The following is a 269,256-nucleotide window of genomic DNA, read 5'->3' as shown; positions in this document are numbered from 1 at the left end:
GTGAACAATTTTTTATGTTGTGTTGAGATGTGGAGACCATGCTTGTAGATACAGTTGACTCAAACACACATACACACACACTCACGCACAGGCAGAGTGAGAGAGAGAGAGAGAGGAAGTGAATTTATGTATGGATAGGCAAAGCTACTTTCGGTTTTTGTTTTCTATACTTTGTTTGACAACATGTGTTCTTATTTTATGGTCGAATGGCAACCTTAAGTATAAAATGTCTACCAACATGACATTTTACGAGAAGTTTATTTTACATATGAGAATACTATATTTAGTACAATAGAATTTGGATATGTGAAGTGTCACACAAACCAATGAAATAAATACTGTAGACTAATCACACTGCATTTTATCTTTGAGAAGAGTCGTGACTACCTTCAGAAAGACAATAGGAAAGTGGGATATAATAATTTGTTTTAGAAGAAAAATATTGGTGCTCACTTGAATTTCTTGGAGTTAGACTCACAGAAGTCCTATCTAAAGTCATTTGTTCCTGGCTCCGCTTTTTTGTTTCAAGTAAGTCACCACACTGTCATTAAAAAATACTTTTGCCTCGCTCTTGAGCATAGAACACAAACAGAAAACGAATTAGAGTAGTTTTATGCTCTGCGGGAAAAAAGACGAAAAGCAAGAAAAACACAGAAAAGCGCTAAACAATGCAAATACACATTGTCTTTCTTTTCTTTTCTTTTTATTTTTCTTTCTTTCTTTTCTTTTTATTTTTCTTTCTTTCTTTTATTTTCTTTTCTTTTCTTTCTTTCTTTCTTTTTTGTCTGTTTGTTGAACATTGTATAACAGTAAACGACTTAATTAGGAGCTTTTTTGTCCAACCTTTCATGCTCATTTGTTAAAAATTTCAGTCCAATTTCGATCATTTTGTACGAATATATTTCAATTGTAATTTGGATTACTTACAAGACGAGTTGCAAGTAGAACTTCTTCGTGACCATACGGTTAGCGTACGCGTCTTCGACGCTCAAAGGCCAGGGTTCGATTCTCGGTGGGAGTTCATGTGTTTCGGATTTGACTTTAAGCTTTAAATCAAAGCTTTCATGTAGCCTCGTGATACTGAACAAGAAGCTAAACTTTAAATCAACCAACGGGACATACAAGTAGATCAATGTACTACTGTATTGTTATATCCTTAGTTTAATATCTAACTTTATTCTGGTAAAAAAAAATCATCAACATCACAACTATTTTGTCATTTCTCTCAGCTCATTTGACTCGAAATATGAGAAATTTGCATGAAGCACAGCTCCCTTTGACGTAATTCAAGAGGTGGCCCATACCAATGATGCACTATTACAACCACTTGGTCACTATTTTTTGCAATGTAGTTTTTGTGGCATAAGTCAACACGTATTTTTACTCACTTCGGATAAGCCTTCCTAAAGTGAATCTGGACCAAGATGCATCTCCTCCCTTAAGATTCATTTTCCAAGGTAATAAGAGTAAATCCTCGATTAAAGAAATGAATATGGCTTTGAGTGTAAGCATGTATACCTAAACTGGAACTGCACTATGTATATTCATGATTAATTGTGATATACGTATAATTTGATAATTATTTTAAACCTGTTAATGTTCCAGATATCATATGTAGTTATGTATTACGTGTCTGGTGTAGTACTTCCCGAGTAGATAGAAGTGCAATTTCTGCTTTACTTTTACGTAAATAAGTTGTCGATTTAATATCATTGGAACGAAGATTGCAAATTATCTATAAGTAACTTTAAATTAAATTTAAAATTTAGAATAGATCTTACGTAATAAAGTTTGAGGGATGGAGGCCATGTTGACTGCTTACATTGTAGTGGGTATGTGCACGCGCATGTTGCGGAAGTATTTCTTGAGTGTGGCGGAACACTTAAAGTGGTAAGTAGTTCATCGCTTCATACAGAAAATTATAAAGCATTCATTACTTTTCACTGATTTTTTAAATATTAAATGGTAGTACGTGTTGTGAAGTGTGAGGTCCTTATTTCATTAAAATGACTTTTAAATGAAGTGCAATTGCATTCAGTAATTGGAGTAGCCTTGTCGTATATATCTATATCTATATCTATCTATCAATCTATCTATATCTATCTATCTATATATATATATATATATATATATATATATATATATATATATATGGACACTGATCGAGCTTATCAGTGTACTAATCCGAAAGTGTGTTAAGTAGGAAAGAAAATTCTAGAACTATTTAGTGCGACGAGTAGGCGTAGTAAATTAAGATCGAAAATGGCAGTTAGAATTCTTATGCGTATTGCAGTTAGTGACGGGTGCGAAATTTGTGAGTATAGGCTTGTGAAATAACATCAGAGAGAGAAGGAAATGGTACTTTGACATTACTACAAAATCAAGGAGTGCTTTCACTAGGGAAATTGTGAAAATCTTGTGGTAAGGAAAAATAAAGGAATGGGTTTCGTTGCCAGGCTAAGGTTGTTTAAGGGTATGATAAAGTAGAGTATGGATATATTTTAGTTTCTCTCCCAATCTTAGTAGTAGTAGTAGGAGGAGAAGGAGGAGCAAAAACGGGTTAGAAGCCCCACGGGGGTTGGTTGGTTCTGTTCTCGACATAAGTATACATAATAGTAGTACCGTAATAGTAGGAACGGGTTAGAAGCCCCACAGGGATTGGTTGGGTTTTGTTCTCGACATAAATATTAGTAGTAGAAGTAGTAGTAGTAGGAACGGGTTAGAAGCCCCGCAGGGGTTGGTTGGGTTCTATTCTAGATATAAATAGTAGTAGCAGAAGTAGTAGTAGTAGGAACGGGTTAGAAGCCCCACAGAGGTTGGTTGGGTTCTGTTCTCGACATAAATATTAATAGCAGAAGTAGTAGTAGTGGGAACGGGTTAGAATCCCCGCGGGGGTTGGTAGGGTTCTGTTCTCGACATAAGTATACGTAGTAGTAGTACCGTAGTAGTAGGAACGGGTTAGAAGCCCCACAAGGGTTGGTTGGGTTCTGATCTCGACATAAGGATACGTAGTAGTAGTAGGAACGGGTTAGAAGCCCCACAGAGGTTGGTTGGGTTCTGCTCTTGACATAAGTATAAGTACGACTACTACTACTACTTCTACTACTACTACTACTACTACTACTACTAGTAGTAGTAGTAGTAGTAGTAGTAGTGTGATGTATGCATGGAGATTCCATATCGTTGTGCTATTTGTATTCTTGGTTCTTTATTTTGTGGGAGAGGGTAACTTGGTACATTGTTGATTGCAAACATGTCATGTTACCACTTTTTCATAATAAGGTACCGATAATACATATACCCACAACGATATGGAGTCTCCACTTATGCTACAATAGCCACACCAGCGTTGTAAAGTATTACCTTCTATGCCATTATTTTATATTTAAAAGAAGAAATAGAGATAATAGTTACTGTTAAAAAGATGGATTTGTTATACTGTGTTAGAATGGATATATGAAATAATGTTATGACAAAATTCATTAGATATAAACAGGAAATAGCTTCGTATTGAACAAGGCACAAAACATGTGAATCATTTAACTGATAGTTTAATTAGCTAAACTCTTACGGCAATAAATAAACTTCAGTAAAGTATAAATCCTGTTATTAGTATAGTCTTTTAATATGTACTGTTTTAAGATTACGATATCTGAGTAAATTCTTTAAGATCCCCAGCTGGTATTTATTCACCTGAATATGTCCTTGACCCTTTAAACCCGTAAATAGTTATTGCTATAGCGTATAGAGTGTGGGATATTCAATTAGTTACAGATATTGATACTTGCTCCAATGAGAAATTGTGGGCATAAACGCAGGAAAGCATCGTAGCGTTTGTTCAGGCTGAGGTGGTTATTGTCAAGGTGATTCTGATTCGGAAGATCATCCTACTTATTTGTGATGTCAAGCGTGTCGTCGACTTTTGTATATAGTAAATTGTAGAACAGTACTTCTTCCGCTGTTCACGTGTATGAATCAAGATACGTATAAATACTCGACGTAGACAATATTGGAAGGTGTTGACGTCTACTTTCTTTATTCTGAATTAAACGTGTATCACATCACCTACATTCAAGAGTTAGAGTCATATCATTTTCTACAATTAATTCCATAGTTTTATAGTGTCTGCAGTAACAACGAAGTATACAGTTAGTCACACAATTTGGGGAGACCTCTACCAGATGATCTAGAGAATTTTGATAGCGATATCCTGGAAAATCTTGTATCAGTTAAGTCTACTGGTTATCTCACCTTCTGTCTGGCCGACACCTACGTTCTGCTTGACTGTATCAAGAGACATGGCGCACAGTGGTCAGAAACTGGGAAAAAGCGGTCAAAAATCGATTTTGTCAACTTCACCGCCTGTGAAATCGGTATTGACATTTGATTATTAGTATCTCTCCTGCTTCCAAACCCGGAGCTTCAAGGCATAGGAATATTTTCGCTGCGCATAAAACGCAAGTAAACATGAACAAACAAAAATCCCGAAAAATCAGTTAAAAATGAACCAAACAATATTATGTATTTTAACTATTTATATCGTTTCTGAGGTCGATGAAAGCTGTTGAATAGTACATTGGACTCAAATACTGAGTTCAGTGATGAATTTTATTTCTTATCCATTCTCATATCATTTATATGATAGCTTTGTTACTGTTGTCGAAACGTTACATATATACTGATGTTAGAAGCTCTGCAGTTTAAGCTTATCGTTGCTTATCTGCAAAATAGGGTTTATTGTGTTGACCATGAGTAGTACAAAGGTTGAGCATTAGAAGTAGCTGCACCCAAGTGAATTACTCAGCCCATTCTAACTGGAAATGCGTGATGAGTAATGTTGTTGTGGTCGCAATCGAGATCCGCTATCTGAGCCTTACAAAAGGGAAAAGGCATATTGTTTTGTACGTAATTTGGATTGCTATTCGTCCCTGAATCAAAATTGTAGTGAAAGTCTCACACTTATTGCAATGGTAAACTATCAGTCATGTGGAGCTGCTGTATATTACACGTCAGTGCAGTAGTATATAAGAACATTCTATACTGAATCTTTTAATCTTGCCCAAACAACGTAATCCTGAACTAAATTACATTCCAGTAAGTATTAGTATTTCTTTGAAGGTGGTGCAAGTGCAAAACCGCGAACTTTGATTTTGTATCCCAAGGCCAAACGCACATTTGTTTTACAAGGTCTTTTTATTAGCTGCATATACAATAAGAGGGAGAGCACATTGAACCTGTAACCGATTCTTGGATGCATATTAACACCTGTCATAGCTTCGTGCTGGGTAGCGATGTCCAATTTACATGAGACTTCAACATGTTTTGTTTTCAATTTATAATATATGTATGATTCACGGCGGTGGAATTCAAGATGGCGTTTCACTGTTCTGTCTCTTCACCAATTTCTCCTCACCTTTATTACTCCCCTACGGGTTCTTTTGGTTATATGTTGCAGTATTTGACATTTATGCAAGGGGTTTCGACACTTTTGGACCACCCTGTATATATAACCACATATTGCAGCAGGGGCTCTTCGAATTACTTTCGCAGTAGTTGTAATCGATTTAGAAAGGACAATTACGTATAGAATGATACAGAGACGTCCGTCAACTTCCATTGTTTTGGAATAAACTATTTTCGTCTGCTTTTTTCTTTTTCCGGTCAGATTTCTTCTCTTAGAGTGAACCAGTAAAATTTAAACTTTAAAGGATTTTCATTTACCAAAAAGCTCCTTTATATGTTTATTTAGTTCATGTGTCTGTTTACCAGGAAAACAACATAATCTTTTGAAAAAATGATGGATACGACGAAACTTGGACAGAATGTAGAGAATCAGAAGTTAAAATCGAGTTCGTTTCTGGAAATGATATTCATACCAGAAGTGGTATATAGAACTGGTAGGATCTTAAAAACCTTAGTGGGTGGTAATCGGAACTGTCCGAACAATCATATCCTCTTACTAGTGACATTGTAACTTAACTTATGTTCAACGACGTTGCCATAGCTTTGGTCCCCATTACACTGTGATTAATGGCTTACACATGTGGGTTCTTTCTTTCTATATAGAGAAGGGGGAAATAAACAAACACTGACCAATTTGCCTGCATATATAGATCATTCCTTCTCAATGGAAAAAGAAATATTCTGTTGAAAGCAGGTTGAAAGTGTCAAATAACAAAGCAACATCAAGCACTCGGAGTTTCCAGACTACTTTTTTTCTTCGCCAAAACATTTGAGACATTCCATTCCATATTCATATGACGGAGAAGATCAGCTTTTGCTCACCCCCTATTTTCGCCGAGAGCTGCCGTCCAGTTCGAATTTTGTTCCTCTCCAAAGGAAGGAGGAAGATTCTTTCACTCAAAGTGTCAAATAACAAAACAACACAAACCATTCGGAGTTTCTACGCTACTTTTTTTTTTCTTTTTCGCCAAAACCTTTCTCAAGTGACGGAGAAGAATACTCACCCCTCTGGTCGAAAATTGTCAGCTAGCTTGAATTTCTTGGCAACATCGGATTTCGGAGAAAATATCGGTTTCAGTCCATGTAGTAGGAGGAGAAGGTTAATAGGTCAATTTTCTATACCTCCCCCCAAGGTTTTTAAGAAGTTTCTAAAAGTTTAAATCAACCCTTTCCGGTTTTAACATTGATCACTACAAAAATAAAAGTAGTAGTAGATAACAAGAAGCTGTTTCCTCTATTAATTAACACTACAAGCACTGACCGAGTCTGCCTACCTTTAAGAACTGATGGGTCATTTTGACCCATGCGGGATTTTAATCTGCTAAATAACTGTGATTCATGCATTGGACCATATTACAAAACAAAAATATGTTTTATTAATGTGTGGGAATATTATTGTGGTTATCTGCCTCTACCGATAGTGTCCTGCTGTAAACCATCGTCTCGGGTTCGATTCTTCCTGGGTATTCGAGAAAATATGATAGTTACTTAAACTGTAAGCTCCGAAGGGGATTCAGCCTTGGGAAATTAATTTCATTGGCACCCTAAATAATAATAATAATAATAATAATAATAATAATAATAATAATAATAATTATTATTATTATTATTATTATTATTATTATTATTATTATTATTATTATTATTATTATTATTATTATTATTATTATTATAATTATAATAATTTAACAATATTTACATAATCATATCATAACAGAGCAAGGTGTGGTTAACAGTAACTAAAACATTTACATTTTTGTCACTTGTATTGAAAGAAAAATCAAAATACACAATCAACAGTTCTAATATGTATATACAAATAGTAGTATGGTTTTATCTCTCACTTATTTCTGCAGTCAACGAAAAGCATATCCTGACCTATCCTTATAAACGTATCGTTGATTCGCATACAGTTACTTGGATTGGACATCAACACATTTTGAACATCACAGCTTCGTCACCGTTGTGCACTTTCCACATTACAGGCTTCTGGCATCCCATGCACACATCACGAGTTTAGTTCCCGGTACAATTACCAACTCTGCACCGCATTCGCTTCTCCATTACTCTTGGGTCCTTATCCTCGTTTACCATAAATGCTTGTTGTGCTATTTATAGTAGTAGATTTCTGATATCCATGTATGGAGCTCGAAGTTCCATGGCTAGCCCGAGGATGAAATCTCTTCTACTAATATGCCTACTTGTTGTCAATTAATGTAGGATCCGTGCATTTATGGCTGCCAAATGAAGAATGTTATACCATACATGACAGGCCATTTTCGAGCACCGGATTTCACAGTGAAGAGTCTAGCCATTTGATCAACAATATCCACCCCAAACTTAGTGGAATTGTAAACCTTACTGTCTCTGGAACTTTCTTTTCATTGTTAGCAACATCAACAGAAGAATATATCGTACTGAGAATTAGAATATTCTTTCTGGGTTTGCACTGGTAGACAGTCAGTGTTGCATCAGAAACTGTTTCCTGGAATATTGTTGTACTTAGGTAAGATTTTAGTCCTTCTTTTACTGATGGAGGTACATCTCGCATTGCCCGATTCACAGTTCCAACCAAACCAATTGATTTACTTTTTAGCTTGTCTGTGAGCTTAGATGTGGTGAAGAAATTGTCAGTCGTAACATTTAGACCTTGCCCTTTGAATGGATCCAACAAACGTAAAACTACATCGTCACCAACTGATTCATCAGCTGGTCTTGTTTCTTTGCCTGTGTATGGAAAACCATTGAATATGTACTTAGTATCTATATCAACTGCAACCCAAAACTTGATTTCAAATTCATCTGGCTTACTGGCAATATATTGCAAAAATGGACATTTCGTTTTGGATGGAAACAGATGCTCGTCGATGCTAATATTTGGACCTTTCCATCTTTTACATTAACTTGTCGATGACCAAACCCCATGTCAAACAGTAACTTCATTCACTTATTGTGCGTCCAGGTAAATGGCAGCGTTGCATTTTCACTTAACATTGGGCACACAAAGAGTGTACAACCCAAACGCCTCGTCCGATAAAAAAAAAAAAAAAAAAAACTTTAGATTGAAGACGGTTTCTTCTCTTACGTTTTGTTGCAACTCTGATAATAACAGAGTTAACCTATGTCAGGGGACTTTTGAGACACCCTATATATATATATCACATCCTAAAATGCAGATAAGGCTACAGGTAGATATTTCATTGTTGGTTTAGGAAGAAAAAGATAAAAGTCAAACAAATACATACAAATAAGAAGATAGGTCTAAAAGACCCAGCCGTGCTTAAAGGTATAAGACTAAAATTCTCGAAACTTATCTACAGTCCATTGTTGAAATTTTCTATATAGTATTTACATCTCAAACAATGATGAAAAGTCGTATTTTATTTTTTAAAAAAAGATTCAATTCATTAATAACACCGAAAGAAAAAAAGAAAAAAAAATTGGGTCAAATTGACCCTTCCGTGCAAGGGCACCCATATTGTGGTTTCCAAGGGGGGGCAAGTTGAAATTTTGCTGTAACTAATGTAAAAATTCTATTGGATTTTCGATATTCTGAAGTACAATTTCCTCTAGGGGGAACAAGCGCCCCACCTTGCCCGTCCTGATGAACACCCTTGTCTCCGTGCTTTTAAGCGTCCCAAGGATACATTTTGAACACATCCTCAACGCTCTACTGCAGCGTTCCCCAACCTTTTTCAACTTGCGGCACACTGCGGGTGTTACTTGGGTTCTCGCGGCACACTTATAGATATTATTATTTGTAAATATAAAACACAGTGGTATTTTTTCTGTGGTTATTGATCTTCTCACAGAGAAGAAAGCTCGATCACTGGTTTTTACCCGTAGTAAATCATTATGCTTATTTTTCATTCTAATTTAAAAATAGAAAACAATTGGAATGAAATATTGGACTCAAGTTTTTAAAAATACGCTTTCTTTTTAAAAACTATATCCAACCTTTTACTAAGAAGAAAGATCACTAAATAACGAACGAACAAACAAATCTCTTTTACATTTTAAAACACAAATGTAGGTAATTTGTCAAAAGGAAATTTTCAAGTTACGAAATAATCTGCAACAATAAAGAAGCAATAATGGTCATAACAATGATAACAAATACTTTTTTCAATATTAGAAATGTACAGAACAGTAACACGGTATGAAACTCAAAATTGTAGATTCATAGTAGAGGTTCATAGTAATGTGAAATACAAATATACATTTTTCCCTACGTTTTGCAATTTGATTGTTATAAAGTAATTTTGTTTCGATTCCTGGCGGTACACCAGCGGCCCATTCACGGCACACCAGTGTGCCGCGGCACACCGGTTGGGAAACGCTGCTCTAGTGAAACTCAAAATGGTAAAAATCCACTACAACCTTCTGTTGAAATTATCTATATAGAACAAAAACAATAAGATATAACAAGAAGCGGTTTATTAGAATCAACTTAACACTATAAGAATAAATACAATCATCTCTCTTAACCCTATTTTCAAAGCGGAAGCGAAAGAAATCAACTACTTCCGTTTTAACGTTGAATGCAATAGAAAATAATTGTAATAGCGAAATGTGGTTTTCTGTAATCATTTAAGCGTCCCAAGAATATATTCCATTTTTCACTATAAATATCTCTACTAAACCTAAAAGTAGCAAGTATCAACTAACTCCGAATTTAACATCGAGCGCCATAGAATACAAATCGTAATACGTAGCAATAAGCAGTTTTCTGAAGTCACTTATGCGTTTGAAGAATATACTCTATCTCCACTCCAATCTCTCTACTTAAACCGGAAGTAGTAGAAATCTATTACCACTTCCGGTTTCAATAATAATTGAGTAAACATTATGCCATACAAAGCAAACTCCTTCAAGTGTTGTACACGTAACACTGATATTTGTTATCACTGTAAGTCCTCAATTGAAGTATATCATAGTCTCAGTATTGATATTTGGTTCCGTTAGTAAAAGGTTGATCTTTTATGTAACTTACAATCAATAAACTACCAATTTTTTTAAATACATATATTGACAATATAAAACATAAAGCAATGAAAGAAAATTATGGAAAATACCTAAGGGAAAGAATGTTTTCTATTAATTATATTTCACAACTATCGATATCATCCAAGAAGACTAAAACAAAAGTTGTAGTGTCTTTTAAAAGTCATACTCGACAATAGTTAAACGAGGTTAGCAGCAAAACAAGAATAGGAATAAATGATAGAGATTCTCACAAAAGTAGAGTTTTGACAGTTTGTGTGAAACCCAAATGATGCCTTGAGATTACACGCACGTAGATACAACAAAACAAGTAAATAAAACTAAACTTCGACAGTCATATTGAAGAAGATTATATATATATATATATATATATATATATATATATATATATATATATATATATATATATATATATATATGAAGAAGGAGAAAGGAACTTGTAGAGTATGAAAGTAAATAAAAGGTTATGTTGGAAAAGATCTTTTGTGTCTCTTTCGAAGAATGAGGAAAGAAAATTCAGAGTAGCTGAAGGCATTCTGCACAATGCCCTGGCCCCAACCCTTAACTTTCTAGTTTCTCCTCTTCCATCTTCTTTTGGAAGCTTCGAGAGCGGAGATGCTTGAGAATCGATCAGAAGCTTTCGCAGACCAGTCTTGGACGAAGTCCACTCCACCGTCTGTCTACTCACATCTTCCAAGAGAGGACATTACTTCTTAATGACACAGCTTTACAGTCAATATTTAATGCGTGATGACAATGTGTATGTCTCCGAAAGTATCCATTTCTTTCAGAAAATATTACGAAGTTTCAGGGGGAATTATATATATATATATATATATATATATATATATATATATATATATATATATATATATATATATATATATATATATATTCCATTCTTTTTGACGTAACTTGAAAACTTTGAGCATAATTAATGCATCTGTTTTATTGATGGTATGTCGCACCAGCGTATATCTAGTCTTGCATTTGACAGTACTACCTGCATCTTCTGCAGTGTTATTTGCTGAGATGCATAGCTCCTACTTTTTCAACAAGGCAAAATGGGATTCGGGATGGAAGCGACATATACAAATATATTTAAGTAGAGTTAACATTAATTAATAATGGGATATTCTGGTTCAGAAACATTGCAGTTTTTCACATACTGCACGAGTACTTTGATCTTTTTTTTTTCCCTTTTCTATTCGTTAAAATAAAAAAAGTGTAGCTTTCTATTCGCAACCTGACTAACATACTTGTAACATGGAAGATTTATACAGAGTGGCCCAAAAGTAGGTATACAGACCTGCATCGATCAAGTGTGACATTTTAATTTATTAAGGTAATGAATTTATTTGTTTGGTCTGTTCCGAGCTTAAGGCAGAAGTGAAAAGAAATTAAGAACGGACAATGAAGAAACTAAGTCAATACCTGTATAAATAACAATAAGTAAATAATATAAAATGTCATGAGCCGATGAGTACAGGACTGTATACCTAAATTTAGGTCGCCCTGTACATTTATATTGACAAGAGATATACGCATAGGCGTATATGGATACTTCATGATATGGATATCTAAGTGAACCACTAACACCCCCTTTTTCTTCTCATTTATGCTAATTATTAAAAACTGCTGAAATGTGTGTTTAATTATTTTCAATTTAAAGTACAAACACTAAGTTTCATGTCTCTAACTTAAAAGTGTCTGAAATATTGTAATTTTAACAACTGCATTGTTGTCTCTTCCAAGTCGCATTTCCAATCCTCAGATATCCATAGAACATACCCTATCTTGGAATCCCGTAAGTTTTCACACTTGAAATTTAGTATTTAGACTTATCGTTTAAAATAAATCAGTATACGTGTTAGCGTTTTGTATATTTAACGTAGATTAGTAAAACACGTATTACGTATGTAGTGAATTACGTAGCTTAAATCCTATCTCTTTTTCGTCCCCTCTAGGTCAAATGTTATTTTTTTTTTTTTAAAAAAAAAAGAAGCTTGAATCAGATGTTTAATTATTTTAAACGGAAAGTCTAAATAGGAAATTCCACGTCTCTAAACTTCAAGAATTTCGAGATGAGGACCTCTTTCTTATAATAATTTCAATTCGTCCCCACCCCTTTCCCCTGAATCAATGTCAAATTTCAAAGTGTTCTTCCTGAGTGGTACCTTACGTAACAAATTCTCTGTACTATCTGAAGTCCAAGTTACAAGCTGAAGCAGTTTTGTCTAGGCATTGTTCAACCGTCAGGACATTTTATAGATGAAAATTATTTTAAAAGTGGGAAATATAATACATACTCTTAAGAATTGCCCCTTTTTTTTTTTTTTTTTTTGAGAGAGAGAGAGAGAGAGAGAATCGGGGAGTTTTTAATCTTTAAGTAGGCACATCATATTTCGTAACGTAAGTAGGCGTGCGGGTATCAGATACTCCTATTAAGTATTTTGTATATTTTAATTACTAATGACTCTTTTTATAACATATTTTTCATTGATAGTCCTTAAAGCATTTCCTCTTGAATTAATGGTTAAAATCAGTTAACTTTAATTGGTTGTTAATGTTGGTAACATGACAATGATATACAAAAGTATTATTATATTGGGAATATAAAAATAAGGTAACTACGGCTATTTAATCTTTATGTTGGATATTTCAAAGTAGAAAAAATGGTAAAATTTTATACTTGAATATGTTTCTTTAAAGGTTAATTTTCCAAAAGTTTTTTAATCGCAATGCAAGAGTTTCTTTTTTCAGTTTTATAGTTAATTTTATACTATTTTTAAAGTAGAAACCTAAACTATTAGTTTTAGTACACATAATATCATTAATAGTAGTAGTTGTTGTTGTCATAGTAACAGTAGTAATAGCAGAAGTAATGATAATAATAATTGTAAGAAATCGAACTCATGTGTAATAGGGTATTTTTATTATACTTCTTACGAAACTACTTCAATAATCAAAACATAGAGTGTTATGGAAGTTATAGTAACAGAAGAAATACTACAAATAAAATAAACAATCAATACGTGTAGCTATATTTAAGTACTCTTTGAAACTGATGTATAAAAGCAGGAATTGTCATTTTCGCTTTTTCAGGAAAATATCACAAGTAGTTTCCATATGAGAGAACTTTTTTTTTTTTTTTTCGCATTTACTGTAACTTGTTTCCACTTTTGTCATGTGTTCACCGGATCTTTGTCTTGACCAGGCCAGGCCAAATTTATAATCCCCAAGCGCCCCGTTTCACCATATTCAGGTTCATTATGAAAAATAATTTGAATACGGACTTTTTTTTATATACGATATTCCTGTATAAAAACTCTGATACTAACGAAAAGCACATCCACAGTGCACAACTGATTAGACATCAAGCATTGAAGCTATTAAATCTTGTTTAGCCGCAGATAAAATTTTCAACTTCAAACTAAAAACAGAAGAAAAATGTGTTTTAAAAAACCCACATATAAGTTTGTGCGTGAAGGTATATTGTATTTCCCACTACTTTAGGATGATTGTATGTACAGTTTAACAGCTTCTAGAACAAAACGACATATTTTGACCTTATTAGAACATTTATTCTATTTTAGGAAGATACTGAATGCCGCAACTGCATAGTCAAGCACATATTGAAGAAAATCACTGCAATAAATAACTGGAGCATACCGTATCAATATGTGTCTACTTACGGGTTAAAATGTTTATTTTTAAACAAGCTTAAAAGCATTCTTTTCAGTCGATAGCAATAAAACAAAGAACATTTTCTCTAATGTTACAATAGAGACACAAAAATGCAACTTGTCTATCGTGTGATTCTTTTTTTTTTTTTTTTTTTTTTTAAATAAAATATTTAATTTAACGCTCCATGATTATACACTGAAGCTAAAAGAGACTGTGATGATAACGATGAATGAAATGATGGAATGAAAAAACTTTGTGAACCTGAGAAAATCCACTCACACGGTATTTGTCTACCACAAAATTAAGTTTAAATCGAACTGGGAATGTTCCAGGGAACCCACGCACTAGAATTGAGAGCTCTATCACTTAACCATTACGGTCTCGTCTATCGTGTGATAGTTGTTCTATAATCAAACTTCTTTAAGTTCAAATTTTGAATATCTTCTGATTTAATTATTACATGATCTTAATAAAATAAGTTCAAAATTTGAACGGAACAACGTAACATACAGGAATATCTCATTTTATTGTCTAATAGAGACGCTGAATGGTTTTGCTGTAAATATATTATTTTGTTATAGGGAGCAGCTTGACCCCTGGCATTCTCAAATATTGCAAGATTTTAAGATTTTCTTCTCCGATTTTATGGCGACCATGTTAAGTGTTCACTCGTAATGGTTCGCTCTTTTGGAACGACTTTCTTATACTCCAACATTTGTCTATATATTAGGTACTCCCCCTGTTGTGTACGAGCTGTCCACTGTAACAATATAATGAAGATATATGTTACAGCTGGATTCTAGTTGATGGCTTGGAGAAATACGGGAGAGAGGAAAATACCGAACGACTCTTTCGATTCAAACCCATCATCAAATTGATAAAGTGTATTGTATTTTGCTTTCTATCTTGAACGAAGAAATAAAACCGGTAATTGTTGCAGCTCAAAATATAACAAAGGCAGGTCCGACGTGCCGCACAAAAGACCATATACATTACACTAATTATATAGTTTATTTATGGACGGAAGCTTTGTCAATGAGTATCTCTATTTCAGTGTTGCCAATTTGGGGGAAAAGTCGCTAAATCTAGGGGATTCGCCATCCAGGATAGCGACAAAAATTAATTTTTCCGATTAGCGACTTTTTTGGTGATTTTGGAATGACGATTTGGCGACTTACTTACAAATCTAGCGACTTTTGTGCTGCAAGCTATTTGTCCTAAAATAAGTATTATTAGCTCGAATCAGTTCAGATATATATGTCTTTTTCCTTTTGCTTATTTGAATCAGAGCAGGTGTCGACGAGCTGGGAAAGTACACAACATTTATTTGGGAAAATACACAGCATTTATCTCTATATTCCCAATTTGATTGCTGTTATATCTTACCTTCTACCGGGGACCAACTCTAGCTTTTAATGACCTTTAGTTTAGAGAGCTTCCGTTTAGAGGCACAAATAATACATTACCGATAGGAAATTGATTATCTGTAGAAGCGTGAATAGAAGTGAAGTAAGATTTTTTCTAGACCTTTAATAATTTTTTTCGTTATTCTAAAGTCATTTTTGATCTCGTTGAAGCAAAATTGATCATAAAGTTAAAAATATTTAAAAGGGAAATTATTGTTAGTTATATATGAGTCTTTCATATACGTTCTTGCAGATAGTAGTATAGCTTGAATTGATCACCTATCTTTTATATATATATATATATATATATATATATATATATATATATATATATATATATGAAAGGCAAAATTCCACGAAAAATATTTTAGCGACTTTTCACTCAAAATTGGAGTCATTTTATCTCCTATTTAGCGACTTTTTGTAACAACTTGTTGGCAACACTGCTCTATTTCTTTTGTCTTGAGTGAAGGGTAGCAAAACGGAAAATATTTTTTATCTTCCATTCCTCCATTTATTTGTAAAGAACTGGATGCTTGGAGCCCTGTTGTTGGCTTCTAGTTGACCACACTAAATACCGGAAGTATAAATTAATATTTTATTAAATAAGCTTCGTAAAAAAGAAATATGGTCTTTTACAACCTCACGGCTCACGTAGAAAAGATTTTTGAATCCAGTGATGCGTTAATCTTCGAAAAAGCAAGAATTTGTACGCAAAATATGTTTCAGATGAACATAGTAAGGAATTAAAATGATACATTTTCAATATGTTTTTCCATATATGTATTAAATTCTCCTTTCAATTGTTTAATCAACTTATGCATGATGTTAATGAAAACTGTGTCTTAAATCTTGGAATTTAATTTTTAGATCATGTGAGAGAAAAAATCTTAATGGGATGGCAAAAGCCTGTTTTTAGAGTTATAAACCGCCGAAATGCGAAACATCACACTTTAAAACTCCCTGCTTGCAAGTTATGAGATACATCGCAAGTGGTTCAAAGAATTAGACAGAACCAATATGAGTTCAATCTAAACATATACCATTCTGTCTCAACTCTGGTTTCTCCCCTCGCATTTATCATTCTGTCCCAACTCTACCTTTTTTCCCTCACATTTACCATTCTGCCACAACTCTACCCTTTTTCCCCTCACATTTAAACATTTATGTCTTATAATCCACTGGTACCTACGCAACGAATACTCAATTAGGACTTAGAATGTATTCTAAAAACTCCAACATACTTTAAATCTTCTTCGTAGCTAAGTGGTTAACGTACGCACATTTCGCGTGGGAAACCCGGGTTTGATTCCCGGCTGGAGCTCATGTTGTTCGGATTCCAGGTTGATCAGAAGACACATGTCTCCTATAGCCTCGGTGCTGAAAGGGACGCTAAATACAAACTCAAACTCCCAATATACTTCATACATTTTTCGATCTTGCTTATTAGATTTTTTCATTTAATATAAGGAATCATTTTCTAAATTAATATACGGTATTCATTATCACGCTGTATTACCCTGTATTCACTTAAGAGTGTCATTTCCTAGATTTCTCCAAATCAGTCATATAATTCAAAGAGTGGGCGCAGGAAAACATTTTTTCATTACAGACACCAAAGATCCAAAGATACTCAGAAATGGACTTTAGAGCGCAAGTTAGTCCCTTGAGAATATTTTGGTAGATGTAGTATTTTAATGAAATTGTAATAATCAAACAGGAAATTCTGTTAATTTGGGGGAGAGAAGGGTATATTTGGGGTCAGAATGGGAAATGTGTGGTAGAAAAGGATAAAATTGGGAGCAGAATGCAAAATGTGAAGGAACAAAGGTAAAGTTGGGGTAGAATGGTAAATGTGAGGATACAAGGGTAAGGTTGGGGGTAGAATGGTAAATGTGAGGGGACAAAGGTAAAGCTGGGGATAAAGTGGTAAAAGTGAGGGGACAAAGCTAAAGTTGAGGACAGAATGGTAAATGTGTGGGGACAAGGGTAAAGTTGGGGGTAGAATGGTAAATGTGAGGGGACAAAGGTAAAGCTGGGGATAGAGTGGTAAATGTGAGGGGACAAAGCTAAAGTTGAGGACAGAATGGTAATTGTGAGGGGACAAAGGTAAAGTTGGGGCAGAATGGTAAATGTGAGGGGACAAAGGTAAAGTTGGGGCAGAATGGTAAATGTGAGGGGACAAAGGTAAAGTTGGGGGCAAAATGATAAATGTGAGGGGACAAAGGTAAAGTTGTGGGCAGAATGGTAAATGTGACGGGACAAAGGTAAAATTTGGGACAGAATGGTAAGTTAGGGAGGAAGAATGATAAATTTTGGAGGTTGCACTCAAGCCCTTGATACATGGTCATTCTGGCAAGGAGCTATAGACGATCAGACGGATATCTCTTTCGTGTGTGGCAACCTTCAAATTGAACAATGACATTTATTTCCGAAACGCTTGGCCGCAAAACTACATGAACGAGACTCCGAATCCAGTCGCCTCTGCTTATGAAATGAAATGAAATGAAATCTTTGAGTTTTACGTCCCACGGTTATGCCGGTTAGGCTAAAGGAGACGGTGATAATGAGAGATGAGTGAAATGGTGGAATGAAGAAAGTGGGAGAAAACGGGAGAACCCCGAGAAAACCCACGAGCACGGTGTTTGTCCACCACAAAGTTCACTTGGCGGGGCTGGGATCGAACCCGGGACCCCAAGCACCAGAGGTGAACGCTCTACCACTGAGCCACCGCGCCCCCGCCTCTGCTTATGCATTGTGGTAAACGGTGTTTGAATATCTCATCGCTAGCAGTTTTTTGAAAAAGAAAATCAACGAATTTTAATGGGGATTGTTGGAAAACAGTGGTCAAATTTCAGTGAATATTTCATGATTTTCGGCGATGAATGTAGCCAAGAATCAAACAATCGGCTAGCGACGATGTTCGCAACATCGGTTTTCTCCAGAATAAAATCCACCTTGTTCACAGCTTTGAAAGCAGGGGGGCAAGATGGAGCGCTTGCCCCCCTTTTAGAAGAAATTGTGCTTCGAAAGATAGAAAACCCAATAGGTTTTTAAGAATAGTTACAGTAAAATTTGAGACTACATTTGAAATGTCGCTTATACTTGCCCCCTCATGGAAACCACAACATGGGCGCCCTTGATTCCAGCTAATCATTTTTTCTAAATTTTTCGGCCTATATTGTCGCTGAATATCTTCAAATATTCCCTGGAATTTGACAAATATTTTTGCATAATCGGCTTTAAATTCCATTGACAAATTAAAAAAAAAAAGAAAAAGAAAACGTGCCAGGCGATGATGTATTGAAACACCGTCTTCCACAAGGGAATGCGGCGTAGGATCGACACTGCGTAGCATCGAAACTGCGTACGATCGAAAAATTCAGCTCAAAACCTGTTTCGATCCTACGCAGTTTCGATCGTACGCAGTTTCGATCCTACGCAGTTTCGACGCTACGCAGTTTCGACCGTACGCAGTTTCGATCCTACGCAGTTGCCCTGAAATAATTTAAGTTTTAATCATGCGCTCAAAAAATATATATTTTTTCTCTCTCTTTAATTTGTTTAACCTGTGCAGCTATAAATTAGGGTTATATTCATTGACTCCACACGACCTAAACTGCGTAGGATCGAAACTGCGTACGGTCGAAACTGCGTAGCGTCGAAACTGCGTAGGATCGAAACTGCGTAGCGTCGAAACTGCGTAGGATCGAAACTGCGTAGCGTCGAAACTGCGTACGATCGAAACTGCGTACGGTCGAAACTGCGTAGCGTCGAAACTGCGTAGGATCGAAACTGCGTAGGATCCACACTGCAGGTAGGATGGACAAGTTACAGGCGTATGGATTGAGAATCAATTATGATTTGTAATGATGACTATGTCAGAAGTGTAATACTAACTTCGAAACAGCTTCGACGGAATATAATGTAAAATAGTTATGTAATATGAAGAATTTAAAGTAATGAAGAATATGATGTATGATGAATATTGAAGGATAAGAATAATAATGTTTAACGAATATTTCGATTGTAAAGATATTATTTCTAAAGGCTGTCAGAAAGTTAGAGAAACAAAAGTCAGATAAAAATTCATATGCTCTTCTGTGTGCACTGTGTGCGTAATATGAATGAAAATTTATATGATTTTATGTACAGCTTAACGACCTAATCACCAGTTATTCATATGTATGTCAACAACTTTACAATATTGTACTTCGCTTTGGGAGTTTCTCATTTGTACACTGAACCTTTAAATCGATTTATAATTGGAACACGTACCCGTGGGAGTAGGAGCATTTCAATGTATTCCGTTACATTTCACAAAAATATTTTTAACCGTAAAAGATTCGAAATTAAACTACTATTCAAATAGAGAATAAAATTACGAAAGTTTACAATTATTACTGGAAATCAATGCTCTCATCCATTTTGAACATTTTAAAAGAACATAGTTTCTAATGTATTGAAATTTCATTTCTTATGAATAGTTTGAAACGTTGTAAATAGTTGTAAAGAACCTGCAGAAAATTCATCAAAATCCTCCTACAATGGGGAAGCCGTGTTAGACATGGAGTTAGTGGATGCAGATGGTGGCATTGGAAAAGTCCGGGTCTCCCGAGCACAGTGGTGATATCAGAAACCGGGCCCCAGCCATGAGGCTCCAGAAAAATGGGGTCCCGAAGTTTTGGGCGCGGGTTCTTTCTATACGCCTATTAAACATGGAATTGTATGTTTGTGGTGAAGTTGGAAATGTTCGGGTCGTCTGAGCACAGTGTTAACGTCAGAAATTGGGCCCTTGTCTCAAACGTCCAAAAATGGTGTCCTGAAATTTTGAGCTTGGCTTCATTCTATTTTTCTTTTAAGCATGGAGTTATTGGATATATATTGTGGTGTTGGAAAGCTGCGGGACCTGAGACTCCAGAAATGAGATCCCAAAAGTTTGGGTTGAGGTCTCTTTTATTTGCCTATTTAACATGGTGTTGTACCATAGTGTTAGCGTTTGAAAGGTCAGGGTCGATTAACGAAAGCGGTAATGTCAGAAATTGGGCCCTGGCCTCGAAGCTCCAGAAAATGTGGTTCCGAAATGTTGGGCTCGAGTCCACTCTATTTCTCGTTTAAGCACGGAGTTGTTGCATACAGATGGTGACGTTGGAAAGATCCGATTCCCCTCAGCACAGTGGTGGTCAGGAACCGGGTCCCCACCATGGGGTCCCAGAAATGGAGTCCCAATGTTTTGGGCATGAGCCCCTTCTATACGCCTATTCAGTGGTGTAGCCAGCAGGTTTGTGTAGGGGGGGCCGCCGTTTGTGAGGGGGGCCAGCTACAATGTACAAAGCCAAAAAAAAAAACTGTTGCTGTTAGTGTTTTTGAGGCCTGAAAGAAAGGAAAATTTTGGTTTGCTTTTGGAAGACTAAAAACACTATTTTAGCTTATTATTATTATTATTATTATTATTATTATTATTATTATTATTATTATTATTATTATTATTATTATTATTATTATTATTATTATTATTATTATTATTATCCATAAATTATATTCAAGATAGTTTTTATTATGCTTAATCAAGAACTACTGCCCGGGACCAAACGCTATACTTTTGTGCATAACTATAAAGGTAACCAAGAAAGTTCTGTCCCTTTTCGTGGAGGTCTGTGTTCAATTGGGCCTCACATTGTGAGTTGAATGCGAGTGGAGATAAGGCGAACGTCAGTGTGGGTGTATCCAACATACTACCTGGTTATGGCAATTCAGAAACACCGTGAACTTGCGTAAAGACAGAGGGAACATGGGACATCCACAGAGCGTCATAAGAGCATGTATGCTGAACGACTTCAAATGGAAGTCAAACGCCCCTGTAGCGGGACAGAAGATACGCCAGGTCTTTGGTGAGGGTGTCGTGACGACGCGGACATTGCAGGGATGGTTTAATAAGTTAAAGAACGATGACGAAACACCCGAAAACACCACGTGCCAGAAGACCAACACATGTACAAAGAGGAACTGGGACTACAATTCAGTATGTGGTGAAACTATTCGGCAGCACATCCATCAACTTGTAAAGCACTACAAGTTGGGTCGATGGGTCTCATATTTTGACTCCGGGCCAGAAGGCAACGCGGCAATCGCCTGTGTTTATTTACTGTTTCGGAGCCATTTCTGGGCAGTGTGTTGACATGTGATAAAAAGTGGGTCCTATACGAAGCTCCACGGCGCCGTCATCATTGGTTAGCATCCCATGAACCGATTTCAAAACAGCAGAAACCAGCACTGTACCAGGACAAGGTCCTTCTGTGTGTTTGGTGCATCATGCATCGGGAACTGCTACCAGCTGGTCAGTGTACCAATGCAACTGTGTACTGTCAGCAGTTGAGCTGTGATCAACAAAACTCAAAACTCTGAAGCCATCACTTCTGAATTGCAAATGGGTCCTCGTTTACGGGACAACGCTAAGTCCCACGTGGCTAGGATGACTCAGGTCACCATTTTCCGCCTTGGATGGGAAACAATATTGCAACCACTATATTCCCCTTGTATTGCACCGTCCGATTATCACCTGTTCCATTCTTTGGACAATCACCTTAGAGGACGCCAGTTCAAATCCCTAGTAAAAGTCCAAAATGCACTTGATACTTTCTTCGTTTCACGGCCCACCAAGTTCTACCGCGATGGATTGCATGGCCTTCCAGAACGTTTTCAGAAGGTCGTCGATGCTGATGGGGACTATTTTTGATCTTCCAGGTTAGGTGACATATCGATGTTCGAAGGTGGTGGGTGAAAAAGCAACAAAACTTTTCTTGGATACCTTTATATTTAAATTTAAGACCTTGTATACAGAACCTATCTACACAAGATTGATTTTCTTCGAAATTTCACTTAATTTCTTTATGGTTTCCTGACAAAAATATTTATTTATTATTCGTGACCTAAAAAAAACACATAATTATTTTATTACACTGAGTAGAAATAAAAGAGAGCGAATGAAATCCAAATTGAATAAAAGCATTGTTTCTCACCTAATTTTCCATCCTCTTTTTTTAAAAAAAAACACTCGTTAAGGCATATAAAAATATACTGTACTTACAAATCAGTTTAGTACCTTTGTTTTATGGCTGTATTTGTAGTACCTTGGTAAGACGTTTGTCTTCAAACTGTCAAATATAAATCGCAGTAAACTGTGTAATCAGGTGTCACAAAAAGTATCCTATTTTTCGATCGGTATAAGGAAGAGATACTATACTATTTTTCGATCGGTATGGAAAAACAATATTTCTCCATACTATTTTACCATAAATTATTAATTGTCAATAAACTTTGTTACTTTTAAATGAATGAAGCGAGATAATTTTACTATGATGTTTTAAAAGCTGGTCATTTGGGGGGGGCCAGGAAACCATTTGGGGGGCCTGGCCCCGATGGGCCCCCCTTTGGCTACACTCCTGCGCCTATTAAACATGAATTGTTGTACGAAGGTGAAAAACTTGTAACTTCCTAAGAAAAAAAAACTTGTATCTTCCTTATAATTATTAGATAATAATCTCACCTCCTAAACACGTATAAAATATACCGAAGTTATATTTCAGCAAAAAACAATTACCATAAAACATCTCTTTGCATGTGTAATGACTGAAATGTATTATACTTTGCTTCCCTCCGAAATAAATAAATAAATAAATAAACGATTACAGTCGATAAGCGTAAATCTGGCAGAACCTATTTTCCGAAATCTAAAACAAATCACGCAGATTGTTTATTGCTTGTTCGAGATTGTCCACATTACATTTTCGGTCGCGATTGTCCACATCACATTTTCGGTTTTTCATTGTATGTAATTAACTATACCATAACACAAATTCCCGCTACGAACAAATTACACGTTAGGTATACGCCTATGTGTCTCGTCTCGAGGACTTCTGGGCCGCAGTGGCTTAGTGGCAGAGGGTTCACACATGATGCGGGGCCCCATGGTTCTATACCAACTTGCGCAAAGTGGGGTTTGTGGTGAACAAACACCGTGTGTGAGGGTTTTCTCGGAGTTTCCCTTTCCCACAACTCTTTCATTTCACCATTCCACTTATTCTCATCATCTGCGTCTCCTTTAGTCTACCCAGGATGACAGACGGACATAAAACTTAAAGATTGCATTTTCATTTTCACATTTGGAGACCCTGTATCTGTGTTCCTTGAGTGCCCCAAATGCTAAATAATAATGGGTTGGAAGGCCCATGAAGTTTAGTACCTGGTACACCCATTATCTCAACTTGCCCAAAAAGTTAAGGGCTCACGTTAACGCCCCAAAACTTTGGTTTTCACACCTTATTAACTATATTGGCCCAAAAGATGAAATTTGTTAGCTCATCGATCTTTATCTCGACTAGCCCAGAAAGTTGGGAGGCTCTGGTGAAGTTAGCCCCCAAATTTTCGGCACCTATATCACATTAACTATGGGAGAACGAAAGCTGAAATTTGGTAGGCTATCCCTCCCGTAAACAGTACTATGTAGGCCATTCATTCTCTGGACCAGCCCAGAAACTTGGGGGGGGGGGGCTCACGTTAAATTTTGGCGGTGTACGTGACTCACTACTGGATTTACGGGCTACTGACTTCTGGTTCCTTCTCCTACGCTGTGCTCGTTATCAGCTCTGTAAACCATCTTGGATGAACTGACCTGTAGTATATAAAGGACTCAATGGGAGGGGTTACAAACCCCCCTCTTCGGTACGCCACTGCCTAGGTATATGACATATTTAAACGGGATGTGTTGAGTAATAGAAACGATCTTTTCGCAAACTCTCTCTAGTGCATTTTCTATTTACAAATTGTGGTTAGGTCATTATTAGGTAAGTAAATGTAGGCTCAGAAATATGTCTCCATCATGAGACATAACAAAATTGAACGGAACTTTATTCGGCAGGCCTGTACACGGCATTGAACCAGAAAACAGAAAGCCAGCACCAATATCGAATGGTAATATTTAAACTAAACACATGTGAGCATTGACATTCATTTATGAAATACTAGCTGAAATGCCCGGTGTGCACAAGGAAATATAGTTATAGGAAGGTCTCAAGGTATACTTGAACTTAATTTCTCCTTCCTGAAATATTTTATTTTTGACAAAGTTTAAACCACTCCCCATTGAACCCCGCCCTAGGATCCGCACCCAATAAAATTAAATATAGGCCTACTACAGTCTTTTCCAGACTATTATGTCCTTGATGAATTTACCTAGAAGGAACTCATACATTAAGTTTAATCTTCCTAACATAAGAGTCTCGACAGATATTCTCCCGAGTTCGATCTGCGGTGGGGTAGATCCACGTCTTACATAGAGTCGCTGCTGAAAGAGACAGTATTCTATACATCACCCCACCTCGTAAGATATAATTTTTCATTACTTCTTACCCCCTTTTCCGTTTTTAGCCTTTTCCTTCCCCTCTTTCTCCCCTCCCCGCAAGATGCGCACCAAAAATTCTATATAGTCTACGTTTTCTTCCAGACTACGATATCTTTAATAAAGTTAGTAGAAAGGAGCTTATATATCAAGTTTCATCAACGCCTTAACCTTTGACCTTGAATATCTCAAAATACCCCCTCTTCAATTTATTAAAAAAAAAATCATTTTTTAAGTCCAATATAGTAGCACCGACATGACAAATATAAAGATGGCACACCAGCGGCATCGTACAAAAAATATTTATCCACATCGCTGCATCACCGAAAATCACGAAAAAAGCACTTTAATGCATCTTAAGTACCATTTACTCTTATAAGCTTGAAAATCAATTTTACTAACAAGGGATGTATCTGGACTCGGACGGAAGAATCTAAATGAAACCATGTAGGTTATATAAATTATTGGACCCAAAAATCGTGGGGTCAGCCATTCCCATGTAAAAGTCTGTGTTTGTCGACAGGCGGCATCTTTGTGTTCGGATATGGGGTGAACTATTCATCTTGATACGCCTTTATAACTTTTATGCGAATAGATATATAACGCTGGGATTTTGCACATACAAATATCAGCAGGGTGACATTTTCTGGCATACTCTTCAATACCACCAAATTAACAGTGTTGCCAACCCATCACAAAGTTATTTTTTTAATGGCACTACGTCAGGTTATTATAAATTTCAAATCTACATTCAAAGCAAAAACAAACCAAACCAAACTTGTTGTTCATTATTGCAAACCGAGGACGCTACAGCATCACCAATATTCAGGAACGTGAAAATTTTGGAGGCCTCTACAATACTAATAACTGAAGTAAGACGGACAGAACAGTTGCAAGGAATTGAAAATTGCATTTCCAAAGACTATTTCGGAAAAAAATAGTGCTTAGATACGTACCATGTCTAATTACGTAGATTCTTTTTAAAGGTTGTGAGGATCATAATACTGTTTACAGCAATTTGATAATTCAAACCGTTCTGGACGTATAATAATTATTGTTAAAGTTACCAATATTTCCTAAAATAACGTAGTCCTAGTTGCGAGAAATTTTGAAAATGACATTTTTCTTCCCGATCAAAATGTAATGTTGAAAAGCCTGGCAATAATTTTCAAAATGTACAAAGTATTCCTCTCACACACAAATTCCACATAAAAGTTGTGCAATTCATATTTCCTTTTCTCATTTAAAAAAGCATTACATTCACCACATTAATAAAATATTGTTCACGAAACCAGTCAATTAAAAAAATAATAAAATTTACAATATAATTAACCATATTTGCAGTGTAAAAAAAACATATTTACAATATTTACCATAGCCAATTACATTCGGCATCATTGCTCATAATTAGGGATGCGCACGAGACGAGTCGAGACAGGATTTTCCTTACAATATTCGAGTCGAGACACGGTTCTTCTAATAGAGAAATATACATTTTTCGAGTCGAGACATCACTTTTACAGCACATTTTCGAGACGAGACAGCCGCAAATCTTGTCTCGTGCGCATCCCTACTCATAATTCAAATACGTATTAAAGTAAAATAAATTGAAATGTCCCTTAATTTTTTTAAAAATCCACATAAAATATACATTCACTAACATAATGAAAATGGCAATTTAACATTTCAATTGTTAGACTTCAAAGCAGCAAAAGCAATTTTCTTTTGGGTGAATTTAGGCACCCCAAGTTTTGTAAACACGTTTCTTGCAAACATGTGTTTTAGCTCCCCTGGATCCTATGACCAAGGGGAGAACCTCAAATCGCTTGTTATCATGGACCTAATGTTTAAGTCTTTCATACTTAGTTATTTTCTCTTCTTTTGCCCTTACATCCATGTCATTTCCTTCAAACGTAATGATAATGTCAATTACATACTAACACAGTTATTCTCAACAATTAGGTCTTGTTTCAATTGTACATTCTCAATATCAAACTCTAGCTCTTTACCCGTCTGATAGCCTCTTAACGCGCAATGTCTTTCAATAATTTGAACAATCTGGTTATGCCTGACTATACGTCTGTTGGCATGATAAGTGATTTGGAGATACGCTCAATTTTTTGAAATTCTTAGAACCCCACTTCCTCCCCCTCTTCCCCATCGAATTTCCAAAAACCCTTCACAGATGTTTCCAAAAAATGTATTGCGTTGTAAAGTTCTTTAAGTGGGGGAAGAGATCGAAGGTATTATCGTGGAAAAAAATATGGCAGGCTTTATATATTATATATATTATGAAGTAGTATATGAAGGAAATTGCGACGTATATTGTAATGTATGAATGAAAAAGGATATTAAAGTAATTTTTATATAGGGGAAAGTGGGGTAGAAATGGGTAACTAAGGTTTGATGTGTTGCCAAAGTCAAGATTGGCAACAAAATGTAATGATGATCAGAACAATTACTCTTGACTTATAATTCGTGAATACTACAAAAATGTGATAGGTTCTGTCTATTGTTTTGCATATATGTTTTTCACAAAAAAGCAAATCATCCGGAAGTAACCTAATGGTGGGGTAAGACCAGGTGTACATGCTAATCGGGTTTCACCCCACATGTATCGTGTATGAAAAACGTGGCATCGCTAAACTAATACAATTTTATAGTTTATTTTATGTATGTATTAGTATGTTCATTTGTGTTACGTAAGTCCTCATGAAATGTGCAACAAGGAGTAATAATTACCTATTCAGTCACTAACAATCATTGCAATCCCGTCGACCACTGAAAGAAAAACTACAGTAAACACGATACAAGACGCTGACGGTTGTAGCAGCGGGGCGAAATGGCCGTTCCTTCTTTACGTGTTAAAGGCTGCCAAAAACATGAAAAAATGAATTCTAAAGGTCCATAGCTCCAAAACTATGGGATCTACTGTTGTCGAGTCAAGACTTCACTAAGGAACTAGTATGTGCTCTATCGAAAAATACATGTTTTAGATTCCTAAGGTACTCACGCAACAATTTTTATGGAGGTAGTTGGAGAATACTTTATATCATAGGCCCGTAGTTAAACTCCCTCTATAAAAATTGTTGTGGAAGCACCTCAGGATTCTGACACACGCATTTTTGGATAGGGCACATACTAGTTCCTAAGTTAAGTCTTGACCCGACTGCGGTAGGTCCCATAGTTTTGGAGCTATGGACCTTTAAAATTCATTTTTTCATGTTTTTGGCAGCCTATAACACGTAAATGATGGGGTTTTCGCCCTATGTTTATTGGAACGTTTTTGTTTGTTTTACTCTCAGGAATAACTCCTCTGCTTTTGTACAATGAATGTAGTGCCATACTGTATATATTTTTCTATATATGGGTGCACCGAAAAAAATATTTTTTCTTTTAAACGGTACACTGCGGAAAACTTGCCTCTATGGTAGATAAATAAAATGCAAAAGAAATATATTTTCTTGTTTACGTATGACGGTACGCAACGACCCTAGACTTTGAAAAAAAATACGATTTTCATAACTTTTTGAATACATTGAGAAAATTCAAATAACTTCTATAACAAGTACCTATAGTAATATATCAATAGAGAAAATTATAGAAAAAATAAATAAATGGAAAAGGAATACATTTCACAATTTATTAGTAGCGTATTACACTTATAAAAATACTTTTTTATATACAAAAAAATGACATTTTGAAATATATGACTGATTGAAACCTACAAACTGTTTAGTGATTTCATTATATTAACCACTGTGGCGTGGCTGTTTACAAGAAAATTACTCGCAGCCAGTTTTACTGCCCGTTATTTGGCAACCCAAAAGAGTTATCATTGAATAAACTTCCAACTTATGAAGATCTTCTTAAGCGTTTTCTTTCATTAACATTACAACTTAGTAGTGAAAACAAACAGCAGGTCAGTTAGTTTTTCTTAAGTTTCGAATATTGTGGCAGACAAGTTGAATCTGTGTTTGATAAAGCTTCAATACCAACAGCAACGTCTTACAGAACTGTTCAGTTAATAAATGCATACCAGGTAAGTTATCATAATCTTATGAAGTAGTTTAAGCGGGATAAGGAAAGGTTCAAAAGGAGAGTTGAACATTTCAAAAGAAAATGTTTTTTACTGTTTGATGTCTTTGCATGTAAGTGCATAATAACATTTGACTGCAATAGCCAAAAGGTCACTAATACTGAGGTCTGTGAATTCCCTGTGTCCATTATCTATAACTGTGAAAAACTGAAAAAAAAATATCCATTATTGAATTAAATTCTTGTATACCCCGAAAGAAATATTGGCACAGGTAATATTGGAAGTGTAACGGTACAAAAGAGATTACCCAAAGACATGGAAGGAATTTGTTTGAACATAAAAGAACTCAGTTCAATGTTAATTTATTTTCACAGCCATCTTGTTCAAAATATACAAATGCAGAAACTCTCCTGTCAAAAGAGGTAGACAGTGATTTGCCTGAAGACAGTAAGTACGCCAGAAATGTTTACTTGGGGGGGAGGGGTTCAAAATAAAAGGGGGTGTGCTCTCAGAATAGTGATATAACTTTTAAACAAACTCAAACAAGAAAACAGTATATTTTGTTACGCAACTATTGCAATACTACTACTACTACTACTACTACTACTACTACTACTAATAATAATAATAATAATAATAATAATAATAATAATAATAATATCAGCTCTTCGCAGTGGTAGGTTCAATAAAGTAAGGTCACACATTTGAGCATTTATTCTTATTATTATTATTAAACTAAGTAATACAGTGAAACCTCTCAAAACGGACACCGATGGAACGGATTATTTGTCCGTAAATGAGAGGTGTCCCTAAAAGGAAGGGTTCTCTTTTTTTTATAACACACCACCACACATATTTATGGCATGGAAGAATAAGAAAGTTTGTCCTCTTACGAAGATGTCCACTATTGAGAGATGCTTGTTAAGAGAGGTTTCACTGTATTAGGAATTAACCTCCACTATTTTACCCAGTAGTTACATGTGAATTCATTACATACGAATTATTGTAGTCTAATTATTTTGCAAAATTCTGCTATTATTTCAATTTATTCACCCCAGCAAGTTTTAGTGGGTTATTTTTTTTAATATTAATTGGGAAAAAATTCCCTCGTCCCATGCTGAAATCACATTCGTTTAGTAATTAATACTGTACATAGTTCCAATTTTATTATTTTAATATTCTAACGCTGTTATTAACGTTAATTGTTGTAATATTATTTGATCTCTTAATCTCTGTTCCTGCCCCTTCCTAGCTACGTTATTGGCTCTGAATATCTTTCATAAGCAATTATTCATTGATTTAGTTATTTTCCAGAAATTCAGTTTTTCAATTTACAAATATGTTGTATCTGTCTGTTTTGTCTTCTTTAATATACCCTAATTTTAATAATCCCAGGGCTCATAGTGGTCTGATCTCTTGTAAATAGTTGAAAAGTGACCAAAAATGGCCAAAAGCACACGAAAAAGTGACTAAAATCTCATCATGCCTCTTTTTCCTTTGTCAATTTCTCCAACACCTCTCTCTTTGTTTGTTCTTTTGTTTCTTCTTTACTTCTTCTTTTTGAGCTTCCTCCTTTCTTAGGTTTTCAAAGTATGCTTTGTAGTTACGGTAAGCAGACTTAGCAGATGTAAAAAGCTTCTGAGTAAGTGAAACCAGTTCTGGCCTATTTCCGAATTCGTTCATCCCAGACATTACATTTAACTTCGCATTAAGAGTTCTCAAAAACGTGAAATATTCGAATTCATCACCTACTCTTAAGAAGAACATACAAGAAGCATAGCACAAGACGAACATGATGAACCACACAAACACACACGCACAACGTTGAATGGGGCATTAACTATTACGAGAGAAAACTAAAAGATTATTATGATAGAAGAAAGAATAGACACAGAAGAGCTCTCAACCTCACTTTGAGAGCTTAAGCATTCACCAACCGTCCACTGTGCTTTAGAAAGAATAGAAGCTGAAGTGAGAATAAAACTGACTATTTCACATGTGGCAGCAAGTACTGAAGCTTTCAGAAGAGTAATAAGTAACAAGTTTCTGCTTTTTTCCATTTGTTTTTATATTTTTTTTTCTTAGAAAACTGCCAATGCGAAACATAAATCACACGAAAAAGTCACTTTACCTCTCAAAAAAAAGTAACTTTTAGTGACAAATTTGAAAAAAAAAAGTAACTTTTAGTGAGGAACTTGAAAAAAGTAAATTTTAGTTTAACCCTTTCACTGTGGAAGGCGACGGAAAAAAAATTCCCTAACCTGCGAATGTCGATTATAGTCGACGTGTTAAAATTTGTCTGTATCTTGGGTTTGTCGATTGTAGTCGCCAAAGGTTTTCTGTGTGATTTCTATTGTTTATCGAAAACAATAGAACACAAACAAAAATGAACGGTACAACTTTGGCGACTACTCTTGACAAAGCCAAGATACGGACAAACAAATTTTAACACGTCGACTATAGTCGACATTCGCATGTTAAGGAAATTTGGTTCTGTCGACAAAAGTCGACTTCCTCTGTGAAAGGGTTAAAAAAGTGACTCGCTATGAGCCCTGTTCCGCTCAATGAATTTACGTAAATAAAAATATACTTTACAAAAATTAAGCTAGCGCCAAATGCGTTCCTGCATAACACTAGACTCAGTCTAAAAAATATATAATTCTTACTTCGATCGATCTCTTCATTTCTAAAAACGTTTTGACTACACCCTTCTAACGTCCGCCCGTTGATACACCACTTGCAGAGCAGGCTCGAGACCAGCCACAGAGCTTTGGGGTCCATGAATATGTTAGGAGGGGCTAAGTCATTAAAAATTCTCTTACAAATATCTAAATTGTGCATTTTGTATTGTGGTCTGGAGGGGACATGAAAAATTTAGGGGGGCCAGTCTCTCTTTACTCCCCTCTGTTTGCGAGCCTGTTGCAGAGTAGCACTTACCAACTGAATCTGGTATAGGCTTATTGTCACATTTTTTCTTATTGAGGAGGAGGTAGGTGAATGACCGCTCAAGACGTTGCCAATTTTTGTTTTGTTTTTCAAGTCCTGGGGCATTGTAGAAGACCTTACGTATGGTTTCACAACTTCCTGCGTCCAGACATAGGAGATGACGTCATAATTTTAAAATATATATTTTCTCTTATTAAGCCTATGTTCATTATTTTTTGGCGGGCTTATTTTTGCACGTAGAAGATTGAAATTTTGCACAAACATTCAGTCTACCGAGTAGTATTTACCAGATATTTTTTCAGATTTCTGCGTTAAAACAGGGGGGATCCAGAGGGGCAAAGAGTTTAAAAAAGGGATATTTTTACCAGAAAATCCCTTTCTTCGGGATTTTCCCGCCTTAGATACATGATGGAGACACGTGGCTCATACCGTCTGAAAGGCAGTTCTATTCTAAGAGAATGATGGGCGAAATATGTCTCTAGGGTAATTAGGGATGTCTCAGGGAATTTTTGTAAAAATATACTTCTGTATAAAGGAATATTGGACATTTTCGGTATTTTTTTTTTTTTTTTTTTGGCGTGGTTATTTTTGCACGTAGAAGATTGAAATTGTTCACAAACATTCAGCCCACCGAGTAGTATTTACGAGAGTTTTTCAGATTTCTGCGTTAAAACACGGGGGTTAAGAGGGGCTAAATGTTGAAAAAAGGGATAATTTGACCAAAAATCCCTTTCTTCGGGATTTTCCCGCCTTAGATACATGATGGGGACATGTGAGTCATACCGTCTGAAAGGCAGTTCTATTCTGAAGAGAATGATGGGCGAAACATGACCCTAGGGTAATTAGGGATGTCTCAGGAAATTTTTTACCAGGAGCGTCATTTCAGATTTTGCTTGGGGGGGAGCAAGACCCCTTGATATAAGTAAAATATCGCGTTTTCCATTGATTTACTACTATTCTATAGATAAAATCTATATACATCCCAAACTCAGGGGAGGGCAAATGCCCCTCCCTGCCCCCCCTAAATGACGCCTCTGTTTTTTACCTGAGATCATGGTCTTTTGCGGTAATTTGGGGCATTGTGGGGATTCTTGATAAAATTTCTCCCACCCTTAGTATTCAAGATAGAAACTTGAAATTTGGCACACACATTCAGTCTACCAAGTACTATTTATCAGATTTTTTTGAGATCTCTACGTTTACACAGGGCCGCTCGAGAGGGGCCCAAAGTGTTAAAAAAGTTCTTCCTCCGAAATTTTCCCTTTCGCATCAATTTTCCCTCTTCTGGTATATTATATGGGTATGCAAATGATACCATTTGAAAGCCAGCTTCATTCTGAAGAGAATTAGGTATGAGCCATGATCCTAGGATAAGTAGAGGCGATGCAGTAGCTGCTTGACTGAAAGTCTGAAAAATACCCCGAAAACCCCGGATCACGTAAGGGATAACAGACTTAGGGATCAGAAGAATTACAAAGGCTAGAAACTTAACTTCTAAGAGGAAGTCAATAAGAAGTTTCCAACTACCTAAGATCAATTTCCTAGCTAGAGACTACACCGAAATGATTCACTGGAACACTGTTACACTTTCACCTCAGCCTTTGCTGCGGAAATTTACCGATCACGAGATTTGGTCTAAGGTCCAATCAGGTGAAACAGAGGCTGAGTGGAACTTTGATAAATTCCCGTGTCACACCAAAGCATTAGAACGATGCGTGTAGCTGGTAACTGAGGCGTCACAAAAAGTTGTCGGTTTCAATTCCAGGGATGGTTTTATAAGATATTTAATGCCAAGTTTTCAAGCAAATCATTTTTCAAACTAACAAAAGAAACTAAAGACAAGTAAAAGACTGTATTTCATTACAAACTTAAGTTTTATACGATCAGGAAAAATGTTTATTTCAATGGAAATTTGTCTTTTTTAAGTGTTTTTATAAGTGTAATACGCTGCTAATAAATTGTAAAATGTATTCCTTATACATTTATTTATCTTTTCTATAATTTTCTCTATTGAAATATGACTATAGGAACTTGTTATAGAAGTTATCTGAATTTTCTCCATGTATTGGAAAAGTTACGAAAATCATATCTTTTTCAAGGTTTAGGGTCGTTACGCAACCGCCAGACGTAAAAAAAAAAAAAAAAAAAAAGACATATTTCTTTTGCATTTTATTTATCTACCATAGGGGCAAGTTTTCCGCAGTATAGCGTTTCAAACAAAGAAAAAAATATTTTTTCGGCCCACCCTAATATATGAGGGTCACTACGAAAGCTTTGAGATGTGAAATAACTTACATACTTAAAATCAATTTAACACTTACATTTTCTCAAAGTATTCACCATTACACTGTATACACTTTTGCATCCTTGAAAACCACTCTTGGAAGCACTGTTGACAGTATTTTTCTTCAAGTTTTGAAAGTTCATTCTCGTAAGCCACTACAGCTTCTTCAGGGCTGCAAAATCTCTTCCCACGCATGCGATCTTTGATCCTGGGGAACATAAAAAAATCACACGGGGCGAGGTCAAAGCTATACGGCGAATGAGTCATAAGTTTGACCTCCGTAGATTCTAAAAACTGAATTATGATGTTGGACGTGTGTGCGGACGCGTTGTCATGATGAAGCAGGATCCCACGCAATCCAGTTCTTGGACGCCGTTCCCGAAGCTTCTGGAAGTTTCTGGATGAAAGTTCTTAGACACTTTTGTTAGGCAAACAGTGGTGTGCCACTGAACAGTAACAGTCCTTTGTTCTTCAAGTGGAACAGTTGCAACATGGCCAGATTTGGAGAAGAAAGTTGCGACCATCTTCTTCCTCCACATCGCGGTCGCTTCACTTTCGTGGGTGGATTTTCGTCTGGAAATATCCAAACTGTAGACTGGCGTTTATTTTCAGGGTGAAATTGATAGATCCAAGTCTCATCACCAGTAACAATGTCAGAGACGTGTCGAGAATTGCCTCCATCAAATCTTGCAAGCATTTCTTCACACCATTCCACACGCATGCGTTTCTGCTGTTCAGTCAAAGTGTGAGGCACCCAACGAGATGAAACCTTCCTGAGCCGAAGATGATCATGAAGAATTTTTGTTCTGGCTGGCGATCCAACGTTCACTGTAGATTCAATATCCTTGAAAGTTGTTCGAGGATTTTCTCGAATCATTTGTTTCACATCGGCAATGTTTTCATCTGACACAGCTGTTGCCGGACGTCCAGCTCTCTCTTCATCTTTAAGCTATGTCCGGCCTCTTCTAAATTCATCAAGCCACCGAAAAATTGTAGAAGGGAGGGGCAGGAACCACCAACCTTTCAATTACTAGCCGCGTGCTCTTCCAACTTGGCCACGGATGCGATGAAGAAACCGTCGCTTGTAAAGGGATAAATTCTTAAGGTCTTTTGAATTTGGCTAATCAGAGTGCTCTTTTAACCCGCGTATATTCGACGATAACCGTTCGGGATAAAATCTGCTCGCCTTGTAGACCTAATTTTATAACAAAATGACGACTGTCTATTTACTTCATTTTATAGTTCTTCCATATTCACTTTCAAATGATCGGCGCCAGTTGCCATCTAATAAAGTTGATGCGTTTGTTGCTTCTAGTACACAACCGCTTTGAAAAAGAAGCAATAAATGCATCAAATGTGGGAGATGAATTTAGAACACCTAAATGGTACATGCCTAGCACATCTTGTGCTGTTATGGTTTCTTCAGAAACATTTTGTAAAACAATTGAAAACACATCGCGCGGTTTGTATTTTGAAATTTTGCGTATACTTGGATTTGTTTAAGTATTTCTTTCTACTGTGTTTGACTGTAGCTTCAGTTCATAAGCCTTTATAATTAGATACCCAACATATTTGGCAATCACGCAGAAAACAACACCGAAGATTCTACACTTGTGTTAATTTAACACACAGGCTGTGTGTCATTTCAACTAGCGGCATTTGACACACAACTCCAAACGGAGAGTGAGTTGTTCTAACCACTTGTTTGTGTTATATTTTAACACAATCGTGCTAACACATAGGCATGTCGTTGAAATAATACAACGATTTTTTACAGTATAGGCACTTCCAGTAGAACTACAACGATTAAATTTGGCAAAGTTTTTAGGCTCCTGGGACTATATAGAAAATTTCCAAAAGTGAATATTTTTCCATTTTTAGCAGCTTTAAAGAGACAAAAAACTGTGTAATTTAAATAGACTTTTTGGATGTACAAAATCTCATATTTTAGGTAGCGTAATTGAAATCGAAATAAAAACTAGGAATTTTGGTATGTTAGTAGGTTTATGAGGCGCGAGGCCGTAGGATGAGAAATTTTGTATCTGGCGACAAATTCCCACCTACTTAAAACTAAACTGATTATATAAACATTCAATTGTGCCAATTGTCAAGTTCATAAAGAAATTGAAAATCCAGCAACTGGGTAAGTAAGAAAATGCTAATCCAAATGTCAATTGAAAGAAACGGAAGTATTTTAAGTAAATATTGGCAACAACGCATTCTAATTTTCCAACTTGGTCAAAAGTTAGCAGGGTTGGAAAAAATACAGTTTAAAAAAAAAAAGAACAAAACGCGTGTTTAAAACATGAAAAAAGTGTTTAAAATGTTTTAAAGATGTTTTAAAACACACACGAAAAAGTACATGTTTTAAACATTTTGAACAGTTTAAAATATGATTTTAAACATATTTCAAAATCGTGTAATCACGTATTTATTAAGACTTTTTGCTCTTTCAACCGATCTTTTCATTTATTTTATTCTCTTTAAGACTACACAGTGTTGGGTACAGAACATTTCCGTATAGATTAGTAATTCTCAACTTATTTCATATAACGACCCCTTTTATTACACCCTCTTGCCAGTGACTCTCATACAGTAAGTATTTTCTTGGATATAGTAAGCTTTTAAGGTAGATTTTAAAATTTACCAACTATAGAGGTTTCACACAATCTATCAATATACATGGCAAAACAAAAGTCCTCACCATCCTTGTGCGTTGAGAACGGGTTGAGAGAGAATGATGAAACTTGGAAGTGGTCTGACACATCAGATGGTGCAAGCATCATGGCGAACATCTGTGCTTAGTATTCGAAATTTCAAATGCAAATGGTGTCATGTTACATGAGGGCTAGAATTTTACCAGAAATGCTGTTGTGCGGTTATTTTAACCATAAAGAAAATCATTTCGTGTTACCGCTTCTAAAAGTTTTGTAGTTATGCCTTTAGGGGCTAAGCTAGCGTTTCGTGGAGGCGGGTGAGATTTTTGTTGCAAAATTTGATTACTATTTCATAACACTGGTGCTAATAAAATTATTTTATAATAATAGGGCTACGTTTTCGAAAAGTAATGTTTGAAGCACACTTCATATTGTGCTAACTTTATATTTTCTGCAAGTCTATGTAATTGGTTGTTTTTTGAGTCAAAAATTTATTGACGAAAGGTAATATTTGGGGCGTTCAGAGCACAATAGATCCAAATCAATTTTCAATAAACTTCAGTTTTCCTCAGCAAATGAATTCTATTTCAAAAAATAATACTTCGCAGTCAAGAATCCAAAACAAATGTAACTAAAACCATGCGAAAAGGCGTGGGATAGTTTCATATGACAACCGCTAGTAGGAGCGTCAGTGGAACAGGAGGGCAACCACCCTCATCCGCACCCTGCATTTCAGATTTTGGGGACGGTAAGACAGTTTTAGAAATCTTTTGATAAGCAAAGTCCAACAGAATAAGCCTGAGGTAATTACACCGAATAAATACGAAGAACATACAGATGATTAAAACTGGGAAGTTGCTTAGGTCCAATTTCCTGAATTTTAAGCAGGCCCGAAACTCGAAAGTAGAGCCACCTTTGAAATCCTTGGGTAAAATAAATATACAAGAAAGCAATATAGGCCTATAGCTCCTTACGGCCAATGATCAAAATCCGTATTTATTCGGTGCAAGGACTTCAATTTTTAAATGTTGGACTTTGCTAAGCAAAATGTTTCTAAATCTGCATTACTGCCCCAAAAATCTGAAATTCAGGGTAGAAGACGGATGATTTCTAAACGAACGCCCCTATCTAGCGGCAATCATACAAAATTCTAGATTCCTTTTTTTCAGGTAGTTTTTCTTTCTTTCATCTCGGATTCGTGGTTGTGAAAATATGACATTTTACGTCGATGTATTCTTTTGGACACATTCTGCATTTATGTAACGTAATTATGCATCATTGACTATGACATTCGGAGCTTGACTTGTTAATCATTCCAACGCTGCAACATACACAATACAAGTATAATGTTAATATCTTAAATGTATGAGCAAGGAGGGGGAAGGGAAAATTAGCCCTCCTCCCCATTCCGTCAACGCCCTTGTCTAGCGGTTGTCCTATGAAACTCTGGTCCACACGCTTTCCCGTGGTTTTTGTTTCATTTATTTCATACCCTATGCTACGAAGATATTACGTTTGCTGAGCAAAAGTGAACCTTTCTGAAAATGAACTTGGATCCCTTGTGCTCTAAATGTTGAGTTGAAGCCAAATTTATCCTGCAACCCAAGTTTGTTCGAAACATATAAAATTAGTTTGTTTAGTTTGATTGATTACATCTTGCATCAGTAGCAAGGCTATATTAGACAGGGCTTTTTGTTTAAAGTGGGATCTGACCCACTAATTTTGAAATTTTACGTGGGATCGCAGTCAAAATCTATACAGCAAATTTCGACGCCTCGTGTCTCTATCCTCAAAAATTAATGTTAAAAGACTGAATATTGCACCCTGTAGCGTGGTACATACATACAAACAAACAAATTGAGATCAAATTGTCCCAGACCTTGACGTTCAGCACTAACGTTATAATAAGTATCACACTTGGTTAGTTACACGATCGACTGCCATACCTTGCGTTTCTCACCTGGTCTTTTCATACAAGCTATGCCAAGTTGTAAAGTTTCAAAGAAAATTTAGAACTGTGGTGGGGAAGAGGTACGAAATAAAATTTTCATAATATAATGAAAAAGATATTGTTGATACAAAATTAGTTGTCACCTGAAGTTTCCAGTTGCATCTCAGCCACACCACTGACGTTAGATTCATCAGAAGCAATTTTCATATCAACATTTTTACCATTTGTTTGGGTTTCCATTTTTACCAAGCATTGCATTTTTCATAATGATTTTCGTTCTTGGAACTAAACCACCAATTTCTTTCTTACACGTTTTGTGACAAACTCGTTTGATCGTTTACTTACCTGATTGAGTTTGAGTTACTCTAATAAATTTGTATCAAATCATGTCCTTCTTTTCTTCACGCATAATCCATGTTAAACGATTCCATGTTGTACGGAGACAGAACTAACATGTACTGTACAAACGAATGCTTGCGATATTTTAATTTCAGAACCTCAACGTCGCAATGAATACAACACAACAGTTTGTTTCCGTGATAATTATTTTATTTATTTTTTAATATCAGTTCTATAAGTAGTCCAACCTTCGACTACGACACTTTCTCGCAAGTTAACTGAGAAGCATTTAAACAATACAATATACGTTAAAAATAAGGGGGAAAAGAGACAAAATAAATTGTAGATCACCACATTGACCTGCTGTAGCCACGAGAAATCAAACCATTCACATGGGAAGAAAATAGTCTTCTGATTGGGGAGCACTTTTGGACAGTTCTCTTGCTCTGGAAGATTTCTTTTTTTTTACGAACATAAAATAAAATGCAAATAAACATATGTTTAAGACAAGTCTTCAAAATAAACGTGTTTAAAACAAAATGTTAAAAACACAAACAAAATTTGTTTTAAACAAAATCAATTGTTAAAAAAAAGTTTTAATCATTTGTTTTAAATATTTTGTTTTAAACAAAACAACCCTGGAAGTTAGTAAATTTGGGACGAAGCCCAAACTAGCAAAAACTTGAACTAATTACATGAACCTTCGATTGTGCCACCTGCAAAGTCTATAAAAGAAGTGACAATTCACAGCAACTAGGTAACTAAGAAAATGTTAAGCTAAGTCAATTGAACTTAACGGCAATCTTCTGAACAAGGAATTTGCCAACTTGGTCAGAAGTAGTGGCTTTTGGGGGGAGGATTCTCCTTTCTCCCTGCTGAGACAAGACTTAGCTTTTTTGGTCCTCCTGAATAAGTCATAGTCCCCCAAGAAAAACTTCCTGGGTACACCCCTGTATGATTATTTAATTATATTTGTCACTATTTTATTTCTCAGTTTCGTATCTATGCACTTTCGATCGTACGCAGTTTCGACCGTAAGCAGTTTCGATCGTACGCAGTTTCGATCCTACGCAGTTTCGACGCTACGCAGTTTCGATCGTACGCAGTTTCGACGCTACGCAGTTTCGATCCTACGCAGTTTCGACGCTACGCAGTTTCGGTCGTATACAGTTTTGATCCTACTCCGATTTTTCCCTATATAACTTCAAAAAAAATACTATTACTTAATATTCTGTGATTATAAAATAATTGTTTTTTTATTATTCGATCATAAGACCTTATCTGTTTTCGATCCTACGCCGGTTTTAGTTTCGATCGTACGCAGTTTCGGTCGTACGCAGTTTCGATCGTACGCAGTTTCGATCGTACGCAGTTTCGGTCCTACGCAGTTTCGATCGTACGCAGTTTCGATGCTACGCAGTTTCGATCCTACGCATGTAACCCCTTCCACAATGCATAAGCATTAGCCGACAGGGTTCGGAGTACCGCTCATGGTAGTTCCGCGGCCATCCGCTCTGGCGTTGCGCAATCTCTGTGTGGCGCCAATTCCGCGTGATTTCCGATGGTGTAAATTGATATTCGTATTTCACTATCAGTGCCACCCTGTGGTGAATAACTTAGCCTATTTACATTAACTTCATTTTAACAATAAACTGATTTTTGTTTTCCGCATTTGATACTGTGTTTTGTGCTCCAGTGAAAATTTTATGTTGAACAGGTGATCTGGGCAAAACAACACACTGGTGACAGAGTCTTTTAAAAAATATATTGTTCTTACTCCTACCTACAAATGAGAAGGAACATCACAATATAGATTATCACAAGATTAATTATGAATGCACGAGGTTCTTCATTGAATTCCGCACGCCTGGCAAAGCGTTTTGGAGACAAGTCATTGTTCAGTTTGAAGGTGGCCACACAAGGAAAGTGGTATTTGAATGACAATGCAGTCGAGTAAGGGTAACAAATACATTTTATTAGTTTACCGACCCTGTGTGCCAAACAGGAGGCAATTTACAAGTTGTAAGACGCCATTACAATTCCCCCTCCCCAATAAGTGCCCTTATCTTGCAAACTGTGTATGTTTTGACCTCATCACTGTATTGCGTAACCAAGGAAAACCTCCGATATCAAAACTGAGTCATCTATGTCAAAAAGTGACAACTTCAAACTTTTCGCTAAATCTGTTCAATTTTGAACTTTGAACACTCGCAATTCGAATACGCTACCGATCGAGGATTTCCCCACTCGGTTCTCCAAAACCGGTTTCGGTTTTCTTCAAAACCAGTTCCGGTTTTTTTTCCAAAATTTGCTCTATTTCTGATTGAATAGTGTTTCGTTGTTCTCCGGAAACCGATTCCGTTTCCACAGAAATAGTTTTATGTGTTTTTCAAAAGTTTTCACCGAAACCAGCTTCGGTGAAAACCGAACCGGTTTTTTGGAGAAAACCGAAATGTCGGTTTTTCTATAAACCGGTTTCCGGTCTTTATAAAGACCGATTTTGCCCATCCCTAGTTAAAACACTGAACTTCTCATGTATAGAGACCAAAAGTCTTCTCGTTCACTGCTTTGGCTTTGTCACGTGTCAGATACTGCGAAGGGATTAGTTCAAGTTTCAACAAATCTTCTATCTTGGCAATAACACGTTTTATGAAAACTCTAGTTTTTGCAAAGAGCGCACATTTCACTGTACATATCATTGTGTACTGATGCAACAGTGTAATTAAATATACGAATCAAATATTTACTTACAGAAAGTATTGCATATTGTCAGGATTAGTATTTTTATTAATTACGTAATTAATATAAACTCACGTGTCAGTACAATTCAGCCCAAAATTCAGTGAAATGGGTATCCCTAAATTTTACAAATAAGACACTTGCCTGAGCAGCAGCAGCCAGGGACCCTTAAATTTGCATCGTAAATGGCCTGTACTACGTATCAGTATGAACAACTTTTCTCACTTATGATAAGGAAAAAATTCCCAGGAAGACCCAAGTTAACAGACATTTATTTGACCCTTCTGAAAATTGCTATTGCGAGCACCTGGTCTCCAGATAACCTAAAACTGGTTGCGGTCAGTTGTCGAAGAAGAAGAATCAGTGGGTATCCATCTATTACACGAATTTCCTTGTTTGGTTCTTCTTGTTCTAAGATAGTGTAGTAATTTCTTTAACAATGAATGTGTCATGTAACAATAGGCCACCTGTGAGCTATGCTATGATAGTTCATGTATAAATTCATAAGTGTGCCCAAGTATAAAATAAATAGATTATAGTTCTTCTTCTTCTTCTTTTTTAAAGAACTATAGTATTAGGTAACATTTTGTGTATTTGTTTTTACTACATTATTAAGTATTTCTCTTGCAGTGCGCACTATTGTACACTATTCATACTGAAGTTGTGAGTTTGACTCACTTGAGATACTGTTAATTTTATGACAGACTTCTAAGCTAATACACATCTTTCTTGTTCAAATGTATTCAAATTTATGGTGCATTAAGAATAGATGACACATTAGAATCGAGTACAATTTGAATCAGTGTAATTCACCAATAACTTCATTCAAGTTTATCGTTTCTTGTTTCGCACGGCATTCTTGCAATTTTTGAATTCGTTTCATTTATTCTATTTTCCCGTCCCTTGCAGCATTGAGGCTATATAACACATGTACCTACAACTTAACATGGGATCCGAACCACGTGATATCCTGCCGGGAATCTAACCCAGGTTTCGCGCACCAAAGACGTTTCATTAATTGTTAGACTATTTGAGTAGACAGTTTGAATTAGGTACTCACAAAATGAAGAGCAAAAAATCTTATGTTGCTAATTTCAAGCGTAACTTAATATGTAACTGTTAATTTTTAATGTTCATTTTGTGTAGATAGTGTAGTAATTATTTTAACAATGAATGTGTCATGTAACAATAGGCCACCTGTGAGCTATGTTATGATAGTTTATGTATAAATTCATAATTGTGCCCAAGTATAAAATAAATAGATTAAAATAAATTTATTTGATATTGATGCGTATTATATTCGGTAATATATTTTTCTTATAATTCTGAGGTGCGCCTTACATTGGTGTAAATATGGTATTTATTCTCCTTTCAACTAACAGATAATGCCAGTTTCAGCAGGACATAATTGCAGAAACATGACGAAGGAGTAGAAAAGCTATACAAAACTTTATTTCCATAAAACCGAGCGATCTCATGTTCTTGCAGTAGGAACATGGATTTCCGGTCTTTGATGATAATTGCGAAAACGCGAGGCTCGTAAACTTTCCCGCAAAAAGCCCGGGCTAAAATCGAGGGCAGGCAGGAAAATATCTCTGTTTTTCCCTCTCTTTTTTTTCTTTCTTGCCTTTCCCAATGGTTCTGTCGCCTGGCGCTCGAGTCCAGACTCCGCGGGGTCACGTGGACACTATGTATGGACGTGACGTGGGATCGCTAGTCACAAATCACACTCTAATTTGGTTAGGTCGGTCGCCAAGCGGCGGGAAAAAGAGTACACACAAAATAAAATCAACCGCAACGTTGTATTCAGCTTGGGATTTTCCCCATGTTCTTTTGCCATTCACTGCTCAATTCTGTTAAATCCCCCTTTATATCAATGATAAGGAAAATGATGAGTAGACATCTTTCTTGCTCTTACGGGAGATGAATGGCTGGTGAATATTATTGTAATAATTTGAAAAATATAACTATAATTAAAAATGAAATGAAATATTTGAGTTTTACGTCCCACGGTTATGCCGGCTAGACTAATGGAGACGGTGATTATGAGAAATGAATGAAATGGTGGAATGAAGAAAGTGGGAGGAAACGGAAGAACCCCGAGGAAACCCACGCACACGTTGTTTGTCCACCACAAAGTTCAAAGAATGGATTATAATTAATTATGCATTAATACTTTTTTCTAAATAAAATATTAAATTGTTCAATGAGAAAGTGATCTCTGATAATAAATGAACAACAAAGAATTTTCACTGATCTAATTTCATAACAAACTACTAAATTAAGAATGTTAAAGAGAGAGAGAGAGAGAGAGAGAGAGAGAATACTGTGAATCGAAATCAGAAGCTCCCAGTGTGTAAAGCTATATAACATAGTCTTTGTTGCAATATACAGAGTGTTCCAAAACAACACCGACAACGTTTGGAAGGTGATTCCTGACACCAAGATAAGACAAAAAGTATAAACCAATCTGGGTGTACAAATTGTTTCTTTCGGAGTTATAGGCTGCCGAAAATATAAAAGAAATGAACTTTAAGGGTCCATAGCTTCAAAACTATGGAACCTACCGTAGTCGGGTCAAGATTTCACTTAGGAACTAGTATATGCCATATCCAAAAATACATATTTCAGAATCCTACGGTACTACCGCAACAATTTTTATAGAGGTAGTTGGTGAGTACTTCAAATTATATGCCTGTAGCCAAACTCCCTCTATAGAAATGGTTGCGTGAGTACCGCAGGATTCTGAAACATGTATTTTTGGATAGGGTACACACTAGTTCCTAAGTGAAGTCTTGACCCGCCTACGGCAGGTTCCATAGTATTGGAGCTACGGATCTTTAAAGTTTATTTTTTCAGGTTTTCGGCAGCATATAACTCCGAAATGACGGATTTCTGCACCCAGGTTGGTCTGTGCTTTTTGTTTTATCTTGATGTCAGGAATCACCTCCCTAATGTTGTCAGTGTCGTTTTGAAACACTATGTATACCGTTTAAACATTAATTCCCATGGTAAATGCAAACAAGGAACTACATTCCAGGCGCTCCAAGCTTGCCCATCAAATATAATGACCTTTATTCATAGAAAATATATCACCATTTGTCCATCCAATTTCATTCAGATCCAACTATTAGTTACAAAGAAACAAAGTACCACATACAAGCCGAGGCAAACCCAGCCGAGATTAGCCACAAAGTAAACTGATCTTTATTCCTTAGACTAGTGGTTTCCAACCTTGTTTACCTGGCGCCTAATCCTTTTTTTCGTTGGTTGCACGTAGCTTTTAGCTGATCCCTTCTGCGACTTCAGATAGTGCTTTGAATTTTCAAACCTTCAATACTACTACTACTACTACTACTACTACTACTACTACTACTACTACTACTACTACTACTAATAATAATAATAATAATAATAATAATAGTAATAATAATAATAATATCCTATTCACACGAGTTTCTTTGCAGCAAGTCTTGTTCATACCATTGCAATAATTATTATTATTATTATTATTATTATTATTATTATTATTATTATTATTATTATTATTATTATTATTATTATTATTATTATTATTATTATTATTATTATTATTACCAAATCAAAATTCTTACTCAATAGTTATTTTACGTCGATACAATATTTGATTTAATGCTTCCTTGTTACAATAGGCTATTTATAATATAATTTATAAGTTAAATAACTATAAGAAAAATCGAATTTAGTATACATTCTTTACTCTATATAAATCAGTTATGAATTATTTAAACGCTGCTTTTAACTTTTTTAAATACTTCCAAACACAGCGACAATTCTTTCCACAATTAAAAAAAAACTAATGTAATTTTTAACAAATAGCTTTAAAAAATGAGTTTCCTGTAATATCGAAAGAGAGCAGAGCAGTATCTAGTATTTAACGTGTTTTCGGCACTGTTGGAACACGAAAAACTTACATTACTTAGTTTGAAGCTGATTAGTGATCGCTTTAGTTATCAACAGACTTAATCTTTCTTGTTTCAACATGTTGCTATTGTGTTCTGAATAACATAACACAGACTGTGTACATCTGTAGTATTGGAACCATTCGTAATAAGCTATTGTTCGTTTTATTGATTCGTCAGGCCGGTATTCTGATCTGAAAAGTTTATTTTGTGGTGTTTTGAACGTTGTGTTGACTTCGTAATAGGCCTATCTTGTTTGTGGGAAGTAAAATGGCAGCTTCCAGTTCAAAGAAAACGTTGTATAGTGAAGATTACATCAGGCACAATTTTATGTTCATTGAAAAAAAAAAATGGTATTCAATTACCACAGTGTGTTAAGTGCCATGCAGTTCTTAGCAATGATGTTCTCCGCCCATTCCGATTAAAATGGCATTTATCAACAGTACATCAAGCCCTCAAAGACAAATGAAAAGATTTTATATTGTGGAAAGAAACTCGCGGAAACTATGAAATTGGATTCTTCTGGTACCTTTCACTAGCAAAATAAAATGGTGAAAGCATCATATGAACTCTCTCTTCTAATAGCCCAAAATAAAAGAACCTCATACTATTGATAGGACTCTTATCAAACCTTGCATACTTAAGGCAACCAAAATTATACTTACAGATAAAAGCCAGGAAAACAATTACAAAATATCGCTTTCATATAATATTGTGGAGCGTAGAATTAATGAAATGGCCTTGGATTTAAAAGATCAGGAGGTTGAAAAGATAAAAAAAAAAAAAAAAGAAAGTCTCCATGTTTTGCCCTGCAGTGTGATGACTTCACAGACATACCTCAGTGCTGTCAGCTTCAAGTGTATGAAAAGAGGTTATGGAAGAAAGAAATCTTGTTTTCAAAAACTTTGGAGACATTATCGAAAGGTTCTGATGTTTTTTTCTGAAATGACTTGTCTTGGGACAGAGTTGTAGGAACATATACTGATGGAGTTCTAGCAATGTTAAATTCGCTATCTGGATTTATAAAGCTGGCAAAGTACAAAAATCCTACAATTAATTGTTCGCACTGCTTAATTTTCAGCCAAGCTTTACCTGCAAAAATTTTTACCAGAGATCCTAAAGCAAGCATTGCAGTTGACTATTAAAGTTGTTAATTTTGTTAAGTGCTGTGAATACTCGTCTCTTTGAAGCTTTACGTGACGACCTCAGTGCTAAACATAAAACTTGACCTTTCCATACTAAAAATTCATTGGTTCTCAAAAGGTATGTTAAGTAAACTATACAAGCTTAAGTCAGATATGCAAGTATTTCTTCTAAGTGTATTAAAAGATAAAGTTTATGCTTCTTTTACTGATGGCATATTTATATTTTCTGTTTCATATCTTGCTCACTTTTTTCAAATGTTGAATAATCTCAATCCCAAATTCCATGATAGAAACTCGGAAGTACTTTGTCAAACTTAAAACTAAATATCAAGAAACTAGGGAAGCAAAATAAATGTCAACCACCACACTGAGTTTTTCCTCTTATACACTGATATAGCATTTTGTACTCATTTTTGATAATTTTGTAAAAAGAATTAATTTGTATAATTATTTAGTTTTTCTAATAACGTAGAAAATTTGAATAGAAATAGCAAAGACAAAATGTCAAAGATGTAGCATTTTGAAATTTGCTAAAGCTAAGGTCAAACTTGTAGCGTTTCGAAGTTTGCTAAAGCTAAGGTGTAAATGCTTATTACAATTTGCGCTTTATTCGTAATTTCGCATTAATTTTTTCTGCCATAGCTCGCGTTGCCTTACTCACTCTTCACGCCACCTAGGTTGGGAACACTGACTTAGACAATAAGCTTTTTACCAAATCTAGTTAGATCCAACCAGTAATTACCGAGAAACAAAATAATAGACACACATATGAGCTACAATATAAGAAGTATCAAGTCAGTCTTAGGAAAATATTGTGTGCAAAAATAAGACCACTTGCCTAAAGAATCGAAAATGTTATTCAAGGCGAAACATATATATAGAATTTATTAATTTATCTATCTATATTAATAAAACCAAGATGATAGATATTTAAAAGTAACTACATGCATGATAAGACTCTCTCTCCTAGTTTCAAAGAATGACCGCAGTCTAAAATTGACAAAATTTTACATTGAAATTTGTGAATCAGTGTCAAATTCAGCTCTATACTAGGGGCGAGGAACTTTAATTTATGAAGTTGTGCAGTAAGTCCCTTGAACAGTGACAGCATTTTATTAGCATTTTATAGATACAAGCTAAAGCAATTAGTACATATTTTATAGCTACAAGCTACATTTTATCGCTACAAGTTAAAGAACTTAACACAAATTTTAACGCTACAAGCTAAGGGAATTAATACCCATTTTATCGCTACAAGCTAAGGGAATTAGTACAAATTTTATCGTTATAAGCTAAGAGAATTAGTACACATTTTATCGCTACAAGCTACATACAAGAATTAGTACACATGTTATCTTTTCACTTTAGATTAGAGCGATAAAATGTTATTTTTAACTCATGTGACTTCCTTCAAAAATCTCCTATGTCCTTGAAAAAAAAATGCACAAAAGTTGTATCTCATGAATTTTGAAAAGCGGATTCTTAAAACTTGACCCTGAAGAAACAATTTGAATTTATCACTGAACTCGACTTCAAAATATGGAATGGATTCGCAAATCACGAAGAACAACATTTTTACATATACGGTTTCAAGAAAGAAGCATCGAGGAAGGCGTGGACAATGTGTGTATGCATGTCAAGTTAAAAGGGAGAGGGGAAGAAATGATATATCTGGAGGGTTCGTTTGGTATAGTAGGGATAGGGAATTATGACAGGAACAAGCTCTTCATCATATAGAAAGCTAGCCTAACCATCTGCTATTCTGACTGTTTTGCGGTCAATGAGCAGATGCATTGTCTGTCTCTCTCCCTTCAGCCATCAATCTATCCACACAGAAGCTTTTGGGGGCTGTAACAAACCCCCAAAATACGCGTGCAATAGCAGACGGACATCGGCTATATTAATTTTCAAAGAGGGTTTTAGTTAGCCCAGAACAGCACTGACTAACGCCAGTGACGTGGTCAGGTTTATTAGCTAGAACGAAAAAAAAAAAAAAAAAAGTAGGACTTAGGAGGCGGGGAAAAGTTCTTCGACAATCAACTTTTTAACAAAAGCACAACCTGACTATATAAGTGCATATATGATTCCGTATACCCTCACATGCAAGCCTTCTCTAAAGCACAAATAAGGTTATAATCAGGACTGGATCCCCGATGAAAGAAAAAGAGAAAGCTGTTATGAACTGGCATTGTTAATAATGAAGTATTAATTTCACCCCTTCATGTATATTTATAACATGTATTGTCTACTGCCTATATTCACCTACTGTTGTCCGTGCAATTGTGACTTTTGAAAAAAGGGGGAACATATAAGGGAGATACGGAGGATTTCAATTTTCCATATTCTCTTTTACTTTTATCAAAGGGTGAAGTTTGAGTCATTTTTATTCACAGTACCCGACGGCAAAATTAACATTTCATTAAAGGCTGACGTGATGTTAATTCGATATAGCTTGAGGTTTCTGCACAATTCAAAGTCAAAAAGCATCATTTGGTTAACTGGGGATACATTTACTCAAAACTAAAATCCATTGTTTTGATTTTTTTTATTATTATTATTATTTCTCCATCTCTGACGAATGGTTATTTATTAAACGAAAGAAAGGGAGACACGTGTACAATTCAAGTAAGTGCATTCATATTACTTTATGCATGAATTTCTGTACAATTACTTTTTTGTTATGTTTACAGAAAATTTTACTTTTGGATAACTCAAATACGTCATAATTACATCCTATTTAACTTCTGGCTAATCTTCTATGTTTGTTGGGCACGCTTTTTTCACGAAATAAATACAGATTCTTGGGTTACATTTGTTGAAGGATCATGGACGCTTAAACTTTTTTAATCTTTTCAAAATCACGATGTTTACTCAGCCCAACGACTCCTACTCACGTGGTAAATAAATTGTTATTGTATGCTCATTTTGAGCTATTGTCTTTAGCACCCTTTCGCAGAAAAGAAGTTGTGAGGTACGGAATCTGTTACTAACGTCGCTTCTAGACCTGCACTAGGTATTTAATTCGTTACAGTTTGAGGGTGCACAGACATCATGGAAAGTAAATCTTCAGAGTATAACTATTCACCACTACAATATCACGTCTTCAATCAAGTTTATAATACAGGAGTCGGTATGCTTCAGGGTTTCTCAACCTGGGGGCGCAAGGGGGTTTCATGGAGGTCTCGAAGATAAACTGATATAATTAGAATCTAATACTGGAAATATTTTTAAAAAAAAATATTTTGAATTTTGCTCTGATAGACATTTTTTAAAATTTTATACTTACTGTTAAGAGCAATAGAAAATAGGTCTATTAAATATTTTCAACAGATGAAGAGTTGTTTAAAAATCAATTTAAATGAAAGAGGTACGATATGAAACCAATGGGAACTGCATATTGAAATTCCAGAAAAATATAATGCAACAAAACCTGTATATTGAAATACAATTAAAATTGAAAGCTAATGAGATACCTGAGCATGGTGTTATTTCACTAGTGGATCAATCCTAATGAAATCGAACAATGATGGTTGCTGACGAAATTTAATTTTTTTAAATGAACTTTTTACCTAAGTTTGTACAATATTCTGGGAGTTGAAAACGGGTATTCATTTATTTTTTAGCCGCAGGAATTTTGTCGTAGCGGCCATTTTGTATAGGCGCCTGAGCGTATTTTGCACTTTTCAGAGGATTCCGTTAAACGCTGAAACTTTTTTAGGTTTTAAAGATAGTAAGTTCAAACCAAAACCATATGAAAGATAATGAAATGGACAACGTTCTGTGTTATATGGACATTGAGACGTATTTTAGAACGTCGCGGAAAAGTTCTGAACATTGATGTTGGAAAAACCTAAAAATATCCGTTTTGGAATGTACATACCTGGTATTGAAACGAAATAAATGAGACTTACCTTCAACTTTTTGTCTACGTAGAGACTAGAGAGAATGTCCCAAACAAGTTTCAGATCTGAGAACCATATATTTGATTTTTTGGAAATTTTTAAACATTGCGAATTTTTGAAAATTGTGCATTTTCACCATCAAATATCTCAGGAAGGACGCAATGAAAAATTTGAAATTTGCATAAAATAGGCTATAGTTTGGAGTAACACTTGGATAAAATTGCATCACTGAGACTTGAGTGGTTTCTGAATTAAAAGTTTTTTTCTTTACTGGGACTTAATATCATGAAGCGCCATGAGGAGTGTATATAAATTTTGTAGCAAAAGTCAAAATGACATGACACTAATGTTAAATTGGGAAAATGTGCACAATTTATTAATCATATCTTGTACAAAAGAAAACGAAATGCGTCTTTTATTCCTTTTCTGCCTATAGCGCTGCTGTTGAGACATCAGTGAGGCAAACAGTTGACTAATTTGTGTACAGGGTTTAGCACTGATATTGAAAGTACGACGTGTGAACTCTGTGGGTGTGAGTTTCCGGAGAACTTTAATGATTGGCACCCACACCTTGTCATTCGTAGGTAGTTTAAAACAGGTCCTTGGGCCATGGGAATGGAAAGTGAACAAGATCGTCCTGACTGATGTCTTCAATTCTCCTAATCCGCCATTTCTCGTCGTAAATTCAGACTATGGTATCATTAGGTGCAAATGACAACATGCTATATTCTGGAAGTACTGAAGTATTGCAATCAGTAAATTCATTTGGTTGTGACAATTCATAACATCTGATTTGTGTTTACATCAGGGATACAAATCTCTGATATGATCTGGTATTGATAATTCTTTTACAAGTAGCAAATCTCGAATTTCTTGCTGTTTGACTGCACTTCTTCTGATGAAAAATAGATAAATTGTATGCCTGAGACACTATCAACACAGAACCTGAATATCTGTTCAGCTACTAAAATTTCGAATTTCACATTCTTGTAATAACTTATAACTCAGAAACTACTCAAGTCTCAGTAATAAAATTTTACCCACGTGATACTGCAAACTATAATCTATTTTGTGCAAGTTTAGGATTTTTCACTTTCGTTCTTCCTGAGATATTTGATGGTGATAATACACGATTTTCGAAAATTTCCAATGTTTTAAAATTTCCAAAAAATCAAGTATATGGTTCTCAGATCTGAAACTTGTTTGGGACATTGTCTATTATCTAGTCTCTACGCAGACAAGAAAATGAAGGTAAGTCTCACTTATTTCTTTTCAATATGTACACTCATGTCCAAAATTATTGTCTCATGTCTATAAAAATGTTATTCTAGGAATATAATTTGATAACGAATTCGCCTGGTATTTCTTATAATGTTAGTATCTATTTAATTGGCAAAGACATGTATGTGGAAAATTTCATGTCAAAAGAGCAGTAAATAAGAACCATAAAACGAAAATAAAACTTCCTTGTCAATTTAGCAACGTTTTGTTTTACTCATTCTAATTTTTGTATTTACATTTTTTTCCTATGAAATTTACCACAAATATACATTTCCCGATTATACATATAGTATCAGTATTAAAAGTACCCTGCAAAATCATTATCAAATTATATTCTTACAAGAAGACAATTATAGATATGCGACAATAATTTTGGACATGAGTGTACATTCCAAAACGGTCATTTTTAGGTTTCCAACATCAATGTTCAGAGCTTTTCCCCCGACGTTTTAAAGTACGTCTCAATGTCCACAGAGCACAGAATGTTGTCCATTCCATTATCTTTTATATGGTTTAGGTTTGAACTCATTATCTTTAAAAACTAAATAGAGTCAGTGTTTAACGGAATTCTCGGAAAAGTGCAAAATATGCTCAGGCGCCTATACAAAATGGTCGCTATAAACAAACTTGCGCGGCCAAAAAATAAATGAATCCCCGTTTACAACTCCTTGAATGTGGTACAATCTTAGGTTAAAAAAATAAAAATAAATAAATAAATTTTGTTAGCTACCTTTTACCCGGAAATTGGTCGATTTCATTTGGATTGCCCCTAGTGCGACAATGTCCGGTTCAATCTTCGTGACGCAAATTATGAAGTCATTTAAAATACTCAATAACTTTTTTTTTAACAACCGTCCAAATTTTTTGACCCAAAATTAGAAATCACTTTATTTTTTAATCATATTACTTTGTTTCTATTTGGTCTAGGAATTAATTCGTGCGGGTGGACAAGAGATGGCGCAACGAACGGAGCGTCCCACAGTTCCGTGTATCCACACATGTGTTGCAAACCCCTGTCATCGCGTATCGTTCGTAGTATAGGGCAGTGGATTAAAGCGTCAACAACACCAGTTTGTAGTTAAGTGAACATGGCGCAATTTGTGCCTGATAAAGTGTTTTTGCGGGGTGTCCTGCTGCATTACTTTAACATGCAGAAAAGTGCGACTGAAAGTCATCGTATTTTGGTGGAAGTGTATGGTGACCATGCTCTAGCTGAGCGAACGTGTCAGAAGTGGTTTGCACGGTTTAGAAGTGGTGATTTCGGCTTGGCAGACCAAGAGCGAGCTGGACAGCCAAAAAAATTTCAAGACGAAGAATTGACAGCATTGCTCGAGCAGGATTCGTGTCAAACGCAGGAACAACTTGCAGCAACATTAGGCGTTGATCAAACAACAGTCTCCAAACGCTTGAAAGCCATGGGAATGATTCAAAAGATGTCACATTGGGTTCCACATGAATTGAAAGACAGAGACGTTGAAAGACGAAAAACCATTTGAGAATTGCTGCTTCAACGACAGAGCAGAAAGGGGTTTCTGCATCGAATTATTACGGGTGGTGAGAAGTGGATCCATTACGAGAACCCTAAACGAAAAAAGGCCTGGGTGAAGCCAGGTGAACCAGGTCCATCACAACCAAAACGAGATATTCACTGTGCAAAGGTTATGCTGTGCATATGGTGGGATATGAAAGGTGTGGTGTACTATGAGCTGCTGCAACCGGGTGAAACTATGAATGGAGAACGTTATCGACGACAATTAATACGTTTGAAGCAAGCTCTGGCCAGAACACGACCAGAATGGGAGAACAGATATGATAAACTTATTGTTCAACATGATAACGCTCGCCCACATGTCGCAAAACCGGTCAAAAACTATTTAGAAAATGTCGGATGGGAAGTTTTACCCCACCCGCCGTATTCACCAGACGTTGCTTCTTCGGACTACTACTTGTTCGATTGCATGAACAACGATTTGATTGGACAGCGGTTTACTTCTTCAGAAGATGTCGAAACATGGGTCTCTGACTGGATGCTTCCAAGGATGAGGACTTCTTTCGCCACGGAATCCGTACATTGCCTGACAGATGGGCAAAAGTGGTGGCTAGGGATGGACAATATTTTTCTTAAGGTATTTATGTATTTTGTGTTTGTACTACAGCTTCAATGTGTGCGTACCAACCGCACGAATTAATTCCTAGACCAAATACATATTATAAATTAAGGTACTTATGAAGTTTTAATATTTTCAAACGGCCTCCATTTTGAAACAGTATGACGCATCTGATTCGATTTTTGTAATATGAATGAGCTGACCAAATTTGGTTTTAATTCATTCTTTTTTAGGGATGTTACTGTATCCACTATATGCAATAAAAAGATTCTACTATTATAGAAATAGATGGATACCGTGAGATCTTTGCAATAGGTATATTAAAAATTCCACACAAGCTTATTACAAACTAGAAATTGTGAGGTAGTCGCTGGCAAGAGGATGTGGTAAAAAAAAAAAAGGCGGGGGGGAGGGGGGTCGTCATAGGAATTAGATTCAGAACCACTGGCGCAGACCATTGGCGTCATTTCGGCCTTCAGGGGGATGATTGCCTGCTGAATTTGAAATATATATACATTTCAATCAATAATATAAAAATATATTAACTATAAACGTGAAATTTATTTACATCGGAGGCTCTTGCTTTCTTCCTCCTGCACTCAAGCCAAACCCAAAATTACGCTAGTGGCATAGTCGATGAGAAATGGACATTTTCTTTCCGACCGAAAGTTTTAATTTACTGATCCAATCATGTAGAACTAGTTTCCAACATAGTGCATAAATCTTAAAAATAAAATAAAATAAAAAAAATCTCAGATACTGAGATACAAAGTTTTGGACAATACAAAAATTCCCTTCTTTCGTCACTGCAACAGAAACAGGCACAAATAAGTTAATGGATGTAGTGCTGAAATCCTGTTACACGTTTATTTAAACATGTCTATTAAAGCAAATTGTGAATGCTTATAATTCTTTTACAAGTGCCTAACAAATAGGAGTGCCCATTTTTCGTACGGGGAGAATAAGGTTTTAATAAATATAAAACGGAAAATTTAAATTTGTAAAAGTGGTATTTATTCTGAAGTTGGTTGTTGGTCTGGTTTTGGACAAAAAAGGTACAGTTACGAAAATTTTAAAAAATCATCAATTTTTGGGACCATTTTAACAGGATGTATAATAGACTGAAATAGTGTGACGTCACATCCTTCTCGTTACCATGGCAATCACCATTTTATTTTCTAAACAACAAGTAGCCTAAATACCTAAAGAACCTATATGCAAAACGAAAATAGTGATGAAATATTTTAAAAGATAGAAAAGGTAATTAGAAAAGAAATACAGTAGAGCGTCGATTATCCGAAGTAATTGGGGGACATGGGTGTTCGGAAAACTGGTTTGTTCGGATAATCGAACTGTACATGTTTATTTGACAAAAAGAAGTAGAAATACTGTACAGTAAATTTATTCATAAAAACAGGCATCTCTTTAAGTATTACACAGTAACGTACAAATGCAACTTTAGTAGGAATATATAGTATGTGGTACAGTTTATTAAACAAAAATATGTACATATTACATACGCATTTTGCTGGCGGCTTGGCCGGTCAGCAGCGCCTTATGAAGGCCCCATTAGAAGCAATGTTCCGCCAGCGGTGGCTCAGTGCGGCGACTACTGTGGGAAACTTGGTTTGGGAGTGAGGGGGATGATGGACGGTAGGGTGGGAGAGTAACAGGTGCGAGTGAGTACACAGTTCGGTTAAACGGTCGTTCGGTTGACCGACGTTCGGATAATCGACGCTCTACTGTGTGTTAAATACCGTTACGTGCATGACAAGCATTAAAACTGAAATAAGCGAGTTTACATATCTTGTGTGATTTTCCCTCTGATATCGTATATTTTGAGAATTTCTATATTTTCAAGTTAAATTAAACTTTAAAGTGAACTCAACGTGTTCATAATCAGATATTAGCTTTAAATAAATCCGAAAAATTTTGGTTCAATAATATGCGTATCATAGAGATATACTATTGCAAATTTGAACAGGATTATTGTTTAACAATTGTTTAAAATGTATAGTGAACCACTCATAATTGAATGTGTAATTATTGTAGCTTTCCTATTTTTTTTTTAAGCTGATAGAGAATATAAGAAAAAATGTTACCTCTATCCACTGATGGTCTGGACTGAATATTTCTAAAGACTAGCCTTTTATTTCTTTTGTAATGTAAACTACAAATTATTCTAAAAGACTTTTCCCTTTTTAAAAAATCATATATTTTTATAGCTTCTCTGTGTCGACAATTTGTTAACCTACACGTTAGGGAGTTTATATTGTGTGTAGATAATTGCTTCTTATGATGAATTATATGATAATTGTGCTTACATTAACTATTCAATTTCTACCTTGTTACTTAGGGATGTGGAGCTCTTAGAAATAAGCTCCTTAGCACCATTAGCTTCACGTGTTTGTATAGAAAAAAACATGGCGATCACCATGGTAACGGAAAGGAAATGACGACATCACTATTCCAATCTATTTAGCGCTTAGGGTGGAGTAGAGTAAGGTAGGGATAAGTAGGGTAGGGTAGGGTCGCGTTAGCTTAGGGTTAGGGAAGTTTTATTTAACCCATTAAAAAAAAACAGAGTGTAATTTCTCGTCTCTGTGTATGAATAAGTCTTACAAACGGAGCGTCTCTATACACCTTCAACCATGCTCAGAATACAAATGCTAGTTACTTTCCCATAATCCAACCATTCGGTAACCTTGTGCGAAGTAGTTTCTTGCATAATAGTTTCATGTTAATAATCACTTATCAAAAATAATAGACACAATTTAAGCTCTCTTTACATATATGAAGGATACAAACGAGAAAATTATCCATTTCTTTCCGGTAAATTTTCAAAATTTTGCTACAAACGGACGACCAACTTTTAAACTTAATAAGTAAAAATTATCCCTTTTCTCCATTTTAGAAGTGGATCGTCGAAAACGCTGCAAAAATTGTTTACTCAGTTTTGATTATTTGCTTATATATTGGATTTCACGCTATGAATTTAATCGAATAATCACACTAAGTATTTTCTGGATAAAGAATCGGAAATTTTAATAGTGGAAAAACTCTCTCTTTTAGGATCCATAATTTTGAAACTTCTGAAACACGTTTTCGATTAATTTCAATTAGAAGTTTATCTACAAGATTTCTTATCTCCAACTTAAACGAATGTTCATAAAGGTTTTCTGTATAAAGGATCGAAAATTTCAATATTATAGAAATTGTTCTCTTTTCCCATTAGAAGCAGGAGTGGCACAAAAGTAGGTATACAGTCTCGTACTGATCAGCTCATTGCATTTCTTATCATTTATTTTTGTTATCCATCAGGTAGACTTAGTTTCTTTATTATTTGTTCTTAATGTGTTTTTACTTACATCTTAAGCTCGGAAGAGCCAAAGGAAATACATCCATAAACTAGAATGTTATACTTGATCAATGCAGGGGTGTATGCCAATTTTTGGGCCACCCTGTATATTCTTTTATTTTTAGTTAAGAGTTCAAATATCATTACATTCTTCTAACTTGAGTGAACCCTCGCATTTGGCAATTTCACAATAAAGAGTCGAAATTTGAAAAACAGAAATTGCTTCTTTTTCGCTATTTAAGACGGAAATTTTAGAAAAACTCTCAAACACGAGTTCAGTTATGCCAAGTCTTATCCTCTTGATGAGAGATTCTTCATTCTTGAAAACAAAAAAATATTTGAACTCCCTTTAACTTTCATTAGGATACGTATTTTGTAGATGCTTTCGTATTACTTGTTTCCACGGCAAAGATGTTTAATGTCCTAGTTTTGTTTCTAGCTATAGTAGTAAGGACCATGGGCGCCTGCAGCGGAAAAAAAAGGACAATTGTTCCTCCCTGAATTTTCGAAAGATATTCAGTTCTTCGACATACATGTCATAACATATTAGATCTACTTATTCATCCACTAATATTTAGTATGGTTAGTAAAGTTATGCAATGTGCAATCAATAATAATTGTATCACATGAATAGGTATGCGCACGAGACGAGTCGAGACAGGATTTTCCTGACAAAATTCGAGTCGAGACACGGCTCTTCCAATAGAGAAATATACATTTTTAGAGTCGAGACATCACTTTTACAGCACATTTTCGAGACGAGACAGCCACAAATCTTGTCTGGTGCGCATCCCTACACATGAATTATTAGTGCATTAGTGTGTGGACTTCGCTTGTTGAGAAGAGGGATCTTTCGCCTCCTTGGAAAAAATCATGTGAGCTTTTCTGAATGGCCTTTATTATGTTGATGAATAAGTCACTTTTATATAATAGTATGGGAATAAAAGAAAAAATAAGCCACGTCAGTACATTATAATAATTACTAATTTCTCAAATGTAATAATTAGTGCAATATTGATACGTGGCATAGTCAGAAATATATATTGGAGAACACTAATAATTGCTAATGAAGAAATGCGGTTACATACACCATGCATACTGAGCATTATGTGGCATTACCGGCTGAAATTTGGACAGTATGATCGGCCAAAATGCTACATGTGTTTTTATGATACGAAGTTTAGCATTTTTTTTTTAGTACATAGAGGTGAGGCGAATTGTAGATGAAACAGATAAGAAAGAATTTACATTTTTTCAGTATTCTCCAGTTATACAGTATTGAAATACTTATGGAATTTCCTAAGAAGTAATAAATTAAACTTTCTGATGGCAGAGCCATGAAAGACTATGACCAGCCAAATGGCTCACATCCAATTGGGTGATTAATGGCCGGTACCTCGGTCCGCATTATTTCTGACTTTCTGGATCGGAATTCGCTACCTCTTAATTCAGGTAACTTTTCAATTGCCTCATAATGCTGGGACAATATCAGAATTTTTTGTGTTTCCAGCGAGAATAGAACCAGGGACTATGCACATCGAGGACGTGCACGCTAACAATGAGGCTAAACCAATGACAGATAATAATAAGATTTAACCATCCATTTTGTTTTTAATGTTCTGTATTCGAACCCACAGATTATGAATTTTGATGCCTATGGAGTTGAAAAAAGTTTAAAAATACAGTATATAACTAATCTGCTGAATTTTTGTGTAGGATTAATGACAGAGCTTATGAAAAATAAGTTTCTCTTTAAACATGTCCGTGTGAAGTTAATTTTTCATAACAAATAATCTATATAAAAGTTATGAAATTCATATAATAAAGAATCACAAATGGAACGTATTACATGAAAACTGAATTCATTTCGGTTTCTATGCACTAAAAGGCCATTGACACTGAATAATCAACTTTTTACTCTCGTTTACCTAACAGGATGCACACAGTTGTTATTTTATTAGCCCATTATACTATTGGTTAACTGTCTGAGAGTGATCTTATTTTCTCTTCAATTTTTCTCTATTTTTATCATTATTATTTTCGAGAGACGATAGAAAACAAGAAAGTATGGTGATCATGAATAAAATTGAATTCGATATTTCATCAGATTTGCACATTTCATGGCCTATATAGTATACTGAAAAACAAATTTTTGAGTATCTACCTGTGCATCCCGATGTAAAGATATTCATTCACCTTAGGGGTTCAACGTATCAAGACTAAATTTAAAACTTAAAAACTTTTTATTTATTTATTTTCTTTTACTAGGAACGTTTTTTGAATTCTTTTCCAACACCTTCCACTAAAAGAGACAGGTTTTCCACTATTAACATTTCCGATTCTTTATTCAGAAAATACTTAGTGTGATTATTCGATTAAGTTCTCAGCGTGAAATTCAATACGTAAACAAATAATCAAAAATGAGTAAACAATTGTTGAACCGTTTTCGACGATTCCACTTCTAAAATGGAGAAGAGGTATAATTTTTATGAATTCACTTCCAAAGTTGGTCGTCCGTTTGTAAGAAAATTTTGAAAATTTACCGGGAAGAAATGGATATTTTGCTCGTTTGTATCCCTGATATATGTAAAATGAACGGAAGTTGTGTTTATTATTTTTGATAAGCGCTTATAGACATGAAATTATTACCCAAGAAACTACTTCGCTCAAGGTAATCAAATGGTTGGATAATGGGAAAGTAACGAGTATTTGTATTCTGAACATGGTTGAAGGTGTATAGAGATGCTCCGTTTGTATCCTAACGCAGAGACGAAAACCTTAACTCTATTAATTTAAAAAAATGGGTTAAATAAAACTTCTCTAATCCTAAGCTAATGCGACCCTACCCTACCCTACTTATTCCTACCTTACTCTTCTCTACCCTACCCTACTCTATTATACCCTTGGGGCTACTGTGGTTCAGTGGTAGAGCGTTCACCTCTGGTGCATGGGGTCCCGGGTTAAGGCTCTGCTCCCGCTACGTGAACTTTGTGGTGGACAAACACCGTGTGCGTGGGTTTCCTCGGGGTTCTCTCGTTTCCCCGCACTTTCTTCATTCTACCATTTCATTCATTTCTCATCATCACCGTCTCCTTTAGCCTAACCGGAATAAACGTGGGACGTAAAACTCAAAAATCTCATTTTATTTTTTCTATTATACTCTTTTAAAGTGGTCCTAAAATTATGATTTTTAAATTTTCGTAGCTGTACGGGTTTTGTCGAAAACCAGGTGAACGACCAAATTCAGAATATTCTGAATGTCATTTTTAGAAATTTAAATTTTCTGTTTTCTATTTATTAAACTTTATTCTTCCCGTAAGAAGAATTGGAACTTCTATTTGTTGTATTATAAGCATTCATCATTTGGTTTAATAAACATGTTTAAATGAACACCTACAGCTGAATGAGCAGGATTTCAGCACCAAATCCATTGAAGATGTGATAACCCTTGTTTCCAAAATTACTTACATGAAAATATTTAAGTATATATATACAATGATTTTTTTTTTACAAACTTCGTCTGTTGTTGCAGAGCATGCTAGTGCTACGGACTAATAACGGAAATCGCTTTGGGATTGGGTTCAAACACAGCCCAAGCAGAATTTCTGTTTAAATTTTCATTTTACTTTTTTCATTTAAATAAAATTAAAATAATAATCAAAAAAGTGATTTACTTGGTTTTGTGCAGATAAATAGTAGTAGTAATAGTAGTAGTAGTACGAATGGGTTAGAAACCCCGCAGGGCTCGTTTTGTTTCACCTTGAACCCGATGATATAAATTTTGTGACCAACTTAAACAGCTGGCTAGGTGTAGCGCGTGAAAACACGTACTTTCGGGAGTATTGCTCTCCGGAATAGGTCGTTATTTATTTCGTTTTCCCATGATTTGAAAGTTGTAAAGCAAACACAAATTCTCTCTCTCTACATTCCAGTGGAAAGCAAGACAAGGTAATTAAGAATATTTTTGGGCCGATGCTCCGAAATAATTATATAGATGTATTACTCCTTCTCTTTTTTTTATCATAACATTTACAAAATTTAACCGGGATATTATACACTTGTAGTCTACAGCCTAGAATTGCTTTAAGTGAACTTTTATGTGTCACATCTAATCATGACGGTGTAAGTGAAATTAATGTTTTCCTGTCGTTAATTTCTTTTTTAGCTAAAGGAATTAATGTTCATCTTATATTTTTAATTATTAAACACAGTTCTTTGCACAGACCACAGCCGTTTACAATACATTGAACTAAATTGTTAGTTAAAATCTCAATAAATGTAGTTAATCATGGTGTTTTTTCTTTGTTATACGATAATTATTAAAGTTTGTTTGGCAGTTGCACAAAGCCATACTTGGTGAATTAGTATTTCCAATAAAATAATATTTGAAAATTATATTAATATCCAAGGATTGTATAAAATAGAGGATCTGCCTATATGTATCTTCTCCTATTAAATTTATGAAGCCAAGAAACAACCGAGCATTGGCAAGTTGATTGGCTACTCTCGCTTTCGCCATCGTCTGATTGATTATTTTCGTTTTCGCCATGATTGTTGGCTCAGAACATTGCGATTTTATTGGGTCGAATGGGCAGAGTAGGGGTGGCAAAACTATGACGTATGGCTTCAAGATTTTGTTGTAAGGGCAGATCTTCTATTTTATAAGATCTTTGTTAATATCTAAGTGAGTTCTATTAAGTTGATATTCACTTGTTTGTTGAAGTATAGATTACTTGTAATTAAAGCTAGTTTGAATCTGCCCCTATTTTAACTTCGCTAATTGTTCTTTCACTTTAAAGATGATTTAGTATTGTTAATAGTCAAGGTTAAATACATTTAAAAGTTCTATAAAACACTTGTAAATAAGATGTTTAAAAAACCTTTACAAACACCCCATTCCAAAACTCATGTACTGTGTATCATGTAATAATATAGTAAGATGTTTCATCTGCTCTTCCGGCTGAAGTTGTGGAGACTGTGGCGCCGCCGCTCAAAGATACGGCGTACGTACGTACTACTGAAAGCAAGAACGAATCAAATCACTCAGAGCGCGTGAGTCTGATAGAATTAGCCAATGATACACTTAACTACTGCAAGTAGCAGACGATGCAGTTAGTTACAACTCTAGCTGGTAGTGTCGCAGAATCACTTTTATTGCATTGTGGGAACGATTTGAATTTCCATTAGGAATATACAGACTGGTTCATTAGGGTAAACAGTGCCGTGTATTATTCATCAGCCTGTTACTGGCGCTTTAAACAAAAGAGATACTCCTAAACTCACATGTTTTGTCTATTCATTAATTTCCAAAAAAATAACCTGAATTCTTACATTTCAAAACCCCACCGATTGACTTTCTTTTCGTATTCTATACCACTGGTTTCCAATCTTCTTTTGATTGACGACACACTCTACTGAATGCCCATGTCGTCACGGAACACTTGTTTCATTACTTATTAATAATAATACAAATTACAATAATTTATAATTTTATTATTACAAATTAAAACAAAGTTTCCATGAAGAAGATGGGATACTGAGTACGAGGGGAGACCCAAAAGAAACCGGATTGAAAGAGCGCTGCCGTTCCTAGGCGTAGTAGAGAGTTCTCCTGCTAGGTGGGTCTAGTAGAGACCTTCCCAGATCAGTTGGCCAAGCGGCGTCTGCGTAGGAGGTTAACGTTTGATCGTATTATTGTTTTTCTCAACTTTCTCGTTTGCCGTCTGCGAAATCGTATGGCAGATTCAAAGGAACAAGGAGTGTGTTTGCTTCCTACTTGGAAAATCGGAAACGAAAACTTACCAAATGCTTTAACAGGCTTTCAAGAAGGATCCTATGAACCGCACACAATTTTTTGAGTGGTTTGGGCGCTTTAAGTGTGGTGAGATGAGTGTTGAAGAACGATGAGTGTTTATGAGTGTTGAAGAGCTCCTGTGGAGCTCGTGCCAGCGTGAGGTTTTGCAAATGAGACATGTTGCCGCTAAGTTTGTTTCTCGCCTGCTCACACAGGATCAAATCATTCGTCTGAATTTGAGCCAGGACTTGAAAAATCAGATTGAAAGTGATCCAAACTGTTTGACCAACATGATTACATTTTCCGAGAATTAAACAAAATCTAAAAGGAAAATGTTTTGATGGTGAAGAGGCTGTAAAAAGAACTTCGCAGAGCGCATTGGACGATATAAAAGTTCCAAAGTTCCATAGGTGCTTCAAACAGTGAGAAAGAAGATGGGAGAAATGAATCGCATTTAATGGAGACTACTTTGAAGGAGACTGAAAGAATTTTGTAAAGAAAATGTAATAAATATTTTTTTTAGAAGGAAAATCCGGTTTCTTTTCGCTCCTCCCTCGTATTGTTTATGCCGCAGAAAATGTTGACTGGTACACTCTGTCTCAAAATTGATTTTACGTAATTGTTATAATTTATTACTAAATGCTTCGATAATTTCAAATCCAAATATTTAGCAACACATCCCATGGAATTGAATTATACACTTATTGGTAACCACTGTCCTACATAATACTAAAGTCAATATGGGCTCTTTGTCGTCAATTGCACGGCGGTTCTCCAGAAATATGATATGTGGTCCATAGTGAGTTGATGTGTCCAATTGAGAGTCTAAGATGTACAATTTAATCGTGAAGAAAAGAAAATGATATGCTGTTCTTGTCGAAAAGAGTATCGGTAATAAATTATGATAACAGATGCATTGCATTTTGCGATCCAACCTTTAATTTGCATTGAATTTCTACTTTTTTTTTTTTTTTTTTTTTTTTTTTTGTATCCTATATGATAGGACTTATAAAGGTTTGCAAAATGCATTGCTTGAGGTAGTCAGGATTTATTGTATTAATAAATACATTCTTGATAAATATGTTATGATAATGAATACTCTTTCATCCTTTTCTGGTACTACGAAGTCACTGTGACTCCTAACCTCTTTAGGCTATGTTTTTTCTTAACTATGGCGATTAGTGATCTTTCAGGTATTTTTTCTTTATAAATCTTCCTAACAATTTGACTGGCGTTACCAAGGTTTTGCGACTTGCTGTTTATTTCCTTTGTTTGTCATTATTTCCATTGGGTCAAATAGACCCCATACTAACTTCCAAGCATTTCAAACAGTTTTCTGTGATTTTGAGAGTCTGTGAAGTGGTAGAGAAACCAAAATGTCTCATCGACGAAGGTTATCACTCGATAACGATATTCTGGTCATTTTCGATTGTCTAAGTAACGCTGAAGTGAACATGAGAAAGATAATTTGAGTTGAGATGAAAATGATTCGAATCGCAATGAAGTTTCTGATTCTCTTACTGAAACAAATAGAAATTGATCAAATTCGGATTGGAAGAGGAGAAAGATGGCGACAGTTGTAAAATTGTTGAAAAAGATGGATATGAGTGGTTACTGAAGCCAATAGCTGTCGAAAGAACACTGATACTAAATATTGTCTAAGATAAACCAGCGCTTATACGGTATGAATATCAAGTGAACACACTTTTGAATTTATTTATTTATTTATAAGAGCATTGTAACAGAAATTGAGACTATACTGATAGAGGATTGAAGACGTGAAAGCCAGTTATAAACGCAACCCTGAAATAGAGACGTGACCGAATTATATTGCTTTTACTTTAAATATGTAAATGTACCTATATTCAGATGACATCAGAATGAAAAATAACAAAAAGTTTGAAGAAACTTGATCTTAGTTTTAATCATTCCAGAAGCATTTCAGTGATTGGAGCTGAAGCAAGTACGTCAATATGTCATGAACGGCATTCGCAGTTGTAGACTTTTACAACAACACTTAACAGCTCCATAAACAATCAGCTTCCCAGGCATCCCAGTAGATCGAGAGTTATGACGTCATCAAAATGGCCGGCCGCGAAATTTTCAATAGCATTTTTAAACGCATACAGTTTCCCAAATAATACAGGTAAAAAAGTCACTTTTGTCCCAAACTAAATTAACTGCAAATTATACACAATTAGTTGCAATATCTGTATATGGTGTCATGTTTGAGATATATTGAAACAAACTTGAAAAAAGTATTTTTGGCACTCTTTTTTAAATTTCAAATCTGAATAACTCAGTAATTATCAAGAATTCTAAAACTTTTACAGTAACAAAAATGTAGATCTTATTATGATCTATAGAACGGTACAAATATATTTTCTATATTGTTTCACGTAAAGTAGTTATGTGATTTTATATGACATTGTATGGTGTTTTCGTAGCTGTAATTTATAGGTATGTTATACTTGTATCATTAAATAAGTGTTAAATATGCTCCACCATTACAGATTTAGTGTTTAGGGCACCTAGTGAAAGATTTAAGGATATAGGGTGGAAGAAGTGACATTCTAATAGACCAAAACTTATGAAGTCATCAATATGGCCGCCCGTAAATATTCTAGTAAAATATTTAAAACCGTATAACATCAAAAGAAAGAAGATAGAATCGTATTCTTTACATCAAACTAAAGCATGTTAATTGCAATTATAAAAAATAAGAATCTGTAATGTCCAGAATCCCGTTATTTACTGCTATCATGGGTACAATTTTCGGAGTTAAAAATTACTTAAGAAAAGCGAGTTTTAACAAAATTTACGGAATGAAGTTTCCATAATATTTCAGTTAGCAATACTAGTTTTTCGTTATAATCATTTGTATCAAAAATCTCTGACACACTAATTATTGAAACGTTATTTTTCATTTTGGGAGAAACTAAGTTATTTTTATTTTAACGTTACAATGTTAGGAAACTACTATAATAGTAATATAAATAACAATTGTTACTTTTTGTAAGATAAGGGAAATCATTTACGTTTACGTGAACACTTGCAAAGTGCAGTATAATTTAACAATCTCTTCATGCAGCTGCATGATTGTGAACACTTCTTCTTGCGTCCACACTTGACCGTCTTCTGACAGGTATTAGCAGCAATGAGAATGTTGATTTATATTGATAGGAGTCTATTTGCTTCTTTTTCCCACCCATATTTACAAGAACTAGAAGTGTAATTTCGGTCATGTTTGCAGAAGCCCAAATACTAGCTTGGTAAATAGAACGACTGCAATGATACAGAAAAGCAGGCAAATTTTCTGGATTTTGGGTTTTCTAGCAGAATATTTTTTCTTTAAACTGTTGATTGTGTCTTTTTCCTGATTTCCATATAGATTAATAATAATAATAAAAATCAATAGATTTGAATTTGGGTGCTTCAAAATCCGAGCGAATGAAAGGATTAGCCACCACGTTTACCAATGCTTCAGTTAGTGACTCAGGGCGCCTCTTCCATGCTTTAAATGCCATTCTCTTCTACTTTCCTCTTATTGAAGAAGTGGGGTCACATCCAGTCCAGAGAGAGCATACTATGGTGGCATAACACGACTTCTAAGTGGTTCGAGGGCTGCTCTGATCTTCTCTATGTCAATTATTCTTTACTTATTTCCTATTCCAAGAGTATCAACAGTTGACAGTCTTCTGCAGCTGTTAAAATAATGAACTAAAATGACAACAACATCGGAATCCATCGTTAGTAATAGTATTTTCCTTGCTTTTTCTCTCAATGAGTGCAGCACATGTAACACTATCCTCGTGTCAGCTTCTTCATGGTTACATCTTTCTGTCATGTTGTTTCTAGGCCCAACACGGCAAATGGTATCTTCTGCAGTTATGTAGAAATCAGTTTGTACATCTTCAAGATGTGAAACCGATTCGTCACTTAGATATTTAAATAATTCCTGTTTGTTTTGTCAGTGACGCAAAAACATTGACCAATTTTTCGGTATTCTCACATTTGGGCTTACCTTCTGTCTCAATCCATGACTTCGATCTTTATGTGTCTCGTTTTTTATGAAAGTTTCATCGTAAGTGTCCTAGACAACATGTAATGCCAATGTTATCCTCATTTCACTTTTAATTTGCCTCAAGAAACACATATAAAAATAGTCTTCAAATCTTATAGAATCAATCATAGATGTCAGAAAATGAATTAAGGCTCCACTGTCTCAAATTATAGCATGATAATTTAAAGGCTAGGATGAAATGACATCGGTTGCTTCATTTGTCAAAACCTCACTCTGGAGGCGCAGAAGAACGTCAAATCACTTGGAACGGTACCGTTATATATTGTCAACGTTACTTGCAATTGAAGGAGGGTATTCTTGAAATTCATGAACAAAAATTTCGTCAATATTACCTTTTCTTGATTGTATCGCTATGAACATTTGGATCAAAAGAGGAACATTTGCTCGTAATATTCTCACTTGCTTTTCTTGTACCTGCTTACGCATTTATTTCGAACAGCAAAAAATTATTTTTCTGTATTGGGGTGTCAAATGGTTTCATTCTAATGAAAGCTTCGTTCACGAAACTGTCACATTATTATTTACCTTTATCCAAAAGCATTGACACTGATTCTTTGTCTTCTCTAACGGCCTCCTTGAAGATTCAGCAGTTCATTACCGAACTCGAGAAATGGATTGCCATTCTTCCGAATCGCTTCAATGATGTTCTTCACATCACATAGAAAATCTTCTTGTCCTTTTGCCATTTCATTTTGATGAAAATAATCACACCCATTATATTCACAGTATTCGTGCCCAGAAGAAATTTTAAAAGTCCTCGAGTCTCTTATTTACTTCATGAACAAACGTAGTCCAGTTCAAAAGAGCAATTGGATATTGAGTTAAGCCAATTACTCCCCCTGTTCCCTTTAATATTTTGTTTAGCTGTTCACAACCTTGATCGATTGCAATGGAAATGTTTCTTAGATCTATTGACAGTGAAACTTCCAATTTTGAACGCATTAAGGACCTAATTTGGTACTTGTTTCATGTCATTAACATGGGTAGGAAACCAACTAGCATAGTGGTAGTCACATGCATAAAATACTTCCGAGATGTTGCAAGGCTGCAACATAATATTCAAAATTTTCCTCTGCATAAGAATATACATAGTTCAGCAACAGAGCCTCTAATTTCATAACAAGAATCCAATACACAAACGTAGGGTACATATTGTTGTTCTTAACTCAAATATTAAATTCAATTTCCGGTTATACTTCATCGTAAGCTTCATTCAGGAGGATAACTATATATGTTATCTGATTGGCAAGTCTAGCCTTTATGACATGTACGGATTTTAGATACCATCTACGATTCCTTGAGAGGCCAAACTAGCTCCCACAAGAGCATCAATTCATCCTGATCCCTGCAAGATATACCCAATTGCACTGTACTGGGGACCCTTGGCACTGTGTTTTTCTGTATGAAAGGCTACAAGCATGATCGATCACAATATCTTTCAGCGAATCGTAGCTCCACTTAACCCTCTTCATTCTACTATAAATTGGCTGATCCCCAGTTATTAGGGATACCTGGTCTGGATTTAAATGATATATAGTTTTAAGCAACTCCATTGCGTGAAGAATCATTCATGGATCACTAGACGATTCTTTGAATAAAAGTAACAGTCCACTAATGTTTGGCTGCACTTTCTTTACTAATATCTTATGATAGGCTGACCAAGTAACCCCAGCATTTAATTGTTCGGGAAAGTTGTAGTGGGAAAGCAAAACTAATTTTAGTTTCTCCCAAAACGAAAAATAATGTTTCCGTAATTAGTTTTGTCAGAGTTTTTTGGAACAAATGATTACAATGAAAAACAGTATTCCTAACTGAAATATTATGAACCGTCAGTCTGTAAAAGTAAAATTTTGTCAACACTTGCATTTCTTATATAATTTTTAACTCTGAAAATGGCATCCAAAATTTATAGTTAACAGTACATAACGGGGTTCTAGGCATTAAAAATTCATTTTGTTTAAATGCAATTAACTTGCTTTAGTTTGGTGTAAAGAATATGATTCTATCTTCTTTCTTTGGGAAGTTATTGGGTTTCAAATGTTTTACTAGAATATTCACGGGCGGCCATATTGATGACTTCATAATTTTGATCTATTAGAATGTCACTTCTTCCACCCTATATCCTTAAATCTTCCACTAGGTGTCCTGAACACTAAATCTGTAATGATGGAGCATCTTTAACTCTTATTTAATGATACAAGTATAACATACCTATAAATTACAGCTATGAAAACACCATACAATGTCATATAAAATCACATAACTACTTTACGTGAAACAATATAGAAAATATATTGGTACCGTTCTATAGATCATAATAAGATCTACAGTTTTTGTTACTACAAAAGTTTTAGAATTCTTGATAATTACTGAGTTATTCAGATTTGAAATTTAAAAAAGAGTGCCAAAAATACTTTTTTCAAGTTTGTTTCAATATATTTCAAACATGACACCATATACAGATACTGCAACTAATTGTGTATAATTTGCAGTTAATTTAGTTTGGGACAAAAACGACAGTTTTACCTCTATTCTGTGAGAAATTATAAAACTTCTATTGAAAATTTCACGGGGAGCCATGTTGATCACATCATAACTCTCGGGATGTCTGTCTGTTTCTGGGATGTCTGTTTCGCCCTTCTTCTATTGAGTTGATGATGATTTTGAGTTTAACGTCCCGTTCAGCAGCGAGGCTATATGAAGCGTGGACCTATTGATTAACGTGGAATCCGAACAACATGAGCTCCCGAGTCTCCCACACCAAAGGCGCTTTTGTTTCTGTATATGACCCAAAGAATGAATCTGTGGCGGTGGCCAAACTTTTACATTCACGGTAACTCCCAATTCAATTTAGTATAAGGTTTCATACCTTCATGTGTGAATTAATTTTGTGTGCAAAGAGCACAACAAATAACCTTGCAACTAATGACAATAGTAAAGTTGGATCTGCAATAATCAGAATGATCCACATAAAATATGCTCCAATATACTGTATAATTTTGAGATACATTTTTGTATTTATTTCTATATAAATATGTTGTTTGAAATTTGATCAGACAAGTACTACTCTATTTATCAAAATTTGGTTTCAAACGTTTGTTATGTAATATAATTTCGTTAATAATAAAATATCTTTACAAACACCATTTGTTTCTAACAATAAATAACTTTTTTTCGTCCTAAGCTATATTGACCCCATGTACTTTTAAAGTAACTTTTTTTTCATGGTACCAGTGTTGGGTGAAGTATGATTTTTACTTTCTATATAGTCTTTGTACTGATCTTGTAAAAGAAAGATTGGCAAATCCTACGTGCATCCCTACATTCGAAAGTACAACAGAGAATTTGTACAAATAATCGTGATAATAAAGATTTTCCGAAGGCATTCCAATAAATGGAATATGACTGTTGAGGTTACATTGCCTTTCTTTACATCAGAAATATTGAGCTGCAGAGAAATAGTTTCCATGTTCCTTTTCTTTTCTTCTTTTTTCACCGTTTTTTGACGTATTTTCTTTTCCGTTCTTCTCTGTTGAGAAGAATTTAGAAGGATCAGTTGAAAGCAAAACGACCACGGGCTACTAGAAGAAAAATCTTGTTATATCATTTGTTGGATCAATGATGTGATTTTACAACTTTGAGGTTGAAAGACTGCGGTGAATTTACTTTATTTCTCTCTCTCTCCCTTTTTTGTCTCTCTCTCACACACTTTCTCTCTATACTTCTCTCTCATTCTCTGTTTCTGTCCTTTTCCAAACTTTCTCGGTATATTTTCTCAACTCACAACAGAAATTTTGGGGAAAACGAGCGGTTTTTCTCCCAAAAGTTTAAACCACGACTCTGCCCCTATGTTACCCACATTATTCTCCTAGTGAAAAAAGAAAGAAAGAAAAACACAGAAAGGGAAAGAGGGAGAGAGAAATAAACAGAAGTTTTACGAAAGTTTTTGGAAACGTAGCTACCCAACTGGAAATAATTGTAGAGCAAAAATGTCTGACATGAGTACATAAACAGGTTTCAGATCAATACGTTTAGGAAATACACAGTATGCTTGTACATAACTAATATAAAGGCCTTCTCTTTTTTATCATTTTCTTCCTATTACTAGAGAACTCACAGGGGCAAGAAAATAACACTACGTAATATTTTTACTCCAGATAAAAAACTTTTCTTCTTTTCCAAAGTATAAAGAATATGAAAGAAATCAGCAATTGGAAAAGAAACATGGACACAACTAAAGTGATAAAGAAGACCATAGGGTCTCGAATTGTAGGTATGGAGAAGAATAGAGAGAATTAGCTGGATAGAACGGGAAACAAAACATGGTGCGTTCGAGATATAAATCGCATGGGAGAAAAGAATAATTTTAGATTTAACTGAAACGATTAAGACAAACTGATTGGGACATTATCTGAGAAGAATTGTACTTTGAGTAATGTCGAGAAAGTACAGTAGCAGAAGAAACAAGGAAAGGCAAAAGAGGCTAGAGTTGATGGTCGCTATTAAAAGAAAAATCCCCCATGAAGACGAAGAGCGTAACTAAAAGAATGCTGAATACTGTGATGTGTGAAAGCTTTTCGTTTTGTGGCAAGTGACCTGGCAGTAATGACATAAAATCTATGATGATATTTTTATTTATTACATTATATCATGTGATGTACTTGTAATGCAATGCAAACATTTAACACCAATAAGCTAGTTATGTCATTATCTGGAAATGAATTGGTTATGTGGTAAAGTATATGGTAGAAGATAAACCAAGGATTTGTAGGTTGTAATAGACGAGCAATAACTGAAGAGAGCCACTCATATTTCAAAATGAAGAGTCTAGTGTAGAGGTATTATGCATGAAGGCTTCTGGTGTCGTCCTGTTCTGCCTAGTTCCTGTTCTGCCTAATGACCCTTCAGCAATTTGTTATTATCACAAAGTACAGACCAATTTATTATCAACACAAGCGTCCTGTCATCCTTAAGAAGTTAGAAGCCTTGGTTCCTTTCTGTTCTGCCTAATCCCTGTTCAGCCTAGTAGCCCTCTAGCACTTTATAACACTTTTTTATCTAATATTATATTTAGGCAGAAAAGGAATTCCTGTTCTGCCTAATTCCCTTTCTGCCTCATCTTTCCACATATATGTATTCCCATTTCAGAGAATTTCATTTAAAGGGTTATGGAATGGTATTCGGAAGTCAAGGGGAAATAGGTACTAATAAAGTTCTCTAAAATGTAAATATCCCCTTTCAAGGATTAGCCAGAAAGGAATTCCTGTTCTGCCTAAAGATAAGATTAGATAAAATTGTATTACAAAATGCTAGAGGGCAATTGGGCAGAAAAGAAATTAGGCAGAACAGGAAGGAACCAAAGCTTCTAATTTCTTAAGTATGACAGGACGTTTGTATTGATAATAAATTGGTCTGTACTTTGTGATAATAACAAATTGTTCTGTTCCAATTTTTATCTTTTCATATAATATTTGCATATGTAAGTATTTAGTTGTATATCCGAATCTAAATTTACAAAGCTCTGGTAAAGACGGTAAAGAGAATCACACGAAATATTTCCGTTCATGAGATGGATAGCCATCCTTAACGTCACCGTTACCTGTGAAGATGCTAACGGATTGATTCTGTTAACGAACTCGGTCGAGATAATATCTCTAGTTGTCTATTGCAAAAAAGAAAAGAAAGATAAAAATAATTCAAAATTAGATTTTGTTCAAAAGTTAAAGCGTGGAGTAACGGACAGACGCCTATACTTACATACAATCTTATAAGATTCGGTAGCGTGATTCTAATGAACCAAATGGTAATACGTTAACGTTTTATCTCACTGACATGTCACATTTTCGTATGTTGAGATGTTGGAATAAATAAAAATATCGCATTAATATAGTCAGTTGTAAATGTGAGGAAATCTTTGGAGAAAAAACTTAAAGATACAGGTTATGCTGAAAATGGACTCCTTTCCCTCTAGGGACGCAATTTTGCTGTTGGGATTAGGAAATGAGATAACCTGTTTTCGTGTTGTGAGCAAAAAATGCTATAATTGTAGAAACGCAGTTGTAAGTTTGTATGCAAGTGGATGATACAAACATGCCGTTCACGACATTCCATTATTCTCACATTCCTGATGAACAATTACCATGGTGTCACTCTTTCCAGCTTTAAGTACGCGTGTAGTGACGTCATCAACATGGCAGCCACTTCAAACTAGTTAATACCTATTATCTTAAGAACCGCTCAACCGATTTTTGTTGTGTTCGCGTCAAATGAAAACTTTTACTTCAAATTAAAAAATATGTTCAGTAGCATTTTTCATATATATATATATATATATTGCAAAATACAAAGAAACTGTGGGGTTTACATAAACATATTAAAGAACCTGAATTTTAGTATAATTTAAGACCTTTAATTTGCTGTAATGAGAATCAAAATCTGCTTATTAGTTCTGGAGATACTGACATAAAAATAAGTCAATAACTCTATTTGTAAATGCGCGTCACTTCCCAGTTGTAGATATTACGAAGAGAGCTCCATGTTGAAGATGGTTATTGAAATCTTAAATTCACAACTCAATCCTTCTACGTATAGCTCTAACAAGGAGACTTACCGAAGTGTCACTCACCGATTTGAATGAAACTTTGGATATTTGTAGAACATCAAAAAATAATTGACACATTTTTTTTTATTTCGGCAATGGTGATGGTTTAAGGGTAGAAACCACCCATTGAATATTAGGGATGGTCTCCAAGAATAGGCAGAAAATAATCATTTAATATAGGAGAAAACATACTAGCATGAGGTTTTTATAGCAGCTGATTAATAATCTGAAGTCAAAATTACAAAATTCAAAAGAGAGGATCCAATATGGTAATTACAATTACAAAACATCTTCTGGTTTGAAATGCTCTGCTGTTAGCGAAAAACAATTATACTTGGCAGAAGTTATTGCAAGAAGGTTGCAGATCGACTTGGAACCCCTTTCTGTACTTCTATTAACGGGATGCTTGATTCAAGTTGTCTCTGCACCTCTCACTATTCGGAGTGCTTATTTGTGGTGAGTTCCCTCGCCTTTCACTACTCGAGTGCATATTTATAGTGAGTTCCATCTCCTCTCATTATGTCAGAATTTCATAGGGTATATATCCTCAATTGTTATAATTAGAGATGCAAAAAAGCCAGCTTTTTGAATCGATGTTTTTTTTTCACATAAAAAGCCGGCTTTTTTTTTTGAAAAAAAAACGAGAATTTTGGAAATTTTGGCTTTTTTCATTTTCATGATTTTTCTATTTAAATAGCTTTCTTATAGTATATTCTATAGTTAGATAAGAATTCCACGACCTAAATGCGATATTTCGCTCTGAAATTCACCATCATACGAATTAAAGCTAACATGAAGAATGTAGTGTTTGAGGGCAATTTTAGAGGCTATTTAACTTTATTTTAACTTTTGAGTTATCGACATATTTTTTCTTCTCTAGATCATTTTAGTTTGTCATCCGTGTTTCATTTCTAAGAGCTTAATACTCTAGCTTCTAGCGCAAAAGTTAAACTTGCCCGTTATTCTATATATCCGTCAAAGCGTACGTTTTTCAATATATCCGTCAAACCGTACTTCCACATTTCTGTTATACTGTTATACCAATTTATACAAATAATCAGTATCGGATTTAGAAAATTACTTTAAAAGGGTTTTTTTTTTTCTGATTGTTTTGTTTTCTAAAAAGCCCTAATTTTATTTGGGAGATGCTTGAAGTTTATGAGTACAGGCATAACTAATATTTCGTTTCGTTTATGTGTTTAGCAATAATCTTCCGGATACAACCTTGAAGATCATTTTATACTGAGAATCAGTGGCGGATTTAGAAAAGTATTTTGGGAAGGGTTTTTCTTACTAATGTTTAGTTTTTCTAAACATTCGTAATTTTTATTTGACGGGAGCTTAAAGTTTATGAGTAAAGGCATAACTAATAGATATTTCGTTTGTTGCAGACATTCCGTAACTTTGGGGAACAGGCTTCAGTCCGAAAGACCGCCCTCCTAACCTTCGCAAAACCGTCACTGCTGGTAATTAGTAATAATAACGATTTAAAAACAATAAGAAAGGAAGTCTGCCAACTCACAGTACACGCACTATTTCTACATTCACAGATGGAATGAAGAAAAGCTTTGTCAGAATGGTTGAATGCTGGGTTGAATCCCGGACTTCCCGATAGAAGCACTAAAGCTAATCACTCAGTCATGTTTGTTGTGCAGTTGTATTTAACTTAACTTAAATATATTCCGTAGTCCTTTTTTTTGGTGGTGGGGAGTTCCGTAATGATATGTTGAATACCTCTTGTTAAAAATTCAGAAAACTTGAGGATTGGGTAAACCGTGATGGTGGTTATATAAAACTTAACTGAATAATTTCAAGAATATACAGAACCAAAAGCTCTAGATGTGATGCCTGTAAGTGTATCATATAAATCTAAGCATTTCTCTTATGTTTTATTTCAATTTTATTTTGTTTCAAAAAGAGGGTATGGAATATTTTGAAGTAAAAATATTACATACAATTTTGCTAGTTATTTGTGTATTTTTTTAAAAGATGTGTTTACTTTTATTGTTGGCTGGTTTACACCAACTTTTTTTTAATAACTGGTTTAAACCAAAAAAAAATAATAATAATAAAATAAAATAAAATAAAAAGAACGAAAAATGCGAATCCTGTGAACTTCATGGTGACGTTTCCAGATATCAAACCACTTGCAATAGTTTTATTTCCATTTCACCTTTTAATCAAAGTGTCCCATGTTCAATTCTCGGTCGAACCCCAACCCTTCTTTCATGCGTAAACCAAGTAGCGGTTCGGATGTAAGTTTTTTTCTTCTTCTTCTTTCAAAGCCTTCTCCTTGATAACCTTGGTATCTCGTAAGGAAGTTAAGCCTAAATATATGAAAGGAAATCAAATTGTATATTTCTGCATGCTTAAATGCCTGTTGTTTTATAAAGAAGCCAAGATTGCTTAAATATATTTATAGAAATTGACAAAATTTATCGATTGCCTTCGTAGCTTCCAACATTAGCTTGGATTGAACTTTCAATGATATCTACGTACTAAATTTGTAATTTAATACCTCAGTTTTAGCGTACTGATTGTGATACGTTGACCTTTAAATTTTACATGCAAAGCAATAACAGGATTTTCCCGTTATTGTCTTACATTTCAAGTAATGACAGGATTTTCCCGATGGCTAGGGCGGGAGCTTCTCAATTTAAGAAATTTCCTGACCGGACTTCTTTATGCTTACGGGAGTTCTTCCAGCATAACCCCGCTGTTGCATAATGACACCAAGGCGGAACAAACTTATTTCTGTGAATATGTAATATAAATACATAAAGCAAAAAATCTAAATAAAAAAACCTGGTTTAAACCAAAAAGCCTGGTTTAAATATCCCCCAAAAACGGGTTTTTGGCATTTTCAAAAACAACCATGGTTCTTGCCAACTCTGCTTCCTTTTGTATATAGGAGGTTAAAAAATTCTTATTATATACATTGGTTAATCCTGTGGAATTCATAATGTAAATATGTTGAAGAAAAATTGTTTGAAATACCTTTTCGAATTGCATAGTTTATTTTCGAGGTTTTATATTATTTTCAGCATCAACAACTAATTAAATGACTTTTTATGTTATAGAGAAGCAAAACCAAGTCTGATTTATCAATTTAAAGCAGAATTTCGAAAAAAGCCCAAAATTTCCCAAGCAAAAAAGCCAAGCAGAAAAAACCGAGCTTTTTCCAAAAAAGCCGTTTTTTTCCCGAGCCCTTGCATCTCTAGTTATAATTATGAATTTATTGAGAAAACATTTTACTGTAATGATATTCCGTAAAAGAGTGTGTGATGAATAAACATTGTTCGTAGCACGCATATCTAATTACGGCAATAACTACGCACAAATCGCAAAATGCTGGACAGTCTTTGAAACAAAATGTTAAGGGATTTTCAAACGCAGGTGGTTTTTCTTCCAAATAACCTCTTTTGTAACACGCATACCTAATATGATTTGCAAATCTGGGAAATGGCGAAGACAACTGATTATGAATCAGTAATTGGATCTTAGTTATATTATTACGAAGATTTAAATTTATGTTATAGTTGTAGAAAAGGACAATGTAAGAAAAATGTCTCAGGAAGTTTTTCCACACATCAAGAGGGTGAGTGCTACGCCTATTGCGTTCTTCAAGGTTTAACATTGGACCCAAATATACCATAAATCACTGTAAATAAGTACTTTGATTAGTGAGAGGTGAAGAGACTAACTTTCAATAAGCATCCCGAATAATGAGAGGCAAGGGAACTCGCTTTCAATAAGTACAACAGATAATAAGAGGGGAGGGGACTCACTTTAAATATGCACTCGAATAGTGAGAGGTGAGGGAACTTTCTTTAATCAAGCATCCCGTTAAAATAAGCACAGAAAGGGGTTTCAAATCTATCTACAGCCTTCTTGCAATAACTTCTGCCAACTATAATTGTTTTTGGCTAACTGCAAAGCATTTCAAACCAGAAGATTTTTTGTAATTGTAATTACCATATTGGATTCTCCCTTTTGAATTTTGTAATTTTGACGTCAGATTATTAATCAGCTGTTATAAAAACCTCATGCTAGTATGTTTTCTCCTATATTAAATGATTATTTTCTGCCCATTCTTGGAGACCATCCCTCACATTCAAGGGGTGGTTTCTACCCTTAAACCCTCACCATTGCCGAAATGAAAAAATACGTTTCAATTATTTTTCGATGTTCTACAAATATCCAAATTTTCATTCAAATCGGTGAGGTGTCAGGATTTAGTAGAATTCACAAAATTAATTATTGAGAAAAAATATTGGGACTTCCACGAAATTCATCCGTTATTTGCTAGGTATGAACAGAAATCCATTAAGAGCCAAGTGAGACAGGTAGGACTTTAGGGGATCACTCGAGGATTGTAGACAGTATGGTGATAGCAAACATCCCCATGAAGAAACTTCTTTCGCACATAAACACTAAAGATGAGTTAGCAGTATATTTATCACAGAAAATAGTTTCATATGCATGTTCTCAGAAGACCCTTGTAGCTGTAGGGCGTATAAATGTAGTTGCAACTCACTGCAATTTGAAATACCTAAGTAGCACTCAGAAGGAAGCAGATAACAAGGTGCCTGCATTTCCAGCGTTACATGCCCTCTCTGGATGTGACAGTACTGGATATTTATTCGCCAAAGGAAAAACACATTATTGGAAGGCATTTGAAAACTCTAATGAAGAGACCCTCTTTGTATTGCAGAATCTCCGAATGTAAGAACATTCTGCTATGCATTCATCTGTCAAATTTATCAACCAAAAAAAAAAAAAAAAAAAAAAAATTCTTTTGCAGAACTTTGTTGGAAAATGTTCAGCAAAATGCAGCCAATTGGAAGAAACTACCTCCAACTCAAAACTCACTCATACCCGCTTTCCAGAGAGTAAATTACTAAAATTTAATCAAGATGATAAAGTTAAGCCTTGTATACCTTCAGCAGTTGGCCATCATTGAAGTGAAGAAAATGGATATATTCCGCCTGTGTACTGTGAATTACCTTGTGCATCAGATTCTATTTTAAAGTTAGTACGTTGCTCATGCACTAGAAATAAGTGCAATCTTCCTTGCAAATGTTCAGCAAATAGACTTCTCTATACTGAAATGTGTAACTACAGTGCAAATGAATTATTGTATTATAATAAATTTAAGAGTGAATCCTCATATCTAGATGACGATGTTAGTGGCGATGAGTTTGATTAATAAATGAAGAATTGTACCTTAGGATGGCCATATGCAATGTGTTTTGTGGTTTCACTTTTGAGCAGCGGCGAAAATCTGTCTTCAACACTGGGGCAGACAAGTAAAAACATTTCTTCTTTTTCTTCTTCTTCTTCTTTTACTTTTTTTGTTAAGCAATGCTTAAAATATTTGTGAAGTTGAAGAACAATTTTGTCGAGGATGAGGGAGCAGAGTTGTCTGCAACATTGGGAGGCGGGCAGATTTGAGGCTTATTCTGGGGGGGGAAGGGGGCATCAATTTCATCTCATTTTCCTTTGTGGCAATCAGACACAAATCATCACATTTTTTTACTCAAGAAACAAATTTCAAATTGGATTATTGGGGGGACAGTTCCTCCCCGTTCCAAGATTGGAGGGGACATGTCCCCCTCTCCCCCTGGGATTTTCACCAGTGCTTTTGAGGGTCGTATTTCTTCGAGTTGAGTTGAGTTGATTTTATTTTAGTTTAGCGTCTCTTGCAGCAGCGAGGCTATATGAGACGTGGACTTACTGATTAACGTGGAATCCGAACCACATGAGCTCCTGTCGGGTGTATTTCTTTCAAAATAGAAAGGTATCGCGCTAGCAGGAGTGAGAAAATAAAAAGTTATTTCTGTATTACATATTTTCTTTATGTGCAGGATATATGAAAAAAGTGTAACTGAGGGCGCCAGTAACTGCTCTTGTGATTCAATTGATATTTGTATGGAGAGTTGAAAGGAAAATAAGTCTATTTAGACCTACAGCTTATTTGTTAATGATTCATGTGCTATTATCCAATAGATATTTTAAGTAAATTTTATCAAAATTCAGCAATTATCTTTCACGATGTCTTGAATGGAAACAATACGTATATCACATTTAATGGTGTATTGAGAATGTTCGGCATTACAGCTGTCGGTTGTGTCATTTAAATTAGCTTTTCAATTTCACATTTCAGATACAGTCGGGTGATCAGTTTGAGATGGTCGGCCTTCGAGGGTCGGTTTATGAGATAGAATTGTCATGGGACAGTAGCTGGAACTTGGGATTTGGGTCGCATTGTGGAAGAGCGAAATGGTGCACGCGGGCGGCCTCATCCACGGCTTTATAAAAGCAGTACCTACTGCAGGTAACCAAACTAGTTGCAATGTTATGGTATCAACACCTACGTATAGTTTATTTTGGTTATCCTAATCATGTGACCATCTCCAACATGGAGTTTTCTTCGTGACATCTACAACTGGGAAGTGATAAGCATTTACAATGTATTTTAATGACATTCTTATGTCCATACCTTGAGAACTAATAGAACTTGTCGAATATTTTGATTTTCCTTACAGCATATCAAAGGCCTTACATTACACTAAAATTTATGTCCGCTAACATGTTTTTGCAAACCTGACAGTTTCTTTGTATTTTGGCAAAAAAAAAAAAAAAAAAAAAAAAAAACATTTTGGAAAATGTATAAAGTCCTTCGCACATTTTTAATTATCGCTTGCATGAATAAATGTTACTGAACATAATTTTTAGCTTTAAACTAAAACTTAAATTTGACGCAAACATAATAAATAAAATTGGTTAAGTGGTTCTCAAGATAATGCCTGTTAAATAGTTTGAAGTGGTGGCCATATTGATGACGTCATAAAACGAGTCCTAAGGGAAGAAAAAAAGTGACATTACGATAATTGTTCGTTAGGAACACGAAAATAATCTAATGTCACAAACGGCATGCTTTTATTATCACCTTGCATGCAAACTTACAAGTGCGCCCCTACTGATTGACTTACTCTTATGCCCATATCTCGAGAACAAATACGCCGATTTTGATTTTCTTTGCAGCAAAATAAAGATCTTAAATTACACTAAAATTTATGTCCTGTTAGATGTTTTAGTAAATCTGACAGTTTGCTTGTAATTTTCCAAAAATCTTGAATATTGATTTCGGAAAATATAAAGTCCCTGGTATATTTTTAATTATCGCTTATATGAAAAATGTTACTGAATATAATTTTTAGCTTCAAATTAAAGTTTGATTTGACGCAAAAAGAATAAAAATCGGTTTATCAGTTCTCAAGATAACACCTAATAAGTAGTTTAAATTGGCTGCCTTATTGATGACGTCACTGCACGCATCCTAAGGGCTGGAAAGAGTGACATCATGGTAATTATTCATCAAGAACGTGAGAATAACCGAATGTCGTAAATGGCATGTTTGTATCATCAAATTGCACACGAAAGCGATTTTTCTTACAACTGCGCCCTACTGTAATGAAAAACACTAGTTTTAGATATGTTTTACACTTTGTGTTTGTTTATATTGAGTTGTATTATATTTTATACCAAAGTTTGGACAGTGTAAAATACATTAACAATAAATTATAGAAGATGGTATAGTGCAGTGTCATGAAATGTGTTCATAAAAGTGGTAATTTCTCGGTTAAAATGAGTGATAGCATATAGGGGCCTATTAATTTCGACCGGTCATGTACTTTTGACAGTGGACGAAAGCTGTATTTCCTATTAGAAGATCAAGATTATATATATGGAACCATTACTGCATTATGTCTTGCAATATTTTGGTACACAGTATACCTGTATTTATCACAGTAAATTTAACCATGTTAATATTGAAGTGTATCCCCTTCTGTTGGACTATCTGCAGCCACTTTCTTGCCAGTTCCTCGGTACGAAGTCGATACTACGTCTTGTCTTTAAAGATAAAGAAGTCAGTCAGTGCTGTTTCCATCGTCTGCCAGTTCCAGTCTGCCAGTATCGTGAGCTCAGGAATGAACCATCTACCGGCACAGGGATTTAACTGAAGAGAGCAAGACCAAGTGTATAGGCCGGGTGTGACATCAGTTTGATGCCACCAAGTTCCTTGCGTTTTTTGTTGAGTGTTTTAGAGCTGAGTGTGTTTTGTCGTTATCTTCGTGTGCTTTTGGTTCATCAATGCAGGATATTTTTAGCGTGGTGCAGCATATATCCACACCAACTGTTCGAAATAAAGGTCAGTATTAAGGGTACGACCGTTAGGAATAAACTCGAAGCGAATTATTTCCTCATACACACAGTATGATTTATGCTCGAACATACAGCACCGTATTGGATTATATGTACTGGTAGGGAGGTTACTTCCAGCACTTCTTGTAATGTACACTCGTGTCCAAAATGATTGTCGCATATCTATAACTGTCTTCTTGTAAGAATATAATTTGATAATGCTGTTGCAGAGCACTTCTAATATTGATACTATGTGTATAATCGGAAAATGTATATTTGTGGTAAATTTCATAAGAAAAGAATTATAAATACGAAAATTGGAATGAGTAAAACAAAATGTTGCTAAATAGATAAGAAAATTTTATTTTCGTCTTATTCGGCGGGAGCTCATGTGGTTCGGATTCCATGTTAATCAGTAGGTCCACGTCTCATATAGCCTCGCTGCTGAAAGGGACGCTAAACTAAACTCAACTCAACTCAATTCTCGTCTTATTGTTCTTATTTACTGCTCTTTTGACATGAAATTTTCCATATGCATGTCTTTGCCGATTATACACATACTGACATTATAAGAAATACAGGGGGAATTCGTTATAAAGTTATATTTCTACAGCAACATATTTATGGACTTGCGACAATAATTTTGGGCATGAGTGTACCTTCATTTCTCAACCATAAAGTCATGTACACATTTGATTTCGTATCTTCCTTTATTAAGATTTTTTATAACACTTTCCCCGAGACTCCTTACGAGTGGGACAAGCTATATATTATTTTTAAATATTACTTTTGATTCACATAATTATAAATAATACCGTTATTGATTTTAAAATATGTTAAGTATCAGTCAGAACAAATTTAATATTTATCTCCTCTATCATTTTTAAACTATTAGCTTGTATGTGCATGGTGGTTGCTTTGATTCAAATGATGTGGATTAAATTCCCAAATGGAATCTATATTCTGCGCTAACATGCACTATCCTCTCTTCATGTAGGCTTGATGCAGTAATGTCTTGTTAAATTGATATTTTTCATTGTCCAAGCTTTGCTTTTTATAGACTCAAATTTGATTTAAACTATTCGCCGAGCAAAACAATACGTTTATCGTAAAAGTTATTAATGTGTAACAGTTCCAACAATTATCCACTTTGGTTTCATCAGATACTATACAATTCGTTTCACCGGTATCGGAGAATTGTAAAACAAGAATATTTATATATAGCGCATATTAGTTCTCCTGTAATTCCTTGCAATAGATTCCATAGCTTTCAAGCCAGAGGTGGGGGTTGTAATCGTAATCGTGATATTTGGAATTTTCGGCGGCTTATAACTCTGAAAAGAGGCGTTTCTCTTCCTATGTTTATTGGTACTTTTTCTTTCGTTTGCTGTATGAAATCACCTCATGGAGATTGGTCACTGAAATTCTAGTCATACTGTACAGGTCAAAATAACTGTATAGTAACCATAATGTATTTTTCAACTATTTCCCAGATGTATTTGCAAATTATGTCATAGCTTTGTTTTCAAAGAATTTGACTAGAAGTATTTTTTATCGTAATAAGTTCTACTGGAATTGTTTTGAGGATTAACACTTTCTGGACACGCGCAGAACGTTTTCTGAACACTGATAAACCCGTCTTCTCCAAAAAAATGTATTATAAAAGTGTTTAAACATTGTTTTATTATTATTATTATTATTATTATTATTATTATTATTATTATTATTATTATTATTATTATTATTATTATTATTATTATTATTATTATATCTTTAAATTTAGTATTACTCTGACTATATTTTTAAAAATGTGTATATTAAAGTTCCAACATATGGTTCAAGGATAAAATTTTTTATTGCAACCACATGATAGGAAGCATACTTTAATCTCAAGACGTTTTGTCAAACTATAATAGACACCTATCTTAAACTTATGACTTTATTTCATAATTTTTAATATAGATTAATAGTTTGTTTTATTTGTACTTTTAATTTTTGACGTATTAGTGTTTTAGGAATTGACATAAACTACACTGTCAGAGCTTATCTTATTATCAATTCATGTTAAAAAGTTAATCATTGTTTATCTCTTTTACTATATTATAGTGTTAAAATAATGTAGAATGTGACAAAGTGGTGTATTTTTGCTGCATTTCAGTTGTTCTTAGCAGGTAAAATAAAATTTATTATTATTATTATTATTATTATTATTATTATTATTATTACTTTCTAGCGTGTAGAGTTTTCTGAAAGGACTGTTGGGATGGTTAAGAATTTTGATATACTTTTCTTTTATACATAATCTAACTTCAAATCGAAACAAATATTGGAGTGTTAAAGAAAATTCTGCTATACTATAGTATGACTTTTTTCATTGTTACTTTTGATATACTTCCATACATGTACCGTGAACATACAGATGTAATAGTTCCTATACTTCGATAATATTTATTTTAAATTTGTTCAACAGTTGTTTTATGGGCCCTACAGCTCTACTTACTCGTCAAAATAGATTTTGAGTTTTTGTACAGAATATAAAATATAGAAGTTGCAAGAGAACATTTTTAGGAATTCATTTATATAGTTCAGGCTTTCACTTCTTTTTTTGGGAGTATGTAGGAATGTAAGAAACGGAAAAAGTAAAAGAAGAAAATAAATTTATGGTTGAAGCAAACTAGAGAAAATAGCAAAAGATCTAATAAAAACTGAACTGAATGACTATCTCACTCTAAGTGGATCCAATGTAGTGTATATGAATAGTGGGAACATATACCTTGCGAATCCACCCACAAAACGTTATACCTATCAAAGTGTTTGTGAGAGTGGAAAAGAAAGAGGGTGGAAAGAGATGTCCAGTTTGGAAGATCATTTCGCTTTAAGCTTTTGTCCCCTTCCTCATTTTCAACCCACCGGGGACTGCACTCTTTCTACAGTTTTATTTTTCTCACCCCACCATCAGTGTAAGCGACCGATCGCTTTCCAAATAGTAGCGTTTAATCGTCCGGAAAACGAACTCAAAAGTAAACTTCTGGTTTCAGTGGAAAAAAAAACGCAAAGGTTTCTTCTGTCAACAAAACCACAATCGGAGACGCTTTAGATTTTTGCGGGGAAGGTGTGAGAAGGGGAAAAGATGTGGGAGTGCTTCTGTAAATCGTTCCTGATCGGTATCACTTATACCACTTTGTAGTATATATATATAAACTTGCGTTCCCATCTGCATATCTAAGTTGTTTGATTCGAGTCGGTTTCTGGGGATGGGTAACCACCATATACATTAATCCGCTACTTTCTAACACGAACCGTTTCCTTTTAAGTTATCCAAACAAAGTTGGTTGGAATATTGAATTTATCCCTAATTCTTCACTATTGTCTTAAATACGTTAATGGATACTTATTTATTGACGACACACGCACGAAGAGATTTCGATTCACATAGTGTTTCAATTAGTTACTGTTTTCTTTGCCAACATACGAAAGACATATGCTTTATGCACAAGATAAATCTTGAATATCCCTCTAAATATTCTCAGGCAAAGATTGTACTGTACTTTTTATTGATTGATCACAAAAAACGAAACAAAGAAAATCAGAGTTAAGAATGTAAGATTTTTGTATCAAGCAGTAGTGAGTCATGGCTCGTAATAGGACAGGTTACATGAGAGACATGTGTGCATATGCTGAGAAACGTCCGCAGCTTTTTTCTTTTCTTTTTTTTTTTTTAACAACGGGTGTAAAAGACTGACATATAAGTGAAATCTCGAATATACACATCTTGATGCACACTACACTTAATGTAAAGCAATCATTATTTACACACACCGCAAACTTTATTAACTTCTGTAAATATATTCAATACTATAGTGAGTGAGGCAAGCAAACCTAATAGGTATTGACATTGTTTCGAAGAACCGAATCCCTTGCTCGAAAATTCAGAAAAAGGCAATTGTCCCCTGCTGCGATCGCTCATGCATACACTGGTTTGCCCCCTTCTCCGATGTGTTACTTCAATATTAACGTGTGCTATAAATTTCAGACTGAAATAATTTAATATCTTAGAAACTTTTATGCTTGAGAGCAGAACGTAGCTCATCAGAAATGTGTAATACCATCTATGAAGACAACTTAAGGATGTATTTAATGAATTTCTTACGATAAGAAATGAAATAATAGAAATTAATTTCTTTGGATATTTTTGATATCACACTACAAGCTATCAGGACTTGAAATGGTCTTTATTACAAAAATTCTACTAAATTGTAATGACATAGAAACTTAACCATTATGTTTATCCAACATCCTAAAAAGATGTGATACTTAACTGGTTAATTCAGCTTTGATTATCTCTTAACGTTAACTTCTCATTATCAGATCTTAATTTAAATTTCCCGAGTAACTCACCGTACTCAACCAACCCCATCCTCTTCCGGGATCTGGACGTTTCTCGGTTGTAGCAAAGAGTTTAGCTCAGGTCTTCTTATGAAATTCCTTATTCTATTATTTCCTTATATGAAAACTTTAAGTGATGTGATGCTTACGTTATCTGTTTTTATTTCCTTAAAGAAATAGCTTGATTGTCGCTTCCTATTTACAACAACCAAAATAAATTTTCAAATTATATGCTCGAATTTTGGATGCTTTACAATATTTAGAAAAGATGGACAGGAAAATACATATTTTTTCCTACTTTCATATTTTCTGATTTAAGTTTACCTTCACTAACTACTCAGTTATTTTTTTATTTGCAAACATAATAAATAACTACCACTCAACGTAAGTTTAGGAGTTACTTCCATACAAAACTTACTTTTCGGGCTTATTTTATACTAGTTTTTGAAATATACCATATATTTTAAGGGTTAAAGCACACTTTAATAATAACATGTCATTGATTCCACCTACGAACTTAAGAAAAGAAACGATCAACCATAGTTTCCGGGCAAAATTGTAATCCTGTAAACCAGGCTAAATGGTACAGATAACCTTTTTCGCTCTCATTACGTAAATTATGTAAATCAAGTCATGTAGCAGTTATTAGTGAAACATTTATTCCTGAAATATAAAAAATATATAGTAGGCATTTTCGAATAAAGTACGATGAAAACTCACTGCAAAAATAAACTACTACCTCTTGCAGACCTTTTCATGAGAAATAACTTAGACCATATTGTATCGTTAATAATCAAATATGTATTTGTGAAATATGAATAAAACCATCTGAGCCAGAAATAGACTCACCTTCCAAGAATAAGTTACTTGTTGGGATTTTTAAAAATGAGAAACCACTTTCGCCAGAGTGATGTTATTACTAAAATATGTTTGTGGAATATGAGCAAAATCAACAGTTTTTTTTTAAAATATTCCTGATAAACTCACCTCAAGAGTAAACAATCCTTCGTTGATCTTAAATTTGTTTACGTTTCTTAATGAAATGTTTACTTATGAAATATAAACAAAACCACCTGAAATGCTTTTGAAAAAATCCAAACCAGGAAATGAACTATCTCTTGTAAACTTTTCGGAAGTGACTTACTCTATGTCATAGGGATATTAATGAAATTATTAAGTATGAAATAGATAGAAATCGTCTAGATGTTTTCTTTGTTTTTTCTTTGTTTTTCTTTCTTTTTTATTTTATTATTATTATTATTATTATTATTATTATTATTATTATTATTATTATTATTATTATTATTATTATTATTATTATTTTTGGAGAAAGTCTAGTCCAAAGATCCATCTGCCAATCGTAGACTAAGTACTTCTGTATTATTGCTAAAAAAAATACCATATCATAGAGTTATTAATGGAATATTGATTTATAATATATGAACAAAATCGTTAGAATTGTTTTCTAGAATATTGCTAATCAGGGCCGTAACTTGTGGGGGCAGGGGGCACCTGCCTCCCACCAGGGAACCTCCCGCCGTTTGAGGGGGCCCACTTTAAGACAAAATTTCCTTACCCCGTATATGATACGAACATGAAATTATAAATGAAGCAACAAGCAGGTTCATTATATTACATAAACAAAACAGCATACAAAAGGTAAATAAAACAAAAAAGAGTCGTGGGTCAATTTCAGGAACAAAATGTCTAGGAGCCCTACGAATAATATTTATTCGTACGGCTTTGAGATTTTTCAATACTGTCCCTTAATTTATTTTTCATAATGGAACGGACCCAGGAGCGCGTGGGAGGATTCACAGCTTCCGGAGGGGGGGGGCACAAAGGGTGGAAAGAAGGAGCCTATTTTCGAATTTTGCGGGAGGGCCCAAAACAAACTCTTTTTAGGAGACCCAAATATTAATGTTTGCACCCCCCAGAAAATATCTAAGTTACGGCGCTCTTGCTATTCTTGACTTCCACCCTTCAGTAAACTACCCTTATTTTTGAGAGTAGGAAGAAAGTTCAAGATATCTTTCTTGAGGATCCTACAGAAACTTTAAATTTGATCACGATTTGTTGAACAAACTGGCCTCTAGGCGAGTAAACTGATGCCTAAAAATCCCTTTTTCGGCAATACGGGCCATGAAACACCCCCTCCATTGCACTGTACTTTCTTCTCTTTCATCACCACTTGAACTAACAAAAATATTAGTTTTGTTGTTGAGCAAAATTATGAAATGCTCCTGCTAAGACTAAAAACATTGAACACTCTTCTTAGATCAAAGATTTTTTTTTTTTTAAGGAAAGTTGTTCCTCGTAATTCATTATAATTACAGCAACCCACATTATGATTTATTTTTTGTTTAGTTATGCTTTATTTTTTCCAAATTATGCTTTATTATGCTTTATTGTTAATTTCAATTATTGTTTTACATCAATCGTGTATAATGTATAATATTTACTATACATCAAATAATCTAAATATCTTGATCTATTTATTAATATTTTATGAAGCAATTTATTTCATATTTAATGAACTTTCTACTTAATGAACTGTAAAGAGATATGCTTTACTCGAGTCAGTTTTTTCCATCACTTATGTGCGCCTTAGAGATGCATACATACAGAAAGGGAAAGTAAAAGATGTCACCAAAAAGTACAGAAAGTGCTCACAACCATAACCATGTTCAAGGTACCAACCATATGTCTAAATTGCTATTATGCTTTTTATGCTTTTGAGTTTCTCTAATTATAATCAATCGTCTTCACTATACTTTCAATCGGAGCAGCTCCACTTCTCTATTATGACCTATCAACCTTTTCTCCTTTTCCGTGTATTTTACAAATGCATTGTTTTCAAAAGTTTGTTAAGGTGTATTGTTTCTTAATTTTCTGCTATAAGAGACAGTTCTTGATTGAATCGTAAGAGGGGGGTGTTATAATACGTAACTTATTATGGAAGTCAATATTTCCTAACTTCTCCGTTAAGAAGCCACATACAATTCTCGGACCACCACTCGATCACTCCGACATCTATTAAAGTTTTATTTAATTATCTGACGCCTACACGTATATATAATCTAAGTACATTTACGGTAACTTATTTTGAAGTCAAATCATAAGCTGCAGCAAACATTATGGAAAATATATCGTAAAGTGGGCCCCAAATGGATTTTGATAACCAAAAACTTTGAATTCTTATATATATATATATATATATATATATATATATATATATATATATATATATATATATATATATATATATATATATATATATATATATATATATTAGAAAAACAGAATAAGACGAAGAAAGAAAAATAAATCGAAAGCCGAAACTATCCGTAATTTGGGTACGCGTTTTAGAATTAATTTTAAATCTTTAATTCTCTTCAACCGCTAATTGTTTTTCATTCCGCGTATTAATCGGGGAATAAAAATATTTTGATAAGTATTCTTTACCACGCTTTAAACTCTCCTTTTCGATATTGGAAACAAATGCATGACGAATAGAGATTAATAATAATGACAGGAATGCAATTGGTCGGCGATATTCTTCATATGAAACCAGGGGCGGATTCAGGATGGACTTCTTTGGGGAGCGGTGAGTTGTAATACTGCTACTTAGAACTACTTTTAAGAGCTCCAAACTCTGGAATGGGTTTTATTTATGTATAAAATAAGAGTTTCGTCTTTTCGGGGAAGGGGGGGGGAGATTGCCCCGATTGCCCCCTGGATCCGCCACTGTATGAAACGTTCAAGGTAAGCGTCCTAATGCCATTACTAGTTGTGGTCAACTGACTGATTGGCACGATAACGAGCCAGAACTGCTGCAGCCATATTACTATACATACAGCGTACTTCGCAGGTTCGACGATTAAGTTGACGGAATGATTTACATTTTGTTTTAATATACTCTTTCATTGGATACAAACTCTCTTATAATGAACTATGTATAAAACAAACCTATGGAATTTTATCATCCCTAAAATCAAAAGAAGTTAATTTTGGTACGAAAAGATATGGATTTGGCTCCAGTGAGAGAGGTAACTTCGATACGACACCTTCCTCATGTGTACCGCTTTCTTTTTCAGATTATGGAAATTCCGGATTATTTTCATCTTGCTAAGAAACAGTGGAATAATCATCGAAGCACTCTTCATACACTAGAGGATCGGAAACAATTTCCGAACAGAGAGAAATGAGCAAACTATTCTCCCCTTTGTATTCACCTTTGTATTTCATGTTTAACATTTGGAGGAACAAAACCACGAAAAAAAGTTAAATGCATGAACGTTCAGTGTGTTTAACGTGGGAGATAACAACATACTTTGTTTCATGGAACAACAACAGGTTCCCGTACCTATTCTATAAGCTATTACCTTAGCTCAGTTAAACACTTCAGGTCTTAATGTAAATCCACATTTTAAATTGAAACTAAACTCACTGTCGTTTCACACATTTTAGTTTTGAATAAGGATAGTTTGTTTTAGTTCTTTCAAATTATGTTTAATTCAGATATTAGTATCAATCCCTAATTATATCCTAATTCTTACAATCTAATCCTTCACTTTGGTTCCGACAAGCCGAAACAAGGATTCTTCGACTAACCCCTCACTGGCTGCGAAATGTAATGAGGCTACCCGAGTTCGTGTTGAACGAAGCCAGTCTCTCCAAGAATGAAATAGGTTATCGATATTATATTGCCGTCAGATTTATGTATATATACAAATTTTTAGAGCCTTAGTTAGTATCGAACTTGCAAATGTAATAAAAATACTGTAATAATTATATTAAAATATTATATTGTAATTGGGTTTATATGTTTGTACAAAATATCAGAGCTCAGGTACTCGAAGCAAAGTAATAAAGGAACTGCATAGGCTATAGAGGAAGACGTGTTAGCTTGTTTCTGTTGCTACTTCGTCAGCATTCTGATGAGTCTTCCGTTAAAGAGGGTAGTTATGGTGGACACCTCAGCGAAATACTCTAAATCTGACAACGGAATAACACGTCAGGGGTGTACCCATGGTAGTCACCGGGTCCGGGTGCCCCAAACTTATTAACTTAACAAACATTTGTAGACTTTGTCAGTAAAATTATACTTGTTTAATACACAAATAATTGATATAGCATGAAAATTTGATATTATACTTCATCTGTACTGTTTCTCTTTTTAAAAAAATAATCTATCATTCTTTTTTCTAAAAATATAGGTGAAAATATTATACAATTACTTGTTGTCTTTTCGGGTGCAGAATAATATTCGTTCAATACTACATAAAGGTGGTGTCTTGTAGTACGGTATCCCCTCTAGGTATGGTCAATTCCGGAATTCGGAAAGTAACATCGGATAAATTCCGGAATTCGAAAAAAATCCGGATTTCGGAAAACTCCGAAATTCGGAGAAATTTCGATTTCGGAAAAATTCCGGAAAGTGAAATTTCTAATTTTAGAAAATTTTAGCCATCCCTAATTCCCGCAAAGCTTGGGCCCCTCCGAACAAAAATTTCTGGGTGCTCGCCTGTAACACATCCTCCTCTAAATTCCAATTTGTTTCTTATTTTGCTCCGAGATTAATATGAAACTGTGTCAAATTTAATTGCGTGCTTTTATTCTAACAAACAAACAGAAAATAACTAACTTTATAAAAGCATTGGATAATAATAATAAGACGACAATGAGTAGTGCTTAACGTCACATACCAGAATTAAAACATACTAAATAACTAATTCTGTTGACTATGGAACCCTGAGGTTTAATTCCACCTTCAGAAAAGTTCTCCATTGACTTCTGTCCTTAGCCAAATGGATCGAGTAAACCATATGTATACTCAGCATTTTTACAGAATACTTCATCAACCCTAGTGAAAATAATTCTCATTCAGTTATATGCATTTTCGTTTCGTTTCCGTTTTTTTTTTTTTTTTTTGTCAAACTTTCGTTTTCATCTCAGTCTCTGTCAATTCCTGCGTTGATTTTTTTTTTTTTTTTTTTAAAGTCGAGCACTAGGTGAAGAAAACCTTAGCTATCACGAAAGTAGACTGACTGTTGGTAATTGTCAACTGACTGTAACTACTTTCGTCGACAATATAAAAAGATAAAAGCAATGAAGTTCTACGTTCACTGTCCCTATACACGATATGATGTCACTCTAGAGGTCTGCATGGGCTAGGGACGAACCCGCGGGCTTAAGCCCGACCCGGCCTGCGAGCCGGACTGGGGCTTACAAAGCATATATCACTTCGGGCCCGGACCGGGCTCGGGCCGTAAATGTTTAAATATACAACCATGTTTCTCGGGTCTTTTTGGGCCGAATTTTGTAAATATACTACACAACGATATTTATTGGGCCATTCTTTAAAACACAATTGCAAAATTAAACATCTTATTGCTGTAAATAAAAATACAATTTTACGTTAATTATTAAGTCCCTGTAATTTGGGCTTATTTCAGGCTCATTTGATTATCATACGAGATCGGGCCTAAATGCTAAAACATATTTCGAACTCGGGTCAGGCCTCACATTATAAACTCACGTTCCGGTCCAGGCCCGGGCAAGAAATTCCGGCCCGTGCAGACCTTTATATCACTCCGTTTCGTCGTTCTAAACTTAGAAGTTACCTATTTGCCTCATATTATATATTGTAAATGCATTGAAAATATTAGGGCATCTTTTGGTATTGTCTAATTGAGTTAATTTTCGAAGTGGATTATTTTGTCTGATATGGTATCATTTTAGAAAGTGAGACTAAAAGATCGTCGGAAGTAAAAAAAAATAAGGACTACCCTAATACAAATAATTTAATTTTGCCTTGCTTTTTAAAAATGAATAATATAAAAATTCATTTTTAAAAAGCAATGGACTTTCAAGGAAGAAATCAGTAAAATCAAAGCATTACGATTACAATTCATTTCCTAGAAAGCAGAAATATAATTTCCTTCTAAATCAACTATAAAAAAAGTAAAGTATAACCAAATATCCAATGCCGTTGAGTACAATCGTAGAAAAGCAACATCTCCTCTAGAACAGTGGTTCTCAACAGTGGCATAAGTAAAGGCTTGGGGCTCCTCCCGCAGACAGCGTGGAGTGGGGCCCCTTCTCTACGTCTCACTTCCCGATTTGGGGCCCCGTGATGGCTTGCCCCCCCGCAATGCGAGGTCTGCGGGGCCCTTATTTACGCCCCTGGTTCTCAACCGATGTATCGCGACACACTGGTATGTCAAGGAGTCTCCTAAGTATGTCGCAATGTGCCGGACGCTCAGTAAAGTATGTCGTCAGTTTGAAATGGTTGAGAACCCCTGGAGAGAATAAAAGAGTTACTAAAGTTTATCCAGTTTACTGCATTACAAACTAGTTGCTACGTGTATCACGAAACGCATTGTAGAAATAGATTTTTTTTTTATTTCGTTGAAAGATGCGAGTACTACCCTTTCTGATCAGTTGTCTCATCCCCTGCCGTGAAAGGTGAGAGGAAGCTTGTTTTTGCTGGTCACCGAATAAAAATATCTGTGCTTGTCATTGGAAGATCCAAACTCTGCTGCTTCCGTTCACATAAAATTAATTATAGTTATCTCATATTATTATAATAACCGCTTTGCTTTGTGGAACAGCTGTTTTCGAAGATAGATATAAGAAAAGCAAGAAAAGAAACGCTGAAACCGACAATTTACGTATTTTTCATTCGGTTTCAGTGTTACTTCGAATTCCTTCTTGAAGACAATGGTAAGTATATCATGAGATTACTATAAACTTCCAAAAATATATAAGTAATAGCTTAAATTATTTTTGTCACTAAAACTGGAGGAGGAACTGGGTCTCCCGGCTCCGGCCTAGATCTGTCACTGGTTTATATGGGAGGGAGAAGGAAGATGCGAAACGAACTAAACAAAACTAGAAAAAGAATGTGTGATTGCAAGCTTGTGTTGTTTACGCGTCATGGTAGTATAACGTCCCAGAGAAAATGGGCGCATGTTCAAAGCGCAAGCTGTCATTCAGCAAACAGTTTTATAATTTCCAAAGCTGTACCCGGGATTATTTTGCGGGGACGCCTGCAGGGAATATCTAAAATTATATTGGATAAAACGGTACTTTTAAGTCATTTTTCCATACATTTTGTATCGTAAACAACCCTCTCCAAAATATATTTCATATTATCGTCTTGACTGTGTCTGTCTTCAATCTCCAATAACTATGCCATTTTATCTCTTTGATATGCTATAAAGTTATAGTAAATTAGATATATAAATATTACAAAGGCATTAGTTATGTGCATAATACAGAATATTAAAATATCACTTGTGGTTATATACGTTGCTGTAAAACACACATATATAGATTTTCAAGAATACATTGCTGGAGAAGTGATGAACAAAAATTACTTCTATGTAGTTCCTACACATTATTCCAGGCACGCACCTGCAGCCAGCAAGTTTCTCCCCACGTAAGTGAATTCAATACTACAAGACACAAACGCTGTGTAGTATTGAATTGTTATTACTCTACACTCGAACAAAGGATAAATAATTTTTAACTACTGTAATTTATACTTTCAAGAAAAGAAAATGATAGAACGAAGTTACTTCTATGAGAAGAGAAAGAGTACAAATAAAATGTACGATGAAATGTTTAGGCTACTCAATCATTTCTCTATTAAAGCAATTATATTTTATTAAGAAAGTGAACAAACGTCTGTTAAGTTACGAAGTTTGGGATGGTCCGAACTAATGTGGACACCCCGCCTGTATGTGCACCTATACATGATTCACTATTCTCAACAAATTACTCTAATTTAATAAGAGGGCCCCAGTGGCTCAATGGTAGAATGTTCACCTCTGGTGCATGGGATCCTTGGTTTGATACCAGCTAACGCCAAATGGCCTTTGTGGTGGACAAACACCATGTGCGTGGGTTTTCTTGAAATTCTCCCGTTTCCTTCCACTTTCCTCAGTCAACCATTTCATCATCACCGTCTCCTTTAGCTAGTCGGCATAACCATGAGACATAAAACTTCAAGATTTCATTTCTTCTAACTTAATAGGCTTTTTTATTTGTTTATTTCAATGGTCAAACAGAAAATCCAGAGCAGGCATTGCAGTAATATTCCCTTGCAGTAAATTGTCCAGATTATATTAGTTTATTCCGCAGTAACTTGAAAGTAGTAGCACTACTGGAGAATAACAACTACTGCATTTTCAATTACAAGAGTACGGAAGAAAAACTGTCCCAGGATACGAAGTTAATAGTAATGAATAGAGAGCGGATTTTAAGGTGCAGCACCTTTTCTAGAAATGTGGTTGTTGTAACAACCAAAGTTTATAATATCTATATCTGGGCATAAAACGAACTGAAATGAACACACTTTCTTGCACCTTTTTAATGCATGTTGCACCTTTTTCCCTAAATTCATAAAATTTCCCTTTTTCTTACCTCTTTTAGCCTTCAGCACCTTTATTGTCCCTTTTCTCTCTCTTTTTTTTAAATTTTGACAGAAAAATATGTTTTATTTTCAGTCTAATTTACACATAACATTCCATAAATTTAGACGCAATTTTGACGGATTTGCTAGGGATAAATTTGAACTGAATTTGCAAAATAATCCGGACATAGAAACCTTTGCAACGTCAACTGAACTTCCTGTCCATGTACTTACAAGATGTGTACCACTGGTTTCCGTTGATGTCGAGCGAAGTTTCTCCACGTACAAGGATCTTTTGAGCTCCAAGCGACAGAAACTAACATTCGAAAACATAGAAATGGTTTCCATAATCAAGTATAACCAGATTTTGAAAACCCAGTAGTAAGTAACGATTTCTCAAGCCACAATATTGCTAAATTAATGTTTTCTTTTTTTAAATACCTACTTTGTTTTAACCACAATTTTATTACCAGAATGGCGAATGTTGTACAAGTTTGAGATTAAATAAAATAATTTTGCAATTTATGTCAAATGTTTAAAGCCAAGATTTTAACAATATTTGCTGTTGTAATGAATAAAGAATGTTCATGTAACTGTATACTATAGCACTTAATAAAGGTCCTATTAGCACCTTTTTTGCACTTTTTGAACGATTTTTCAGCCCCTTTTATTCCCTTTTTCCTGCCACATTTTTGCACCTTAAAATCCAGTCTTTAGTACTGAAGATTTGGATGATTTGAGATCTAGAGGTTTCAGTCTTCAAGTATTATATTCTACATTCTTTAAAAGTATGGGATGTTACATTTTGAAGTGAGAACTGTTATGATCAGTAGTGATTTTCGATTTTCCTCCTGGAAGGGGAGAGAGGAAGGGGAGAGATATCTTCAATGCACATCAGGTGAGGAGTAGTACTGCAAAAAATAAAACCAATTACATTGAACGCGATCAGACATTATTACTTCGAGGGAGTTTCGTAGGAAGATATTTCTTCCGGTTGCGATCTTTAACTTAACTTGAGTCTTGGAGACGCAATCAACAAAGAACGCAAAACCGACAAGCAAACGACAGTTAATTCGTGTTAACTATTATATCAAGAGTAAAAGTAAATCATACTTCTGTCTTTTCTATAAGCATTTGTCTTTCCTGAAAGAATGGAAAACTACTTGCATTCATTTTGAAATCAATACTACTAGGATTAAAATCTCTGGACAATAAAACGAAGCACATGCATTAATTATCTGATATAATGAAATCTTCTTGTATGAACATTAAATCTTTTTAGCAATATTTCTTTTTGTATATGTGAATATAATATGCAGTATATGATATTAGTGGTTTTTAAACATTGAAGTGAAACTCGTAACATTTAATACATGTTACATAAATCTTTCCGCAAATTTTAATAATGATTTTTCCTCTGCTTTTTAACCTCTGTGCATGCGAGAAAATATCAGAGGACAGCTATAAATTTAGGTTTCTAGTAAATAATTCATTTACCTTTATTGTTATTTTTCCGAATGTCAGTTAAATCTATTGCGTGTTTTAGAAAGAAACATTGCTTTTCCTAGAATTTATGCAACCGGAAAGGCACGTGTGTGTGTGTGTGTGCCAAGTATTCCCATATGTATGTTTAGGTGTGGGAGTGGAGAGAAATCGTGTGCTTGTATTGCGGCTTATGTAACGTTGCGTTTATCGTGATACATGGTAATTTTATGTTTTTTTTCTACTGTAACACATTGCTTGTTTGAAAAATATATTTACAAATGAGTATATGCGTGTAGAAGGTAATATATATAGGAAGGTGTGGGGGAAGAGTTAGGAGATCAAATCTGATAATTAAGCTGACTCCGAAATCTTTCCAATTTCCTGGTTTATATAAACTTACAATCCTCGCAACATTACATTTTCTCTAATGAGTTAAGCTGCTAAAACTTCTAATTTGTCTAATTTAATTCGGATTTATTTCGAGCAGATTTGCAATATTTCAAAGTGCAATTAACAGAATGAATATGATTTCATTGAAGAATTTGTGACACAAGCAAATTGTTCTTTTAGAAGCTTTCATTCACCCGCATGTTTTTAATAAAAGTTATTTCAGTATAAAAGAAATTGATATATTTTGTATAATCAAACAATTTGACATTGTAGTTTCAATTTATCAAACTTTACTTTGTTGTCGAAATTTCAGTGCATTATAAAGTCGACAACGGTTGTTATAGTGAAACTTAACACTAAAAGTACTCTGAACTTCGGATGTGTCTCTCATGCTTCCATTGTAACAGGAGAGTGTAAATGAGCTGTGCAGTGTTCAACTTACAAATTTGTGCTATTGCAAACCTTAACACACTATAGTAGTAATTACCAAGAGTACAAATTAACAGTGTATTCGTGGATTTTCTCAGAGTTCTCTCGTTTCCTTCCACTTTCCTCAATCCGCAATTTCATTTATTATTATTATCATCATCATCGTCTGTCTTGGCTTCAGTGTTGTAATGCGCCCCTATTCTCTATCTGTTCGGGATGCATTACATATTATGTATTTCTTATATTATTATTTATTTGTTCAATTTTATCTGTTTAATGTTTAATACTTTTAGTTTGAATTTAATGTAGGTAATAAGTCCGTTAATCTGTATCTGAAGATATTTTCAGTAAAAAGAAAAACGAAGAAGAAAAATTGAATTGATAGACATACTTCCATGATGTTTTTTTCAGGATTTAGCAAGCGAGTTTATGTGTGAGTTTTGAAATTTTTCGAGGGTAAGAGAAAAAGTTTGCAAAACAGAAGGAATTATTTTAGAAAAGAGGAATAAGTGATTTACCTTATACAATATTATAAATATAGTTTGTGGCGAAGAAGATAATTATAAAAATCATGCAGCGTTAAGAGATTTTAGGTTGGGAGATCTCTCTTTCTCTCTCTCTCTCCCATGTTCTTCTGCCACCAACATTATTAATCATGAATCAACCAAATTAACATTAAGTAACAAAATGTACTTCTTCTAAATTACAAGTGTCATTATGTGACAAATCCATCTAGATTACCGTTGTTTCCAAATTTAAATTTGATATGCATAGGTCAGGAAAAAGTAAACACAAAGGAGTAAGGGAGGTAATAGGGAAGTAAAATATATGTGTATATGTGTTTTACTACTATTATCTGCAAGTAAAAGAATGAGATATAGACGGTCGTCTTTGTCAGGATGAAACTTAGGATATAATGAAGTTTTCTCTGCCGTTGGTATTGCTGCTACGATCGAACCCTGAAAAAAAGAAAAAGAAAATACTTTATTAAATATAATCAAAGGATGTAAGAAGATAGAATAAACAAAATATTACTTCCTAAATAAAAGATGGATGTCAATATTACATAAAAAAGAAAGAGCAAACTAAAAGAAAATATAAATTATATAGAATAAAGGTTAATATAATTGATTAAGTTATGAAAATAAAAGATGAGCAGTAATACTTACCTGTGTAGGAATAACACCTCAGTTGCAGCGAAAAGTCCTGTAAAGAAAAGAATGTAAGTTAATCATAACTATAAAACACATATATTACATCGAGACTAAGTTAAAAAGCTAAACTACTCTATTACAATCTGAAAAACCTAATGTAAAATTTAAATAAGTGAACTATGTTTTATTGCTTATACTTGCTATTGTCTTTCGTATTTTATATATTTCCATTATCTCGTGGAAACAAGATTGTAACCATTAATGTTCTGGATTAGAATAGTTCAATATATTTCTTGACAACCATTTTATTTTAGGGTTATTTCAAGTATTGATTGATGTAAATTGATTTATGCTACGTGAGGTTTTAATGAATACTCACCTTGAGTTGTGATCCACTGTTCCTTTTACAACTCCCATCATTACCGCGAACCTAGAATTTTCCCCATTTTAGGAAATGGGGTGGCGTATCCACTGAGCCACAGATACACAGTTCTTCGTGGATGGACAACGAACCCAAAGAACTACAGTTTATCTTCAATCTAGATATCGTTGTGCAAACCCTGCAATATCGGAAGCTGAAGTTGTGTTAAGTTGTGAGTAGTCTACAAAGGTAATGGATCCAGAGAGAACGTACGGATTGACGCGCGTCTGCACCTCACAAGTAAAGACATCGGATGCTTGTCCGAGCAGGAGTGTTACAGTGTATAAGTGTGGGAAGTTAAACAAGAAACGCATTTTCATTGCATGCCAAGTCTTTCGAAACAACTCTCATGTTTCCCCTGTTTCCACTTCCAGAGAAGGAGAGAAATGTTAAAATTATATGCACCTCGTATTTTTTTCTTTACTGTGTGATTGTTAGTGTAGTTTACCTTGTGTAGCCAATTTGTTACGAAGGATGTCAGTGGAGCATAAAACTCAAAGAATCCCGACAGGAGCTCATGTGGTTCGGATTCCACGTTAATCAGTAAGTCCACATCTCACATAGCCTCTCTGCTGAATCAACTCAACTCAAAATAAAGAAGTAAATAATTGTGCCTGTTTCATGATCATAGCAAATCTCGTAGTTCCTAAGGAAAACCTTTCCCTAAGATACAGTACAACTGTCTGCACAACAGCCCTAAGATACTGTATCAAGATTTGAATTCTCTCAAAGAGTCTGTAACACAACGTATTAAAACGACTATTACTTAACAATATTTTGCTCGATTTAAATTTTAAGTAAATAGATAGTAAGTTATTATATTGCGACTTTAATTATTATTTTTATACAAAGTCTCGCTTCAGTATGTTATTAGCCAGAAAGGCAAACCAAGGTATTTGATATCTACTTCTACTAAAAATGTTCTGTTCAATATTATATTTATTATTTAACCTGAACGACTGAATAGATAATCAACTGAATAGAGAACCAATTGAGTGCTAAGTAGATTGTTGATAAAGTTAGGTTTCGTGATATGCGCAATTAGAGATATAGATAATACGTAGAAAGTATTGATTTTGATTCGGATTAAGTCACTTTGTCACACGCACTTTGTGACATGTCATGATTAAAGGTAATAAATATTAATAAACATTAATATTCTAAATATCTCTATTAAACGTATACAACATCACGAGCTTACCTTTAGCAGAAAAAAAAACGGAACAAAGTGTAACGAACTATTGAATATTATTGACTTTCTTGTATCGACAGTATTTCCAAATTCCATTATATTTTTAATTGATTAGATGAATATCGCAAGTATTACGTAATTTAACTAGAAGACCTATATTCTGTAGGTCAATAGTATCTGGGTGATAAGCCTAAAATGAGTTTTCCTAATATCGAGGCTTTGTTAAAATTAGTGTTTATCACGTGATACCACCAGATTCACAAAATCGTTGAATCTGTTTTCAAGATAAAAATTTAGAAACAAGTCCTTGTGTTACCCTTCTGAATAATAACAAACTGAAGGAAGATTTCAGCGAAACAGACGATCAATATTACAATATAAAGATAACAAATCGTACCAGATGCTTCTTTACTTAAAAGTTTAATCCAGCAAAACATTGCAAAACAATAGTAAAATCGGGTACTTTGCAAACATCAATAGATTTTCTGAGGACTTTCAAGTAAAAGGTACCACAGAAATGAGAATTTCAGTTTCAAATTACAAGCAGTATAATAGTGTCACTGTTAGGAGAAATACATTAAGAAATGGTACAGGTTGCTACTAAATGATTCAAATAATTTAACAAGAAAAAGTAACAGTGTCGCGTGTACACCACTCAAGGAGTTTCTTTTGCATAGTGTGTGATATTTTTCAATTAATATTGAAAAAAATGGTTACGTCCCACGATTATGGCTGAAGGAGGTAATGATGAGAAATTAAGGAAATTGTGGAATGTAGAAATTGGGAGGAAACGGGAGAATCCCGAGAAAACTCACTCACATTGTGTTTGTTCGAAACAAAGTCCACTTGGCGCGAGCTAAGATCAAAATAGGGACCACAAGAAAAAAGAGGTGCACACTCTACCACTGAGCCACTGCGTTCCCTCAATTAATATTGAAACCGGAAAATGTAGTAGATTTATACCACTTCCGGTTTCAGTAGAGATAATAGAGTGGAGATGGAACATATTCTTTGGACGGTGACCCGAATTGACTCACCCGACCCGATCCGAGTGACCCGACCCGTGATCCGATCCGATTGACCTGACCCGACAACCCGACCAGAGCTGACCCGATTGACCCGACCCGATAACCCGACCCGAATAACCCGACTCGACAACCCGATCCGAGCTGACCCGATTGACCCGACCCGAATAACCCGACCCGACAGCCCGACTGACCCGATCCGACAACCCGACCCGAGTTGACCCGACCCGACCCGTTTGAGAGCACTATGGTGAACACATTGGGTGAACGCCAAAATGCACTCCCATTGGAAATTAAACCCGGACCACGTGTACCGAAGTTTTACACGTTAACCACTAGCTAGATCAAGCGGGGGATTTGTATATGCATCTTAATGAATATTTGGCACTTTTGAGGTTTGGTTATTTCTTTTTATAACTGATACCAGTGTCCGACGTGGGAGAAATTTATTGCTTTCTTGCTTTAGTTCTATGTGACGAAATTTTTATTCAAGGTCAGTGTTCTCACCTGCTCGGACGGCAGGGGGCCTTCTCAGAAGGCAGTAGCAAGAGTCCCTTGACGAAGACAAAAGGAAATAGTTTAACTACAATGATAAGGGTTGAGGAAACGGGAGAACACCTGTGATTTTTTCCAACCATTCAACTTTCATTCCAAAATAAGTTCATATGATTCTGGGACCCGCGCCACTTTGATTTTTCTTTCTCGGTAATTAAAACGTATTTTACAGTATATATAGTTGCAAATAAGAAGACATATAATATGAATTTTGTAATTTAAAATTTAAAAATACAGTATGATAATTAATTATAAAGTACTAATTTTATTTCATCACTTTCAGCCCAACAAATGAAATTCAAACAATTCGCACCCTGGGTCTTGGACATCAATTCTGCGTCTTATTCTTAGTCTTGTACAGTCAAGTCTGCATGTTCTTACGGGTCCTGCATTTCGTAGTCTTGGTGGTCTTTCTTGCTATATAAGAGCCAACAATGCTCGCCTCATCGGTACAAATGAAGACCAAGTGTGATTTTGATTATAGTCTTTCATACTGTACGGAAAGCATGAAAATATGCTCATCGCTACTTCGTGATCACCAAAACAAGGCCAAGAGCAAGATTACTATGCACTTCGTCTTGCATATCCAATCTTTATCTTGTTCTTGTATCGATGTTCTTGTGCTTGGTGAAATAAAATTAAATATTCAGTTTAAGGTCCCTCGATTCTGCACCGAGGCTAAGGGATATGGTGACCATGAGAAATGAATAAAATGGTGGAATGAAGAAAGTGGGAGGGAACAGAACCTCGAGAAAACCCACTACACGGCGTTTCTCCACCACAAAACCCACTTAGCACAAGCTGGGATCGAACCATGGACACCATGCACCAGAGATGAATTCTCTACCACTGAGCTACCGCAGCCCTGCTTGGGCTTGGTGTCCCTATAAAATCTTCCTTTTGGCCTTGCTTAAACAACTTCTAGTTTTGTTCTAAATCCGGACTCCATATTGGCGTAGATATTAATATTACAGTCGATTGGTAAAATCAATCTTCCACATTTAAAAATTAAAAAATCTTTTGAGTTTTACGTCCCACGGTTATGCCGGTTAGACTAAAGGAGACGGTGATGATGAGTAATGAATGAAATGGTGGAATGAATAAAGTGGGAAGAAACGGGAAAACCCCGAGAAAACCCACGCACACGGTGTTTGTCCACCACAAAGTTCACTTGGCGGGGGCTGGGATCGAACCCGGGACCCAAGCACCAGAGGTGAACTTTAAAAATTAAAGTACACACAAGTACAAAAATAAGCATTTACCATAAAAACACTAGCTGCAAGTGTTCAAAATAGATTTATGGCTGGCTTCTATAAAATCAATTGAAAATAGTTATTTTTAATTAGGCAGCTAGTGAAAAACAGCAGCTTTCGACTCCAGCCGAGTTTAAGCTCAACCCGATCCGAGCTGACCCGATTGACCCGACCGACAACTCGACCCGAATAACCCGACCCGAGCTGACCCGACTGACCCGACTCGAGTTGACCCGACCCGACCCGACCCGACCCGACCCGATCCGATCCGTAACCCGACCTGTTTGAGAGCACTATTCACGTTTTATCATCGTAAATTGTCCATCATGTATAAAAGCTGACAGTAAAGATGCAGAATAGCACTTCAATATTCTCAGTACAAATAAGCAGAAGAAACCCAAAGATGAAACAATTGAGATTATCTTATCAAGCTGAACAAAATGATCTGGTTGATCCTTATGTATAGTACTCGAGAAACTGAATATAAAAAAAATGTTCTTGTAAACCTTAAAAAAATAATGGAGTGCAGGGTGGCCAGAAAGTTTTTTTTTATAGCCAAATTAAATGTGTGTAACAACGTAAGACGTTAAGATATTTAAGATTTCAACCTTCCACTTGATCATTGATATGGTTCCTCACGTAAATTGCTACGTTATTCCTGCGTAACTGCCACGCGACTACCACGCAACTGCCTGTGAATGGAGGGGAATAAAGTACGTGCGTTGACCAGTTTATTGTCTCGTCTTTCCATCTTTGATGAAAAACAATGGCAGATAGCAGTGACTTCACTTTGAAGGAATGCTTAGTGGAAAGTGTGTGTGTTCATGATCGGAAGCTCAACAATGAAAATATGCTACAGGTGATGGATAGGTTTAGGTATGTGGACAATGATGTTCTGCGGTCAAAATGTGCATGAAACTTTCCAGCTTGTGACACTACAGCTGCTAAAGCAGATCAATAGGAGTACATGGAGGCGTATCAAGCTGTGACGAATAATGTCGGTTCACATACGGACGTTTTGCAAACATAACAATAAATATTATCAAGTATTACTAATGTAGAAATGGAATAAGTGCAGATGTAAAGGGACTATCTGGTCACCCTGTACTGTTCGATTACCACGTCACCAATTAAGATTAGGAAGATTCCAAAGTATGCTGTCATCAAGCTTTCCATTGTGGCATTAGGAAGAAACACAACGCAGTACACAGAGTATGGTTAATGAGAAATAACTTAAAATTACATGATTGATTCATTAACGTATATTTACGTATAATATTTTCCAAATGTAAGGCATATCATCGCTACGCCTCGAAGAACCGCTATGTGACATTTTTGTCAAATGAAAAGATAATACATTGAAATAAAAAGTTTCAGGTTCTCATCACGTACGTATTGATTAATGTATACAAATGATCTATGTGCTTATAAAGGTGCAAAAGGTGCTACGTAAACACAAAAATAGTAATATAATATTGTTGAAGCAAGCTACAGCAATGTCCAGTACATAATATACGCAGAACCAATTTTATTATACTTTTCAATATCTCATCCAAAATAATATTGTCTAGGGTGCTCTTGTTCCACATTTCGATTATCTTTTATCTATTTGAAGATATTATATAATTTTTGTAAAATAACCAGTATTTTAATTTCACCATGATGAGGCCTCTTAAGCGAGATAAGGCAATGGAATAATCAAATGTTAGTTCTATACAAACTATCATGGATCCTCTAGTAGTGTTTCGGCGACACTACTGAACACGGCATCAATGGTGTTTTGGCTGCCATCACCATTTTTATCAACGAAAAGTTTCTGTCAGTTTTTTGAACTCTTTCTGTAATTCCAAATCATCCCATTGGAAACGACTGATCTAAATCATATCCAGGAGAGAGAATAATCACGGAATCGATAGTGTAGATCCTCACAATTTGTAGAAGTTTGTTTATAATGACTGTAGCAAAGATGGGCACCCTCATTGATTTTTTATCTCAAGTGAGTCGCGTTCACTCTCATTCACTCTAATTTTTGTAGAGTGTGAGGTTGAGTGTGAGTGAAGCTGAGGGCATTAACAATATTTGAGAGTGAGGTCGAGTGAGTGTGTGAGAAAGTTGATTCAGTGTGAGGGCGGCTGATTGTGAGTGTGAGGGAGTCGATTGAGAGTGAGTGTGAGTGAGGATTAGGAAAATTACCCATATCTGGGTTGCAGGCATGTTGATTTCTTTTTTTTTCCCACATTATGTTTATCTGCTTCTATATGTTACGCATATATAACTCCTCAACTTATTTCTCGAAAACACATATTTTTATCGTTGAAACAACCCAGACTTATTACGTCACTTACGCACAATACCTTAGGGAAAGAGAGAGAAAGAGAGAGAGAGAGAGAGAGAGATACTCTACGGGTTGCTGAATGACACATGCTGTCAGTGCCAAGTTCATTATGAATATAGTGTTAAGTTTCAATTTCACACAATATTAAATCTACTCTCCGGTTTGTTTCAATAACCCATATGGTAATTAATTTCCTGTAGCTAATTAATTGAAACATCATGCGTATAGGTAATATAGATTATACTTTGGTCCAGGTTTATCTACATTTGTGTGTGTGTGTGTTTTTTTTACTGAACAATTACAATTGAATATTCTATTTTCATATTATAAAATAAAGGTATACACTAATTATATTGCTTGGAAGATCAATATTTAATAATATGAATAACCACACAATAAGTGAAAAATAAAAATAAACTTTCAAACATTACAACCAATAAACAAATTGAGTATGAAAATAACACGTAGCAAAACCATATATTACACTGAGTGTTTTAATCATGTTTTAATGTAATGTAAAAGAAAAATTCAGAATAATGTGAAATGTAGCATAAAACTAGTACTACTAGCAGCTTTTATTACATATATTTTATTTATCATTTCTATGTGTAATCTGCAAATTCTTTCTGTTGAATTTTTATCGTAATTGTAGCGAACACGTTACAAGAAATAGAAAAGAATATCAAAATTAAATTTGTATATAACTAGAGAGTTGTAAATCAGGGGCATCATTTAGGGGGGGCAGGGAGGGGCATTTCCCCCCTGAGTTTGAGATGTATATAGATTTTATCAATAGAATAGTAGTAAATCAGTGAAAAACGCGAAATTTTACTTATACAAGGGGTCTTGCCCCACCCCCCCAAGCAAAATCTGAAATGACGCTCCTGTTGTAAATCATTCTGTATGTGCTTCAAGTAGTTTATACTAAATGACAATTTATTAGGATATGTATGAAAATATTAATATCAAAAATTAAATGAAATATTACGTCCCATGGTTATGGCGTGTAGGTTAAGGTAGACAGACCGTGATGATGAGAAAGAAATTAAATGGTGGAATGAAGAAAGTGGAAATACCATACCACGTGGCCCCAATATCAATATAACAAGGACAGTATATATATATATATATATATATATATATATATATATATATATATATATATATATATATATATATATATATATATATCGTCTGATGAACCCACTCGATCTTTATCAAAGTTAGCATTGTGATAAACTTTGACCTGTTGAGTACGCATGTGAAACATTTTTCTATGTAAACACTTGATTCCAGAATTACAGGCCATCAAAGTTGAAGTTTGAACTTAGCCATTTAGAGACAAACTTGTTAATCTTTAATTTGTGTCAGAAGAAAGTGAATATTGAGAAGGTTGATATAAATGCGTTGTGTACTTGGGTAATACATACAGTATGTGTTTATGCTTAAGGTTTATACTTGAAATCCTAATTGGGGTGTATTGCGAGAATTTCTTTTAGTGTTTTAAACATAACCAACTATTTTTATACTTTAGATAGAAGAGTTACATTATATTAATTAAACTTGGTAATTTTAGGTATGAATAAAAGATATAAGCTTCAAATGTTTGATTGATATTTAAACTTTTTGATTAGTTGTTATGTGGTGTTTGTGAATTGGTTTATGTGTTAAGACATTTTTGGCAGTTGATAGAGTTTTTAAACACATATTTGCGTTTCTTATTGGAGTTATTGTCTTACAACAGTTATTTGAGGTTTCGTTTTAGCACAGATATTCATATTATGGAGATTCAGAGAGAAGTTTGTTATTTGTTATTTGATGAATTTTTTTTCTTAACTTTAACTATGATGTTTGGAATTTGAAGATAAAAATGTGTTTCAATTTTTAAGTTACATTGAGACAGTCAACAATATAATATTTGGTAATACACCATACTATCTCAGAAGTATTGTGAGGTTTTATGCTATTACTTTTGCTGAGGTTGTTACCCAAAGTGCTTGTGTTTATGACGTAGAACCACGCCATTGAAAAAGTGACCTAGAAAAATTGGGTTCATATACAAGACGGAATTTGATTCAGACGAAGAAATCTGTCAATGCAAGATTTACATAATGAGGAAGTTCATTATGTAAGTCAAACTGTTTTTAGCACATAAAACGAATTCGCAGACAGAATTACATATTTTTACATTTTATAATAGATATTTTACCTAAAATTATATGAAGAAATTCTTTCCTTTTTTGTTTATGTTCTTTGACAATTAATGTTAAATTTGAAATCAAAGTACAACAGAAATAAAAAGTTTATAACTGGTCGGTTACACGTATTTGCTAAAATCAATAAAGGAAGATTATATCTAGTAATTCCTTAATAGGAGGACTATCTAAAATGTGTCCTAGAAAAAAATATAAAAACTTCTTCGGAAATTAATGGTGCGGAAAAAAAATAGAGGAATTTCATACTAGACTTGAAACATACAGTTATGAGTATCTAACAGACACTTGGTGCTGGCCAAGCAGTCGTTGGATATGGCATCAAAACAACTGCAGACACATAAACAAGTGATTCACAAATATGAAGAAAATCCTGAACGGCCATATGCAGCTTTAGAAATGATGAGACATTGAACAAAAATGCTTTAAGAGACATAATTGTGTGTTTCAAGAAACAAGTTGATATGTGGCAGGAAGCCTACGTATGTGCCAGTTGACAGTCAAAAACTACCAGGACCGTAATATTACATGGAAAGAATCGAATGGAGGTGTCGATAGAAGTGAGAACAAAACGCACTACACATGTTCCTATAAACGTTTTTGATACACCAGACAATTTGTTCCTATGGACGCAACAACGACAAGTTCATCACTTCATGTGCAATTGATCAAGAAATTAACGTTTTGGAGTATTTATAAAAACGGCTTCTGCCTTTCGTTAGAAAATATAATGTTAATACCGTTTTTTTGGTCCGAGCTGGCTACTCCACATTACAGTCGATGGCCTTTAACACGGTATGAATACAATTATGTGAACGTTGTCCCAAAATCTCACAATCAACTGAACTGTCACGAAGTTCGCCCTATTGAAAATATTGGGCAGCTATGAAAAGAAACTCGAAACAGGCGTAGGTAGGAAGAAACTTCATCCATCCAACAATTCAAACGGAAGTGGAAATATGCTAGCGCTAAGTTGAACAAACACATTGTAACTCGTCTTATGACAGGTATTAAGATAAAAGTCCTTTACTTTCTTTCTGGACGTGCTGGTTAATCTTTGAAACTTGTACTGAATATATATGCCGCAACATATATACAAAACTTATTAGTGGAAAAAGATTTTCTGTTCTACCCAATGCGTTTTCCATTTGCTACATTTTGTTTTGGGACACATTTTAGTTACATTTTCAGGTGTGCTTCCTTGAATTCTTTTCGGCTACAAAGTGAGACCACTTTTCAATCAAAGATGGTTCATTGAATTAGAATTTAACATAAATTTCAACACCGAGACTATTTGAGACATAGACCTACAGCTGAACGTGGAATCTAAAGAACATGAACTCCTAATGGGAATCTAAAGTGGGTCTCTCGCGCCGAAGGCATGCACGTTAATCATATATCCAAGAGGGAGCTCTAACGGTTTGATTTCGTTGTCATTGGTAGTTTATGTCATTAATTTATATTTGATTCTGAAGTTCAAAAACGCAAATACCAAAAAAAAAAAAAAAAAAGCTTCTCCCAAGTTCTTTCTTAATCTTTGTCCTTGTTGGCATAAGAGGAAAAAAAAAACTATTCTCTTGAAAATCATTTCTCGCCTTAACTTGAACTCATAGAAAATCGATTTTGTAAAACCATTATCGATGAAACAGCTGGAGGTCGACTTTGGCGGGTTTGTTTGTGATGTCGTTACGAGGTTGTCAGGGCCATTTCTCAATTTTCTTGTTTTTCTCTTTCATTTTCTTTTCCTTTCTCTTTGAAGCACACTTTCTTCTTCCACTCCAACGAACCTTTCACTTCTTTGTCCCATCCCAACCCACAATCTTCAAGTACCCGCAACACTCACCGAAAGCCACCTGATTGAGTCACAGCACAAATCCTAGAAAGAAAATGAAATAGGAAAAGTCGGCTACACAAATGTATTTCGATTTTAACATAACAAAGAATTGGTCTGAAGCTTCTATCTTTCATTTTTTTCTTCTCTCCGTTTGAATAGGCTGCGTGGAGTATGTGAGTCAGGAAATAAAAGAGACAAAGAGAAGATTAAAACATATTCTATTACGTACATGTTAGTCTGTATTAGGATACATTGGGTTCCAGCGGAGAAGAAAAAAAGCATCCTAAATGTTTCAATAATAAAATATAATGTTATCTATCAACCTTTGATAGTTGAATACTGGGAGGAATGCTTGATAAATTCGTGATTGACCTCGATCGCAGGCTTCATTTTATAGTTTAAGTTGACCATCTTCAATAAATAAAATCAGAAAATTTCGATTGCTTTTTGTTTCTTATACTCTTGTTGACAGTGCTCGAAACCGTGCGTGTTTAGAGCTTGGAAAAGGAAAAAAAAAGTTGACTTTGTGTTTTGATTAAGCACTACCTTTTGCGAAGGAAAGCAATTAAGGAAATCAGGGGGGAAAGCTTGAAAAGTATTAGGGAAAAACTGCTCCATCTCGTGGAATGGTGCAGTTGTGGTCGTACGAGTAGGAACTGTGTTCAGAGTTCGGGACGTTCAAGGGAAGGCACATATGTGAAAACATTCCGTACGCTAAGAAATTGATTTGAGTTGATTTTGAGTTTAACTTCCCTTACAGTAGCGAGGCTATATCAGATAGGACCTACTGATTAACGTGGAATCCGAACCACATGAGCTCCCGTCGGGAATCGAACCCGGGTCTCCTACGCCAAGGGCGAGTACGCTAACCGTTTAGTCACGAAGGAGCTCAGAAATTGTTAATAAAACTCATGATATTGCATTGAAAGATCGTCAATGGAAAGTACGCGATGTAACTAAGATTTTAACCCTCTCAGTCGGGAATGCTTTTAATATTCTTCATGAATATTGAGGTACCAGGAAGCTATCAGGAAGGTGAGTCCTCGATCGCTCATTATTGACCAAAACAAAATCGCATGAACATTTGAAGCACTGGCGGATCCACAGGGAGGGCGGAGGGGACGACTACCCCTTCCAAAGAGTTTTTTGAACTTCCAGCATTTATCATTGGGAAATACTAGTATGGTCTTTTCCCTACCGATCCAATCTGTGTGACAAGCATAGCAGAGTCTAATTAAAATGTGTGGTACTTAATAGTACTTAATACAGACATATTTAAAATGTGAATACTTCTCTCCCTAGTTCCTTGGGGCGGTCACCATAAGCCCCAAAGGAGCGAGAATATGATTCATTCGTTGGACGAACAGCTGTAGGAAGGAGGGTAAGACGGCTCACTCTTTCAACTAAAAATGTGTTATTGTGTCCTAGAAAAAGGACATGAAATGGAATTCGGAATTCCAGATCATAACCTCAATTACCTTTACCTGGAATAAAGGGAAATATAAAATATTCAGCGCTCCTTACTGAAAGGCTCTCTGAATCTGAGAGGAGACTTTTTGGTATGTTGATTAATTAACATGTATTTACGTTGTTTATCAAAAGCGATGCTTTACAAAACGAGAACTAGAGTTTAAAGTTAGATCTGAACCACTCTAGTGCGTTCAATGATCACTCACCGGAAATTAAACCACAGAACCTCATGCATCAAAGATACGTGCGCTAGCTACTAGATCAACAAAAAGATCCGTGACTTTTGGGGTACAACACGGAAATATTAGGAAGGGACCAGGGATTTATTGTGACTTCTAATGGCATTTCATCTTTTCTTGACAAATAACAAGCTGTTATTGTAATTCATGTATAAAAGACGAATTCCTGAGTGAGGAACTTCGCACAGGCCAAACTGCTTAAGGTAGAAACTTGAAATTAGGACAGTAGATAAGACTTGTTACGTAGGTTATCACTAAGGAAGTTTTTTTTTTGTTGAAGTTCGAAGAAAGGAAGGGAGAATGGGGTGGAAATTATTTTAATAAAATGGCCATCTCTTCGAATTCGTTAAGACTAGAGACTTGAAATTTGGCATTTGGATTTCTCATTTAAAATAATTTGAGACGCGTTTCAACGTTTTTTGATATTTTAGTAAAACGGAGAAAATAAGAGATGGAAAGAAAAATGTGACGTGATAATAAGATATCAATATCTAAGAATCTTTGAAGATTAGAAACATGAAATTTATTATATGGACTTTCCACTTAAAATAATTCAATACGTACTCCTGCGTTTTTTAAAAATTTTACCTAGAAGGGAAGAAAATACCTAGAAGGGTGGGATTCTTCTTCTTCTTCTTCTTCTTATTATTATTATTATTATTATTATTATTATTATTATTATTATTATTATTATTATTATTATTATTATTATTATTATTATTAGATGTCCATATCTCGGGATCCATTGCGGTTTGAAACATGAAAGTTGGTAATTTGATTTTTCATTTAAAATAATTCAACATATATTTGAGCTTTTTTCACGTAATGTAGAAGAGAAGGAAAACGAGGTAGGGGGTGGTTCATTAAAATGACTATGAGGTGTTTGAATTTCGTGACAGTTTTAGCTCACGTTGAAGCTAATGGTCTACTACTTCCATGCTTAATTGTATGGATGGAGGGCATGCTCGAGACCTTTCGGTCTCTTTAATGGACGGGTTCCACCAACTTAGACACCCCGCCCGTAGTTCCTCGATACTGGATTAGTATCTACGTGCACATGGTGCGCCGCCAGGATTTGTGCCCTAACCCTGACTCGCCGACGCGTTGTAATCTTCATTCATTGAAGGAGTGGGATGCGCGCACTACGCGACCAGATATAAGTCCTGAGTGCCTACCAGTTAACCTACTAGTGGAGGCAGACTGCTAGCGAGCCAGTCCTACCATGCTCTGCAGACATGGCGCCCGAGCGTTATACGGCAAGCTCACCTCCCGCCATATTCACCGTTACCCAGATTCCTGGGATTGGCTCCCATTAGCTACCGAATCCCACAGTATGACCACAGCCCGGCAGAGTCCAACCCAAACCCGGGGCCCCAGGCAATGCCCGAGAGAGCTTATTAAATCCCGACCCTGCAAACCTCTATCATTCAAATGGCAACCGCCTTGTCGTGTACAAGTACCACGCACACGTCGAGATACTTCCGCATCTCGTCCCAGATCCAATGGTACATGTTAAGTCACCATTTGATTTTGGTGCCGTCCCTTATCCTACAGAGCTTCCTCCCTTCCGCGGGATCAAAGCCGTTACCTAGATTCCTAGGATTTGCCCCTCCCTCACCTCCGTTCAGTCTCCCGACAGGCAGGAATTCAACACTCTCCTCCCGGTAGAGTCGTCCAAGCAATACGTAACTTCCTATAATTACGGTAGAGGTACACCGTACATTAACAGACCGAATGGCTGATGTAGAGTGTCTAACTTTAAAGACAACGGTCATTTGGGAGCTGCGGCTCCCCTTGTAGGATCGTAGCTCCTGCACCCAGTAGGGGTGCAAAACTGGAACGAAGGAACTTACTTCCTCAGCGCTCTTGAGGTACGGGTGTGCGTTAGGATACTAGGTATCCAATCCCGGACCCAATAGCACGCACTACAGGCTCTTTGAGGGCAGTACCTCCGTCATCCTCCCGGTAGGGCGCTGGACCCACCCACACTTTGGACACACCAGCTACCCATTCTTTCATATGTCTTGGGGTACGACGTAGCCTTATCTCCTGGACCCAAGGGCACCGCCTAGTTGCCCATTTTGGAGGATATCCGAGAGCTCACCTCGGTCGGTAGGGGCGGCAGCCAAAGATTACCAACGTCGCTGAGGACGTGACTAGATCGCACGTACTCTCCCAGATCCAATGGCACGAGTTAGTCGCCCATTTCGGAGGATACCCAAAGGCTTACCTCCGCCGGTAGGTTGTTGTTTCCCTGTCGTACGTGCCACTATGAGTAAGAGACACGTGGCATCAAGAGACGTCCCAATCTCCCCCTCATTAGGCGACCAGTCTACCACAGGCTTTGAACTGACCCAAATTGAGGGGGTCGAGTTTTGCTCAATCTAATTCTATGTGAAAGAAAGAGGGAGAACGTTAAATATTGTGCCACAGCAGCACGTAGGAGCATTTGCTATATTGTGCAAGGCCGTATGCCGAGCAGATTCGGGATCTGGGGACGAAGCCCCACATAGACGAAGGCTAGTATAATATAATTTTATTCTTGCTGTAAGCATACCTATAATTATACTATGTTTCGCGGACTCCACACAAATATAGATTAATTTTATATTACTTTCTATGTACATATACTCTTGTATCTATTTGGTCTAGGAATTAATTCGTGCGGGTGGACAAGAGATGGCGCAACGAACGGAGCGTCCCACAGTTCCGTGTATCCACACATGTGTTGCAAACCCCTGTCATCGCGTATCGTTCGTAGTATAGGGCAGTGGATTAAAGCGTCAACAACACCAGTTTGTAGTTAAGTGAACATGGCGCAATTTGTGCCTGATAAAGTGTTTTAGCGGGGTGTCCTGCTGCATTACTTTAACATGCAGAAAAGTGCGACTGAAAGTCATCGTATTATATTTTGTGCGTAGACCGAGCCTTTTTTCTAACTGTTGTCACGTAATTGTTATTCAAAATATAACTGATTAAAAAAAATGTACACTCTTTCGTTGAAATGAATGCCATCGTCAATACAGTATTTCCTTTTGTGTAAGTACTGTGCCAGACAGTGCATCTGATATGTTGCGATGACTGTGTGTGAAGTGAATCATGACACCGTTACGCCTCCGAAACGGAAGTACATATTTAATTTAAATCTACATAATAAATACTTCCATTACAAAAACACTCACAAGTTCGGGTCCCAAAGTGAAACCTGGGAATCTTGTTTACAACCGCCCCCTCCAGTCCCGGATTCATTTGAGTCCCATTGTTGCAAATTAAAATTGTGGTCACCTTGAAGCTACGCTCATCTTCGAGGAAGCGAACCGCCCCTACCAAACGATCCCTCTGGATCCGCTAGTGATTTGAAGACAGTGTTTGGAATGTGCACGAGCTACCCCTAAATGAGTTTCTGTGGCGTTATGTCATTGATGATGAAATTTACATACATTCTGTTACTAACTACAAAGCAAAGAACAATCGAAGCAGTGAATTTCATGAGGAATACGTTCTCCAAAACAACAATAATTGTCTTATCGATAGTCAAATTAATAGCAACGATTCATTTGGGTTTTCGTAGCATCGTTTTCACTAATTAACTGGAAAAGGCTAAAACTAGGTCACTTCTGTGCTTCCTTATTAGAGTGCCTTCACAAAGAACTGATAGAAATGACTCTGTTTGTTCACTAACACAATGCCAGAGTGCATATTTCTTCAATTGTTATAGCCGAAAATGTCGAATTGTGCTACAAACTACTAAATCATCAATCATACGAGTATTCTCCAGATTTTGCTTCGTCCAATCTTTTTCTTCTCAGAAGTCTGAAGACCTATCTCGGTGGAAGAAATTTGCATCTGTTGAAGAGATCGTGCTTCACACAAATGCCTATTTTGCAGCATTTGACAATTCTTGGGGCCGCTGTGACTCAGTAGTAGAGCGCTTACATCTGACACATGGGATCCCTGGTTCGATTCAAGCTCATGCCAAGTAAGCTTTTTTGGGTGGATAGACACCGCGTGCGTGAATTTTCTCGGGATTTTTACGATTCTTCACACTTTCTCCATCCCACCATTATCATCCATCTCATCATCACCGTTTCCTTTATCTTGATGCATAATCATTAGACTCGATTGATTGATTAATTGATTTTTAAGTTTTGCGTCCCGTTCAACAACGAGGCTATATGAGACATGGACCTACTGATTAACGTGGAATCCGAAACACACGAGCTCCCGCCGGGAATCGAACCCGGTTCTCCCGCGCCAAAGGCGCGCATGCTAACCGCTTAGCCACGAAAGAACTCACATAATCATTAGACGTTCAACTAAAAAAAAAAAAAAAAGACAAATCTTATTTTATAGAATTAAAAAAAATGCCGAAAAATGTATCAAGTTAAAAGAAGACTGTGGAAAAATAAATTGATTTTCACTGCATTTAAAGAAAAATCGAATGCATTTAGAAGATAAAGTTCAAAATTCTGGCTACAAGCGGATTTCCTGAAAAATGAAATGAAATCTTTAAGTTTTACGTCCCATCTTTATGCTGGTTAGGTTAAAGGACACGGTGATAATGAGAAATGAATGAAATGGTGGAATGATGAAAGTGGGAGGAAACGGGAGAACCCCGAGAAAACCCACGAGCGCGTTGTTAGCTGGGATCGAACCAGGGACCCCAAGCACCGGAGGTGAACACTCTACCATTGAACCACCGCGCCTCCAAGCGGATTTCCTGGTGCTGTTCCTGCCAGGGTAGGAGAACTGGTGGTGGTTGTGGTGAAGATTTTCTGTACTGCGTCAGAAAATAAAAATGAAGTGATACATTTTAGTTTAGCGTTCCACGGTTATGCCCTTTAGGCTAAAGGAGACAAAAGACTAATTAAAGATAATCAAATTATATTAATTTTTGTGCCGGAATTTTTCTTCTACCGGAAATCGAATAGAGACTACGAGCTTTAAGGTCACCCGATCTAGCCACTAGACCAGCGAGGATGTCGTACTGCATTGGAGCCAGGTGAACCTAAATATAGCATATGAACTCTTTGTAAGTGTGTTCCGGAACATTTTTTTAGTGCAGCTATGTACTCAATTATCTTTATCAATTGTTTGTACTCAATTATCAATTGTTTCCAACTTTAAAAGAAAATTTCAATCGTACATAAGAATAGGACTGTGTAATGTCCGTAAACAACTTGATAAATAATCTAAATAGTGCATAAGATGGGACTGTGTAGTGTCCGTAAGCAACTTGAAATATAATCTAAATCGTACATAAGAATAGGAATGTGTAATGTCTGTAAACAATTTGAGAGATAATCTAAATCGTACATAAGAATAGGACTGGATAATGTCCGTAAAACACTTATAATATATAATTTAAATCGTACATAAGCATAGGACTATGTAATGTCCGTAAACAACTTGAGAGATAATCTAGATCGTACATAACAGTGGGACTGTGTAATGTCCGTAAACAACTTGAAAAATAATCTAAATTGTACATAAAAATAGGACAACGTAATGTCCGTAGATAACTAGATAACGATTGTCAAAGTATATAACCATGATTGTTTGGGTGGGGTGCTGACTGCCACGGGTGCTGACTGCCACAGCCAATTATTGGTGCTGACTGCCACGACTGTCGCTGATTGCAAATATGAAGGTGCTGACTGCTACGATGGCGTGCTGACTGCCACGAGCCTGAGAGAAAGTTGCTAGACGTAACATTACCGGACGCCAAGAAGCACAAAAGAAACTAGATCCTTAGGATCGTGTTGTTCAGACCAACACCTAACAAAGGTGAACAGGTCTCTGTATGTACACTCATGTCCAAAATTATTGTCACATGATTATAAATATGTTGTTCTAGTAATATAATTTGATAACGAATTCGCCCGGTATTTCTTATAATATTAGTATGTTTATAATTGGCAAAGACAAGTATGTGGTAAATTTCATGTCAAAAGAGCAGTAAATAAGAACAATAAAACGAAAATAAAATTTTCTTATCCATTTGGTTACATTTTATTTTACTCATCATGATTTTCGTATTTATAATTCTTTTCCTAAGAAATTTATCACAAATATAAATTTCCTGATTATACACATAATATAAGTATTAAAAGTACTCTGCAAAATTATCAAATTATATTCTTACAAGAAGACAGTTATAGATATGCGACAATAATTTTGGACATGAGTGTACTTTCAGTTTTGTCAGAGAGCGGTGCGTACAAAATTGGTACGATTTATGTATTCTCACGTGAACTCCGTATGTCAGCATGAACTGTGTACAGCTGTGCAAATTGTTTCGAGCAGCTCTTGAAAGTTCCATCAAAAAAACACTGCTGGCTGCACCTCACAAGGGAAGTTCAGGAGAAAGCACTCGCCTGCAGAGAATCTAAGCATGCCATTTGAAGCCCCAATTCATGCTGATTATAACAAGCTAATAAAATTCCTGTACGGTTGAAAACGGTTCGAGATATTCAACTTGGAAGTTTATATGAGAAAATGAGGATATACGCATTTATACGTGTTAAGTACAACATAATTAGTAACGAATATTGACATACGAATTCAAAGCTATCGGAAGTAACAGAAAAAAGTGTTTCGCAATAACTAACGGGTTTGTTAGATACAAATAGTCATTACATTGTTCACAATAATCATAGGTTAGAGATGAAAATTGATCACTGTTGTTCTTTTGTTTTATGAAGAAATGACACAGGCAAAATACTCCCTTGCACCATGAACATTTTATATGTGCAATTGTGTTGCATCCGTCAAGAGAACAGTTCGCAGAACCAAAGCAAAAAGCAAATTCGACAAGTGATTCAAAAGTTATAGGCCTATAATTTGTTCGTATGCAGAACGCAAACAAACAATCCTATTTATCGCGGTGATCGGAAGTGATTCGTATGGACACGAACGTTATTTGATTGTTTCGTTGGTACAGTATAACGTCCAGATGAAGAAGATTCATACTATGTACAAACCTCCTGCCATAATCTTTGATTGATCGGAATCAAAACACATCAAATGGTTGCACAAATCGTGTGCAATTCTTTGGTATCTTCTCAACCATTAGGCCTTTGCCATCCGTCATGCAACTTGTAATGGACAATTTGTCTGCGAATGGACCCCAGTGATCAAGCAATAGCAAGTTCAAACCATCAGGCTTCGCCATGGATGAGAATACTTAACAGTCAAGGACTTTCACGAGTTTTATTTCTCCGTCCAGAGATGGAGTTAGAATCGCAGTCGGTCTTGCCCCCGCTCGCAAAAACGTGTGTGAAAATGTTTGTTGTTTAATTCGATGTTGCCATCTCAATAATGAAAAAGTGTTAAATACAGTCAAATCAGTTGACAAATAATGAACATAAAGAACATAATTGTTTTATATATACACAATTCTTTTGTATATTTATACGTGTATGTTTGTGTGTATTGGTAAAATAAGTCATAGTTTTCGTCTAATAATAAGAAAACAGACTATAACATGTCATGAAATCTCAAACACCTTCCAATCGCCCCTTTTTGTTCCAAGCCTCGTTTAGAAAGGAAAACGCCTGTGGGGGCGTTAAGCCATTGTTAAGAACCAGTGACCGAAATAATGAAAATATTTTCAAGATTCTCATCATTATTCGGACCCCCTTGAAGTCTCAGAAAAAGGGAAAAAAAGTATTGAAAGTTTGTGATAAATGGGAATTTCTTGTTTTATCTTCATTCTTGTACATTTTCAGAATACGAAATACCAGTAAATTAAATACATTTAATAAATACCTGCAGAGAAAAGGAGGAAATGAAATGATTACTTGTTCTGTATTGCTTGGTACATAATGTGTTTCTATGGAGTATCTGATACGTTTTATTATTATTATTATTATTATTATTATTATTATTATTATTATTATTATTATTATTATTATTATTATTATTATTATTATTTCTCTGTGCACGAAAACGCGTACTAATGAGCGCAATATCGCGCTAATACACTTGCGTTATTTTTATTTTTGTAACTAACCCTTTAACTTCTTCCTTTATATATTTTCAACCCATCAAGTCTTTTCTTCTGTTACGAAATAAAATACTAAAGTATTTAAAAACAGATTTTGTTCGATTTAGAGATGGAAATTGTACAGTAATTTGGCTGTCCGCAGATGTACATCCAAACCCGATTACCGTACGGAAAAGTGCGATAATTTTAAATCTTGAGCTCTTATTCCTCAATATAGTTTTAAAAACTATTACTGTTTGTAATAAAACAGTAATACTACTTTTTAAAGAAGGAAAATGTTCCGTTTAGCTGATTTTGAGAAGACAAGAAAACACTACTCAGCCGAGTAACGAAGTCTAAAATGTCGGGGGAAACCTATTTTATTACGCTTCCCTAACATATAGATAAAGGGAGTAAGGCATATGTTTACATATCCTGTGACTGCAATAGTACATAGCATTATTTATTCTTTTATTCATGTTTATTTATACTTTACTTATATTTATACACTGCGAAATAGGTGATAGTAGGACCTTGTAGTTGTAGAACATCCCGTCGAAAATGCGAGTGGCGCTAGCGTACAGATGTTCCTTTTAAAATGTTAACACTTTGCACATTTATTCTCGAAATACATAAAGTACGTTGGTAATACATGATGAAGTATAATATCGAGAGGAAGAAGACATTTCAGTGTTTAGAACGATATATAAATGTTGAAGATCGCTGGCCTCTTTCGACAAATATAAGTAATCAAAAAACAGATTTGCGCTGTGGTGTGCAGTTTAGTTGCATTTTTTCATTCCAATATCTAGTTCTTAAGATAATTAAAAACAAATCAAGCTTCAAGAAAAATTTAATACCATTTCATTCTAATCAATAATAATCAGGGAATAACATATTCAAGTTTCGGAACGAAATTTTTATTAATTCTTGCACTAAATTGGAACAAATTTTAATTAATTATTAATTAATTATATAAGCGCATATTGATTATATCAACATAAAATTAATCATTACTACTATTAAATATATTGCTATAATGTTATATACACAGATCATTTCGATAAATTGCGTTCTTTAGTAATTCTGAGTAGAGTGCCAACGCCCTTAACGCATTGAAACGTACATCCACTCATTTTCTCATATAAATTTCCAAGCTGAATATCTCTAACAGTTCTCAACGTACAGAAGTTTTATTACCTGTTGTAATCAGCATGAATTGGTCCTTCAAATGACATGCTTATTTCTCTGCAGGCGAGTGCTTCTCCCAAACTTCCCTTGTCAGCTGGCTTCAGACCATCATATCCATTAAATAATACAATAAAACAATTAATATAAACAATGAAATGTGCAAATTGTATATATAACAGAAAAGACAATCCCTTTATAAAATCCAAGTGTATGTCGTTCCACTTAGTGAGCAACTTTGTAACTTATAGGATGCCACATAGATTTGCTGTGATGATTACGAAATTAATTAATAATCATAAATTTAGTATGAGGGATTAATTCCTCTCTTTCCAAATACAGTTTCTCCCAGGTTCGTGGCAGTCAGCACGCCGTCGTGGCAGTCAGCACCTTCATATTTACAATCAGCGACAGTCGTGGCAGTCAGCACCAATAATTGGCTGTGGCAGTCAGCACCCGTGGCAATCAGCACCTATCCATTGTTTGTGTCCTCTACGCGCTGACGGAGGACACGTATGATTTCCGTATGTTTGCGGCTGTGCAGATTGCTAATGACGGCTAAGCAACAAACACGTACGTGGTCTTGTTCAAAAAATCTTGTGTATGATGCAGAATTCTGATATATTTCACACCCCGATTTTTTATACTAAAAGTCGTCTTGTTTCTCTCCCAGTATGCGAAAAAAGATCTTTTACTAGTATCAAAAACCTAGTATCAAAAGTCGTCAAATCCATTTTTTTTTTTTTTTTTACCGAAATTGAGTTACATATCGCTTGTTATATATTTGATCAAAAGGAATCCCATGGAAACAGAATTTTCTTTAAAAGCTTAATATTTCATACCAAAAAACTAGTTAAAATATGGGACTTTGTAGGTGTGGAGCTTCACTGCACGTTTTGCGAGATTACTCCAAACTAAGCGAAATGGATGTGGTGGATTTTGATACTAGGCGCTTAATTTCAAAGTCATGGACTTATTAAACACGTATGCAGCCATATTAATAGACTTGAGCACACATTCTATATTCTGAGAACAGTCTCAAATGTAGCAGAAGGTTTTATAAGCAAGTGTACTGTTTTCTTTAATACATTTGAGTATTTTATTGTTTGATTGTGCTCACTTGCAATAGAAGAATAAACCATCAATAGATTTAGGATCGTCTTTACGCATGAGATATGGCATACATAAATAACAATTTGGGTTGGATTGCTGCAAACGTCAACAAATTTGAAACTGTTGGGCTTTCTCTCGGAAGCCGTGGATATACATAATGTGAAGATGCACGAAAGAAACTGGCTGCTATCAGAAGATATGTGGGAGAGACAGTTCAAAGAAAATTTGACGCAATGACTGAAATTAACCCAGGTTACAACAGCTTGGTAACAGTGAGTTTCATTCTCAATGGTGAAACAGTTAACCCTCCTAATAATATTCCTCCCAACAAGATTCATTTTCTAATGATTCATTTCCCCTCCTAATGATTCATTTTCTGAAGTATGCTTCAGTTATTTCTTTCGCATTGCAGAGAAGTTTCTCTGCGTACGAGTACATATTGTCTGATCGAGGACAAATATTTATTCTGAACATTTGGAAATGTGCATAGTGACATATTGTACACTGAGAAAAAAATGTAGGTGGCGTACTTAAAAAGATTGGTTACATGCGTAATTCCTGTAGTTTTTGGACTTAACGTACAGCAGACGTATAACTGAAAACGCATGTTTTATAATACTTTCTGTATAAGTGTTCCATTTATACGTACTTTCCATATGAAACAACGTAGGCGGTCAGGACCTCACATACAAATGGACGTATACTTGGACTTTTTGCTATATCTTTATGGCAAACTCACGTATAGTCGAATAACTTGTAGTTTCTCTTCGAATTCCATCGAAACCGTAGATTTGTAGATTCTGACCCACTATTGTAGGACAATTGCAGAACTGCTTGAATTGAGAAATAGTGAACTGCTGTCCCTGTGATCCAGGCTAGTCTAAAATATGAGGGTACTAGAATTTTTTTTAATCCAGCAAATACGCATCAAACTTATCAAGATTTCTATTTGCATCATATATTTCTTTGATATACTAGAATAATCTCTCTAAAGCTGAAATTAGAACAGTATCTATCAGGTATTCTTTTACCAAATCAAATATAAAAGACCTGACGTATGCGCCAACGTTTTAGCTTTTTTCTTACTTGATGAACCTTTTCCTATAAAATAATCATTGAGAATGTTTTTGTTCATACATCGCTGATGTGAGTGAAATTTCAGTTCAATTACAAGCAGTACGGACCATTATATATTTCTCAAGTTTTCGTGTCCGAAACTAATAACTGCCTCATACGTCGTTTCTATTAGGAAGCGTAACTGATCCACCATCTCTCATCAGTACCGGTCATTTTCATCAATTTTTGCATTGAATCTACTATGGTACAAAATAATTATTATAATAATACTTCTTTAAATATCTTCTGTAGATCTCATATAAATGGCTAATCAACTTTTACATTAAATAAATTGAGTCAAATCATAACATAAAACCCGAAGCAAAATAATTGTTATTAGCTCTATGAAAGAACTAAAAAAAAAAAAAAAATCGTATAAGTAATGCCAGGTAGTGAATCTTTATTAACTTTTCAAAATCTTAACTTTTATCTAAAGAAGGGAAAGAAGTCAATCAAAAGACCAGAACTTGAAGTTCATGCAGCATCAGAAATTCCCAAACATGCATAATGCAAAAGATGTGCTTATTATAATTTTTCAATTTTCAAAGCCATTATATAACCAGAAAGGAGGTTCTTTAGTACACATATTCACAACGTTTTTACGAAGAAATTCTTTTAAGCCGAAATTTTCGACTCAAGCTCCAAGAGTTCCCAATACATTGTGTAGTAAGCCTTGAGGCATCCACCGGATTATAGCTTTTATACGTTCATCGCTTTTCGCCAACGAGTTTCTGTTGTTGTGAACGCAACCACCGAGCACCATCTTGGCAAATGCAATTTTTTTGGTTGGCTCTTGTTTTCGTACATTTTACCTCCAGGGAAACATAATCCGACTGTTATCTTAACGACTATGCCATGAAACCACCAGTTACTAATATCAACTCAAAATGTTATGATGAGATTTTTCTTTCTGCTCTTTTTTTATTCTCTGCTTCCGTAGCTTGCAGGTTGAAAGGACTTTGTTTTCTGCTCGTTTCATGGAGACAATGTCGAGAACACTTTCCAGGAGAAAACACACACAAAATACCAGGCAAGCTTTCTCCAAAAACACCTTCAAGTACAATAACACTACGTTTCGAGAGTGCTTAGAAGTAATGATACGTGTATGAGGGTTCATTAATGTACTAAAGAGATTTATTATACTATTTTAGGTTTTCTTAATAGTACCTTAGAACCGCGGAGCACTAATGCTCAGTTCTTCAGATTAAGAATCTTCAAGAGTTACATTTATGGAATTTCCTCTTAAAATCAAAAATAAAGTTTTAGAAATTTTAATTACTTAGACTTGGAAAATTCCTTGAAATATATTTGTATGTATTTGGACAAACGTATAGAGCTGATAAGGTTACCAGATTTCTTTTTTGGAGAAGAAACTAAGATTTTTTACGATTTTTAGGGAAAAAGAAAAAGGTGTGACATGTAAAATTTGCATATTACAAACATGTATAGTTTTACATACTATTATAGAACAATTATAATTGAAAACTCCATTAAAACACATTGAGGCACATAAAATACAAAAAGTATACTTTGATTCCCGGTGGAAAATAATGTGGTTCTTTTTCATGTTGATTTGTTAGCCTTCGTCTTCCACAGCCTCGGTGTTGAAATGGACACTAAACTCAAATCCAACTAACCAAGCTGATTACACAAATCTTTGTTTTGTTGTGTTTTAAGTGTACTTTAATCGAGATTTTTCTTATCTACTAACAGTTTAATATCTTTTTTTTATGCATTCGAAGTTGAAACATCCTTGCAGGGCATATTGAATTACACACAACCACTTAGAGTTCAACTTTTATTAATTCACAGTAGCTTCTGTTTCTAATATCAATATATCACGAGTGATCGAAAGTGCAATATGATCGAAACGATGTTAACAGACGAAGGCTAGGAATTCTAAACCAAATTATTCTAAAACATTAGATGAAAGTGCCGCTTATATAGGAGATAAAAATGCAATCTATTGCAAATTGTCAAGTTACATCCTTGTGATGCGTTGTTTACAGTATGGAAAACAATCAGCTCCTGTAAATACTTTTTCTCTCACTGTCTTATAAAAAGATTAAAAATATCCAGGGCTAAGATTTGATTTATTTATTTATAAAACGGGAGAAATCGTTTTATGAAAAAAACACGTAAAACATGTCAGAAAATCGTAAAATTTGAAAACACAAACCGCTGAGAATTACAACATGAAACATTATGATTGGTGTTTCTATTGTCAAATATTTTCTCACCTGTTCTGTATGAAAATTCTAACTTTCATATTTTGTGTATAAAAAAAGCACCAAGGTATAAAAAGTCAAATTTTTAATTGAAAAATGTAATAAGAAACACAAAATTGCTGTCACTTTTCTTCCTTTACCCATCTCTTTGAGTCTAGTTATGTCAGGTGTATTGCATACTTATAGAAACCTATTGCTTCTTATATGCTAATAAAATATCATAACTGAGATTTTTGATAAAAGAATTAATGTCTCGTTGGCTTGTAAAATGCGGACGTTCAGTGTCATTTCGTCAGAAGGTTCCATAATAAAATTGTATATTCTACTTGCGTACTTCACTTTTAGTGTCATACCATGCTGGTCTTACAGTATGTTCCATAATTTTTCAAATTAGAATGTGGATCACATTAATAAAAGAGAAGTTGTTGTATGTATGCTATTCAAAATACATTTCTTGTGCTTCAATACATTAAGTATGACGCTCATGCAACTTTCAATTTCGTCAACGAGAATAGCGATAAGATAAATACTCGGTCGAAAGTCTTTGGAGTTCTGCAATATCATGAGGTTAGGTCTCCTTCAGCTTCGATTGCAGTTTCGAGAAAAGAACGTAATCAGGAGAATAAGGGGAATGAGCAAACAAAATAGTCCCCTTGGAGGCCCAAAACTTGATGAACAAGCACAGTCTAGTAATTTGGTTCATTGCAAACCAAATGAAATCGTGTGTATTGTAAGAACGGTGTACTTGATGTAACCGTTGAATTTGTGCCAACAAACGCTTCAAAATCTGAAGGTAGAAGTTTCGTGTAAAGTTCTTTGGGAAAATTACTCTATCTATGACAGGTTATTGCGCGTTGTCTTGAACGTGGATACCTATTTAGGAAATAATAGAAGTTAACCATTTCTGGTTTTAACGTTGATCATAGTAGAGTAAAAGCGATAACAAGTAGAGATATGCTGTTTTTTGCAGTCTTCAGCAGCTCTCTATTAATGGTGAGTTAAGGATGGAGATATATTATAATATAATTTTAGAAACCGATTTTAGAAGATTGCAGAAAACGGCATCTCTCTACTTGTTATTGCATTTACTCTACTACGATTAATGTTAATACCGCAATTGGTTAATTTCTATCACGACCGGTTTGACTACCTAAAACGAACTCTTTTCCTCATTTTTAACCTAAGAAAAAAATACTCTTTTTTAAAAAATAATCAAAATCGTTGTATCTAAGTTCAAGTTATGTGAGATCATACGCAGAATTATCATATGAATACTGTCAGAAATTGAGAAGTTTCATGATCTACATCCGAAGACTATCACTAAATCCTTTTAAAGTTTACAAGGGGCTATGAGAAAAGAATACTCTTTCAAACAAACCAAAAAGGATGAAAATCGGTGCACCTACTTAGAAGTTATGCCTGAACATAGACACGATATATATATATATATATATATATATATATATATATATATATATATACATATATATATATATATATATATATATATATATATATATATATATATATATATATATATATATATATATATATATAATTAAAACCAACAATAATAAAGAAATAATTGTAAAAAGCTGCGACTGACAATATCAAAAATTACTTTTCGATTCTTTATTTCAAACTTCATAATAATATTAAATGAAAATATAAAATAACACTGAAAATATCGCCAGACTCTCATGGATGCAATATAGGATAAGTGAAGGTAACCTTCAATAGCCAAATCACAGTAGCTGAGCACCATCAGGTCTAGATCTCCAGCAGGCACCCAATGAAGAAGAAGTCGTGTCAACAATTTGACTATGATTCGCATTCATTGGCAATCGTACTGGCAAGAAAAGTTGTTCCTGCTCTTACACATTAGGATATAGTCAATGTGCTGAGGATACTGATCACTTTAACAGGATGTGGCACAGCCAGAGCTATTGCTGATATTCAGGATGGGTAAGCTGGTCCATCTACCGTTGCGTATACTGTTGGAATGGTTGTGCTATCTAATGTTATAAACTTTATGGAACTTCATGAACCAACAGATGACACAAGTGATTTTGGTGTTCCAGTTTCTGTAGAAATGTATATTGATCTGCAACCCTCAGATCAGCCTTACGTATATTGACCAATAATAATGAATGCAGTTAAACATGGGAGATTTGCACTGTATATCAGGTCTCTCATTCCCAAAAGCCTTCTTTTGAATATAATACTTACAGAAGACCGATACCACTGGACGTCTATAGCAAATGACATCAGTTTTCTCATGTCCTCAACTTTTGCCAGTGGACAAAGTGCTTGTCTTGGAGTATGCAGTCTCTTAATATCTTTCGTATACAGCTTATATTTCAGAGACATTTTTAAAGCTTTTAGAGGATTATTATATGACGCATTCTTCATTGGATAGAAAAATTAAAGTTGATGGCAAATTGTACTGTGATAGGAAGAACCATGGGAAAGATGATATGAATGGATATAGCAGTGAGTGCGGTGCTGTTGAGATCTCTCTACTTCATCAGGAGACGCTGGTAGTAATATTTCGTAGTTACGAAGGACTATTGATTATCTTGGAAACACTTCTTTATTGTGAACAATTTGATTGAAACAACTTGTTTTGTAAAGCCTTTCTCTTACGGAATCTTTCATTTTCAAACTTTCTTAGTTAATAGGAAGCTAGCTTTCATTTTGTATTGCAAAATATGCTGCGTAAACTTAATTATGGTTTCATTCATAAGCTTCTTTTGTATGATGCCTAGATACAGTAATACCAATTGTTATATTTCGTGTCAAAGTATAACTAAATTAATTGTTAAAAATATGTAAAGCATCTAAATATCAAATATACACAAGGACAACTTGGAAACATTATATTATTATTAAGCTACGCTATATTTACGTATTAACACACCAATAAACTAATGTTCACAACTTATTTAAACAAGTTGATCCACCTCAAGCCTTCGGCTCGTCTACAAATTGCCTGCAAATAGCGACATATCTTGGCACCTGATAAAATGCAGCACAACTAGCGTCAACCATTAATCTGACTGTGAAGTACTACGAATCAATATGATCAACAATGTGGTGTCTTCTGTTTATAATAATTTAAAATATTTAAGTATTTTATCTTAGATGTTTATTCAATCCTAAACCTTATATATTTTAAAGTTTACATATTAGACTTATATGTTTTTGTTTTATAATAAGGTTTCTACAGTATTATATATATATATATATATATATATATATATATATATATATATATATATATATATATATATATATATAGGCCCTATATAATGTCTATTATGCTTAACTTCGTGAAATCTACTACGGCAAAATTTAAAGGAGAATAAAAGCCATAAATATCAAAATTTTTGAAGGAAAAGTTTTATTCCTAAACAACAACATGTTAAATGCGTCATAACGCAAATATTACACGTAGCTTTTGCATACCGTTTGAATCTTAATGCAGTGTTCGTAGTTTAGAGGGAAATTTCCCTAATCTAGAGAAATTTCGTACTTTAATTAAACAAAAAGGGAAAAACGGATTTTTTTTTCGATAAAACGTGAAAATCCAAGGTAATGCTCGCCCTGACTGATTGACCAAGATAAATGCTTGAAATTTTCTCTGTTCTTCAAAAATATGCCAATACACTAGCAATAGTGTGTGCATGTGTGTGTTCAAAGTAGTACAATTTGTACCCATTGTTCGCTGGGTGTATTTTTTTTTTTTTTGAGTGAAGAAAAGTAAAAAATAAAAGTAAAAATCAAATAAACAAAACAAATGTGGTTGACACTTCCTTTAATGTTGCTAAATTAATCTTATCTCATTATTTCTGTCATAGGAATTACACACTCAATACACTATGGAAAATTTGATCAGAAAATGGAAACTTTTATGTCAATCGAGGGAAATTTTCTTAAGGAAACCTACGAACACTGCCTTCGTGGCCTGAGAAAACTAATATGTTGTGTTGGACTTACAGGATTTTAACATAAAAATATCATACAACGAGTTTAAACTTCCTTTAAAAAAAAAAAAACTCCCACGTTGTTTCCCTTGGGCACTTTTTTAAAGATCAAATAAATTGGGTTCATAAACGTACTTTCATTTTAAACAACATGAGTTTTATTAGCAAAACCACACAATGCATTCGAATCTACGCATTTTTTTCTCAGGGCACATGTTGTCAGAATGTTGATCTAAAGATGCACTCGGTCTAGAAGTAGCTTCGTTAAAAATAACTTACTGATAATGTTCCAATAACTGATCGGAGGCTCAGGTAGGTCCAAACTACTTGATGAAAATAGAATCAACTAAGGACTTACAGGAGTTTAACGTAACAGCACTGGCGCAAATTTCGGGGGGTGGGGGTGAGGGGGACATGTTCCCTCCAATCTTGTAACTGAGGGGACTGTCCTCCTCAATAATCTGATTTGAAATGTGTTTTTTGGTGGGAGAAATGTGATGATTTGTGCCCGATTGCCACAAAGGAAAATGAGATGAAATTGATGACCCCAGAATAAGCCTCAAATCTGCCCGCCTCCCAATGTTGAAGACAACTCTGCATCCCAGATCCTCCACAGCATTGTTTTTCAACTTCATAAATATTTTGAACATAGCTTAAAAAATATATGGGAACAGTCCTACTCGTCCTCGTCCTCCCATTGTTGAAGACAGATTTGCGAAGCTGCTAACTGTCCAACTTTGAAGCCTGGATCTGAGGAATTTACACTAAAGACGAATTTAATCATAGATAACATACACCACAAAGGTATTTAAAGAAAGATAAAAATATTTTCAGAGAAAAGTAGACTTAACGGGGTCTACATAAGACATTTGAAATAACTACAAAATTTATTTATAACTAAACTTACATTTCTGGAAAATTCTGGCAGCTAATAATTTTGTTGTCAAGCGAATATATACAGTGCTGTCCGATTCTTATAAATGTAATAGAAACATCCGGGAAAAAATGCAGTTTACTTCATTATAAGGCGTTGAACCAGAACTCTCAGAACTGCGCCGATGCAATGTGGAATGAAGTCACAGAGGTCGTGAAGGATAACAAGTTGAATATTGCACAGTTGTATGTGCAATATATCACTCAGCTCTGTGAGAGAGAATAAAGAAGAAAATCTGCATCGAACTTGTGTGTGGAAAAGACAACAAATGTTTAATTACGTTAAGATCCGGAGATGGGCGAGCAAAGGAAAATTTTCAACTTTATCCAATGTACTGTACGTACATGCACCTAAAAAACATTTATTTTAATTTAATTACGTATTGATGAAGTGTACTAAAAAGTAGACCTATATCTGTGCCCTTTTGAATTATTCTAGGGTACTTCTTACTATATTTTATTTTAATATCCAAGTAATACAATTTTAGAAACCAATAACAATAAGTCGAAAATTAATGCTGGCGCACTTGACATGTTGCATGTCTAATCTTAATTGTCTTTACATTCGAAAATACTTTTGTCTGATGTACTGAACTTTGATATTTGTTTAAGACGGAAATATTATTTAATACCGATTTACAATCGACGATTTACATATATAGGTCTAATAATTCAACGTGATCGAGACTTAGGATTACATTTAAGATATTTTCCTGTAATTTATTCTACTGATAAGTGCATTGGATATGGAAGTAGCAGAAAATGATCGAGTAAACTATTGTAATTCGATCCGTGCCCTGATATTTGATTGTCGTTCCCCGAATTCTGTAAACATCTAAATTGCCAAATGTATATTTTTGTACTCTACTAGTTATACTACGTATAAGGCACAAGCAGTTTAAATTGTACTTACGATAAACAGCTTCATAATTTTATTTACCAGTAATGCTATGGAAAAGACAATAGCTCTGATAAACTGCCCTGCTTATATCATTTCCTCTGAAAAAATATACGAGAAGTAGTTTGAGATGAGTTTTTCGGAATTATTTCTCAAAAACCTCATACGATTTTAACCATGAGCGTCATTTCAGATTTTGCTTGGGGGGGGGGGCAAGACCCCTTGATATTAGTGAATTTTCGCGTTTTTCACTGATTTACTACTATTCTATTGATAAAATCTATATACATCTCAAACTCAGGGGGGGGGGGGCAAATGCCACTCCCTGCCCCCCCTAAATGACGCCCCTGATTTTAACCTAACAATTTGGAATAACCCATTTGTCCTGAACAAATCTACAAGGGATAATTTATTCTTGGGGATGTGTCCCTTTCGGACTTTTTTTTTTTCGAAAACGACTAGCGATTTTGTTCATATTTCAGAATTAAATATTTCATTAATAACCTGACAATATGAGGTAATTCATTTGCTCTTAAAAACTACGAGGGGTAGTTTATTCTTGAGGATGTATTTTTCGGACGATTTTCTGAAAAACGAATCATGCCACTTTGTTCATATTTCACAAATAACTATTTCATTAGTCAGTCCGCGTAGCGTAGTCGTTAACGCTCTCGCCTTGGATGCGAGTGGTCCCGGGAGTGGTTCCGGTGAGAGCACTCGGTCGTAAAAGTGTAAAAACTCTTTTTCAGGTCAGCCACCCTGAATGAGGTTTTTCTGTTTTCCTCATTTACACCAGTCAAATGCGTGGGCTGTACCTAACTTACAGGTTCCAGGCCGCTTCCTTCCTTCCCCAATCCTTTCTTCCTTCTCTTTTTCCGGATAGTGTGCTCACCGACGGACGTCATTCCTCATGTACGTGACGGGCTAAATGGCCTTAGATGCCGATAGCACAGAAATCTAATCCTAAATCCCTAAATATTTCATTAATAACTCTATAATATTGTGTAAATTATTCTTACGAAGAAAGTCACAAAGGATATTACTTAGGGACGAGTCTCTTTTCAGATTATTTCAGACTGCTTTCTGAAAAGCGACTCAGTCGATTTTGGTCGATTTTATAAATAAATATTTCATTATTATTCTTATAATGTTGTATAAATCCATGAATATATTCACAAGCGGTAGTTTACTTTTAGGGTTAGTTTTTTTCTTTTTGGCAATTTTGTAAAGTTCCACTTATGTGAATTTGTTATTTTATAAACAAATATTCAATTAATAACACTAACATATGGCGTAAGTTATTTTTTTTTTTTTTAAATTTGCAAGTCAGCAAGGAGTCGTTTACTTTTGGGAATGAGTTTTCTTTTGATGAAGCTTTAGTAAAAATCCTAGAATTTTTTGTATTTCATAAAAAAAAGTTTCATTAATAACTACAGCACAACATGATTTATTTTAAGGAATTGGAACAAGAAAGCTTAGTGCAGTGGTTCGCGCCTTTATTAAAATATTTTATGAATTTACATTAGTTTCAGACATGGGCGGTCTTGGTGGCCCATGTACTACTCAAACTTGGATTGGTCCACTTACATACTCATTCGAAATTAGATTGGTCCATATACGCCCTTTGAAAATTAGATTGATCCAATCATCGCCCATTCAGAATTAGATAGGTCCACATTGTCATCCATTAAAAATGAGATGGATTCACATACCGGTATTCGCTCATTCAAAACTGGATTGGTCCGCATACTTGCCTGTTTAAAATTAGATTGGTCTATATGCTTACCTGTTCGAGATTAGATTGGTTCACATTCTCGCCCATTCAAAATGGATCTGTATACTCGCTTATTTAAAATTAAATTCGTTCATACTCGTCCATTCAAAGTTAGATGAGTCTATATACTAGCCCATTGAAGATTAGATTGATCATACATATATTCGCCCATTTAAAATTGAGATTAGGTTAGGGTTTAGATTTCGGGGCTTTCGGCATCTAAGGTCATCAGCCCTTCACGTTTTTGAGGCATGACGTCCCTCGGCGAGCACACAATCCGGGGAAACGAAAGGAAGAAAGAATGGGGGAAGGAAGGAAGCGGCCTGGGACCTATAAGTTAGGTACCACCCCGGCATTTGCCTGGTGTGAATGAGAAAAACTCAGTAAAACCTCACTCAGGGTGACTGGCCCGAAAAAGCGTTTTTTTACACATTTTCGACCGAGTGACCCCACCGGGAATCGAACCCGGGACCGCTCGCATCGAAGGGACTACGCTACACGGGGCCATTTACAATTGACTCCATATATTTGCTCATTTAAAGTTAGCTGGGTACACACACATTAACTTACTTAAAATTAGATTCATATAAAATTACAATCATGTGGTATAATTTAAGACTGTTTCAATAGACAGTAGCTGTAATAATATGACGATATAATTCTAATATTGTTTCCTGATATGACCTGGTAAACAATTTGCACGATGTACTACGAAGGGACTTAGGTTTTTGAGCTCCTTCATTTATGTTAAGAAGCATTCTTCTTTGCTCTTTAACCCGAGACAGTCCAAAGGGTGCCTCGGAGGAACCCTGGTCAACTTTTAATGCCATTATTCTTAATAGGTATTTCGTGCCCTGTCCTCCATTCTAGAATTCTCCTATCCGAAATACACCCTCTGAAGCTGTTTTTTTACTTTACCTCAGAAAAAATAGGGTTATTTTTTATACTGACGTAAAGGCCCAAGGGGTGCATCTGAGGCTCCTATTGAAGTATGTACTTTTCTAATTATTTGATACTGTTCATCTTGTATTACCATTGACAAATGATTTCATAGCAAAGTAGTGACTAGCCTTTCCTATTAATGACGGAAAATACAAATGATCGCGATGGGTTCAGGTAGCTTGTATATGCAGCAGGGAGTCTCAGAGGCACTCCTTGGACCTTTTAAGGGTAAACTTAGCATGGACTTTCTCGGGTTAAAATGAAATGATATGCTTATGACCTCGACTATACTGTTATATTTAAGTCTCGTACATTGAAAAAAGTTATATTTTGTAATATAGTATCATATTAATATTTATAAATCAAATTTAAGTAATATTATGTTCAAATATAAACTAATTTCGTTTCTGACAAAGCTGAGAACATTTACATTGAGAAAGCAGAAGTAAGCGAAATACCATTAAATATCCAATTTATTTCAAAGGAGAGAGAAAATTACTTCCTCATATGAATCAGTGGTTTAAGATAAACGGAAATAGCAGAGGCACTTAATGACATTAAGATCAATATTGCTTAGATCGTACAGTGTCTAATTGTAAGTTTTCGAAAATAGCTTTTGCCGATTTTCTCGAAAACTGCTCTTTAAGATTTTGCAGTCACCTATATCACTTTCTTCAGTTCAATAGCTATCGACTGGTATCATGAGCAAGAGAAGAAAATTTTGTAAGGGGGCATCTCCTTGGTTGCTATGTTGCATTTGAGAGTTTTTATTTGTATTAAGAAACTATTAAGAAATTTTAGTTGTTTTCGTTAGCAAGGACAGCCCAAACTCCCCACCCCTTCTTCGGGCTCCCATGACTGGGATGTGCTTTGTATTTAGACAATATTGTAAAATTTGTTATATACGACATATATTTCTTCAGCCTTCGTTAACCAGAAGAGAATCAAGTGAATTCCGAAACGGAAGTAAGACAAATTTATTGATTGGAAATCACCTCTCTCCACACGTTACGTTCAATCATTGTGGAATAGCCTGCTTGAGAATTTATGGAGTACAATCGAAGCGCCCGCCTAGTGTGAACTACATAATGTGATTTGATTACTCAGTGAGGAATAGCATAATACAGAAGCAATTTATTAATCATCGAATGACTAAGGTTTACGGCGGGAACTTGACTGTGTGCACAACTGCTGATAAGGACTTATCGTTGTACCTGACGAGGGCGGTCAAGTGTTGAAAATTACGGTGGTAGACGACTAACTCGCGCCAAGTGGGTTTTGTGAGGGACAAATACATGTTATTAGTTTTTCTCGGCGTTTTTCCGTTTCCGTCCGTTTTCTTCATCCCACTATTTAATTCACCCTTATCGTTTCATTTAGTCTATACGGTGTAACTGTGGGATGAAAAAAATGAGAGAAACATTTTAAGATCGCATTATAGGCGCCCGGGACAAGGGGGCAGTTGCCGCTCCCTGGAGTTTCGAAAGGTGATTAGTTCTTGTTCTTGGAAGTACATCTCAAGACATAAAACTGTACTTACTCACATAGAATAGTACCTAATATATTTATATTAAATAATACAGTATTGTAATTCATTTACTGTAATTAATAAGGGTGTGTGCGTAAATGACTTTTTTTCATATGTTACATTATGTGCACTCGTTCATCATCGTGTCTGTGTATTCGTACATGCTTTTGTGAGATGGTGACCCCGGGAATCTGCCTTTTGCCTTCTTCGTCGGAAGAAATTCTGCGGATTTGCTCAGTTTCACACAGATTTTCACGTTTGCTCGTTGTCCTAACTTGCTGTTCATGATGAAATCGCAGACGTTGTAACGCACATATTCAGAATAGTACCACCAGGCCCATATCCAGGGGGGTCTAGGGGGGGCCGCCCCCCTCTAAATTTTGGCTGGCTCCCTAAAAATTTTACAGTAGGCTTGCAAAAGAACTATAATATGGTGATGAACTATCATATGGTTGGATCGGGCCCCCCTAACTTCAGCCGTGCCCCCCCCCCTAAGTGTTTGGGCTGGCTACGGGCCTGAGTACCACCTGCACAGCTCCTGATGTACGTGTTGGAATATATTGCAGTAATAGGTGCCAGCTCATGACAGTATAAAATTTTATTACTAAAAGAAGACAAACAATTATATAGACTATTCTATATTATATTGTGTTTTTGATAGATTTTGCAGCATTATAATATGTATTGGTTCTTATATTTAAAATTTATATGCATTGTAATTTATCTCAGTTCATGTAGGAGGTATTAAAGCGCACTCTGGTATTTGTTAATTAGTGTTAAAATTATTTGGTACATATTATTTATATGGGATAAAGTTTAGGTGTTGTTAGGCCTAAAAAAATAAGCCTAACATTAAAAGTAGATAAAACTGCATAAATAACATTTAGGAGCAGTAATCCATGAAATTTTTGACATGTTAACATTGGCGCAGTCCTGCTTGAGACGGACCTATTTCATTCTTATAACTTTCGGGAATCGGCTCACGAGAATTGCTATAAAGTTTGATAAAGCAAATAAGTTTAACTGCAGAAGTAAAGTTCAGATCGACCAGATGCATAAGGAGAAAGATGATATCCGAAGCATGTGTAGATATCGAAGCTTTGTGCTTAGAAAAAATGAGAGCTAGGTGTTTAAAAAGAAGCTGTGTGTTCAGATGATTAAAAGAGCTGTGTGCTCAGACATTCAAAGGAAGCTTAGTGCTAAAAAAAAAAACGGAGCTTAGTGCTCAGTTGCTTTAAGGGAGCTTAGTGCTCAAAAGGAGCTGGATGCTCAGAAGATAGAGGAAGCTCAGTGCTTCAGAGGAGCTTAGTGCTCAGTTCTTTTAAGGGAGCTTAGTGCTCAAAAGGAGCTGGAAGCTCAGTGCTTCAAAGGAGCTTAGTGCTCAATTTTAAGGGAGCTTAGTGCTCACTTGTTTTAAGGGAGTTTAGTGCTCAATAGGAGTTAGATGCTCAGAAGTTTAGAAGGAACTTAGTGTTCAAGAGAAGCTGTGTGCACAGAAGTTAGAAGGAGCTTAGTACTCTGATAAGGCTTCGTACTCAGAATTATTAGCATGGTAAGGTGATTGCTAAATAAGAAGAGAAGTAGTGAAAAGGTTGACTTTCGATTTCGTCCAAGGAAGAATTAAATGGCTTATGTTATTTTGAGAAGACCGGGGGAAGATGTTGGAATATATTGCAGTAATAGGTGCCAGCTCATAACAATATAAAATTTTATTGTTAAAAGAAGAAAAACAATTATATAGACTATTCTATATTATATGGTGTTTTTGATAGATTTTGCAGCATTATAATATGTATTGGTTCTTATATTTAAAATTTATATATGCATTGTGATTTATATCAGTTCATGTAGGAGGTATTAAAGCGCACTCTAGTATTTGTTAATGGGTATTAAAATTATTTGGTACATATTATTTATATGGGATAAGGTTTAGGTGTTGTTAGGCCTAAAAAATAAGCCTAACATTAAAAGTAGATAAAACTGCATAAATAACATTTAGGAGCAGTAACCCATGAAACATTTAACAGTACGCAGGACGATATACCTTAGCACACTGACTTTTGGAGGTCGGTGCTCCCTGTATCTGTGCGTGTAGCCTTGTGCTGCCATCTGTTAGCTTGTTATAAAAGTAGTCTCGAAACTTTTTGATAGGACCTCGTGTATTACGATTTTTGAATTATCTGCTGAGTTCTGTGAAATTTAAATATCAGTGCTTGATGAAATTTAATTACGCTTCACGGGAGTTTCGTTTCCACTAAAACATATTTGAAAGCTTGCTACTTCACAACGAATAAATGACAGAGTCTGTCTATCGGCGTGGAGAATGAGCGACTTCCAATGAACAGTTTTATTTTCTACTCATTTTCTCATCTCATGTGGTTCTCTTGCTACAGTTTTGCGGAGGTTGAAGAAAATAACTATCTTATAATAAAATTAACGTTCAATATGTTTGTTTATTGGAAGCTCTTTCTCTTTAAATTGTAAATTATTTCATTTTAGTTAAATCATATGGGAAATTACTTCAACATACGTTTTGTTTTATTATTTGAATTTTGCACCAATACTTTATTTAAATTATCATATATACAAGCTTGTGGTAATATTTCACACCCGTCAGGGTAGATGGTTATGGTTATGGTTCTATAATTCAGATTTCTTGGAGGTGAGATATTGTGATGATGCACGGGATATATTGTGAGGGTTGATCCTGCATGATTCAAACCTCACGGAGTTCACTTTGATAGTGGATCCTCTCCTTAGTTACCTCCGTTTACATGAGGACAAAAACAGACAAAAATATTTCACATCTATATAAAACCCTTCCCTGTTGGTCTAGTGGTTCCACTAGGGTATAGTCGAGCGATTTGAACTGTTAGGGTGATGATAACGAGGACAAACCCATCGAAGGTTCTAGTCCTTTTTTAAAAAAAAAAAACATGGACGTTTGAACTGAGTTTTGAAATCACGTATTTACACATTTTGTTGTATTGCACCACTAGTTTCATTTAGGCCTATACAGGGTGGCCCAAAAGTAGGTATATAGTCCCGTACTGATCAGCTCATTGTGAATTAATTCATATCATTTCTTATTGCTATCAAACAGGTAGACCTACCTTCTTTATTATTTATTCTTAATGTCTTTTACTTATACTTTAAGCCCGGAACAGCCGAGGCAAATAAACCCATAAGCTAGAATGTTATACTTCATCAATTCAGGGGTAAATAACTACTTTTGGGCCACCCTGTAGTTTGAAAGTAATAGGTCGTGACATTTATAATGAGCTGTACAAATATTAAAAACAATCAGGCTTGCCAACTATACAATAATGTAGGCCTTAATAAAGTTGAGTTGAGTTGAGTTGAGTTTAACGTCCCTTTCAGCAGCGAGGCTATATGAGACGTGGACCTATTGATTAACGTGGAATCCGAACGGGTTACATGCGTAGGATCGACACTGAGTACGATCGAAACTGCGTACGATCGAAACTAAAACCGGCGTAGGATCGAAAACAGATAAGGTCATATGATAGAACAATAAAAAAACAATTATTTTATAATCACAGAATATTAAGTAATAGTATTTTTTTGAAGTTATATAGGGAAAAACCGGAGTAGGATCAAAACTGTATACGACCGAAACTGCGTAGCTTCGAAACTGCGTACGTTCGAAACTGCGTACGATCGAAACTGCGTACGATCGAAACTGCGTAGAATCAAAACTGCGTACAGTCGAAACTGCGTACGATTGAAACTGTGTACGATCCAAACTGCATAGAAACGAAACTGACAAATAAAATAGTGACAAATATAATTAAATAATCATACAGGGATGTACCCAGGAAGTTTTTCTTGGGGGACTATGACTTATTCAGGAGGGCCAAAAAACCTAAGTCTTGTCTCAGCAGGGAGAAAGGAGAAGCCTCCCCCAAAATCCACTACTTCTGATCAAGTTGGCAAATTCCTTGTTCAGAAGATTGCCGTTAAGTTCAATTGACTTAGCTTAACATTTTCTTAGTTACCTAGTTCCTGTGAATTGTCACTTCTTTTATAGACTTTGCAGGTGGCACAATCGAAGGTTCATGTAATTAGTTCAAGTTTTTGCTAGTTTGGGCTTCGTCTCAAATTTAATAACTTCCAGGATTGCTTTGTTTAAAACAAAATATTTAAAACAAATGATTAAAACTTTTTAAAATTGTAATTTAATGTTAATTGTAATTGTTTGTGAAAAATTTGGGAAATTTATCCTTTCCCCCTATTATTTCAGAGTCCTTGGCTATATTCAAACCAACGTACAACTGTCTGGAATCATTCTTGGCCTACAAAACGCACCATAGAGGAGCACGATTGGATAATTAGGGAAGCCGGTGAACCACCATGTATGCTGATTTTTGCTTCTGACGCGTAAGAAGTGCCAAAATTCCATGTGTATTATGAGAGAGTTTTTTTCTTTCTCTCTTTGTATGGCAGCTAGCGACTTCAGGTTTTTACTGTTCCTTGTCAACATACCAGAAAATTCTTTTTAGGTGACTTGAACCCATGTGACTTCGGTGTTGCCAGCTAGAAAAAATCATGAAATTCGGCTAGGGAATTTTTTTAAAAAGTTTCACTCCTACATTTTTTCAATAATCCCTCCCGTTAGCAACACTGCAATCTAACTTACACCAAAAAATAGCCATTTCCCTCTTCTAAAATACAAGATGTAAACGATATCAATCGGGCTAACAGTGTTTGGGCAATAAATCATTAACTGAAAGTCTACGAAAACCCCAAAATCGATTTTGTCCCAAAAGGGTTAATGAGATATGCGCGCCAAAGATTTCGGGCTCTAATTTAACGTGAGCCCCCCCCCAAGTTTCTGGGCTGGTCCAGAGAATGAATGGCCTACATAGTACTGTCTACGGGCTGGATGGGCTACCAAATTTCAGCTTTCGTTCTCCCATAGTTAATGTGATATAGGCGCCGAAAATTTGGGGGCTAACTTCACCAGAGCCCAGAGACTTTCTGGGCTAGTCGAGATAAAGATCGACGAGCTAAAAAATTTCATCTTTTGGGCCAATATAGTTAATAAGGTGTGAAAACCAAATTTTTGGGGCGTTAACTTAACGTGAGCCCTGAACTTTTTGGGCAAGTTGAGATAATGGGTGTACCAGGTACTAAACTTCATGGGCCTTCCAACCCATTGTTATTTAGCATTTGGGGCACTCAAGGAACACAGATACAGAGTCTCCAAATGTGAAAATGCAATCTTTAAGTTTTATGTCCGACTGTCATCCTGGGTAGACTAAAGGAGACGCAGATGATGAGAATAAATGGAGTGGTGAAATGAAAGAGTTGTGGGAAAGGGAAAATCCGAGAAAACCCTCACACACGGTGTTTGTTCACCACAAACCCCACTTTGAGCAAGTTGGTATAGAACCAGGGCCCCGCATCATGTGTGAACCCTCTGCCACTAAGCCACCGCGGCCCAGAAGTCCTCGAGACGAGACACATAGGCGTATACCTAACGTGTAATTTGTTCGTAGCGGGAATTTCTGTTATGGTATAGTTAATTACAAACAATAAAAAACCAAAAATGTGATGTGGACAATCGCGACCGAAAATGTAATGTGGACAATCTCGAACAAGCAATAAACAATCTGCGTGATTTGTTTTGGATTTCGGAAAATAGGTTCTGCCAGATTTACGCTTATCGACTGTAATCGTTTATTTATTTATTTATTTATTTGGGAGGGAAGCAAAGCATAATACATTTCAGTGATTATACATGCAAAAAGATGTTTTATGGTAATTGTTTTTTGCTGAAATATAACTTCGGTATCTTTTATACATGTTTAGGAGCTGAGATTATTATCTAATAATTATAAGGAAGATACAAGTTTTTTTTTTTTTTTTAAAAAGGAAGATACAAGTTTTTCACCGTACAACAATTCATGTTCAATAGGCGTATAGAAGGGGCTCATGCCCAAAACATTGGAACTCCATTTCTGGGACCCCATGGTGGGGGCCCGGTTCCTGACCACCACTGTACTGAGGGGAATCGGATCTTTCCAACGTCACCATCTGTATGCAACAACTCCACGCTTAAACGAGAAATAGAGACTCGAGCCCAACATTTCGGAACCACATTTTCTGGAGCTTCGAGGCCAGGGCCCAATTTCTGACATTACCGCTTTCGTTAATCAACCCCGACCTTTCAAACGCTAACACTATAGTACAACACCATGTTAAATAGGCAAATAAAAGAGACCTGAACCCAAACTTTTGGGATCTCATTTCTGGAGTCTCAGGTTCCGGAGCTTTCCAACACCACAATATGTATCCAATAACTCCATGCTTAAAAGAAAAATATAATGAAGCCAAGCTCAAAATTTCCGGACACCATTTTTGGACCTTTGAGACAAGGGCCCAATTTCTGACGTTAACACTGTGCTCAGACGACCCGAACATTTCCAACTTCACCACCCACATACAATTCCATGTTTAATAGGCGTATAGAAAGAACCCGCGCCCAAAACTTCGGGGCCCCATTTTTCTGGAGCCTCATGGCTGGGGCCCGGTTTCTGATATCACCACTGTGCTCGGGAGACCCGGACTTTTCCAATGCCACCATCTGCATCCACTGACTCCATGTCTAACACGGCTTCCCCATTGTAGGAGGATTTTGATGAATTTTCTCCAGGTTCTTTACAACTATTTACAACGTTTAAAACTATTCATAAGAAATGAAATTTCAATACACTAGCAGCGTTCACCCCGCTTCGCTGCGGTCACCCCGGAACGCAATAAACTTTGTTACTTAGATATTTTTTACTTTTTCGCTTTCAAGTGATATGATAAAAACCATAGAAGATTGCAGTAAATGTTAACATTATATCGCCTGTCATTTATGTTAACCCGCCCCGCTTCGCTGCGGTCACCCCGGAACGCAATAAACGTTGTTACTTAGATAATTTTTACTTTTTCGCTTTCAAGTGATATGATAAAAACCATAGTAGATTGCAGTAAATGTTAACATTATATCGCCTGTCATTTATGTTAACCCGCCGAGTGACACGGTCATGCGGGTTGCATATAAATACGTTTATTTTTACCTATGATGAACTAACAAAGGATTTGTACGTTATGGACACTTGAATGGTCAATTATCTCAAGACACTGGTAATTAAAAATTAAAGTGATATGATAAAAACCATCTAGGGTCCAAATCCTAATAACCCCCCAAAAATGAAAGAAATTGGTTCAGCCGTATTAGCGTGATGAGGGAACAAAGGATTTGTGCGTTCTCTTTTATATATAAGACTAGCAGCGTTCACCCCGCTTCGCTGCGGTCACCCCGGAACGCAATAAACTTTGTTACTTAGATAATTTTTACTTTTTCGCTTTCAAGTGATATGATAAAAACCATAGAAGATTGCAGTAAATGTCAACATTATATCGCCTGTCATTTATGTTAACCCGCCCCGCTTCGCTGCGGTCACCCCCGAACGCAATAAACTTTGTTACTTAGATAATTTTTACTTTTTCGCTTTCAAGTGATATGATAAAAACCATTATAACGCCTGTCATTTATGTTAACCCGCCGAGTGACACGGTCATGCGGGTTGCATATAAATACGTTTATTTTTATACCTATGATGAACTAACAAAGGATTTGTACGTAATGGACACCTGAATGGTCAATTATCTCAAGACACTGGTAATTGAAAATTAAAGTGATATGATAAAAACCATCTAGGGTCCAAATCCTAATAACCCCCCAAAAATAAAAGAAATTGGTTCAGCCGTATTAGCGTGATGAGCGGACAAAGGATTTGTACGTTCTCTTTTATATATATAGATTAGAAACTGTTCTTTTAAAATGTTCAAAATGGATGACAGCATTGATTTCCAGTAATAATTGTAAACTTTCGTAATTTTATTCTCTATTTGAATAGTAGTTTAATTTCGAATCTTTTACGGTTAAAAATATTTTTGTGAAATGTAACGGAATACATTGAAATGCTCCTACTCCCATGGGTACGTGTTCCAATTATAAATCGATTTGAGGTTCAGCGTACAAATGAGAAACTCCCAAAGCGAAGTACAATATTGTAACGTTGTTGGCATACATATGAATAACTGGTGATTAGGTCGTTAAGCTGTACATAAAATCATATAAATTTTCATTCATATTACGCAGACAAGTACACACAGAACAGCATATGAGTCTTTATCTGACTTTTATTTCTCTAACTTTCTGACAGCCTTTACGAAATAATATCTTTACAATCGAAATATTCGTTAAACATTATTATTATTCTTATCCTTCAATATTCATCATACATCATATTCTTCATTACTTTAAATTATTCATATTACATAACTATTTTACATTATATTCCGTCGAAGCTGTTTCAAAGTTAGTATTACACTTCTGACATAGTCATCATTACAAATCATAATTGAATCTCAATCCATACGCCTGTAACTTGTCCATCCTACCTGCAGTGTGGATTCTACGCAGTTTCGATTCTACGCAGTTTCGATCGTACGCAGTTTCGACCGTACGCAGTTTCGATTCTACGCAGTTTTGATCGTATGCAGTATGGATCCTACGCAGTTTCGACCTACGCAGTTTCGAACCTACGCAGTTTAGGTCGTGTGGAGTCCATGAATATAACCCTAATTTATAGCTGCACAGGTTAAACAAATTAAAGAGAGAGAAAAAAATATATTTTTTGAGCGCATGATTAAAACTTAAATTATTTCAGGACAGCTGCGTAGGACCAAAACTGCGTAGAATCGAAACTGCGTACGGTCGAAACTGTGTAGGATCGACACTGCATACGATCGACACTGCGTAGGATCGAAACAGGTTTTGAGCTGAATTTTTTGATCCTACGCAGTTTCGATCGTACGCAGTGTCGATCCTACTCCGCATTCCCATCCGAACCACATGAGCTCCCACCGGAAATCGAACCCGGGTCTCCCATGCCAAAGGCGCATACACTAACCGCTTAGCCACGGAGGAGCTCGGCCTTAATAAAGATAATGTCCTTGTATCCACATTTTTTTTGGCAGTTTTTGAATGTCCATATAAACTACAGATGTACATTAAATAATTATACTCACACTGAGGTTTTTAACAACTATTCCCGCAAAAATAAATCAATAAAGATTTGAGAATTGGCAAATAGCAACCCTACACTCATTCCTTAAATTCATTTACATTTGAGAAGGAGTGGAAATATTGTTGTTGTTCAGAGTAGTGTTAATAAGAATTTTTTTTTAAAATGGATGCCGAACTGGAGTTCGAAACTGAAGATTACTAGATAAGTTTATTACATATTATTATTATTATTGGTAGTATTATATTTGTTTCTACAACTATTAATGCATAATGAATATGCGATAATTTTTTGTAATATACTATTATTTTAAAGATGAAAATCGATAATTTTGTTTTCAGCGGTTGGCAACTCTGAGAGTAATTGTAGATTAAGGACAACTCATTGTTAGCTGTAAATTTAGTTTTGTTGATTGTGTTGATAAATTTTCAAAATCTTCGTTTTATTAATGTGGATTGGGTGCGTGAAGTCCCCCCCCCCCAACTACCTCTCGATGAAGGATTGCGAACTCTATCACGATTTAGTGCTTGATTTGTGCTAATTCCTGCCGCATAATTTAGAATTTGTGCTCCACTAACATAAAAGGAATTCAACAACAATGGTGGGGGCTAACTTTACACTCCCCCACATCATCGTTACTCATTTCCCCCGTTCTGGGTGTAGCACAAACAATAAAACATGTGCCAGAAATCAGGACAAATTAAGCACTAAATATTACAATAGGTTTGAATCGAATCCGACTTGGTGGGGGGTTAACTTTACACTCCCCCCAATTATCGTCACTCATTTTCTCCGTTCTGGATATAGCACAAACTCTAAAACATGCGCCACAAATCAACACAAATTGAGTACTAAATATTACAATACTTTTGAATCCAATTTGAGTTAGTGGGGAGCTAGAGTTAAGTTAGCCTCCACCATTTGTTGTTGAATTCCTTTGTTGTTAATGGAGCACACATTCTGAATTTTGCGGCACAAATTAAGCACTAATTCGTGATAGTGTTCGCAATCCTTTATCAAGAGGTGAGGGGGCCAACTTCACACACCCATGTGAATTTTGGGTATAGTGTATCAGAAAGTGAGAATACATCAGAAGTAATGAGAAAACGGATATTTTTGGCATTTTAAAATATCTTAAAGTATTGTAAATGAGATATGAAATGCGCATTTTCTTTGTTTGTACTTTTCTGAATGGTTTAAAAAGTTTCCCATCATAATTTACTGTGAAATCCTCACTTCAGGAATTCTTTTCCAATCTGTATATTCATATTTTGAGAAAATACTATATTTCTATATCTATCTATCTATTTATCTATCTATCTATCTATCTATCTATCTATCTATCTATCTATCTATCTATCTATCTATCTATCTATCTATCTATCTAGCTATCTATCTATCTATCTATCTATAGTATTTTAAAGTGATTTATTTTATAAGCACTATAATTGGCAGTTTTAGCCATAACCTTTAAAATTACAATCGGCAATATCATCCATTGACAACGATCATTTAAAATTTTATCAATAAAATAGTTGAATTTTTACCATCATATGAAAAATAAATGGTAAATTTCTGTGTTCATGTCCCTGTTGAGTTCAGTAGAAATTCAACATTGTAGGAATGAGTTAAGTAAGTCTCTTTTTAAAAAAGCGATACTACTGCACCCGCTCTTAGTGCACAGGATCCCACGTTCGATTCTAGATGAGAAAGCATTTAAACGCACTTCGATGGTTTGAATTCCAATCTATACTGTATTTCCGCATCACATGTAGCATCAGTAGTGAAAAGGCTCGTTAACTTTAACAAATACACAAATAAACACCTATACAATTCAATATTATTATTATTATTAATAATAATAATAATAATATTATTAATAATAATAATAATAATAATAATAATAATAATAATAATAATAATAATAATAATAATAATAATAATAATAATAATAATAATAATAATAGGCACATATTACTTTGACCTGAAGTATTCTTGTGAGGAATCCATGTTGTCCGAAGAAAGATTGTACCTTATTCTTTAATTTTTTCAAGATACCCAGTGGGTGAAGAGAGGTATCAGTGACAATGATTACTATTAGATACTCCAAGTTTTGATTGAAGTGCCCAAAACCATTTTTTTTTCAAGATGGCGCTCACATAACAGAAGGCATTTTGTGCTTTGGAATAGGCAAAGATAACGTCCGCTATCACAGTTCAACGCAACTTTCGGCGACAGTTTGGGGTCGATCCACCTTATAAGAACTCCATTAAGTGTTGACGTGGAGACAGGTTACTTATGCAAAGGCAAAAGCACCGCACTGTCCTTCGTGTTTAGTGCAGACAGTAGACAGAGTTCGGCAATCCATTTAACACAGCCCCACGAAGTCAATTTGGAAACCGGACTGTGAGTTTCAAAAGTCTGGGAGATTTTTCGAAAGTGTTTGAAACTCATGGCTTACAAGCTGCTGCGTGTACAGACACGCACTGAAGATGACCAAAAACTTCGCACTGCCTTCAATGCAGACATGTTTTGATTCTACATCAACGGGCAAGTCAACACGCATAAGTTCGAATCTGGGGTTCATAACACTTTCGGTGCATCATTGATCATGTTCGAGATTCTCCAAAGTTGAATGTCTTTGCTGCCATGTGCAGAATGAAGCTTTATGAACCATTTTTCTTTACAGAAAGAATTGTAACGAGATATTCGTATCTTTACATGCTCAAGATGTTGTTGATACCACAACTTGAAGAGGACTCCCAAGATTTCATTTTCCAACAGGATGGAGCTCTACCCCACTTCCATAATGACGTGAGAGAGCATCTCAATGAACATCCCCCACAGCGTTGGATAGGTCGGATTGATCCTGATGATGAAGCATTGTTGAGATTGTGCCTGAGTCTCCAGATATGACACCATGCTACTACTTTTATGTTGCTTTGCACAGACTGCGTCTTGGGCCGCGGTGGCTCAGTGGTAGGGCTTTCACCTCTGGTGCTTGGGGTCTCGGGTTCGATCACAGCCCCCGCCAAGTGAACTTTGTGGTGGACAAACATCGTGCGCGTGGGTTTCCTCGGGGTTCTCCCGTTTCCTCCCACTTTCTTCATTCCACCATTTCATTCATTACTCATCACCACCGTCTCCTTTAGCCTAATCGGCATAACCGTGGGACGTAAAACTCAAAGATTTCATTTCATTTATTTTTCAGACTGCGTCTTTGTCTCACCATTGTCTCGAGTTCTGACGAAGCTGTGAGAGCGGATCACAAAAGCCTTTGCTGGTATCACAAGATACATGTTAATTCGAGCATGGGAGGAAATGGACTATCGACTAGATATCTGCCATGTCACAATGGAAGCACATAACATGGAATATTTTTGCAAAGTAAGTAAAAAATTAGAATTACCTTCCTTTTGGTATGTAAACGGTTCTAATATCACATTATTGGTCTTGAAAATACATTTTATAAAAGGGTACATTCCTTTTCAAACACCCTGTATATTTCACTGACTACTTCGCAAGGATTTTGCGGAACAATGTTAATGCCAAACTCAGGTATTCAACTTTTATATATTGTCTATTCTACGTATTGAACGTACTCAAGGTACTGTGAACCATAATCACCTAGCCAACAATTTATTTTAATAAATCTTAGCTTTAAAAAACAAATATTAACTTTAGTTTTAAATCAAGCTTATGGTATAAAATATTCTAGGCGACCTCTTTAACATTTAAAGAAAACTGTAATTTGGTAATCATGATTCTAGAAAGTTTTACAGTAGTGGGGAAGCTGTAATTTATGATTCTACTAGTACTAAAATACTAAATTTCCAAAGGAAAGAAACAGCTCTGTTTTATGGGTTTTAAGCGTGGACATTCCGCTTTCCTTGAGGGCTATCATCAAATAACCTTATCAATGTGGGACGCTTGTCAGTGTTCTGGGCATATAGGTCTGTTTGTGTGTGTGGGTGGGTGTGCAGTATGATCAGGAGAAAACGGCGCAGGACAGACCTTTAGCTTCGACCACGACAATTTCTCGTCCTAGAAAAAGGAAACAAACTGACCGAAAAAAACAGGAACAGCCGGGAACGAGCACCTCATTACTGAGGCGTGACTGGAATCCTTAGCACTTGGGTATCCCCATTGACTCTTACCTAACATTCGAGGGATAAAAGCCAATTGTGCGATAAATGGTATGAAGCTATTTTCATCCTCAATACGTTCCTCAATAACAGCCTGCATTCTAGCCCAGACTGTGGCCAGTAATAACAGGTAAACGAAAAAGAAAGCGAACTAAATAAAGAAAAAAGTGTACACAAAAAATAGTTAAATGCGGTTTAGTGCTTATATTGAAGAAGCTGTACAAAGTTACATATAAAAAAGTACTGTTTACGAAATAAAATCTATCTACCAACGTGAAACTATGAAAGTATACTTTTTCTTTCTTTTATACGGAGATAGGATCGGAATATTGTTATAGCCTACCGAAATGGTCAATAAAATATTTTTATTGGAAAGCAACAGATCATAAAATAATCCCTTGAAGTTTGCATATACGCGTAGTAGCAATAGTACTTAGGAAAACAATACGCACATATTGTACTTAATTTAATTAGCACATCTTGTAAATGCGGTATGTAATTAAAAATCTAAGTATTAGAAAAAGATTTTATGCAAATTGCGAAATAAATGCAGAAAAATAATTAAAGAAACATTTTTGTTTATTCAAATTTAGTATTTTTTTTTTTAGCACCGAGGCTATATGAGAGGTGGACATAAGGTTTAAGGTGGAACCCGATAACCACAATGCACTCAATTTGAGTAATATCCCATCGAGAATCGATCCCTGAACAACAAAAAACAAAGGCGTGGAGTCTAAGCCACGAGACCAGTGGGAAGAGCCGTAATGAAGGAAAATTATGTTCCGCATATTGTAATTATACAGGGTCACCGAAAAGAAGATCTCCCGAAAATTTGGAGAGGGCGCTGTGTGAGTTGTGGTGGCAATACGGAGGTAGGGGGGGGTATAGATCGATAGCGGTATACGTGCCTTTTCAGCAGTCGCAATGGCGTATCGCAGTGAGCATCGTGCGTTTATTGTGGGGGAGTGTATTCGTAATGGTGATTCTGTAATTACTATTCAGCGGACATTTCGCATTCGGTTCGGACTTGGCGGACATAATGCTGTTCCGTTTTTTTTTTTTTTTTTTTTTTTTTTTTTTTTTTTTTTTTTTAATATTCAAGTTTGGATATACATCTTTAGAGCAACAGATTCTGCACTGAGAAAAAAAATGCCTGACCGACCTATTTAACTCTTTCGGGCACGGAGTTTCGCAAACGTTATGTAAAGGGTGGTATATTATAAGTACCACCGTGTTTCAAAGAGTTAAGTGCTGAACGCTTTGAAGATTGTTGGATTGACGCTTTCACACGCGCCACATTTTCCGATGTTATTATGGTCCAGAAACCCGCAACCCAAACTTGAATAGTTCTTCTATCCAGAACAGTATCATGTCGGCCAAGTCCGAACCGAATACGAAATATCCGCTGATTAGTAATCACAGAAACACCATTACGAATATATTTCTCCACAACAAACGCACGATGCTCACCGTACTACGCCATTGTGACTACTGAAAATTTCAGGTATACCACTATAGTTCGATACCCCTTCCGCAGCCGTATGCTCACCACAACTCACACGGCACCCTCTCCAAATACGGGAGGTCTTTTTGTCACAAGCAACTGGACATGAGAGATGTGTAGGCATATAATGGAGCATATACCTTAATATAGGGCGTATACCTAATATTTTTATAGTCCAACGTATACTCACACTAATTTCCTAAAGAACAAGCGTATACAGGGTAGGAACGGTAGAACGTGTACGTGTCAAAGAGTCTATCATTACATCGCTGGAGATGAGAAACCGAAAGACATTAGTAGAAATATGCAGTAATATTCCGTATAAAACGTAACGAGCAGTGAATGAAGCACATTGACCTTAAATGGAGAGAGAGAAAAGGACAGGGAAAGTGAAACATGATATTTTGCTGTGAAGGAAAAACAGCCGAGGTAAATTGTATCACCATTGTAGAAACGGAAATGCAGCTGATGGAGGAGATGTAGTAAAGCGTTATTACCAAATGGCAAACCACTGAAAAGGATACAAGACAACATTCGTACCGAGTTCAACAACAATCCATGTGCCAAATCATCCATACTCGAACTCATAATGCAGGTTAAGTAAAAAGGATACATATTTGATAGGGAAGATAATTACCCGCGTTCAAAAAAGACTGAAGTACAGAAGGAAGATCTTCGCTAGCGGATTTTGCTGAGCCTTACTAAGTACATGAGAATTCAGTCACAGCAGACGGGAGTCTTGCAAACATGCCGGCGCATCCTGAAGGACATTAACCTAAAGCAATACAAAATCATGGCTTTAGATGAGTTGAAGCTTGCAGACCATGCTAGACGTGTACAGTATTCTATGTGGCTATTACAGGAAATCGCAAGTGGTGTTATCGATGGCTCCATTGAACTCCCTCTTGAATAAGGGATTAGCATATTCGCCTTTGGTGTGGTGTACCCGGCTTCGATTGCCGGGAGGGGCTCATGTGGTTTGGATCTTGCGTTAAATTGTAAGTACAAGTATCATATAGTCTCGCTGCTGAAAGGGACGCTAAATTCAGAGTCAAATCGATGACTACGTTAATCTGCAAAATACTCGATGTTGGACTCTGAAAAATAACTAGAAATATTCGAGCTATCGATGTGTGATATAAAGATTGGAGTGTGGGGCTGTATAAGAGACGAGCATCAATGAACCTATTTTCTTCGAAAACACAGTGAACTCAGTGCGTTACATTGCCATCATCTTCGAGCCTTTCGTGTGCAACTTACGTCAGGTCAAGGACGTTTCATTTATTTTCAGCAGAACAGCGCGACAGTACACACAACACACGCCTTATTGCAAGCAGTGCTATATGGAAAGATCCATGACGTTCAAGTCTCTGGATGTATCCAGTTGCGATATATATTTGCGGGGCAATCTGAAGGACAAGGTGTACCACAGCAATCCATGAAGCGTTGCACACTGCAATAAAGCATACCAAACGCCATTGCCAATATCCAACAGGGACGAATTACAGTCAGTCGCACTAAATGTGATTCATCAGGACAACATGAGGCGCAAACCTGCCGGTCAACATTTCCAGCACATACCCGTAGAAAAGGAGACAAGAATGTATGTACACTCATGTCCAAAACTATTGTCGCATATCTATAAATATGTTGTTGTATTAATATAATTTGATAACGAATTCGTCCAGTATTTCTTATAATGTTAGTGTGTGTATAATCGACAAAGACATGTATGTGGCAAATTCCATGTCAAAAGAGCAGTAAATAAGAACAATAAAACGAAAATAAAACTTTTTTAGTCCATTTAGCAACATTTTGTTTTACTCATCCTAACTTTCGTATTTATAATTCTTTTTCTATGAAATTTACCACAAATATACATTTCTCGATTATGCACATATTAACAGTATTAAAAGTACCCTACAAAATCATTATCAAATTATATTCTTACAAGAAGACAATTGTAGATATAGAACAATCATTTTGGACATGAGTGGTCTTTGATCTATTTGTATAATATTGCTTCACAGTTCATACATATCGCTTTCAGAAAGTACAGTACATCTTTTGCCCTTAAAATTTGATAAATTGTTATGAGAGCAGTTTGACAAATGTAAACGTACATGGAAAATATTTGAAAGAAAAGTTTCTAATTTTCTTGTTTACACTCTATTTGAATCAAGAATGAATCAAATTCCATTAAAAAGAATACTTTCAGTCTGTTGCAGGAGTTAAAAATGTCACCATTTTATAAAATATTCCAAATTTAGTAATCATAGTATTTAATATTTTGACAAAATTCGTGTTTATCAAATATATGGTGCCTAAAGAAGTAAGTTCCTTAGACATTAGTATTTCGTAGTAGAACAATAGACTTTTCCCTATTAATCTCTATACGTACTCAAAATCCATGTTAAGACTAATATTTTAAAATGGAAATATGTGTTGAAGTTATAATACCTGTGAACGTTCGGTATATTCATATTTTATTTAATGACTTTCATACCTTAATATCCTTAAATATTAGGCCAATAAAAAAATTAGAAAATATTGTACTTAATTCTTCCATGCACCACTTGTATAAAATATACTCGTAAATCATGTTTAATTTTAGTTTGAACAACAAAGCTATATAAATACTTGAGCGAATAAAAATATTAAATTCACTTGCAAATATTAATGAACTGGGTGCTTGACTACTATATTTCCCCTAAACAGCTTGTTTAGGTCGTCTGAATATTCAATGACGCAAGCAACCAGCCTTGTGACGTAAGCTGAAGATCTATTTTTGTCTCATCATTATTTATGAATGGATACTCAATTTAAACACCACTCAACAGGATAACTGAATGTCAATTATAGCAGCATCCTTTCCTTAATGAACGTAAACAATACCTTCGTAATATCTATTAAGTTTAAATGCCCGTAAATTAGTATTAACTTTTACATATATCAGTTTAAAGATTTTCAATCATAATAAACCTGTCTGTACGAGTATGTTGTATACGGGGTTCATAATACTTATATTTTTAAGGCTTTATTATTATTATTATTATTATTATTATTATTATTATTATTATTATTATTATTATTATTATTATTATTATTATTATTGTGCTTCCGCGTGGTTAAATGATTAATGGGGCCGCGGTGGCTCAGTGCTAGAGCGTTCACCTCTGGTGCATGGGCTCCCGGGTTCAAACCCTGCTCCCGAAAAGTGAACTTTGTGGTGGACAAACACCATGTGCGTGGGTTTTCTCAGGGTTGTCCCGTTTCCTTCCACTTTCTTCATTCCACCATTTTCATTCATTTCTCATAATAACCATCTCCTTTACCTAGCCGGAATAACCGTGGGACGTAAAACTCAAAGATTTCATTTCATTTCATTAAATGATTAATACAAATCTATTTTGAACGTCTGATTAGGATTCGTTTCCTGTAAGAGCATTGAAGTTTAAATGTTGACCCAAATCCTAAGGGTGACTGGAAAGCTTTCTGCATTACGAAGTGGAGAACTTTGATGTGTAAAGCCAGAAATAACGACCTCTCGTGCACCGATGCTAACCTTGTATCTTCCACTTGAAGGTACATCAACTTGGATATTCAAGGAAGTTTCTTCTTCTTCTTCTTCTTCTTCTTATTATTATTATTATTATTATTATTATTATTATTATTATTATTATTATTATTATTATTATTATTATTATTATTATTATTATTATTACAAAAGATTGAGTCTCTTATATGTGCTCAATTTTCGAGCCTGGTGACAACTGGAAAATTGTCGCTAAGCCAGATGAAGCTTTGATTTATGTATGCAATAGTGGTGAAACTCTCGCAATAACTTACACTTCGGTTGACCAGAAATTTCGTCCAGAATTCATCCGTGATTGCAAGGCAACTTTCTCTATACCACTTATGGTCGTCGTGGATATTTCTATGATGGAAATTCACTCTTTGCCAGATGTTTAGAAACTGTAAAATCAACTGTCCATAGTATTAATAACATATACTGTCAACTATTTATATAGAAGTCATACTTCGTCTGTATGGAAATACCATAAATCAAGTCAATTTTTATCAAGACAAGGCATCATCACATTCACCTACTCTATGCGCAGATTTCTATTATCGGCATCAAGGTAATTCCGTTCCGGGATATATCTGTGAAGTTACCAGATGCCAGCCCAATGGATTTTTATATGAATAAAGTATTTTCTTCACGTCGTGTCACCATTCTGCGGAGTCTGTGAAAAATATGTACAGAGTAATGATAGAAGATTCCTTTCTATGTTTTATAGAAGGTTCCTACAATGGAAGCTGCTGTCAAGATACACAGTGTCACATTGAGGCCAACAGGTTTTATTATATTAGTTATCCTAAGGTAATTTTGAGTTCAAATTTGAACACATACTGAACCTTCTGTATTATTAGAGAGTCACGGTATCGTAGTCAATAAGGTATCCATCTAACAACTGGACAACCTGGTTTCGATGCCCGGTGGTGGTGAGAAATTTTTCCTTTTCTACCCCATCCCAATAAGACTACAGTACACTCCGTCTCTTTAAAATAGGTAATTTGGGAAGCTTGAGGAAGTAGAAGAATGCCGTAGCATGGTGTTTACATAATCTCTATGAGTATCGATGTCAAAAAAAAAAAAAAGACTACTTCCTCACACAACCCTACGGCTTTCATGGAATATCCCCCCCCAAAAAGTGATCCATAGTTCTTCTCGTTATGTGAGATTCCTTGTGGATAAGCTGTTAACGTACGCGCCTTTGGCGAGAAGACACTGCTTCAGTTCCTGCTGGAAGCTCAAGTGATTCGGACTCCAAATTAAGCTGTAGATCTCGAGTTAAATTGTAAGTCCATGTCTCATATAGCCTCGCTGCCGAAAGGAACGCTAAACTCAAAATGAAATAAAATTATTATTATTACAAAGAACATACTATGTATGTCACTGTTAAGATGATTCAAACAAACAATAGGTATAATGGGCTACTGAATAGTTTGTATTTTTTATATACAATAAATAAATAAATAAATAATATATTGTAGCAGAATGAAAATTACCAATTTCATTGCATTGGCAACGAACGACATTCTTTATAGCGTCATGAAATTGGTTTCTCTTGAATTGTTTAAAAACTATGCATACAACTTGAGTTTCAAGCATGGCAACTTATTCAGCTCGATGCAATATATTGATCTTCGTTTCATCTTTGGATAATATTCTAAAGGTTGCCACATAAAGAACCCAACTTTTGAAATTCCCACCATTTTTGTTCTAGTAAGTTGGCAGCACTGAACGTTACACGATTTTCATCTATTGTCTTTATTGTCAAGGAACGCCGGATGCGAGTTTTGAAAACGTAGTAGACTTTCCTTATGAGGACTGAGTTTAGCCAATCAGGAGTTAGAATGGAGATACCATCAAGCTCGTACGATAAATTTATGCATCAAAAAGTCACATTTACTCTATACCGTAAATAAAAGTGCGGGGTGGGAATTCTCACACAAATCAACAAATATAAGCTTCGAGAATGATGAAATAATTAAGATATGCTTCTGACACATATTGTTTTGAGGCAGAATTGATGTTGTGCAATCTTGAATGATATATGATAAAGGTTGATAAAAATGAAGTACTAGTTCTGCGCAAAAATGTAAATGTGCATTATGATCGAAAAGCGAGTAAAAAAAGCAGCGAGTGAATTTTTCCTTTAATTTACACACTGGTTTAGAATAGGGAAAACATTTGAGCATATTGGATGAACAAACAAACGGTGATCAGATACGGTGACGTTTTCTTCAGCATCTGCAAACTTTCTACAACATCCTGCGACATGCTGACGAGGCATTTCAGTCTCTCTGTAAACGCCTACTAGCTGTCGGTAAATTTCAGCCGTAGTTACATGCTTCGCCCACAGAAATCGAATATCTGAGTAGACATCTTCGCGAGACCTGTTTTCCAAACGAGTTGCGATTTGTGTTTGCCTACAATTAGCACTGTAGGTGGCAAGTGGCTGGAACTCTGCACATTTGCCAATTCCATGTATCAAAATTACCTCACACCCTTCATTTCTCTATAGCAGACGGAACTCCAGAAATATCGGCCTTCTAACCTTAGTTTCTGATCCTACCTGGTATAACCATGGGCAACTATTTGAAAAACACCGAGCTCAACGAAGACTTGCTTCTTCAGAGAACAATAGTTGTTGGTACAATGAGAAAGTGCAAAAGGGTCACAAGGGGATCCCTAGTAAAATGGCTAAAACCCACGAGCGATCAGAAAAAGGTCACTATTGTTCTTTGTTGGAGAGTTGACCCATGCAAGTTATGTTCCAAAGAAAAAAATCGATCCCGCTGTTGCCTTGAATGCACCATGATAAAACGGCAGTAGTGATGAGCAAATGCAAGACGAAGACCAAGACTCGGGTGGGCTTGGTCTTGGTCTTGCACATCCAGTCTTGGTCTTGGTCTTGCACTGCAACTCTTGGTCTTGGTCTTGCTTGGAAGAGTCTTGCAAGTTTTGCATTAAGAAATCTTATGCTTTCCATAGATAAATTTTACGGATAATAAATTCTACACTGCGCCAATTCAATGTATGTTTCTAAATACAATATACGAGGCGCATCCAGAAAGTAAGTTTCCCACGCGTCCCATAGCTAGGAAACCGTATGTTGCGGACTGCGTGTACGTGAGAGAGTAAGGTCCTAACATGGCGCATGCGCCAGCAGAACTTCCCTCATTCTCTCAGTAGCGTCGTGGCAGTGATTCAAGATTGGCGTTCCTATTCCAGCTTCCGCCGCGTGTGAAGTGCGAGCAGTGATAAAGTTTTTGAATGCACAGGGCATAGCAACGATTGAAATCCATCGTCAGCTGTATCGTTGCAAAAATGACAATGCTGACCCTGTACTGCTTCAACACAAAACTTCTTGATCAACAGGCACACCATGACAGTGGTGTGTAATAAGGAGCGGAAAATCTGCAGGAACTGCTTGTTCATGCCGTTAGGCCCATGGACCTGGCACAGCTAACGATGGATTTCGATTGCTGCTATGCCCTGAGCATTCAAAAACTTTATCATTGCCTGCACTTCACAAGCGGTGGGAGCTGGAATAGGAACGTCCATCTTCAACCACTGCCACGACGCTACTGAGAGCACTATGTAAGTTCCGCTAGTGCATGGGCCATGCTAGAACCTTACTCTCTCACGTACACGTAGTCGCTTCCCGCAACGTACCGTTTCCTAGCTATGGGACGCGTGGGAAACTTACTTTCTGGATGCGCCAAGTAGTTTAGTTTACTTTCGTGTAAGAATGATGATAGTGTACAACATAGGCAATGACCTTTATTTTTATTTTTTTTATTTTTTTTTTCAGTGGGTGCCCACGCTTCACTACTTATAAGATAAATCACAACGTTTCGTAATCCTTTTATATTTTTTAACAGATTCAAATACTCAACTGGTTCTCAAACTGCAGAGGCTACCCCTGAGACGCATGAAAGACAGTGGCGTATTTTATGGACAACCGAAACTACCGGCGGTAGCCCTGCCACATTAATAAAGAAAGTTAATATAACACATATGAACTAATTTAAAGCAATACGTTTACAGTTTATTATGTTCTTTTCATGGTACTAGTTTCTGTATATTTTTCGCAAACATGAATACATACTAAGACAGCCGCTAACGCTTGGAACGCAATCCCTCTCGCTTTCGTGGACAGTGATGATTTGGAAAACCTAGGGATACCGCTCTTCGCAGATACTAAAAATAAACGTGTAAGTGTTTGTGCACCCACGTAGGTTCCTCCGTAACAGCACATGTGTTAGCGAGCTGCGGCTGCGGCTGGCAACCAAGGAAGTTTCCTCTCTGTGTATCGGTTTTCATAGGCGGAGCGAGTAAATCAAAGTTAAGAATAATGACATAGCAGTCATTTTGGGGCTAACTGAGAATTTCGGGGCATCACTTCGTAGCACTTTGTGCCAACACAATGCAAAATTTGAGCTTTACTTTTCGATTGTTGTTATTATAGTTATGATTACTTATAGCGTTATTTGCATTAAGTGGAATCTGCTGATTTTGCGCCGACCGTTACGAAATGATGCCCGTAGACAGTATTATAGATTGCAGAATGTGTTAACTTTTATTACTCTGGTGAACATTGTGAATAATATCTAGCGGGAAAATTAAATGCTACGAAGAAAATTATCAATTTTTATTTTTGTTACAAAGTAAATTGATTATAGAACGTTCATTTGTAAGGGTAAAATCAAAGCAATAATGTATTTAAGACCAAATAGCAAAATCACTATATATATTTCGTGATGGAAACTGATGAACGGAAAATATTGTATGGAATAACCGGGCACATTCCATAACCGTTTGCGTTAACACAAATAAAATTTCGATTTAAGTAGCGATAATCGACTTAACAATTGTAATGACTGTCTACATTTTTGCGTTACGTTGCTATACCCAGATTTTTTTTGTGAAGACTGACAGAGGCGACTCTTGAGGGAAGTGACATTGGTGAAAGTTAACATTTCACGAATGCAATCCACGAAAAGTTAAATGCCCAAATGTATCATGGAATTTCATTTACGGAGGAAAAGATTAATGGTCTGAAAATAAAAGTTCAAAGATAACACACAAACCACTTTTTGTTCATTGTTATGCATATTTTGTATATTATTATTATTATTATTATTATTATTATTATTATTATTATTATTATTATTATTATTATTATTACTGCTATACTACTACTACTAATAATAATAACAACAATAATAATATACAAGGTGAGTAGTAGCTATCCCGTCAAACCAGTATGCCACAGATGAAAGAAAACCAAGGCGGCACAGAATACTGAAATACCATTTTTTTTAACAACTTCAGTTAGCTAATCTTTGTATTGAACAAACTTCCAATTAAATTTTGAGATTTTGTTTTACTTGCTTTCATATGTACTCTATGGGGGCAGAAACATGCACATTACGCAAAAGCGACGAAAAGAATTGGTGTCTTTCGAAACGTAAGCATGGAGAAAAAAATGAAAGAATTAGCTTGGTTGAACGGGAAACGAATGAGAAGGTGTTAGAAATAGTTGCAGTAAGGGAGAAAAAAGAATTTTAGGTATAATTAACAGGAGGAAGAGAAACTGGTTTGGACATTGGCTGAAGAGGAAGTGTATTATGAGGGACGTGTTAGAGCGTATGGTGGAAGGAAAGAGAGGGAGAGGCGAAGAAGACTGTAGTTGAAGAAAGGCATTAAATTGCTACGTCAAGAGGGCGAGGACTACAGTACATCGAAGTTTGTCAGTTAGAGCAAGTGACCTGCCAATAATGAGAGAATAGCTATGATGATGATAATAATAATAATAATATGGTTAGCAATATTGACAAAAAAGAGAGAAAAAATTAAAACAATATTGATTATAATCAAACCAGGTTTAAAGAAATCTTCAATATTTCGAATTTACTGCTGCTTTAATGGAAATAGTTCCTGTGCTTCGTTTCTATGAACTGATAAAAGATGTGTTTTTCAGTCGTGGAGTGTTTCGGTTTTTCATTCTTATTGCCACTTTATTCTTTGATTTTTTGCATAGTTTTCATAACCCGTAAGGATGCTTCCCACTTCCCGCAACAACTTCGAACTACGCATGAAATTTACTTTTTGCGCTCGCCACTTGCGATGTTTATTTTGAAAATTCCTTCTTACTAGACATTTGTGGCGTTTCGTCAGCAGGTTGCCAGAGGCAAGTAGTCCAAATCCCTCTTTTGCAACATTTATCCCAGGACGAGCCGACAAACTTTACCAGCACGAAGGCCAAAGGCTTAAATTTATTCCAGATAACACACACATGTAGTACAGTGTTTGATTTCCCGTCCTCATTGGTTAAAAATGCAGGAATGCATCGTAATCCAGCACCAATGACACATTTCTTTCTGTGCAACGTGCTTTGATTAGAATGATATTTGTGTGGCTTGAAAACGAATAACTACAGAAAACGGGACCAACCGATCCAGAAAACGACATACTGTAACTATATGCACATCGACTCACACGGATTGCATAAACTACTGGGAACACTTTCACTCCAGCTGTATTTTCACTAAAGCCAAGAAATTTAAGTGAAAAATGTAATGAGTTCCCCCTTTTTACATTCTATAAAGAAAATTCAAGTAGTACCTGTGTTTGTGCAAGACTCTTGCGCAAGAGTCTTGGTCTTGGTCTTGCACCCCTTGGTCTTGGTCTTGGTCTTGTATAAGGATACTTGGTCTTGGTCTTGGTCTTGCATGCAAGACTCTTGCAAAAACTGCAAGAACAAAACTCTTGTGCTCATCACTAGTAAAAAGACGGTAGTTTTCAGAAAGACCAAACTGAATTTTATCATAACGTATGATGAAACTAAGTCGGGTGTGAATACACTCGACAGTCTCTGCAGATTCTATACCTGCGAAAGAAATGTGAGACATTGGCCTACGGTTCTCTTCCTTACAGTAATTGATTGTGCATGAACTGTTTCGATAATGCTTTTGCAGTCGAAGTTCTCACAATATGATGCTACCAGAACTCAAAAGAGAAGAATATTCCTGAAGAACCATGAGCATTAATTGGTGAAAAAGGAAAATTAGAGACATATTGAAAATCCCGAGTAGTTACAAAGTAATGTCCAAGAAGCTATTACTGCCATTGTTTAGTGAAGTATATGAAATAGCGATCTGGAACGACCCAGGACAATAAGCAGCAATGCAGAGATACTAATTGTGGTAATCCAGCTTTCCTGGAACATTTGAAATCTTTCAGTAGCATATATGCTGCTGAATTCTAAAGTAAAGTATGTTCCAGTGCAATCCATGCAAAGAAAAGTGAAAGCACAGTACGTAAAAATTTCACTAGAATGTGTCGTAGTACACAAATGTTTCACTATTCATATATATAATGTATATTTTAACTATAGCTATTATAGTAAATAAAAATAAGCAACTGTATGTAAACAATATAATAAAAACAAAAGATAATGAAAAAGTGCCTACTAGCAATATTATTCATTGGGGTCCGCATCGGCCCAAGGCTGGCATCATAAGGTTAAGACCGAATGAAAAACAACATTGCTATGAATACGAACTATATGAGATCTGACTTGTAGCAGTTACGAAACAAGAATTCAAGGAGAAACAGCAAGTAATGTTACCCTGTTTAATGTTAATTCATGATGAAGCAATAATCAAACATTTATAATGTAAAAAGCTCAGAAAATCAAGTTCTTGGAAAATGATAGGCGAGAATGAAAGAGGTCTGGTTATTTTCTGAAATAACTTCTATGAGTACGCAACAGCTCTGAAACTACCATCTACATTTTCATTATGTAGACATTCCCAGTTATTAGCCACGAGACTTTTTGATGCATTATTTTCTCATACTAGCTTGATGATATCTCCATTCCAACTCGTGATTGGCTAAGCTCGGTCTCCATAGGAAAAGTCTACTGCGTTTTCAAAACTCGCGCGCCGGATAGATCATGATCGTGATCTGTTTTCTGTACATGTAAGAAACGGAGTGCTTCAGCATGGAACAGCGTGTTGTCATAGTGAAAATTTATTACAATTGTGGTGAGAACTCCATTCCTACCCGTACAAGAAACAGACGGTCATCATGCGCTATTTGGCACTCCATGAATATTAACCAGAAATAGACAACAGATGAAAATCATTTAACGTTCAGTGCTACCAACTTACTAGAACAGAAATGACAGGTATTTCAAGAGTTCCGTTCTTTATGGGACACCCTATAGTTAAACAAAAATTAATAATCTTTTTCGGGTAGGGCAGAGAAAGGGAATGGCGATCAGCGCACTTTGCCCTCTTGCGTGACCCGAGGAGAAGTCAAACTAGTGCTGCCATCTGACTCTTGTAGCAAGGTTTCTTGTGTATTGTCGAGGAAGTTGTCAGAGAAGAAGTTGTCCACATCGTGATGAAACTTGTTTTTGTTGATTTTCTTATAAGGATCTGCATATTTCAACTCACGATACGTACAATTTTAAGTTTTATGATCTTGAAGTTACTAAGATTCACAAAAAGTTATATTTACGTCTAATGCACAACACATAGTTATATTTCAAATAAGCTACGTTTTACAGCATAAGCAGCACAATTTTCAAAATGGCGCATTGTTGGGAATGCCGATCAACATGATCGGTTTACCATCACGGTGATCGCCATTCCTAAGAAACATTTAGAATACTTCTCCAGCCAAAAATTATAAAATAGGCTAGACCTAAGATAGGTAATACGCCGACTTAGGTCAAACACTGAAACTTTGATATCGGTGTAACCTTTGTGGATCGTGGGTGCTTGCTGACTGTACTGTTGTGGACTCACCACGTGGATATATTTGTGACGTGTCTTTGAAAAAACATCAACAAAACATTCAGTTGACGTTTCTCAGTCTTTCGAAGGCGCAGTTTAGCAAAAAAAGGAAGAAAAAAACTTGAACTGCCTATGAAACTAGGTTTGTTTATTAAGCTTGTACTATGATCGCCATTACGAACATGTGATGGAAATGGCGACCAAAGTAACAATTTGAGCTTTTTCCATCGTGTTCCCGAATTGAAAGGATGATCCTCTTTTTATTTTACACACTAATTGTAGTACGTATGGAGTACGTATTTACAAATTTGTTTCAATATATTTTGCAAATGAAACTACGTAATATCTCATTTTTCTTAGGTGATCGCCATTGCCCACCTCTCCCCTTATCTTATTAACATATGTATGCTGTTATTTTGCTACTGTCATTTTGAAAAGCTTGATGTTATACTTAAGTACCAGTTTCATCTTATATGAGGCGGGGTTACCGTACATCAATAAGTTTTATGTTTATGAAGAAAAAAGTGCATTTAAAAAAAATCTCATAAAGTAGGTACGAGGATTTATACTCGTATATAATTTTCATTAGGTCAATCTCAATGGGATCCATCGAATGTTGTGTGTCTCATCTTTGAACATTTTATTCATTAAACAACCATAATATTTAAGAACTGTTACATGGTTTACTTAGTCCAAGTTAGAAAGGTTAAAATCTAGAATTTTACTGTAGTTTATTCCTGTTAAATTTATAACAGAAATTCAGAAATTCAGAGTGTAATGTATAAGTAGCCACTGATATTTGAAACTGCTAAATTGGTTGTGATAACGAATGTACCATTTAATGTTTATTTTACTAACATTTATAATTTTCATTAAGGTAGAAGAATGCTTTTAGCATTTAACATATAGACGCAATTTTTCCTACTATAGTACGACTAGTTACAGGTACAAAGGTCGCATAGAAATGAAAATTAACATGTTCAGAGTTGCAATTACATTTTGTAATATTCATTGTCAACTCCTTCTGTATTCTTTCTATTTTCGTTTGTTATTTTGCCTAGTTGCTAGTTTAGTAAACAAATGCAATACCAAAACTAATACTAATGATAGTGATGTATATATTGTACGTGTATTATATACGTAATACAGATGACGTTAGTGTCCCTGTCTAATCAGAGCGGGGATTCTTCAATTTAGAATTCTGTTGTGCATCCGTGTTTTGTTCATTAGCAGTAAATTGCAATTAAAATCACGAACACAGAGAGAGTCACAGTGAGAATGCTATCATCAGCTTTAGTGAATTGAAGTTAGATGACTCTATCCTTCCGTGCTTTTGTTACCAGAAATGGAAGGTACAGGAAAATGGAAACACGATTATGAAAATATTAGTTGTATTATTCTCATTGTTTGAAGATATTATATATGTTGCAATTGTGACGAAAATAAAAGGAAAGCCCGTGAGTGTGTAAATTTCTCTCTGCAGTAGCAGCGGTTCTGATATAGTATCTGCATAGAAAAGTACTACACTGCATAGTGTTATCTTGTATAATAATTGATTTTGCGGATGGTTTGTTAGGTATTCACTTGAGCATTGTGGTAAAGTGTCTCCTATATTTAGATTCCCATGATTTCTTACTTGTAATGTCAGTATTAAATATTACCATTCGCATAAAACGATGGAAAAAGTTAATAAATTTTTGTGTAGGAATGGGGAAGAACGGAGAATATTAGCTTGTGTGGAATGAGAATTCTTTAATAAAGCAGGAAAATAAAAAAGCATTTCTACAATGTTACTAGTGTATAATGAATAAAAGTATCCAAGATATATATCAATTGCTATATCTCATTGGGCTAAACAAAGTGGTATGTGTAAATGTAACTGAGAAAAACGAATTATTGTACAAACTTAAAAATTGATATTGTAATTTTAGTCACTTAACCCATTAATATTAAAGTTATACTGAAGTATACACGTAATCTCATCATTGAACTTGTCATTATGACACTATTAAGATAATAGTGTACAGTATAGTTATTTTGAGGTATAGCTCAAAACTATGATTTACATTTTAATTTCTATTTTACTATAATATTACAGTTACAGGTATAAAGGTCGCATAGAAATGAAATTTAACATGTTTGGTTGACAATTTCGGTTTGATGCTACCCGAACGACGATTACCCGCTTCACTGGGTTAAAATGAGCACAACTCCTTATCTCATATTCTGTTTTCGATTTTAGTGACACCGATTCGGCACTAATATCGGTCATTTTTGATGATTTTATATGTCCCACTCCTCCTCTCTATGTTAGATTCACGGCATCGGAAGTGTCACCGTTGATCTCAACGACCCCAAAAACTATGGATTCGACACTAATATCGGCCATTTTTGATCAGTTGCATGTATTTCCCTCTTCCCTGCCCCAAGTTGTGCGGCTAACTTTGGATGTAAACAGGAACGGAAGTGTCACTGGTCATCTCAGTGACCCCGAAAACTTCAGATTGGACACTAACAAAGGTCATTTTCGATCATTTTTAAATGTTTCTCCCCCTCCTTCCTCCCCTAAGTTGCACTATCAAAGTGATATGATAAAAACCAACCCTGGCCTGAACCTCATCTATGTTAAAAATTTGATCAAGATCGGTCTGGTGGTTCAATAGTGATAAAGTCACAAAGACAGTCACTTTCCTTGTAATTTTTTTATATATGTATCTCCATCCTCCCTCTCCCACACATAGCACTATCGAAGTAATATGACAAACATCATCTCAAGGGCCGAATCTTATGTATGTTGAAAATTTGATCAAGGTCGATCGGGTGGTTCAAGAGTTACTAAGTTTTATTTATTTTTATATGTCTCCCCTCTCCCCTAAGTTCTACCGTCAAAATCAAATTATAGAAAACTTTCGAGTTCCGCACTTCATCTATGTTGAAAATTTAATTGAGATCGGTAGCTTGGTTCAAGAGTTATTAAGTCACAAACATAGTCACTTTCATTTATATATATATATATATATATATATATATATATATATATATATATATATATATATATATATATCCCCGTTCCCCTCCCCAGCGTTGCACCGTGAAAGTAAAATGACAAAAATTATAGCAGGCCTAAACATTATCTATATTGAAAATTTGATCAAGATCGTTGCGTGGTTCAAGACTTAAGTTTTATTTAATTTTATATGTAATCTCTCCCTCCCTCCTCCTCTCCTAGGTTCTACGGTCAAAGTGAAAATAAGAAAAAAAAATTGCAGGCCCGAGCCTCATCTATGTTGAAAATTTGATCGAAATCGATCGGGTGGTTCAAGATATTTATTTTTGTAGATCTCTCCCTCCTCCTCCTTCTCCCTTAAGTTCTACTGTAAAAGTGATATGATAAAAATCACCCCAGGTCCGAACCTCATCTATGTTGAAAATTTGGTTAAGATCGGTTGGGTCGTTGAAGCATGATGAAGTCACAAAGACAGTCATTTTTATTTTTATTTTTTTAAACATATATCTCTCTCTCTCCCTCTCCTACATTGCACCGTAAAGGTCAAAAGAAGAAAACATCCCAAGCCCGAACCTTCTCTATGTTGAAAGTTCGGTAATTTGGTTCAAGAGTTATTAAGCTTTATTCATTTTCATATATTTTCTCTCCTCTCCCGCCCTCCCTTAAGATCTACCGTCAAAGTGAAATGATAAAATACTTCTCAGGCTTGAACCTCATCTATGTTGAAAATTTGGTTGAGATCGATTGGGTGGCTATTAACTCACGAACATAGTCACTTTTATTTTTAAATATATTGCTTTTGGTATATCTCCCCCTCCTCCCTCGCCGCTCCGTTGCTCCGTCAAAGTGAAATGATAAAAGACATCTCAGGCTCGAACCTTGTCTATATTGAAAGTTTGATCGAAATTGGTCGTTTGGTTATTTATTTTTGTACAATTCCTCTTCCTCCTCCTCCCCTCCCCTAAGTTCTACCATCAAAGTGGATAGCTAAAAACACTCCAAACCTTATCAATTTGAAAATTTTATCGAGATCGGTCGGGCGATTCATGAGATTAGGAGTAACATAGTCACTTTCAATTTTATAATACCTATATCTATACTATATCTATATCTATATCTATATCTATATCTATATCTATATCTATATCTATATCTATATCTATATCTATATCTATATCTATATCTATATCTATATCTATCTATCTAACTATATTTGTATATATAGTTATATATATATTGGGTAAGTCAAAATAATAGACCCGATTTCAGAAATTTATTCTGTGAAATCTTATAAACATGTGTTATTGAGGAACATGCGCTTATGATCTTCGAAAGACTAACTTTCAAACTTTAGTTTCCATGCACTATTTTCACTTTCTACTGCTAAGAGTCCGCAGCCAGCAGTTAAGGAAATTGACGTTGTCTAGAGAACAGTGATTCTTCTGTGTGCTTGGTTATCACGTAAACAAGTCTGTGATTAGTGCGCAACACCATTTCAGTACCCAATATCGAAGATACCCACCTACCCATTCGTAAGTGGTATAAGGGATTCGGGGCCTCATCTGTAAACGGAAATCGACTGGCAGTCTGTCCATCGGTTGGATGTGTGCCATGTCACGCGAGATGCTCGCATAGAACACTTGTGATATGTTTGAAGAAAACTTTGACGGTTAACCTTTCTTGCCAGATGTCTCACAATAGCATATGCTTATTCGATTTCACAGAATAAATTTCTGAAATCGGATTCATCATTTTGACTTGTCGTATATATACAGTATATGTCAGACACAGGGATGAACAAAATAACACACGTAACAGTGACTTTTAATGTGTAATTTTCTGAAGAAAATCGAACGTTTTTTTTAAAAAAAAATACTAAAAAGTATGTTGTTCATTGTCAATCATACTGGGTAATTTTTATTCTGCTAATATAGATTGCTTACTTACTTACGTATTGTATGTGTAAAAATATATGTTTTAACTAGCAGATTGTATCTCTTGTCTATATTTTTCTTTAGCGTAACATACATACTTCTAATACTGATGACAAAAATTGTTTGAGAGGAAGTTGTATTCTGACGTAATTATACAAGGTATGTAGAAAGTGTATTAGTTAAAAAAATAAAGACTACTCCATATAATGTAATCTAGACCAACGATGTTGTGTTATATTGCCATGATATTTCTAATACTACAGAATCTATTGATAATCAGTTTCACATCTTGATGTTTGACGTAACTCTAAAGCTCACTGTCAGATAATTATATCATTCACAGAACACATTCTAGTAAATTTGTAGTACACTTCCTTTCAGAATATTTTTGACTTAATCATTCACTATCCAACTTGAAATATTTGACCCGTGTTTTCTTAACGTTCGATCACTAGAGTCGATTACACACTTTCACCATTGCCCATCAATGGACGATCTAACAAGAAAACATTCCACTTTGTTGAATTCAATTGCTGAAAATGATTGCTAGCACTGGATTCAGCATCAAAAGAAATAAAAAAAGAGAGTGTTTAGTGGCAGACCGTATACAGGGTGGGAGATAAGTGAGGGCAAAGTGCGAAGTTACAACGTAAAAATGTCTAGGAATGCTATGTTAATTTTGAAACGAGTGGAGGGATTGAGGTCAAATGTTGGATATGCATGTAGAGCTCCACTGAATAGACGTAATGTGAATCATGGGGGACATCTGAAAAGCCATCATGTTGGAATTAGCTGAAGAAGAATATACGGGAAAGGGGTCTTGTGACATATGACTCTTGACGCACATCGTCTATTCAAATCAATATTGGTCAATACAGTTTGAGACTATTTAATTGCAACTGTTATGGAATTTAAAAATGATTTGTGATTGATACAAAAATGGAGACAACAGTGGGTACATTTGAAAAACGATAAAGATGGGCAATCGGGCTCATCACAGTTGTCTCCGGAATTGAAATTGAAGCAGTTGTCGACAGGTGTCATGAATGCGCCACGTGCTATTTGCAAATATCCAGTTTTCCAGAAAGCATATGTAATCATAGCTTGGAACCTTGGTGCTGTAAACTGGTAGTGAGTGAGTGATTGCAAGTTAATGAAGTTGTCCCGTTGTCATATTTTGAAGTCAGATGACAGAAAAATGGTGTTTGTTATATATTTTACAAAATTCTTATACGGACGGAAGAAGAACACATCCAATGGTTGTATGAATGACGTGCAACCATCAGGGATAAGGTGTTGGTTAAGTTCAACATCAGGACTGTCGCAATTGTCCCGGACGCCGCGACCATGGGGACGCCAGGACGAAAAATCAACAAAATTTAAGGAATTTAGATTATGGAGATAAATGAAATTGGTTTTTAAGAAAATGATGTTAATTCAGATATTTTAATAATGATCAAATCACAGCTAAGTAAAATTTATTTATTTATATCATAATGACAACGCAACAGGCGTAATGGCCAGATATAGTGTCGTATACATAATTATCTAACATAAACTATTATACATATATTATTACATATACACAAATATGTATCGTTTAATTATGCAAAAGTTATTGAGTGACAATTGCTTTGAACTTGTTTTCGGACATACTAAACACATCTACTACATGAAATCTAATTATTTCGTTACATGCAGCACACATTCTCCACAAAGGAGACTTGTGTAATATGTTAGTTTTTGCTTTTCTACAATAGAATGTCCCAATGTTTGCTATTCTAGTCTTGCCTGTTGGGACACATAATAATACTTCTGAAACTAGTTCTGGACAGTGAATTTTACTGTTAATTAATCTACCAAAGAACCACAGATCAAACACCCATCTCCTTTTTTTCTAAAGTTTGAAAACTAAAATTCGTTACTGTGTCTTCATACGGAACATTGGGTAGAAACTGGTTTTCTTGTATGCAAGCATTTAAAAAAATAAATTGTATATTTTCTATTGCATCAGAGTATTTAGTGACATGTGGTATCCAAACAGTACAACAGTATTCTAATTTTGACCTCACATACGAAAAGTATAACCTTATAAATGCTGATTCTTTATAGAAATCCTGCCCTATCCTATAAATTAAACCTCTGTTTCTACCCTGTAGGGATGGTACCGAAACCGAGACGGACTTTTTTATACCGAGACGAGACCGAGACCGAGACGGACTTTTAAAAACCGAGACGAGACCGAGACAGACCTCTATAAATCGAGACGAGACCGAGACGAGACTTAGGTCAGTCTAGAAAGTCTCGGTCTCGTCTCGAATATTGATATTGATAGATACTAAAATTGCCTTCACTCAAAATTTGTTTCGTTGCTGTGTTAGATAATATGAGAGCGGTTGACTGATGTACATTGGCGTATTTAGGGGGTGGTTATCAGGCTCAAACCCCTTCCGAAATAAATTTGTGATAATTTTTTGCATTGCACGTACAACACAAATGTTTCTTACTGGTTCCTCAAGCCTCTCCAGAAACTAAATCCACTGCTGATGCAAATAGAATTCTCTCTCTCTCTCTCTCTCTCTCTCTCTATATATATATATATATATATATATATATATATATATATATATATATATATATATATATATATATAGTCGCGGTGCCACCCAGGTCCGCCCGCCCTGCATAGGTTCCCGGGGCCCAACTTTAATTTGAAATGGAAGCAAGGGGTGAGTGGTACCTCGTTCGATAGATCTTGAAAAACTAAAAAGCATTCTGGCAAAAGATCTTTCATATCGGACACTGTATTCAAAATGGCTGACAAGACATGTTGCCTCTATTAGATACAGTTAAAACGTGCAGTACCACTAATATGAAAACGGTTGAACATAAATGAACCGAACAAAAACTCTAATAGAAAATGTCATGTGGCACATCGATTGATATTGTCGCGGAGGCTTCCAGGGCCACCCTTCATGGAGGCCCAGGGCGCAACCTCAAAATTGTAAATGGAAACATGGGGTGAGTGATACCTCATTCAACATATCTTTAAAAACTGAATAGAGCTGTTGCAAAAGATTGTTCATATGGGTCACCGTTTTCAAAATGACCATCAAGACATGGTACCTGCATCAGGTAAAACGTCCAGTGTCACTAATATGAAAACACCAGAAAAAATATTCGAATAGGAAATCACAGAGGGTATTTATCATTCTATAGCTCGGGAATGTTGCAACAGTCGAAAAGATGATTAGAGTGAAAGTGCCATAATGGAAAGGAAGAAATTTAACTCCTAGAAATTTATCATAACCTCATCTGCAAGTGAGTGAAGCGGGAAGGATCGGTGAAATTGCAAATGAGAGCCTTAGTTTTTGCAAATTGTATCTACGAAACAAAGTTATTTGAAATGTGTTTTAATAAGAGATAAATGTCTCTGTAATGGGATAAAGTATGTAAAATTCTTGTTAAATGGTACCTTCCATTTTGATTGCAGGCAATGATTTGATGCAAAAATGAATCAACTGAAATGCGAAACCAATTTGTCGAACAATGCAATTTTAGAACAATGTTTTCAAACGTTGGTTTTGTTCAACAGTGGTCTGCATGATATTGGTTCGCTTCTTTTCCTTCATGTCTTCTTGCATGTGATAGAATATGAGTTTCACTGAGATGTCCACAGTTACATTCCGAATAACTTTCAACGGTAATTTCAGTTGTGATCCTTAGTAACGAAACGGTACATACTGATGCAGATATGTCCCAAAAATCTTGCACGCATTGCGTTAAATTATCAGGACCGAAGGGGCGGGCAAAATGTTGTTAAACTTGAATTTCGCCTTATTTTTTTCACCTTATTTCACTTTATTTTTATTCATTATAGTACCAGTCATTTGTACACACAAGTGCTTCAGACAAACCATATCTATTGCAAATAAAAGTGAGGTTCTCATTTGAGATTTTACCATTCATTCCAGCTTCACCCACTTACGGACAGAGATCGGAAAGATAATTTTCTATCATTTTCTCTTTTGCATAATGTTAATTATACTTTAATAATCTTTTTCTCCGTTGCATTATACTCGAGCCGTGGAATGATAAATACCCTCTGTGCTTTCCTATACGAGTTTTATTCTGTTCATTTATCTCCAACTATTTTCATATTAGGGGGCTAGTGGTACTGGACGTTTTATCTGATACAGGCACCATGTCTTGGCGGCCATTTTGAAAACGGTGACCCATATGAAAAATCTTTTGATACAATACTGTTTAGTGTTTCAAAATGTATCCAACAACGTATCACTTGACCCATATTTCGGTTCAAAATTTCTAAGTTTGGCCCCCTTGAAAGACAGACGTGGAGCACTGCGAGAACGTTAATCGACGCGCCCCATGCCTTTCCTCTTTCACTTTCTGACTGTTCGTTTACCTCCAACTGTTTTCATATTAGTGGTACTGGACGTTTTATCAGATACAGGCACCATATCATGGCGGCCATCTTGAACACGGTGACCAATATGAAAAATCTTTTACCACGACGCTTTTTACTTTTTAAAGATCTATGGAACGAGGTATTACTCGCCCCATGTTTCCATTTAAAATTTTAAAGTTTGGCCGTGGTACCCCATGAAGAGTGGCCCCGGGACGCGCCGCGACAACACCATTCGGTGTGCCCCATGGCATTTCCTATTTGAGTTTTTCTTCGGTTCATTTATGTTCAACCGTTTTCGAGATATCTCCGTGGAAAGATTAAATATATACATATATCCGTGGACCCAGTATATGATCAAGGGAAGGGCTAAACCATGGTTTGCCGCTTTATCCAGTGTAAAGAAAGTAGGATTGAAACTCATTTTATCCAGTGTATACCTGAGCGTTAAGGGGGGCTATAGTCCCTATAGCCCTTCCGTATGATCTGCGAAATATATATATATTAAAAATGCTGAAATTTGGTACCAAGTTAGGAAATTCTTCTAGATACTCTGCAATATCACTAGATAAACAATGTTGCTAAAAGCAAAATAAAGTTGTATTTTCTCAAATTGCGCTACGTAAAGTATTACATATTTCTAATTTAGTTATTTAACAAAACCACAATAGCCCATACATTATTTAGTGTAACAAAGGACAACACAGTATCATTAACATCAACATTTTGGAAATTTCTAATAACTCAAATGGCATGGACGGTGCAATGCGCATCAACTGTATCTTAGCTTCAAATACTGTGATCATGGTATAATATATTTCGAATGAATGAGGGAACAAAGTTACAAGAAACGAAAAATTTAAATGTTTCTAAAGACTTTACTTCGAAAACGTGCTGACATATTACGTCTCATCATGCAGATGCTTCCAAAAGACTTATAAGTTATAACGCGAAAAGACTTATAATGGCGAAATGCTTATAACGCCATTTACAACAACTGTTATTTCACATCGTTTCAGAGATACCAAACACATTGGTTGTGATTGTTATACTGCTTAAAATGACGTACTTGTATTAAATTTTTATAATGATTATTGCTTTCCTTTGCTTCTATAACATTACAACAATAGTTTTTGGTGGTTTTAATTACAACAAGTCGCAGTTACATTATTTTAAGCAGCGTTGCCCACTTAAATAAATTGCTAAATATTATTCTAAATATGTACAAATAACGTAGATGAACTACAAGATATTTTAAAAATACTCGTAGTTTGTTTTATGGTGCAAGAATGCTTTCAAGAGAAGACGTTTTTCATAGTCTTTGGGCTACTTATAATGTTAATGTTTAAGTCTTCGTTCCAGCAATACATGTAAATGCAAATTGTAACTGAAATTAAATGTAACTGATACATTTTCAGTAACACTAGTTGTTCCCCCTAAGCCTTAGGCCTGGTGTACACTTCAGATTAAGACCGTGTTTAATTAAAAGTTCTAATTACACACTAATTACATTTCATTTGCTTTAGTTTGACCACCGTTCACATCAAATTCGACCCATACCACATAGCTATATGCAATTATTCAAGGACTTACAGTTAGTAATACACAGTGTTCACTTTTGTTTTGTTTTGTTTTAGTTTAACGTCCCACAGTTATGCTAGGGCGGCTAAAGGAGACGTGAAGCTAATGATTATAAGTGGAATCCGAACCACTTCGGTCGTTCAACTTTACCCCTACCGGAAATCGAACTCGAGACCACGCGAACCGAAATCAAGAGTGCTAGCCGCTAGACCAAATGGGGGTTCTCGCATTATGTTGATTTAAATCATTCAGTCAGTGTTGCCAAATTCGAAGATTAAAAAGTAGCGTGTCTGTACTCCGAAAGTAGCGAATTCGAACTATTTGTAGCCCAAATATATAGAAATGAATACTGATGATGCTAATGAAATAATTTAATATGAGCTGGAAAATGTGCTGGACGTATTGCAAGAAGAAATTATGATCGACGGACGAAAACAATTCTAGACTGGACACCACAAGACAAAAACAGCCTAGGAAACCCCCGCACAAGAAGGTGTGACGAAATCAAGAGCCACTGAGGAGTAACCTGGAAAAGAATTGCCCAAGTTAGATAGTTGTGAAGACTTGGAAAAACCTTCATCCAGCAATGGATTGATAATGGTTGATTATGATGGTGGTGATGATTTTATTATATCTAAACCTCGGAGGTAAACTAAACCAAGTCATAATTTCGTAATTTTACAGAAGCGAAAAACTGTTTCCTCAACTAAGACTATATACATAACTTTTACTAGGTAAGGTAGGGTAAAAATGGATCCACAATTTAATGAAAGTCATAGAACGAAAAAAGTATTTTTGACTATTCAATCCATCATGTTGCAGCAAAACTACGAAAATTAACACAAAAGAAAACTAGAAAGTTAAGAATCACTTGTTTTGGCGAGCGAGAAAAAAATAGATACAGATAACTCGAATTACCTATATACTTATATAATATGTATGTCCATGTTTCGCAAGTAATTTTTAATCAATATAAAATTTCAACTTAAGGAAAGCAAGATTGGTTTTCTCGAATAAAGATTGCATGCACCGTTGAGAGCTCAGGAATAAGATTATTCTATGTTACGGCACTGGATATGTGCTTACGTAATGCATTACGACCTTATGAACTTGTATAATAAACAGAATGCACTTAAAATGAGACGCGAATTATGCGAAACATCGGACTTTGAATCTAACTTGTTTTGTGATCCAACTCGAGACCTCACATAGCAAAGATGAGTGTAGTAGCTCCCACCACAAGGTTCAGGACGTACGTGTTATAAAGTGTCAATTAAACACGGAGATGTGAAATGGTAATAAAGCATTTCATCAATTTCAAACAAAAAAGGTATATTGTAGTAATAATTTACCCGATTTGTTAAGATAATGAAAGTTATATTCTGTTTTTAAAATGACAGTCAAAGCAGAATGTATTGAATAATAAATGAGAAATTGTAAAGTTTCAATTTCGGTACGATTAAATACATTCGTGCTGCTATGTGTTACGTTATTCGTTAGGAGGTATTGAACAATTCTGATTCAAAGGAAGGAAATAAACTACTGTATAGTACTGGAGTTAATTTAATAGAGTTTAATTGTATAGGCAGTTCTGAGGTTATATGAGACAAAGTCTATTGCTTAAAGTGAAATATGGGTTCTATTAGGGTTTTAGAGTGATATACCCACTGATCATTAAACCTGGAATACGCGCATGGAAAGCATTAGCACTAGCAAATTAGCTATGAAGAGGTACACCATATCATAATTCTAAGTCAAAATGAAAGGAAAAAATAGGCGGAAACGACATACTGTACGAGAATAATACTTTCACTATTTTAATTTCACGCTATTTATTTCGAGACTTTCGAGACTTTCGAGACGAGACCGAGACTTGGTACTCGAGACCAAGATCGAGATCGAGACAAGCATCTGTTGACCGAGACGAGACCGAGACCGAGACGGTGATTTTTTACTCGAGACGAGACCGAGACCGTTATTTATCAACCGAGACGAGACCGAGAATGTACAAAGTCTCGTCTCGTCTCGTCTCGATACCATCCCTACTACCCTGTATATGCACTACTCATTATTCCGTCAATGTGTTGAACAAAGGTTAGTTTGCTATCAAATATAACTCCCAGATTATCGATAGTATTCGGATAGACAAAGAAGTGCCATTTACTATATAGGTGAAGTTAATTGGGTTTTCTTTCCTCATGAAAGATACAGATTTACATTTGGACACATTCAGGACTAATTTATTCTTATAACACCATATTTGAAATTTCTGTAGATCCTGTGTTTCTTTCAGAATCAATGTTCTGGGGGGGGGGCACACTTAGTATTCCCGGGGACACTGCTGGTCTATTCTATTTATTATTATATTATAGCCGTATTACTTTGGTCTCTTTCGGGGGCACTCTCAGAGCTCTGGGGGGGGGGATTGTGTCCGCCCGAAAGCGCGTCTTGAAGAAACACTGTGTAGATTCTGTTGAGATTTCACACAGTCATTAATTGAATTTACAGACGTATTCAAATTATTAGACTCAACAATCAGTTTCTGAATATTTTACTGTTCTTACAATATTACGTGAGAAAACACGTTCGAACTTAGTCCAAATTACTACTTTGTAACTCTGTCCTAATTTCTAGAGAATGAGGCATATCATTTTCAATATCAATATAACAAATGCGTACTTAACATACAGATATATTTACTATAAAGTGTATATATCCAAATTGAAAACAACAAATTAAATGGAATACTTACAAGAAAATTATCTCTTACATATAAACTAATATTTATTATAAAATCCCTTATTCTTATCTTTTATCCTTTGTGGCATCCTATGTACGAGTTTAGAACATTTTGCCTTCAATTCAGCATCGTGATACCACAAATTGTTGTTCTCCTTTATCAACTGAAGTTTGGTTCTAATGTGCTTCTTCTCTACCTTTTCTTTCATGAAGCTCCAAAGGTTTTCAATCGGGTTCATATCAGGACTAGTGCCTGGCCACGGAAGAACACAAATTTCGTTGTCCTCAAAGAATTTTGACACAGCTTTGGCCCGGTGGCATGGAGCTTCATCATGCATAAAGATGAATTGTACGTCATCAAACCAGAGTGGGAAAGCAGTTGTTTTTGAAGAACTTGTAGGTATTAGTCGTACTCCCTTATCCTCCCTGCTATATACAGTCTTCCAAGTCCGAAGACAGAGATCACACCCCAGACCATGACTGAAGTAGGATGCTTCACGGTTTATTAAAGACATTCCAAATTGAATTCCTCCCAGGTCAACGTCGCACATATTGTGAACATTCATGAGACACAAAGATACATGATTCGTCAGTGAAACACACTATTCTCCAATCATCAGCAGTCCAATATTCTAGGCCTCGTGCCCATTCGAGTCGCTTCTTTGCCATGATACTCACATTTTTGTTTTCTTTCTTGACCGTGTGATTTTATTCCCTTGGCACAAAGAACCCTTCGAACACATTCAGGCCAAATGTCTGCGCCATACTCAGCCATTTTTATGCTTAAGTCTATTAGAAGATGTACTTCTGTTTCCCAGAGCCAATCTTTTTTAGTTTTCTGATACCTCTTAGCGATAGCTTTGGTTTTTGTCCACACTTCCCAACCCTATTTTGGCTGTTGTTCATTTCAACAGAAATTCTACTCACAGATTTTTGTTCTATCTCAACTCTACTAGTAATGTATTGCCGTGTATATGTTATTTCACCAGAAGTATTTTGTTAACTCCCATTTTACGCGGAGAAAGGTCTTTTTGCTTTTCCCATTATGCTGCAATTACAGGACTACACAGAATAAAAGATTGATACACGAAATACGTCACAATCATTTTAAACTGGCCCATTTGAACTGCTGAACGCTTTGAATGTCGTTAACTTCTTACGACAGCAGCTACAACACTTCAAACTGTAACTTGCTGATAGGAATCACAATAGCTATCTACAACTGAAACACCACTTTCAGAATTTCCCCCCTCACTAACACCATCTGCTGTTCAACGGTGGTATCACCACTTCAATTGTACAGTAAACAAATGAAGGATCCTATATTGGTGGTTTAACCATTAAAAAATTAAATGTTGTAGAACTCTGAAATTAGGACTCTTACATCAATTTTTCGAGCGTGAGTATAATAATTTGAACACGTCTGTACTTTGGAGTATAATTTGAGACTATCGGCAAAAAGAAGAACTTTAGAAGTTTTAATTCACAGACGAATATCATTAATAACAAGAAAAAAACAACAACAGGGAACCTAGATTAGATCCTTGACGGACTTCCGATAGGCTATTGAACTCGAAAATTACCGGTAATGTAAAACATCGTTTAGGATTATTCAACTGGAACTCTCTCCAGCCCTCTGTGAAAAGAGTTTTTTTTTTTTTAATCTTAGAGTTTAATACTTGTGTTGTTATTTGTATATTCTATGCTATTACTTGTTAATGTGTATCAAATTCAAAATAACTAAGAATAGCACTTGATTTCAAAAATTCAAAATTGTTTTCTTTAACTTTTGTTTTAACTACCGAAGCCATTCATTTTTTTAAATGACATAATACTAACTTCTTTATCTTAATTCCATATTTAAATCTAGGAGTACAGAATAAACTGCTTATTTCTCATAACACGCTGGGGGGGGGGGGGGGGGAGGGTTGGAATTCTCGCACCGGTTGCTTACAATCCACGCGATGGTCCTGTTCAACATTGACTAGTTTCTGTACCAGCTCTTCATCTTTATTGGTTGTCTATGAATCGAAGAGGAGCAGCAGTTATATCTTCTCTATAGAAGGCCAGAAAACGTTAGTCATGAACTGTTTCAGGTTGTCCTTGGTCCTATTTGCACTTTTTCCAGCATATGAACGAATATTGGGTTGATAGGGACGTTTGTTGGCTGGAAAGTGGCCTCATTCATGTTTGTGATATTTCCTCATTCAAACTTCCTTTGCGGCAGTATTGGTACATTGCCATAACGTGGAACGCCTCCTCTTACAGAGGTCTCAAACTGTATTGGCCAATATTGATTTCAATAGACGGTGTGTGTCAAGAGCTATATATCACATGACCCCTTTCCCGTATATCATCTTGAGCTAATTCCAACATGGCGGCTTTTCATATGGCACCATGATTCACATTACACTTATTCAGTGGAGTTCTATATGCATTCCTCATCTACAACATTTTATCTCAATCCCTCTACTCGTTTCAAAATTAACATGCCATTTCTAGACTGTTCTATGTTTTACGAGGGCCATCCGGAAAGTGGTACCCGTTTGTGCAATAAAGACACAGTAGTACATATTAACAAATATACACATTTTTATTGGAAAGAGCATGCTTTACACTACTTCTCCACATAATCACCAAGCAAATTGAGGCATCTGTCTACCGTGTGACGAGTTTTTGTATTCCAGCGTCATAGTCCTCCGCCGCCAGCGTATTGAGATACGTAGTCACGCCTCGTTTAAGTTCTTCATCGCTGTCAAATCTTTTTCCTGCCAGAAAATCTTTAAGCTTCGTAAATAGATGAAAATCCGAAGGGGCCAAGTCCAAGCTATACGGTGGATGGTAGAAGGTTTCCCACTTGAATTGCTGCAGAAGTTGTTGTGTTTTCACAGCTGCATGGGGCCTGGCATTGTCATGAAGGAGAATGATGCCTGTAGACAACAGACCTTGCCGTCGATTTTGTATTGCCCACCGTAATTTCTTTAATGTTTCACAATACGCATTAGCATTAATTGTGTCTCCACGGGCCATAAAATCAATGAGCAGTACACCTCGTCGATCCTAGAATATGGTTGCCATGAGTTTCCTGGTGGACGGAACTGTCTTGAATTTCTTTTTTCTTTCTTTCTTTTTTTTTTTTTTTTTTGGTTTGGTTGGTGAATGAGCGTGATGCCACTCCATGGACTGTCGTTTACTCTCAGGTGATGCATAACGAACCCATGTTTCGTCCCCTGTAATGATGAGATTTAGGAAAGAGTCTCCTTCATCGGAATAACGTCCCAGAAACGTCAGTGCTGCAGCCATACGATTGGTTTTGTGCTCATCTGTGAGCATGCGGGGAACCCACCTTGCACAGATTTTTGAATAATGTAGATGGTCTTTGACAATTTCATGAACAATTGTTCGAGACACATTAGGAAAATGTTCACAGAATTCATCAATTGTAACGCGCCGATCGTTCCTCACGCATTCATCTACTGACCTCAGCAGTTTGTCTGTAATGACAGGTGGTCTCCCTGAACGCTCCTCGTCGTGTGTACTTCCACTCCCCAGGTTGAAGTTGTGACACCAGCGCCGAACAGACGACTCGTCCATCACATTGTCTCCATACACCTCCTTTAATTGGCGATGAATTTCACAAGGTCGAAGGTTTCGTGCATTAAGAAATTTAATCACGGCCCTCACTTCACAACTGGCGGTGTTCTCAATTCGTTTAATCATTATAAACGAGCACAGACAGAACACAGGCACTGCTAGCGTCACGCAACCTCGCACAGAGCAGGCATACAAGCCACTGACGCGGTCTAACCTTGCCCAGCGGCTCCCCGAGTCGTCAGCGCATCATGCGGCGCAAACGGGTACCACTTTGCGGATGACCCTCGTATCTTCACACTTTGCTCTCACTTATCTCCCACTCTGTATACGGTCTGCCACTAAACACCTTCTTTTTCTCTGTTTCTTTTAGTGCTTTTAGTGCTCTGAATCCAGTGCTACCAATGATTTTCAGCAATTGAATTCACCAAATCGAAATGTTCCCTTGTAAGGTGCACCCAAACAAGAAACAAAATAAAACAATATAATATCCGAAGAACTTAATAATACTACCTAGATAAGACTATTCAGAAGCTATATAAATATTACGTTTGTATCAATTTCTAATATTCTTGTATCAATTTCTAATATTCAGGCATTTTATGGAATCCACACTCGAAAATGAATATAACAAAATAAGAAATAGTTCGGAATAGTTTTTCAAGATATTTGACATAAGTACAACGAAACAACTATTCTCAATGACATATAATAGTCAATCTTTAAACTTGAATTCCAGTACTTATTCTAGAACAGAGACAAGTCATGCAGTAAATGTTGATTTTATTCGAGTTGTTTCTTAATACCATTGATTGTATAGACTTGCTTATTGAATCTAGAATTTATGTTCCACCAAAAGTAACAAGACCTGAAAAGATCGCTTTTCTTCTATTGGAACAGAATCCATATACATGTATAAGAAAGCCACTAATATAAGAATCGAGTGCAGTGACGACGCCAGCTTTAAGTTCTGGCAAAGGAGGGGCAAATACATTTTCGGGGGGCAGCTATTTGCCATACCGAAAATGACATAATTTATTACGTTTGACTTATTTTACATTACATTGTGTAATTTCGTTGCTGTTTTTATATTAGACCTATATGATTATAAATTAAACTTATTTCAAGTAAAATTTGTAACTAACAAATAAGTAACGTCTGAACATGAAATATTTTTCAATGAAACTTTTGAAGCCTAAACATAAATTGAATTACTTTCGCGTATGCTACAAGTAACACATTCGTCTAGTACTATATGCTACGTATATATATATATATATATATATATATATATATATATATATATATATATATATATATATATATATATATATATATATATATAGACAGAGAGAGAGAGAGAGAAATAGAATTTACGAGAAGCTGCTGAAAATGTCGTAGTCCAATCCAGAAGGAGTGTAGGTACTAGGTAGAAAAATGAAACCGTAGTTTAGAAAAACATATCTCTGTATGTACAAATACAAATTTTCATATTAATAATGAAATTCTTATTGTTTCTCAGGCCTTTGAAGTGATTATGTGTGTCCAAACAGCGAATTTCACGAACATTCAGATCCTAACTGTTATAACATTTTTGTTCCACCAAGAAAAGTCATCGAAGTAAATTAATTGGGAAATCAGTGAAACACCACGGGACGCTCCTCCGTTATATACAGTGGTGAAGAAGTAAGTGGCTTAGTATAAACGTGGCGATTTTTCAACAAATTATGCTTTACATCCAGGATGTTTAAAAGCAATGACTCTTCCCGAAATCATGGATGCAATTTGTGACATTATTCTTGAAAATTGCAGCATTTCAGCCAGTGGTGGATATAGCCCGGGCCGGAGGTCCTAGGCCACCCCAGCTTTTGAGTTACAAAAATAATTTAAGCTATTATTTATATAGTTTTTAAACTGTATAGTAAACTCACGATATACTTATTATAGACTGAGGTCTGGCTGCACCCCGCTTTCTCAGTTTTTACCTTCTCAGCAAAACTTGTGCCAGAGATTCTGGGCATTTCTTTGGAACCCGTCGGTGGCATAATTCAGAATGGTTTGGTTATGTGAAAGTTCTCGGCATAATGGGTTCCCAAAATATCTGTCAGGAAAATAAAAGAGTGACAGTATTAAGAGAAGTCTTCTTCCAATTTGACCGTAATGCTGATCAATTTCGCTTACGAATAGTAGCCATAGATGAAACATGGTTGTACCACTATGATCCTGAATCGAAACAACAGTCAATGGAATAGTAGCACTCATTTCTCCATCGCCCCAGGAAGTTCAAGACACAGAAGTAGGTTAAGAAACTGTTTGCAACATTCTTCTGGGATAAGTATAGAATCGTACTCATAGACTACCTCCGCAACGGTCAGATATTTAATTCAGAATCTCTATATTACTTACAAAACTGAAAGAAAAATTCAAAGTTCAATGCCGCGGAAAATGAAAAGAAAGGAATTCTGTTCCTTCAGGAGAATACTCCTGTCCATCAAGCCCCTGCGAACACAACTGACATTGCATAATCTAGGATTTTAATGTCTAGATCATCATTCTTATTCCTCAGATTTAGCTCCGTCTAACTATTACGTGTACATATTTCCCAAACTTAAATAACACGTGAAAGGACGCCATTTTAGATCTGATAGGGGTAGTGCTACGAACAGTGGTGCGAGGAAATCTTCAGATTTTTTAACTTTTCTGCAAAAACTGGAGCACTGCACAAGGTAGTATATTGACTCTCAGGGGAAGTGTAGAAAAAGTAAAACTTCACCATTCCACGTGCACTCCTTCTGGTTGGGCTACGAATTTGTCAGCACTTCCTAGTCAATATGGTAGACGTCACATCAGTACTTTCAAACAAAATAAGTAAGGGAGCACTTATTATAGGGAATTCTTTGTATATGATAAATTTTTAATATTGCTTACGGATACTTTTATTGGGTTGTAATCTTGGCGGTAAATTCTTTTATTATATATAAGAGGAATGTTCAACAATTATTGTCCCTAATATAGAAAAAAAGGTATTTTTTTTCACAGTCATCCTTTATGGAAATGCACTTCTTCCATCTAAGTTCTAGAGATATTGCTCCTTCTAAAAATATGGTGGTTGGTCTGCAAGCCATTGTTTCACAGAAACTACGGAACTCATGTGACCATTTTTTTAATCATTTGATAGGAGATGGCACTATCACCCAACACACTAATCATATCAGCATGCATCTCCGTCGATATTAAGACTTTTATCTGGAAGTACTTGATCCAACCAAGTTTTCTCCATTTTCACAATCCAGAAGCATTTGCTACCTGCAATGCATAAATACCACCAATATCAATGAATTTCCCTGTACTTTGGCATACATATACTTCCAAAGGTTTAGAGTACAAGATATTACAAGCATAATATTATTGTTCAAATCCTTGTATATCAGGGACGATAATTGTTAACCAATCTTATATAATTTATTTGTATTTAACACTCAAAGACAATTACAAAATACAACAAAATTATATATAATCACCAGTCGAGTATAACTAGTATTAGTAACATGAAACTAAAGTAAATATTCCTTCCTCTTTCACTTGTAATATTTCCTTTCTCTGCACTACGATATCCTAGAACAACTGAAACACTTTCGCTCAACATCCTTAAATTGAAGCTGAGATAATTCCAAACTTCATTCAATTGCTACATCACATAATTTATACAGTTGGGAACATTTAAACGTATTTATTTTATTATCAAGCATATTAAAACCGTATCTAATTCTCGAGTTTTGTAGACGACAATAAAGAGGTAATATCCTTAAGAAGAATGTGTTATCTTCTTTGTTATCAATTAATTTATTCAGATATAATACTCCTGTATAAACCTACTTTCAAGTGACAACAAATTAGGTGTTATTAGAAGTACATAATAAGAAACATAATTTGTTTTTGGATACCATGTACTTTATATGTGTTATTGACTTATTTTGAACTTTTCCTATTTGTTGTTGTCGTCATCGATAGAAAGGATTCAAAATATAGATGGAAATTCCAGCCTCGATGAAAAAAAGGCATTATATAACGTTAAAATATAGTTTGTTCATTTTTCTAAAATAATGTCTTGATCTTATAATTTAAATGGTTCGTTAAACCGGTTCGTTAACATTATATTTATATCATGTTTAAATTTCAAATTTATATCAAAGCGAACTCCTAGATCTCTTATGATTTCTCATAGATCTGTTTAACGTCTGATTTCATATAGTATATAACATAGAACGAGTTCTTATTAAGAATAAAAGTCATTTACATAATATATATATATATAAATATTAAGCTAGAATTTATTTTTTCTACAGCATTCATTGAGTCTAATAATATCCGACTGTAATTTACTGCTATCCATGGACTTCTTTAAAAAATTTGGTCATCTGTAAATATTGAACATGAGGTATACTTTAAGCTTTCAGCTAGATATTTATCATTATAAAAAAAAGCAGCGAGTCCAGTCTCCATCTTTTAGATAATATGGAATATATTACTTAGATTTTATCCGTTAAATATGAATAAAACAATTTGCTTAGTTCCTTCGATATACCAAATATTATAAACTTTGTAAGAAGTACTGCATGATCAGCCAGATCAAAAACTTGTTTAAAATCTGTATATACACTACATCTACCAGAGACCGTTTATTGAAAGAACTGTTAATTGAAATGAAATGAAATCTTTGAGTTTTACGTCCCACGGTTATGACGGTGATGATGAGTAATGAATGAAATGGTAGAATGAAGAAAGTGGAAGGAAACGGGAGAACCCCGAGGAAACCCACGCACATGGTGTTTGTCCACCACAAAGTTCACTTGGTGGGAGCTGGGATCGAACCCGGGACCCCAAGCACCAGAGGTGAACGCTCTACCACTGAGCCACCACGGCCCCCAAGAACTGTTAATTATTTGATTTATAATCAGCAAATTTGAAATAGTTCATCTAGTGCGTCTAAAGTCATATTGAGAAATCGATAACTATGAAGAAACGTGATTAAACAGATGTTTATAAATAATTGCATCCAATATTTAAACAAAGAGAAGGTATCAGGTTATTGATCTATGATCTTCTGTTAATCATATTGGATTAATTTTAGGAATCGAACATAGGGCTAATATTTTAAATTTCGTTGGAAATTTGCCTTGATTTAAAGAAAAGTTAAACATGTAAGTCAATTGAATAATAGTAAGAATTGTAAGACGTTATAGTATCATGACCAAATGATCTTTCCTTTTTCTATTTTTTCTATTGATTTTCTAGATACAGTAGATCTTATCTAAATTTATTATATCTACAGTTAAAACAACTGCAATTGAATACATTTCATATATATATATATATATATATATATATATATATATATATATATATATATATATATATATATATATATATATATATATATATATATATATATATATATATATATATATATATATATATATATATAATTATATTATGCGATTCATCACTATAAGCGGATTGAAAGTACGGAACAAAGCTTATATAAGCTTTATACAATATATTACCGATAATTGATTCATTGCGTCTCTATACTTACGATGGATTGACTCCTGTTCAAGTTTCAACGTCTTCTATTAATATGTATAATTCCAGGATTCCATAGCTTCTTTAATCGGAGCGTTGAGTGGCAAATTGGCACTACTTTTTTTTTTAAAATAGATTAAGTCATTTCCGTGAACTTGACAATATAACCTGTTGGATGGCAAAGTTGCGTATCTCAGATTTAAAATACCAGGCCATAGACCAAAAGATGGCAGCGCAAAGAACTAATTTTGTCTCCTGTTTCTCTATCGATTCTAATAAAAGTCTCAACATCTCACAATGTCTCAAAACTGAGTTACGCCACTTTGCTAACCAACGCTTCAATTATTCTCTCTTCTATCTTATTATTGTAATTTGGAAAAGCCAGTTAGAACTATCTTTAATTTGTTTCCGGAAATCAATGAAACGCATATAATCACAGAAACACTTACAAGGTTAGATTTCTTCTAACTTTAGGTCTAATAAATCTTTCTTCTTTAAACTGTTATTTCAACAGTGAACTAAGGCGGATATAAACGCTTATTCTCAATCTGTTTTCAGTGCACAGTCATCAAGTGCCTTGACTCACTATGAAAGAAATTAACACTTTCATCTATACATAATTAATTACATACAGAAAATACCACTTTTTCACCTTCAAAAGCTTATGTAAGTTTAGAAAATCATATCTTTAATATTATAAACTGCGTCACCAATTTTGTAACATATTTTACAGTGTTTCTAAAACTGAGTATTAATATTCAAACACGGGTGAAGTTTATCATGTTGGACACAGAAACCGACAGATTTAGCAACTTCATTCTTAGTTAACACTAAAATTCTGTTGTTTACGTTTCTAAGAGTATATAACTGTGAAAAATTAAGATCAATGTATGCAAAAAGTTATTTTTTATATTAGATAATTGTAAAGAAAGTCTATTCTATACCTTTTCAGAATCAAAAGAACAGAAAATATCCCTAACGTTCATGAAGAGGGTACCTAATGTAGTACTATATTCAGCGCGATGATTATCTGAAATTTTAAAGTCAGTTTTGTGATGTTAAGAGATAGTTTGACCTATATACTTTCGAGAAAGAATTGTCGTAAGCAGAGTTTCTAGCTTTGACTAGTAGCCTAGCCTGAATTGCGACATTAGAACATTCATTTCTTCTTCTAGTCTTCGTCTCCTCCAATCAGGTACCTAATGAACCGTGATCCGTGTGTTAGAGTCACCGTCTGTTAGTCACTACATCAGCCGTCGCGAGGAATCCTGCCTACTAACTCTGTTTAAGCAAGTGTGTGTGTATTAGCTTGATGGAATTGCCAACTATATATATATATATATATATATATATATATATATATATATATATATATATATATATATATATATATATATATATATATATCCTATTACCAATGTATATGGATAGAATGCAACCAAGGTACACAGCAGATACAATGGATTATACATGTGAGAGAAGACGGGTCTCATTGTTAATGCATGCCGTACAGCTTAAATTAACACTAATTCTTTATTTGCTGCCTTCATGGAAGACGCTTCTAACAATTAGAATACTAAGAGAGGATTTCGGATATTGATTGGCAGAAATTATGATTTCCAGCACCGCGGCTAAGCATGACGATAATTTACTCTTGAAGTTTCATTTAAATTCTTATTTGGCTTTTTAAAATCAGACATGTGGTATCTTCACCGGGAGTTGAATTAGGAACCAAGGGTACATCATAAGAATTTGAAGCAAGAAGTTTAGTTTTAGCATGGGTCTTAAAGAAATTTTTGTTTATGAATATGAAAAGTTAATTTTACTAAAATGTTAAAGAACTTCGACCATCACTGGAATGTCACTTGCGATAAATATTACGGTTCCCCGTTACGTTTAGAAGAAATATTACAACTACTATTATGTGTAGAAGAATGATTTCATACTGAGTGCTCTATGACGTCAAAGATTTCTGCTCACTTTCTCTCTGTAAACCTCATGTAGAACCGAAGTAACAGAAAGGTAACATGGCGTTGATTAAAAAAAGTGGTGACAAACAAACAAAAACATAGATCGAGCATTCAATTTTTATTTTTATTTATTTACTTTTATCTTATTATTATTTTATTTGTTTATTTGCATGCATACTCCACGTGGATCTATGATTACGTGCACACTTCCAATTCTTGGTCTGTTACGATATCCCTTTCCGTTCTTTCCTTACTGTATTCATTTCTTATTTTCTCAGAAAGTAAAACTGCACTCCTACTTCATAATTGGGCTGGTTGGAAATGAGTTTAAAAAAAAAAAACAATTATCTGTCTTAATATCTTTCACACAATCAATTTTATTTATCCTTCCTTTTCCTTTCCGACATATATATTTCTTGAAGAACAAACCTAACCAATATTTTGATTATTTTAATATTCAGTATGTTCTAGGCTTTCCTTGAGACTCTTTAATTGTTCAATTTTCTTCATTGAATTTTTACATCACAATTTTGAAATCCTCTTGTTGGTTTCAGTGCTAGTTCCCAGTGTCGAGATTCTCAATTGAGTAATCAATATATACAGGGTGTTTGAAAACAACACCGACTACGTTTGGGAGGCGATTCCTGACACCAAGATAAGACAAAAAGTATAAACCAGTGGTGTACAATTATAATGAGCTTGGGGGCCATAAACGTCTTTACTAGTAAAGTGGAAGGTCGCAGCTAAATAATAATAATAATAATAATAATAATAATAATAATAATAATAATAATAATAATAATAATAATAATAATAATAATAATTATTATTATTATTATTATTATTATTATTATTATTATTATTATTATTATTATTATTATTATTATTATTATTATTATTACGCTACAAATGAAAAATATAAAAATGGTATTTGAAATGTTACCTATTCAATCTGTGACAAATGAGGGTGACTAGCAGCGTTTACAAGGTCTGGGACATATACATCCATTCCTATTGTTGCGAGCCGCAGGAGATGTAAAAGAGAAGAATCTCCAAGGCAGTTTCTGAAGCGATTCTTCACAATTTTCATGGTGCTAAATGCACTTTCGCACAAATTAGTACTATCAAACATTGACACTCTTTTCCGACCAAACTCACAGGGCGGTACTCAGAGAGAATTCGTTAATCGAGTGTTAGTCACAGTCTAGTTAGTAGCATACTAACTCTTTACTAAGGAAGGTGCACTTTTTGATATTCAGAGTCTACTTTCAGTACAACTAAAAAGATGATTTGGGTATGATTAACTTATATAGTCCCAATGCATCGGGTAAGAAAAATAAATGTGGCAACTACGGGAAAGTAGATCAGCGCATGCGTAGTATGTAAAAATGAAAACACATGAAATAGGAAATGTTGTGTCGCATGCTAAACCGCGGGTAAAAGATTAGCCTCTGTTCTAGATTAATTAGTGACATGTGATAAACTTCGTTAAATACTACTTTCTAATCAGAGACTCTGAATACAATTTTGATAACCATCCGTTAGTCAACACCGTAGTATGACGTTAATCAGACGTCAAAACGACTCTGCATAAGGTCCACAGTTTTTACGGAAAGGTGTTGCCGTGGATGTCCGGGCCTTTTTGTTGTACAGAACGCTAAATGGATGTGATATTTCGAAAGAAGAGTGGAAACATTAAACAAATAAATAAATATAAATGAAAATACTATCAGTAATAAAAATCGTGAATCGCGAAAGCTTTGAGGGCTGCAGAAAATGGTTTGGCAGGCCGCCATTTGTATAGCGCTGGTATAGACAAACCCGGGTGCACAAATGCTTCCTTTCGGAGTTATTGACTGCCGAAAACATGAAAAACTGAACTTTAAGGGTCCATAGCTTCAAAATTATGGTACCTACTGTTCTTTTAGGAACTAATATCTGTCCTATCCAAAAATACATGTTTCAGAATCCTAAGGTACTCACGCAGCAAATTTTTCAGAGGAGTTTGGCTACTCGCATATAACTTGAAATACTCTCTATAAAAATTGTGGAAGTACCACAGGATTCTGAAGCATGGATATTTGGATAGAACACATACTAATGCCTAATTGAAATCTTGACCCGACTGCGGTAAGTCCCATAGTATTGTAGCTATGGACCTTTAAAGTTAATTTTTTCGTGTTTTTGGCAGCCTATAACTCCGAAAGGAAGCATTTGTGCACCCAGATTGGCCTATACTTTTTGTCTTATCTTGGTGCCAGGAATCCCCTCCCAAAAGTTGCCGGTGTTGTTTAGAAACACCCTGTATTGATTTTATTTATTCAACCGTTGCTTATAAGTAAGTGTTTAATTCTTCAAAAGGCTTCTATTGTCATTTCCATTTGTTGTTTTCATTTTGTATATTTGTCAATAATGAGACTAGCTATGGAACGATCATATTTTAGTCTTGCTCTTCGATAGTTATGACGACCACACTTCTTTCTTCTAATCACTAGCGTTTCCGTCTTTTTTTAGCATCATTTGAAAGTATTTCGCACTCTTCATTTTTCTTTCTAGTTCTTTCTTGTTTTATATTCTGATTTTGATTTTGCATTTTTACGAAATCAGTACCTGTAACTTGTTTATAGAAACATATCTTACTTGTAGATGGCATTATTTCTTCTATGGTGAAAGGCTTTAGGAATTAGGATTAGAAATTATATTTCTGAGTTGTCCTCATCTATCACCATTTAGCCCGTCATATGTATGAGGAATGCCCTCCCTTCGCGATCACACTATTCGATGAAACAGAAGGAAGGAAACAGCCAGGAACCATTATATTAGATACTACCCTGGTATATGCCTGGTGTGAATGAGTGGAACCCAGGGAAACCTGACTCAAGGTGGCTGGCCTGAGTATGTTGTTTCACTTTTTCGATCGAGTGTCCCCATCGTGAATCGAACTCGGAACCGCTCGCGCAAAAGACGAGAGCGTTAGCGACTAAGCTACGAGGGGCCACAATGCTGAGAGGCAATGATACTATCAAATATTCTTTCCAATGCTATTCTATTTAGTATGTCTTGTCCAATTCTTACTTCAACTGCCTCATGGCTATCTAGTTCCCACCTTTAGTATGAAAGACCCAAGTTCTCATGTAGGCACAATACAAAGACATTTTGTGCTGAACATTTTGTATACGTTATTAATGTAAAGTAATATCCCAAATCATACTGTTCATAGGTGAACAGTTAAAATTTTCTTTTCGTAATCGGGATGTTTACGATTTCAATCTCAATATACTAGCCTCAATGCTCTAGTAGCAAGCGCAGGTACCTTTGGAGCAAAAATTCCCGAGCTCGATCCACTGAGAGAGCATGAAGTGTACTACAGTTAGTGTTGCACATATAAACGAGAGATGCATTTCTCTTATATATATATTGTAGAAGTGTCGTCTCGATTCTCGAAAAACTTTTCCCGTCTCGTCTTGTCCTGACAATTTTCTAATGTAGTTTTGTAAACTTATGAACAAAATTTATGCCCTGGTTTTCTTCTTCATCTAGAAGTTATGACAATTCCTTTGCGTTACGGGAGGTTCATGAAACGTGGAATATAGTATTTAAACCGTACTTATTATTAGAGTATATTTTGTATAACCTACGTATCCTTAATCGTTGGTAAATGGTCTTCGTTGTGTTCGTACAATCACTTTCTGAACTCATAGTTTTTATACTATGAATTATGTAACGTTGGAACAGTGTTTAAAATCTGATATTTGAGGGAACTAGTGTTGTTCACCAGAATTGTGAAGTTTTTTTTTTTTTTTTTTAAATAGACGATTATTGACACTACAAATTTGGAAACATACTTCTTATCTCATTTTCGAGAGGAGACTAGAAATTTCAATGTTAATTATAATGGTTTCCAACTCACATTACACTTTAATCCCAGTTTTATATAACTATCTCGTTCGTCACATTTATGCTAGGACGCCACAGTGGCTTACTAGTATACTGCGTAGCTCTTGTGCGAGGGGTCCGTAGTTCGATCCCAAGCCTGCCAGTTTGAATTGGACAACATTGGATCAATGGACTTTCTCGGTGTACATTCGTTTCCTACTACATTCTCACTCTACTAGATATTTCATCTATTCATTCTTCATCTGGTTCCTGCCGTGTAAACACAATAACAGGTGAAAGTTGTATGTATGAAGAATTTTATTGACTTCTAAACATTTACTATCGTCGAAAACGTTACTTTCCTGAGAAGTTACCAAGCTATGGTCTACACATGAATATTACTAACATCAAATAAGTAATGCACGTAACTTTGTTCGCTCGGAAACGTGTTTACTTAGTCTATTGAATAAGAAAAATACACCAACTAAAGATCAAAAACATTTTCAAAGTTTATCTACAATCAAGATGTAGAGATATATTATGGATTAGTTCAAATGGATTTAGTTAAGCTAGTGGACGAGCGTTTTTGATGCAACGAAGATATTTCTACACCTGGAAAGTTTAAAAGAACTCTAAATGTATATATTTAAGTTTGATCATAAATACTTAGTTTTATCAAATTTTTAACTGTTATTAAAGATAATATGTGCAAAAAGTTGTTTACTAATTTGTTTGCCTCTTTTTATTTTTTACGATTATCACAGTGGCCAAGTACGCATCCTTCGTATTAATAAATTGATATTCTATCATAGGCGAATCTAGGAAGGCAGCAAACTATTATTCGTTCTCCTCTCAGCAGAACAGTCACCAGTGCTGCAAAAGCTTAGTGAGAGAGGAAACTTGGAATCTTTTACTGCTTTCCCCTCCCAAGAAGTCCATCTTGAATCCGAACCTGTCTTCTATATATCATTTACATAAAATATCCTCAATAATATTCACTGAGTGTGTCCTCTTCGACCTATTACCACAACATTCTTGTACAACAAAAAATGAGGTGTAAAATTAATACAAAATGAGTACCACTTTAGAGTGTTACTTGTATGTTAATTTAACACCAAGGACATCTCTGAAATAAGTAGTAACTGGCATTGAAAATTTGCATTGGATTCTATTGTTTGCTATGAGCAAAGCCTAACGCAGTATATTTGGCACGTGAGCCAAGTAATGAATAACGTACTAAGTTTTCTATAATCTGTCACGAAAACAGTTTTGTAAACCTTTGAATTGTCTGACAAAGGTTACATGAATAGCAGTTCTGCCATCTTTTGTTCTTATAGCCTACACAAGAAATACGTTAAAGTGGTAGTCATTTTGTGTTAGCACCTCATTTTTTATTGTGTGTATAAAGTATATATGTTATTCTAAGAGATGAGACATCCTATACATTGGTCTCTCTTTGTCGGATTAAAAGTTGTAAGACAGAAACAATTTTTGTTATTATTTTGAGAGATGGTAGTGCATCTCTGATAGTAGTTTCTGCAAATCAAAGATATTGTGGTTATATTACTCAGAAAACTATGAAAAATTTATCTCGATTACATTCGGGAGAGTACAGTAAAAAAAAAATTGTAGTAGAACTTATTAAAGAGGTAAATGTAGAGCGTACCAATATGCCATCGCTCTGAATAAACCTATGTCAAAACTTGCTATGACCTTAATCGGAATATAAATTTGAATTTAATCGGAAGATAAAACCTTACTTGCTGAAGTACAAAGAAGCTCACTTGGTATCTGATACTTATCTAGAAGATTCACTCAAGAACTCTACGAGTAAAAGAAAAGCTGGGAAAGAATGCCTATTGAGTAAACATTACAGATTCTACCAATATCCAAAGATTGTCAAAAAAGATCTCTCTTGTCTCATTCAAAAACTAAGGACGCACTAACATCATATCTTGCAAATAAAGTCATATTGCATGGACAGAAGATTAAAAAAAAAAAAAAAAACCTGATAGTTGGAGAAATGACGCAAAGTCATAAGATGGAAATGGGAAATGATTGTAGAGAACTTCAAGACACTCAAAAGGAAGCTGATACCAAAATTATTTTACATTCATTGTATATGTCACGTCATTCTACTACCCTGCACATATGTTCACCAGATGCAAACGTTTTCACATTTGACTGGTAGTCGCAACATTTTCCAAAAGTCTCTATGTTTGTCACCGGATGTGGTGCTGATTAACGAAAATATGGATTTATGGAAAATATGGATTTATTGATAAAATACATGGATAATAAACGATTTATTCCAGTATTAGACCGATGAAAATTCAGACATTCTTTGCTCTACACGCACTTTCTGGTAGTGATATCACCGGGTCTTTCAAGAATAAAGGCAACTGTCTTTTTGCAAAGCTTTCCAAGCAACAGAGAAAGAAATTCTTCAGATTATGGGATTACTTGAATTTTGAAGAATTTAAATTAAAACATGAGGAACTAATCAAGCAATTCATTTGCCAAGTTGACTTGTCGAGAAAAAAAATAGACATAGGTGAATTGCGCTGGTGGGAGTTTTCAAGAAAAGATGTGCAAAGTGAAAATTTACGTCGAACAAAATCCTCCCTGACACCACACATTTTAAGAGTACATTATCAAGAATTGGTGTGACGCAATGCTGATAAGCAACACCAAAACTTCTCAGAACCATCACAGTTTGGATGAGAGAAATCTGAAAACAAGTATTCTCCTATGATGAGTTCCATGCCACGTGCACCAGAATGGTTACTGAAACAAGTACGTTGTGGTTGTGAGAAAGGATGTTGTGTTGTAAATTTCATGTGTAAAACAAGGACTTTACCGTGCACAGAAATGTGTAAGTGTGGTGGCAATGAAGAGTTCTGCGGTAACATTTGTTTTGCAGACAATGATAAAGAACACTTGGACGTCAGAAGTTTTCTCTACATTATATTTTTACGAGTTAATTATAAAATAAAAAAGAATATATGTTCATACATTAAAAATTATATAGTTGAAATCTGTCTGCAATCTTCTTAGCATATTACATGTAAAGACAATCAATAGTAAGTAATAAATATCCCAACAAAGTAATTTTCAGTATCGCCATTGGTAAATTTGAATTAATAATAGAATATTCGCCCTGCGAAATGTAGGTTAATCCAGCGAAAACAATGATCCGAACGGTTTTAACGAGGGAAGGGGGAGGGGGATGTGACACGTCAAAATATTCGAAAACGACCGCGTTGGATCCATAGATGTTGTGGTTACTGAGGTGTACAATGACACTCCTGATGCTGTTAACTTAAATCTAATCCAATCTTAGATCATATATTTTGAAAGCATACAATTCGTACATTTGCCGTGCGAAGACCGGTTGGTTTATTATATATCGCGTTGGTTGGGGGAAGGTGAGTTGCAAATTTAAGAAAAATTGCTGTAACTATTTTATTGTAGCAACTACTGTAAGAGGAATTTTCCCGATATGTCTTGTTTTAGCCCCTACGTCTAGCCCATCAACAGGTTGATAGCCGTTGAAAAAATACAAAAGTATTGAAATACCTTTCACTCGATCGGTTCCAGAATGTGTAGGGCAAAACAACCTTAAATTTACAGAGCCTTGAAAGGCTACCCACCAAACGGTTGAATAGGGGCTGAGAAAAAGCCCAAAAAGGGGCGAAAAGCCCTTCAAAAATTCCCCATTATCAGAAATTATTCTTTCAAGTCGGCAACCTCGCGCTCTTAGTTATGAAACGACATGTATAACATGAGTGGCAGTAAAACCAATAACATATTTTCTTTTGTGCATACAATTACGGAATCTATTTAAGCTTGTAGAATTGGGCGAAGTTTTTTTTTAATATATATATATATATATATATGTATGAGAAACAACTGAGAAAACTTAAAGCTATGACTATATCTTTGGAAGGGCAACATATATAAAGAAAAGTATAATGAACTTTCCTTTACCTTCTTTCATTCCAAACAAAAATGTTATTTACAAAATTTGCATAGAATTAAACATAAATGAGTTACAGAGGAAAAGGATATTAGTACCTATTCTGACTTTCGTTCCAATTACCATAACCTACACGGATAAAAATTATGTCATTCATTTGTTAAAAAATATATTATATAAACATACACTATATTAATTAAATGTGTTCATTGTAGAAATATCAATATTCTATAGTGTTGATAATACGTTCTAGAATCAAAACGTCTTCCTGGAAATCTGAAGTGAAGGTATTTAAGAGCATTTAAACGTTTGACTTCTACACCATAGAGAACCACTGCTGAACTGTAGCTGCAGCGGTCTGAAAAGTAGAAGTTGCATATGTGTTGCATAGAAATGACTCCAAAGAAGAAACTGGCAGCACCTCTTGAAACTCTTGCATCTGCCAGCAGAAGCTTTAGTTTGTACTTTACAATGGATTTAGATTACACTTTAAACGAATATATATTTTTTGATAGTATCTCTTTCCTCGTAATGTTTCGATAAGATACTGCAGAAGCATGGAAATCAGTACAAGTAGACGTTAGATACGGTATTAAATTTCGTTAATTTTCCACAGAGAACAATTTTGGTTATTATATGCTGCAGTTATGAAAGTGTCGTTTCTTCATACTTATTCTTTTCTGTGTATGAATATCTTTGTAATGGCAAATCACTTTAATTACTATTTTGTTTTACACCAAGAAAATAAATCTCCTTACAATACTCATCCCATTTTTTATATATAATTTCATTTTGAAGTTACTACCATAGAAATATGCATTGGATCTTTGTCCTCAATTTTACAGGCAAATTCAAGGCTTTCCCACGTTCAGTTTGTTTTCTTTTATTGATTTATTTTTTTAAATCACGAATCAATACACTTGTAGGGAATTATACAGTTCAATCTTTCTCTGTCTTTGAAATCATTATCATGTGGAAGAAACTTCAAAATTTAACTGTAGCATTGTTTGTGACTGACGCAAAATTCTCCGAGAAGTTATTGCCAAATTAGGACTAGTCACGCAAAATGTCCTCTGTTTGTCATTTACCATTGCCACCATTTAACTACCTGAAATACTAAAATATTAATGCTTATTTTAACTTACAAGGGACATCACCCAAGTGTCAGGCTCCGATTTCAATGAATTTTTTTCTGTTAGAGGGTATAAATGCATTATTTGTGATGACAGAAATTTTTGTCATGGTGCATGTTTTCTAGTTTTTAAAATAATTTTTAAGAGTTGTGCTGTGGTTATTAGATATTACTGCAGAAGTTCCTTACTACCACTTGCAAACGAAATGTTAATGAAAGAACAACTATGTAGATATACATAATGCCTAGGATGAAGTCGTATGGTACTTATGATATTGACGGCAGCCATCTTGAAATCTGTCATTTTGAATTAAGGTCAAGCTTTTTAAATAGGAATAGGATAATATAGTACATAATTTCTGGCTAAAATTTAATCAGGGGAAACAATGGTGAAGTTAGTTTTAAGATATGCACATTTGGGAAAAAGTTACAGGCATATTAATTGTTTATATTTACTATGTGCGTAAGTCCCTTACCTCCACTTCTAATCCGCATATTAATGATAATAAGTGTATAAGAGCTTCGGTAATACATATTTTGCCTAGAGGCAAGGGGTGCGGTAAGGGTAACCTTTACGGCAGCCATCTTTGAATCCGCTTTTTTGAATTAAAGTGAAGTTTTGAAAAATGGAAATCATAGATGTGACACCTCATTTTAATAGCAAAATTTCCCAAAAAGCCAATGGTATGCATATTTTTTGTCCTATAGTTAACCAGTATGAATTTAGGACTGGTTCTAATGTGCACCAGACGTCCAATATTCGATCTTTCAAAATGATAACACTCCTAATTTTCATTGCATGTTTTAAGATTCCAACTGGCACTTTGCAATTGTTGCCATGGTTCATGTTTTCTAAATTTATTACATTTTTGAGAGTTACGATTTGTCAGTTCATGAATAGTATTGGGATAAGCATCCAGCAATCTTTCCGGAATTTTGAAGTCTTACAATGTAATTATTAACTTCCTATACTTGCCTTCAAAAACGAGTTTATCTACATGAATCTTCGCACAACGAAACAACTCCAACTTTGCATTCAGGTAATACCGAAGAAGACGTAGCTGTAATGGATAGTAGATAAGACGAGAAATCAAATTTAAATTCATTTCAAAAAGGAAAACGAAATATGATTGTTGTGTAACTCAATGGTCGTTTGTTTTGTTTTATATTTATTTCTTTATTGTTCATTTATTAATTATGTATTTATTTTCTATGGCAATTTTTAGCTGGTCAGACAAAAATGCCATTCGTTTTATAGCGATTGTTGACGAAAGTTCATATTTGTAAGATTTATAACTCGGGATCTCGATCCCAGTTTTGATCGGGAACTCGGTTAAGTTACACCTCTTTTATAAACAAGTTACCTGTTTTCATATTATGTTCATGGTGCAAACAGCGTCTTCGGAACAGTCACATTATGCCTCTTTGATATTTTGCTGCTGTTCCTTTAAAGTTGTATTTTAAAACTATTTTGTTGTTTGTCGTTTGCGCAACATATAGGGTAGATTTCCTGATAATTTTGTATGCATATAACAACAATTTGTTAAAATTTTCTTTGTATTTCTTTACGTCACATAGGTCCAAAGGCTTCTCATGTATTGCATTGCAAGTCTTCAAAATTTAGAAAGATTGCTGGATGATTATCCCAACACTATTCATGAAATGACAAATCGCAACTCTTAAAAAATGTAATAAATTTAGAAAACATGAGCCATGGCAACAATTGCAAAGTGCCAGTTGGAATCTTAAAACATGCGGTGAAAAAATTAGGTGTGTTGCCAATTTGAATCGAATAATGGACGTTTAGTACACATTAGAAACAGTCCTAAATTCATACTGGTTAACTATAGAGCAAAAATATGCATACCATTGGCTTTTTGGGAAAATTTGCTATTAAAATGAGGTGTCACATGCTATGGTTTTCATTTTTCAAAATTTCAATTTAATTCAAAATGGCGGATTTCAAGATGATTGTCTTCAAGATCATACCTACTATACGACTTCCCCCTAGGCCTTATATGTATCTACATGGTTGTTCTTTCAACACTCCGTTTACAAGGAGTAGTAAGGGACTTCTGTAGTAATCTCTAATAACCACATCACAACTCTTAAAAACTATAAAAAATAGAAAACATGCACCATGGCAAAAATTTCTGTCATTACAAATAATACGCACATTTCCTCTATCAGAAAAAAAAATCATTGAAATCCGAGGCGGACACTTGAGTGATGTCCCTTGTTGGAAAATATTCAACATGTATTAATAACTCTTGTATAACATTTTCAACAACGTAACATTACCTCCATCCACATCAGATATAATATGTCTGATGAACGCGATATATTACATTATCAAAACTATGGATCTAGGTCAATCACCCACAGCCAAGCGTTCTTCTATTTTCAGTGTGTGACTTATAACACGTAGAACCATAATAATTTCGAAATATGGGGGATTTATTCAATTGTATGGAGATTTTGTTCATTAATGTGGCCGTTGTGACAATTTCTGCGTGTGGGGTTTTTGTCCATTTATGTGGAGATTAGATTGTTGGGGGTTAGGACCGCTTGCCTACGTAGGTATTGTAGAAGTAATGACCGTTCGTGCGTTTAGGGGATTTGCCCATTTATTTGTGAGTTATGACCAATTGTGTAGGCGTTTTAACAATTCGTAGGTGTGTGGGTTATGACCGTTCATGATTTGATATATTTGTCCATTTCTGTCTGGGCAGGACCATTATTTATGTGGGCTTTTTGATATTTTCTGAGTGTTGTGATTTTGACTGAACAGGTTATGACCTGCTCCTGAAACTATTACACAAGTATTATTAATAGTGCTTTCGCCAAATTTGTTTTATTAATACATGTTAAAAGTTTAAAATTAAATTAAAATTACTCAATCAATATATTCACTTATATTGTGAATACTCATATCAAACTGTAAAAGAGAAGTTGAAAATTACAGTCCGGTTGCTATTTTGTGTGTTTTTGCAAAACTCTTTGAAACTATTTTATACCAACGCATTACGAACGTCAGGTCAGAGTACCAGCATGGCTTTCTAAAACGTAGATCCACACTAACAAATCTTAGCATAATTACAATTATATTGCACATTCACTGGATCAGGGGCTCAATTTGACGTAATTTGCACGGATTTTTTCAAAGCTTTTGATATCGTAAACCATAGTAAATTATTGCACAAACTCAATCAGTTTCATTTTTCGTTGTCCCTTATTAAACTGTTCTCATCGTATTTAGAAACTCGTAAACAATTTATTGTATATAAAGAATGCCGATCAAATGATTATTCAGTACTATCTGGGGTACTTCAGGGTTTCAACCTGGGGCCTTTGCTTTTCTTATTATTTATTAATGACCTTCCTAGTTGCACACAAAATTCAAATACACTATTATTTGTAGATGATCTGAAAATTTACTATTCAATAAATTCTGTTATTGACTTTGAGAAGTTCCAACGCGATCTTATCTCTGTAATTAAGTGGTGTGAGGAAAATTTACTTGAAATAAATGTTAACAAATGTAAAGTAATGACATGCACAAGACGAAAGGTACCGACACATTTTTCATATTCAATTGACAACAAAATACTACCAACTCTGGAAACAGGGACTAAGGTATCTTATATGATTCCACATTAACATTCGACTGTCATATTGACAAAATCAGTAATGAAGTGCATAGAAATCTTGGATTAATACTTAGAACTGGACGATTGACAAAAAAAAAAAAAAAAAAAAAAAAAAGAAAAAAGAAAAAAGAAAAAAAAACTTCAAAGACTATATGAAGTCTATGTTCGTTCCAAATTGGAATATGCATGCACTATTTGGAATTCGCTCTTCAAAAATAATATTGCCAAACTAGAAAAAAAATCAATCATTTTTATTTAGATATCTAACGAAAAGAAGCAACACACGTATCCCCACAGACAGATAGCAGTGATTCTTTAAATACTAATTTTGGTATTATGAGTTTATAACAAAAAAGAAGATATGATATTCCTTTATAAAATATTTAATGGTAAAGTTGACTGTAACGAACTTATTTCATCCTTTAAAATTCATGTCTACCTCGAAACACATGACCAGATTATTTTGATATATTTTATTCTGGAAAACCAAGAACTCCAGAAATCGCCAACATGGAGAATGAGTGCAACATATAATAGTGTAAGTTAAAAAAGTTAAAGGTATTGATTTATGTTGTAAGATAGAAACTTATAAGAAAAATATAGTAAAATGAATTTATAATAACATATAATACCGGTACCTGTAAAAATCGTGTAAACTGTGTACGAACACTGTAAATGGGCTCTATCCTGTTGCGTTCAAATCCAATAAAGTAAAATAAAATACTCAATTATATTCTAAAATTAATCAATAATGTTTGACTTTAGAATATAATTTGTTAAATATCATTAAGGTTAATCGTATTTTTAAAACAAAACATTGATTTGCTATAGATACTTCGATTAGCTATGTATTACTCAAAGAATACACATAGCATTAACATGTGTACATAGTATTAACATACGAGGTCATGCTGATAGTTTTTGCCTCCCATTTTTTATTTTTTTCAGGTACGCCAGAAATCACCGAATGAGAGCAGCAGTGTGACGTGTGGTCTGTGATCTTGAGGAGTATCAAGTTTGAAGCTAGTGTGACGGTATTCTGAGAACATGCAAACGTGACAGCATGTTTGGATATACGGTTAAAAAAGCGCGCAATGATAGAGTTTGTCACAGCAGAGGATGTTCCATCTATTAACATTCATCTTGGAATGATTCAAGTACGTATATGGTGCAGTATGTGTTGATGTGAGACCAGTGAGGCGTTGGGCCCGAAATTCCAAGAACGCAGATCCGGGCACCTCACCACTGAATGATGAACCCCATACAGGAAGATCAGTGAGTGTGACAGATGATCATCACAAACAACGTGCTAATAAATTGTCAGAATCGAAGAATCACACAGCATGAACTCTACCATATCCTTGGCATCTCACGTGAAAGGATGACACACATTATTCAATGTTTAGTGCCCCTCAAGGTTGGGTACTTAGTCTGTTGACAGAAAAAATGAAACAGAAGAGGTTACACATTTGTCAACAATATCCGCAGTGGCACGAGGCTGAAGGTTATGCATTTCTGTAGAGAATCTCACAGGTGATGAGTCATACGCCCATCATTATGACCCTGAAAACAAAAGAATCTTGCGACAGTGGTTCTCCAAGATCCAAGAAAGCCAAAACAGTGCCATCAGCAGGAAAGGTGCTTCTGACAGTGTTCTGGGATAGACGAGATGGTGTTGTTCTTTGTAAATTCTTACACAACAGATAAAGTGTAAACTCTGAGTCGTATGTAGGAACACTGAGAAGATTAATTGCACGTGTCAAGAGGATTCGACAAAAGGTGGATGTTCTCATAAACCATAACAATGCAAGACCGCACACAGGGCACATGACTACAGCTTCCCCTGAAACCATGAAGTTCACTGTGTTACCCCATGCACCTTGTAGCACTGATTGTGCCCTTAGTGATTTTTTGTTTTCAAACTTGAAAGGACATATGAAAGGCACACACTATACCTGTGGTGCAGAAGTTGTGACTGCTGTTCGTTACTTGGTTACGTTCACATGATCCTGAGTTCTACGCCGACGGAACGAAACAACTTGTTCATCGTTCGAGCAAATGTTTTGCAGTAAATGGCGACTGTGTGAAAAAATGAGTACACTATCTGGTAGAGAATTGTGTAAGCTTTCACTTGATGGTACATACTTGGCTCTGTGATTTCTAGTGTTTTTATGACATTGGAAGCAAAAATTATCAGCGTCCATTCGTACTAAAAGTATTTCTTTTTTAATAATCGGCTTTTCTTGAGTGAGTAAAACCACTCAGCTCGATAACAATTCACGTTCGAATACGCGCGTAAGACACGTGTTTTAATAACTGCAGACAATCAGCTGTATTTCAAAATACTTTAATTCTTTCATAGCCGAATTAGTTATCTAGATTTTTAATTAATATTTAGTAATTCTAAGAGAAGTATTTCCCTTTATATGTCAGAAAAGAAATTTTACAAGAGAACAAAATATACTTGAAACCATATAATTTATTTTTCCTAGTCCAATTTTTAAATGTAGATTTTTACTTATACTCTCATTGGTGACAATTTTCTCCGTTACCTCAGTTCCAGGTTACTATAGTAGATATTATTATACTTCCCAATGCTGCGAGCATAGGCATATACAATATTTATCGAAAAATCTTGTCATTAATTGTTTCAAACAAAGAAAAAATAACTTACCAACATTACCTGTTGCTACACTTATATTACAAGTGGAACGCCAGCAAAAAGCGCAGTAAAATCGAATAAACATTTGCGTATATATGTGTCATTTGCTCTGGAAGCAGTATAATATTTAAAATATTTAACTGTGGTCGGATCATTATTTATTAAGGATACGATTATTTAGATATACGTTTGTTCATTAATCTAGTTATCAATGTAAAAATATATTATTGTGGAACATTTGGAATAAGTATGTTTCCGCATATCTTGTCGTAAGAGGTGAACGAAACAAAAGGCGATTCATCATTAGGTATAGGCTCACAAATTGTTTGGTTAGTTGATTTGGAGTTTAACATCTTGCTCAGCACCTAGGCTGTATGAGACATGGACCTACAGCTGAACGTGAGGTCCGAATGATATAGGCTCCCACTGGAAATTAAACCCGGTACGCCACCACATAGCCAGGAAGGAGTTCGCTCACAAATTGGATTTTCTGACCTAGATGTTCTAGTGGCTAGCGCGTGCGCCTTTGGGGTATGTGGTCCAGGGTTCAATTCCCGCTGGGGAAAATAAACATTCAATTTCATAAATCATTCGTTTCCTTTAGCCTAAAGAGCATAACTTTTTTCTTTATAATTAATAGCTTTGTTAGTGGTGAGGCTTTGATTCTTGGCCATTACTTTAGCATATTACAAGGCCTATACGTAATCATATTAGAAATCAAACACAACTATACGAATATCAAGAAGAAGGAACCCAAAAACAATTAAGAACGAGAGAGCTTAAATTTTAATTGAAATTATAGAAACTATTGCTAAATGTAGTGGACAGAGCGCATTTTTTGACAACTATGTATTTTTTTTAATACATTGATGTTGTCTGTAGTTTAAAGCAATTGTTCCAAAGCTTTTGTCCTTGACTATACACTTTACCGACGGTCCAAGATGACGTGACACATTCGTTTATTTCTTTTTTTTTTAAAAAAAATAATATAAATTATGATCTGTAAGATTATAAGTTCCCATAAAGTAGTAACACTGTGTAGAGCTGAGCATTGTTATTGCCACTGGAGGTATCGACTTGTACAATCTGTGAAAAAGTTGACTTTATTCATTAAATGTTTCATGATTTTTAAATTCTAAAGTTACGCGATATACCGGTTGGAAACCACTGATTAAAATTATTATAATATTTGCTGGAATATTACAGTTTGATGTCTTAACTAAATTACCTAGTAGACAGAAAATTAATGAAATAATTTTACGCATTAAATTGATTGCGCCGCAGCTTCATCCTTTGTTTATTCATGCATAGAGAACCACGCACTCATGGCTACATTTAGTTTACATGAAAAATAAACCCGGTTGGAGGAAATACTGCTACTTTTTATGTGTCATTTTTAAAGCTTTTATTATAAAATTGCAGGCCATTATGTAGATGTGTATTGATTTGTTTAACAAATAGAAAACAACAATCATTATCAGCGCATGAGGTCAAATAATTTATTATTTCATAATGTTTATTTAACAGTGACCTAATATGAATGATTATATTTTTTTCTGTGAAAATGTTTGCTTTCATGTTTCTCTGTACGGAACAAATGTTACAATTTGTTTTACATTAATTAATTAAAAGAAAAACATGTTTCATCATATTGTCTGGAACAGTGAATATGACTGATAAAGAATTGTGTTTCAAGAGGATATCTGTAGCAATGGTGTAAAAGGTCACGAATTTGGTTGTATGTGATCTGGAATCAGTCAGATCCAGATCACTGAGTCGCCGAGTCTGTTCGAGTCATCGGGACAGATAAGTATGAGAAGCGAGACTCTAAACGAGCTGACTCAAACAAAAGTCATCACCAAAGTGTTCTAAGACCCGTTTTTCTTCTATTAACAGGTTCATTTATTAAGATCTCGTTTTTGTGTCGTTTTGTTTTATTAAACAGTGATTTACACTACTTTAATTTTCACCTGTCTACCTTAGACAAAGGTGATCCCACAGTGGAACAACGTATTTTATTTGAATGAGTTACATTAATATTAAAGCTCGCTTCTACCTCAGAATGATCCAAATTTCTCTGTCCAGAGATCACTGCGTTATATATGAATCAAGCAAATGGGAGAATGTGACTTAATAAATCCGTTTATACAAGCGAAATGTTTCACTGTAACTGTTCTATTCCTCTATCGTGATGGCTATTCTGTTATTGTGTGGGAATTAATGTAAGCTATTATGAGTTCCATATTATATTGCTTTACTACAGATGTATACCGTAAACGAAGTTTAGTTGCATAAGCCAAAGTTGAAGATAAATGTCATACAGGATTTTCGGATATTTCTTAAAAGGTGTAGCAGAGAAATCTCACGTACATAGAAAACGAAACGAAAACATGGTTTCAAATTTACAAGTTTTTACGTTTAATCTGAAACATATTCATATATTAACCTAACCCAATAGGGGGCTCCTCAAACCCACAAGATAATATTTGTTTTAAAAAAATCCAAAGAAATGTTATCAGCCAATTTATCATCTTAAGTTATTTGTATGTTATATATACTTACACAATTTGTCATATTGAGTAAAAAATAGTTCACAAGTAGTTTAGAAAATAGGATAGTGACTGAGGATTCCCCTTCATTGGGACTACCTGATACCATTTCATTTGAACATCATAATAAATTTAATCTTAAGAATCAGACTATTGTCTGGCCAAAATATCAAAAGTAACTGTATCAACCATGTCTGCGAATTAAATAAAGTATATATATATCAACCAGGCAATAGTTTTGTACTATTGGCAAGATGTTTTTATTGTACGTTTTTATCTTGTCAACTAGACATCAAAAATGAAATAAAATTAAATCAAATCTTTAAGTCTAATGTTCTACGATTATGCCTGTTAGGCTAAGGTAGATGATGATTAAAGCAAATGAATGATGATAGAAGAATTGGTGGAATTACAAAGTGGGAATAAATGGAAGTCGACCTCGAGAAAACCCACGAGCAAGATGTCCACCACAAGCCCACTTAGCCGGGGATCGAACCACCAGAGGTAAAAGCTCTACCATTGAGCCTAAAATAACTTAAAATAACTTGAGATATAATTAACCATAACCTAAAATAACTTGATATTTCTAGGTTTAATTCTAAAAATGTTACTAGCGTGTAACGAATAACAATATGCCCAAAGGTGAGACTTGTACACATGTCGATATATCTCAGTAACCTGAAAAATAACATTTGACTGAGTTTTATTACTTATACATAGGTTTCAAGAAAATTGAGAGAAACTTTTTAATTCGTAAATATTAAAATTGACGCTGTAGAAGACCATGAATTAAGATAAAACAGACCTTCGTATCTTTTCATTTTGACACTAGCAAGACGACAGTAGTAAATAGGTAATGAGATAGAGTTCAAAATTATCATTGCTGCTTAACTTTAATTTTTGTGTAATTACAACATTGTCTAAATATAAACATAAATCAATTAACAGATCAGGTTGAGCTGAATAACAAGAGATACTTAATGATAAATTCTCATTCATAAATATCGAGAAATAATTACTGTTTTTAATCCGGTGAAACATATTATCAATTACGTAATTTATGTATTAAAATATTGGTAAGTGGTTTTGTTTAATTATTTAATATATGTATTAAATATATTGGTAAATCATTTTATTTAATATATGTATTAAAATATGCTGGTAAGTGGTCATATTTAATTTTTAATATTTGAATTAGGTATATTGGTAAATGATTTTATTTAATTATTTATTTCAGGTACATATTAAAATATATTGGTAAGTTGTTTCATTTAATTATTTAATATATATAGATATTAAGTATATTGGTAAGTGAGTGTATTTAATTTTTAATATATGTATTACATTTATTGGTAAGTGCTTGGGTGAGCACAGAAACAGTCCCAGGTTTCAAATTAGTGTAAATTTAATATGCGAAGGAATATTTTGCTGAAATTTTGAACAGTGATACACAAACTCAAAAAGTTTTTGTAGCAATAATTGAAATCACAAACACTCGATATGCGCGCCACCTGTAACGCGGGAAATATCGAGGCGATAATCTATCTCCAACCAGACGTTGTGAAGCATATCCGGCGTGATGGAGTGGACAGCATCACTGATGCGTTCTTGGAGATCGTTCAGAGTTGCGGGTAGTGCAGGTGCATATATTGTGTCCTTCACAAATCCCCACAGAAAGAAGTCACAAACAGTGAGGTCAGGTAATCTTGGAGGCCACTTGCAAAGAACTTGATCATTGACTTCAGAGCGCCCTATCCATCGGTTTGGGAGGTTCTCGTTTAGAAACCTGCGTACAGCACGATGCCAGTGTGGCGGCGCTCCATCTTATTGTAGAATGAAGTCGTCTATCTCTGCATTACTAAGTTGCGGAATCAACCAGTTACGTAGCAATGCTAAGTAACTTTCACCTGTAATTGTTTGTTCCTGAAAGAAGAACGGACCGTGCACCCGACGCTCTGATACTGCACAAAAAAACATTGATTTTCGGTTAGTCACGTTCCACATTTACAGTTGCATGAGGATTCTGGGTTCCCCATATCCTTACATTGTGTCTATTCACCTTTCCACTTAAGTGAAATGTCGCCTCATCGCTGAAAATTATCTTCGTCAGAGAGTTTTCGTCGTCCTCCATGAAATTTTGCATAGTCTCACAGAACTCACGGCGCTTTACCTTGTCTTGTGGGTATAACTTCTGAACCAACTGCAGTCGGTATATCTACTCTTCTTTAGCTTCTTCTAACAGTGACACACAATCTGCTAGCACTGACACACATAGTTAACAATGACGCATATACGGTACTCGTAAGAGTGACACATACATTTAATTGGCGCACTTATTATTTGGAATTAAATTTAAAACTCTTTTATATATATTTGTCTCTTTACTAATCGTATGATTAATTTTGCTATTGGCGGCTTACTTAACACACATTATAACGGTTGAACTCATTCCTAAATAAACCCGAAAATCTCACCCAGCCGAATAAGAGTACACTTTTTATTATTAAAAGGAATATTGGACAATGTTGAAAATGTCACACTATTCTTTCATTTCCTTACCTCTTTTTTCTTATCCTATCTTTTTTTTTTTTACTACAAGTGTCTTTTTTTTTTATGAAGATGGCACTTCTGGTACACGTTGAAATGAACTTGGAGAGCAAGATCAGCGTGGTGGAGAGTGGTGAGGCACAAAATGAAACTTTTTTAAGTTCCATCCGTACACATCCCAAGTTGGTTTTCTCTTCTTCCTTTTATGTTTCTGTGAGAAAATTCGAAAGTCTGATATCTTATACAGTTATACTCGTACATGCCATCCCTTAAGAGTTTCATTTCAGCTGTTCTTATTTCTCTTTTTATCTCCGAAAGAATGTGACATTGTGCCCTTGTCTAGCTCTCAACCTCCATCTAATCTCAAGACAACTCGTCGTGTAGGTAACGTTTCAGTTTGTTACAGTTTCTATTTTTCCGTCCTTTTTTTTTTATTTTAACACTTTGCCGTTTCCTTTATTTCTTTTATTTTTAACTTTCCTCTCTTTAAAAGAAAGGTAGAAAAGTGTCCTACCGTGAAAATCACATTTTAATTTTTCTACTTCTTTTTTGAGAACACTCTTTAACTTCTTTGTTTTCTCCATTTTCTTTGTTTTCGTTGTTACATGGCTTGTTCTGTATAAGCTTTTAATGTATTTTAATTTCGTTCCATTATCAAATTACATTCCAAGTCTTTCAATTGGAATAATTTTTGGTCTTATTTTTTTTTTCTCTCTTTACACTACAGACAAGTGCTCGTATGTTTGGAAGTAAACAAAATGGCATATTCTGTAACAGAAGTAATGTAATATTAGATTGTAAATAAGCACACGTATATAGCCTTCTTACAATAACATAAATATTAAAACTTGCTAACAGATAAAGGCGATTATAAGAATTTTAATTTAAGTGTCCTTCTACTCGATGTAACATTATGTAGTCTTATGTGAGCAGTATTAGAATATTTGTCCCATAAATTTCAATTCATTGAATCAATATGATTCATTGATTTTTCTACTTTTTTCTTTTTTTAAATTAAAGTCCTACGATTATGCCCTTTAGACTAAAGGAGACAAATAATGAAAATTGAAAAATATAAATAAATTGATAGTATGAAAGTGTGGAAGGAAACTGACAAAACTCGAGAAACTAACGGATTAGATGCTGTCCACCCGTCACAACAGAGATATGCACCTTACCACTGAGCCATTTTGAATTTCTGTTGTTTTAGATACTAAGATGGAAAGTGTTTATTTACGATTTATTTATTTGCTTGTTATAATCAGATGCGTTCTTCGTATGGACTTAACGAAGTAATGATGTATGGAAAAGTAAAGTTCCGCTTGCCAATAGCGAGACAGCAATAGGGCCATAGGCAGAGTGGAGGTAAGGCTGTGCATTTAGGCCAGCTTCACATTGACCGCAAGGTAGCCTATCTAAGACAAGAAGCAGTACAGGCAAGACGCTGTAAACAATGAAATCAAGCCCCGTGTTGCACATTCAAGCAAGAAAGAGTATGTATAGTGTGCACCGTGAAGAAAGCCTGGTATGTTACATTTTTCTGTGGCTCTATTCGAGTATATTAGAGGCGAGCGCGCGACAAAACAATGGATATTTTTTTAAAAACCTACAGAACATAACTTATTTTTGAAGTAAAACAGCTGACAAGCTGTATTCCAACTTGCACAGAGAAAAATCCGTTCTCCGGACAGCGGTATGTTGTACAAATATACGGTATCCTCTTGCTTACTACAGAAATCAGTACGGAGCATACGTTATCCGTATGCTACATAGGCACTGTCCTTAGATGTTACATCATGCCGTTGCAGGATGTCTGACATCTAACAATTTTCCGTATATCACATGCATATACTTATGTTACCTTCGTCAGCTATATGTTATATACATCAATTTGTATGTGAGATCCTGACCGCCTACATTGTTTCATACGGAAAGTACGTATAGATGGAACACTTATACAGAAAGTATTATAAAACATGCGTTTTCAGTTATACGTCTGCTGTACGTTAAGTCCAAAAACTACAGGAATTACGCATGTAACCTATCTTTTTAAGTACGCCACCTACAATTTTTTTTTCTCAGTGTGCAACACTCAAATAAATTTAATCATTTTTCTCGGAATAACGTTTTTAAAATTTCCCGATCCAGTGTCTCACCCTGTAGAATTAAGTCTTAATTTTTAAGGTAAGTTTAAAGGGACAAGTTTTCTCGATAGATGGCAGTACGATCTTCGTATTTCTTCCATTTCTTCGTGTTTTTTATCTTTCACGAAAATTCACGATTTCTGTTACAAATTTCAACCTACAGAATTCAAATTTTTAGAATAGTAACTTCATAATATATCAAAGCAATAATCCGTGCCGATTATTTTATTTAGAATTTTCTTTATTGTTGAAAAGGCTTGATTGTTGAAATCGATATCCAAACCTTTAACAATGGAACTGTTTCAACAACGAAGAAAATTCTAAATAAAAAATCGGCACATATTGTTCCCTTTAGTAGGTTATGAAGTTCCTTCTCTAAAAATTTGAAGTCTCTAGGTTAAAATCTGTAAAAGAAATTGTAAATTGACGTGAAAGGTAAAAAAATACATAGGAAAGATACGAAGACTGTAGTGACATCTATCGCCAAACCTGTCCCTTTACACTAACCTTAACATTGTCCAAAGAAAGTCGTAAATAAGTCGATAGATTCCATCGGGATGAACAAAATGATATCTTTGTGGGTAAACTCACGAAAATCGGAAAAATATGAACTTTTGTTTCGCTGAAAGCATGTCTTTCGTTACCAATAAATTAACCGTATTGTTTTGGTGGAAGAAATTTTTACTTATGTACTAAATATACAGCAAATTATACTGTTAACATAACATATCGTATCTACTGTTGTTAGTCTTTCCGTAGAATGATATATCTCTTATTTGGTCAGTAATTTATTTGAACATCTAAAGTATTAGCTACAATTTGGGTTTCATATCTTATTAATAAGACTATTGATTGTCGTCTTACTAGCGTCATAATGAAGAGGTTAAGGATAGTATATTTTAGCATCAGTTTCACCCTAATGATTATCATGGTTTTCCTACAGCATCCATTTTTAGATTTACAAAACAATTCAAGTTTTCGGGATTTTCTCGAAAACTATGCATGAGATTTTATAGTGGCATGTATCATTTTGGTTAACCCCATTAGATCTATCGATTTATATACGAGGGATAGTCAAAATGTTTCCGGTATGTTGTTGTAGTTTTGCCATTTGTAATGCAATCACAATGAATCATGAACAGTACAGTTCTGCGAGTGCCTTATTATGAAATTGACATGTGTGAAACAGGTCATAACAAACAGTGCACGAGTAGTGTAGCTGAACGGAGAAGTATGTGGTGACAAGTTGGTACAAGGTTGTAAATCGAGCAACGGGCAAACGTCAAGTTCGTGCGCAGATTGGGGAAATCTGCTTTTAGGGATTCGCACGAGACGAGTCGAGACAGGATTTTCTTGACAAAATTCGAGTCGAGACACGGCTCTTCCAATAGAGAGATATACATTTTTTGAGACGAGACAGCCACAAATCTTGTCACGTGCGCATCCCTCTGTGCTTTATAGACTTCGATAGCCTTATAAACACTAGCACCATTGGATGTTTGGCTCTTTCCAAAGCTAAAAATAGGTCTCAAAATACCTGTTTCAACACTTACTGTTAGAAGAGATTAACACAACGGCTGAACTTCGGAAGACATCAAAAGAGGCCCTTCGTCAGTGTTTCCACCATTCGTAGGCAGAGCAGTACTAAGGGAGGGCGAGCGGGGCAGTTGCCTCGGGCGCTGATAGCAAGGGGGCGCCGAACGAGCAAGAAGAAAGAAAAGGTGGCGGAAAAGAGTCAACGAGGCGGCGCTCTATTAAATCAATATTGTTGTAGGTTCGCAAAGAAATATACTTATTAATTTTTTCTTGCACACTCCGCTCACAACTCAAACGTTTCAATAAGAGTCACAACAAGTTTTTTTTTTACTTATTACTTAAATAAAGATATATATATACGATTTGTTAATGACGATATGATATACAAGGTGTCGAGAAATGACGTATAGTGTTTGCATAAGAGTTTTCAAAATTGGAAACGGTCCAAGTCTGAAATACGTGTTCAGCGTTGTGATGGTGATGAGTTTGCTTAGTTAATCTCGCTTTTCTACCCAATCGGATTAATCACGATGGTGAGAATGAAAGTGTGAAAATGATAGGAGTGAATAGACACACTCAAGGTGCTGTTTGCGCGGGAATATTAAAAATGAAGGTAAACAAGGGAAATAATAATATATTCGAAATCGTAGAGTAGGGGTTAAAAGGGTTAGAACTTAACTCAACGCACTACCAGTTATCGTGTTTATTCTATTGACATATGAAATGCTTCCAATTTGAAGGAATATATTGGGATCATTTCTCCATCAACTACTTGTATCGCCAGGATATGTTTTCTGTGCATACGTATCAGCTGTGCTCTGTTTTATCTATCTACACACAGACAAAACATGAACGTTGTGAATTTCCGTTATATTTCACAAAATATGTTTTACCGTAAGGAATGGGCAAAACCGTTTTTTATATAAAAAACGGAAACCGGTTTCTAAAAAACCGAAACCCGTAAAACCAACATTTAGTTTTTCTCCAAAACCGGTTCGCTTTTTAACCGAAACCGGTTTCGGTTTTCTCCAAAACCGGTTTCGGTTTTCCTCAAAACCAGTTCGGTTTTTACCGAAACTGGTTTCGGTGAAAACTTTTGGAAAACAAAAAACTATTTCTGTGGAAACGAATTCGGTTTCCGGAGAACAACGAAACACTATTCTGGTCAGAAATAGAACAAATTTTTGAAAAAAGCGGAACCGGTTTTGGAGAAAACCGAAAAACCGGTTTTTGTGCCCACCACTAAAAAAACTAACTCAATGGCCTATAAAACCCGGAGGTTCAATGATGCGTTCATAAAACCTCTCCAATGACTTCTGTCCTTACCCAACTGAATCCAGTTTGTACTTTGTATTCCCATTTTTGCGAGATTCATGTTAACCTTATGACGCCAGCCTTTCAAACTTTAATTTATTATCAACCTGGGGTCCGTACGGACCCCAATCAATCATATTGCTAGTAGGCACTTTTTCATTAGCTTTCATTTTATGTTGGTAAATAGAATTGCTTACTCTTATTTATTATAATATTGTTAAAATAAACATATTGTATATCTATCTATCTATCTATCTATCTATCTATCTATCTATATATATATATATATATATATATATATATATATATATATATATATACAAGTATATATATATATATCATAAAACTTTTGTGTACTACCATAGATTCCAGTCAGGACCGTCGCGTAAGTTGTAAGCGCCCGGGGCGAAAATTCCCAGGCGCCCCTGCCCCCCAATGTGTTTCGAAAGACGAGCAGAGTGTATTCTGTACTCCTAGATTTAAATATAGAATGTAAGATCATAATGTAAGATAAAAGAAGTTGGTATTATGTCAATGTTTTAAAGTGAATGGCTTTTGTAGTTAAAACATAAACATTAATGAAAAAATGGTTTTTGAATTATTGAAATCGAGTGCTATTCTTGTTTATTTTGAACTTCATACACATCAACGTAGTAAGAGCATAGAACATACAAATAACGATACAAATATTGAATTCCAAGATTTTAAAAATAAACTTTTCAGAGGGGACTGGAGAAAGTTCCAGTTGGATAATCCTAGACGATGTTTTACTTTACCGGTAATTTTTAAGTTAAATACTCTATCCGGAGTCCCTCAAAGATCTAATCTAGGTCCCCTGTTGTTCTTTTCTTGTTATTGTTGATATTTCTCTGTGTACTAAAACGTCTGAAGTACTTCTTTTTGCCGACAAACTCAAATTATACTCCAAAATAAGTTCAATTGGTGACTGCGTGAAACTTCAACATTATCTACAGAGAGTTCAAATATGATGTCATAAGAATAAATTAGTCATGAATGTGTCAAATGTAAATCTGTATCTTTCACGAGAAAAGAAAATCCAATTAACTCCACTTATATAATAAGTGACACTTCCTTGTCTAGCCCAAATATTATCAAAGATCTAGGAGTTATATTATTGATAGCAAATTAACCTTTGCTCAAGACGTTGATACAATAACGAGTAGTGCATATAGAAACCTAGGTTTATTTTATAGGATAGAACAGGATTTCTACAAAGAATCAGCATTTATAAGATTATATTTTTCGTATGTGAGATCAAAATTAGAATACTGTTGTACTGTTTGGACACCAAATGTCATTAAATACTCTGATGCAATAGAAAATATAGTTGTTGAGGTCATGTTTGTTAATAATTCGTTATGTGAGTGATCTTATACATTTTATTTTCATAGCGATTTTGCAGCTTTTCGCCCATTTCTCAACATTTTTTCTATTGAAATGGCCAAGAACTCACCACAGACTCACCCAGAACTCACCCAAACAACTCAACCATGAGTTTTCTCGAAGTTCTCCCCTTTCCTCACACATTCACTTCCACATTTTTTTTTTTTTTTTTTTTTTTACAATCAGTTCCTTCCATTAATCATCCGCAGTCGAACAGTGGTAGAGCATTCACCTCTGGTGCATGGGGTCCCTGGCATCAAATTAACTTTGTGGTGGACAAACACAGTGTGCGTGGGTTTATTCGGGGTTATCCCGTTTCCTTCCACTTTCTTCATTCCATCATGTCATTCGTTTCTCATCATCACCGTCTCCTTTAGCCTCCACGGGCATTGCGTGGGACGTAAACTTGAAAGATTTCATTTCATTTCATTTTGTGGAGGTTCCGTTTTGGCTTTTGCCGGTGGGAATCATTTAACGCAGATGGTTTGAGATATGTTCATCCAATCTACACGTAATATTTACACATGTACTAACTTTCCATTTGCATGTTTAAGAATTTCTTGCTTTGTTACCATATTTGTTAGAAGAAAGTTCCCATGACTTTTGCGATAACCGTATTATTTTCAGTTTAGTACCTATACCAACAGTATTTGGTAATTTCTACCAAATGTTTTGGTCAAATTCACTAAATTATTAGTACTTACAGGTTTCGTACTTACAACCAAATTATTTAGTTCCAGGAACTAAATCTAGTATTCGCAACCAAATCATACTTATTTGGTCATTATGTGGTCAAAGTTACAAAATGCATATTTGATACTGGTAACCAAATACTAGGTTCCTGCAACCAAACTAATCGTAACCAAATGATTTCGTGCTGGTGACCAAACGTTTGGTTGGCGCTATATTGACCAAAGGATTTGGTCACCAGAACCTATTTTACCAAACCCTCTTTCAGAGTAATAACATTTTCATATCGTACCGCGGAACTTGGTAGTATACCCGTGATACTTCTTAAAGAATGTCTTTTATATAGTCATCCTTATCTTCTGTTGTGGCATATACATTTAAAACAATAGTATCACACCACCGACCCCTGAGGGTAATAAAAGGAAGTGTATCATTAACAGGTTCAACCCGTTTAATTGCTGATATTAAAGAATCGAAATTAAAATGCTATTTGTGCGGTCACATACATAATAACATTACAGAAGTTTACAATTATTAGTGGAAATTAATGCTGTCACCCATTTTGAACATTTTAAATGTATTTAGTTTCCAATGTATTGAAATTTAATTTCTTATCGATAGTATGGAACGTTACAAATAGTTGTAAATTTCCATAACTGTTCTTCAAGTGGATTTGTGTACAATCAAAGGCAGTTTTGTCAAGTTTAACAAAAAGTCCAAAATAAGTCTCTTGAAAACATCTCTTATTTGTAAAAGAATACATAATCATCGCTTTTGGCTGTTGCAATGGTCTGCCCAAGCAGCTTAATAAATATTCAGTGTAGTAGCTGCTTTTCTTATAAAAGCTTGGTGGGTGAGTGTGTAGGACGTTGAATACTATTTCTCCCCGGACGCCGAAATCTCTAGCTACGACTCTGTTCGTAGGAGTGGTGGAACAAGTATGTGTATATGTTCCGACGGTGCCAACTTTAAAGGCGATGAAGTAAATGTGTCCTTATATTGTGCTAATAACAAGCTACAAGATAATTCAGGGAACTTTTTTAACTGCCCTCGGATGCCACATCTTTGTATATACAGGGTGGTAGGTAACATCACCAACAAACTTTGGGAGGTGATTCTTTATATGAAATGAAAGAAAAATGTTCTAATAAACATGGGACGGAAAACGACTCCTTTCAGAGTTATGAACCGCCGAAAATTCGAAAATTCACGTTTCGAAACGCCCTGCCTTAGAAACTATAGGACATATCCCAAACGGTTTAAGGAATTACACAGGATCTAGTATGCGATCTATATAAATATCCATGTTTTACCATCCTCCGTTATCGGCGAAATGAACGAACCATTAGTACTTAAAGGAGCATCCCTATACCTCAACTTTCTTTTTACAGTTCGTTTCACCGATAACCGGGGATGGTAAAACATGGATATTTAGATAAATCGCATACTTGTTCCTGTGTAATTCCTTAAACCGCTTGGGATATGTCCTATAGTTTCTAAGGCAGGGCGTTTCTAAACGTGAATTTTCGAATTTTTGCGGTTCATAACTCTGAAAGGAGACGTTTTTCGTCCCATGTTTGTTAGAACATTTTTCTTTCATTTCTTTGGAATCACCTCCCAAAGTTTGTTGGTGGAATTACCTACCACCCTGTATATATATGAACTTTGGGAGGGAGGAATTATATTCACTCATAGGCGTTCACTTCCTAAAAGCGCTCACAGGTCCTAACTCCCCTTCTCAGTTTCTTCAAAGTACAGGTATTCACTGACTTAAGGCCGATTTCGGTTTCGACTGCAATGTCGAAAAGTCGGTCAGTTGTAATTTACTAATGTATACAGCACAATGTAAAATACAATTTTTATCAACTGTTGGTGAAGGATTTAGGCTGCATTACACTGTATCAGCACTCACTGTTTTCACACACAGAAATGTTTATATTTCTATATTATAGTATCAGTGGGTTTTCTACATATATTAGTGACATTTCTCTTCTTCTTCTTCTTCTTCTTCTTCTTATTATTATTATTATTATTATTATTATTATTATTATTATTATTATTATTATTATTATTATTATTATTATTATTATTATTATTATAGATCGTTGATAATAATAATCATTAAACCTAACCTGTACAGCCGCAAGCCGATTGTAAGTGTAGCCGGTTGTAAATCGCATATATTGTGTCGACACTACCAGTACTCGACAATATTCATTCATAAGCTTATTATATATACATATAGTATAGAAGTGAGCATTATTTCAACTAGTTTCTGAGAGACTACTCTAAAGATTGTGTTTATTATTATTTTTCTGCAACAAAGAGATCAGGTCGAGAATTACGATAGCCAAAGAAGCATTTAACAAGAAAAGGTTACTCTTAACTACCAGCCTTAATATTGGACTACGGAAGAAATTGGTCAGGTCCATATGGAGTATTGGACTGTATGGCTCAGAGACTTGGGCATTACGGAAGTTAGAGAAGAAATATGTAGAGAGCTTCGAAATATGACATTGGAGAAAGATGGAGAAGATAAAATGGCTATAAAGGGTAACAAACAAAGGTATTTCAAAACGGATAGGAAAGAAGAGAACGCTTCTAGCCACCATTCTTTGTAGGAATTCCAATTGGATTGGGCACGTCTTGCGAAGAAATTGTCTTCTTCATACCGGCATAGATGGAAAGATGGAAGGAAAGCAAGAAATAGGAAGAAGAAGAACACAATTGATAGATGACTTGAAAAACTAGAAGAAAATATTGTAACTTAAAAGGAAGAAGCAGAAAATCGAGAAACGTGGAAGAAACATTTCCAGGTCCAAACCTAAAGTTAAAAAAAAAAAATAAATAAAACAGTCCCAGGACATGCCAAAAGGCAGAATACTTAATAATAATAATAATAATAATAATAATAATAATAATAATAATAATAATAATAATAATAATAATAATAATAATAATCCTTATTTATGTTCTTATTTCCTCATTTCAATAGCTGTCATATTTAGGCGGGAGGAGTAACAAAACATCATTGTGAGTTTCAATTGCTGTATGTGGTTCGGATTCCACGTTAATCAGTATGTCCACGTCTCATATAGCCTCGCTGCTGAAAGGGACGCTAAACTAAAATCAACTCAACTCAACTCAATTGCTGTATGGAAATAGTCGTATAAATAAAGTTTTAAAAAGAAAGATTGTTTCGTAACCAGAGCAGGATCATTAAGGGCTGACATTAATGAACTGACATTAAGGGCTAAAACAACAAATAAATAAGGATTCCATCAACCGTTGTTATATTTTTCGGTTCTGAATACTGGATCAAGAACAAATAGGTAAATGGATATACTTGGAGTATTACTACTGATCATTAAAAAGAAAAAAACTACATTTTTTTTTTTAATTACGCATCCAGTATTCAACTCTCATTGTCAAACAATATCCCTTTTAGGATCTTGGGTTTTTGGTTCTTTTTTAGACTCTCAGTCAAGCAGCTACTGCATCGTCACTATTTATCCTAGGATTATGGCTCATACCTCATTCTCTTCAGAACAGAGCAGGCTTTAAAATGGTATCAATTACATGCCTATACCGTATACCAGAAGAGGGGAAAAGGGAAGTCAAACGGAAAATTTCGGGGATTTTTTTTTTACATTTTGGGCCCCTCTGGAACGGCCCTGTGTAAACACAGAGATTTCAAAAAAATCTGATAAATACTACTTGGTAGACTGAATGTGTGTGGCACATTTCAAGCTTCTATCTTGAACAGTAAGGGCGGGAGAAATTTTATCACGAATCCCTACAATGTCCCAGAATACCGCAAAAGACCCTGATCTCAGGTAAAAAAAAAAATATCCTGAGACATCCCTATTTACCCTAGGATTATAATATGCCAATCATTCTCTTCAGAATAAAACTACCTTTCAGACGGTACCATTCACATGTCTACATCATGTATCTAAGGCGGGAAAATACCAAAGAAAGGGATTTTTTGGTTGAAATATCCCTTTTTCAAATTTTTGCCCCTCTGGAACCCCCCTCTTTTAACACAGAGATCTGAAAAACCGCCGAGAAATACTACTCGGTGGACTGAATGTTTTTGCAAAATTTCAATCTTCTAGGTGCAAAAATAAGCCGCCAAAAAATAATGAACATAAGCTTAATAAAAGAAAATATATTGTTTAAAGTTATGACGTCATCACCTATATCTCAACGCAGGAAGTTGTGAAATCTTATGTAACGTCTTCTACAATGCCTCTGGACTTGAAAAAAAAAAAAAAAAAGAAAAACGGATGAAAAAAGCTCAAATAGGAGAGTTATAACGCAGGGAGCTAAAACAACAAATAAATAAGGATTCCATCAACCGTTGTTAACTTTTTCGCTTCTGAATACTGGATCAAGAACAAATAGGTAAATGGATATACTTGAAGACTTACTACTCGTCATTAAAAAGAAAAAAAACTACAAGATTTTTTTTTTTTTAATGATGCGTCCAGTATTGAACCCTCATTGTCAAACAACATACACTAAATATACTAATTTCAATTCCAGGTTATTTTCAATCAAGGATGTAAAATGTGTACCGTAAATGGAGAATCCTCGCCAAAGAAATGAAACGAAACGAGTCGAACATAAATGCTTGCCAATGATAGAAACATAGAAAGTTTTTAAATCTTAGAGTACAAATTATGAATTGTGATAGCATTTTTCTTAATTAATAATCACAAAGATATTCTTTATTGTTAATGCTAAAGGCAAAATATAATCGTTGTAAAGAAAATATGTTTTAAAACAATTTTAAAACAGTTGATGCAGTAAAGTGCAAGAAATTTAGGACTAATTATAAATCATTATTCCGAACATAATAGTACTTCACTTTAAGACAATATTAAGTTAAATCATGTTTGTTATATGCACTCATCTGTGATCATTTCAAGTTTTTTTTCTCTTTAAGTGATAGATCACTTGGGATTTAAAATTAAATGGCAAAAAATGTTAATTTGGAATTCTGTTATTACAACTTATTGATTTCTTTTAAACATATGAATCGCTAATAAAAGTACTGGACAAATTCATCAAATTTTAAAATCGAGAAAATGTAAGTCGTCCAATAAGATTCACGGACACAATGTTCTGTGTTAAGATTTAGGTGACCTAAGCTAGAACTTGTAAATCTTACGGGCCAGAAGTAAGAGCTCTAAAATGATACTTGTTTTCACTGTAACTTTTCGTTAAATTTGATTCAAATATGATCACATTTAGATGCCATAAAGATTAGAAAAAATATTTAGAACAAAAACATATTTTCACAAAGAGTAGATTTAGTTGCAGTTATTGGGAAATGTTTAAATAGTATTTGAAAGTATTTTTGAAAGTGCTCGCTCACGCATCTAAGATTTAAGATTTGGTAACACTGCTTATTCTAAGTAATATCCTATAAGATTTCACTTATTCGGCCGAGGGAAAAGTAAATCAGAAAGAAGGCATGGAGCCAACGAACTGGTACAAGAGATACACACTGCAACGGAAGAAAACAATGGAAGATGTATGTTCGGTGTAGAGTGTTCTTGTGGAACTTTTAAGGAGTTTCCACTGATAGATCTGTTCCGGGAGGAAATCCCAGAGATAATAACTTTTCTTCCTTTTTTTATTTCTTTTTTCCCTCCTCCGTCCAGAAATCCCATGATCACAGCCATGTTAAATATTAGTGTGGAACGGAAAGGATAGAACGACAACCAATCCTCTCCAGGGGTACCTCTTCCCTACGTTCAACCTCTTCGGCATAGAGTGCGAAGCCTTGTACAGCCATCACTCCCTTACAACTACTACCCAATTTCATGGACACATAGAAAACACTGCAAGCCAGAAGAAAACGTTTCCCACAAAAAGGTCACTTCTGTTCGATACTAGAAGATTGAATCTTCGTAGCTATACGTAAGGAGGTAACACAGATATTATATGTAACCCAATAAGCGATAATTTTTCGAAAATTTTTCAGAACTATTAAGACATTTGGTTTACCAACGGTACTTTATATAATGACTCTGTCCGTATCCGTCCGTCTGGAAGATAAAAAAAATCTCAAAAACTATTTGATGAATCACCACCAATTTTAGCCAGGATGTAGAGAATTAAAAGCTGGGATTCATTGATTGAAGAGATCCAAACTGGATCTGATAGAAATCAACCATTTCTGCTTTTTACGTTGATCGCTACTAAGCAGTGGCGCATTTAGGATTTTGTTTCGGGAGGGGCTATACACAACACATGAATAAGCACTTATATGTTTTCTTTTGGTCCCAACAAATTTTAATGAAGTTGTACATATAACAAATTTATTTCGGGTGAACCTTGAGCCACTCCCCTAAATAGGCCAATGCTACTAAGCAAATCCGGCACTACTTAGCGAAAGAGATTTTCTGCAATCGATTAAATGTCTCAAGAATGCGTTTTATTTTATCATTGACTAACTCACTCACTCTATGGCCTATGGAACCCGGAGATTCAATGCCGTGCCGTTTTAGTTCTGTCGTTAGCCATCTGGATGCAGTTTCTAGCTTGTACTCCTACAGTATTTCTGCGAGATTCAACTTAATATTGTCCTCTCATCTATGCCTAGGTCTTCCTAATATTTGCGTTTTCCAATTAAACTTGCATTTAAAACTTTGAAAGTGCTCCTACTTTCTTCCATTCTGGTTACATAACCTGCCCACCTGAGTTTCCTAGAGTTGATTACCCTAACAATTTGGTAAACGATATAAATTATGCAGTTCCTCGTTCTATATAAATATATTAGTCGGAAACATCCAAAAATACATTTTTCAGAATCCTAAGGTACTCACGCTACAATTTTTGTAGAGGGAGTTTGGTTACGGGAATATAACTTGAAGTACTCACCAACTACCTCTATACACCAGAAGTAATAAAAATGAAGCTAAATGTCCGGTTTCAGTATTGATGCACATACAGCAAAATCAATAAAAAAAATAGGGAGAAGTGGTCTTTTTTGATCGATTTATCGTTCTAAGAATATGTATCACTCAATCTGAATCATCGATTCAAACTGGAAGTAGCATAAATCAATATTATTTCAACTTTAATCTCTGCGGAGTAGAAAACTGCAAACGCTTTCCTGTAATGAATTAAATGTCTCAAGAATATATTCCATCTCAATTCTAATTTATCTGCTAAAACCTGGAATGAGTAGAAATCTACTACCTCTCTGGGTTTCAAATATTAATTGAGGAAACGTCACGCTATACAAATCAAACTCTTTCATGTAGTGTATAAGTGATACTGCTATATAATATGACAGGAAGTGCATTAACTCTAAAACATTAATTTAAAAATATTTACTGCATAATTAAATTCTAAAACTTAATGATAGTTTTGTATTATTATCTAATAAATAGTTAGAATATCTCTTTAATTTAGTGTATATTACAATGTTGCTAATTTTATAATGAAAGACGTAATTGGGCTATATTTTAGGATAAATTTTAACTTAATAAGTAGCATGTTTTGACTAGCATGTACGAACTCTATGGAAACCGTAAAGAACCATAAAGTTCACTGTCGAAGAGAAAAACCTCTCGATTAGATTCAGTTCTAAGCTATCAATTCAGTCTGACTTCAACCTCCTTAACATGTTCACGACCAGCGGTTACACAAGGTATTTATATGCCCTGACTACCCATTTTAAAATGCCCATGGTAGTTACTCCTAACTAAAAAGGTTTCTCAACTTATATCGATTTTATTTCTACATTATAGATCCGAAAACCCTGAAATTTTGCACATAGCTTCAGATGATCTAGTGTGAATTATCTTCAGTCGGAGATGATAGGAAGTACGCTTTAATTCAAATCTGACCAAAGTGAGATACGGGAAACGAATGTGTTTAGATCATTCTCTTAGGCATCATGTAATGTGTATACTTTCTTCTTAGTTTTCTTCTTTGTCATTTGATCTTCCAGACTACAACTCTATTCACTGAGTTTTATCTCTCGTGAGGTATACTTCCCATCTATCTTCGATGTCTTGACTTTATTCTCCGTGTGATATTTGGCCACTTTTAATAAAATGAAATCTTTCAGATCAACATCCAATCTTTCAGTTTAAGGATTATTCCCTTTGTGCTATGGGAGATCAATGATTAAGGCAAGTGAACAATGATGGAAGAATCGGTGAAATGAGATCGTGGAAGGATACGGAACAACCCGAGAAAACCCACGGACACGGTGTTGTTCTTCACATTTACTTGGCATAGAACTAAGGACCTCACTTGCCAGAGATAAGCGCTCTACCACTGAGTCAACATGCCTTCAGCACTTCTAAGTAGTTTTGTTATATATTTTATGAGTTCCTAAATCCAACTGTTTACTAGTCTCTCTTTGGAAACTTCATATAATTTTTCAACATATTATTTAAAACAAACTCAATAACAAAACTGGGTAGAAGTCATAGCAAACCCGTCTTTTCACTGTATTTACATGTATTAAGTATGAATTTACAATGAATATAAGAAACAAAATGCTGGTTTCATTGATTATTATTTCTAAGTAGCGAGGTTATATAGCAGAAAAAGCATAGTTTAAAGGGGATTTGGGTCACTGTACTGCATTCGATGGTCTCTCACCTAGAACTGAATGAAAAGCTCGTACATGAAAGGTACACGCAATAGCCATTATGCCAGTAAATAAACTAACATAATATATGCATAATATAATGATATCGAGCGGTAAAGTACAATGACCGTTTAACTCTCTCATGGTCGAAACACTAGTGCGTGAAACTTTTATACACATTCTCGGTGGGAGAGTATTAAAATTTGAACGCATTAGGTGGTTTGGATACCACTTTAAATTGTAGGTGCACGTTTCATGTTCCCTTTGTGCTGAACTTCAGTAAGTAAATAAATAAACAATGATTGTTTTTTTTTTCGAAGTAGTAAACGGACTCAAGAATTAATAGGGAAATAGATACTGTATATTGCTTAAGCAGTGTAATGTGTACACTACGTGAAAATACTTGGTTTGCGCAGTGTGATACTTTCTCAATTAATATTGAAATCGGAAATGTTACCAGACTTATAAATACCATATTTAGTTTTATTAGAGAGATTAGAGTGGAGACAAAACATATTTCTGGCACTCTTGACGCTACATCCTACCATCTTCGGTCTATAGTGATCAACGTTAAAAATCCGGAAATGGTCGATTTCTATTTCCGGCTTGAGTATCACCTTCATTAACAAACTCGATTGCTTACTTTTGACTTTCTACAAATTTGAGGCCCTCCTGACGCCCTGGTCAAAATTGACGGTGATCTATCAAATTGTTATTGAGGTTTTTGTCTCCCAGACGAGCATACAGGGTCAATATACTATAAAGGATTTTCAGTTAATAAACCAAACCTCTTAAAAATATGACGTGAAGATCCCGAAGTTGACTGTTTAATCTTGAAATAAGAATATATAACACTGACTTTTCCCTTAAAATAAATATTAGTTAGTAAAAGACACTCTCATTCGTCTCCGGACATTTTTTTCTCCTTAACACTAGTGCAGATGATGTAATTAGCAGTTTGCGCCGATCCTTTTCTTCCTCAGGTTATCCCAACTACCATTTTAAACAGACTGGGAGAACCTCAGAGACGCACTGAAACGAAGGTAAGACAAGACACCTTCACTGCACACAGAGCCCGAAACGACTCAAAACGACAGAAAAATGCATGTCTTTAAATTTGGTCATACTGTACTTTAATGTGTACATATGAACTGCCTTCTAATGGTAGACATAAGGAAATATGTCGATATTTTGACATTACGGATATGTCCGCCATGTACATAAAAAATGTGAGCAACTATAGCATGCTAAAATGATCTCTTGCCTTATTTTCATTAGTTTTGACGGATTAGTATGTTATGTTTTGATCACTGGTGCAATGTTTGAGATGATATAATTGTATGTCAAAAATTTATACACATGCGCGGAAACGTGAGGCGGTTGTCGTTTGTCTCTTGTCACCAATGTAGCACTTTGTCGCTTGATCTAGAAATTTTTAAGGATATTTTTTATCAGAAACAATTGGTTCGTTTATATTGTTAGAATAGAAATTTATTACCTTTTAAATGTTGTCTAGTGACTAAACTAGCATTATTTCCACTAAAATTAATATTTCTAGCGTCTTCTTGCAGTGGGTTTAGTGACAGTATTATTCACGTTGTTGGCAGTATGTTTAGTATCATTACGACATGTGTGTGTGCCCTATTACGAACAGGTTTGACATATATGTTTATGTCATACCTTGTACTTCGGGCTCTGTGTGTGGGATTGAATCCGGATTACCAAGAAACGAAGTAGACGTCTTACTATGTTATCTCAGCTCTTAGGGAATTATTGCTAAGCAAATAACTTCATTTCTACCAATAATCTTGCTAGTTAATATCTCGACAAGTTACAAGTATCCTTCTAGAAATCAAATATTAGGTGGCATTTGCAAATTGACATCTGTGTATTGTACTCATAATTGGGTAGTTTTAAATTTGTATCTTAATCAATCTACTCATCAGTATCTAATTTACAATTGTTCACATATCTTCTTGATATACTCGTATATTCACAATGTACAGGATCTTTGAGAAAGAATAGTGTGATCTCGTGAGGTGGAAGTGCAGGACTTAGCTGGTTGAGTTAAACACCATTTTGTCTGCCAACTGAAACATGCAGTTTCTTTGACATGTCATGGGCGGCTTGCAGGGAGAGCAAGTAGTGCCGCAGTGCGGTTATTTTCCTAAATGAGTGGAAAAATGAAATAATTTTTCAGGGTTGAGCCCCACGGTTATGATGTGTATACTCAAGGAGACGATGATAAGAATGAATAAAATAGTGGAATGAAGAGGATTGGAGGAAACTATAGAACCCTAAGAAAATCTACACACACACACTGTCTACCACAAAACAAAGTTGGCGTCAGCGAAACTCGGACCTGTGACCTCATGTACCAGAAATAAACGCTCCACCACTGAGCCATTGGTTCGTTTCGCAAGCAAAAAAATACACAGATCTTTGAGTGACGAGGTTGGAATGATCACATATCAAAATGATAGTCCAGCATGATGAGCACCCCCTCACTTTCCTTGTATTTTTTTTCTTTTACGTAGTTTGGATATTCGTTTAGCTTAAAATATATCGTACGTCAAGGATCCTTTCCTTGGCTCCCATGAAACCCGGACCGAATAAAACTCCTTGTATCATGTTAAAATCGATAATGTGAACCACCAGAAAACGAGAATAAAGGAAGCAATTATCACTGTTACGCCAGATATGCTAGGCAGGGTGTGGTATGAAAATGATTACCGCATCGATGTATGTCGTGCTGTAAATAGTGAACACACAGAAACACACTGACATGCAAACACACTAACATTTTTTTTCACAGTATACTGGATTCTTTCAAAACTGCATTTTTGCACTGAATCAAGCATTTGAGTTTGCCGAACAAAATTATGTCCAATTCAACCACTTATAAGTCATATCTAGCACTTTCACGAATCTTCACCATTCATTCACGAAAGCCCTATACTAGTCATGCTATGAGGGTTGCCAACTCTGAAAAATAAAATTACCGGTACCTGCTCTTAATCCTCAAAACAAATGGAGGATAATTGTATTTTAAATCTTCAAAAGTAGTCAGTCAAAAATATAGGTCAGTTGGCAGCTCTACACTAGCCGGTTTACCGATTTATTATTATTATTATTATTACTAACTTAGTCAGGTAAAGGTGCATTCTTATTTAGGATTTAAAACGATATTATATAATTACGATTGGTGAAACATGCTTTTCATGTTCTTTCTTGCTTTAGCCTTTAGAATATAACTACATAATCTTATGACATATTTGTTTTTTCCCTATGCGTTATTTAAATGACACTACATTAATTCAAAACACAAAGTAGGGAAATAATGTTAAAATAATGATACTACAGAGGGGAATAAATAAATACATAATCACTAAAAAAAGGAATTTCGAAAGAAGTTCATAAACGACATTGTAATAGCCAATGGCATTACAACAAGTAATATCGTCAAAGAAAAAACAAAATATCACACATCTCTAGTAATTCAAGATTTCTTTTTTCTTTCTTTTTTTTTTTTTCTTTAAGATATGATTCACAAAAAACACTGGAATCTAATCATAAAAATCGTTCTTGCACACAATTTTAATCAACTTTTTCTTTAATTTTTCCTTTCTTTCTTTTTCTTTTCTTCCTTTTTTGAACTTTGAAAGTTGATTTTCGTTCTTTCTAGACTATGATGACGAACCATTTGATATTTACGCTAGTAAATCGTGATAACTTCTCTCTGAGCTATATGATCTTCTGCAGACAGTATTCTAGACTCTCCCTAAAGTTTCCTGTCTAAAGAGAGGGAAAATTCATAGGCAACCATGCGCCATAAATCGCATTATCACTGGATAATTTGCCCTACGGTTTACATATTGGTTTTTCTGTGGTGTAACTTTGAATAGTTTGTGCGTGTGAAGTCCTAAAAGAAGGGAAAGGGGGAGAGCTTCCACCATCAAGTGAAAATAACATTCTCTGACAAGGAGCTCCCTCTTTTTGCTCTATCAGGTTTGGTAAATGTTCTTCTGAAGAGAAGCGAGGGAACGGACAGACGAGCTATTTCATAGCGAAGAGATTTTTCAGTCTTCCCTCAAATGTCACGGTGCTTTATGAATCATGGATTCTATCCTGGGACGTTAAACCGGAAAAGCGGAACCGTGTCCTGTGGGATGGGGTCGAATTGTATGTGTGGGATCTGCAAGTATACATGTCTGGGTGAATTTAGGAGGATGTGGAGGTTTGCCAGAAGGGAGAGATAAAGGCAAGACGCTTTTCCTAACCAATGCATATTTTGGTATTTCGGGATAGAAAAGTTGAGAATCATTCTAAACAAAATTCGCGTCTTTATATTCTCCGTTTCGAAATACCGGAAACAACACACTACAAAGCAAAATTAAAATTCCAAGAACAGGGTCTTAAAAGTTTAGGGAAAGAACGACAAAAATGTCATATTTATTAACATTTTTTTAAAAATAATAATCATACCTGAATTTCATAGATAGGACTACTACATTTTCAGACTAAAAACCGAAACACTCTATGAAATTTACATTAAAAACTGGAACATCCTATAATAATTTACACATAATCACAGTCGTGCACTCTGTGTTGTGCTAAAACATCAAAATTAATTAAATAATTGGTAAACATTAATCGAAGTTGAATAATTGAGAGTAGATGTTTGGCATTAACAGAATATCGATGTTCAATAAAAGTTGTTTTTAATATCTTATGAATAAAAACCGGGACGTTTTGAAGTTTTGTACAACTTTGAGGATAGATTATGTAAATATGGGACTATTGTAGCGGAAAGTCCAGGAGAATTAATCATAGCTTGTCCATGATATATAATCTATGTGTAAAAGTTATATCCAAGAATTATTCTACTCTTTGTAGAAAAACGTTTTAAGTTCAGAGGAACTATGTTTTCGAATTTTTTGCTTCATATTTTTTAATTGTACTTCTGTAGTTTGTTCGTTAGTTCACACGTTTAACGTTTTGTAAACTTTATTTTTGATTTCTAGACAACTCGTAACTTTATAGATTACGCATTACCATAAAGTAACTAGATAGCTGCTTGAAATGGTAAAGAGGTAGAGAATTATAGTGTATGGCTTTGATGAATGTCAGTGGAAACCAATGTACTAACCAAATGTAATTTCACTAAAAGCCATTCATCCGGCTAGACTCTCTCTGTGAGCTATAGATCTACTGTCAATAACTTTTATTATTATTATTTTTTCAAGCTGATCTGACAGATAAAGCAAGAAGATATTAAATAGCTAATTGTATTAGGAATAATACAGCAAAATACCAGTGTGTGTCACAGCTGGGATCAATATTTCCAACTCTCAGTGTCATTCATAGCTATTAAAATTGTTCAAGTGAATGGCAAATTAATATTTCTGAAGAAAAACAAAATACTGATGTACTATATTTCATGCCCTTGTTTTGAACACAAAAAGTTGTAAAGTCCATCTTTACTTTTTTTAAAATTAACATCCATATTATAATAATAACCGCTTCAGATCTGAACTTCACATAGGTTTGGATTTCGTAAACTACTTCAAGGAGTTGAGGGCAGGGTTTCCCACACCAAATAACAGCTATCAAATCTGAAACAGAATTATTTTCACAGTCCAATGTGAAGTGACAGAAAGATGAAATAAATATATGTTTTATTTTATTTTATTTTTTTTAATTTTAGAGTTTGCTTAGTTTGTTTCGAGTGCAATTTTCAGTAATATCTTTGAATAATATAATCAGTAATATAATACAGTAATATGTAGTAGAAAAATGCAAAGGGATTAAAAATTAGAATTTCCTAGCAATTTCATAACTAAAAAATGTTTTCATTTAATATTATTAAATTACATTTCCATGAAGAACAACTACCTTGATTCAAACCGAAAAGGTTATCGAAGTAAGGATATTTCAGTTGAATATACGAATAACAGCAGTTAAGTTCTGTTATACCCGTTTTTTCTCGGCCTGGCCTCAAGGCTCTTAAACTCACAATTCTACCGAATTTCAAGTTTCTTTTCCTATCTCAAATACCCAAAAGATAAGATTTTGTACCCTAAGAAAGCGTCCATTTAAATAACATGGAGATTTTTTATTTCCCCTTTAGATCCCCTAAAAATTAAAAATATTAAACTCTGGCAATTTCCCTGTGGGTTACTCCCGGAAGTCTACAATTATGCCAATTTTAATCACAGTAACCCTACAGGAAGTGCCTAAACATTTTGAGATATAGATGTTCCATACAAATAACATGGGAAAGATTTTTTAGTTCCCCATAAAACCACTTTAGAGTTAAAAAAAAATATTTTTGGTGATTCAGTTACGTAACGCCGATGGAAACGTACATGCATATCGAATTTCAAATTATTATTCTAATTCCAAATACTTAAAACATGGATTATGGGTTCACAAAAGGCCCATTTAAATATCATGGGGAATTTCTTCATCCCCCTTTAGACCCCTAAAATAAAAAAATAAATAAATATTGACTTTTGGTAACTTTCTTATGAACTAGCCCCTAAAAGCTACAATCGTACCAGATTTCAACTTTTCACGTCAACCGGAAGTACCCGTTATTTTATGTCAGTGAGTCGGTTCATGTAGTTTTATATATAGTTATATTAGGACAGGATTTTCAAGAGCTCCTTTTATAAGAGCTTATTATTTCCCTGATGTCTTTGCTGGATATGGCTTTAGTAGATATCTAAATTTCTGGCCTTTCTTTCAGTATAGTTCTTGATTTCATTTCTGGCCTTCAGAGCACAAGGGAATCATGTCCACTTACCAAAATTGTGATAAAAAGTAACGAAATTTATATGGAATGGGTAAGCACATGGAAAATTTAACATTTTTTTCAATACTAATAAGAGTTATTTTACAATATCAGGACATGATTCTTTTAAGCTTGCAAATGAAATTGTCGAAAATGAATGGAAGTGCACTTGATTCCTTTATTCACTTTCCTTTATTTCTTTTCTTGGTTTGATATATCAATTACAGAATCCATACAACGATACTTATTAATACTATTTTCAAAGTACCACAATATCTGAAATTATAAACTACATATACTTGCCAGTTAGGGAAATGAAAGACGTCTTCTTATACATACTGACTATCCACTGCAGTTGTGAATGTAGTCGGTAATGACAACCTTCCTTAACTATGTGGAACCAGAAAGGTCTCTGTTATGTAGAACGTACGAGTTACCTATCCAATTTAAGTACTAGCCTTACATTGGGGATAAAATACCATTCTTTGAAGAATCTGTTCCATCTTGAATTTCTGGCGGCTTCATTTCTCGTTCTTCTTCTTTTCACTTCCACGTGTGGAGAAGACATTGAACTGAAAAAGGAGAAGGAAATACTGTTTTTTTCGGAGGCTCAAAGGAATTTCTTATATTGCTCCTCGCGACGTGACTGGAGTCTTTGCATCTTCCACGTCATCATCATCTTCATCATCAGTTATTCGATCTCTCCTTTCTACTATCTCTCCCAACATTGCTTCGCTTGATCCAGGGCTTTGTGATTGGATCTTGTGGTGGGAAAAGGGAATTTCTCCCTGCCTTCTTCGTCTTCTTCTTTTTTTACCACTTTAGCAGCAGCAGACTAAATCCATACCTCAGAGCATTCCAGGTCACAAGGTTAGTTACCTCACACACTAACCCTCCTCGTCTCTTTTGTACCAGTTTCCATTTCGAAAAATTAGATAAAGAGGAAAATTGTGTCTTTTTCAGTTTTCCTTTAAGATAATATGGGGGTTTTCTTTCCTCATTTTCGTAATTTGGAATTACCCTATGTTTACAATGAAGAATTTGAACAGTCATTAACTAATTAATTTGTTGGTTTTATCTAATCTAAGGTAGTTCCACGCTTTCTAGAATCCACTTTGTGCAGTGTTTGTTTTATTAAAAAACAAAGTTCTTGTATTCCCCATACTATTGTTATTGAATATTTTATTTTACGCATTCTGATTGGCTGTAAATGCAAGTGTCAAAATCTAAACAATTGAAATAAGGTAATGGTGATTCCATCTATTGAAATGAAATGGAATGTAATGAACGTTTTACGTCCCACGGTTATGCCATCTAGGCTAAAGAAGATGGTGATTATGAGAAACGAATCAAATGGTGGAATGGAGAAAGTGGGAGGTAACGGAAGAACCCCGAAAAACCCACGCACATGGTGTTTATCCAGCACAAAGCTCACTTGGTGCGAGCTCGGATAGAACCAAAGAGCCCATCCACCAAAGATAAACGCTCTACCACTGAGCCATCACGGCCCCTCTTCCATCTATTGTTCGTAGTATCCCTTGAAAGGATATTCTCTTTCCCCAATCTTCAGAATGATTTAAATTGGTAAATTCATTTCACAAATACAAACATTAAAAAAAAAAAAAAAAAAATGTTACAGAAATTGTATTTAAAAGGTACGAGGCACCACACTAAACTTTCTCTTTCTCCAATTTCTTAAACTAAATCCGGTATACTAGTTATAACAGAAATTGTAGGCGTTTTCGAAAAAAAATATTCAAACCGAAGAAAACTTATCTGCAAAAGTAAACTCTCCCCTTGTGAATATTTTCATAAGAAATAATTTACTTAACATTACAAGTTTTTAATAAAATGTTTATTTATGAAATATCCTCTCGAGGGTCTACGTAGAGAGGTCTCTACATAAATTTGTTCGGAGACTTTCTTCATTACATACATTACATAGTCATCTGACTACTATAAATATTACAGCTGGTGACAAGTAAAACAAAACATCCAAAACAACAGAACAGCAAAATTCTTATCAACAGCATTGCCAGACACGCAAAGGAAAGATATTAAATTTATGTATTGAACTCTCCACGTTGTCCACCAGGGGAAATGAAACGAAATTTTTGAGTTTTACGTCCCACGGTAATGCCGGTTAGGCTAAAGGAGACGGTGATGATGAAAGATGAATGAAATGGTGGAATGAAGAAAGTGGGAGGAAACGGGAGAACCCCGAGAAAACCCACGCACGCAGTGGTTCACTTGGCAGGAGCAGGGTTTGAACCCGAGACCCCAAGCACCAGAGGTGAACGCTCTACCACTGAGCCACCGCGGCCCCGGTTCACCAGGGGAATATGAAGAAAACCATCTGATTCGTTTAATAAAAAATGTTCTAAAAAACAGATCACCTCAAAAGAGTAAATTAACCCTTACATATTTTTCAGGAGAAAGGAGTAATGTCGCATTGTCAGGTTATTGACGAAATACTCATTTATTAAGAATGAATAAAATTTTTTCAGTTACGTTTGAGAAAATCGTCCTGAAAGAGATTCATCCCTAAGAGTAAACTACGTATTGTGTTTTTTAAAACAAGAAATGAGTTACGCCATATTATGAAGTAATTAAAAAAATATTTATTTACATACGAACAAAATCTCCCAAATCGCTGTCGAAAAAAACTAGTCGAGAAAGTACTTTAGGATAAATGATTTATGCCATATTGATAGGTTTGTAATTATATATATATATATATATATATATATATATATATATATATATATATATATAGTAAAACTTTGTCCCATATAGGTATAGGTAGAGCGTTAATGAAAAGAGTGTCCGGAATCGACTCCCACTACCGGCTTTTATTATAAAAGTTTCACTACAAAAGTATTTTTACAAAATACTGTACAACTAATCTCCTTAGTATACAAGGTTAGTTATAGGTAGTCTTTGACTGTAAGGTCGCAGACAGGATCTCTACAGAGAGCCGTAGCAAGCTAAGCAGAGGGGAGTTAGGGACCCAATGCTCCGCAGCAAGCAGAGGAGGGTTAAGTGGCCAACAGAGTCCCATACCAGGCTAAGCGGCTGTGGTTAGAATTCCCAGACAGAGACCCGTAACAGGCTAAGCGAGGAAATAGGATAGGCGTAGTTCCGTAGCAGACTAGAGACCTGGGGTTAGGTTACTTATAATGTTCCATGACAGACAGTAGGAGGGTCACCAGAAAACTGGTACAGAATTGCCGTCGTCCAGCCAATTTATAGGATTCTTTGGGTGGCGGTGACGTTGCTGCTCCATGGGAGGTGCCAGAAGTCCGCCGTCTGCAGGTGATTGTAGATTCATCTGGTGTGGAATCTTCTTGCAAACCACGTGGTGGTGTTTGTAAACACTAGCGTGTAGAATTGTTTATTCACTACATCACGTGGGACATTACAATATATATATATATATATATATATATATATATATATATATATATATATATATATATATATATATATATAGGGTGTCTCAAAAGTCCCTTCCACCCCTATTAAAATCCAAATGGATGTACTTTCAGCGAATTTGATGTGGTAGGTGAACTTGAGGGTTAGGGGGACATTTTCTGGCGTAGGTTACGCGGACGGCCGCCATATTGGTGCCGCCATCTTGAAATTAACTTTCTTATTTTATACGCTACGTGGGTCATGTGATACTTGACCATAGGCTAGAATTTTACCAGAAAACGAATCTGAAGTCAAAATGCATTTATCTTTATGTGGTAAACAGTTATCCACAATTGAAGTTGTGAATTTGACTGCGTTTCTTTTGTGTTGAAAGTTGTGAATCATGCCGTTAACGAGGGACGAACGCATCCAGATCATCAAAATATGGGGCGGGAGGAGTGCCCGCGCAGTGGCTGCCGCTTTCAATGCGCGTCATCCACAACAAGCACCTGTATCGCATGTTCCAGTGGCACGGTTATTGACCAAATTCGAGGAAACGGGAACAGTTGTGGATAGATCCCGTAGTGGACGGCCAAGGACAGCCACGGACGAAGAAACAGTTACTGTCGTGCTGGCCTCCTTCTCGAAGTGGCCGCAGCGAATCACACGTCGTTTAGCAATGCAGTGTGCCGTGAGTCAGAGTTCAGTACACAAGGTGCTCCAAAGGTATAAGATGCAATTGCAGCAACATTTGTAGGAGGACGATCCCGATCGTCGCGCCCAGTTTTGCGAGTGGGCTATTGAGCAATTGATAGTAAATCCGCAGTTCGCTATGCAGATACTTTTCTCGGATGAAGCCCATTACTACGTAAATGGTGAGGTTAACAGGCAAAACATGCGCTATTGGTCCCGTGACAACCCCGCTTGGACAGATCCCTCGAAAATGACCGATATGGGCACCGGTACCGGAAAACTATGGTATGGGCAGGCATATGGGGAACAAAGATCGTCGGTCCGATTTTCATTCCAGGAACGTTAAATGCAGACCGATACCTCACGTTGTTGCAGGGAAACATAATGCCGGCTCTGATGTCCAAGGATGGTACCTTCCCGAGATTCTTCCAACAAGATGGTGCACCTCCCATTATGGTACCCAGGTGCGTCAGTTTTTGGATGAACAATTCCCTGGGACGTGGATTGGTCGACGTGGACCAGTGGAATGGCCTGCCCGATCACCAAACTTAACCCCCCTTGACTTCTACCTGTGGGGGCATGTGAAGGCTATGGTGTATGCTGTGAAAATTCGTGATGTTCGCCATCTGGAACAACGTATCATGGCTGCCTGTGAACAAATATCTCCAGAAACCTTAATACGTGTTTATAGCAATTGGGAGAAGCCTCTGAACACGTGAATTGCCCAGCACGGACAACATGTTAAGTACATTATGTAATACGAAAGTCACACCTGCAATTGTGGATAGCTGTTTACCACATAAAGATAAATGCATTTTGACTTCAGATTCGGTTTTCTGATGAAATTCTAGCCTATGGTCATATATTACATGACTTACGTAGAGTTTGTAATAAAAAGTTAAATTCAAGATGGCGGCACCAAGATGGCAGCCGTCCGCGTACTCTACGCCAGAAAGTGTCCCCCTAACCCTCAAGTTCACCTACCACATCAAATTCGCTGAAAGTACATCCATTTGGATTTTAACAGGGGTGGTAAGGGATTTTTGAGATATCCTCTCTCTCTTTATATATATATATATATATATATATATATATATATATATATATATATATATATATATATATATATATATATATATAATGATCAAAACCTCAGTCATTTTTGAAAAAATCTTCCAGAAGGAAACACACCCAAAAACTAAACTACCCCTTATTTTTTTCAAGTAAATTATTCATACCAGGTTGCCAGATTACTAATGAAATATTTATTTGTGAAATATAAACAAAAATCATCTGAGTAGTTTTTGAGGAAATCATCCGTACTATCCAGTCAAAACTAAGCATGGTAACCCTAACTTAATGAGTATAACAAGGAGAAAACTAAGCTGGATGAAGAAATAGAATGAAAGGAAAGGCAAATACTTCGAGATAATTCTGAGAAAATAATGTTTAACTGCACTATGGTTATTGCAGCATATGTCTAGGTATATACTTGATTTCACTGTTTAGTATTACAAAAACTTGGCTCGGGCCGCTGCCTTGGCTCTGTAATCTACCTTCAGCTCTCTTGGAGTTGATATAGTATGCTGAAGAAGAACCATACTTTGATTATTGATCTTGCATCATTGACTCTACACCCACCTGCAATCCTTAGCAATCACCTGTGCAAGTGCAGGGGTTTTAAGAAGCCCCATCATGGTGAAATTAAAATACCGCTAATTTTACAGTAATTGTGTAATAAATAGATAAAAGACAATCGAAAAGTAGAACAAGAGTTCGCTAGAAAATATTATTTTACATCAGATACCGTCATCACGACTCACTTAGCTGCTTTCGATTTTCAACCATTAGAAAATCTTTATTTATTTTCGCGTTTCTAAATGGCTGCAAACGGAAAGCTACAAGGTGATTCGTGATAACGGTATATCATGTAAAATAATATTATCTTGCGGGCTCGTGTCCCACATTTCAATGATCATTTATGTATTTGAAAATATCATATAATGACTCTAAACTTAGCGGTATTATAATATGGCACTGGTTAGACCTCTTGAGCCCAGGACGCCACTTTGAGCCCACGTAGCACGTTTTGTCTTTCATAACCTTCGTGTTGCATAAGAATACAAAACAAAATACAAACACTTGAAATAACTAAAGTAATTATTTTGATACTTATGGGCACGCAGAAGGAAGCATTCTACAATCACTAAAAATATTTTTTTAATAAATTTCCATAAATTGTTTAAAATCTAATTCTCTCACTTTCTAGATCAGCAACGCATAACCGTTTTGTAGTTTCTAATAAGCAATAAAATTTGAACCTTCGTTAAATACCAGTTCGTAAGAGCACAGCAGATAATAAATTACAGTAGAACACTAAATACGTATTTAAGGATACATTTTCATAACAGTAAACGATAATGTTTCTTACAAATTAGTTAATACTATCAAATTACAAATAAATAACAGTTGAATATTTTGAACTAAAACTGTAACCGGTTCCCATTATCGTTAAGTAAATACAAGTATATTCCATCCATAAATAACCAATTTATCTAAAATTTTGGATGGTTTTACTGCATTCCAAGATATGTGGTGTGTCCTCAGCGACGTCACTAAACATTCGTGATATGCTGCAGTTAATTTTCTTCTGGGTTTCTAATTGCTTTTAATGTTGTCCGATTCCATTAGAAGGTGCTATATCTTGCGTGTTTGCAAGATGATCAGATTTATGACCCGTCTAAGAATGTAATTGCTACTTGCAGTATTCTACTACCACTTCAAAGGAAGCACTTAAGATTGGGAACACGAATTTCAGCTTTCTATTGCCAACCCAAATATAGAATTAGATAATAATGACTTGTAGTTCATGCGTCTTAAGACTATCATAAGAACCCTTTGTAGTTTGTAGTAGATGGAGAGCTGATCAGAATGAAATAAAACTACTTGGGAATGACTACTTTATCTCAAAGCTTCAAAAGCAGCAGCTTTGGCTAAGTGCTTGCAAATATACAGTTACTTTCACACAAGATATAGCTGATGAAAGCCGAAAATAAATCCAAATAAATTTACCCTTATAGAGCGGTATATATATGTATGTATTAAATATGTATGTATGTATGTGTGTATGTATGTGTGTGTTTGTAAGTTAGCGCTGCAACCATGCAACCATTGATTTTAGTCAGTACCAAATACAATTAAGACTTGTTTCATATCAATCACATTCAAATTTTTACGTTTTCTATTTCATTAATTTCCAGAGAAAAGTGAAGTTGAAATAATGTGTTTTCTGTTTACAGCATTCAGGAGCCACATAGTCCAAGCACACGGGGGCTGGCACGCATAAAATTTAGTACTACCCCTGAGTGAAAGAACAACACAAATTGACTTTATGTTTTGTATCAGGTTTATTAATTTAGAAATATCACTCTTTGATCGGTGCTACTTTTCGTCATTTCGGGAGTCAAATAGGACAAAGACTGAAGTACCGGTGTAATATGAGGGAGCACAAAATTACCAGGACCTAAGAAAGAAGAACTCTTAACCTAATCTCAACATTATTCACTGATATTTACACTAGGTGTGGTTTGACTAACAAAAGCTTTTAGAATAAATTATATGATATATGACATTAGAACTGTGAACTGCATTCAGTCTGAATTAAATCGTTATAATCGGATGATATAAATTCAACAATCTTCAAGTTCATAATCAGCTTGGATACATTTCATGCATTTCCAATCTGTCACCCCAACCCTGTGTGGGAAGGGTGTTGTCACAGTCTATGTGTGCGGAGAAGGTGAACAAGAAATCCATAAATAAATCTAAAGCTCAAGTGGATAATAATGTTCCATTGAAGAAAACGCCAGAAATGCTACGCCAGGAAAGAGGACAGGCTCATCCACACAGTGTGAGAAGAATGATAGACATATTTGTCTCAATATTTTCTCAATATTTGTCATATTTGTGAAGGAAAGTTTAGTGAAGACTCCAAAGGGAAAGAATGTATCAAATGTGATATGTGTCAAGACTGGTATCATGTCTTCTGTGTGAACATTCAGTGCCCTGAGTTCTTTGTGATTATTGTAGCAGATGAATGCCTAATTATTTACGTCACACCAATATACAGGACTCTTGAAATGAACTGTTTTACGTGTATGTGCAACTATCCTTTGCTCGTTATTGTAATAATTTACGTTTCATTTCTTCTTTTGTACACGTTTTTGTATCTGCTTTGCATTTTATGCGAAAATGTTAAAAAATAAATGCTGCTCATATTTGCCCTATGGAGGGCTCATATTACCCTTGTACTACGGAAAATATGAGCACTGCACACTTACCTTACTAACCTGTTTATTAATCACGAACGAAAGTACGTATAACCTTGTACTTTTTAGCGTTTGTAGACGAAAGATCAGGCTTTCTTTGGTGCAACTTTTTACTTTCTGCAATACATCGTTTTTGAGATATACCAGTATTTTCATTAACTATGCTCATATTTAACTGACTTCCCATATATATATATATATGGTGACCGGTAATTCGATGCATTCCTTGCAAGGGGATATTCTACAAGTACTTTGGAACATTTTCACCCATATGAACCAGGAGTCACAAATTAATAGTTTCTGAGTAATTTGCACACGTGCGATTTCTTTGAAATTTTCCGGCTAACGAGAGGTGCGCAAAAAACTTTCACCGTGACCCACTTCGACATATCGTAGAGCGATGAAATTTTGCATGTGTAATTTTGCATACCTATGTAGGTAATGTAGTAATGTACAGCTCATAACTCTGCACCGTTCCAGTGTTATAGGTCTAAATATGAAGTAACGTATAGTGCTCCAAATTCCATTACTGCACCTCAGAAAGCAGCGTGGCAACATCACAGAAGTACTTGCCTCGAGGAAATGACCGCATGATTGTTAAAAGGTGGAATATAGATGGTGTGTGATCAAAAGAAAACGCGAACTATGACGGATTACATATCCAGGGTCGTTCATCTGTCTGGCTAACGTTTGAGCGGTGAAAAGGTGTGTTGTTTTCTAGAAGGCGGACACCGCTTGTCAGCATGCCACACTCTATTTCTATTCTTCACAAGGTTTTATTAGTGCTACAGTGCTAAATGTGTTATTTTGTTATGGCTTTCCAAGATTTACATTTTTACCTTTGTAGAAAGCTTATAATATTAGGTTCTCATTGTCGCAATTCGTATGTCAATGATCGTAATTTTGTTTTGAGTTATTAAAGCGATGTATATGATTGCTGTTTCTTTATTTATCCACGTATTTATGCAAGGGAATGAATCAAGGAAGGGTTGCGACCTCCAGCTTCGAGGTTACGTCGGTCTTTTACGTGTGGTCTAGGATTTGGGGAGGAACTGGTCCTGGCTTTCTAGAAGATACCATCCCTGCTTTTGCCTAATGGGAGTGGAGAAAACCAAGGAAAACCTACTCAAATCAATGACAGCGTGCAAACGTATCACCACCAAAGGAAGTCCGTGTTTCACTCTGAGTTACCAAAGTGATAAACATTTTATTTGCGATCAGCATAGGGTAGTACTACTTGCTTTTCAGGCAAAGGGCCTCTCAACTACCAGGATATGCTATGCCTCACTCAGTGGTGCCCCCCCCCTTATGTCTATGACGCACCCCCCAATTTTCTATCCGTAGGTGTTATTCCATGAAAAAATCTTTTCGATTAATTTTACCCCCCCTCATCAAACATATTTATTTAAATATATAGATTTTAACCCCCCCAAATATTTCAATGACGCAGTTTGCGTCATAGCCCCCCCCCTTGTGGGCACCCCTGCCTCACTGTTGCGTGCGTTGCGGGATTCTGTAAAATCCGAGAGCGTGGAATGCTGACGAAAAGTGTTTTCCTCGTGGAAAACAACGCACCCGTTCACTGTTCGAATGTTGGCCAGACAGATGCACTTCTCTTGGTATGAAATCTGTCATAGTTCGCGTTTTCTCTTGCACGCATACTTTCTTTGTTCTAACTCTTCCCAACCATGCAGTCATTTCCTTGGGGCATGTACTTCTGTGATGCCACGCTGCTTTCTGAGGTGCAGTAATGGATTTTTGACCACTATGCTTTACTTCACGTTCGGACCTATAACACAACAACGATGCAGAATTACAAATTGTACGTTATTACATAAACTACATAGGTATGCAGGATTACACATGTAAAATTTCATTGCTCTACGATATGTGGAAGTTGGTCAGGATTCAAGTTTCTCGCACACCTCTCGTTAGCAGGCAAACTTAAAAAAATAACATATGTGCAAATTACTCAGAAACTATTGATTTGCTACCCCCAGTTCATATAGTTGAAAATGTTCCAAAGTACTTGTAGAATATCCCCTTGCAAGGAATGCACAGAATTACTGGTTACTCTCGCTCTCTCTCTCTCTCTCTCTCTCTCTCTCTCTCTATATATATATATATATATATATATATATATATATATATATATATATATATATATATATATAGATATAGATATAGATATATAGATATATATATATAATTCAGCTGTCCTTTCCAGAGTGATCATACTAATAAACACAGTCCGCCTTATGCAAAGTCGTTTTGACATGTGATTAGCGCTTTACTAAAGGCTTTACTGTGATTACTGCAGAAAACATGATAGTCGAACTCTTTAGTCTGGCACTAATCACGCGTCAGAACGACTATGCATAAGGCCCAATATGATCACAGCCAATTTTAAAACCATACTTAAACTAGTCACATTTTTTTCTTTCATTTTTAAATCGCTACTGCAAATTTTGCTTCTGGATAAAAGTCATGTGATTAACATCCTATTATAAATAAGTCTGTTAAATATAGGAACATAGATAGAGCAAACAATTTAAACTTTGGATTCAAAAGTATAGGGGTTATAAAACTTAAATATGTAATAGATTTTAATCAAGAAATATTACTCATAATAGACTAATTAATCAATGTATTAGGTTTAAGCATATGACTTATGGGATTTTTCGACAAGTGAAATACGTTGGTTTATTCATTAAGCAAAGAAATACATATATTTATTCAAAATATTGGCTGTCGTTAGCTACAACCTTCCTCCATCTTTCAGTTAAATTACGAACTCATCGCTGAAAAAAATCCTCATATCTTGAGGCAATACATCCATCAAACCAATTTTTTCACTTCTTCATAATAACTGAAACACTGTTCCGAAGGTCCATGTTGCATCGAACCATACAAATGGTAATCGGAAGGAGCTATGTCTGGTAAACATGGTGGTTGGGTAAAACATTCCAGCCTAGTGCATCCGAAGTTTCTTGGACAGGGTTAACAACATGAGATCGAGAATCGTCATGGAGGAACAAGCAGTACAAAAAAGATAGAGGTTCTCAACTATGCTAAGCATGTATGGATCTTGTTCGGAAGTATTTATGGTGTATTTTTTGTTCTTGAAGTGTGTGATTAGTGTGGTAGCATCACATTGTGATCAACGGTAAACTCTAATTCTTTTTTGGTATTGAAATAATTCAGAGTTAAGTGGATTAGAAGTACAAATTAGAATTAATGTTTCTTGACTTTATATATATAATTACATCATTATATCATGAAAATAATATTTGTGAGGCCCAATTAAGGTGTGCTCCCAATGAAATAATTCAGGCTACAGCATGTCCGTAAACATAAGGTAAACAAAATTGTTCAAATCCAATGCAAACCGTTTTTGAGAAAAACTGCTGTCTTAATTACTTGGTTGGTAGTTTGATTGAGAGTTTAGCGCTGCATTTAGCATTGAGGTTATATAAGACGTAGATCTACAATTTAACTGTTTATCCGAACTACATGAGCTCCCACCGGGAATCGAACAAGGATCACCCGTACTTACGTCCTTGATGTACGTAACATAATAATAATAAGAGCTCACTGAGTTGAGGGACAGGTACTCCAGTTCTGGCTCTGTGATACAATTTGTGAATTAGTTGCTTCAATTTTTCTATGTGTGTGTTATCTACCATACCATACGAGTCGATTATTCCAACTCTATCATGTCGTTGATCCCAAAAACCTAAAGTGTCCATCATCGGCATAACGGAAGAAGATCAACTGTGACTGGAGAATCCTTTCATCACAATATTGATGTATGTCACCGTACTCGAATGTCGAAACATAGTACAGCTTCATCAGCAGAAGTTCTTCAAAAAACAGACAGAATAAATGGTATAGGCCAGAGTGAAAACAGTCGGCCAATTATTCGAATGACTGTTATCGTTTATGTATGCGCTCAATATATAAAAACAAATATTGATCACAGAAGTCGACGCGTCCCGGGTTGGTTCCAGGAAAGGTAAAATCTCTGAAATTGAAGGAACCACTCTTACGTCATCATAAAAGTTTGATTCTCTGGCAGATGTAATTGCTGTGAGGTTTGAGTCGTATTGGGCAGTTGTCCGGCGTGTTGTGCGGATGCCGGCTTTTTCTAGATAAGTGTAGAAGTTCTGTACTAATTAAGTTCTGGAGTATGAAAACAGGTGAGAGGAAGAAAGTGTTTTTTCTTCCAGAGAGACAGTCCAGTTGCAGAAACAGACAATCGGGAGGAAAAGATCGGGGAAGATTTTGTTTTGTTCTGTGACACAAAATAATTTGATATCTTGGAGATGATTATATTCCGTATTCACGGGAAAGTTAATTTGATGTCCAAAGAAATAGTTGTACTAAGAAGGAGTACCTTGATTTTGGAGAGAACAGGAGATCCAAGTGATAGAGTGGAGGAGAGTCTAGGATAAATTGTCTGATAGGTCACGGAGGTAGAGGCGATGGAGGCAAAGGATCTTAAACCGAGCCAGGAGTTTTTCTTCTCTTTTCTCTCGGAGAATCAGTTGAGAAACACGTTCGAGAGAAGTTAATTGAACTGAGAAAGTGAGAATTAGGAAAATTTAATTGATGTGATTTTCATTTTTACATGTTTCATTTTTTGAAAATGTGAATTTTTAAAAACTACACTCATACCTCCTGCTATGGTTTTCGTGGTGTTTGAGTGTATCATAGGGACCTCGTCATCCTCGTTCCACGAGCGCCTAGTCTTAGTTCCCAGACCTCTAGTTCTTTTAACACTTATTGTATGTAACTCGAGATTTTAGTGATATAAGATTGTTGAAATGCATAAGCAACATATGTGTTCTAGGTATACTCGTCATCACTTTTGCTTTGGAAAGCTACCTTCTTTCTCCCATCATTCTGATAAAAAAAACTGCATTCCAGACTTACCCAGCCAAGCTTGTGAAATGTTATATAATTGTTCAGGAATATTTTCCAACCTAAGCAACTATTCACATGGAATGCCATACCTTACAGTCACCTTTTCATCTCATTTCTCATGTTTCAAAGTTAAAACAAATTTTGGGTTTTGACTTGTCAGGCTATTCGAGTCGTGAAGTCCATGTTTGTTCAAGTCGTGAATACTTCTTAAACCTTCAAGTGTGTAATTTTGGAGTTAAATCGCTCTTGAAAAGTGGAGTTTTTTTCGTAAAATTTGTTTTAAAATAGTAATAAAAATCAAAGACATAGAAAGCTTCGTATACTTTTATTGTATCTGTTGCACAACATTATTACTAATCCTCATAGCTATATATATACGGCATCCACACTTAGATCCTAGAACCAAATTCAAAGCGTATTCATCATCTACATCATCTACACTACCACTGTATATTGCGGACGACGTACATCGACGCCATCCACACTTAAACGATTAAATCACCCGACCCTAATTTTACAACGAACATTCAGAATAAGGATTGCTACGTTAAGTGCCTAATTACAGATAAGCTTATAAACTGGGCTAAACTCAAAATCCTTCATCAATTGAATTTTATTTGAATTTAGCATCCCTTTCAGCACCAAGTACACAAAAGACGTTGACCTACAGCTTAACATAGGATCCGAACCCTATGAGCTTTCACCGAGAATTGAACACGGGTCTCCGTCACCAAAGGCGCGTTCATTAATCATTACATTACGGCAAGTACAGTAAACCCCATCATTGACTTCTCATCAGTTATCGCTCCAATCGAATCCAAAAAAAACTCAACTATCGTCAACATATTCTTTAGCCCCTTCTGTTGGTCATCATCTACTTGTCTTCCCGTTAGTCACCAATAATAAGATAATACCCTTATTAAAAATAGTACCCCTAAAAGAGACGCACTGTTCCTTGGCCATTGCGCTCATAGGACGCTAGAGCCTTGGATTTTTTTATTATACTGAGATGAAACATGTCTGTACTAAGGTTTCGTTGTTGTGTTACTGTATCTGGAACCTTGATCTCAGGAACGATAGGTGTGTTTAACACTTTTTAGGAAAATTTGATGTTACTTGTGTAATGAAATAAATCACTCGCTGAAGGTTTCAGCATCTTCTCTGAGGCATTTGTTCTTTCGCCTTTCTTGTACAGCGACTTACGTTACCATGTATACTGAATGACGAAAAGACAAAACATAACAACCATGCTCTTTAGTATGAAGGGAATTATTGTGACGTAAACCTTAAAAAATAAGTTTAAAATAAATAATAGCAATTAAAATTCCCATGCCTAAAGAGAAATTTAAAAGAAATCGGATTCGTACTACATGGAAACAAGGAAAGAGCAATCACGTAAAACTATTGAGCATACACGAAAACACAGAATAAAACTTACTAAAACTTGCTCAAAACTACTGAGTAGGCACTAGTGATTAATGACAGTAGCACATAATAAAACATAATAAGAGTTTCTGAATAAAACTACTAAGTAGGCATGGTAGTACAAAATAAAACTTCTAAGTTTCTTATAAAACTATTGAGTATATACGGTAGCAAAGAATAAAACTTACTAAAAGTTTGTCAATAAAACTACTGAGTAGGCATTATTGATTAGGCACGGTAGCACAGAATAATATTTACTAAAATTTTCCTAATAAAAATACTAAGTAGGCACTTTAACACAGAACAAAACTTGCTAAAAGTTTCTCAATAAAACTACTGACTAGGCACTGATAGCACAGAATAATACTTACTAAAATTTTCCTAATAAAAATACTAAGAAGGCACTTTAACACAGAACAAAACTTGCTAAAAGTTTCTCAATAAAACTACTGACTAGGTACGGTAGCACAGAATAATACTTACTAAAATTTTCCTAATAAAAATACTAAGTAGGCACTTTAACACAGAATAAAACTTGCTAAAAGTTTCTCCATAAAACTACTGACTAGGTACGGTAGCACAGAATAATACTTACTAAAATTTTCCTAATAAAAATACTAAGTAGGCACTTTAACACAGAATAAAACTTGCTAAAAGTTTCTCAATAAAACTACTGACTAGGTACGGTAGAACATAATAAAACTTACTAATAAGTTTCTCAATAAAACTACTGGTTAGGCACGGCAGCACAGAATAAAACTTACCGGTACTAAGTTTCTCAATATAACTACTTAGAAGTATTACTCATGTTAGTAGAAAACGTCCCCATACTTGAAAAAATGTGCTTTCAATACTGATTGGAGGACACTGAACACAATGGAAACATTTTAAAACACATATTTATCCATGGAATTGCCAGAAAAATAATCTCTCGATTGAGATACATATAAAATGCAAATATCCTAACTTTGAAGTCACTTTTCTCTTGAATTCATGGACGGATATGCTTAGAAATAGTTCTGTTGGATTTCATGTTCTCAAATTGGTGTAAACAAATTTATCCGCGCGTGGGAGCGTTGTATCATTGAGTGATAATTCTTTAAACTAATAATAATAATAATAATAATAATAATAATAATAATAATAATAATAATAATAATAATAAACCTCTTTAATACTCGGAGAACATATCAATGTGTAGTGAGTTTAAGATGGGATTTTTATTCCGCTTATTATTTTAAGGACAGTTGGAATTTTAATTGAGAGCTAATAACAGGAAATAAAGTTAGTTGTCCTCCCTACTAGATTGGTGTTGTTTTGCTTTTTAAAAATTTTCAATGTTTTGCTCTAAATATATGCGTCATCTACACTGCCTACTCATGGAAACTTTTATATTTGAGTTCTCTGAGGAAGCATTTTATTTTCCTCTTTTTCAACGTTTCTATGTATACATATAATATATCTGCATAATGCTTTGATGGTTTCATCTTCGTGATAAATATTCTCTCCCGAACAGAGGCTGGCATGCAGCGTTAATATGTACCATCCATAGATATCCGTTGAATGAGGGAGTGTCTTAGCGCTGAAACTCATCCTGCGAAGAGTTAACTGCAGAAATGCCGTTGTCCAATTTTTCTTTCCTTTTTTTTTTATGCCAAAGCCTCGAACTCCCTTAGTATTCACAAGCAAAAATTGTGTTGTTTTATTCTTTTTCCACCATTATTGTTATATTTCGTATCTCAACGCATCGAGAAATTTTCTGAAAACAGCTGAATGTAACGAGGCAAACTACGGTCTCTCAAAAACTTCACCAGGGTTGCCAGAGCACGAAGAGCTGTTTCTCTACACAATTATCGATGACGCTACAGAACTAGATGAGACAAGATAGTTGTTAGTTATGTCCATCCGGGAGACACACAAAATGTTAGCTAATGAATTCATTGATGGACGTGCCCATCTACTACATTCCAACATACAGAACGGCGGATCAGTGGTAGAGGGCTTACCTCTGGTTCGTGGGGTCCCTGGTTCGTTCCTCAGAAAAAAATAATTTGTAGTGGTTGTGTCCGTGAATTTTCTCGGTGTACTCTCATTTTCTCCTACATTGTTGTTCCACTAATTCCTCCATCATTTAATCACTTGCCTTAATCATCCGTCTCCATTAGCCTAAAATGACATCTGTAGGATGTTAAACAAACATTTCATTTCATTTACATTTCCAAGATACGAACAATCAAAAATTAGATTCCTATGTATTTCTATGGGAGTAATTATGGATATCATTCTTGGTTGATATACTACCCTCACCGCTGTTGATAATAGCGGGTTAGTATAATATTCAGGATGCATAACATTAATTTGACAGTGAAATATAACAATAATTGAGAAATCTAAAGAATTAATTATTTCTAAACATTCATTTATATTATTTAAGTTTTTGAGTGGAGATTAGAGAGGAAAATACAAAACTTCAAATTTCAATCTTCACGTTGTGTACACTACGGTAAACCAAACTTCTTAATCACCACGTACCACTTCTCACGTACCATTAATGTAATTCATTTTTTTTAAACATGCACCTATAGTTTCAATAAATTTGGATTAGATCTCGACAAGGCAATTGATATGGAATTTTACGTTTTCTTGAGTTTGATACTCAACGATCACACAACAATTCAATCGGTGAGTAGAAAAAGAAGAATATTCCAAAAAATAACTAAAACAAACTGAAAGAGCCATTTTGTTCTCTATCCGTAAATACATAGAATGAACGTAAAAAGAGAATGTTACTATCTTAATCCATTGTCAAATATTGTTTTGAAATTTTCGCTGCGTAGAAGAAAAAGAACATTCCTGGAAGATTCTCCTTTTTCCACGCAACATCAGTAATTCCCTGATCGGCCACTAGATGCTGCGCCAGTCACAAGTAGGCTTTCACATCAGTCGCAGAAGGTTGTGTACTGTGAAGTAGTCGTGTTAACACCGGAGTGCTATGTGTTATGAACATGGCAAAATAATATTCTAGTGTCTTGAAGTATTCTGTAAACTTGTGTCTTAACCAAGGGCGCCGATTTCTCTGTAAATTTGGGGGGCCCATTCAGATGCAGAAGGCATATATATGAGGATTTTAAGACAAATTGCATTCAAATTATGCCAAATATTGTATATTCATAAATACAATGCGGGGGCCCACATGAGCTTTTGGGGAGCCGGGCCCTAACGGCCCTCCAGGATCTGCGCCCTTGGTCTCAACAATGTCTTCGTCAGAGGACAATATGTATGAATCTAAAAGGAAAAAAGGGTAAGCATAATAAACACCAGCATATCAAAGAAATTAGAAAACAAGCTAGACAACGGGGAGAAAAGTTTGTGACAAGTAAGGGACATTTAGTGGAAGCAAGATTAACAGATAATGATTGTAACTGTCGCAAAAAAAATGTACGGAAAAGTTTACTGAACAAAAACAATGTATAATAAATGTTCTTTCCTGCGAACGTCCTAAGAACGAACGTGATACGTATCTTGTAGGCTTAATTGAACGCCATGATGTTGTACGTCATTGTCCTTTGACAACTGAATTTAACCGTAATACTTCATCTTTTAAATATTTTTCAATGAAATATAATACTAGAATAGAGGTGTATCGCAAAGCGTACATGGCGCTTCATGCCATTAAATCTAACAAAAAAACTGTTGAACGTTTAACTAAGCTAGTAGAAACAAATCAGGAGAGGTAAACACACTAAACGGAGAAATACGTTAAATGCCATAGTTTTGAATAAATTAGATGAGCTTATTGCCTCTTTCCCCACAAAGGTTTCACATTACACCTCTCAGCCCATTACTTATTTACAATCTGACTTAATAGGGAAAACGATGCATGAACTGTTTTTAGAAAAATACACAGAGTTAAAACCAGTTTTTTAATATGAGCATTATTTACGTTATTTGCGGGAAAATTATGGTTACCGATTTAGACGTCCACAAGTGAATGTGTGTCCCACATGTGAAGATTTAAACACGAAAATAAAATCTATAACTCTTAATGATATAGCAAAAAGAGTTGCAGTAGCAGAATTACTTGTCCATAAAAGGCGAGCAAGCAAATGTTACTGCAAATTTAAGGAAGTCAGTGACCTCTGTAAAAGTAGAAATGACGTCATGGCCATACCATTTGACTACATGCAGAATCTTCCCCTATCGTTCATTTCTGTTCAGGAAATATTTTATTTACAGCAACTTTGGTCTTATGTTTTTAATATCCACAATATGGGAAGACAGAAATCAGTATTCTTTACATAAAGTGAAGGAGAGGCGAAGAAGTCCCTAATGAAGTATCTTCATTCATTTACAGTTTCATTAATAACATCTCAGATGAAGTTAAGGACTGCATATATTTAGCGATGCTTGTTGGGTCCAGAATCTGAACCACATCCTCAGCAGATTACTTTTGGGTCTAACCATGAATGATAGATTTAAAGCGGTTAATCATTATTTTCCAATCCGGGGTCACACCTTTCTGCCCTGTGATCGAAACTTTTCAGTTATTAACAAGGCAATAAAAAGGTGTGATCGCGTTTATACACCAAAACAATATGAAGACATCATTAAAACAGCCAAAAAGACGTTTCCACAGTTTGAGGTAAGGAGTGTCAAAAATGATAATATCATTAACTTTAAGGATTAGTGGCCTTACTATTTCAAGAAGACTACAACAGACATTGAGAAAAAAGGTGAGAAGTATTCTATTAGTCAATATAGACATCTTGTGTACAATAGTTAAATTAAAGGCTGTATAAAAGCCTATCAGTACATTGATGGCATACAAAACGTAACTTATAAACTGAGCTAAAGAGGAGCCAGCAATATGTTGTTTCCACAAGACCTTGCTTACAGGGCCAAAGTACCAGTGAATAAAAAGAAGCTGAGTGACATTGAAAAATGTTAACTATTACGTGCTGGAGGAGTATCAAGATTTCTATAACCGGAGGAGTATCAAGATTGTAGATATCACGCACTTGCCAGTTTCTGAAGATTTTAGTAGTGACATTGTTGATGAGTAGACACAAAGGTATTTTGTTTAAACAAACTTTATTCTAAATGCATTTACTATGCATTTTCTACTTATTGTGTTGCATCTAAACTGATGTTATAAATACCTTTTTATTTATTTATTTATTTATTTATGTTTTAGAAAATGTCACTAATATTGACTTGAAACTTGTAATTTAAATACGTTTTCACTAAATGTACCATGTATTAATGAGTTGACGGTTTTCAATTATGTGTTTAGAAATAACATTGACTTTTCTGTATATTTTGTACACATTTTTGGCACATTTATCTCTTCCTTGGAAAAAGAAGAATATTCCGCAAATAAACTTCCTGTGTAGCCGGAAATATAAAATATTTAAATGTTTTTTTTTTTTTTTTTGTGGCAAATAATAATCATTAGCATATTCTACAAGTTTATAATGCAAAATAATCACATCAGAGTAACAGATTTCTCAATAAATAGTTTTTTGTAGTTTCCCGAGAGATGTTGAGGAATGTTCTCCTCTTTCTACTCACCGATTCAATTGTCCTTTTAGTAAAATGTTTTCATAGCATGTTCTCTTGCAGTTCACGATTGTAGTTCATTCAAGATATACCGCTGCGATGGTAGTACAAGGTCCACCAATAGAACGTTACAATGGTTCATTAACCAACTCTATGGTTTACACAGTCAGACTATCAGATAAAATTAAATTTTCGAGGAGCATTCTCTATACTTCTAGTCACCGTTTTGATTTTCGACTGGTACTTCAGCTTCAATACTGCAAGCGCGAATATTTTGGGTTCCTTTTTAGCAATAGCTTATGTCTCCTGTAGCATTTGTGCTGAAACTGAAATGTTAATAGGATCTAATCGATCAATCTTCTGCAATATTAGAAAACTAACAGAACACCCGCAAAGGGAAAAATAGTTTCATTTTGGACATAATGGGTTGAATTGTGATTTAAACTGCATTAGAAATGTCACAGTTTATCTCAGCGACCGAGAAAACTATGGATTCGGCAATAATGTTGGTAATTTTCGATCATTTTTATGTATCACTCCTCTCCTAAGTTGCACCGTTAAAGTAAAATAATAAAAACCATCCCAGGCTCGAAACTCATCGATGTGGCAAATATAATCGATATCGGTCCCGTAGTTCAAGAGTTATTAAATCACAAACAGTGAATTTCATATACAGGATGTCTCACCTAACTTTGCGACCTGAAATACTTTCAAAATGACAAAAAATTTGACAAATCTAGTTACGCAAGAACGTACCCATGCCAGGGGCGTAAAAAGGCACCAGAGGCCAACACCAAAGTTTTAAATTGAAACTTCCTATTTTTGCTGGAGATTCGAATTTTGCGTTCGAAAATACGCAAGTTTTACTTGAAGTACTGTTCGTTATCCGCCTAGATGGCGCTGTAATTACAAAAAAATTATCAACGTACGCTACCTGGGATTGATAATAAACTAAACATATCGAGAAATATACGTGCAATTAAAAAGCACGAAATCCGTGACCAATATTTTAAAAAGTCTTTGCATAAAATAAAATTGCTTTTATTTACATTTCAATGCGACCATGGTAGGTCGTTGGATATGGAAAGGAAAGTTTTTGTGTTTTGCAACAAGAAACATTTTCTGTAGAATTGTGAAGATCAAGTTGACCAATATGTTGTTAAATATCACGTGACACGGACAGACTAACTAACATTATGGAATGGTGTAATAAAAATAAATTTAAAATGAATGTAAATAAATGTAACTTCCTACGTTTTACACGTAAGAGTAGTTATGTAGACTATACTTATTCGATTGATGGGACAAAATTAAGCTCTCCCAAGTATATCAAAGATCTTGGAATTTTCTTTGACCAAAATTTAACGTTTAAGCATCATATGGAAACAGTAACGAGCGAGGCTTATAGAATCCTTGGTTTTATCATGAGGCTAGGTAAAGAGTTTCGTAATGATTTAACTTTAATGAAATTGTACTTCATTTACGTTCGGTCAAAATTAGAATATGCTACTGTTATGTGGACACCAAATATGCAAAAATACTGTGATATGATTGAGGGAGTACAGAAAAAAATTCCTAAGACTTCTAACGTACAGGAAAACTGGGCTTTACCCGAAATATGAATCTTACAGAGAGTTACTGGAAAATTATCAACTACCCACCTTATACGAAAGAAGAAGATATAATGATCTAATATTTTTATATAAATTAATACATGATAAGATTGACTCTATTGAGCTGCGTTCGTTGCTTTGTTTCCAAGTCCCATCAACCAGAACGAGGATAGGAAACACATCTACATTTTATCAAAGAAAGGCAAGAACAAATATCCTTTGGAAATCTCCTATATGGAGGATAAGCACCTTCCACAATGAGGTCGAAAAAGACTTCAATATTGATATATTTAGCATGTCGGAAAGTGTGTACAAAAGAACAATTAAACAGGCATGTTTTGAAAACGGCATATAAAGAGCACATACGCTAAAGACAATATGAATGTGTATGTTTAAATTGTCTATTTTGTAATGTGTATTTCTTTTAATTATTTGTATATCTCACTGTTTTGTATTATTATGTATTTCGTTGTCAAAGACAACACAATAATTGGGCCTAGAGCCTGTTGTGTTGTGCTTGAACTAAAATAAGATTAAGTAAAATCGTTATTTCACACTAGTACGTAAAAGCACAAAACGTCGCATTAGAACCAGAGGAACATAACTCCATTTTCATAGGTTTAAATGCGAGAGGACAAAAATATTATTTTCTTAGAAAGATGTGTTTCAAATAAAATGGTAATTGAGCTACATTACAACAGATGCTCGACAAGGAGAACAGATGGCGTTACGTTCTATTTATACCAAGTGGGGCTTTCAAAATTATGTCCAAACATGAAGAAAACGAAAACCGCATTTTTGGAGTTAGGTTCCTCTGGTTCTCATGCGATGATATACATATCAATAGCTAGAAGAGTCATTTTCGTAGGTTTAGAGGTGAGACGACAAAAATATTATTTTCTTAGAAAGATGTGTTTTTTATAAGATGGTAATTGAGCTACATTACAACAGATGCTCGACAAGGAGAACAGATGGCGTTACGTTCCATTTATACCAAGTGGGGCTTTCAAAATTATGTCCAAACATGAAGAAAACGAAAATCGCATTTTTGGAGTTACGTTTCTTTGGTTCTCATGCGACGAAATGACAAAGAAGATTTCACAGGAGAACAAATTTACAAAACTCGGATAAACTTAATTGATATACATAGAAACTTAATTGATATACAGGGCTATTTTAAATAATCTTCCCGATTTCAAAAGTTAATAACTCACGTTTGTTTAGTCACAATGGCATGCATCTTATGTTAAATGCGAGAAAACTCAAAATTATTATTTTTTTTTATAAACACATGCGAGTTATATTTCTTGTCATAGTTGCCCAAGATGAGTGCCGTTTGTAATTTAACATACATCAGTTTGGTAGTCTAATTCTTGGCACAATTTTTTTACATCTCAGAGTCAAAAGATCCATCTGTTTCTTAAATGCGCTTTCAAAGTTCAGTTAAATTGTTAGGGAGGGGTGACTGATACATTTGGATTTAACGTAACTCTAACGTCGTTGAAAATTCCTTTGCACAAGAAAGTAGAAAATAAAGAACGTTGTCCTGTCTTCGTTTCTTTCTATCTAGATTTACTATTACCCTTGTTACGGAATGCGTAACTACACATCAGCTTTACCAGCCATGTAGTGTCTTCCCATTTTTTTTTTTTTCGAAGAACTTGATTATCATGAGTCCCCTTGCCTCTCAAGACTTGGTTGTCTAAAACTGGCAAACGAACAAAGTGTAACTGATGTTCCACAACATGTGCTCAAACTGCGCAGCTTTCTTTGTCTGACAGTGAGCAATTCGATGGTAAAACATAAATACTAGATTCTTGATGACGTTCAGTTCAATAAGTGCGACTTCATCAATAACCCTTTGACGAAGATTATCTTAAGTTGTTGGCATTGTTTGATATACTCGGATTTTTAGATAAACCCAGAAAAAAGTAGTCTAGTGGCAATAAATCAGGGGAACAGAGAACGAAGGGCCAACCAATCACACCTTTTCCACCAATCCGTTATTTAGTAAATTCCGTGTTAAGAAATTGTCACATATTTACAATGTTGTGCGGTCCTGCACATCTTGCTGAAACCATCTGTGGGCAAAATTGTCATCTGTAGTGTCTCTCATTGCTGGAACTACTTGATTTCGAAGCATCTCCTCACACATTTCAGAAGTCAAATTGTTATTAATAAAAAAGGGACCAATTATTGTATATTTAGCACTGCCACGCAGATACTCAACTTTTGAGGATGTAGAGTGTGTTTGAAAGAACAATGATATTGGTGTCAAATCAAAACCTGCAATAATGTCTATTAATGTAACCGGTTAGGTGGAACGTGCCTTCATCAGAGAACACAATGCTGGTAAGAAAAGTACGATCATCATTGATTTGTTTCATCATATCTTCACAAAATTCTACACAGCGATCAAAGACATCTTCATTCAGCTGGTGTATCAGATGATTTTGTATGGGCGGAACTTCATTTTCTTCAACATTCTTTTCCCAGACATGTGACTAATGTCATGTTGTTCAGTAGCTTTATGAATGCTAAGTTGAGTATTTTCAGAGAATGACTGCAACATCAAGCTGTTTCTGGCCGATTTCGGTCGACCAGGAATGTTACAATCCTTTATAGTTACCGTTTCTTCGAAACGTCTTACGATGCACTTGACAGTAGATCTCGAAATGGGATTATGTGGAACGCGAATTTTTTTTCGTTAAACATTACTCTTACTTCAGCACATGACCTTTGGTGATTGCCCCATCCTCGTATCATCGAGAGCGTTAGAACTTTACTTTGAGAGCTCTAATACAAACAGGTTAAAATACAGTTGAATTACAGCTTGAGTGTTCAGAGGTTCTCTGTAATAATGCTTACTGCTACCAATATCTAATGCATCTATATTGCTGGAAAATGAAGTGAAATGAAATCTTTGAGTTTTACGTCCCACGGTTATGCCGGTTAGGCTAAAGGAGACGGTGATTATGAATAATGAATGAAATGGTGGAATGAAGAAAGTGGGAGGAAACGGGAGAACCCAGAGAAAACCCACGCACACGGTGTTTGTCCACCACAAAGTTCATTTGGCGCGGGCTGTCTACGTTGCTGGACCGTAATTTGCAATCAACCATAAGTATTTACAGAACATGACATAGGGGTGACACATACGTGTTTTCTGGACAAATGTTATTTGTTCCACTAAATTTATAAGAGCACACTTGCTCTCTTACGTGTACCAATCAACTTTACATGTTCATATTTACTTTCACTTCTCAGATTGAATTACATGTAATTTCAAATCAAATCGTAATTATGCACATCTACATAACCATAACAATAAAATGATGATGTCCTTTCAAATTTTAATAGATCCACTGATCAACCTTACGTGTTCACTTTCACTTTTATCTCTCAGATAAAATCACATGCTCTATATTGAAATCAAATCGTCATTTAACATGTCTACATAAACATGGCAAAAATGAATAACTTAATTCTCTTTTGACACTATGTCAAATTATTAATTGAAACTTCATGTTCCAATGGAGAGATAGAGTTAATCAACTTTCATAGTGTCCACAAGCTCACAGAAAAAATCTCAGTTCTTGAAAAATATTATTACAAACGTGTTTTAACTTAGCTCCAACATCACATAGCATGTCCTGATGTGACGTACAATGATATTATTATTATTATTGCGATTTATGTCCTATCTAGGTGGACAATAACATAATACTTAAACAAAAAGTTGCGTATTTTCGGTCGCAGTATCCGAACCTACATTAATGTAGAGGATTTCTATTTGGAATTTTGGAAAAATAAAGGTAACTTCATTTTATGTTAGTTGAATAGATCTTGGAAAATGATTGGACACATAAATAAAATGCAAGTGTATTTCTCGAGGTATTTAGTTTATCATCAGTCTTAGGTGACGTACGTACATATGATGATGTTCATTTTTTTTTTTTTTTTTTTTTTTGCAATTACAGCGCCATTTAGTAGGATAAAGAAAAGTGTTTCAAAGTAAAAGTGGCTTATTTTTGATCTGAGAATCAGAATGTGCAATAAAAATAGAGGGTTTCCGTTTGAAATTTTCAAGTTGGCTCTTGGGGCCCTATGATGGGCCCCTGGGGGCACTTGCTGTTTATATAATTTTATACACCACTCACATGTGTATATTCTTACGTAACTAGATTTGGCACATTTTTTGTTATTTCGGAAATATTTCAGGTCGCAAAGTTACGGGATGTACGTACGATGATATTCATTTTTTTTTTGCGATTACAGCGCTATCTATTACAATAACGAAAAAAGTCCTTCAAGTAAAAGTTGCTTAGTTTTGATCGCAGAATCAGAATCTGCAATAAAAATAGGGAATCTTAATTTGAGATTTTCAAGTTGGCCCCTGGGCTCTGTGTGGGTTCCCTGGGGGCACTTTTTGTTTACAGAAGCTTTTAGGCCCCTGGTGTGGGTACATTCTTGCGTGGGTAAATAGATTTTCATTTTTTTGTCATTTCGAAAATATTTCAGATCGCAAAGTTAGGTGAGATCCTGTATATATATGAGACAGAGAGAGAGATATTATAAAAGATTCGTGACTTAGAAAGGAGATGAGAAGCATTTCGCAACAAAATTATCTTGAAATCACATACGTATACGTTTAGTCGGTACAATACACAAGACATAGTTTGAAGTACAAATACGCCTACTCATACACAGTAAAAAAATGGTTGTATTAATTCAACTCAATTTTAACACAAGGCAGTGGTTCCAGCGTGACTACCACTATGCGGTGTTAGTTCAACACATCTCCCGCGGTGTTGGCGTTTAACACAGGGGCTGTGATACGTCTTTAACACACAACCGGTGTTGAGCCGTGCTGTAAGCGTTAATGAGCCACAAAATTACTCCCTCAAAATATGTTAAATCGCCTATATGCGTAATGTGTTTATATTATGCTGAGTCTGAAAAAACACTTTAAGCAAATAAAAAAATACTACAGTGGCGGGCAAATGGCGCGAACCACACACCTTTCGATTACTAACCGCGTGCTCTTCAGACTTAGCCACGGATGAAAACGTCGATTGTAGAGGGATAAATTGTTTAGGTCTTTTGAATTTGGCTAATCAGAGTGCTCCTTTAAGCCGCGTATATTCGACGATAACCGTTCGGGCTAAGATAAAATCTGCTCGCCATGTAATTTTATAACAAAATGACGACTGTCTATTTACTTTATTTTATAGTTCTTCCATATTCACTTTCAAATGATCGGCGACAGTTGGCATCTAATAAAGTTGATGCGTTTGTTGCTTCTAGTACACAATCACTTAGAAAATGAAGCAATAAATGCATCAAATGTGGGAGATGAAATTTTGCGTATACCTGGGTTTGTTTAAGTATTTATTTCTACTGTGTTTGCCTGTAGTTTCAATTCAAAAGCCTTTATAATTAGATGCCCAATATATTTGGCAGTCACGCAGAAAACACCACCGAAGATTCTACACTTCTGTTAATTTAACACACAGGTTGTGTGTCATTTCAACTACCGGCATTTGACGCACAATTCCAAATGGAGAGTGAGTTGTTCTAACCACTTGTTTGTGTTATATTTTAACACAATCGAGTTAACACATAGGCATGTCGTTGAAATAACACAACGATTTTTTACAGTGTAGTTTCGCTAAAGTTTGAAACGTTAATTTTACAATAAAGAGTAGTAATTCTAAGATAAAAAAAATAACGTCTTAGAATTTTTCATTTTCTTTCTGTCGTGAGCAAATATTGTAAAATGGATGAAACTGTGTATTATGATGAAATTTTTGTTTCTTTCGTTCACGCTTAGGTTATCAAATTAAAATTTTCTTATTATCACATTTAAAGTTTTCTTTATAAATTAGTTTTAAAATGATACTTACAATATACATTTAAAAGCACTAGTCAAAACTGGAATTGAAACTTGATACGTTTCTTGCCAGAAGTGTCATGTTACGTAACTGCCCGAATGTCACAATTACGCGTGAAGTAAAGTAGGCTTCAACCAATGGGACAACCGATTTCCATTTTGACATACCTCGCACTTATTTGTTTCGTACAGTTTACGGTAATATTGATCAAGGGTGAAGAGAATGTCTTGGCGCTCAGGGCATGTATAATAGTTTTAAAGATGGTTCAATGTTAATCCAGCAATCACAGGATACAGAAATTCAAGGTCATCCTTGCTCTTCTCGTGTAAAAGATATTCTTTTTGATTAAGCAAAATAAAAGCGCTCATGCCTTTTTCCATGACTAAGGTAGAGTTTGTCTTACTTGAACCCAGATTGCTCGGAAACATGGCCTTTGCACACCGTAGGCTAAAACAGCGATTACTGACATGCTTGACACTACCCTATTCCGTAAACGTCGCCAACATCTAGTGGCCCACTTGCCGGTAAATGTCGATCGTCGCTATTGCGACGCGTCGAGGGACTGCCGCTAGTGTGCCACTGGCGGCAGGGCATCGTCGAGTCGAAAGAGATATCTAGAGTCGGAGTATTGAAGTTACCACCGCGTAGCAGCGAGGACTTCATTTTGATCCGCGCTTCTTCGATTCAGCGCGGAAAATCGCGAAGGGACCAACACGAACTATCGCCAGTTATGTGCATGCTGTTATTGTTATACATTATTTTTCCTGACGAATTATTCCTAAAGTTAGGTACGGGGGTCAAGAATAACCCCTGCCTCTACATCATGAAGGAAAAGTCTTGAGATGAGTGCGTATAATTGTATGAATGTAGATTACAACCGTAGCTGATCATTTGAAAGTGAATATGGGAGAACCATGAAATAAAGTAAATAGACGCGCGTCATTACATGACGAACGGACTTTATCTGATCTCAAATGGTTATCGTCGATATACATGGTTGCAGGAGCACTTTGATTAGCCAAATTAAAAATACCTCAAGGATTTATGAACCTACAAGCTAGTTTCTCTTCATCGCCTCCGTGGCCAAGTCGAAAGAGCACGCGCCTAGTAATTCAAATGTTGCTGGTTTGCGCGTACCCTGGGGCACGTTTTTTTTTTTTACTTTTTTAAATGTGTTTTTTAGACTCTTCTTAATGTAACAAATTACGCATATAGGCGATTTAACATATTTTGGGGGAGTAATTTTCTTGTTCATTGGCGTTTCGTCGCGTCTCTGCTGCTGGTGGTATAATTTTCAAAATGGAAGTGGGGCCACCACGGATCGTCGCTGCGGGGCCACCAATTTTTAGCGAGATATCTCTAGTTGCCTATCGGTGGTCCTCCAACGCCTACGGCATGGGGTAGTGTCGCCAACAGGAATCTTCAGAAATTAACTAAATAGCTTACAGAACAAAACTAAAATAGCTAAATTCTTTTAAAATTATGGCTAAAATTAGGATTAACAGAATTTAACTATAAAACCAGCAGAGCTTGCCATAATGTCAGTGTATGTACCTAAAGGATAGTATAATTTTTGTACTGACACTCAGAAATCAAACACCTTACCCTTAATTCAATTTAAAATACTTACTGAACACTTTGCTTACAACATTGATCAAACATAAAAAACAAACCTTGAATTATTTTCTCCGTTTCTAATTTTTGAGATAGTGTTGGCTTACAGGATCGGTATGCGAAAAGAGCACATCCATAGTCGAGAAATACTCTAGAAACATTAATATGAAATTTAACCATGCTAGATTAAAAGTAGTTGTTCGAAGACGAAATATTGGAAATTACGATATATTGTTACACAGTGTCATGTAAGGGAGAATGATACAACAAGAGATGGCTCATCAGGGAAGTCACTCTAATAAAAATGAGAGTTTTATCTTATGAAACTAATGGAATAAAGATTATTTAATGTAATCCTGGTTTCCTCGAAGCGACCATTTTTGTTTGCAAATGTTTCTGGATAGGCCTATTTGCGTTTGCTTGGCCACAACATCTTTAGCTGTGGTCTGCGCGTGGAAAAAGAGCGATGATTATACCCTCCCAATAACGATTCATTTTTGACTAGCACCAGCACGGTTCTTCATCATCTGCAAACTGAGAGAACATACTGATAAGAACCCAACTTTCTGCATTACACACACATACCTTAGATCAGGGGTAAAAGTGGATCTGAAAAGATGGGGGGACGGTTCGTAGCGGCATGACGCCACGCCGTTCCCCCTGCCAGTCTTTGCCCATTGTAATATTTTTAGGAACTGGGGGGACATATATTATCGAGGAGGGGACGCCGTACCCCCGTGTTCCCCCTCACTTTTACCCCTGCCTTAGATCTGAAACACTACTCCCAGAACAATATTTCCGAGTTCTCTCTATATGAATACATCGTAGCACCTACCTCTCTAATATAAATCAATGTAAACTTCAGTCATTGTACGTTCTCTACATTACAGACTTCCAAAACTCATATATAGATTTATAAGGTTGCTTAGAATGTGCATCTCTTGATTGTAAATTCTGAATCTGCATACAATCAAGCATTACAAAATCACTTTAGTGAAAACGTTTTATGTTTTTTATTGTAGTAGTTTCACTTATTACACCTGCTTTCAAGAACTATGTTCAATGGTAATAACTATAATAAAATTATTAGAAATTTCCGTATGAACTGAGCTTTTGAAGTATTTGGATTTTTGAATAAATTAATATAAACATTAAGTTCCAAAATATAAAGTAGTTAATGACATTATAGGTATTTTTCGAAAATCCCATAGGTCATGGAAAATATATCTAATATAAAAATGCACAATATGTAAAAATTTAAGTACCCTTGAGAGAATTATCTGTACAGAACTGAAAAACAAAGAAGATATTCATTTCCTTAATTGATTTTACGTCCTTCCTCCCCTAATTAAGTAATATCAGCTTCTCCGTTTACAATACTTTCTACCTTAATTTTCACTTCTACAGGATATTTTGTACCGTGCAAATGTTCATTAACCCGCAGAAGTGAATATCTGTGTTAATGAAATCATAGTAACTTAATTCCTCATGTAGTGGCCCGTGGTGGCTAGTGGTAGAGCGTTCACCTCTGGTGCATGGAATCCTTGATTCGATCCCAGCGTGCACCAAGTAATCTTTGTGGAGGACAAACATCGTGTGCGTGGGTTTTCTTTGAGTTACCCCGTTTCCTCCAACTTTCTTCGTTTCATCATTTCATTCATTTCTCATCATCACCGTCTCCTTTAGCCTAGCTGGGATAAACGTAGGACGTAAAACTTCATTTCATTCATGAGATTTCATTTCATTTTCAATTCCTGTCTATTATTTCAGTTGTCAATCTACCCTTCCAACCTAAAATTTTAATTTCCAAGTTTCCGAATACCCATTTGAACCATATGGGAAAGAAAATAGCCATGCTGCCTCTAATCTACTTAGTGGCTCTACTAACTAACTAACTAACTATTAAGTAAGCTGGAATACCTTCAGCTACACAACACCCACACACGGGTATATTTGGAATTTCTTTTCGATGACGTGTTTCGTACATATTGTGATGAAGAATAAATCATAAATATTAGTGTTATTCATTTTTCCACGCCTCGGTAAGTAGATCTTCTCTTTGACTAGAAACAAGAAAACACTTTCTTCTTCTTTCCTTAATACGATGATATTACCACAAAGAGAATATTTCTTTTGTGCTTCCATCACAACACAACCCATCCACTGTCTTCTTCTTCTTCTTCTTTCCTCTGATATTTCTTCCTTTATTCCATATCTCTCCTTTCCTCTTTCCACTTACATTCTTTTCAATCCCAACAATCATACTTACATTCTGCGCTCCCATTTTCCTACGCTCAACGATGCCATTTCGAAACAGAAAATGGGAAGAAGACAGGAATTTCAGTTTTCTGGTCGTTACCGTAGCCTCTCGTCCTCTTCCATTAGAGTAACTTTACCTTTTTTCTTCCTTCCTTACTTTCTTTCTTTTTACATTTTTTTTACTTTGCCACCTCCTTTCTATTCTATCGTCTGTTTCTTCCTTCTTTTCTTCTTTCGCATATTCCCTGCTTCCCTCAAACTTTCTTTCATCTTCTACACTCTTTGGTCGATGGCTACAGGACGCTTACTAGTGTCATTGTGCGCGAAGAAGAGCATCACCAAAGATCCGAAGGGAAGGTAGGGAAAATATGAGATTTATTTTTCCTTCCAGCTCTGTAGAAGATCGTTATGGGTTTTGAGGCTTTGTACTGGATTGTGGATTCATCTACGGCACTACACATAATTCGGTCGAGCTAGGTAAAACTTTAACATATTCAGATAATCAATTGATTTCTTTCAATAGCCAAAGGAACTAAGAAACATATCTCGAATGTAAAACTTTTACGAAAATTTACTTCAATATTAAGATTTAAATGATTAACTATAATATTATTCGTTACGAGACATCTTACAGTTTAACGTACGATTCGTATCACTTTAGTTTGCGTTGGAAATTGAACCCGTATCTTTCAACATAATATCGAATACGCTATCAATTTTGTCACTGCTAATCTACATACTGATAATTGATATTTTTGGTAAACTTCAACTCTTCAGGCAATAAATAAATATAAACGTTTGAAATGTAATTACTATTTCTTTAATGATAAAAATGCTAGAAAATTTACAGAAAATTATGAAACAGTGTTGTCAAAATCTGAAAATTCAATTTCCCTATCAGACATGATTTTTTTAATCTTTTGCCTGGAAATTTGATTTTCCATACAACACACACAAACTATATTCACTTTCAAAAGCTTGGACGTTCGTTAAGATTCTGATTTACAAAGGGTGTTCAAAAAGTTTTGCACAGTGGTCTATTTTTTTTTTAATTTGTTGCAGGAGGAGAATGAAATTTTTTGTGAACATACTTGGATCATTTAGTTATACACTGAGCTTACTCAATGTAGCCTCCATCGGATGTGACGCATCTGGTCCAACGATTTTTTCATGATGTAAATGCACTTTGGTAAAATTCTGGGGATTGACTTTTACACCATCGCTTGACACAGGAAATAAGGTCTTTCTCACTGTCAAATGTTTTACCGAGGAGGTGGGCCTTCAGACGTGTTTTGCTGTCAGGTTCGGACAAAAACAACCATGTTTCATCCTGGGTAATGACGCCGTCAAAACACTGTTTCCACTCTTCAGTAAAGGTCGTTATGAGACCCTCGCACACATCCTTCCTCATCTTTTTCATTTCTCTTGTCAATAATCTAGGCACCCAACGTGCACAGATCTTTCTGTACCCTAGTGACTGTACCACTGATACTACACTACCCAATGACAAACCAATCATTTCAGCAAGCTGTTGTGTCGTCATACATCTGTCATTTTGGATGATTTGATTAACGGTCTCCTTATTTACATCACTCACTACCGTCGATGGTCTACCGCATCGTGGATTGTCCAGTAGAGAGAAATCACCTTCTTTATACCTCTGCAACCACCACAGGATACTGCTGCGATCCAATGTGTCCTCCCCATAAACAGGGAGCAACTTTCTGTGAATCGATGTGGTAGAGTCATCGCCGGTCTTGAAGAGGAACTCCATCACCGAATGTTGTCGCAATCTGACATCTACTTCACGGTCCATTATGGCTCATCTGTAAACAAAGGAAAATACTTTTATATACCAACTTACAGCTAAATGTTTCAAGTATGTTCACAAAAAATTTGATTCTACTCCTGCAAAAAATAAAAAATAGAGACCACTGTGCAAAACTTTTTGAATACCCTTTGTATTAGACAAGAAAAAAACACTGCTAAATTTGTTCCTGAATTTTATCTTAATGGCATCAATAAAAATATTACTCACTTTTGATTCGTTAATCAACCAAAATTTCTTCAGACACCCCTTTTTCATGATGATGTCATTTCCTTAAAAGTATTTGGATTTTTCCAGTTTCATGGAATATATATTGTGGAATGAATTGTTAGAGTCATATACTGTAACTTTCAGTTATAAGTAGTTAAAATGTCCTAGTCATAAGTACCTCAATTTCTGCCGTGCTAAGCGAAAAGGCCTTAACTCCATTTCACATACTTTCGAGAAAATAAGCAAAACGTGTTTTGGCTTAGGCTGTACGTTCAAATTTGTTGTATTTCAGTAAAACTTTATTAAATATATTTTCACGAAATAAATTTGTGTGGTAATACAGTTAAATATTTTTGCTTATGAATTGCCACTTAAGGTCTTTTTGCTTACTTTCAGTTACAGTTTTGAACATAAGGTAAACACTCAGGACGTCATTACCCCCTACCTATTGGTCAAACCACGTCAATTTCACTTTAGATAGATACAGAATTGTATTACGAACATTCCCATACAAATATCTCGATTTTCGAAAAATGTGGAGTTAAGGTCTTTTCGCTTAGGACGGCAGAATTGATGACACACTTATTTGTAACTTTAATTTAGGCTGGATTCCATTCTGGTTTCGACATAAAAGTAGAAGATTACTTATCTAGATACGAAACAAAATTGAATTGACGTAGGAGCCAATCGGTAAAAAATAGAAAACTGGTCAAAGGTGAAAAGCATTCACCTTAAGTGGAAACGTAGCAACATAGAAATCGCGTAGCTCTGAAATGCATAAAGTTTAGAAGAAATGAGTTGCACATTTCCTTCTAGAGTGACGGTATATTTTTGGTAGTGTTAAACAAAAATTAATGCTTATTTTCAAAATTTTGAAGTTCAGTATTTTGATCTATTTATTATAAGCTGGAGCATTGATTTACTGGTCGTAAGTCTCAAATTGAAATTGCTACTGTCATAAATCGCGTAAATCTTGGGATCTTGTTGTAAATTAAGACTGTTTACATTTCAGTACAAACTTCCAAGTATTGTGTGTTGTTATGTGTGTGTGCGTGTGTGTCTGTGTATATGTGTGTGGTGTTTGTCATCAGTTGCAGAAGATTCGACTATTTGAGTTGGGAAAGAAAATAAGTGCGCGTACGAAATACTTGTACAGAGTACTTAGTCACTGAATTTTTAAATGATGTTGGTTATGTTGATGAGAGTATAAAAGACACCTAGCAATACGCGTATGTCTGCATGTGTAGGTTTAGATAGATGAACCCATTAGTTTTAGATAGATGAAATTTGATATTTAGACTCTTCGTTTAAAATTAGTGTGTACTTGTTTAGCGTTTCTTGATGTTTGAGGTAGAAGGAAATGAAAAAAAAAAAAGTTCGAGGCCGAGTAGAACTCGCGACTTTCCATTATCTTTTAATCGTTCAGCCCGGCAGAAGTTTACTCATAATGCATGAAATATGTCACGGACACCTGCATATGTTAAGGTTCATTAGACCTTATTCTCTCCTTGCAATATGTTTATTATAAAATGATAACTACCTTATATGTCTCATGATCAGAAACACGCACTCATAAAGGATGAGCAATTTTAAATGAATTTTGAAGTAACCAACTATCTTGAACTGGGTTCATTTTGATTAAAATGTATATTCTAAAAGGAGGAGATCAAAATTTATGCCAAAAGTAGACTATCTTAGGAACACCAAAAGTTAGGGAGGAAATATGGTACATAAACTCTGTATTAAAAATAAGTTGATGCGTGTTCCAGTATTTCTGAAAATTCCGGGTTTTAAGGGGGAAACGGGTGGAATTTCCGTAATAAAGAGTGCTCCAAAAGTAATTATAGATAATTTAAAAAGCTAATATTTTTAAAAAGAAATTTAATCTACAAAAAATGTCGAGACAGAAATATAGCATGCATAATATATGGGATTTTCTTCATTACATCTTAGAGATAAAATTCTTCAATTGGCTGCCAGTTTCACCCCCCACATTTTTGCTTTTATTCTCCTGTGTTGAAGAACGTGACCTCTGTTTAAGGCAGGTCAATTACATGTCACTGTTGCCGAATACGAGTAGTCAGACTGCCTATAGTCATCACTGAGGACGCGTTTGTTATATTAATACGCCTGCGATAGCTTCTTTGGGTCGCACTAATTGACCGTTGGTTTTCAAAGAAAAGTTTCAGAATTGCGACTCTTTATTCAAATACTAAGACCCTTCAGTCTCTTCATATCTGAAACAAACAAACAAACAAAAAGAAACAAAACTTCCAAGCTTCTAGTTTTCAAATCCAAAACAAAAACAAGAAATATTAATTATTTTAAAAGTTGTTAAATGTTAAAACCACCTAGTTCCTTTGGGACATCCTCTATATTCTCAATGTATGAAAATGACCACAAATTGTCTTTCCCACGATAGTTAACATTTGACTCGGACCGCGATTTTGTAATGTCAGTTTCATTAAAGTGCGTAAACGAAGGAGAAATTATAAAAGTATTGTACGCCAGAAATATAGAATCTCATGAACATCTGATCTTTGAGAGACGATTAAAAATAAATGATCACATGCTTCAACATTTTCGCAAATTTCTGTTCTAGTAGGACTGTTTTGAAATATCTTAATTTTCCTTTCTGTACTCGTAAAGTGACCAAAGTCAGCACTTTAAAATGAACTGTGTGTGCGCCCGGATTATAATCCTAGAGAGCAATATGAAGTACGGAGTTAACTTTTCCTTTTAGATTCACACCTCAAATTTTCACACTGTTCTAATAGTACGTTTAAACACAAAGCAAGAATAATAACTATTCCTTTAGTCTTAAACAGTAGGAGTGAAATTGGACTGTCGCTAAATTTGTACTCGTGGTTGGTCAGTTTGTTTGAAATTTACCGTCCCATTCAGCACCGACGTTATATGAGACATTGAAACACACCTTGACGTGGGTTCTGAACCACATAAGGTCACACTACAATCGAACTGGGGTTTCCCGTGCAGAAGATGTCTACGCTAATCATATAGTTACGACAGACTTCGACTTGTACTCTTCTCTGACATACGTGCCATATAAAATCTGACGCGCGTATCGGAGGCTATATTTCGACATCTAAATTTATTGTTGCGTTAATGAATGTGTTAGATAATATGTTATATGAACCAACAAATATTAACACTTCTTTTCCTTTGGTTACTTTTGGAAAGTGAGAATCTTATTTTTAGTATTTTGAAGTTCAGTGTTTGTTTTAGCACTGATACTGTACGAGGGTTCTTTCCTGTTCTGCCTAATTCTTGTTCTGCCTTATGGCCCTCTAGCACTTTATAATATAGTTTTTATCTAATCTAATATTCAGACAGAACAGGAATTCCTGTTCTGCCTAGTTCTCGCAAAAGGGATATTTAAATTTCAGGAAAATTTATTAGTACCTATTTTCCCTTGAGTTTCAAATGCCATTCCAGAACCCTTTAAATTAAATTTTCTGAAATGGGAATATACATACTGTAATTCATTATGAAAAAACAAGTCATGCAGTCATGTTCAAAAATTTTACTTCCCACAAGCTCTATTTTTAACATAAACCTCCCGTGGAAGAACACCCTCAAAACTGTTCATTGTAACATAAGTTTTGCAGTAAATACAATCTTAATGAGTCGTATAGTATGGTGCAGTACCTATAGTGTACTATGAGTGTAAGATCAAAAATCTAGACTATGCTTTATTCCAAATGCTTCTCTATTATGGTATACCAACTCATATTCAGTAAGATTTTTCTCATGGCTTATGTCTCTCATTTTATTTATTTTATGACCATTAACTAGAAAACTATAGCATAACAAAGCTTTTTCTTATATATGACTATCAACAAAAAGGTAAATTCTATTTGAAATGCAACTAAATTTGCATGTACTTTATTATGGAAAGCCACTTAAAAAGTAATGGGCCTACTATTTATAAAATAGCTCCGATTAAATAATATAATATAAATAATTCAATTTTCGTAGCTTTTGGCAGGTAGTACAACTGAAACTGAGGCTTATAATGCCTCCTTATTTGAAATAAGCAACTTAGGTTTCAATATAAAAAAATGACTGGCCAATTACGATCAAGAATTAGTTGATATCTGGTTTCGGCCAATCAGAAGCAAGTATTTGTTGCTGTTTAGAGCTACTTCGGCGAGTAAACTGAATGTCAAAGAAGTCTTGCATGTAATAGGCCAGATATTCCTTCACATTTTAAATTAGAACTGTTCTATAAATTACGTATAATTCTCTAATGGCTTTCCACTATGATATATACACCATATTTACTCTGAATTTCAAACATAATTTCCTGTTTTTGGTGTTAGTATCGCAAGGAAATTATAGTCCTTTATAGGTACTGCATCATAGTGTACGACTCCTTAGAATTACTTTTACTTGGAAGATAACTTTACAACTAATAGTTTAGCGGGTGGTTTTCCTCGAGACAAACACATTTCTTAAAGTTCGATATTTTAAAACTCCTTGAAAAATAACCTTCCACAAAAATACCATCCTTGTTACAAGAAAGTACATCCAACTTGTGTAATTCAGGATTAATCGAATAGAATCGAATCGAACCCAACAGTTCCACACGGCCCCAAATAACGTGTCTATCTAAAGAACTTTTGGACACAACTATCAATAGCCGCATCTGAAGTCCTTGTACAGGGAATTTTTTTCCATGGGCGCAAATCACGCTCAACCGTACACTAAGAAAGGCGCATCAGGAGTAAACGAAAAAAAAAATTGCAAACCAAAAAAAAAAATAGAAAAAGA

The 269,256-nt window shown here is 35.2% G+C and overlaps 1 long non-coding RNA gene across 2 annotated transcripts; it reads left to right on the top strand.

Annotated features, from left to right (window-relative positions):
• The first annotated feature begins 107,715 nt into the window (after nucleotides 1-107,715).
• Nucleotides 107,716-239,264, top strand: LOC145665789 (uncharacterized). 2 transcript variants are annotated; one of them, XR_014127649.1, is made up of 4 exons: nucleotides 107,716-107,811; nucleotides 148,148-148,323; nucleotides 167,992-168,066; nucleotides 201,383-203,236. It is a non-coding gene; the product is annotated as an uncharacterized LOC145665789 (long non-coding RNA). The 2 variants fall into 2 exon arrangements; XR_014127650.1 differs by lacking the exons at nucleotides 167,992-168,066; nucleotides 201,383-203,236 and adding an exon at nucleotides 238,106-239,264.
• The last annotated feature ends 29,992 nt before the right edge of the window (nucleotides 239,265-269,256 follow it).

Source organism: Thermobia domestica, chromosome 12, assembly GCF_964235325.1.
Source record: "Thermobia domestica chromosome 12, izTheDome1.hap1.1, whole genome shotgun sequence".
NCBI lineage: Eukaryota > Metazoa > Arthropoda > Insecta > Zygentoma > Lepismatidae > Thermobia > Thermobia domestica.
Note: the sequence above shows the minus strand (reverse complement) of the source record. Positions and strands in the feature narration are given on the sequence as shown.